Raw genomic sequence first — 247,990 nt, 5'->3', positions numbered from 1 at the left:
ATCCATGTGCACACCCTGGATTTGGGTTGCGCCCGTTGCTCGCGTTGTGTGCAGGAATAGAAATAAAGGGCTGCACGTCTGTGCCAGGCTCTGGTGGGAGTGAGCACAGACATGTGGGTGGGCACGTGTGTGACCATGTGTAATGTGGCGTGCACCAAGCATCCCCTGCAGTCTATAACGCCAGGAAGCTGCCACTACAAAAACGCAACGAGCAGTACTGGGAGATGGCTCAGTGGTTAAGGCACTTGCCTACAAAATCAAAGGCCCCAGGTTCGATTCTCGAGGACCCACGTAACCAGATGTACAAGGTGGTACATACATCTGGAGTTTGTTTGCAGCGGCTGAAGGCCCCGGTGTGCCCATTTTCTCCCACCCTCCCTCTCTCTCTATCTCTATCTCTCTCTCTTTCTCTAAGTAAATTTTTTTAAATATTTTCTTTTTTTATTTATTTGAGAGCTACAGATACAGAGAGAAAGACAGATAGAGGGAGAGAGAGAGAGAATGGGCGTGCCAGGGCTTCCAGCCTCTGCAAACGAACTCCAGACGCATGCGCCCCCTTGTGCATCTGGCTAACGTGGGACCTGGGGAACCGAGCCTCGAACCGGGGTCCTTAGGCTTCACAGGCGAGCGCTTAACCACTAAGCCATCTCTCCAGCCCTCTAAGTAAATTTTAAAAAATAAATAGAGCTGGAGAGATGGCTTAGTGGTTCAGGCATTTGCCTGCGAAGCCAGGACCCATGTAAGCCAGATGCAGAAGGGGCACATGTGTCTGGAGTTTGTTTGCAGTGGCTAGAAGCCCTGGCATGCCTGCTCTCTCTCCCTCTCTTTTCTCTATCTCTCTGCTTGCAAATAAATAAAATTTTAAAAATAAATAAATAAAAAAGCAAAAAGTATGGCTGGGATATGTTTCAGTGGTTAAAGTCACTTGTTTGCAAAGTCTGCCAGCCCCAGTTTGATTACCCAGGACCCTTGTCAAGCCAGATGCAGAAAGTGGTACATGCATCTGGAGTTCATTTACAGCAGCAAGAAGCTTTAGCATGGCCATATATTCACAGTCTTTCCCTTCCCTCTCTCATAAATAAATTTTAAAATAAATTTATTATTTATTTGAGAGACAGAGAGAAAGAAGTAGAGTGAGTATGCATACATTTTTTTTTAGAAAGCAACAAGTGGACCTAAGGACCCAGGTTTGAGTCCCCAGAACCCACATAAGCCAGATGCACATGGTAGTGCATAAATCTGTAGTTCATTTGCATTGGCCAAAGGCCCTGGTGTGCTCTCTCTCTCTCTCTCTCTCTCTCTCTCTCTCTTCATCTTTCATAAGTAAATAAATAAATCTAAAAAAACATTTTTTTTTCGAGGTAGGGTCTCACTCTAGCCCTCTGACCTGGAATTCAATATGTATTCTTAGGGTGGCCTCGAAGTCACAGCAATCCTTCTACCTCTGCCTCCAAAGTGCTTGGATTAAAGGCGTGCACCACCATGCCCGCCTAAAAAAAATATTTTTTAACAAGCAACAAGTAACACAGGACCACCAGGACTGACACTTCTAGGGAGGTTGGGGGGCAGGGGGATCCCCTCAGACCAAGCCAGGTACTGGAACTCTTGGGAGAGAGAGATAGTGCTCAAGTTTGATCATTAAGCAGAGACAGAAGCTGTGGGAACTCAGGACTCCCTCCTGGGAACACTCAAGCTGAGAGTCATTTCCTGACAGGCACAAATGACTCTCCGGAAGGCCGAGGCACTAGGTCCAAACTAGCAAAGATGACACTCCACAGAAGACAAAAAACAGACCGAACTGCCTTTTTTTTTTTTTTTTTTTTTTTTTGGTCTTTCGAGGTAGGGCCTCACCCTGGTCCAGGCTGACCTGGAATTCACTATGGAGTCTCAGGGTGGCCTTGAACTCACGGTGATCCTCTTACCTCTGCCTCCCGAGTGCTGGGATTAAAGACATGAGCCACCATGCCCGGTTGTCATCTTTTTTTTTTTTTTTTTTGTATCTGGCTTTTGGCGGGTGCTGAACCCAAATCAGCAGGTTTTTAAAGCAAGAACCTTGAACAGCCAAGCCATCTCCCCAGGCCTGCAACTTTGTCCTTTAAGCCCCTGCTCTGCGTCTGGTCTGGGGTTGGAACATTGAAGAATGCAGGCCCGGCCTTGCTCACCCTCAAGGTGCATGGTCAAGGAAGAGGCAGAGAAGCCAACCAAGAAGAGCAATTCACTGTGCTGGGAGAGCCAGCGGGAGGTCCTTGAGCTGAGCAGGGTGCTCAATCTTCGAGGCCAGGTGAGTCAAAGTCCACTCCATCTCAGGGTCCTGCCCGCTGCAGCCACGTGAGGTGGGCCGTGGAGGCTTCTGCAGCGGACAGACCTGGGTTTTCATTCCGTCTCTACCACTGGGCTGCGTCACCTCAGGCAAGATACTTAATCTTTCTGAGTGGCCGTTTCCACATCTAAAAAATGGGGTAGTCGGGCTTGGAGAGATGGTTCAGCCATTAAAGGCACTTGCTTGAAAAACCTGATTGATCTGGGTTTGATTCCCCAGGACCCATACAAAGCAAGATACACAAAATGGCTCATCTATCTGGAGCTCATTTTCAGTGGGAGGAGGCTCTGGTATGCTTATTCTGTCTCTCTCTGTCTATCTCTCCTTGCAAATGAATAATCAATAAAAACATTTTTTTTAATGGGGTAGCCTGGCATGATGGCACACGCCTTTAATCCCAGCACTTTGGAGGCAGAGGTAGGAGGATCACCATGAGTTCAAGGCTACTGAGACTACATAGCGAATTCCAGGCCAGCCTGGGCTAGAAGCGAAACCTTCAAAAAAAATTTTTTTTAATTAAATTAATTTTTTAAAAAATGGGGTAGATCTACCTGGACAATTTTGAGAGTAATGTCCTTAACAAATTGCTGTCTGAGAGGAGGCCTAAGACAGAAGAGTAGCTGTGATTGTTTTCAGCCGGAGAAGCCCTCTGATGCGCCCCTCAGCTCCCCTCTGCGTCCTTCCCTCTGCGACCTCCGGCCAGCGTTTGTTCGGAGCCCCTTGGAACAGGCAGCTGCCCCGCCCCCGCTGCTGTCCGGAAGGGCTCCCAGAGGCCTTCTGCTGGGTCTCTGCTGAATTCCAGTCCTTGGAGATGAGGGACAATGGAGGGGGAGGGCTGCCAGCCCTCCAGCAGACCATCCATCCCTGAATAGGCCGCCGTCATCCCTTCCCTCCCACCCATTCTCTCCTTTAAATAACCCAGATCTGTTGCCAGGTTGTCTCCAAGCAGCCCCACTCCAAGCGCCCAAGGATGTCTCCGCGCGCCAGCGCCGTGGATGGAGATGCTGGCGGGGAGGTGCGGCCCGGACGGGGTCAGGAGAGCCAGGGAGGCCAGCCTAACACCCACGGGTGTTACAAACTCCCCGTGCCCCAGGAACACAGCCTCTGGGGTGACAGCTTTCTGGACTGAGGGGCATTGTGAATGTCTGCTTACTTCAGGAAGGCTGAGGTGCCCAGACTTGCAGACAAGGTCCCAGAGACCAGGGCCTTAGGAAGATTGCTAGCCAGAGCCGGGGTATGATGGCACACGCCTTTGATCCCAGCACTCGGGAGCCAGAGTTGGAAGATCGCTGTGAGTTCGAGACCACCCTGGGACTACATAGTGAATTCCAGGTCAGCCTGGGCTGGGGTGAGAACCTACCTTGAGAAAAACCAAAATAAATTAATTAATTAATTTTTTAAAAAGAAATGAAGCTAGAAGCTTGATTAGGCCTGCAACACTAACTCTTCAAAATATTTATTTATTTATTATTTGAGACAGAAAGAGAAATATATAGAGAAAACCGGGCATGGTGGTGCATGCCTTTAATCCCAGCACTCTGGAGGCAGAAGTAGGAGGATGACTGTGAGTTCAAGGCCACCCTGAGACTACATAAGGAATTCCACGTGCCTGAGCTAGAGCAAGACCCAAGCTAAAAAAAAATAAAATAAAAAAGAGAGAGAGAGAGAATGGGCACCACTGCACACGAACTGCAGATGCATGTGCCACCTTGTACATATGACTTATGTTGGTACTAGGGAATCTAACCTGGGTCCTTTTGCTTTGCAGGTAAGCACTTTAACCGCTAATCCATCTCTCCAGCCCAGACTTGCAACACTGTTGAGACAAAGTAATAACACCTGGGCTGGAGAGATCACTCAGTGGTTAAGGTATTTGCATGCAAAGCCTAAGGACCCAGATTTGATTCCCCAGTACCCACGGAAAGCCAGATGCACAGTGGCACATGTGTCTGGAGTTCGTTGGCAGCAGCTGGAGGACCCATTCTCTCTGTCTCTCTGTGCTTGAAAATAAATTACACACACACACACACACACACATAAACCCACAGGGTCTGGAGAGATGGTTTAGCGGTTAAGTGCTTGCCTATGAAGCCTGCGGATCCTGGTTTGAGGCTTCATTCCCTAAGACCCACGTAAGCCAGATGCACAAGGGGGTGTACGCGTCTAGAGTTCATTTGCAGTGGCTGGAGGCTGATGCGCCCATTTTCTCTCTCTCTCCCTCTGTCTTCTCTGCCTCTTCTCTCTTTGTCACTCTCAAATAAATAAGTTAAAATATATATACCAAAAAAAAAAAAAAAAAAGGCCGGGTGTGGTGGCACACGCCTTTAATCCCAGCACTCAAGAGGCAGAGGTAGGAGGATCACCATGAGTTCGAGGCTACCCTGAGACTAGAAGAGTAAATTTCAGGTCAGCCAGGGCTAGAGTGAGACCTTACTTTGAAAAACAACAACAACAACAAATATATGTCTATCTATCTATCTATATCTATATCTATATCTATATCTATATCTATATCTATATCTATATCTATATATATATATATATATATATATATATTACCAAAAAACCCACAAATGGTAAAACTGAGGCACACAGAAGTTGAGTAACTTGCCCAGGATCCCCCAGTCACTGCCGCCCCACTTTATTGTTCCTGAACTGGAGCCCTGACGCCCTAGGAGGCGGCCCTCTGCTGCAGAACAGTGCAGGTGTTGGGGTGTCCTCGCCGGTCTAACACCCTCTTCAGGTGCCCATGAGCGCCCAGAGGGCTGACTTTCAAGCACTTGAGAAATACCCAGTCCCCAGATGTTCTAGAGAAGCACTGTGGAACCCTTTCAAAGGCTGGTCGCAAGCTGGGGAACAAAGGAGGCCTGACCCGTCATTCCACCTCCTCACAAGGGGTCTTTGTCTCACCACCCATCACCTCCTACCCCTCCGGAAGCTGATCTGGCTCTGATTTCACACCTATCTGCCATTTTGCTCTTAGAGACTGCAAACCCGCGTCCCCTTGTGAGAGCCCGCGCCCTCCCACGACCCTGCCGGTCACCTGTTGCTGCCCCCCCCCACCGGGCGGGCTTTGAAGGTGGGGGTGTAGTGCTGGGCTGTTGGGGAGAGGAGGCTGTGGAAATGCTCACTGTGTGGGGGAGAGAAGGGGAGAGGCCAGGAGGGGGTGGCAGAGCCAGGAAAGAGGGTGTGGAGCCAAGAGCCCAGTTCAGGGAGCCCAGCAGGTCTGGAAGGTAAAAGCGCCTGGCCTTCTGCCCCGGGACCCCACAGATGTCTGTCCCCACCCTGCCCTCCAGCACATTTGATGACTGTGGAGCCTGGTCGCGGGCAGTGGCCCCAGCTGCGCAACAGTGGAAATGTACACTGTAGTTTTTAAAAAATATTTTATTTATTTACTTGGGAGAGAGAAAGAGGCAGATATAGAGAAAGAATGGATGCACAAGGCCTCTAGCCACTGCAAGCCAACTCCGGACACACGCACCACCTTTTGCATCTGGCTTACATGGGTTGTGGGGAGTTGAACCTAGGTCTTTAGGTTTTGCAGGCAAGAGCCTTAACTGCTAACTTAACTGCCCCACCCACCTTGCTGTGGAATTTAGTGAAAACTATTTAGGCCACCACTCCCAGCTAGCCTTTTATTTTATTTTATTTTATTGGTTTTTGGAGGTAGGGTTTCTCTCTAATCCAGACTGACCAGGAATTCACTATGTAGTCTCAGGGCCGGGCCCGGCATGGTGGCACATGCCTTTTGTCCCAGCACTTGGGAGGCAGTGGTAGGTGTACTGCCGTGAGTTCGAAGCCACCCCGAGACTACATAGTGAATTTCAGGTCAGCCTCAGCTAGAGTGAGCTCCTACTGCCAAAAAAAAAAAAAAAATGGGGGCTGGAGAAATGGCTTAGCAGTTAAGTCTCTTGCCTGCAAAGCCTAAAGACCCAGGTTTGACTACCCAGAACCCATGTAAGCCAGATGCACAAGGGGGCGCATGCATCTGGATTTTGTTTACAGTGGCTGGAGGCCCTGGAGCACCAAATCTTTCTCTCTCTTGTTCTCACTCTTTCATTAAAAAAAGAAAAAAAAACACTAAAAAGCTACTTAGGCATGATGGCCCATGTCCTTGGGAGGTTGAGGCAAGAGGATCACAAAGTCCTGGTCAACAGGGGCTACATAACAATATCCTGTCTCAAAAAAAAAATCAAAATGGTTATAGTGTTAAAATTTATATTATAGGGCTGGAGGGATGGCTTAGCGGTTAAAGTGTTTGCCTGCAAAGCCAAAGGACCCAGGTTCGATTCTCTGGGATCCACGTTAGCCAGATGCACAAGCATCTGGAGTTCGTTTGCAGTGGCTGGAGGCCCTGGTGCACCCCTTCTCTCTCTCTCTGTCTCTATCCCTCTTTCTCTGTCAAATAAATAATAAAGATAAAATATTTTTAAAATTAGATTATATATCATGTAGCCCAGGCTGGCCTCAGACTTGCTATGTAGCTGAGGATGGCCGTGAGCTTCTGATTCTGAGTGAAGCGCTAGGGTTCCAAGCATGCTGTATCCACATTAGGTTTATGCATTGCTGGGGATTGAACTCAAGGCCTCGCTCCATGCATGTTAGGCAGGCATTCTACCACTGAACCCCATCCCCAGCCCCACCTCATGTGTGATGTATGTATGTATATGGTATGTACGTAGTATGTATGTATGTATGTCATAAGTATGTATGTTTAGGAATGGGGTCGAGGGTCTCACTCATGTACAGCGGGCACTCTGCCAGAGCCGCTCCCCGCCCCCGCCCCAGCGCTGTTATTTATCTTTTACCACAATTGGAAGAAAAAGAAAAAAAAAAAAAAAAGACAACCCACAGAATGGGAGGAAATAATTGTCCAAAGCAAAAACAGAAGTAGGCCTCTCTACAGAGAGGTCCCAGGGGTCCTGAGGTCTGGCTCTGAGTCAGGGAGACCAGCTGACGTGGAGACCGCACACAGTGTGGGAAGAGGAGGGTGGTCCTGTGAGTCCCCAAGGCACCTCTCTCCTCCAGCCAGGAGCCCCCAGCCTCAGCGTCACCTCCGGAGATCAGAGCTGCCCTGTGCCACGGTGCAGAGAACAAAAGAGCCCAGAAGCTGCACTCGAGGCCCTGGAGAACGGAACCCAGGCCAGCAGGCTTTGCAAGCGAGCACCTTTAGCCAGCTCAATTGGAGGTTTGTGTTGTTTTGTTTTTAGTTTTTCAAGGTCCTGTCCGGGCTGACCTGGATTAAATTCACTACGTAGTCTCAGGGTGGCCTTGAACTCACAGTGATCCTCCTACCTCTGCCTCCAGAGTGCTGGAATCAAAGACATGCACCATATACCCAACCTTAATATATATATATATTGCAAGCAGAGAGAGAGAACAGAGAGAGAAAATGGGTATGCCAGGACCTCCAGATGCCTGTGCCACTGCGCCTCTGGTTTTATGTGGGTACTGGAGAATTGAACCTGAGTCATTAGGCTTTGCAGGCAGGCGCCTTAACCAGTGTGCCATCTCTCCAGCCCCAAATTTTGGTTTTGCATTTTCTCCAGAAGCACTCAAGAGAAGCTTGCTGTGTGCCTCTGAGACGATTTGAACCTTCAATAATTGGTCCACCATGGGCAGAGCAGGGAAGAGCGAGGGGCTTTGCCCAGGGCTGGGGGACTCCCAGCAGGGAGAGGCTGGCTCAGGGGTGGATCAGTCTCAGTGCCCAGGGTCAGTACCCAGATGCACTCTGGCTATGGCCGCCAAGGCAGCTGGGCAGCAAGGGGCCTAGATGTTGGCAGGAAGCCATCCCCTTCTAAAAAGCCAGAGAGCTCTGCCAAGGGTAGGTCACCTGTTGCCAAGGCAACTCCCTAGCCGAGCCAGTGGCACCCGGTACAGGAGACACAGGGCCAGGGTGGCCACAGGGCATCTACCCAGCCCCCCTTCCTTGGTGCGGGGTGGAGGGCAGGGGATAATTGGCCTGTTAGGCTGCAGCTGGGAAAGCTATGGAATTCTTTTTACTTATTTTTGTTTTGTTTTTTTCAAGGTTGGGTCTCACTCTAGCCCAGGCTGACCTGGAATTCACTGTGTAGTCTCAGAGTGGCCTTGAACTCTCGCGATCTTCCTACCTCTGCCTCTCAAGTGCTGGGATTAAAGGCATGCACCACCACACCAGCTCTGGAATTCTTTTTAGTATATTTTGTTTATTTATTTCAGAGAGAAAAAGAGACACAGAGGAAGAGAGAAAGGGAAAGAGAATGAGAATGGGTATATCAGGGCCTCCAGCCACTGCAAATGAACTCTAGACACATGTGCCCCTTTGTGCATCTGGCTTCCTGGGTCCTGGAGAGTCAAACTGGGATCCTTTGGCTTTGCAGGCAACTGCTAAACCATCTCCCTAGCCCCAGATTTTTTTTTTTTTTTTTTTTTTTGAGACAGGGTCTCCCTCTAGCCCAGGGTGACAAGGCCAGAAGTTGATGGTCTCAGAGTAGCCTTGAACTCACAGTGATCCTCCTACCTCAGTCTCCCAAGTGCTGCAATTTTTTTTCTTGTTCTTTTTTTAAAAATTTTGCTTTCCAGGTAGGGTTTCACTCTAGCCCAGGCTGACCTGAAATTCACTGTGTAGTCTCAGGGTGGCCTTGAACTCACTGTGATCCTCCTACCTCTGCTCCCAAGTGCTGGGATTAAAGATGTGTGCTATGGGCTGGAGAGATGGCTTAGTGGTCAAGATGTTTGCCTGTGAAGCCTAAGGACCCAGGTTCAATTCTCCAGGTCCCATGTAAGCCATATGTACATGGTGGTGCATGCATGTGGAGTTCGTTTGCAGTGGCTAGAGGCCCTGGCATGCCCATTCTCACTCTCTTTCTCCCTCTCTCTGACTCTAATAAATAAATAAATAATAATAATAATATTTTTTTAAAAAGATGTGTGCAGCTCTTGTGGTGGCTCACGCCTTTAATCCCAGCACTCAGGAGGCAGAGGCAGGAGGATCACCATGAGTTCGAGGCCACCCAGAGACTAGATAGTGAATTCCAGGTCAGCCTGAACTAGAGTGAGACCCGACCTCAACCCCCCCCCCCAAAAAAAAGATGTGTGCCTTCACCCTTTGCTTTGTTTTGTTTTTGAGACAGTCTTGCTTTGTAGCCTAGGCTGACCTCAAACTCAGGGCCCTCCTCTTGCCTCAGTCTCTCTAACGCTGGGGTTACAGGCGTAAGCCACCCCGGCTGGCTGTCATTTATTTCTTCTTTCCATATCATCAAAGCCCTGTGACGCAGGGGCTAGCCCCGATTCACAAAGAAGAAAAATACAGCCCAGTCCACTAACCTGTTGGAAGTCTCACAGCAGCACACGGTGGCGTCAGAATTAGAACCCACAACCGGCCGCCAAGCTGCAACATCAGGAGCAGAGACTCAGGGGACTGAGCCTGCATCCTACCACTCAGGGCTGGGGGAGTGCTGCTCAGCTGCCTCAGAGAAAAAGCAAACAGGGGCTGGAGAGGCCGCTCAGCAGTTAAGACTCTTGCTTGTAAAGCCTGAGGACCCGGGTTCAATTCCCCAGCAGTTACATAAAGCCAGATGCACAAAGTGGCACATGCATTTGGAGTTTGTTTGCAGTGGCTAGAGGCTCTGGTACCCCTATTCTCTTTCTCTCTCTTCTTGCAAATAATTCTTTTGTCTGTGTTTATGAGGTACGGTCTAGCTCTGGCCCAAGCTGACCTGAAATTCACTATGAAGTCTCAGGGTGGCCTCAAACACATTGATCCTCCTCCCTCTGCCTCCTGAGTGATGGGATTAAAGGCATGCGCCACCACGCCTGTTCAATAAAAATATTTTTTAAAAAGGCTAGCTGGGGCTGGAGAGGTGGCTTAGCGGTTAAGCGCTTTCCTGTGAAGCCTAAGGACCCCGTTTCAAGGCTCGTTTCCCCAGGACCCACGTTAGCCAGATGGACAAGGGGGCACACGCATCTGGAGTTCATTTGCAGTGGCTGGTGGCCCTGGTGTGCCCATTCTCTCTCTCTCTCTGTCGCTCTCACATAAATAAATAAATTTTTTTAATAAAATTTTTTTTAAAAAAGGCTAGCTTCTAGCAGCGGTTTGTCCCTGTAGGAGATGTGAAGAAATAATCAGGAGGCAAAAGTTTGCAAGAAGATCCTGGCAGGGTTGCACACACCTTTAATCCCAGCAGTTGGGAGGCAGAGGTAGGAGGATCGCCATGAGTTCGAGGCCAGCCTGAGACTACCTAGTGAATTCCAGGTCAGACTGGGCTAGAGTGAGACCCTACCTCGAAAAAAAAAAAAAAAATGTTTGGAAGAAGTAAGAGAGGGGTTGCCTGGGGTCTGAACCATTTGGATCTCAGCCTGGCTGGGGGGCAGGGGATGGAACTGTGAGGCCACCTGCTGGACAGATGGCAGCAGGACCGTTCTGGCACCGTCTCCCACACCTCTCCCTCTCCTGGGGTGTTCCTGGGCCCCAGCAGATCAACACAAAGAGTAAACCAGACAGTCTTCACAAGGGGCTTATCGTCTGCGGAGAGGCAGACATCAGCCAATAAAACTCACAAACAGGGCCACAGGGTGACAGCATGATGCTCTGGAAGTGAAATACAAGAGCTCTTGGGAAAGGTGAGGGATCGGTCATTGCGCACAGTGGGATACTGGGAGGCGATCTCTAGCTGTCCCTTGCGGTCCTACCTCAAAAGACAAAACAACCGAACAAACAACAAACAAGAGACACAGACAGGCCTGGCGTGGGGCTGCACCATGGATTTATTCCTAGCACTCAGGGGGCAGAAGTAAGAAGAGGTTCACTGTGAGTTCAAGGCCAGCCTGAGACTACATAGTGAGTTCCAGATCAGCCTGGGCTAGAGCGAGACCCTACCTCAAAAAAGCAAAAGAGGGAGAGAGAGAGTTTGAGCAGAAGTTTATTTAGCAGAGCAAAGCAAACATTCCAAGGAGGGATTAGAGTGTGCTGCCCCTAGGCAAACAGCCCAGGAGTTATGCATGGTGGATTTTAAAGGGGTTTTTATGAATGTTTATGAGGTAGGTGCCACGTTGTTGGGGTAAGGCAACTCTTTACCTGTACCAAATCTTCATTTATATATATATATGATATTAATATATATTATATAATATTATATATATGATATTAATATATACTATATAATATTATATATATGTATGTATGTATATATATATATATGTATATGGTTTTTGTTTTTCAAGGTAGGGTCTCACTCTAGCCCAGGCTGACCTGGAACTCACTATATAGTCTCAGGGTGGCCTTGAACTCATGGTGATCCTCTTACCTCTGCCTCCCGAGTGCTGAAGTTAAAGGTGTGAGCCACCACACCCAGCATTTTAATATTTGAGAGAGAAAGAGGCAGGTAGAAATAATGGGCACACCTCCAGCCTCTGCAAAGGAACTCCAGACTCATGCACCACCTTGTGCATCTGGCTTACTATGTGGGTACTGGGGAATCGAACCTGGGTCCTTAAGCTTTGCAAAGCCTTAACTGCTAAGCCATCTATACAGTCCAGGCCCCATACAAAAATCATTTTTTGTTTTTATATATTTTTATTGACAACTTCCATAATTATAAACAATATCCCATGGTAATGCCCTCCCTCCCCCACTTTCCTCTTTGAAAATCCACTTTCCATCATATCCCCTCCCCCTCTCAATCAGTCTCTCTTTTATTTTGATGTCATGATCTTTTCCTCCTATTATGATGGCCTTGTGTAGGTAGTGTCAGGCACTGTGAGGTCATGGCTATCAGCCATTTTGGGTCTGGAGGAGCACGTTGTAAGGAGTCCTACCCTTCCTTTGGCTCTTTTCTTTCCATCACCTCTTCTACAATGGACCCTAAGCTATGGAAGGTGTGATAGAGATATTGCAGTGCTGAGCACTCCTCTGTCATTTCTCAGCACCATGATGCCTTCTGAGTCATCCCAAGGCCACTGCCATCTGAAAAGATAAGGTTCTCTACCAAAAGTGAGAGTAGCATTAATATATGGGTATGAATATTAAGGTTTACTGAAAAAAAAAAAAAGGAGAAGTGCTTACCGGGCAGTTTGATGAGCATAGTATATACATTTAGCCAGACAGCAGCAGACGTTACACCCCTAGGGCTCATGACTACCCCTGTTGTAGGTTTTCAGTATCAGGGATGTATTCCCTCCCATGGAGCAGTCCACCAGTCCAATTAGAGGGCAGTTGGTTTCCCCCATAACAGACATGCCACTATTGCACCTGTTGGCTCATTTGTCCTGGCTGGCAAAAGCTTGCTGTGTCCACTGTTGGGTATCTTCACTGGCGATTTCTTTCTCTCCCATTGAACTGTATGTAGCATGGCTTTTTGTCAGCTGGTCTACGTGGAGGAGGTCTTCAGCTCAGCTCCAGCAGGGTTTCTCAGTGGCCTTGCAGCCATTTTTTTTTTTCCAGGTAGGGTCTCACTCTAGCTCACACTGACCTGGAATTCACGCTGTAGTCTTGGGTGGCCTCAAACTCATGGGGATCCAACTACCTTTGCCTCTGGAGTGCTGGGATGAAAGGTGTGCACCACCACACCCGGCTTCCAGGTACTTTTCCAACTTCAACATGTGTGCATGGGTATCCATACACGCACACATAAGAACACACACAAGTCATATACAGGCACCAAAGAAAGGAAAAGAAAGGAAGAGGGACTGGAGAGATGGCTTAGCAGTTAAGGTGTTTGTCTGCAGAGCCAAAGGACCCAGGTCCTATTCCCCGGGACCCATGTAAACCAGGTGCCCAAGGTGGCTCATGCATCTGGAGTTTGTTTGCAGTGGCTGGAGGCCCTGATGAGCCAATTCTCTCTGTCTGTCTGTCTCTCCCCCCCCCCCTCGCCCCCAAATAAATAAATAAAATAAAAGGAAGAGAAGGAGACACAAGAACCACGAGACTCCCTGCAACAAAGTCCAAGGCACCCAGCCTTCCTTCTCACACAGCTTTGGTGACAGCTGCTTGTCCCATGGTTTTCCATGCAAGGAATGGACACAGACTTGGCACGACCCCGTCTCACCTTCACCCCCTCCCGAGGCAGAATCAAGGGCTCCTGGGGGAATAAGGATGGAGTCTCACCTGCAGTGAATTACCTGCTCAGAAAAAGTACTTCCTGCCGCACTGGGGCTCTGGTTAATCGTGTTAGCTCTCTCAGGCTTCCCCACATTCCCAACCTGGTATGTGCATCTTCCCCCAAACTTCCTTTGAAGTCTGGGGCTCTTTGATGTGAGTAGGCGGGGGTGGGGGGGTTGCACCAGCCTGGGGATCCTTTGACCCCTGTGGCTAGGGGCCACAGTGCACCAGGCTGGGGGGGGCAGAGCTGCCAGGGCCCCTGCCCTGCTGGAGGAGGTCCCCCGTGTAGACTTTGGGGTTAGAGTCAATCGTGACCCTGGCACTGGCATGAACAGGAAAGGCACCTGCCTCTGAGCCGGGACGAGGCTTCCAATCTTCTGGTTTGGAAAGAGGACCACAGAGCCCGGCGGGGCGGCACCCGCCGTTAATGCCAGCACCTGAGAGGCAGAGGCGGGAGGGTGGCAGCGAGTGTGAGGCCACCTGAGACTACATAGGGCTTCCAGGCCAATCTGGGCTAGCGAGAGACCCCATCTCAGAACACCTCCCCTCCCCCCCCCAAAAAAAAGGGGAAGGAAGGAAGGAAGGAGAGAAGGAGGGAGGGAGGGAAGGAAGGAAGGAAGGAAGGAAGGAAGGAAGGAAGGAAGGAAGGAAGGAAGGAAGGAAGGAAGGAAGGAAGGAAGCAAGGATGGAGGGAAGGAAGGCAGGCAAGAAAGAAAAGAGAAGGAAGGGAGGGAGGAAGGAGACTACAGAAACTCCTACTTGGGGGGGGGTCCTGTCTTCCATCTCACCTTACAAGAGGACAAGGATTTCTGGGTCCCTCTCCACTGCCACCTCCTCCCGCCCCACTTCCAGGCTATAGAACTTTGAAGCCACTTTCTCAGAGAAATGTCTTAGAGAATTGACAAGCTTCAACAGAGGTGTACTCTCTGAAGTACATTTGTATTTCAGAAGTTCGCTACAAATTTGCAAAGGACACCAGTCTGATCATTTCAATTAGTTTAGATTTTAATATTTATTTCCAAGCAGAGAAAGTGTGGGGGGGGGGAGAATGGGCTCACGAAAACTCCAAGTGCATGCATCACTGTGTGCGTCTGGCTTTACATGGATACCCCAGCTTTGTTTTCAGTTTGGTTTGGTTTGGTTGAGATCTAGCCCTAACTAGACCTACATCTGTCCTGTCTTCTGAGTGTTGGGATTACAGGTCCGTTCCACCAATCTTAGAAAGCTAGTTTTCTGAATTTATGTGTGTGTGTGTGTATCTCATTATTGCCAAACATTGTGGCACAAGCCTTTAATCCTAGCACTCAGAAGTCTGAGATAGGAGGATTGTCATGAGTTCAATGCTAGCCTGGGCTCCAGACTAAGTTCCAGGTCAGACTGGGCTAGTGTGAGACCCTGCCTTAGAAAAAAGACAACAGAGCTGGAGAGATTTAGCGGTTAAGGCACTTGCCTGCAAAGCCAAAGGACCTCGGTTCGACTCCCCAGGACCCACGTTAGCCAGATGCACAAGGGGGCGCACATGTCTGGAGTTCATTTGCAGTGGCTGGAGGCCCTGGCGCGCCTGGTCTCTCTCCCCCTCTGTCTACCTCTTTGTCTCTCTCTCTCTCTCTCTCAAATAAATAAATAAAAATAAAGTTTTATAAAAAGTTAAAAAGACAACAACAACAACACAAAAGCTTGGGCTGGAGAGATGGCTTAGCGGTTAAGGTTAAGGCCTGTGAAGCCTAGGGATCCAGGTTCAATTCTCCAGGTCCCATGTAAGCCAGATGCACATGATGGCACATGCATATGGAATTTGTTTGCAGTGGCTAGAGGCCCTGGTGCGCCCATTCTCTCTCTCTCCCTCTCTCTGTCTCTAATAAATAAAATATTATTTTAAAAAGAGCTTATTATAAATACTGCTGGAGTTGTAGCTCCACAGTAGAGCACCTACCTAGCCTGACCAAAACCCTGGGTTCCATTCCCAACACTACAAAAATAAAATACATTATATCTCAGTTCCCCAGCTCCTATTTAAAAGCTGGGCATAGAGCTGGAGGGATGGCTTAGTGGTTAAGGCGATTGCCTGCAAAGCCAAAAGACCCAGGTTCGATTCCCCAGGACCCACGTTAAGGGGGCGCATGTGTCTGGAGTTTATTTGCAGTGGCTGGAGACCCTGGTGTGCCCATTCTCCTCTCTCTCTCTCTTTCTCTCTTTCTCTCTTTCTCTCTCTCTCCCTCTCTCCCTCCCTCTTTCTCTGTCAAATATATACATAAATAATTTTAAAAGCTGGGCATAGCTGCACGTGCTGGCAATCCCAGCGTGAAGTGGGCACAGACAGGAGGATCACTAGGTCTCCCTGGTCAGCCAGTCTAATCGAAAAACAGTAGCGCCAGGTTCAGCCAAGCACGCCGTCTCGGGGGAATATGGCAGAGGAGCTACAGAAGAAGACAGCCCATGTTCTTCTGGGCCTCTCTGTGCGAGCAAGAGCATGCATGGATCTACACACACCCTTCAAAAAAGTGTGCTTTTTTGGGGGGGGTTCAAGGTAGGGTCTCAGTCTAGCTCAGGCTGACCTGGAATTCACTATGTAATCTCAGGGTGGCCTTGAACTCATGGCGATCCTCCAACCACTGCCTCCCGAGGGCTGGGATTAAAGGTGTGAGCCACCACACCCAGCTAAAGTGTGCATTTCTAAAAATACATTTATTTATTTATTTATTTATTTGCAAGCAGAAAGAGAGAAGAGAGGCAGACAGAGAGAATGGGAGCACCAGGGCCTCTAGCCATTGCAAACAAACTCCACACACTAAGGCCACTCTGTGCATCCAGCTTTATGTGGGTATTGGGGAATCGAATCCCCAGGTTGTTAGGCTTTGTAGGTGAACGCCTTAATGGCTGAGCCATCTCTCCTGCCCACGTGAGCATTCTGACTTATGTAGACAACCAACACTATGATCGAAAGAATGAACATATTTATTATTCCAGAACTTTCCTTCTGCCCTTTTCTTGTCCCTGCTCCAGGAAAGTCGTGACCTGCTTTCTGTTACTCTGCATATATACCCCCATAAACTCACGACTGTTTATTCAGTACTGAACTTGGATTACCCATGGACATTTGAGTGGCTTTGAAATTTTTTAACATGTATTTTTATTGACAACTTCTGTACTTACAGACAACAAACCATGGTATTTCCCTCCCCTCTCCCTCTGTCCTTTTCATAACTCTGCTCTCTGTCATATCCCCTCCCTCTCTGCATTAGTCTCTCTTTCAATTTGATGTCATCATCTTTTTCTCCTATTAGGAGGGTCTTGTGTGGGTATTGCTAGGCACTGTGAGGTCATGGATATAGAGGCCAGTTTCTGGCCGGACAGTTGTATGGAAGGAGTGGTGCCCTTCCTTTGGCTCTTACATTCTTTCTGCCACCCCTTCCGCAGTGGACCCTGAGCCTTGGAGGGTGTGATAGAGATGTTTCAATGCTGGACACTCCTCTGTCCCTTCTTCTCAGCACTATGTTGCCGTTTGGGTCATCCCAGTGGTCATCGCCATCTGAAAAGAGAAGCTTCTCTAACCAGAAGGGAGAGTAGCGTTAATATATGAGTATGAGCATTAAGTGTAGTGCTCTCAGGGAGGCTTGATTAGAGTAATATATGCATTTATCCAGACAAGAGCAGGCTTTACACCCCTAAGGCTCATGCCCCCTGCCATAGGCTTTTGATTAGGTTTTCAGTACCAGGCATGTATTCCCTCCTATAGAGTGGGCCTTCAGTCCAATTAGAGAGCAGTTGGTTTCCCCCAGATTGAATATTAAATTACATATGAAGTATATATTTGAATTACACGCACGCGCGTGTGCGCGCCCTTCTTCCAGCCCCGGGCTCAGAGCTGGGTCATCAGCTTGCACCTTCCCGTCAACACCCATCACCGTAATCCCACCAGGAGACCAGGGGAAGTGGGAGGCAGGGGTGGCTGAGCAGTGGGACTCTCAGAAGCTTCAGGGTGGGAGGAGAGGCCATCCCCCTGGTGGTCTCTGTTTGTTTCACAAAACTCTCCCATCCTGCAGGGTTCCCAGGCCAGGGGAGCCTTCACCTCCTGACCCTGTGGGAAACACCAGGAGGAATTGGGGGGGAGGGAGCTGGAGGAGGCTCTGTTTCAGGTAGGCTGGACCAGCCCAGCATGGTGGCACGCGCCTTGCTCAGGAGGCAGAGGTGGGAGGATCACTGTGAGTTTGAGGCCAGCCTGACTGCGCTGCCCGCCATCCCGTCCAAGGGCGGTGCCTGCCCAGGTGCGGTCACAGCTCCCATGAGGCTCACGAAAGGATGGAGGAGGTGGGAACGGTGTACTGGGCACACACAGGAGGTACAATGACAGACAACGGCTGGGATCCAAACGCGGAAATGCCAAGACACATGCCCTGAGCCATGTGCCCAGGAGAGGGAGGTACATGACCCTGTCCCTAAAACCAGAGGGAGGTGCTGACATGGGGGCTCATATCCTTTTTTCTGAAGGAGGGTCTCATGCTGGCCCAGGCTGTCCTGGAATTCACTGGGTGGTCTCAGAGTGGACTCGGACTCATGGCGATCCTCCTACCTCTGCCTCCCCTCATATCCTTCTGACAGCCACTTTACCAATGAGCACCTGCCCTCCTCACCCCCCAGAGCAGACACTGGGTTATTCATTCAACACACATGTCCTGAGTCCTTTTTTTTTTTTTTTTGGCTTTTAGAGGTAGAGTCTCACTCTGGCCCAGGCTGTCTCAGGGTGGCCTTGAACTCAAGGCAATCCTCCTACCTCTACCTCCCGAGTGCCAGGATTAAAGGCGTGCGCCACCACGCCCTGCATCCTGAGTCCTTTCACATGTCAGGAATGGTGTTAAGATCTGATGAATGTGTCACAGCTCAGTGTTGGTATCCCGGGAGGGAGGGGAACAAATAAAAACGAACAAACAGCAGCAGCGAACAACAGAAGTCAATTTCTGGACACAGAAGCACCAGGGAGAAAGTGAATGGAGCGCCACAGGGAACCCAGGGGGTCCTTCAACTAGCGAAAGTAGAAACACGGGCCCAGCGTGGTGGCGCGCGCCTTTAATCCCAGCCCTCAGGAGGCTATGGGAGGAGGATCTCCATGAGTTCCAGGCCAGCCTGTAACTACAGAGCAAGTTCCAGGTCAGTCTGGGGCCAAAGTAAGACCATACTTTGATAATAAATAAATAAATAAATAAATCTAAATAAAAATAAAAAGAAGGAAAGTTGCAATCAGGTTCGCATTGCTGGGAGAAATCACCCAATCAAGAGCAGTTTGTGGGGAAAGAAAGGGTTTATTTTGGTTTACAGGCTCGAGGGGAAGCTCCATGATGGCAGGGGAAAATGGAGGTATGAGCAGAGGGTGGACATCGCTTCCTGGCCCACATAAGGTGGACAACAGACACAGGAGAGTGTGCCAAACACTGGCAAGAGGAAGCTGGCTGTAACACCCATAAGCCCGCCCCCAACAACACACCGCCTCCAGGAGGCTTTAATTCCCAAATTGTCATCAGCTGGGGATCTGGCGCTCGGAACATCTAAATCTATGAGGAACACCTGAATCAAACCACCAACGGAAGGAAGACTAGTGAGATGGCTCCGCAGTTAAAGGCGCTCGCTGGCGAGCCTTCTTGTCTGCGTTTCATTTCCCAGCACTCACGTAAAGCCAGACACACAGCGGCCTTGGGCCTGTCATCTCAAGGTGCATGTGGCAAGGGGAGTTGGAGCCAGGGGCTAGCGGGACTGGTGCACAGGAAGTGGCCAAAACAAAAGAACAAGGGGAGCCGGGCATGGTGGCGCATGCCTTTAATCCCAGCACTCGGGAGGCAGAGGTAGGAGGATAACCGTGAGTTCGAGGCCACCCTGAGACTACATAGTGAATTCCAGGTCAGCCTGGACCAGAGTGAGACCCTACCTCGAAAAACAAAAAAACAAAACAACAAAAAACAAAAGAACAAGGGGGAGCCCTTTCTCAAGCACAGTGGAAGAAAAGGACCAAAACCCCAAAACTGTCCCCGGGCCCCACACATGGAGCAGGGCGTTGTGTACCCACACACGTGCACAATAAAAAAAAGAAAGAAGCTGGGCGCGGTGGCGCACGCCTTTAATCCCAGCACTTGGGAGGCAGAGGTGGGAGGATCACCATGAGCTCGAGGCCACCCTGAGACTCCATAGTGAATTCCAGGTCAGCCTGGGCTAGAGTGAGACCCTACCTTGGAAAACAAAATGAATAAGTAAATAAATAAATAAATAAAAAGAAGAAAGAAAGAAAGGAGGGGAGGGAGGAGGGAGAAATGAGGAAGGTAAAAGAAATTTGCGTTGTTGATGAATGAAATTTTAAAATCAAACGTGACGGCTGTCAGACAAACACTGCTATCAGCCAAAGCCGGCTGTGGGAGGTTTACAACCTCCTCTTACCCAGTGCCAGGCCCTTTGCTCCACATTCGCAGAACGGGGTCAAAAAGGCACCAGGGACAGAAAACGCCTGGGACTCAAGTACCCCAAGGCAAGCTGGGCACTGAGCCTGAAGGAGGGTTCCCAGAGGGAAGGCTGGAGGAACATGATGACCTCTGAGCTAGATAATCACAACCACGAATTAAGAGGAATGCATGTATTTACTTTCCTGTTTCAGTGTTGTTATTGTTATGTTTTGTTGTTTGTTCCTTTTTGTTTTTTCAAGGTAGGATCTCTCTGTAGCCCACTCTGACCTGCAATTCACTATGTAGTTTCAGGCTGGCCTCGAACTCTCTGAGATCCTTCTACCTCTCTGCCTCCTGAGAGCTGGGATTAAAGACATGTACCACCATACCCAGCCTCTGTTTTTTTTTTTTTAATTAATTGAATTTTAAATATTTATTTAACTAATTTATTTATTAGAGAGAGAAGCAGATACATATAGAATGGGTGCACCAGGGCCTCCAGGCACCCCAAAGGAACTTCAGGCACATGCATCCCCTTGTGCATCTGGCTTATGTGGGTCCTGAGGAATTGAACCTGGGTGCTTTGGCTTTGCAGGAAAGTGCCTTAACTGCTAAGTCATCTCTCCAGTCCTGTTTTTCTTTTAAAATATATATATATTTTTTAGTGCCAGGTGTGGTGACGCATGCCTTTAATCCCAGCACTCAGGAGGTAGAAGTAGGAGGATTGCTGTGAGTTTGAGGCCACCCTGAGACTAAATAGTGAATTCCAGGTCAGTCTGGGCTAGAGTGAGACCCTACCTCGGAAAACCAAAAAAAAAAAAAAAAAAAAAAAAGTCAAATGGATATATATATATATATATATATATATAATTATTATTAGTATTCATTTGGGGAGAGAGAGGCAGATAGAGAATAGATGCAACAGGGCCTCTAGCCGCTGCGAACAAACTCCAGATGCATGTGCCACCATTGTGCATCTGGTTTATGCGAGACCTGGCATGCCAGGACCTCAGCCACTGCAATTGAACTGCAGACACGTGCGCCACCTTCTGCGCATGTGCGACCTTGTGGGCTTGTGTCACCTTGTGCGTCTGGCTCACGTGGAACCTGGAGAGTTGAACACGGGTCCTTAGGCTTCACAGGCAAGCGCCTTAACTGCTAAGCCATCTCTCCAGCCCTCCAAACCCTTTTTCAATTTTTCATTTTGAAACAGCTCACTAAATTGCCCAGGCTGGCCTTGAACTCACAATCCTTCAGCCTCCTGAGTAACCAGGATTACGGACTTCCAGGCTGAGCCCTTGGAGGACCTTTCAGCCTGGTTGCTCAACGAGTCCTGATATATTGGGGAGAGAGTAGAGAGGGCAGAAAGGTGAGCATTCTGAGACCTTCCTTCGGGAATAGGGAGTTCATTCAATCACTTGGCAAAGGCGGCACCTGTGCCCCAGGAGCTGCGCTTGGCACCGGAAGGATGTGACGCGGCAGGGACTCTCCACCCTCCCAGAGCAGATGCCACTGAATTCCTCCCCTGTCATTTCCACAGGGTAACACATGTGGTTGTCCACAAGTATCCACAGGAGGTGGGGACCAAACTCTGCAGACGCTCAAGTCCCTTGCATAAAAAGGGATAGGATTTGCTTATAGCTTGTCACATTTTCCCATCCACTTTCATTATTTCTATAGGATTTATAAGATTCGATGCAATGTAAAAACTTGGTGAATGCCGGGCGTGGTGGCGCGTGCCTTTAATCCCAGCACTCGGGAGGCAGAGGTAGGAAGATTGCCACAAGTTCGAGGTCACCCTGAGACTACAGAGTGAATTCCAGGTCAACCTGAGCTAGAGTGAGACCCTACCTTGAAAAACCAAAACAACAACAAAACAAAATCAGACCAAAAAAAAAAAAAATTGCACATTTACAAAATTTGAAAAATTTTGTAATTTTGTAAAACATTACAAAATTTAAAAAATTTGCACTTGTTCAGTTTTTCCTGGAATTTTTGCCTCCTCCCCTTGAGGTAGGGTCTCACTCTGGCCCGGACTGACCTGGAATTCACTCTGTACTCTCAGGGTGGCCTTGAACTCACAGCAATCTTCCTCCTATGTCTGCCCCTAGAAGCTGGGATTAAAGATATGTGCCACCATGCCTGGCTATCTCCAGTTTCTTTTTTCTTCCTTCTTTCCTTCCTTCTTTCTTTTCTCTCTTTCTTTCTCATATATTTTCTTTTATTTATTTTATTCTTTTGTTTTTTTGAGGTAGGGTTTCACAGTAGCCCAGGCTGACCTGGAATTCATTATGGAGTCTCAGGGTGTCCTTGAACTCACAGTGATCCTCCCAGGGATCTGCAGGGATTAAAGACGTGCACCACTGCTCTTGGTTTATCCCCATTTACAAACAAGTTTCAAGATGGTAAATCGCTGACCTGATCCCCCAGGGGCCAGTGAAAGAAGGATCCGTTTCTATCTCCAGAACCCTCAGCTCTGTTGCTCTCGCTTTGGGGAACTTCAAGGGACTTTGCCCAAACCCTTCAGGCAGCTGGGTTGGCCTCAAAGGTTATCACTCAGGTCAGGTGTCAAGTTGGTCAGTCAGTCTGGGGCAGGGGAAGTGAGAAGGTGTCACTCCTCACCTGGGAAAAGGGCACATCAGGCCTTCTTTTAAGGACACAGAGCCTGGACTAACTAAAGTCCTTAAAAACCAAAAAGCCAATGGGCGTGGTAGAGCATGCCTTTTAATCCCAGAGGCAGAGGTAGGAGGATCAAAGTGAGTTCGAGGCCACCCTGAGACTACACAGTGAATTCCAGGTCAGCCTGGGCTACAGCCAGACCCTACCTTGAAAAACTAACTAGCTAAATTAATTAAAAAAAAAAAAAAAAAACCCAAGAGCAGTGACTGTAACTAACTAAATTAATTAAAAACAAAACAAAACAAGAAAGGTGACCAGCAGCCTCTGTCCTCAAGAGGTTCCGGTGTAGACGAAGTCCTTAAAACCCTGGATGGGTGACCGCCCGCCTCGGTCCTCAAGAAATTTCAGTGACTTCAGTTCTTTCCCAGAGTCAGAGCCGAGGCGTCAGAGCCCAAGGATGAGAAGAGATGGATGAGTTTTGTCCGTCCAGCAGCTTTTACTGGCCCCAGACAAACCCCAGATCCCCCAGCCGCAGGCCAATACACACCAGAAATGAGCTCTTGTCTGCAGCTCCCTCTGGGGAAGGGCAAGACTTAGAGTTTAAAAGAAACTCTTAGTATAAGTTGCATTTCCACGCCTCTTTGTGTGTGTGTGTGTGAATTTATTTATTTGAGAGAGAGAAAGAAACAGGTGGAGCGAGAGGTGCACCAGGGGCCCCCTGCCCCTGCAAAAGAACTCCAGACACATGCACCCCTTTGTGTAGCCTTAAGTGAGTACTGGAGAATTGGACCCAGGCCATCATGCTTTGCAAGCAAGCACTTAAAAAAAAAAAAATGTATTCATTCGTTTGTTTGTCTAGGAGAGAAAGAGAGAGAATGGACACGCCAGGGTCTGTAGCCACTGCAAACAAACTCCAGACATGTGCGCCACCTTGTGCAGCTGGCTTATGTGGGTCCTAGGGAATTGACCCTGGGTCCTTGGGCTTCACAGGCAAGCGTCTTAAGTGCTAAGCCATCTCTCCAGCCCCTCCACCCCTCTTTGTGTGTGTGTGTGCATGTGTGTGTGTGTGTGTGCATGTGTGTGTGTGTGTGTGTATGGTGTGTGTTGTTTTGAGACAGAGCTTCATGTAGCCCAGGCTGACCTCAGGCTTACTATGTAGCTCAGGCTAGCTTTGAACCGCTGATCCTCCTATTTCTACTCCCTAGTGCTGTTGGGATTACAGATGTTGCCCAGTTTCTCTCCTCCTCTTTCTTACCTCCCCGCACATCTCCTTCTTTTTCCATCTCCCTTTTATGGGGAAGCACCAGAGGTTAAGGTCCTGGTGTGCCCATTCTCTCTCTCTCTCTCTTTCGCTCTCAAAAAACAACAACAAAACAAAACAAAAAAAAAAAAATGGGCTGAAGAGATGGCTTAGCGGTTAAGGCACTTGTCTGTGAAGTCCAAGGATCCAGGTTCAATTCTCCATGTCCCATGTAAACCAGCTTCCTGTGATGACGCCTGCGTCTGGAGTTTGGTTGTAGTGGCAAGGGGCCCTAGCACACCCATCCTCACACACTCTTCTCTCCCTCTGTCTCTAATAAATTAATAAAATAAATTAAAAAATAAAATTAAAAACATGGGTTTGAGCTGAGTGTAATGGCGCATGCCTTTAATCCCAGCACTCAGGAGGCAGAGGTAGGAGGATCACTGTGAGTGAGTTCAAGGCCACCCATGAGACTACGTAGTTAATTCCAGGTCAGCCTGGGGCAGAGCAAGACCCTGCCTCAAACCCCCCTCCAAAAAAAGACATGGGTTTAGGGCTCAGAGGATGCTTTGGAAGTTGAGGTGGTTACCTGCAAAGCCAAAGGACCCAGGTTCAATTCCCCAGGACCCATGTTAGCCAGATGCACAGGGGCCGCACATGTCTGGAGTTTGTTTGCAGAGGCTGAAGGCCCTGGTGCACCCACTCATTCTCTCCCCCCCCCTTTCGCTGTCAAATAAATAAAAATATTTTTAAAAAGTACATACATAAATAAATGAAGCCATTTATCAGAATGTCTGAAGCAGTTGCACTCAGTAAATGTTAACGCTTAGACTGGAGAGATGGCTCAGCGGTTAAAGACGCTTGCTTGCAAAGCCTGACAACCTGGGTTTGATTTGTCAGTACCCACGTAAAGCCAGGTGCTGAGAATGGCACATGCATCTGGAATTTGTTTACAGGGGCAGGATGCCCTGGCATGCCCATACTTACTCTCTCTCTCTCAAATAATAAATAAATAAAACATATATTTAAATAAATAACTCTTGTTATTATCATTAATTTTTTTTTTTTTTTTCGAGGCAGTGTCTCAACTCTAGCCCAGGCTGACCTGGGATTCACTATGAAGTCTCAGGGTGGCCTCGAACTCTTGGTGATCCTCCTACCTCTGCATCCCAAGTGCTGGGATTAAAGGTGTGCGCCGCTACGCCTGGTTCACTAATTTTGTTTTGTTTTTTGAGGCATAGTCTCAGCCTAGGTCAGGTTGACCAGGAATTTACTCAGAAACCCCAGGCTGGCTTTGAACTAATGGTGAGCTTCTACCTCAGCCTCCTGAGTGCTGGGACTAAAACATGCATGCACCACCACATTGGTACAGTATCATTAATTAATACGTATATACATACATACATACATACATACATACATACATACATACATACATATATATATATATATATTACTTATTAGCAGAGAGATAGAAAAGACAGACATCAGGACCTCCAACCACTGCAAGCGAATTCCAGACAAATGTGCTACTTTGTGCATCTGTCTTTATGTGGGTCTTGGGGAATTGAACCTGATTCTTCAGCTTTGCAGGCAAGTGCCTTAAACACCAAGCCATCTCTCGAGCCCTGTTATCATTAATTGTTTTATTTTTTATTTTCCGAGGTAGGGTTTCATTCTAGCTCAGGCTGACCTGGAATTCACCATGTAGTCTCAGGGTGCCCTTGAACTCACAGTGATCCTCCTACTTCTGCCTCCCAAGTGCTGGGTTTAAAGGCGTGCACCACCACACCCAGCTCATTATCATTAATTTTAACTTAATTATTGAATGCATGCTACATAGCACATGGTTCAAGAGACGCAAGATACAAAGGAGACTTATTGGAACACACACACACACACACACACACACAGACACACACGCGTGGGGAGATCCCACAATTCTAGTCAGGCATGCTCAGGGTTTCATCTGACATCCGAAAAAGAGAAAAAAAGGAATAAACTAAGAAGTTACCCTTTTTGAGTTAGTGACTGTGAGCAACTGCCAAAACAAATAATCTTTTTGGTTTCTTTCTCCTACCTGTGTGGACAAAACTGCTTCAGGGGCTGGAGGGATTGCTTAGCAGTTAAGGCATTTGCTTGCAGAGCCAAAGGACCCAGGTTCGATTCCCCAGGACCCACGTTAGCCAGCTGCACAAGGGGGGGTGCACGTATCTGGAGTTCATTTGCAGTGGTTGGAAGCCCTGGTGAGCCCAATCTCTCTCTTGGGTTCGAGAATACCCATGATTTGAGAGCTCTGAGTCTGGAATTGCCATCACCTTGGCACCTTGTTGTTAATCTTGTTGCCCATGTCCTGCGCTAAGGTCCTGACAGCACTAACCATAAACCAACGTTGTTTGATTTGCATATGCATGCTGTGTGATCAGGGGGCCTCTGCCTCTGGGGCGGGGTCTGGGGAAGAGGGCTGGCGCTCAGGACTCCCAGCCAGTGACCAGCAGCAGAGGCACAGTAGTCCCTGCATGGCCGGGTGTGGTGGTGGTGTTCGCCTTTCATTCCAGCATTTAGGAGCAGAGGTAGGAAAATGGCTGAGTACCAGTCTACCCCCAGACTGCATAGTGAATTCCAGGTCAGCCTGAGCTAAATGAAAAACCAAAAATAAATAAATAGATAAATAAATAAACAAAAAAAAATAGCACCCAGGTGGAAACCCCTTTCTGATGACATTAGGTTCAGAGCACGCAAAGCATTTTGTTTGCTTGGTTATTTGGTTATGGTTTCTTCTTATTATTATTATTATTTGAGAGAGAAAGAAAGACACAGGGGGAAAAAGAGAGAGAGAGAGAGAGAGGGAGGGAATGGCCTCTAGCCACTGCAAATGAACTCCAGACACAAGTACCGCCTTGTGCATCTGGCTTACGTGGGTCCTAGAGAATCGAACTGAGGTCCTTTGGGTTTGAAGGCAAGTGCCTTAACTGCTAAGCCATCTCTCCAGCCCTTGGTCATGGTTTTTTTTTTTTTTTTTGTTTGTTTGTTTTTTTTTTTTGAGGCAGATTTTCACTTTAGCCTAGGCTAACCTAGTAGAATTTACTCCACAGTCCAGGCTGGCCTCGAACTCATGGTGAGCCCGGAGTGCTCATATAGGTGTGAGCTGCCATGCCCGGCTCTAGTGAAGTGCTCACAAATCAGCTCACTGGATCAGCATGAGTGGAGGTCTCTCCCACTATATCTTAAATAGGAACACACTGAATTTAGAAAGACCCAGAGGTCACAAACTGTTACAGGAACCCTGCCTTCCCACCCCAGCCCCAAAGCTTTCTGATAAGAATCACTGGGGGGCTGGTTCATATGCAGATTACCAGGCCCTCTCTCCAAATTCTAATTCTGAAGTCTGGATGGAGTTCAGGAATCAATAGTTTAACAAATAGCCCAGGAGACAGGGATCCTCTGGCCAGAGAGGACCCTGTGCAAGTTCCACTGATGTCTTCACATAATCAAGACTTGGCCTGGGGGATGGGGATGTATCAGTTAGTAGAAGGTCTTCCTAGCATGCATGATGCCCCGGGCTCAATCGCCAGTACCACATAAAGTGAGTTTCCTGTAACCCCAGCGCTGGGGAGATGGAAGCAGAAAGATCAGGAGTTCAAGCCTATCTTCTGCTATATAGTCAGTGCAGGAGGCCCTGTTTCAATACGTAAGTTCATTAATAAAACTGAAGATTCTGCCGGGCGTGGTGGCGCACGCCTTTAGTCCCAGCACTCTGGAGGCAGAGGTAGGAGGATCGCCGAGAGTTTGAGGCCACCCTAAGACTACGAAGCTAATTACAGGTCAGCTTGGACCAGAGTGAGACCCTACCTCGATAAAACAAAAGAACAAACAAACAAAACCCTGAAGATTCTTGGGGCTGGAGAAATGACTTAGTGGTTGAGGCACTTTGCCTGCAAAGCCTAACAACCGGGATTTGATTCCCCAGGACCCACATAAAGCCAGATGCACAAGGTGGCGCAGGTGTCTGGAGTTATTTGCAGTGAGTGATAGGAGGCCCTAGTGTGCCCATTCTCTCTTTTCCTCCATCTGCCTCCTTCTCTCTGAAATGCATAAGTAAAACTGTTAAAATAGAAGATCCTTGGTCTTGACTGTGAAGCTAAGTGGGAGGCCAGTCTTGGCTGTAAGGAGTGGGCTGGTGAGCCACAACCCGAGCTCCCTTCCTGCTGGGCGGGACAACCATGTGGTTTTGGGGGGGGGGGGGAGGGCCAGGTGTGCTGGCCCCAGGAGCTGCTGGACCTCCACCCACTGTCCACCACCTGCTCAGACCCAAGCCTGTGGTACTTTCAAGCTGGCGTCTCCTGTGAAGGAGCCTGAGTGTATGGAGCTCTTAGCACCGTGCCTGGCACGTAGTAGGTGTGCAGTAAATGTTCGCCAGCAGCTGATGGCACTGGTGGAGGCTTGAAAGGTACGCCGTGGGGGTGGGGAGCTGCAGAGGAGAAAGCCAGGAGCAAAACACTGGGCGGGACACCAGGTAGGAATTTACATTTCTTTAAAGGTAATTCCAGCCCAGCCCTTCCTTTCTGAGGAAAGACTAGATTTTTCTTAGCATCACATGACCCCCATACCCTAGAAAGTTTTACAAACCCATTTCATGTCAAGACTGTCCTAATTACTTCATCCCTATGAATTCCCGCACCTCAGACCCCATTCTGATAGAATCGACTTGTATACATCATGAAAATATTTTCACCCCTTAGCCCTATGCACATATCTGCAAATCCAGTATCTTATCAAGCACCGTCCACAAAACAAGAAAGATGTCCAATGAAGGAGTCATTGTCACCAGGCTCACACCTGTAATCCCAACACTGGGAAAGCTGTGAGTTCGAGGCCAGCCTGGGAGGTCAGTGGGAGAGACCAAGACTCTGCTGTGAGAGAAAGAGAGGGAGGGAGGAAGAAGGAGAGAGAGAGAGAGAGACTTTCATTGAATAAGAAACAGAAACTGAATTCTGGGCTGCGGAGATAGCTGAGCTGTTGAAAGACACGGCTTTGTGAAGCCTGCTGCCCCGGGATTGATTCCCCAGTCCCCAAATATAGCCAGATGCACAAAGTGGCACGTGCATCTGGAATTGGTTTTCAGCGACAAGAGCCTCCATTCTCATTCTCTCTCTGCTTGGAAATAAAATTTTAAAATATATTTTAAAAAACTAGAAATCAAAAAAAAAAAAAAAAAAAAGACAACAGAAAACTAGAAATCGAATTCCATCTTGTGTACTAGAATCTAATGGTAAGTAGGATCCGGGGAGGGGGAGGCAGTGGAGGTGAGCTGAGACCTCCCTGTCCCATCACAAACAGGGAAGTGAGTGATCTTCCCCACACCCCCTCCGAAATCCCACGCCAGCTGGAGAAGAAGCGCCTGCTGCCACCCAGATCTCCCGGGCTTGGTGTCTAAGGATAAAGCCAGGACCTCTGGCATACTAGGCAGGGGCCTAACCACACCTCCGGCACCCCGAAACCGCAATTCTGAGCTGGGAGTTTGCGGGAGGGGGACAAGCCCGCTCTTGTCTCCCTCCACAGGAAGGAAGACACAGCGCCCTGCATCCAAGGCCTCCCCCAATTTATCCGGCCTCCTTCCCATCAGACTTAGATCTCACCTTCCCCCCAGCAGGAGACCCCCTGCCCGCCCCCTCCAGGGGGGTGTCGTAGGTTCTTAAAGCCTCCCGGGATGGAGGAATGGCGGGGGCGGGGCAGAGGCCCCATATAAGCGGCCCCGCCGCCGCGGCCGCCGCAGACAGCCCACCATGCGCGCCCCCCGCCTCCCGCTCCTCCTGCTGCACGCCTGGTGCGCGCTGCTGCAGGCCGGCGCCGCCACCGTGGCCACCGTGCCTCTGTGGGTGCGGGGACAGGCCTCGTCGCCGTCCCCTCTCGCCTACATGCTCAGCCTCTACCGAGACCCTATGCCCCGGGCCGACATCATTCGTAGCCTGCAGGCGCAAGGTAGGCTCCGCCAGCACCCACGGGGGTCCCTTAGGTTGTCGCCTGTCCCCTTCCCCTTCCAAGCTCGGGAAGTATCCTTGTGGCTGTGGCGGCGGGGGGGGGGGCGGGGGGGCGGGCTGGCGATCAAAGGTCGTCCAGGGTCTCTGGCCCTGCTGGTGTTTCAGCATTGGCAGGCCGGGGAGGAGATCTCAAGGGACACAGTAGAGAGTGGGCATCGTGCCACTCCGGAGCCTCGGTTTCTACATCTGTAGGGGACTGCAGAGGCCCTGGGGACAATGTATGCAAAAGGCTGTCCACAGAACGGAGGGTGGCAATAGTAACAAGTCATTGTTGCTCAGATTTTGTTTAATTTAATTAAAAAAAAGTTTTATCTATTTATTTGCAAGGAGAGAGACAGAGCGGAATGGGCACGCCAGGGACCCTTGCCATTGCGAACGAAGTCCAGGTGCACGCATCACCTTGTGCATCTGGCTTTACCTGGGTACTGGGGCACTGAACACAGGCATCAGGCTTTGCAAGCAAGCACCTTTAACCACTGAGCCATCTCTCCAGCACAATTTAATTTTTTTCTTGGTATTTTTTTTTTAATTTTTATTTTTTGAGGTAGGGCCTCACCACTCTTGCTCCAGGTGAAGATGGCATGGTCCTGGGGCCCTGCTATGACATCGGCAGACGCAGGCTACAGCATGTAACATTTGAGAATTAGGACTCGAAAATCTGAAATTCAAATCAGGCAGCCAAAGTTGAGACTTTAGGTAACTTGCTGTGCCTGGGCTGGGGAGGTGGCAGGTGTCCCTGGTGACCCCTGGCTTCCAGCCTAGATCTGGGCTATGTGTGGGCTGGTGCAGTGACCTCATCATTGGACTAGGCAGTACGTTTTGGGCACGGAACTCGTTCGGGCAGGTGGGTCCCCAAGAGACTTGAGCTGGATCCAAAACTCCCTTCCCAGGAGCAATCCACATCCGTCACCTGGACAGCTCTGCGGGCCCGTGCCCCATGGCCTGCGGGGCCAGACGGCCCTCAGCTGGACTGGACGCAATCCACATCCCTAATCTGCTCTGACCCGCCGCCCGCAGCCTAGAGGCGGGGCCCCTGGCCTCTGTCGGCTGTCTAGGCTAACACTGCCTAGACAGCCTAACACTGCCGGTGACCCTCTCCTGGAAGGGTTATCTGGGGACGAAGCAGACCAGAGGCACCCTGGAGGGCGAGTGAAGCATGGGAAAGGCAGAGGACAAGAGGACACGCCTTCCAGCTCACATCCTTTCTAGAAAGTATTTCAAGGTCAAAAGACAGTCTGGGATTCAGGACTTACTTCTGGTCCCTCAAACCTTTACTCTGATTGCTCTATCTGGTTTCCTTTTTTATTTTATTTTATTTTTTTCCTTTCTTTGTTTTGGTTTTGGAGGTAGGGTCTCACTCTAGCCCAGGCTGACCTTGAATTCACAATGCAGTCTCAGGCTGGCCTCGAACTCACGGCGATCCTCCTACCTCTGCCTCCCTCTGCTTCCCCAGTGCTGAGGCTAAGGGTGTGCACCACCACACCTGGCCTGGTTCTCCTTTTGTAAATTGAGGGTCCTGTGGTGTGTCAGTGTACCTAACAGTTACCATCGTTGTAACCATTGCCTTGGGCGTGGATTGTGTCATTTTGTGAGACCACAGGAAGGGTCTCACTGGAGGCTAAGCCTGCTGGCACAGGGGGTCTGGAACTGCCCCAGTGCCCCACCTAAACCCCAGATGGTCCAGCGGGAGAGTCTGCGGAGTCCACAGGCCGGGCCGGTTATTGCCTCCTGCTGGTGTTAATGAGGAGAGAAGTGGAAATTAAGTGGAAAGGCAGCTGGAGATGGGCTGGAGGAGCTGCTGGAAGGCTGAGGCTGGTAATTACCCCGTGATAACAGGGGCTGCCCCAGAAGAAATTGCTTCAGACTAAAGAGGCCATGGGAGATAGTTAGAAAACTAAAGTTAGCCTGGCATGCTGTCGCACACGTGTAATCCCAGTGCTCTGGAGGCTGATGTAGGAGGATCCCTGTGAGTTCGAAGCCAGCCTGAGGCTACATAGTGAATTCCAGGTCAGCCTGGGCTAGAACTAGATCCTACCTCAAAAAAACAAAATTAAAAAAGAAAACATCACCTTCTCAGCCTCTCTTGTCACCTTTTATTGTTTTTAATTATTTTTGTTTATTTTTATTAATTTGAGAGCGATAGAAAGAGGCAGAGAGAGAGTAAATTGATCCTCAGGGCCTCCAGCCACCACAAATGAACTCCAGATGCATGCACTACCTTGTGCATCTGGCTTATATGGGTCCTGGGGAATCAAACCTGGGTCCTTAGGCTTCACAGGCAAGCGCTTTAACCACTAAGTCATCTTTCCGATCCATCCTGTCACTTTTTTTTTTTTTTTTTTGGTTTTTCAAGGTAGGGTTACATTCTATCCTAGGCTGACCTGGAATTCACTATGTACTCTCAGGGTGGCCTCGAACTCACAGCAATCTTCCTACCTCTGCCTCCCGAGTGCTGGGATTAAAGGCGTGCGCCACCATGTCCGGCTCCTGTCACCTTTTAAGAAGGACATCTTGGACATGCACTTTCACCTCTCTGGGGCCTCTGTTTTCCTCATCTCAAAAATGGACTATTGGGCTGGGGAGATGGCTCTGCGGTTAAGGTGATTGCCTGCAAAGCCTAACAACTGGAGCTTGGTTCCTCAGGGCTCACGTAAAGCCAGATGCACAAGGGGGCACATGCATCTGGAGTTCCATTTGCAGTGGCTGGAAGCCCTGGGGCACTCATTCCCCCCCCACCCTTGCTTGTAAATAAGAATTTAATTTTGAAAATGGGCCACAGTTTGGCATGGCAGCTCACACTGGTGATCCTAGTCCTCAGGAGACCAAAGCAGGATTGCCAAGAGCTCCAGTCCAATCGGGACTACTGTACAGCAGTTCTAAGTCAGCCTGGGCTACAGTGTGAGGCCTTGTCTCAAAAAGCCAAAATTAGGGTGTTGGAGAGATGGCTCAGTGGTTAAGGCACTTGCCTATGAAGCCTAAGGACGCAGGTTTGATTCCCCAGTCAGTACCCTCGTAAGCCAGATGCACATGGTGGCACATGTGTTTGGAGTTTATTTGTGGTAGCTAGAGGCCCTGGAGCATCATTCTTTCTCTCTCTCTCAAATGAAAGAAAGAAAGAAAGAAAAAAGCTAAAATAGGGGCTGGAGAGATGTTTAGCAGTTAAAGCACTTGCTGGCAAAGCCAAAGGCCCCAGGTTTGACTTCTCCAGTACCCACACGAAACCAGCTGCACAAGTTGATGCGTGTACCCACAAGTTCATTTGCAGTAGCTGGAGGCCCTGGTGCAACCATTCTTTCCCTTTCAAGTAAGTAAACGGGGATGGAGAGATAGCTTAGCAATTAAGGCACATGCCTGCGAAGCCTAAGGACCCAGGTTCGACTCTCCAGGTCCCACATGAGCCAGTTGCGTGTGGTGTTCATTTGCAGTGGCTAGAGGCCCTGGCGCGCCCATTCTCTCTCTAATAAGTAAATAAAGTAGATCTTTTAAAAAATAAGTAAATAATAAATAAAATATTAAAACAAGATAAAGCAGAAAACAAAAGCCAAAACAATTAAAATAGACTGGCTAACAGTACCAACTGGTGGGGGTGTGGGAGCCTGACAGATACTCCTGTGCTGGTTGCTATGTCATTGTGGCTTGGGGACACCTCTTACCCTATTTCCTTCCCGGCTTTCTCCAGATGTGGACGTGGATGGCCAGAACTGGACCTTCACCTTTGATTTCTCCTTTCTGAGCCAAGAGGAAGACCTGGTGTGGGCCGAGCTCCGGCTGCAGCTGCCCAGCCCCACGGACCTGCCCGCCGACGGCCCACTCACTATTGAGATCTTCCATCAACCGAAGCCAGATGCAGAGCAAGACCCGACCGTCTGCCTGGAGCGAGTTCGGATGGAGCTGTTCACCGTTAGTCTGTCCCAGGTCACCTTTTCCTCCGACACCATGGTCCTGGAGGTGACCAGGCCCCTCTCCAAATGGCTGAAGGACCCTGGAGCATTGGAGGAGCAGATGTCTGGAGTGGCTGCAGAGTGCCAGGCTCAGCCCCATGCCCTGCCTGTCACTGTTACTGGCACCCATGGCAATGTGCTTCTCATGCTGTACTCCAACCTGCCTCGGGAGCAGAGGCAGCTGGGTGGTGCCACCTTGCTCTGGGAAGCTGAGAGCTCCTGGCGGGCCCAGGAGGGACAACTGTCTAGGGAAAGGGGTTGGTGGGGCAGGAGGCAACGGAGACGTCACTTGCCGGACAGAAGCCAACTATGTAGGAAGGTCAAGTTCCAAGTGGACTTCAACTTGATCGGATGGGGTTCCTGGATCATCTACCCCAAGCAGTACAATGCCTATCGCTGCGAGGGTGAATGCCCTAACCCCGTGGGTGAGGAGTTCCACCCCACCAACCACGCCTACATTCAGGTGAGATGGGGGGGACTGCTACGTGGGGGACAGAATTCCTTGCTATCAGATGACTAGGTTGAGTTATTCAGTCCTCTGTGTCACTTCCTATGTGAGAGCATGCTTTCTTAAGAGTTTTTATTTTATTTTAGTTTTTTGAGGGAGCCTCTGGCTATAGCTCAGGCTGACCTGGAATTCACTATGCAGTTGCAGTCTCAGGGTGGCCTTGAACTCATAGGCAATCCTCCTGCTTCTTCCTCCCAAGTGCTGGAGTTATAAAGGTGATTAAAAAAATTTTTTTTAAAGTTATGCATTTATTTGAGAGAAGTAGGCAGGGAGAGAGAGAGGGAGAGAGAATGGGCGCGCCAGGGCCTCCAGCCACTGCGAACGAAGTCCATACGCATGTGCCGCCTAGTGCGTCTGGCTAACGTGGGACCTGGGGAATCAAACCTGGGTCCTTTCAGCCTTGGAATTTTTAAAAATTGGTATTCCTTCATTCTAGACGAGAGTAGGGCCAATATAAGGTAGTTACTGCTCTATCAGGAAAATGTAACTTTTTTTTTTAAGGTGTTGATGGACCCCAGGGACCCCAACATGCCAGGCAAATGCTCTGCTACTGAGCTGTGCCACTAGTGTCCCCTTAAAACCTGCTAAGGGCTTAGTGGTTAAGGCGCTTGCCTGCGAAGCCAAAGGACCCAGATTCGATTCCTAAGTACCCACATAGGCACAAGGTGGTGCATGTATCTGAGCTCCTTTGGCTTTGCAGGCAAATGCCTTAATGGCTAAGCCATCTCTCCAGCCCTATTTTTATTTATTTTGGGGGGGGGGGTCCTGCCAGAGCTTCCAGCCACTGCAAACAGACTCAGATGCATGCACCACTTTGTGCCTCTGGATCCGTGTGGGTATGGGAGAGGCAGGTTCTGCAGGGAAGCGCCTTAGCCACCCAGCCAGCTCTCCAGCCCCCAGAGTTTAATTTTGCACCAGGAACTGATTTTCATTTGGATGATTCTGTCCTTGCCCCTGGGATGTGACCTGACCTTCCTCCCCACCCTTTCCCAGAGCCTGCTGAAACGCTATCAGCCCCACCGGGTCCCTTCCACCTGCTGTGCTCCCGTGAAGACCAAACCGCTGAGCATGCTGTATGTGGACAATGGCCGAGTGCTCCTGGAACACCACAAGGACATGGTTGTGGAGGAGTGTGGCTGCCTCTGACAGATCCAGGGCGAACACTGCCTTGGCCTGCACTCCAGAATGTTGGGAAGCTTCTGGAAGACCTGATAGTATCTATCTGGGGAGGAGAAAGGGGAGCGGCGGTTCTGCCCGCCAGACCCGAAGAGGAAGGGGCTGCCCGCTGCAAACGCAGGCCTCCGCCGGGCCTGCTGAGCCGCCGGCCCCTGAGGGAGGAAGGCTGGGGAGCCTGGCTGGCTGTCCTTCCTGAAGGACAGTGATGACCAAGGAAACAAGAGCCAGAGCCCCTTCCTCGACTTTTTTTTTTGTTTTTTTTTAACTTATGGACCTCTTGAAACTGTGCAAAAATTAGGGGATATGTGCATCTTTTTTTAATTTTAAAGGCCATCTGTGGCTTTTGTATGTTCTCAGAAGTGGTCCGTGAGCTGTTGCCTTCTCTCAAAATGAGTATAAATTTATTAGATTAAAACTAGTCAAAGCCGGGCAGGGTGGTGCACACCTTTGATCCCAGCACTCGGGAGGCAGAGGTAGGATTGCCTTGAGTTGAAGATCACCCTGAGATGACATAGTGAATTCCAAGTCGGCCTGGGCTACAGTGAGACCCTACCTCAAAAACAAAAACGACAACAAAAAACCAGTCGCTTGGCTCTCCCTGCCTCAGACTGGGTTAGGAGAGGCCCACATCTTTCTGGCTAGCTGGCAGCAGTGTGTTGGTCGTGTCCAGGGACTCCCTGGCATGGCCTCTTTTTATTAGTTGCCTAAACAATAAAGCCATTGTCTAGTTCCCCCAGGCCAGCTGGTTCTTCTGACAGGCAAGGCAGGAACTTGTCCAAGAGGACTGGCTCTGTTGGACAGCAGCGGAGTCCTCAGACATCCCCAGTCCGTCTGCTTGGCAGACACAACCTGAATCTATTAAAGATGGTGATCATTCACTTCAGCCTCTCCATGTGTGTTACCAAGCGCCCTGAGGTGCCCGTCTACGGTGGTGAAGGACTCACCCCGGGCGGCAGGAGATGGGGGCTGTGATCATAACCTCGCTCGCTCAACTCTGAGACCCTGGAACATTCACCGCTCAGCCTTGTCTTGTAAAATGCAAGGCGGCAGAGTTCCATGTACATGTGGCTGGCAGGGGATGAGGACGTAGCTCAGTGGTAGAGGGTTGGGGGTTCCATCCCTATGGGAGGAGGGCACCCATGGCAAGGTTGACCTTCTCCCACCTCCCTCCAAGCCTTCCAAGACACCTAAACCTAATTCCTGTAGCTTTTTTTTTTTTTTTTTTTTTTTTTGGTCAGTCCCTCTGTTCCTCAGCATTATAAGGGGTTTAATTTTTTGTTCCAAAAGGAGCCTCTACTTCCTATAGAAAATTCTGCCACCAAAACATCAGAACACAAGACTGTCTTCTGGACGAAGTCCTAAAGAAAGCAGGATTTGGGGCACTTGGTCTCCCATTGCTAAGTCAGGGGCTATGCTGTTGTCTGGCCTGGTGAGTGAACGATTTTACCGGGCAGTCTCCCTGGCTCCGTCACAGGAGGCTGGTCCAAACTGACCCAGGTATGTGGGAACCGGGCAGTTTGCCAGGACTTGGCCATAACTTGGCTGAGTCAAGGTTGACCCTGGCACAGGCCAGAGCTTGAGAAACCCAAGGCAAAGAGGAGCCTGGCCTGAGCACAGCTGAGTTGCCACCCAAGTCTGTAATTTTGGTTTTGGGGTTAGCGTCTCCCTATGTAGCCTCCTGAGTGAGTGCCACCAGCCCCAGCTTTGTTTGACCTTTTTTTTTGAGGTAGGGTCTTGCTCTAGGCCAGGCTGACCTGGAATTCACCAGGCAGTCCCAGGCTGGCCTTGAATTTATGGTGATCCTCCTTCTTCTGGTTTCTGAGTGCTGGGATTCAAGGCGTGCGCCACCATGCCTGGCTAGCATCTTTTATTTTGATGTAGGGTCAGCTTGTCACATTCCTTCTTTCCTGAATGAGACCCCCAAACAGACCTCACAGCCTGGCCACAGCATAGCTGAGCTGTGGCCTGAGCCCCAGTGCCAAGTCCTTAATAGCACCTAGAGGACTTGGCTTATCAGCCTTGACCTTTGGAACCAAGCTTTTGAACACAACCATGCCACCAACCTGAAGTTTTTTTTTTGTTTTTGAGGTAGGGTCTCACTACAGCTCAGGCTGACCTGTAACTCATTCTGTTAGTCTCAGGGTAGCCTTGAATGAAAGGCAATCCTACCTCTGCCTCCTGAGTCCTGGGATTAAAGGCATGTGCCACCACACCCGGCTGAACCTTAACTTTTTTTTTTTTTTTTGGTTTTCGAGGTAAGGTCTCACTCTAGCCCAGGCTGACCTGGAATTCACTATGGAGTCTCAGGGTGGCCTCGAACTCACGGTGATCCTCCTACCTCTCTGCCTCCCGAGTGCTGGGATTAAAGGCGTGTGCCACCACGCCCGGCTTCAACCTTAACTTTTTTTTTTTAAATATTTTTTTGTTCATTTTTTATTTACTTATTTGAGAGCAACAGACAGAGAGAAAGACAGAGGGAGAGGGAGAGAATGGGCGCGCCAGGGCTTCCAGCCTCTGCAAACGAATCCAGACGCGTGCGCCCCCTTGTGCATCTGGCTAACGTGGGACCTGGGGAACCGAGCCTCGAACTGGGGTCCTTAGGCTTCACAGGCAAGCGCTTAACCGCTAAGCCATCTCTCCAGCCCTCAACCTTAACTTTTAAAGGTGACAGTCCCATCCCAGGACTTGAGGATGTCGGTGCTAAATAGATGCCCGCCATTCTTATACAGCCAGCCAGGGTCAGAACAGTGAAAGGTCAACCTATTTATGGCGATAGCTTGTTGGGGGTGTTCCCATTGGCCATTCCGTGGACACACTTCCCCGACAGCAAGGCACTGCCCCATGGCTGGCAGCAGGTCAGGGACAGGGAAGCAACTCCACACACTGCCACTGCGCAAGACACAAATGCTTGCCACGCCAGCCACTGCCACTCTGCTGCCTGGCCAGGAGGATTTGGGCACTGCCTCATAGCAAACAGTCCAGGCTCTGGTCTTCAGGCTGACTGGAAGCTCTTAGATGGCTCTGATTTAGTTGCTAGGCTGCAAAACCTAAAGGCCCAGGTTCGATTCCCCAATGCCCACATAAAGCCTGAAGCACCAAGTGGCATGCATCTGGAGTTCGTTTGCAGCAGCAGGAGACCCTGGTGTGTCCATTCTCTCTTTGCTTGCAAATAAAGCTAAAAAAAAAGTTGCAGGGCTGAAGAGATGCCTTAGTGATTAAGGCGGCTTGCCTGCAAAGCCTAAGGATCCAGGTTCAATTCCCCAGGTCCAACGTAAGCCAGATGCACATGGTGGGGCATGCATTTGGAGTTTGTGTTCAGTGACTAGAGGCCCTGACACATCCATTCTCTCAAATAAAAATAAGGCCTGGAGAGATGCTTAGTGGTTAAGGCACTTGCCTGAAAAGCCTAAGAACTCCCGTTCTTATCTCCAGGTCCCACATAAGCCAGGTACAATGACACAAGTGTGCCATGTTGCACAAAAGGGCACACCCCTCTGGAGTTTCTTCCAGCAGCTGAAGGCTGTGACACGCCTTCTCTCTCCCCGTCAAAAATAAAAAGATGTTTCCCTGAGAGGGCCGCAGATACGGGGCTTAGTGATTAAGACATTTGCCTACATGACCAAATGACCCAGGATTGATTCTCCAGTACCTATGTAAAAAGCCAGGTGCACAAAGCGGCACACGCATGTGGAGTTCGTTTGCAGCGACGAGGGGCCTTGGCACCACCGGTTCTTTATCTGCCCCTTTCTCACATGCTCTATTAAAAAAAGAAAAAAAAGCAGAAACAGATGTCTTCAGAGAAGCATTATGGCCCTTAGAACCATAGTCTGGGTCTATGTCCATCTTGAGCATCACCAGGAGACCCTATCTCCCTACCCAGAGGGCACTGGGCCAAGCAGGTCAGGCTTTGCAGATGATCCTATCCCTGTTTCCTTGGGTCCTTAAGCTGAGATCCATGTCTGCCTGCAGGCTGCAATGATCTCGCACCAAGAGAAAGGTGAGCCCGCTGGATCTCTGCTCAAATGGAGGTGGGCTTGACATTTTCTCTTTGAAAGTCTCAAGGTAGTCCAGGCAGGTCTCACACTCACAACCCTCCTGGCTCAGCTTCGCACAGTCCTGGCGCCTAGAACTCTCGGCATAATTTAGGAAATCCTGTGTGCTGGGATTATAGGTGTGAGCCACCATGCCTGGCGCCTAAAAGTATTTAAAAAATTAATACACCAAGTTGGGGCTGGGTGTGGCTCAGTGTGAAGAATATGTTTAGTATGTGAGGCAACCAAGCTGAACCACGTCCACGTTGATAGTCAAGGTCTTTATTAACAGTAACAGCAACCATTGGTGAGAATTTCCCCCCACCCCCCACTTCCAAACGTTTTCTGGCTTGGAAGGACAGCTCAAACAAAACCAGTCATGGACACACACAGACCTGCCTTGGGATAGCATGGCACCCCGCTACCCACGGCTGCAGGTGCATGGAGAGAGGTGGAGGGAGACGGCACACCAGGGAGGATGGGGAGAGTGCTGGTGGCCCGTGTTTGCATGGCACACAGCTACGCTTGGCAGCACCGGAGAGGGAAGGGCTTCTCATACAAAATACTTACAAAGATGCTTAAAATAGGTGCCTGAGGATGCGTGTCCCCAGGGACCTTCCTGGCACCTAGAGGTGTATGACTCTTGTCCAGGTGGAACGGGGTGGTAGAAAGGCACTGTCGAGCAGCTCAATGGCAGGGATGCAGGCCGCTGACCTCTCGCCTCCCAGTAGTGGGCCTCGTGAACAATTCCTGTTGGCCTGGGCTTGGAGAAAGGGCCTGGGAGTTTCTGTTGCATTCTCAGACTTCTCTGAAGACTGCAATGTCTAGGAGGGTGGTTTTAAGCACCAGCATGAGCTCCCTTTGGAAACATCAACATGTCCAAGTGACCGAGCATGGCAGCACCTCTCCACCCGTCGCCTGTCCGAAGGGGGGGGGGAGGCTCTTGACACAGTGCGTTTCAACTCAGGACCATTTCCCACCAGGAATCTATGGCAAGCAATACAGTCCACTGGGGCTGCAGGCAGAGCTCAAGTGAAGGGAAACCACAGACCACTTAAACCGAGTCACAGATGTGCCGCTTGCTTATCCTCAGTCTTCATTTGACATGTCTGAGCTGAGGGAAAGCCCACTACTAACAGCGAACCCCAGGGCCGGAGTGGGCTATGTGCCTGGACCACGGCACCGAAGATCGTGATTCCCCTGCGGCAGCCCTCCCCCATCTCATCCGCCACTACAAGCTGAGGGTGAAGAGCTGTGGGGTCACCATATACCCGTTCAAAATTCGGACAGAAACCGCGTTTCTGTATATCCTAACCTCACTGAATAAGGATGGGCTGAGTGATTGGGTCTCGCAGGTTAATAAATAGTTGCTGAGTGCATGCAGTCCAGAAAACGTGAGGACAGTTCTGCACAAAATAGTCTAAGACAGTAGTGCCTCCCTTCTAGAGGGACTGCAAAGGACCAAGGGCCCTGCTACAAACAGCTGGTGGAGAGGTGGCCCAGAGCTTCTGTCGTGGTCCACGGCTGCCAGCACCCGAGCCCTGACTTGGTGGCTGTAGGGGTGAGGCCCGGACTGAGCTGTGTCTGATGGACGTGTGAGGTTGCGCTGTTTAAACAGTGACAGCAAGGTCTGAGAGTCTCAAGAAAACAATAACCCAAACGGCTAAAAACAAACAGCAGCAACAAAAACTCTACCTCAAAATCAGAAATAAAAAACTGATTGGCACTTTAAAGAGGAGTTCTGCTCTTCATGGCTGCTCAGCAGCAGTGCATATCCAAGCGCACCCTAAAGCAAGCAGGGGAGCAGGGAGGAAACCACCGTGAGGGGCCCAGCCCGCGCAAACCCCCAACGAGAATTCACTTGTCTTAAGTCCGAAATGGCTGAAGGTGGCTGGCAGTGGGTGCAAGAGACGCAGCAGACATTTGCTAAGAATGTGTGGCCCTGGGGGGTCAGCACTGTTTGCCTTGAGGGTGAGAACAAGACTGCTCCCTTCAGGAGCCCATCAAGAAGGCCAGGGCAAGGGGCGCTAACCCATGCAAGGCCCCTACGGGCAGGCGGTCCCTTGTTTATGGAGTGGCCTGATCAGGCCCTTCCATAGCAGGCATCTTTCACCCTTTGGCTTCCCTTTACAACCCACTAGCCCGACATCTGCTTGTCTCTTGCCCCCTCTGCCTGCGGATGCCCCACCCTTAAAGCAGCTCGGGTGGAAGGCTCCAACCCCTTTCCGGGCAACTCCCGACTAAAGGGAAACAGGTGGCGAGGCCCAGGACACCTCTGCGCTGCTGGCGCTCACACTAGGGTAGGATTAGCTTTGGAAATTTCTTGCCACCTCCTTTGAGACCACTAGGTCTTTGGAGAGAAAGAAATGCACCTTCTATCCCTGTTTTGATAGCAATGTGCCATCACTGACCGTTGCTACCTTTCTGCCCATCCACTTTGCCTGTATCCTCAGGAGACCCCAGAGAAACCACAGGAAGGTGACTGCCAGCTTAACACAGTGAAGCAGGAAGTCATTTGTTACATGGTAACAGCCCAGTGCAGAGTTGACACTTTGACTTTCCTCCTCCAGGGCTGTGGAGAACGCGGTACCAGCTTCAACAGAACCAGAGTACTGGGGCGTCTGACAAATGCTGTTGCAGAGAACCGAGATGGCTGTGTCCTTGCTAGATCTGATGAGGCCCCTTCTCATCAAGACTGATTGTCACAAGTTGAGAAAGAGGTTCCCATAAAAAAGGAGCTCCTCCTCTGACGTGGTGCCCTCTGCAGGTTGTGAAGCATATGAGGATAGCACATCTTTCCATCTAGGGGCGTGATCACCATTGTGAGGCTCCTTCTAAGCACCCAGAGGTGCACCACCTGACTGTATGCAATAAAGACATCACCTAGGGGCTGCAGAGATGGCTCAGCGGTTAAGGTGCTTGCCTGCAAAACCTAATGACCTGAGTTAGATTCACAAATACACATGTAAAGCCAGATGCACAAATTGGCTAGAGGCCCTAGTGACATTCTCTCTCTTCTCTCTGCTTGCAAATAAAATAGAAGAAAGAGAGAGAGGGAGAGAAAGGGAGATGTCACCTGATGGAAGCTTCTCTCTTGTGCAATTATTTGTACAAAGTTGATTTATGGAGGTCAAAGATAAGCTCTGCACCAGGCAGTCGCCATTCTCCACGAATACAGGCAACATCCTCCTGAGTGGGGGCATATGTAGACTCCCTAGGATGCCAAGAAAGGGGTAAAGAGTCTTGATGCTACTTGAACTCTCATGTCTGAAATCCATTTTTGGTTGTGGGCCCATGAAGAAGCCAAGAGGCCACAGACAGCAACCCAGCGAGGCAGTGGGTGCTCACTGCTCAGTGACAAGCTCCGAGCCGCGAGCCGGAGGCACAGTCCATGGGATGCCACCACCAGTGTGTGAAGAAGCAGAAGATCTTTGCTCCCTAAGAACCATGGTACAAAGAGGTCCCGGGCAAGCTGCTTGCGCCAGCGACAGGACAACTTATGCGTGTCTAGGAACATGTGAAAGAAACTTGAAGTTTAATTCAAATCAAAATAGGGATACAGTAAGCAATGAAAAATACTTTTCTGATTATCAATGTTGAGACTCAAAGCATCCCCAAAACACTGGAGATCCAGCTAATTCCTGAGACATCAACCATCACAAAGGGTTCACGCCAAATTGTTCACATTGGTAGCAGTACACAGCACCAAGCTCTGCAGACGCCCTTCCTCCTTTTTCCCAGAGGTTCACTGATAGGGTCTTTTCACCATTCATAAGGAAAACAGCTTCCTTTCTAGCCACAGGGGCTCTGGTCTCTGAGTAAGAGGGTTCAGGGCACCCATTCAACCAGAAATGCCTAGGACACCAGTGGTCACTTTACTTGTCTTCCTTTGAGGGGATGCACGCATCAGCCTTTCTACCAGGGAGCCATCACTGTGCCAGTCCACAGCACCAGGGCAACGGGAGGGAGGCAGGGAGAAAAGGAAGGTGGGAAGGGGTACTGGGAAGGACAAGGCTTTTTTGAATAACTCAAAGCAAGACAAAATGGTCCAGTTTCACAAACCACCCACATCAAACTCCAGACTGGAAATACTCATCCCTAACCCCAAGGGAAGGGAGCACCCCACGGGACCTGTGGGAGACAGGACGGTGACGCAGAGCAGCAGACTTGCCTACAGCATTCTAACCTTCCTCACACTGGAAGATGCTCTGTTAACAAAGTTGCTGTTCAAAATTGTATTGAAAGCATATCTAAAAATAGGTCTGTAGTTATCTTAAAAATAAAAGGTCATCCCTTAGATAATAGGGGTGACAGATATTATCAGATACCAAAATGTGAGGTATCTCTGATGTAGATTTGGAAATGGCGTGGCAAAGAGAAGGGAAGGAAATGACAAGAGAGAGGGAGAGAGGATGGAGGAGAGAAGGAAAGAGGGTCTGAGTACAATGGGAATGGCAAGGGAACGAGGAGGAACACGTTTTTAATAAGTTCATGCTTATCTATCTCAGCAGCCAAACAAAGCAGATTCAAACTGGAAGAGGGAGTAGTTCTTTTCTAAGAACATTCTGGAAGTCAATTTTAAATTCAAAGCATCAGAAACTATAATCCAAGACAAAAGAAATCCCAAAGTCCATTGGATTTTAAAATCGCAACTACTGATGTGGGTACTCAAGCAGAGTTCAGAAGTCTCCAGGGGTCATCCTTCGGCACCCTTCAGGCAGACTAGAGTGGCCAGGACTATCCACCAGAGTGCTACTGTCACCTCGTATGGACCGACCCTGGGAGCAGACAGAACTACCTGGACATCCCAGAGCACACAAGGACTCTGCACGCAAGGGGTAAGCAGGAGAAATGGCAGAAAACAAAGACTAGCTGGCTACTGAGGGCTCCTTTCTAAGTTGGAGAGTTGAAAAATACCTGTCCAGATATGCCAAGTAAAGGAATGGGAAGATGAACTATCATACCAAAGACAGAAGACATTCCTCTAAAAAGCCAAGAGGGAGCAGACTTGAAAACAGTGCCCCAGGGGATGCTGCTGGAGAGGCACAAGCTGGGCTGTCCCCAAGGACAAACACCTCAAGGTGTTCATCATCCTCCCTTACTGGTTTTAAAGACCCAGGCTAGGCACTGAGTCAGCAGTGGGATAACAGGAGGAGAGACAGAAGAAAGAACATAGACAGCAATGGTCCTGTCAAACCTCCAAAGGCCTCCCTCAGCTGCCCCAGCGAGATGCTGCTGAGACGGACCATAGATTTGGGATGAGTGTGACAGGGACCAGGAAGGTTCTCCAGTAGAGAAATGATGGGGGAAGCTACAGTTTTAACTGTTTTCCTCTATGGACTGTTTAATTCTACAGAAAACTCCAAGGGCCTTCGACCTAATCTGTTCACTGGCAGGGGATAGAGACAGGAGAGGAGGTCAGATGAGGCTCGTCTTCCCATCACCGGCACCCGGAGGAAGGGAGGAGACGGCACTGGGCACTGCTTGTCCTGCCTCTTTGCACTGTTGATCCATTGGCCCGATGAGGCGCGTGCAGGCCTCTTGCGTCCGTCCGCTTGCGTCTTCTCAGCGGGGGAGTCAGATGTCCATTTCAAACTGAGCATCATCCCCTGGTGAGGAGGAGGGAGATGAAAAGTTAGCATACAAAGAAAAGGCAAAATGTTTTTACACGTTATTCACTGCACATAAGGGTCAAAACTAATTCCAACTTCTCCATTCTCTAGAGCCGCCTCACATTTACTCTGGCAGGTGGGGAGGCATGCACCCATAACCAGGAGGCCAATGTGAGTTTGAGGCCAGCCTGGACTATACAACAAGACCCCGTCTCAACGAAAACTCAGCTGTTTTGCCTGTGATGGCTGATCCTTCTCATTTGGGTTGGGATGGAAGAAAGGCAGTGACATTTCCCATGGGAAAGGACCCAGGAGGATTGCCCAAAGGCACTTGGTGCACAGGCTGACGGCACGGCCACTCCGGATCCGCTGGCAGGTGGGGTGAGCACACTCTAGCGGCTCTGCCCAGCTCTGCCCTCAATCATCAGCGGCAGCCCACGCCTGTGAGCCGGACAGCAGGGGCCAGGGCAGGAGGAGCGCCACAGCCTGGGCTATAGAGTGCGTTCCAGGCTAGCCTTGGCTAGAGGTAGACTTTGTTGCAGGCACACACACACCCCGGAAATGAGCCCAAGGCCATTTCCACCTCAGTCATTCTGCTTGTGCTGAGCCTTGGCCTAAGGAAAGCCGTGCATGTCATCTCTAGCCCAGTAAAGCTAGGCAAGGGCGTCCTGCAGGCACGGTTCTGAGTCACCCTTGAGCTCTGTCATGCCCTGAATGTATTGCTTTCAGTTTTCTTCTCCAGCTCAACAGTGCAGCCAACGATGATCCTGACCTTCTACTTCAGACTGTGCAGTGTGGGGGATGGAACCCGGGGCTTTCTGCACGCTAGGCGGCACTCTGCCCACCCACCGAGCTATACCCCTGCTCACGCAGGACTGTCCCCCCACCCAACAAGACCGGAAACTGAGGGCAGAGGGGGAAAGGGTCATGACCCTCCACCTCCCAGAGCCACTCTTGGCTCCCTTACCAACGGCATGCTTCCGGTCGTGATTGTTCAAGTTGTTCACTTCGACTTTGGAGTCCTCCAGTAAGGTGCCAGGGCTAGTGACTCCAGGGATGTTAGGCAGATGGCAAGGCGGGGTCTGAGCCATGGGAGAATTGCGACGATCCAACAGGAACTTGCGGTCGTAAATGATTCGGGTTCCTGGAAGCCAGAGTTGGAGGTTTTCAGGCGTTACAACACAGGCTGACAGGAGAGAGTGCCCTTCCTCTCCCGGGCGCAGCACGCTCTGCCACGTGGCAGCCCCTGCTTCGTTCCACACTCAGCTCCAGCGCCTCTTCCTCCAGGAAGCCACTTCACCTCCTCCTTCAACCATTCTTTCTTTCTCTCCTTATTACTCAGTGCACAGCAGCAGGTAGAAGACGCCTGCTTCTCGACTTCCAGCTCCCTATGCCAGGGCTATGCCTTATTTATACCACTCCATATCCTAATATTGACGTAAAAGTCTTCATTTCTTTTTCCCCTCTAAAGGTAGGGTCTTGCTCTAGCCCAGGCTGACCTAGAATTCACTATTTAGTCTCAGGCTGGCCTCGAACTCATAGTGATCCTCCTATTTCAACCACATGAGTGCTAGATTTTAAGGCATGCGCCACCACGCTCAGTTTAAAGAAAAAAATCTTCAAGGCAGGGTCTTGCTCTAGCCCAGGCTGGCCTGTGATTCAGTATGCATTCTCAGGATGGCCTTGAACTCACGGCGATCCTCCTACCTGTCTCCAAAAACAAAACAAACAAACAAAAAATCAGGAAAACCAGGCCAGAGAATTTGCTGCACATACCAGACCCCAGCCTGGACCTCATGAAGGACACTGAACACCTCAATGGCAATACCCCTACCAACCCGGCATCTGAGTCGTGGTAAATGCACCAAGGAAGCAAGAGGTAGGAAACAGGCAGAGGCTTCCGTGCGGCTCGGTCCTCACGACTGACAGGGTCTGCCCACAGGCACCGATCAATCTGCTCTCCTGTGCCCAACCTCTCCAGTCCGACTCAGCTCCAAGGCTGGCTCTGCCGCCCTATCTCCACGGGGTTCATTACCATCCTATCTACACTGCATAACCCTGCCACTGCCTGCGGCACGGAAGGCCTCGGGATACTTCACCAACTCTGCTGAGGCCTCTTTAGCCCTTTTGTAGTCATTATGCAGCCTCTACAGAGGTAACAACTGTGTGGTGTGTAACGTGTGAACAGAGTTAATAATTATGGGCATGGTGGCACATGCCTAGAATCACAGCACTCAGGAGGCTGTGGTAGTAGGATTGCCATGAGCTTGAGATTAGCCCAGGCTAAAATGAGGCCTACCTCAAAAAAATAACAAAATAAAACAAAAAAATCAGAATCAAAGAACCCGTGTTTGCCAATGGCCAGCTATCAAGGGAAATCAGGACTACTTGGCAAGTTGCAGCCAACAAAACTGCCACAGCTTATGCATTTATTGTTAGTCATTGTGGAAAAACACGTGCCTGCCCATGTTTCTAGCACTGGTCTAGACACCAGACTCCTCCCAGTTTTGCCTTGGAACAGTGTATCAACACCATGGCTTAAACCTAATGACGTGACACAATGCAAAAAAAAAAAAGTTTCAAGCCCTCCCCCTCTCTCCTCCCCGGTTTCCTGATGGATCCAGAAAGGGCAAGGCTCTTCTGGGAAAAGTTCAATCACCTCATCAGTTCAGCCCCACGTGCCTTGCCTTGCCTGGTCCTGCCAGGCACATTTGTCTTGGTGGCAGAATTACCAAAGCCTATTGGAAACTTCCCCCAGCTCTTTTTGCTTGCATTACTCAGGGTGTATTTCCTCTGTAACCCACCAGCTCATGTCAGTCTTCCAGAAAATGAGACAGGCCTCTGCACCCTTGGATTCCTCTCTCTCCGGGTGCAGGAACTGCTTGCAGGAATGGCTAAATGCCTCTACCCTTGTTCAGCTCAACATCCTTCTAGCCAAATGAGGAGGGCCACTGGCCTCACTGTCGTGGGTGGGCCCAGGCCTGCCTGCAGGCACTGTGACAGGTGCTGGGGGCCTAATAACCTCTCACTAGTTTAAGCCACTCTAGAACTGCCCTGGGACTAGACACCACGGCCCAGGCACTCTGGGAGCGACAGTAAACGCAATCACTGGCTGTGGTAGTCCATAAACACGCGGCCAGGCCGGAAGCGGGCTTGCTGCCCCTCGGAGTGTAATCTGAGTCATGCCAGGAGAGGAATACTTCGGGGTTAATGGATTAGGGGACAAGTTCAAGACAACAGAAAACCCCTCACAGCTTGGAGAAGAGACTGTTCTCAGCACTTCTGCGGCTTGCGCTACCCAGCCTTCAACCTATTTGTCAAGCTGCTGCTTTTTAAAAGATTTTCCAGGTAGGATCTTGCTCTAGCCCAGCCTGAACTAGAATTCACTATGTAGTCTCAGGTGGCCTCAAACTCACAGTGGTCCGCCTATCGCTGACATCACGTGCGTGTGTCCCCACGCCCAGCTTCAAGCTTGTTTCTCCAGATGCCGGGCTACAAAACTTCCGATGAAGAGCTCGGGATGTCAAAGCGCTATCTGCTGCACCACCTCCCTGTACAGTGGCCTCTGGGTGGCCCAGACCCTACCGACAGCAAGAACTAGAAACCTCTCTTCCTAATCTCGCATAGCAGGAACTGGCTAGACAAGACAGTGTGGCCCAACACCCTACAATATTTTAGGGTTCCAACCAGCTCTTGAGGGGGAAAGTGAACAGAAGCAGCACATGAGCAGGGGAGGGAGGAGGCCGGGCAGAGCTCGGCTAAGTAGCGTTTTGGTGACAGGGTATCGAGCTGACAGAGGGCCACACGATCATGTGATCTCAGGAGCATCAGGGGACTGTGAGAAATCTTGAAAGATACTAAACAACTCTGGTCTAAGCTGGTTATGGACAGGAACAGAGCCCATCTTAAAGCTGCCAATGAAAAGGGATGAACATATGACTAAGTGACAAAGAAAAGGACAAAACTGTAGCTGGACACTGCAACATCTCTATCACACCTTCCAAGGCTCAGGGTCTCATGAGGAAGAGGTGGTGGGAAGAATGTAAGAGCCAAAGGAAGGGTAGGACTCCTTACAATGTGCTCCTCCAGACACAAAATGGCCTGGATATCCATGACCTCAGTGCCTGACACTACCTACACAAGACCATTGTAACAGAAGGAAAAGATCATGACACCAAAATAAAGAGAGAGAATGATTGAGAGGGGAAGGGGATATGATGGAGAGTGGAGTTTCAAAGGGGAAAGAGGGAGGAGGCATTACCATGGGATATTGTTTACAATCATGGAAGCTGTTAATAAAAAATAATTAAAAAAAAAACTGTAGCGGGAGACTCTGAGGACCAGCCTCTTTAGGAAGGCCTGTGCAAGTACACTTTTACTCTCATAAAATGTTTGCTTAGAGAAAAATAATGATTTTGATCAATTGTTGGGGCATTTTATTTAATTTTTAATATTATATTACTTATTTGTGTGTTCCTGTTCTGACCTGTTGGGAAATTCTCCCTTCTTTACCTCCCATCTTGCTGTCAGAGGAAGTATGCTGAGATTATAGACACTTTTGCTTTTTATCAAATTCAGATCCACTGAGCCATCTCCCCAGCACCCTGCTGGAGTATCAAAAAATCTATTAAACTCTGACAAAGGAAGTATTTTCCTTCCGCTAAATACCCTATTTTATTTTTACCTGTTTTTTCCTTTTGTTCAAAACAGGGTCTCACTCTACCTAAGGCTGATCTGGAACTCACTCTGTAATACTCTTACCTAAGCCTCCCCAGGGCTGAGACTAAAAGCGTGCACCAACATGCTCAGCTTTATTGTATTTTTAGTGAATATTCCTTGTCTTTAAATTGGGAAGTTGTAAAATATAAAAAATGCTGTCTATGTGACACTGGTTTTCATTGTTTACAATCAAGCTGTAGCAAAAAGTGTACAAGAGAGCTGGAGAGATGGCTTAGTGGTTAAGGCGCTTGCCTGCAAAGACAAAGGAACCAAGTTCAATTCCCCAGCCCAGGTAAAGCCAGATGAATAAGGTGGTGCATACATCTAGAGTTTGTTTATAATGGCTAGAGGCCCTGGCATGCCCATTCTCTCTATCTGCCTCTGTCTCTTTCAAATAAGCAAATAAATAAAAAATTTAAAAATATGTACTTTTAAAAAGTATACAAGAACCATAGTTTAGGAAGAATACATGTTGCAAGTCCTGATGCTACTTCAAAAATGAACAGGCTGTACCCAGCTAAAGTAGGCAAATTGTTAGAGACAGAGAGTAAATTAAAGATTATCTGGGACTGAGATGAAGTAATGAGAAATTGCTGCTTAACAGGTAGTTTCTGTAGAGACTGTTTTTTAGGAATAGTGCTTATGGTTACGCAACATTGTGACATAGTTTCACTGAATTACACATCTAGAAGTAACTAAACTAGAAAATTAAATAAAATAAAATAAAATAAGGAAAAGATGCTGGATATGGTGGCATACACCTTTAATCCCAGCACTCGGGAGGCAGAGGTAGGAGGATCACCATGAGTTCAAGGCCACCCTGAGACTACGTAGTGAATTCCAGGTCAGCCTGGGCTAGAGTGAGACCCTACCTCAACAAACCAAAAATAAAATAAATAAATATTTAAAAAAAGACAAAACAGGAAAAGATGGGCTGGAGATGGCTTAGTGCTTAAGGCACTTGCTTGCAAAGCCTAAGGACCCAGGTTCAATTCCCCAGTATCCACAAGAGCCAGGTGCACAAGGTGACGTCTGGTGTTTACCATGGCTGGAGACCCCGGCGCACCCATTATTCTCTCCCTGCCTCTTTCTCTCCCCCCCTCAAATAAATAAATAAAATATAAAATATTTAAAATAAAATAATATTTTTAAAAATAAAAAGGAGAAAAAAGAAAAAATGAACAGGCTGCTATACTCAGCAAGTAAAGGCAGGAGGACAGACAGTATTATGTTTTTTAAAAAATCTTTTTATTTATTTTGAGAGGGGGGAGGGAGGCAGATAAGATAAAGAATGGGCGCACCAGGGCAAACTCCAGACGCACACATCATGTGCGTCTGGCTTTATGTGGGTACTGGGGAATCGAACCTGGGTCCTTAGGCTTCTTAGCCAAGTGCTGTAATAGCTAAGTCACCTCTCCAGCCCCCGTATTATCTTTTTTTTAATTTTTATTTATTTATTTATTTGAGAGCGACAGACACAGAGAGAAAGACAGATAGAGGGAGAGAGAGAGAATGGGCGCGCCAGGGCTTCCAGCCACTGCAAACGAACTCCAGACGCGTGTGCCGCCTTGTGCATCTGGCTAACGTGGGACCTGGGGAACCGAGCCTCGAACCGGGGTCCTTAGGCTTCACAGGCAAGCACTTAACCGCTAAGCCATCTCTCCAGCCCCGTATTATCTTTTATAGTACAGTGGCAAGGTTGAGAGACTGAGATGAGGGTTTAATAAATGTTTATACATACATATACACACATACATATGCACATTTGTCTGTCTGTCTAAGACAGGGGCAGACGTGTGTGTGAGGGACGGCCTTGGAACTACTTATTCTCCTGCCTCTACCTCCAGAGTGCTAGGATTACAGGCCTGCTTGGTTTTATGTAGAGAAAGAATCTAAGCCAGAGCCTCCTACATGCCAGGCAAGCACTCGTCCAGCAGAGCTACATCCTCAGCCCTTGACTACATTATTTACAGGTTTGTTATTGTTAGTGACGGTGCTGGGACAGAACCCAATAGAATTTTAAAGGTAATACAAGAACCCAAAATGGTAAGACAATTCAGTGGTAGGAGCTAAGTGTGTAGCTCATTTGTAGGGTGCCTGCCTAGCATGTGCAAGGGTCTAGGTTTCTCACAGAAAGAAAAAAGAAAAAGGAGGGAGGGAGGGAATTAATTGATAAATGGAGAAAGGACAGAAAATGAAGATAGAAAGTATCAAAGTGTCCTGGATGCCTTATCTTGTACAACATGAAGTCAGCAGTGCCGTCCAATGTTAAGAAATCAAGCAACTGTGGCAAACATGCGTTACTGACAGCAACAGCAGCAACCAAAGAACACAGTGCTAATGAAACCACCGGCATGGTGGTCTCCTGGTAGTTTATGTGCTTCTAGACTGTTCAGGTTTTCTTGTAAAAAGTGCATACGTTGTTTGGTCTTCACGTTTGGATTGCAGAACCAGTAAGAACTAGGTTAACGTTACATACTGATCATTATTTTTCATCCTGTAGTTATCAGATGGCAGAAAGCTCTAATACTTTGATCCCATACTCTCTGGATGCTAAGGAAAATATAGGAGTAAAACAGCATCCTTGACAGAAAATACACAGAAGGGAAAACACTCTCCACTTTACACTGAAGACTAGTGATTCTTAAATGGCAGAAATTTACAAAATGAAAGAGGCCTAAATTATTGAGTTATTTTTATTTTTTTAAATTTATTCTTTTGCAAGGGGTGGGGAGAGAGAATGGGCTTGGTCTTGCCAGGGCCTCTAGCCAATACAAATGAATTCCAGATGCACGTGCCACTTTGTGCATCTGGCTTTACGTGGGTACTTAGGAACCAAACCTGGGTCCTGAGACTTTGCAGGAAAGCACTTTAACTGCTAAGCCATCTCTCCAGCCCCAATGAGGTCTAAATTAGGTTTGCCTAACATGATGCTAATATAGAAACAAGGCCATCTGAACTTAAGAGTCTCCTTTTAAGACCAACTAGCAAAAAGACAATGAATCCATGTTTACATTATTACATACACCTAGAAGTTACATTGGCAAAAATCTACGCGGGAAAGTCCCTGTCACACAGTTCACTCGCAGGGAGGTTTTCCCGGGCTTTCGCAGCATGCTGCATTAGACAACTTTGCTGAACCAAGGCCACTTTCAGAGCTAAGCACCTGCCCATGCTAGTGGACAGCCTGGACAGGGAAAATTCAGTACCCTGCCCAAGGGCACGGCTCAAATAAGGTGATGACAAAACATTCCAAGGATAAGTAAGATGTGGCTACACCTCATGCCAGAGTCCCAGGCAGGAAAGGAGTGTGGAGTCAGGGGTTCCAGTGGGTTGTCCAGTGCAGACGAAGGCCACCAGCAGCTTCCCGCACCGCCTCTGGCCAGTACCGAGCACATGGCCCCCCCAACACACACTGCCTCTGGCCAGTACTGAGCACGTCGCCCCCCCCCCACCGCCTCTGGCCAGTACCGAGCACGAAGGTTCCACCTCCCCCCCCCCCACCAGGGAAGCACAGGACAGAGGTAGAGCTGTCCTCCCGGCACTCAGGAGAATGGTGACAAGGTCAGAGCACACTGGACAGCATCTGTGAACAAACTAACTCGGGGTCTCCATGGAAGAACAGTCAGACAAACCCCAGGGCCCTTCACAGAAGGTGCTGGCCAAGCCACATTCAGTGTACGCAGCCATCAAATCCCTCAATCGCTAATAAAACCAAAAATGAGACTTTCCTTTTTACATCAACAAAAGGCACAATTGGAGCTTCAGGCCTTTTAACTTAATGTGACTAAGTATTGTGGCAAATGGAAGACATCCAAGTTTTGTAAAATATCCAACTATCCTTTGATTAAGTCCAAGATTCAGTAACTGGGAACAGAGATTTCCAACCCAGCAATGTTCAAGGAGGGTAAGACCCTGGGCAGCCGCCGCAGCAAGATCGAACTTTACAGATTGACAAAGTGCTGCGCACAAGTTAAAGGCATTTGCAACAAGGCACCTCAAAGTGACACAGGAGACTCCAGACGGTGGTTCTCCAGGCAAATCTAGTTTTCCAAAGTCTAGGCTGCAACATGAGTTAAACCAGGTATGTATGTATGTATGTATGTATGTATGTATGTATGTATGTATGTATTGGCAGGGTCTCACTCTAGTCCGGCCTGACCTGGTCATTTCTTGTTTGAAAAATAAAAGCGATCTCTACCTGTGCCCACCTTTCACTTTCACAGTCAGGAGGAAGAATCGTGTTGGGTACACTGTCGTTACCTGCGGCTTGTTTGTAGTTCTAGGAACCTCCAGTCCAGAGAGCAGTTCCACTTTATTGAAGTAAGCCAACACTCGCAGGTCTCTAGTGCTGAGGAGAGCTCCTCTGAGGCTCTAATGACTAATCTTACACCCTGCAAAGACACTCCTGAGCCGGCCACACGTTCTCGTAAGTACCTCTTGGCATCTACACAGCAACCGTCTATTTCCACTGGCATACAGTCAGCATTTCTACAACAATTAAAATTAAATCAAGTTATCATTACCTTACTATACATGTCAGGCAAAGAAGGCACAAGAAAAACACAGATGAACATCCCTCACAAATATACAAAATTCTTCAAGCAAGTAACAGCACACCAAATTCAGCCACCTAAAAAAGAATCGTCACCAGAATCAAGTTAGAGATAGCCAAGGGATTCAAGTCTGATTCAACATCTGAAGGTCAGTTAATGTACACACTAACAGAATGACCACATGTGATCGTCAGCTGAAGGAAAAAGTACAACCCAAGGCTAGAGCGCTTGCCCGGTGAGCAAGGAGCCCTAGGTTTGAGCCCTAAAACCACAGAAAGAAAAAAAGTTGACTTTCTTTCATAAGGACATCCAATGAACTAGGGATAGAAGGAAATTTCCTCGCGAATAACAGGCACATATATGAGAAGCCACCGGTAACATTTTACTTGATGGTGCAAGAGCTGATGCTTTCTTCCTAGAGTCAGGAAACAAGCAAACATGTCCTTTTTCTCAAGGCCGTCCCACAGAACACTAGAGTTAGTCAGCACCAGATTGTCCTCTCGCCCAGGGGAGTTAAGCAAGGAAAACAAGCAGCACCCAAAGTGGTACAAATGAAGGCCACCTTTTCTCACAGGCGGTAGACAGAACATCCCAAAGAAGCCACAAGAACCCAACTGGACTTCCCAGTTCAATTTTGCTTGTTGAGCTTTTCACTATTTTAAACTACTCAATGAAATGAATGACTTGTGTTTGTCAAGGCAGTTGCCCAGGGAATCTACACAATTACTTATTTAGATGCAGACACTCAAAAACATTTCTGAGAGCCGGGCGTGGTGGCGCATGCCTTTAATCCCAGCACTCAGGATGCAGAGGCAGGAGGATCACCATGAGTTTGAGGCTGCCCTGAGACTACATAGTGAATTCCAGGTCAGCCTGAGCTAAAGTGAGACCCTACCTCGAAAAATCAAAAACAAACCCCCCCCCCAAAGACAAAAACAAAAATTTTTAGCAGTTGGCCTATAAAAGCCAGGTGAAGGGGTTTCAGCCTGGCCTGGTGGCTGTGATCTGTAATCCTACCTACTTAGGTGTCTGAGGCAGGAGGATCAAAGGTTCAAGGTTAGTCTGGGCTACAGAGTGACTTCAAAGTCAACCTGGGCAGCTTAGCGAGACTCTGTCTGCAAATAAAAAACTGAAAAGGATTGGAGACAGCTCAGCGGCAGAGTGCTTGTCCAGCACTCATGAAGGCCTAGGTTCAATCCCTAGCATTGCCCCAGACAACACCAAAAGCGATGTGGAAGCCAGGTGTGCTGGCTCTTGTCTATAAGCACAGTCCCCTGGAGGCTGGGGCAGGAGAAGCGCCATGGGTCCAAGGCCAGCAAAGGCTACAGAGTGGAACCCTGTCCCCAAACCAAAACAAAGCAAAGAACGATAGCCAAAACCAGGAACACAAAGGCTGGCTAACTGGGGACTGTTAGGAACACACAAGGATTTTGAAGCAGGGACTTGCTATGTAGCCCAGCTGGCCTTGAACTTGTGATCCTTATGGCTCTGTCTCAGTACAGGCATCACAGGAATGCACCATCAGGCTCGGTTAAAGAACACCCGGGTTTTAAGGTTGCTTCAAGAAGTCAGGAGGCAGATATAAAGGCGAGTCTAGGCTTTAGCTATCTATCTGCTGCGAATCTCAACAGAGTATGAGCACGCAGGCAGTGGGCGGGACGTAAGAACCAACTTCCTCGAATCACAGGGCCAAACCCATCCAACAGCTCTCAGTGCAATAATCAAGTCCTGTGGCTAAGAGCTGAAGTCTTAGTAAATTCAGCCCTGGGTCTGAGTGAGAAATGGTACAGCAGGGTCGGAAACAGGCCCTCCACCCCATCTCCACACACAGAGCACCGGTCATTCCTCCAAGGGCGGAATCGATTCAAGGCCAGGCCTCTCCCCCAAAGGCTTTCTGATACAGCTCACTCTAAGTGAGCCGGTTTCCCCTTCCGCCCTTCAGCACACTCCAGACCCTCCCGAAGGCCTTGAGGAAATTCTGTCCCAGGGACTCGGTGGCAGCAGAGGGGAAGGAACCAGCTGGCAGGGGAAGCAGCAGAGCATGGACAACATTTCAGACCATCTAGTTCCGGAGCCTCTGCTGTTCCGTGTACTTTTCCACAGCAGAGGAGAAGAGGGAAGCAGAAAAGGTCACTATGTCTGTCTGTCTGTAACCTGGAGCACAACTGTCAGGAGACAGCTCTGCACTGTAAGGCAGGGGACAGAATGCAGCAGCTAGCAATTCCAGGGGTAGAAATCTATCTTTAAATGTTTGCCAACTTCCTGTCCTAGGAAGATAAGTGTCTTAAGATAGTGCAGGAAAAAGCTGGGTGGTGATAAGGACACTAAATTTGAGGCTACCTGTTGATTAACTGGCTGTATGATACTGACAAGTTAATTCCTTTGGATTGCAGCTTCTTTCAATTATAAAATAAACCCATGAGATCCCTCCAGCTCACCAGTGCTATTAAAAACCTCCAGGGTGGGCTGTCTTTTGTGATCTCCAATGAATAAAGGACTGGGGGCAGGAGGGGATGGAATCCTAAATTGGCTATGTGGTGAATGGCCCTGCCCAGTCTGATCATTCAAGGCATCCAACAAATCAACAGTTACCCTGCATTGCTCCTGTGGGTTTGGCCCTCCAGGTTGTTCAAAACTTGAAGACAGGAAATGCACTCCCCTCCCAATCTCACTTAAATAGAAGTTTCCAATCCAAGCCTAGGGCCTCTCATTCTGTTAAATGTTTTTAAGTCTACGTAATCAAAAAATCTTGTTTATCTGGTTTTTGTTTTTGAAGCCAGTGCTCACTCTAGCCCAGACTGGCCTTGAACTCAGTGCCATCCTCCTGAGCGCTGGGATTAAAGGTGTGAGCCCCACCATGTGGGGCTCTAAAACTACACTTCTTATCTGCAGCTCCAATCCCGTCCAAATCAAGATTTCAGCCCACTTACAGCAAGGACTGCAAATCCTCCATTTCCCTGGATCCATCCCTCCCCCCACCTGTTTCTGGAGATGTCTCATGTACCCAGGTAGGCCTTGAGCTGCTGATCCTCCTGCCTCTGCCTCCAGAGTGGGAGCGCGGGGTTACTGGTGCGCCGCCCCATGCCTGCCCTCACACTTGCTACTTTCATCTGCAGTCCTGTTTTGTACAAAGCACAGACTGAGCCCACAAAATGCACTAGATATCTGACCACACCAACCATGTGACCAGAGGTGGCCAAGTGGCAAGTGCCTTCGCCGGGTGCAGGGAAATAAAACAAACGTGGCAAGGTAAAGAAGGGGGGCTGGAGAGATGGCGTAGTAGTTAAGCAATGGCTGGAGGCCCTGGCGCGCCCATTCTCTCACTCTACCTACCTCTTTCTCTCTCTGCCACTCTCAAATAAATAAATAAAAATTAAAAATAAATTTAAAAAGATAAAGAAAGAAGGGCAAGAGGCAGATGGAACAAAGCATCAGGGGCAGGAATTTTCCACAGGGGTGAAATGTCAGTAAGTTCTCTTCACCAAAACAGCACTGAGCTAACTGCTATAAAACAGCCCTCAAGTCTGACCACCACAGCATTATGACCGCATATCCACAGGACATAAGGCCTCCCGTAAAAAAGTCCAAAGACTGCTGGGCAAGGTGGCTCATGCCTTTAATCCCAGCACTTGGGAGGCTGAGGTAGGTGGATCACCGTGAGTTCGAGGCCACCCTGAGACTACATAGGGAGTTTCAGGTAAGCCTGAACTAGAGTGAGGCCCTAACTCCGGGGGGAGAAAAAAGTCCAAAGATCCCAATGGAGATCCACTAAAAAAACATAGGTTTGAGCCAGGGGCATCATGGCGCACACCTTTAATCCCAGCACTTTGATTTTGGCTTTTTGAGGTAGGGTCTCACTCTAGCCCAGGCTGACCTGGAATTCACTATGTAGTCTCAGGATGGCCTCGAACTCATGGCAATCCTACCTCTGCTTCCTGAGTGCTGGGATTAAAGATGTGTGCCACCCACCACGCCCAGCTTCCGTGAGGCCACTTTGAGACAACATGGTGAATTCCAGGTCAGCCAGGACTACAGCAGAAACCCTACTTCAAAAAAAAAAAAACAAACAACAACACACAGGATTGATATTCTAGATGGATCTATGGCAAGTGTTTATAGCTACAACAAAAGGCTGTTCTGGGCTGGAGAGATAGCTCAGAGGTTAAGGCACTTGCCTGCAAAGCCTAAGGACCCAGGTTCAATTTCACAGTTACTCACATTAAGCCAGATGCACAGTGGTGCACACATCTGGAGATCCTTTGCAGTGGCTGGAGGCCCTAGTGCACCCATTCTCTCTCTCTGCTTGTAAATAAATAACAATAAAATGTCCTGTGGAAGCTACAGGGAGGCAGGTTGAGTGATACTCGATCAAGCAGTGGTGATGGTGTGTGTGTTAAGTAAATGAATCAGTGTTCCTGGTGGAACCTTTCCAAGTGTTTTGGGAACTAATCCAAATGATGACACAGGCTTCTATCTTTAAAGCAATGCTTGAAGACCACACAGTATTTTTTTTTTTTTTTTTGAAAGCACAGCAACTTGGGAGTTTGAAATGTGCCTACAGGGAACTCTGGATCTTCTGTCAGGGGAATAGTAACAGCTAAGTTTCTAGTTTCTTCTTCAAATGAATCAGAGCTAAGTGATATGACATGTGCTCTAAACTACAGGGTGCACAGGCATTTTACAGATCAGTGCCACAAAACACTCTGGAGTAAATTACAAATCCCTCCCAACCCCCATGCAAATAATTCCCATTTTAAAAAATATTTTGTTTGCAAAAGGGGAGGAGATATGAGCACACCAGGGCCTCTAGCCACTGCAAACGAACTCCAGATGCATGTACCACTTTGTGCATCTGGCTTTATGTGGGTATTAGGATATCGAACCCAGGTCATTAGGCATTGCAGGCAAGCACCTTAACTGCTGAGCCATCTCTCCAGCCCTAATTTCCATTTCTTTTTAAAAATTTTTGTTTTTCTTTCTTTCTTTTTTTTGAAGTAGGGTTTCACTCTAGCCCAGGTTGACCTGGAATTCTCTATGTAGTCTCAGGATGGCCTCGAACTCATGGCCATCCTCCTACCTCTGCCTCCCAAATGCTGGGATCAAAGGCATGCGCCACCACGCCCTGCTAATGCCCATTTCTTAAAAGTTAGCAACTCAAGTTGAAGACAACTCCATCTGGAGCAGGTTTGTGTCCAGCAATTCAACTACTGACAATCAAAAAGCATGCTCCACCACGGGTAGGATGATGCACAACCCTACAATCCAAGCACTCAGGCCAAGGAGGATGGTGACTTTGAGGCCTGCCTGGACCACACAGTGCGGTCCAGGCCAGCATGGGCTACATGGTGTCTGTTTAGTTTCTGAGACAGTCTCACTTCGTCTTGTCTCAGGTGACTTGAACTCGTAGTGATCTTTTGATCTTCCTACCTGTGCCACCCGGGTGCTGGGATTAAAAGTGTGTACCACCACACCCGGCAAGCAATGTCTTAAAAAAAATATATAGCCAGGCGTGGTGGTGCTCACCTTTAATCCCAGCACTCGGGAGCAGAGGTAGGAAGATCACCATGAGGCCACCCTGAGACTCCATAGTGAATTCCAGGTCAGCCTGGGCCAGAGTGAGATACTACCTTGAAAAAACCAAAATCAGTAAATAAATTTATTTATGAGACCGGGGGGGGGGGGGGGGAGGAATATGGGGGCGCCAGGGCATCCACCCACTGCAAACAAACTCCAGACGCATGCACCACCTTGTGCACCTTACATGGGTCCTGGGTAATTGAACCTGGGTCCTTTGGCTTTGCAGGTAAGTGCCTTAACCACTAAGCCATCTCTTCAGTACCCACCCCCCCTTTGAAAGCACAGCAGCAGTTCAGACTGTCCTCAAGCCCACGGCCATTCTCCTGCTTCAGTCTCCCCAAAGTGCTATGATTACAGGGCCCAGTTATCATCCTCAGCCTTCTAGGTTTCTTTTCTTTTTTTTAAAAAAAAGTTATTTATTTATTTGAGAGAGAGAGGCAGATAGAGAATGGGCAAGCCAGAGCCTCTAGCCATTGCAAACAAACTCCAGATGCACATGCCACTTTGTGCATCTGACTGATGTGGGTACTGGGGAATCGAACCTGTGTACTTAGGCTTCGCAGACAAGCGCCTTAACCGCTAGGCCATCTCTCCACAAGGCCAGCCTTCTAAATTTCTATACCTTACTGTTGCTAAAGGCGACCCTTCTTCACAAGTGCAAGAGTGCAGGATGGCTCGGGCCTAACTGCAAGGAACTGGTTGCCCTGCACTTGACAGACCTGGCCCCAAGAAGGAAGGCTAAAAACACTGGAGGCTGTGGGGCTGCCAACCAAGTTTGCACCCTATAGCCAAAAGAAAGCAAAGTTCTGAGATTAAAAGGGAAGCCTGGTTCTCAGCGTCCTCCCTAGAGAATAACCCAGGCGGGGCACAGTCAACCTTTGAGCTTCCTTCTCGCAGGACCAATTCAACAAGCTTTCCACCTTTAGCCCAGTGCAGCTTGTAAACAGTTCCGGGTCATCTTTGCAAAAGCAATCCCCCCCCCCAAAAGAACCTCCCAGTCTCTCTCAGCACCACCCCCCCCAACTACTGAGCTCTGTATAACAAAACTACATTTACCATCTCAAAGGCGGGGTGCTTTTAAGCCCCTAACCGGAAGGGTGGCGGATCTTCCCCCACTACCACCCCAACTCCTCTTTCCCCGAGCTTCCCCGGTGGTACTATTTTAGCACTCAGTCCCCCTCCCCGGCCTGGGGGAGGGGAGGGTCCCCCGCACCGGTGGGGACTCCAGCAGCAAAGTAAACAATGCTGTCAAAAGAGGATGACACTGGGCCAGGCTTCCAGCCCTGCATCGCAGCCAGCCTCCCCTCCTCGTAGACGGGTCCCAGTCCGGAGCTCCCCGACAGCTCGCGGGAGCCGTTGCAAGCAGCACCGCGCGCCCAACGTACGGCGCGCAGGGGCCGCGCAGCCCCGCAGAGGTGCAAGGCCGGGCGCGGCGGATGTGCCCGGGAAGGGGCGGAGAGGAAGCTGCTGGGACGAGGGCAGCGGAGTGCCACGAAGCGGGAACAGGCGAAGGCTCGCCGGGCGCCACCGGGGAAGCCCCGTGCCCGCGTGCTGAGCGGGCCAGCGCGGACTCGGTGACACTTGGGGACTCGGGGTCCCGGGACGGCGCGCTCACCTCCGGGCGTGGTGGAGAACAGCGTCCCCCCGGGCGTGGTGCAGTAGTCGTGAGGTAGCTGCGCGGCGTCGCTGATGGCCACGGTGCGGGTGGGGATGGCACGGCTCTGGCTGGGCTGGTGGCCGCTGCCGGCGGACGAAGACATGGCCGTGGCGCGGGGACTCTCGAGGCTTTGTCCGGCGATCGGGCGGGTGGGCGGCGGCGGCGGCGGCGGCGGCGGGGCCCGGGCGACTCCGGCTGCTCGAGCGGGCGGAAGGACGCGCTCGGCTGCGCTCCGCGCTCGCTTCCCTTCGCTCCCTCGTCCCGCTCCCGCCGCCGCCGCCGCCGCCGCCCGGTCCTCCGGCCTCCGCCAGCAGCCTCAGCAGAAGCAGCACCAGCAGCAGCGGCGACGACGACGACGACCGGAAGCGGGCCTAAGCGGGAGCCACGGGCAGTGCGGGGGGTGGGGAGGAGAGCGGAGCGGCCGGAAGTGACGTGTGTGGTGGGCGGGGCCTCCGAGGGGCGGGGCCGCGCCCTGCAGTGAAAGGAGGTGGGGGGAACTTGTTGGTAAACTGAGCGAAGGCGGACACCCAGTGTGCGTGTGTGCGTGCGTGCGTGCGTGCGTGCGTGCGTGTTTAATTGTCACTCAACACTACTTTTCTGCAGCCGACATTAATTTCTTATCTTTTTCTTTCCATTTAAAGTATAATTACAGGGGTTGGGGGAAAAGCTACAGTGATGGCTTAGAGGTAAAGGCACTTGCCTGCGAAGCCTAAGGACTCAGGTTCTATTCCCCAGGACCCACATAAGCCAGATGCTCAAGGTGGCGCATGCGCCTGGAGATCGTTTGCACTGACTGGACACCCTGCCATGCCCATTCTGTCTCTGGGCGTCTCTTTTCTCTCTATAAACAAATAAATAGTAATAAAATAATAAATATATATTTTAATTTAAAGGATAATTTTAAGAGCTGGGGAAATGGCTCTTGCAAAGCCTGCCATCCCAGCTTCAATTTTCTAGCTCTCATGTAAATCTACTTGCAAAAAATAGTGCAATCGGGCTGGAGAGATGGCTTAGCGGTTAAGCGCTCGCCTGTGAAGCCTAAGGACCCCGGTTCGAGGCTCGGTTCCCCAGGTCCCACGTTAGCCAGATGCACAAGGGGGCGCACGCATCTGGAGTTCGTTTGCAGAGGCTGGAAGCCCTGGCGCGCCCATTCTCTCTCTCTCCCTCTATCCGTCTTTCTCTCTGTCTCTGTCACTCTCAAATAAATAAATAAAATATTTAAAAAAAAAATAGTGCAATCGTCTGGTATTAGTTTGCAGCAGCAAGAACCCTGTTGTGCCTGTGCACACAAACACACACTCATGTGCAAGTAAATATATATATATATATTAATGGCTGGTTATGGCGGTGCACGCCTTTAATCCCAGAATTTGAGAGGCAGAGGTAGGCGGATTGCCAAGAGTTTGAGGCCACCCTGAGACTATGTACTGAATTCCAGGTCAGCCTGAGCTAGAGTGAGAGGGTACCTTGGAAAACAAAACAAAAAAACCCCCAAAAAACAATTTTAGGGCTGGACAGATGGCTCAGTGCTGAAAGGTGCTTGCAAAGCCTTAAGGTCCGGGATTCAATTCCCCAGTATCCATGGAAAGCCAGATGCACGAAGTGACATATGCATATGAAGTTCATTTGCAGTGACAGGAAACCCTGGTGCACCTTCACACCCCTTTTCCTCCTCTCTCTGTCTCAAATAATTTTTTTATTTTTATGTATTTATTTGAGAGCAACAGACAGAGAGAGAAAGGCAGATAGAGAGAGAGAGAGAGAATGGGTGCACCCGGGCTTCCAGTCACTGCAAACGAACTCCAGAGGCGTGCGCCCCCTTGTGCATCTGGTTAACGTGGGTCCTGGGAAATCCAGCCTCGAACTGGGGTCCTTAGGCTTCACAGGCAAGCGCTTAACCGCTAAGCCATCTCTCCAGCCCTAAATAAATATTTTTATAAATATGATTTTAGGCTGGTTGTGGTGGCACACGCCTTTAATCCCAGCACTCAGGAGGCAGAAGTAGGAGAATCGCTGTGAGTTCAAGGCCATCCTGAGACTACCTAGTGAATTCTAGGTCAGCCTGAACTAGAGTGAGACCCTACCTCAAAAAACCAAAATAAATAAATAATAAAAATAAATAAAAAGTATATTTTTAGCCAGGTGTGGTGGCTCATACCTATAATCCTAGCACTTAGTTATGAGAAAGCTGGGGGTCCCAGGCCAGCCTGGGCTAGTGTGAGACTCTCCCTCAGAAACTCACAAAAAAGTATAATTTTATTTTGACAGGTTGTTCATTATTAAATGCAAATAATGCATGAACAATGTATTAAGGAAAAAATATGAAAAGATTCTGGGGGGTTTAGCTCAGTGGTAGAAGGCTTGTCTAGCATGCCACAGGCCCTATTTTCAATCCCTTCCCATCCCATCCCTCCCAGGGGGAAAAAAAAACACTGTTAGCTGGCTGTGATGGCTCCTGTCTGTAATCTCAGCACTCAGGAGGCTGAGGCAGGATTGCCAAGGAGTTTGGAAATAGTCTGGATTACATAGTAAGTTTCAGGCCAGCTTGGGCTACAGATTGAGATCATGTCTTAAAACTACAAAATGGTGAGCTGGAGAGATGGCTCAGCCATTAAGGCACTTGTCTGCAAAGCCAAAGGACCCAGGTTGGATTCCCCAGTACCCACATAAAGCCAGATGCACAACGTGGTGCATGTATCTGGAGTTCATCTGCATTGGCTAGAGGTCTTGGTATGCTCATTCTCTCTCTCTCTCTCTCTCTCTCTCTCTCTCTCTCTCTGCTTGCTAAGAAATAAAGAAAAATAAGAAAGAAATAGAGCAGAGAGATGGCTTTATTTATTTATTTGAAAGAGAGAAAGAGGGAAAGAGAATGAACATGCTAGGGCTTCCAGCCACTACAAACAAACTCCAGATGCATGCACCACCTTGTGCATCTGGCTTACATGGGTCCTAGGAAATTGAATCTAGGTCCTTTAGCTTTGTAGGCAAGTGCCTTAACTGCTAAGCCATTTCTCCAGCCCTTTTAAAACATTTTTAAAAATGTATTTGAAAAGCTACTATGTTTTAAAAAACATATTTTTAAAAAAGTTTATGTGCAAGCAAAAAGAAAGAGTGCAAGAGAGAGAGAGAGAGAGAGAGAGAGAGAAGGCATATGGGCACACCAGGGCTTCTGGGTATTGCAAATGAACTCCAGATGCATGCACTGTATTGTGCACCTGGCTTTACCTGAGTACTGGGGGAATCAAACTGGGGACCAACAGGCTTTGTAAGCAAGCATATTTAACTCCTGAGCCAACTCTCCAGACTGCAGAATGCTGCTTTTTCACCAAAGTGTTCTCAAACTTTCTAGTGCCACTGCCAACATTGAAAAAAAAAATTAACATACAGGCGTGATGGCATACGCCTTTCCTCCCATCACTCGAGAGGCAAAGTAGGAGGATCACCATGAGTTCGAGACCATTCTGAGACTACAGAGTGAATTCCAGATCAGCCTGAGCTAGAGTGAGACCCTACCTTGCAAAAAATAAATAAATAAATAAAATAAATAAATAAATAAAATTTAAGTTTAAAATTATTTTCTAGTTTATTCACTTATTTATTTGAGAGTGAGAGAGAGAGAATGGGCACTCCAGGGCCTCTGGCCACTGGAAGCAAACTGCAGACCCCTGTGCCACCTTATGCATCTGTCTTATGTGGGTACTAGGGAATTAAACCTGGGTCCTTAGGCTTTGTAGGTAAGTGCCTTAACCACTAAGTCATCTCAGCAGCCCAGGTATTTCTTTTTTTTTTTTTTTTCTCAATTTTTATTAATATTTTCCATGATTATAAAAAGTATCCCATGGGCTGGAGAGATGGCGTAGCGGTTAAGCGCTTGCCTGTGAAGCCTAAGGACCCCGGTTCAAGGCTCGGTTCCCCAGGTCCCACGTTAGCCAGATGCACAAGGGGGCGCACGCGTCTGGAGTTCGTTTGCAGAGGCCGGAAGCCCTGGCGCGCCCATTCTCTCTCTCTCCCTCTACCTGTCTTTCTCTCTGTGTCTGTTGCTCTCAAATAAATAAATAAAAATTAAAAAAAAAAAAAGTATCCCATGGTAATACCCCCCCCCCACTTTCCCCTTTGAAATTCCATTCTCTACCATATCACCTCCCCATCTCAATCAGTCTCTCTTTTATTTTGATGTTATGGTCTTTTCTTCCTCTTATGATGGTCTTGTGTAGGTAGTGTCAGGCACTATGAGGTCATGGATATCCAGGCCATTTTATGTCTGGAGGGAGCACGTTGTAAGGAGTCCTACCCTTTCTTTGGCTCTTACATTCTTTTTTTTTTTTTAATTATTTATTTATTTATTTTGAGAGCAACAGACACAGAGAGAAAGACAGATAGAGGGAGAGAGAGAGAATGGGCGCGCCAGGGCTTCCAGCCTCTGCAAACGAACTCCAGACACGTGCGCCCCCTTGTGCATCTGGCTAACGTGGGACCTGGGGAACCGAGCCTCGAACCGGGGTCCTTAGGCTTCACAGGCAAGGCTTAACCACTAAACCATCTCTCCAGCCTGGCTCTTACATTCTTTCCGCCACCTCTTCCACAATGGACCCTGAGCCTTGGAAGGTGTGATTGAGATGTTACTCAGTACTCCAGTCACTTCTTTCCAGCACTACCTTCTGAGTCATCCCAAAGTCACTGCCATCTGAAAAGAGAAGATTCTCTTCTCTTTCCAAAGTGAGAGTAGCGTTAATATAAGGGTATGAATATTAACAGAAGTACTTACTGGGCAGTTTGAAGCCCAGGAATTTCTTAAGTGTTTATGGCTTAGGTGGCCATAAACCAGAAGTGCCCCTTCCTACAGTCATTTAGCCTTGTGTTTTACCCAAAGTTGTTCCTTCTAACTCACCTGCTGCCCCATTCTCTCTGCTTCTGTTTTTCCCAGGGGTGGAGGGAGGCTGGACCCCACCCTCTGCAACACAGCCACCCATGCCAGATCTCTATCACCTTGATGATAATGGTCTCTTATGTCTGGACAACACCACTGTACAAAGCACTTTCCCAACCATTATCTCAGGAAGCCACAGCCCTGTGAGGGAAACAGTTGCTTATTATTCTTATCTACAGCATACAGATGATGAAACCAGCCTCCAAAAAGGTAACTGACTTCTCCAAGGTGGTGCAGCCAGGAGCCAGTGAAGCTCGGACAAGAGCTCAGCCTTCTGGCAGGCTGTCCTCTCTACTTTGTCCTGCCTCCCTCTCCCCCGCCAGCCCCCAGGCCTCCTGCATTCCTAAAGTGTTCAGGGTGACCCTTGAGTGCTCAACCATTGTGATCACAACAGAACTCATTGGGTTTGAGCAGCATTTACTCCCTGAGTTCCTAAAAGTGACTGTTGGGAAGACGATGGTGGTGGTGGTGGTGGTGGTGGTAGGTACTGAGGAGGGGTAGGATCTCTGTAGAATGCCCTGGAGAAATATTACCTTTAACATCCCACTGCCCTCTTGGTAGCAGTCATCCTTCCTATTTTACATATGAAGAAGCAACGCTAGGGGGCTGGAGAGATGGTTCAGTGGTTTAGGGGCTTCCTTGCAAAGCCTAAAGACCCAGGTTCAATTCCCCAGTACCCACAAAAAGCCAGATTATGGAGTGGTGCATTCATCTGGAATTTGTTTACAGTGGCAAGAGGTCCTGTCATGCCCTTTTCTCTCTCTCTCCTTGCAAATTATATATATAAAATATCTATATATGGCCCCAGAGAAACTAGCTTGCTCAAGGTGACCTGCTGTAGCTCTAGAAATTTCTCCTAGTCTTTAGGAACTATTTGGTACCCAGGTGCTGACATCAGGCATGCCTTGGTGCAAATGCTGGCCTTGGGCTACAGTGATGGCCTAGTGGTTGAGGCGTTTACTTGCAAAGTCTGAGGACCCATGTTTGACTCTCCAGATCCCACATGAGTCAGGCACACAGTGATGCAAGCACACAAGGTCACATATGCGCACAAGGAGGCACATGCACCTGGTGTTTGATTGCAGTGGCTGAGGCCCTGGCTTGTCAATTGTCTCTTTCTCGCTCTCTCACATCCAAAAAAAAGGCCAGGCCGCCAGGCCAAATGAGCTAACAGGTGCAATAGTGGCACATCTGTCATGGTGGAAACCAACTGCCCTCTTTCTAATTGGACTGGAGACCCACTCCATGGGAGGGAATACATCCCTAATACTGAAAACTTAAAACAGGGGTAGTCATGAGCCCTAGGGGTATAACATCTGCTGCTGTCTGGCTAAATGTATATAGTATGCTTATTAAACTGCCCAGTAAATACTTCTCTTAATGTTCATACCCTTATATTAATGCTACTCTCACTTTTGATAGAAAAAAAAAAAAAGTCCAGGGGCTGTAGAGATGGCTTAGCATTTAAGGCACTTGTTTGCAAAGCCTAAGGACCTATGTTCAACCCTCCAGATCCCATATTAGCCAGACAACAAAGGCGAGGCAAGCACAAGGTCACACGTGCCCACTAGGTGACGCAAGCGTCTCGAGTGCAAGTGGCTGAGGCTCTGGTGTGACAATTCTTTCTCTCTCTCTCTCTCTCAAAAAAAAAAAAAAAAAAAACACTACTGTTGGACTTGCATCACAAAAATGAAAGACGAATGTTGGCCTCTCCACCATTGTGCTGGATGGGTGACCATGAGTTGTGAGCCTGGAGTCTGAAAAGCAGGAGGAAAAATGTCTTCCTGATTGAGCATTCTTCAGGGGGTTAAATATCAGGCCCAACCAAAGTTTGGCTGATGGGACGGTGGTCAGACACTAGACATATCCAAGAAGGTTCCAGAAACCATCAGAGCTGAAGAGGAACGGGTCAGACAGTGGTGTATCACTCTGCCCAGTTTTGCCAAACGGGACTAGGTTTTAGTTCCAGCATTCACCTCTTTGGAGGCCTAATCAATGATGTCTCATGTCTGTCATTGTCACCGTCACAAAATAGGGTACAGCTTGTTTAAAGTTAACCCCAATAAAAGCCTCTGCTGGGGCTGGAGAGATGGTTTAGCAGTTAAAACTGTGGAATCTAAAGACCCAGGTTCAATTCCCCGGGAGCCATGTAGGCCAAATGCACAAGGTGGCACTGTTTGTTTGCAGTGAATAGAGGTCCTGGCCTGCCCATTCTCTTTCTGTCTCTGTCTCTCTCTCTTTGCCTGTCTTTCTCTCTACCTCTTTCTCTCCCTCTAATAAATAAGTAAATATGCCTGGCATGGTGGAGCACACCTTTAATCCCAGCACTTGGGAGGCAGAGGTAGGAGGATCACTGTGAGTTCAAGGCCACCTTGAGACTACATAGTGAGTTCCAGGTCAGCCTGGGCTAGTGTGAAACCCTACCTCAAAAACACAGAAAAAAAAATAAATAAATAAACTGTTTAAAAATTAATCAAAAACAAAGCAGTATCAATCAACCAATAATATTAAAAAAAAAAAAAACTTTGTTGAGGCCAGTTTTAAATCTTATATCTAGCCAGACATGGTGATGCACACCTTTAATCCCAGCCCTCAGGAGGCAGAGGTAGGAGGATCCCCGGGAGTTCAAGGCCACCCTGAGACTATATAGTGAATTCCAGGTCAGCCTGAGCTAAAGCAAGACCCTACCTCAGAAAACAAAAAGAAGAAAAGAAAACAAAAAGAAACCAAACCAATCTGAAGCCTGTCATTCCTGTCTTTCTCGCTCTCCATCTAGTACTTCCTAGAAGAGTCTTGGGTCTCCCAGTGCTCCCCACCCGCGGGCTGCAGGGTGACAGCAAGGTCAGGACCAGCAGTCAGCTCACACCACCTCCCAACTGCCGCAGTGCGCAGCGTTTGAGAGACTTGGCTTCTTCCACCCGGGAGAGCGCTTTTGGAATGGAAACATGCAATCATCCAATCAGAGTGGTGTGCCACACCCTGTACCCGCCTCAGCCCCAAGCAAGGGTACACTGCGTACCAAGCCTGTGAGCCAAGGGCGGTGCTTGCCAAGTTGAGGCAAGAGGTGCTCTGCCTAGGAACTTCTGCCACCCCATGGGTGGGGCCTGGGCTCTTAAGGGGGGGGGCATGGATAGTGACTAGGTGTGTATGACTCAGGGTCAAGACAGACTGGGTGACTGGAAATCAGATTCTCTGACTAGGGCCTGCCCAAGCTACCTGGCTTCCATCTGTCCATCCATCTTGTTCTGTTCCTCGTGTGACTCTGGCTCCGGGTACAGGGTCGAACCCAGGCCTTTGTGGTGACAGCCCGTACCTGTGTCTTCTGGGTGGCCTTAGACAGGGCTGTTCTGTCCACAGTGAACTGGACGCAGAAGTGCTGGGCTGGAAGTGACTGGCTGTGGATACTGGGAATTGTCACCATCCTCTCCCCCATGGCTTGATCTGGAGTAAGTCCTGGGGGAGGGGAGTGTCCTCATCTGCTCCTCACACTTCCCGTGTGCCCCATTTCTCTCTCAGCCCGCGTCTCCTCCCTTCCCAAGGCCCTTGCACATGCCATTCTCCTTGGCTGGGAAGCTCTGTGGGGAGCTGACTTCAAGATTCCCAACCCCAGTGTGGTTAAGGCTAGGGACTTGATTGTAGCCAGATGAATAGAGCAAAGGTGAAGGAGGCCATTCTGTGGTCATGTCATGTTAACTGAGAACCTTTTTTTCTTTTTTTTGAGTTAGGATCTCGCTGTAGCCCAGGCTGACCTGTGATTCACTCTGTAGTCCCAGGCTGACCTCTGCCTCCCGAGTGCTGGGAGGATTAAATTCATGCACCACCGTGCCTGGCTCCATCTTTTTTTGTTTTTTTTCATGGTAGGGTCTGGCTTTAGCACAGGCTGACCCAAAATTAGTCTCAGGTTGCGCTTGAACTCACAGTGATCCTCCTACCTCTGCCTCCCGAGTGCTGGGAATCAAGGTGTGCACCACCACGCCTAGACTAAGCTAGTATTTGAAAAAAATATTTTAATTTAATTTCTTTACTTGAGAGAGAGAGAGAGAGATGAAGACATAAAAAGAGTGTGGGCACACCAGGGCCTCCTGCCGCTGCCAACGCACTCCGGGCACATGTGCTCAGGACTGGCTAAGAGAGCCTGCCGCCTATCAGGTCCTCAGATCCGTTTGGCTTCCCTTCGCTCTGGTCCCTGTGTGCTCACGCCTCTGCTGTGAGTGACTGGGAGGGTCGCCTGGAGTCCAGTCGTGTTGGGAAGCAGTGTAGGGCAGTGGTTGTGGCCTTGGCTCTGGGGTCAGGGCTGAGTCTGTGAGGGAGCCCCCACGTCCTGCGGTCTGGTCTTTCTAGGTGTCCCTTAGTCAGGAGTGAGGCCAGTACAGCCCTGGTACTAATGAGAACTAACGAGATGAGGAGGGGGTGCATGGTGCAGAACTGACCATCGGGGGTACACTCTGCAGATGTCACCACCCACATGCTGTCTGGACGGCTAGTTAGCCCATGTCCTTGCAGCCGGACCCTGCAACAGGCTGTGTGATGGGAAGGGTCTGGTGGCCTCCTCCTCTCTCCTGCCTCTTCCTCTTCTCCCTCGTGTTTCCAAGTGTGCAAAATGGCGATGACGGCGGTTCTCATCTCCCTGGAGGCGGACGGCCGTGCCTGGGGTGCTCCCCAGTCCTTCAGTAACGTGCCCCATCTGAGTGTGCTTACGGCCTAGAGCACATGTTCTCGGTGTGGCCTGGTGTCCCTGAGGTCTTTTCAGGGGGGCTTGGGGTCAGAAGCTTTTGTCATAATAGTAGAATGTCACTTGCCTTCCACACTTCCATTCCCACCCACGTGTTGTAAGAAATTTCCAGGGTTCATTACCCTGAGATGGGAATCTGACATTCCCCCCCTCCTTTTTTTTTTTTTTTTTTTTTTGAGGTAGGGTCTCTCTCTAGCCCAGGCTGACCTGGAATTCACTATGGAGTCTCAGGGTGGCCTTGAACTCACGGCGATCCTCCTACCTCTGCCTCCCGAGTGCTGGGATTAAAGGCGTGCACCACTACGCCCGGCACTCTGTCTCTCTAGCTCTCTCTCTTTCTCTTTTTAATATATATATTTTTTATTTAGGTGAGAGAGAGAGGGAGAGAGTGAGGGAGAGAGAATGGGTGCTCCAGGGCTTCTAGCCACTGCAAACAAACTACAGACGCATGTGCTTACATGGGTCCCGGGGAATTGAGCCTGGATCCTTAGGCTTCGCAGGTAAGCACCTTAACTGCTAAGCCATTTCTCCATCTTCGGGACTCTGACATTTCCAGGAAGCCAGACTTTAGGCACATTACCAAATGCAAACAATATCACATTGCCCACGACAGCTTTTGTTTGTAATGGGAAAGGTAGTTCTCATGTTTCACTTAAAGCCTGTGTGACAACAGTGCCACACAGCCATAGTGGGTGACCAACTCCTCTCGGATTGACTAACAGATCCAGTCAGTGGAAAGGAACCCATATCTGGAACTGGGAAACAAGTCAGAATCATATCCAGATACTGATTTTGCTTTCCAATATCAAGCTCCCACTAATCTTGGGTCACAAGAGGGTCTACCCCCATTAAGTTCTCTCTAAACTAATAATGGTTATCCCACTTATGTGCTGACTACATTGTCTGCTGGCGAATCTGCTTCTCTTTTTTCTGATGGGAGCAGGACCTGAGGAGAAAAACGACCCACCGCACTTTACTGTGGTCCCTGCTGAAACCACAGAGGAACTGGGAAATGAGCAAGAATGCTGCTTTCTCGGTGAATCTGGCATCAGCACAGGGGGAAGGAGGCAGACACTGAGGACACTCAGCACCTACCAAAGCAGAGATCCAGAGGCTCCTAAGAGCCCATCACTGGAGTAGACTTAAAAAGAACCCAACGCGGCTCAGGGAATTTTGCAGAAGAGGGGGCGGAAAGATTGTTAGAGCCACAAGGTGGAACGTTATACACAGAGACATTGCCTCTCCCCGTAACTGGCTGCTGCCCACTATGCATGCTCCAGAATCCCTGTGGGGATGACCTGCATTCCCAACACGAGTGTCCCTTTGGAAAAGGGTCAGGGATGAGGGAAAGGATGGTACCAACATATGCTATTAATGTACTATGTCCATAACTAATAAAAATAAAATATTTTAAAAGCTTATGTAAGGGAATTACTCTTTTTCTTCTTCTTTTTTTTTTTTTAGTTTTTCGAGGTAGGGTCTCACTCTAGCTCAGGTTGACCTGGAATTCACTATGGAGTCTCAGGTCTCAGGGTGGCCTTGAACTCACAGCGATCCTCCCACCTCTGCCTCTCAAATGCTGGATTTTAAAATAAATTGATAAACATGGAAACATGATTTTTTTTTTTTTTTTTTGGCTTTTCAAGGTAGAGTCTCACTCTGTATACCAGGCTGTTCTGGAACTCACTCTGTAGCTCTAGGCTGGCCTCAAACTCACAGCAAATCTCCTACATATGCCTCCAAAGTGCTAGAATTAAAGGCGTGTACCACCACACCCGGCTTGAAACATGACTTCTTGGTTTTTAGTCCTAACTTGATAGATAATGTTAAATCGATACAAGCTTATGGAGTTGTATGCCATTTTTCAGAGTGCTCCCAAGATCAAAAGGTTTCGACACTCTGGCTGGAGGCAGCTCAGTGGTAATGTGCTTGCTGCCCTTGGTTCTATGCCCAGTACACAGGCACACACGTGTAAAGAATTTGGGAGCCGGCCATGGTGGCACACGTCTTCGATCCCAGCACTCGGAGGGCGGAGGTAGGAGGATTGCCATGTGTTCAAGGTTACTCTGAGACCTCAGTGAATTCCAGGTCAGCCTGGGCTAGAGTGAGATCCTCCCTCAAAAAAACAAAAATAGGGCTGGAGAGATGGGTTAGCGGTTAAGGTGCATGCCTATGAAGCCTGAGGAGCCAGGTTCAATTCTCCCAAGTCCCACGTAAGCCAAATGCACATGGTTGCGCATGCGTACGGAGTTCATTTGCAGTGGCCCATGACTGACAGCAGAATTCCAGTTTTTAGGTCTTTCCCTGTTGCAGTCAGGTTCACATTGCTGGCAGAAAACACCAGAACAAGAGCAGCTTATAGGGGAAAAAGGGCTTTACTTGGGCTTACAGACTCGAAGGGAAGCTCCATGATGGCAGGTGAAGAACAATGGCATGAGCAGAGGGTGGACATCACCCCCTGGCCCACATCAAATGAACAACAGCAACAGGAGAGTGTGCCAAACACAGGCAAGAGGAAGCTGGTCATAAGACCCGTAAGCCCACCCACAACAATCCACTGCTGCCACCAGCTGAGGACCTGCCATTCAGACCACATAAATTTATGGGGGATACTTGAATCTATCCCCCCACAAAAAAAACTTTTCTCTTTGTACCAGCCACCTACATAGCAAATTGAAAGTGAGTAACCCACGCAGTGAGTCTCCCAACAATTCATTTTTATTGTTTTTGTTTGAAATTTTTTACTTTAGAGAGATAGAGGCACAGAGAGAGAGAAAGAGAGAGAGAGGCCAGGGCCTCAGCCACTGCAATCGGACTCCAGTCGCTTGTGTCACCTAGTGGGCATGTGTGACCTTGCACTTGACTCACCTTTGTGCATCTGGCTAATGTAGGATTTGGAGAGTCAAACATGGGTCCTTAGGGTTCACAGGTAAGTGCCTTATCCGCTAGGCCATCTCGCCAGCCCGTAGTTCCTTTTTATTTTGTTTTTCTCGAGGTAGGGTCTCACTCTAGCTCAGGCTGACCTGGAATTCACTATGTAGTCTCAGGGTGGCCTCGAACTCACAGCGATCCTCCTGCCTCTGCCTCCTGAGTGCCGGGATCAAAGGTGTGTGCCATCGCGCCTGGCCCACAATTCATTTTTGTGAAAGAACATCACCTTTAGGGCGTTGTGATCCCCACCCAGATGCACTATTCCAAAACACGTGGCTAGCGTTCTGTCCTCGCATCAGAGTAACAGGGCCGTCTCTGGGACTGCCTCTTTTTTTTTTTTTTTAACCCTTTTATTGACTGCTTCCTTAAGTATACACAATAAAACCATGATAATTTCCCTCCTCCACTCCCATTGCCCCCTCTCAAATCCACTCTCCATCTTATCCTCCACCCCCTTCTAATTAGTCTCTCTTTTATTTTTTTATTTTTGTTTTTGGTTTTTCGAGGTATTGCCTTGCTTTAGCCCAGGCTGATCTGGAATTCCCTATATAGTCTCAAGCTGGCCTTAACTCACAGGGGTCTTCCTACCTCCGCCTGCAGAGTGCCCGGACTAAGGCGCGCACTGCCACACGGGCTCTCGTTTACTCTTCATGTCGTCATCTTTTCCTCCTAGTCATAAAATCCTGTGTAGGTAGTGTCAGGCACTGTGAGGTCATGCATATCCAGGCCATTTTGTGTCTGGAGGAGCACGTTGTAAGGAGTCCTACCCTTCCTTTGCCTCTTACATTCTTCCCACCACCTCTTCCGCAATGGACCCTGAGCCTTGGAAGGTGTGATCGAGATGTCTCAGTGCTGGACAACACTTCACTGCCATTTCCTCTAAGCACTATGGTGAGTTTTGAATCACCCCAGTGGTGTGACTGCCTTCTTTAGGATTAGGGTGAATGCTATAAAACTGCTTTTACAGATTTAAAAAAAAAAAAAAAAAAGGTAAACTGGGTGTGGTGGCGCACACCTTTAATCCCAGTACATGGGAGGCAGAGGTAGGAGGATTGCTGAGTTCGAGGCCACCCTGAGACTACAGAGTGAATTCCAGGCCAGCCTGGGCTAGAGTGAGAGCCTACCTCGAGAAAAAAAAAGACACATGGGCTGGAGAGATGGCTTAGCAGTTAAGGCATTTGCTTACAAAACCAAAGGACCCAGGTTCAATTCCTCAGGACGTACGTGCATATGGAGTTCATTTGCAGTGTCTGGATTGGCCTGGGGTGCCCATTCTCTCCTCTCTCTCTCCGTCTCAAATAAATAAATAAAATATTTTCAAAAAACGACATAGGGCTGGGCGTGGTGGTGCACACCTTTAATCCCAGCACTCAGGAGGCAGAGGTAGGAGGATCGCCATGAGATCAAGGCCACCCTGAGACTACAGTGTGAATTCCAGGTCAGCCTGGGCCAGAGTGATCCTACCTTGAAAAACAAACAAACAAAAAACATATGGAAATTATCAGGTAGGGGGTTCCTTGGGTGAGCAAGGGGTTGTGTCTCCCCAATATGCATTGTCGTCTATAGGAAGGGTCAGAATCATTGGTCACCTGTCCAGTGGCTCACCTGTTCTCCTCCCAATTTGACACCCTGCCTGTCCTCTTGGCTTTAGAGGTTCCCATTGTATTTCATTCTTCTCTCAGGTATCTCTACACCTGCCGCATGGGTTCTATGTCCAGGTCAAGGCCAGGCATGTTCCTTTTTTTTTTTTTTTTCTCTAGCCCAGGCTGACCTGGTATTCACTATGTGGTCTCAGGGTGGCCTTGAACTCATGGCAATCCTCCTACCTCTGCCTCTGGAGTGCTGGGATTAAGGGCATGCGCCACCATGCCTGGAAGTCTTATTCCTGGGAAGCCTTGTGATGGGAGCCGCAGGTGGGAAAGGCATTCCTTCTGTGAAACTGCTAAGGCATCCAGCCTGCGCCCTGGGTTCCAGGGCAAGGACAGAGTTTGTTTGCCCGAGGTTTCTATGTGTCTAGGATGCTCGTGATGGAGTGGGGCCTACATGAAGCGCGGGGTATTGGGGGAGGGAAGTACATGCAGGTGACACCCAGGACTGCAGCCAGGGCTGCGATGGGGTATGCAGAGGCCTCAGAGTGTGAGGAAGTCAGCCCAGAGAGATGCCGAGCGAGCTAGAACTTGAGGCATGCATGTGGCCACTGCAGGAGGAAGAGTGACAGGCGTGACAGATGGAGGTGGGCTCAGGTGGGTGCTCAGGTGTATGTGTGTTGTTGGGACCTGGGGAAGGAAAGACCCAGAGTGATAAGGTCTTTGAGGCAGGTTCTGAGTCCTTGAAAGGGACTTTTGAGAAGTGTGGAGGTGATATCTGGTGGGGTCAGAACTGGGTATGGCCTGGGTAGTGGTGTCGTGAGTAGATCATTGAGAGGCTCCTAGAAGAACCCCTGTGCCTGTGAATGGGAGGGAACCGTGTCCCAGAGAAGGTGGAGAGAGCAGCCAAGGGTCAAGTCACGGGGTGAGAGGACCAATGGTGCTCCCTGAGTTCCTCCAGTCACGGGGTGAGAGGACCAATGGTGCTCCCTGAGTTCCTCCATCACAGGATTCTGAGCTGGCTCTTTTCATGGCTGGAGAGTTTTGGTGTCAAAGGTGACCAACTCTGTTGGCACATCTATGAGAGGTGGCTGAGCACAGACCTTCCTGGTTCGTGTCGTCTCTGGGTGGCCGAGGGCTTGGGCTCCTTTTGTGGAATCCCACCAGACCTCCACACGGCACTGCGGGGCCAGAGCAATGAGGCCGCTGGGGACCTTTTCTGAGAAGATCGCTCCAACGCCAGCACATCTGAAAGGAGAAGAGTTTGTTTCCTATGAACCAAAGTTGGCATCACTCCCCACAGTAACTTTGGGGTGAAGCTGAGGTTTTACTTTCATTTTATGGTGTTCACAGCCCAGGGGTGGGGTGCACAGGCCGCTGCTTTACCGAAGCAGGACGTGACAGTTAGCTTGTGCAGCCTGTGTGCTTCAAAGCAAGTTTCCAAAACATACCTATGAATTCAGCCGGGTGTGGAGGTGCACGCCTCTAAACCCAGCACTCAGGAGGCAGAGGTAGGGGGATCACTGTGAGTTCGGGGCTACCCTGAGACTCTACAGTGAATTCCAGGTCAGCCTGGGCTAGAGTGAGACCCTACCTTGAAAAACCAAAACCAAACCAAACCAAAACAAATAAACAAAAAACTATGAATCATAGTTGAATCACCCGAGCCATGAGCTCTATTTTACTCTGTTTTAGTCTAAACCGTCCTTCCTTCTTATTGTCCCTCTGGATCCCCTCTAGACAGTTCTCTTCGGGATTCTTTCAGCTACTGTCAGAGAAAAGTTTAGCTCCTCAGCGGGTAACTCTTAGTGACCTAGCCACCAGTCCAGCTGTCAGCTTCCCTCCCACTACAAGGCCTGACTGGGTGTGGGTCACTGCCTGGCTGGGCATGGGAGGGAACCCCTACCCTAGAAAGCCCTGTGTGTGTGGAAGCTTGGGAACCTTTGGCGGGAACTGTAACCCGAGGACCAATCAGGTGGGCTAGACTTCACAGCACAGGAGAGACCTTCCGTTTCCTCCAGCATCCATTTTAGGACAGCGAGCGTCCAAAAGTGGCCCTTACCTCAAGTCACCTGCAGAGGGACCCATAATGAGCTGTGGCCATTGGTTAGTCTGGAGAGGTAACGTGCACCTACCTACTTACAAGTGCTCCCTTTATACAGGTCAAAATGAGGGTGACGTCCACAGGTTTCTGGAAGCGGCAGGGGTGGGGTGCTCTGGGCTGCTTGCTGAGGACCATGAGCGTGCATCCGTCTACCCTTCATGCCACTGTGCCCTCAGCTTTCCTACCAGTGCCCGGCGGGGAGCTGCGGGACCAGGCTGTGACATGGCTGACAGAGGTCCGAACTGCCCCCTGGGCCTCACTCTGGTCTCACTCCAGATGGGCTGACCTGGAATTCAGTATGTAGTCTCAGGGCAGCCTCGAACACACAGCCATCCTCCTACCTCAGCCTCCCCAGGACCCATGTAAGCCTGATGCACAAGGTGGCACATGCATCTGGAGTCTGTTTGCAGGAGCTGGTGGCCCTGGCATGCCCATTCTCTCTCTCTCTCCCCTCCCTGCCTCTTTCTCTCTCAAATAAATAAATAATTTTTTTTTTTTTTTTAAAAAAGAGCTATGGAGCCGGGCATGGTTGCGCATGCCTTTGAGCCCAGCACTAGGGAGGTAGAGGTAGGAGGATCGCCATGAGTTCGAGGTCACTCTGAGACTACATAGTGAATTCCAGGTCAGCCTGGGCTAGAGTGAAACCCTACCTCAAAAACAAAAAAACAAACAAACAAAAAAAGAGCTTTGTTGAGTACATAATTTGAAAAAAGATGAAAGGTACGTTTGTAGAAGGCACTCTTCCCACATCAGGCAAATTGCTGTCTAATGTTCGATGAAGTAAGTAGCTAACCCCTAGCTAGAAGGTTATTCTGTTGGCCACTTTTGCAAGGGAATAACCTATTGGCATCATTTGTGGGTTATGTGGCCGCAGAACCAGTAGATGGCGCCAACTCCCGGGATGCAGGCGGGAGTGGCAGGTGTGGTGTTTGCAACATTACCACAGTGTGTCACCTGCATGACGATGACCAGAAGAGGACCAAAATGTCAAGATCAAGGCTGTTTGCGTCTCCAGAGCAATTACCAATGGTTGAGATTTCACAGGATCAGAACCCCAGGATTCTGCCTGTTTTTAGCAGACTGTCCATTTCAGAGAACTGAACCAGGGTGGACAGGGACCCTGGCCTCCTCCGCCACTGCCTCCTATACCTTCCACAGTCCCCACACTGACAACTTTAAGCTCAACCCTTCACCAAAACACCTGAATGCCCCCCCCCCCAACAGAGGGTCAAGTGAATTTGCCAGTAGCTTTTAACTTGAAGCCCCTTCCCTCCACTCCATAGCCGACCTACGGGCCTAGCAAAGTCACGTAGATGTCCCTTCTCCAGCTCAAGTCTCCAGTGCCCAGTCACAAAAGGAAAAGCAGTAACAGATTGGGAGGGGGGTAGAGTTAGGCTGACTGGACCCCTGCAGGTGAAAAGTGCAGGAAAGTTTGCACTTGCTAAAAATCAAAGATGATCTGACTTATCTCTTGCCTAGTTTCCCCAGACTTGTTTTTCCACAAACAATCAGGACCCCTCCTGGGAGGGAGGTCTTCCATAGGATTTAAACGCTGTGGTTGGTCAAGTTCAGCCCTGGGAACGTGGTGCCAAAGTTGACCTCTTCCTGAGACAGCCCCCAGTCCTCATCAACCTGCCGACCCTCTGGTGCACCCGAGCCGGAAGACAGCCCCCCACCATAAGGTCATAAATACCTTTGCAAGGGGAGGGCAGGCTCTCTGACCACTTGGGAACTTCCAGCTGTGGGTGAGTTTTGCACCCCAGCCCTGACTCTCCACATGGGTTCTTTATCCCCTCCAGCTCCCCACGTGGCAGAACTTTCTTTTCTCTTTTCTTTCCATGCTTTTGTCCCCAGGCCCTCCATGTGGGCTCTCTAGCCACATGGGTGCCTTTTCTTGGCTCTACTTCCCTCAATAAATACAATCATTTAATAACTAGCCTTCTCAGTTTTCTTTTTTCTTCAATTCTTTGAGTAAAATCAGAAACAAACCTAGGGTTTGGGGTGCAAGAACTTTCCTGGACCCTTAGCATCCTGTTACAAGATCATAGAAGCAACGTAGAGCCTTGTCATCTAATTTTGCCACAGTAACATTATCTCTTCAGCCCCCCCCCCCCCGAGTGGGGGGTGTCACTGTGGGCCTGCAGGAGCCTCTGCCCGTGGAGTGGGTGAGACCTGGAGCCCACAGCTCCCTCACCTGATGAGCTACCTGAACCTTCTCTTTGATCTCCACACACTCCTTCCTCTTTGCTGTATTTACAGCCCCCAGTGTCTTCTTGTTGGACTTGGGTTTGGGGGAAAATGTGTCTCAACATTCAAACCCTTTTCTTCCCAGTCTGTCCTCCCTCTTGACTACTCCTGCCTGGGGCAGTGCTGGTCTTCAGGAAGGTCATCCAGCAGGTGGAGATTTTGATATAAGTGGGACTTGGTGATTGGATTTCGTTTTTCTTTCCATCTAGAGAGAAAGGGGAAGTTAGATAGATGGACTTTGAGAAACTTGATTTTGCTGCTAAAGTTCCTCAATTTATGTATGCTGTCTTTTTTTTTTTTTTTTTTGAGGTGGGTCTCACTCTAGCCCGGGCTTACCTGGAACTCACTATGTAGTTTCAGGGTGGCCTCAAACTCACGGTGATCCTCCTACCTCTGCCTCCCGAGTGCTGGAATTAAAGGTGTGCTCCACCATGCCTAGCTGTGTATGTCATTTTTTTTTAAAGTGACAACAAAAAAAATGAAAGAAAAGCTTGAAAATTATGGAAGGACGAGCAGTTCATGGGGTTCATTCAACATACAATATCTTGGGCGTGGTGGCGCACGCCTTTAATCCCAGCACTCAGGAGGCAGAGGTAGGAGGATCGCCGAGAGTTCGAGGCCACCCTGAGACTCCATAGTGAATTCCAGGTCAGCCTGGGCCAGAGTGAGACCCTACCGCCTCCCGAGTGCTGGGATTAAAGGTGTGTGCCATCATGCCTGGGTTAAAAAACAAACAAACAAAAAACCCAACGTACAATATCTATGTAAACTGTCAGTATGGAAGGAGATTAACATGTTATGCATGGCTTCCAGAGGGGGAGAGAAACCCTTTGACTTCCACATTGTTAGGAAAAGCTGGAAAAGAAATGAGAGAAAGAGATGGAAAGGAGACTGCAGAGGCAGGCTTTACTTGGGGGGTGTCTGAGGAGGGCTTTGACCAGGCAGGTCAAAAGCCACCTTCCTTACAGAGCAAGGAGTGCTTGTGGGGAGGTGGAGCTCCGTACGGCAGTTCTTTGGGTGCTGGGTGGCCCACCTTGCCTCAGGGTTTGGACCCTTCCAGGAAAGTCGTTTCAGGAATGTGATCATTGGGAGGGGTGATTGGGTCCCTCCTGGGAAACAGGATATATAAGGAAGCATATATATAAGGAAATGGCAGCCTGAGTCCAAAGATGGGGTCATTCTGGTTCTAACACACATGCCCACCTCCAGACCTTGCCCTCGCAGACTTGAGGTGCTGGGCAGCAGGGTGGAGTTTTCCAGTGTTAACATAAACAGAACTGGCGTGTCCACACATGAAGAGTAATGATTATTCTCCTCTGCCGCTCTCTACCACCACGCTCTATTTCACTTTCCTTGTGTGAACTTATTTAGAAGAATGAAACCCTTTGTAATGACTGTTCAAAGTATATATATAAATAAATCAACTGTTGTTTTCAAGAAGCAACAACAAAAAGTAACCGTTCTTCACCCCAAATACGGAGGGTTCAAACAGACCACAAGCCCAGCCCGATGATCAGGCTTATTTACCGAAGATCAGGGACTCACAGGCTGTTTCACTACCAAAATGTTCCCACTCCATGTCCACCTAACTCTCGTGGATCTGGCCCTAAGTCTGCAGGGGAATTCATGCACACCTAGCTTCCGAACACCGCCTAGTGTTGAAATCAGGGAAGTGACTCCAGGCACAGACACTGTGAGGCGCAAGCAGAAGCGGAGGGGGGCGGGGGGGGGCACGACGGGGTTTATATGTCCTCTGTCCTTGTTCTTACCAAGAGTCCTGTGGTCCGGGGAAATAACATGTCTGATGTCTGGCACGTGCAGCTGCTAAAGGGTGTCTTGTAGCAAGATGGAGTTACTTAGGCCAGGGTTCATCCTCCTGCAGAGCGCCATCTACAGGCCACTGGCAGCAGCAGCAGAGAAGGGCAGAGGGACCTACTTGAGTGTCTTTCTAGGCAAGTGCTTTACCACAGCGTTTGTCCCATGACTTTTTGGGAGAGATATAAAGAAAGATCTACCCAGACACAAAACGGCCCGGATATCCATGACCTCACAGTGCCTGACACTACCTACACAAGACCATCATAACAGGAGGAAAAGATCATGACATCAAAATAAAAGAGAGACTGATTGAGAGGGGGAGAGGATATGATGGAGAGTGGAGTTTCAAAGGGGAAAGTGGGGGGGGAGGGTATTACTTTGGGATATTTTTTATAATCATGGAAGTTGTTAATAAAAATTTGAAAAAAAAAGTAAAATAAAAAAGAAAGATCTATGCACCTCAAATAAAGAGGTGCAGACGGACCAAACAAAGATTCTAATTTAACCTAACATAATCACAGGCACGGCCTCTATCTCTTGTGCTCTATGCTACTGGCTAGAAGCAAGTCCCAGGTCCCATCCACATAAGGGAGTGACACCAGAAGGCGGGGCTCTTTGGGGTGCATCTTGAAGTTTGTTCACCACAGGAAATAGCCAGGTAAAGTGAATAGCATATGCAAGGGTCCTGTGACAGGAGAGACATGGGTTCTGAGAGCAACAGGAAAAGAGAGAGAAAGAGAGAGAGAGGAGCAAGCACAGCGGGTGGGGTGAAGAGAAAAACCATGTGGCTTATTCAAGAGTCCAAGAGAAATGGGAAGCTCCCAGTGAACTACTTCCTCCTGAAGTTTACACAGCCTCCCCAAAATAGCACCACCACTATAGCCCAAGCCTTCAAAACATGGCCCTTTGGGGGCTAGAGAGATTACTCAGTGGTTAAGGCGCTTGCCTGAAAACCTAACAACCCAGGTTCGATTCCCACTGTCCATGTAAAGCCAGATGCACAAAGTGGTGCATGCATCTGGAGTTTGTTTGCAGGTGCTCCCATTCTTCCTCTTCTCTCCTCTCTCTCTCTCTCTCTCTCTCTGTATGAAATAAATAACTATTTAAAAACAACAACAAAATGGGCCTTTGGGACACATTGTAGAGAAATCCTAACACCCATCCACACTGCATGTGGCACAGGGGTGCGTCGTAGGGTTGGGATGTGGCTCGGTCAGCAGAGTGGAGGCGTAGGATGCAGGAAGCCCTCGGTTTGATCCCTGGGTCCACTGTCGTAGTAAGCTTCTCCTTGTTGGGACAAAGCAGTCTCAAGAGGAAGCTGCGTGATGGCAGGTGAAACTGGCAGAGCAGAGGCTGGACATCATCTCCCAACAGCAGCAGGAGAGCGAGCCCAACTAACTCTCACAAGCTAGTGGCGAATAAACCTCAGGTCCTTCCCAGAGACACCTCCTCCAGCAAGGCCCCTCTTCCCAGGTTGCTATCAGCTGGGGACCAAGCGTCCAGGACACATGAGTTTATGGAGGACATGATTCCAGCCACCACAGCCACATCAACTGGGTGCTGTGGTTCACATCTATAATCCTACCACTTGGGAAGTGGTATTACTCACTGAGTAATAGTTGAGGTGAATGACACTATAAGTGAACTGTGAGGTCACTAAACACAGCAATAGCCACTTGGGTCAGCCACACAGGTTATAAATAAAGCATGCCTGGATCCACACTAAATTGTTTACAGATCAGCTCTGTCCACTTTTGACTGTCTGACTTCTTTTGTGGTGAAACGACACAGTGCATAATTGTGACAGACCCTATCCCCAAGAACACACTTAAAAATATTTTATTTATTTGAGGGGGGAGAGAGAACCAGAGAGAGAGAGAGAGAGAGAGAAAGAAAGAGAGAATGGGTACACCAGGGCCTCCTAGCCACTGTGAATGAACTCCAGATGCATGTCCCACCTTGTGGGTACTGGGGAATTTGAACTGGGTCCTTTGGCTTTGCAGGTAAAGTGCCTTAACTGCTAAGCAACCTCTCCAGCCTGTTTTTTTTTTAAATTTTTTATGTTTATTTATTTATTTGAAAGTGACAGACAGAAAGAGGCGGGGGGGGGGGAGAGAGAATGGGCACGCCAGGGCTTCCAGCCACTGCAAACGAACTCCAGACACGTGCACCCCCTTGTGCTAATGTGGGTCCTGGGGAATCGAGTCTCAAACCAGGGTCCTTAGGCTTCACAGGCAAGTGCTTAACTGCTAAGCCATCTCTCCAGCCTTTTTTTTTTTTTTAAATAATTCACTTATTTATTTGAGAGGGAAGGGGGAGAGAGAGAGTTGGCGTGCCAAGGCCTCTAGCCACTGCAAACGAACTCCAGACACAGGTGTCACTTTGTGCCTCTAGCTTATGTGGATACTGAGGTAGAACCTGGGTCCTTAGGCTTTGCAGTTTAGTGCCTTAACTGCCAAGCCATCTGTCCAGCCCCTCCAGCCCCGCCCCCCACGTTTTTTTTTTTAAATATTTTTTTATTTTTCAAGGTAAGGCCTCACTGTAGCTCAGGCTGACCTGGAATTCACTATGTAGTCTCAGGGTGGCCTCAAACTCACAGCAATCCTCCTACCTCTGCCTCACAAGGGCTGGGATTAAAGGTATGTGCCACCACAACCAGTTTCCAGCCCATTAAAAATATATATATTTATTTGAGAGAGGGAAGGTGGGGGAGAGAGAGAGAGAGAGAAAGAGGCAGGTAGAAAGAGAGAATGGGCATGCCAGGGTCTCCAGCAAACAAACTCCAGACACATGTGCTATCTTGTGCATCTGGCTTACATGGGTACTGTGGAATCAAACCTGTGTCCTTAGGCTTTGTAAGCAAGCACCTTAACCGCTAAGCCATCTCTGCAGCCCCACATTGTTTTTTGTTTTTGTTTTTTTTTTTCTACAACGCTGGGGATTGAAGCCAGGGCTTCAGTCATGCTGCACGAAGCACTCCACCGAACTAATTCCCAGCCCTACCCTCTGACGTATTGTCTTTGACCCAGAACCAAGGCAAGGAGGAGATGCTTCTAGAGTTTAATTCCAAGGATGGAAAGAAGGAAATAAGATCAGGTGAAAAAGATGGTGGGAGCATATCCTATACCCAGGGAAAATGCTTTATATTTTCATTTATTTTTTAACTGCTGCCGATGAAACCAAGAGGCAGCTGCATGCTGGGCAAGTATTCTACCACTGAGCTCCAGCCCTGAGTTCGTGACTATTAATTAATTAATTTTTCTTTTGAGGTGGGGTCACACTCTAGCTCAGGCTGACCTGAAATTCATTATGTAGTCTCAAGGTGTCCTCGAACTCATAGTGATCCTTCTACCTTTGCCTCCTGAGTGCTGGTACCAAAGGCATGCACCACCATGCCTGGTTTAAATGTTTTATTTTTATTTAAGAGAGAGAGAGAGAGAGAGAGTGTGTGTGTGTGTGTGAATGAGAGAATGCGTGAACTAGGGCCTTCAACTACTGCAAATGAACTCCAGATGCGTGCGCCGCTTTGTGCATGTGGCTCGCATGGGTTCTGGGGAATTGAACCTAGGTCATTAGGCTTCACAGGCAAGCACCTTGATCACTAAGCCATCTTGCTGGCCCTTTTACATCATCTTATCCCCCCTAGTCTTCCTACTCCTCTTCCTTTCTTCCTCATCCTCTCTCCTTTTCCTCCATCTTCCTCTACCTCCTCCTCTTCCTATTTTTTTTTCTCCCCTTGATTTCATCGTGTTTCCTTGACTGGCTTCAGAATCCAGGCTCAACCCACGCTCTTCCCAAAGAAAGGAAAGCTGGATATGGCTAGCTTTCAGAACCAGCCATGCCCCACATGCCATTTGTTACTTCCTTTCCTGACCTCCTCCAGTCACCAGGGCTGGGCATGGGAGAAAATACGCAGGGACTGTGGCAACCCCTGGCTGCTGACTCTCGGAGTCTGTAGGTGACAGTGACGCCTCTTGTACATGACGCAGGTCCATGTCCTTTCATGCCTGGCCCATGAGGTGCTGCGTGTAGAAACCAGGGCTTGGTGCCTGGTCGGTCAGCACTCTACCAACTAAATTACATCCCCTGTCACTGTGTTCTCGATCCTTCTGTCTGTTTATTACAGACATTATTGCAATAGGCAGTCCAGGCTGGCGTCTCATTGGCCAATGCTCCTCCTTTTGCCACAGCACCATGCCCGGGGACATTTTCTCTGGGCGGAGCTCTGCAGGTAGGGAGGGAGTGCTTGCTCTTGCAGCCCTGGCCTCGAGGATCACAGGCTGGCCCCGAAGATGAACGTGTGGTCAAGGATGACTCTGCACTGCTCATTCTCCTACCCTACCTTGCAAGCACTGGTATTTCCCGGATGTTCTACCACACCCACTTTAGGTGGTGCTGGGGAATCGAACGCAGGGCTTCAAGCATACAGTGCAAACACTCTAAGCCATCTGAGGTCAGTTCCCAGCAAACGTGCTCTCTCTCGCCCTCATTCTCTCTTGTCCTTCGAGGTCACCGCGTAGCCCCAGCTTGCCTTCCCTTTGCAAGTCCTCAGCCTCCTAAGTCCACACTGGGGGGGGGGGTGTTTCACCATCACGCTGTTAGGATTGTTTCTCTCGGTGGCTGGTGACTTGAGAGCTCCCTGGCCCCCACCCTCACCCCAGGAGCCCCTGTTCTCAAACCGGGAAAGCCAAGCCGGGAGCCGCAGCCTTCCCGCGTCTCGGTACCCGCGCCCCCGGCGCTCGGGACGCACAAGGCGCACACACAGAGCGGGTCCTCGCTGGGCTCGGGAGCGCGCGGGAGCGGGAGTCGCGCGCTGATTGGCTCTCGCGGCCCGGGGCTGTCTGGCTCTGCCCCGCCCACGCGCCCGTCCCGGCGCAGCGATTGGTCGAGCGGCCACGCGCTCAGGTTTTTTTTTTTTTTGGGGGGGAGGGGCGGAGCTCCGAAGCCGCGGACGGGCGCGGCGGGCGGCTGAGGGACGCCGGGCGCTAGGAGGCATTGTCGCTCGTAAGTGCAGCCGGAAACGGCAGGAAGGCTGGCCGCACGTTTCGTGTCCCTCCCCACTCCCCCCCCCCGCGCCCCCCCAAAAGTAAACGCAGCCTGAGGCCAGGCGTTGCAGCAGGGGGAGGGGTCCGTGGGGAAGACTGGGCGGGAAGCGCCCCGCTTTGTGCAGCGTGCCCTCCCCTCCCCCGGGTCACCTGGTGGCGCGGGGACAGTGACACATCAGTTGTGGCTCCTGCAAGTGCCCCGGGGCGGGGGGGCGTGGGGTTGGAGGCGCCGGCGCACTCGCTTGCACGCCGAGGCTGGGCCGCGATGGCTTGGGGTGGGGGGTGGCTGGGGGGGGGGAGAGAGATTTCCGTTTCCCATGGGAGACGCCCTTGCTGGGGGACAGGCTGCTGTTGTGTGTATTCCTTTCCCCGAGCGACACTTTTCGGGGTGTGATGGTTTGTACCCGTTCTGGGGAGCTGGAGACGTGACCCGCAGCGTGCCAGTGGGTCCCTGGGGCAGCATGTGTTGCACCAGAGCCACCCCCTCCCCATGGTCACCCTCCTCCTCTGCCTGTTTGATTCCCCCCAGTTCCCAGTGACCGGGCAGGCAGGCGACAAGCAGCCACAGGAGAGAGGTGGGTCCCTGGAGTCTACCGCCCAGGGCATGGTGGCCTGGTCACCCGGGGCTCTCCAAACCCCACCGCCCAGAAACCAGCCTCCGATGTGCCCTGCTCTCCCCCAGAGGCATTCATTGATCCCCTGGGTGGGAAAGTGGATCAGCTCTGTTCTGGCCTCCGGTGAAACTTGGGAGACAGGCACTAGGGTCCAACCATGCCCAGCGCCCCTCAGCTACCCACACCAGCGCCTAGCTTTGTCATGGCTGGCCAGGCCTGGCTGGAGCCAGCCTTGGGGCAGCTTGCATATGGCTCCAGAGGCTCTGGTTGCCCCGCGCAGCGGCTGCCAGGCTCTAGAGTTGCCGCTTGACTGCAGCAGTAACTAAATATAGGAGCAGCTGGCGAGGCCCGGGTGTCACAGTGGCTCCTGTGCAGAGATCCCGGGCTGCGGAAAGGTAGAATCCTTGAAGTTAAGAGCCGACCAGAGTCCAGCTCGCTTGTTTAAGTCCCTGTGCCCCCAGCTTTTAATTGAAACTAAGAGCTGATCTGACAGAACAGTCATGGGGCACTTACTAGCGCCCACAAAGCGGGACAGCCCTCCCTCCATTCATTTTGTTCTGTTCAAACTTCCTGTCTGTCCCCGATTGCTCATCTATTTATTAGTTATGTCTTAATGTGGGAAGTGTTTATTAGCCTGTAAAGTCCTTTGTCAAAAGTGACGCGTCAGCCCGGCATGGTGACACACGCTTTTAACTCCAGCACTTGGAAGGCAGAGGTAGGATTGCTGTGTGTTTGAGACCAGCCTGGGACTACAGAGTGAGTGCCAGGTCAGCCTGGGCTAGAGTGAGATCCTACCTCAAAATACAAGTAAAAATTAAAAAAAAAAAACAAAACAAACCCAAAGAGTGATGTATCAGTTAGTTGTCACAACAGGTCCACTAAGGAAGGTGGTGTTTCCATGTTACACCTAGGCTTGCTCCACAACACTCAGAACTTTCCAGAACTCTGCTTGGACTAGTTGCTCCTCACAGAGGACAGCTTTCTAGGAAGGCCTCCAGCTCTGACTGGCAGCGGGTTTCCTTGTCTCACACATCTCTCCGTGGGCACCTGTTGCTGGCATGCTGTCTGTTTCTTCTCTCCTGGGTCGGGCCGCGGGCTGTCACGGCACTCGGACTTGGCTTGATAGCTGTGTGACACCAGGCTCATTCGGCCTCTCTGCGAAGCTTGTTCAGCCTTGTCCTGCCTCTGCCCCTTGGCTCTGCTGTGGGGCCATTACGGACTGTTCCCTGACGTGGTGGATTCATACGTTTCCCACAGTCCTGGTGCGTGCTCTGGGAAAAGGGAAGGTGGGTGTGTGGAGAGGGGCTTAAGCCTTCTGTCCAAGGGTCTCAGGGTTTGCAGTGCACTCCCTGAAAATTACTTCCTCCTCTAGGCCCTTAGGCTTTGCAAGCCTTTAACTGCTGAACCATCTCTTCATCCCCTTTATTTTTATATTTTCATTATTTATTTGCAAGCGGAGAGATAGAGAATGTATAAAGGCAGGCCAGGGCCTCTTGTTACTGCCAAGGAACTCTGTACCCATTCACTACTGTGTGCATCTGGCTTTACATAGATACTAGCCAGGCTGTCAGGTTTTGCAAGCAAACACCCTTAACTGCTGCTCCATCTCCTCATCCTTGGTCCCCAGCTAGAGCTCATCAGTTCAGTTCGACAAGCTAAGCCGCGAGCCTCGGCATGGCCCGCCTCCACAGCTGCAGGTTCATGGCCAGGTACTCTGCACTTAGGTGCCTGGGATCCAGCCTTCTGCACCGGAATCTTACGTCTGAGCTAAGACCTTCCATCTCTGCCCTCTTCCCATTCTTGTGCTGTGTAAACACATAACAGATGTTCAGCATTGATCATGGATGAGATATACTGCAAATGGGAGAGACTTGGGTATGGTGAGAAGAGTCCTGGGCTTTCTGCTCCATCTACCTGATCGGCCCCTCAGTTTCCCCATGCGTAAAGGGGTGAAAACAAGTTACTTCCGTTCCAGTGACTCAGGCTTAGGGGGCTGGGCTGGTGGCAGCTTGGTGAAGGTGTTGGGTCCGGTTTGCCAAAGTCCTTCGTGTTCCTCTCTGTCATTCACTGGCCTGTATGCCCATTACCCATCCTGTAGGAATTTGAACTTTTGACCCTCTGAGGCTGTGTGTGTGTGATTGTGTGGTGTTTGCGTGTGGAAGCGAGTGTGCAGTCAAAAGTACACCCTCAGTGTCATTCCTGGTTTGTGCTCTTCACTTCTTTTTAAAATTTATTTACTTATTTATTTTGGTTTTTCGAGGGAGGGTCTCACTCTAGTCCAGGCTGACCTGGAATTCACTATGTAGTCTCCGGCTGGGTAATCCTTCTACCCTTGTCCCCTGAGTGCTGGGATTAAAGGCATGTGCTGCTACCAACCCTGGCGCGCGCTCTCTCTCTTTCTTTCTCTCTCTTTTTAAATTTCATTTTTATTTATTTATTTGACAGAAAAAGAGGTGTGTGGGCGTGGGGAGAGAATGGGCACCAGGGCATCCAGTCACTGCAAACAAACTCCAGACATGTGTGCCCCCTCGTGTATCTGGCTAATGTGGGTCCTGGGGAATTGAACCTGGGTCCTTTGGCTTTGCAGGCAAACACCTTAACCGCTAAGCTATCCCTCCAGCCCTCTTTCTCTTCAGACCCTGAACCTGTTCAGTTTAGACTGTCACTTGACAGGCACACAGATTTTTTTAATAAAGTCATTTATTATTATTTTTAAGTCATTTTTATTTTAGTTTTTTTTTATTTTTTCATTTATTTTTATTTATTTGAGAGCGACAGACAAAAAGAGAAAGAGGCAGATATAGACAGAATAGGCGCGCCAAGGCTTCCAACCACTGCAAACAAACTCCATATGCATGCGCCACCTTGTGCATCTGGCTTACGTGGGTCCTGGGGAATTGAGCCTTGAATCAGGGTCCTTAGGCTTCACAGGCAAATGCTTAACCGCTGAGCTCTCTCTCTAGACCCCTGACAGGCACACAGATTTGAAACCCAAATCATGCATGTTGACCATATCATTGAGTATACTAACTAGGCATGTGTGTTTACTATGAGGTGCAGAGTGCAGGGGAGACACGCAGGTAGATATGTTCATAGGTTAGTTGGGGAGGTGTGTGTGTGTGTGTGTGTGTGTGTGTGTGTGTGTGTGTGTGTTCCTTCATAGCTTATAAGCAACTCAAGTGACCTGTTTTCCGGAATCTTACGTCTGAGCTAAGAAGCTCAGAGGGAACAGAGAACCCTGAGGATTGGAGCAATCCAGGGAGACTGTCTGTGGGTGGAGAGATGGGAATTCTTCTCATTCCTAAAGGATGAGCACCAGGCAGTTATTCAGAGTCACGTGGGTCGTAGCCCGGGACTCGGTGCCAGTGTCATGCCTGCCCGTGTCGTTCCGCCGTTGGTTTTGTAGGTGCAGGGTTTAACGCGAGGCCAGTCCACGTTCTTTGAACAACATGGTAGCTGTGCTGGATGCCCTTCCCCCTCAGCTGGCGAAACTGGCTCAGCATGGTTGAGACCCTCTCCCAGGCTTCCCAGCTCCTCAGTGGTAGAGTTGGGCATTTGGACTTTCCCACCCAGCCATGTGTCTCGGACCCTGCGCGTCAGCTCTTGGTGGACACCCAAGCTGGGCACAGCTGTCCTCCCAGCATGAAGGTGGGCTTGGCCTTGCCTGCCCGGCGTGGCCACTTGAGGTCATGGGCATTGACTGGCAGCTGTGAACACACGTTCCTCCATCTCTGGCCCTTGAGGAATACGTGCATCCTGTGGTTGTTTCATCTTCTCTGAGCCTGGGATTGGGGTGGGAATGGGGAACGGGGAGAAGTGGGGCCACTGGCCATCCCTTCGAGTTGAGTGCTGTGTGGTTAGATTGTCTAAGGATGTAACAGTGGGCATGCAGCTGGCCTGATGTGACTGTGGCCACTCACTCACTGAGCTTGTCCCTGTTCTTCCTGCATTCCTTTCCTTCTCTGAAATAAACAGGGAATTAGCCTTTTTTTTTTTTTTTTGTTTTGAGGTAGGGTCTCACTATATCCCACTATGGTGACTCCACTGTGTAGTCTCAGGGTGGCCTCGAACTCACGGCAATCTTCCCACCTCTGCTTCCCGAGTGCTGGGATTAAAGGTGTGTGCCACCACGCCCACCTTTAATGCTATAATTTTTTTTTTTTTTGAAGTGGGGTTTCACTTTAGTCCAGGCTGACCTGGAATTCACTATGCAGTCTCGGGGTGGCCTTGAGCTCACGGCGATCCTCCTACCTCTGCCTCCCAAGTGCTAGGATTAAAGGTGTGCGCCACCACGCCCGGCTTCAATGCTATAATTTTATTACGTCTGTGTCTTTAATATCTTATCGCTTTGTCTTTCTCTCCCTTCTTTAAGCTTCTCCCTTAGTGATCCAATTTCTCTTCTCACTTCAAGCACCGCCCCTTTGCTTGCAGATAAACTGAGCAGCAAGCTAAGATACTGAGGCAGGCTCACACTGGCAACAAGGACGGAGAATTCCCAGAGCCCACCTACCTGCAAACTCTCAGCTCCCGTTTGCCCCGTCTCCCCCACTTTCTACCGCGCAGGGTGGGCAGGGGAGCCGGCATGGTTGGGTGGATGGGCCCTTGCCAGAGCCCACAGGATAGAAGGAACAGGTGTCTTCTCCCTGCAGTCAGCTGGGCCCCTCCTCCTCCCCCAGCTTCACACCCTGCCTGTTGAGTCACAGGCCAGTGCACACCTGAGTCCTCATACCTGCCTGGCCACTGGTACCAGCCCGAGTGTTTGGTGAGGCCATACTTGTTGATCCTCCCAGAAAAGTGGTGGGGTCCAGCCACCCTCACCCTCCGCGTGGTAGATCAGATCAGCTCCTGCACAGGCCAGGCTGGATGTGGCCTTGGCAGGGTCTCACCACAACAGGTAAGTGGCCTAGGGACCCCGCTGTAGCTTCCCAGAGCCCAGGCAGGAGCACCGGCTTGCAGGTAGGCACTTCATGGCCCCGTGTCTTCTCCAGGCACAGGCCCCTTTGTGAGTAGCAGACCAGCCACCGGGAAGCTGGGAGCGGGCCCCCCTCCCCCCGCGTCTGCATGCTGAAGAAGATGGGTGAGGCCGTGGCCAGAGTTGCCAGGAAGGTCAACGAGACAGTGGAGAGCGGCTCGGACACCCTGGGTGAGTGAAGTTCGGCTGTTCGGCCACCCCGGGGTGGGCTTGTGGCTCCGAGGTAACGGAGACAGGTGGAGAAGGCATTAGTGTGTGGCCTGGCCATGCAGACACATGTCGCAGCGAGTGTTGACTGCAGGTGTGCAGTGGGTCGCCGGGTTAGACGTTGCTCCCATGCTGGGTCCTGGTCAGGGAGGTTCGCAAAACTACGAGCGCTTCAGCCCGGTGTCTGCGTGGGCGTCAGGGACTCCTGAGTGTGTGCGCATGTCCTTGAACCTGCTAAAGACATGAAGCTGGTCCCAGCTGAGTCGACACCGTCCGCATGGGCATGTGATGGCTGCCTCAGGACTGTCATCTCTGTGTTTGTACGTGTGTGATGTGCATATGTGTGTACGTCTGTTTACATATGTGCACGTACAGGCGTGTGTATGTGTGCATATGGAGGCCAGAGGTAGGTGTCTGTTGTCTTCCTTTTAATTCTTTCCAACTTTTTTTTTGTTTTTTGTTTTTTGAGGAGGGATCTTGCTCTAATCTGGGCCACCCTGGAATTTATTATGTAGTCTGAGGGTGGCCTCGAACTCATAGCGATCCTCCTACCTCTGCCTCCCCAGTGCTGGGATTGAAGATGTACACCACTACACCTGGTTCTACCTTTTTTTTTTTGTTTCCAAGGTAGGGTCTCTTTCTAGCCCAGGCTGACCTGGAATTCACTATGTAGTCTCAGGGTGGCCTTGAACTCACGGCGATCCTCCTACCTCTGCCTCCTGAATACTGGAATTAAAGGTATGCGCCACCACGTCCAGCTTACCTTGGTTTTAAAATGCTCTCTCACTGAACCCGGAACTCATTGATTCTGGCAGACTAGCTAGCCCGATTCCCACAGGGATCCTCTGTCTGTGCCTCCCAAGTGCTGGGATTCCAGCCACACACCGCCACGGCCAGCGTTTCCATGGGTGCTCGGGATCCACACTCGGGTCCTCATGACTGTTAAGCGCTTGGCTGACTGGACCGTCTCCCCCGCCCGGGACTGCCATCTTGTTGCGTTGTCTCAGCCTCCCTGTGGCAAGTAGTATCTGCCAGGCATGGCTAGGCTGTCTGAGGAAGAGAGGGAGGTGGGAAGACTAAGTAGGTTTCCCTGGGTTTGCCCAGCTGGAAAGCCCTCGGTTTACTTGAAATATGTCATGCACTTTTGCTTTGAATTAATGGTAATATTCTGGCTTTCATTTATCCCAAGACTCCAAGCATTTAGGCAGATCGTCTCCTCTGCGTTCTGCAGACACTTATGACAGGGACGGCAGGGGAGACAGAGCAAGTACCCGTATGTGCAAAATTGTGCGTGAATGATGAGTGTGTGTGTGTGCGTGTGTGGGTGCACGTGTGTCTGTGACACATGGTGGTGGCAGTTACTGCCTTAGCAGACACCCAGACTGGAAAGGTCGAGTATTTATGTGAGCTTCCATCTGGTGTGTCCGGAACGCAGGCTCCCGAGTCACAGGGTGGTGGCCCAGGGAGTGGAGGGACAGTCAGCCTTCAGGATGGGTTTGGTCACTGCCTCTTCCAGGAAGCCCTCAGCCTCACTCCATCCGCCCTTGCTGCTCCCTTCTCTGTAGCACACATGCAGCATCTCTAGAGGGTGGGGACCCTGTCGACCTTTATCCCCTGTTCCCTCACATCTTGTGCAATGTTGGGGACTGTTTCTAAGCCCAAGGGTGACAGACATCACCTTGACCAGGCGGTGGACAGGAATGTTGGTGCTGGTTTAGGAGAGGAGTCCCTGGGTGAGCCCTGAACTGGAGAGCAGTTGGCTAGGGGCCCCCTCAGCTGAGTTCTGGATTCTTTTTTTTTTTCTTTTTTTAATTATTTATTTGAGAGAGAGAGGAAGATGCAGATAGAGAGAAAAAGAGAATGGGCACATCAGGGCCTTTAGCCACTATGAATGAACTCCAGAAGCATGCGTCCCCTTGTACATCTGGCTTATGTGGGTTCTGGGGAATTGAACTGGGGTCCTTAGGCTTCACAGGCAAATGCCTTAACCGGTAAGCCATCTCTCCAGCCTGAGTTCTGCATTCTTGTACTGTGGCTATGCTTACCCCAGTGTTCAAGGCTGTCCCCCTCTAACAGAATGGTCCACAGCCAGGCTTTGGGCCACTGGGGCCTAGATGGGGATCCCGCTCTGCCACCCCTTGTCTGCCACCTGACAGATTGCCTACCCTGTCTGAGCCTGGGAAGTGACGATGGCGACTGTGTCCTGCGCAGGGTGATTAGGAGCGATTACTCCTGACGCCTGCTTGGCTTGTAGGGAGCTCAGTAAATGTCAGCTGGTATTTTGTTTTCTCTCAGCCCCACAGCTGGAGGTGGCACCTAAGTCCTCAGTGGCACAGACACACCTCCATGGGTGTCAGCTAACCTGCCCTCAGCAGGGACCACTGCCCGTTGCCTCTGTGGAGGGTTCAGTACAGATGGGCACGTCTCCATAAGGTGTCACAGGGTTGAGGGACCCAGGCAGCCCATCTCATCCAGAGGGGCATGTGGTCCAGACGAAGGGGCAGTCAGAGAGGTAGAGCTGAACTCTCAGAACTTCCCAGGGGTGGCGGGTCCTGTGAAGAGCAGACATCCTGGACAGGGGTCCTGATGCGGTTGACTGGGGAAAGGCCTCCCCCGCCCCTCAGAGCCGTGGAATTGTCCCGCAGTATGCAGAACATGGTGGTGAGGGGCACTGCCCAAAAGCCATGTTGGGGAGTCTGGGCTTCTGGGGACCAGAGGTTGCAAATACGTGTGTCCCACTGGCGAGGGGGCGGAGCATACCTGAATGAATGCGGGAGCTAAGGTTGGATGTGCTGCCACTGTTTCTGCCACAGCTGGGGTTCATATTACCGAGGAACCAAAGCCTGGCCTTTGGCCAGCGTGCCAGGCCCCCGTCGTGCCTGGGGTCCGAGCCCCAGCCACGTGGAATGGGGCAGCAGCTGGCGCTGGCAGCAAAACTCAAACTCAACTTGGGAGAGCCTTTAGGCACAAGGACTGGCCTGAAGTTTGAGGCATTTTCTTGGTGGGGATTGGGCCTTTGAAATTAGGGTCAGATCATCGAGGCTTTTGAACCTCCATAACTACCCAGAAAAGATGCCACATATGAGCCTTGGGTCACTGGGGGTTCCCAAATTCCTGCCCTTGAAAAGTGAGCTGACCAGGCCCAAGCAGTCTGAGGGACCTGGGCTCTACTCACGTATTGAGCTCCTGATGTGTGCAGAGGCCTGTGAGCTCCTAGGGATATAAATTCGGGACGTTAGCCCTTTCCAGAAGAGAGAATGTCCAGGCTAAGCCATTCAACATATACGATTAAGTATCGTAATGATGGAGATGACATCCGCTGCGAAGTAGTCTGGGAAGGCTTTCTGGAGGAGGTGGGAATCCAACTGGGTCTTATAAGCTAGGTGAAGGAGCTCAGTATAGCATCTTATTGACCATAAGGATGGCATGTCAGAAAGGACAAGGTCCTGAGTGTCTAAACAGTAAGGTTCTGGAGCTTCCCCATTTCTAGGAGCCCCATTCTGCCTCTTCTTGGGCAGGAGCTCTCTATTCTTTCCTTCTCCTTAGCAACAAGAGACCCCAATCTGGGTCTCTAGGTGGGCTTTTTGATTTTGTGTAAACCCCCCCCCCCACTGCCTCCTCTAGGGCAGGAGCTCTGCCCTTCTTCCTTCTCTTAAGCACGAACTCTAATATCGATAATAAAATCTTTCTAAAATTCAAACATTAAAACAGTAAGATACTGATCGGGTTAAACATACGTTTTTTTTTTTTAAACCTTTTTATTTATTTATTTGAGAGAGACAGAGTCAGACACAGGGAGAAAGAAGGAGAGAGAGAGAGAGAGAATGGGTGCACCAGGGTCTCCAGCTACTGCAAACTAACTCCAGACACATGTGCCACCTTGTGCATCTGTCTTACATAGGTCCTGGGGAATCGAACCTAGGTCCTTTGGCTTTGCAGGCAAACACCTTAACCACTAACCATCTCTCCATCCCAGACATATATATGTTTAACCATATGTATATGTGTACACACACACACACACACACACACACACACGTATGTATTCCAGGTTTGGTGGCTCACACCTACAAGCAGCCGGACTTCAAGGTCATCCTTGACTTCCTAGACCGTTTAAGATCACCCTCTGCTATTCAAGCCCCTGCTTTATCCCAAAACAAACAAAAAGGGGCAAATCTATGTAGAAAATGGAAAGAAATTAAACAAGATGTAAATGAAAATCAGAAAATAGGGCTGGGGGGATGGCTTAGTGGTAAGGGTGTGCACGCGTCGTTCCTTTGCAGTGGCTGGAGGCCCTAGCACGCCTATTCTCTCTCTCTGACTCTCTGACTTTCTCTCTTAAATAAATAAAAATTAAAAATAATTAAAAAGAAAATAGTATTGCATGGTCAGACATTGCACGTGCCTGTAATCCTAGCACTAGGCAGGCTGAGGCAGGACAGTTTCTGTGAGCTGGTAGTCAACCTGGGCTACAGAATGAGATCCCGTCTGAAAAAACGAACACAGAACAGAAGAAAACAAAAAAGTGTTATGCGTATTTTACATGCTATCTGCTGAGCATATTACTATTAAAACTCTTAGACAAGCTGGGTGTGATGGTGCACACCTTTAACCCCAGCGCTTGGGAGACAGAGGTAGGAGAACTGCCATGAGTTCGAGGCCACCTTGAGACTACATAGTGAATTCCAGGGCAGCCTGGGCTAAAGTGAGACGCTAACTCGGAAAACAAAACAAACAAACAAAAAACCCTACACAAACCGATTGTAGGGGAAAGACCACCCGCCACTCAGAAGATGGAAATGAAACACGCATGGGGACAGCTCGCTCTCAGCCCGGGCCCTGGGGGAGGTGGGCTTCCTCGGCCCCCTCGGCTCCTTCCCATGCCCAGCCTGCCTGGCTGGTTGCTGCCAGCTGCAGGTGTCTTGCTGCCCGGTGGAGCTCGGTTACGCTGCTCTCACCTTACTTACCCGGGTGGGTGTCCCTGGTCAGCGCCTCTCCGTGCCCCCCCAGCCAGAGCCGCAGCCAGCAGCGAGCTCATTTCCCCTGTGCTTTTAACCCGAACTGCCGATCCCAGCCCTGGACCCCAGCTCCAGGCTCCTATGTCCCCTGAAGTGGGCTCTTCTCCATCTGACCCTCGGAAGGCTCCCTGCTTGCTGAAGCTGACCTCACAGCCCCTCACCCCTCCCTGCATTGTCTTCTAGGCTCTTCCACGGACACGGAGCTCAGCCTCCCTTCCAGAACCAGGCTGTGCTTTATGTTGTCTTTTACTTTTTTGTTATTTATTTATTTATTTATTTTGGTTTTTCAAGGTAGGGTCTCACTCTCGCCCAGGCTGACCTGGAATTCACTGTGTAGTCTCAGGGTAGCCTTGAACTCATGGCAATCCTCCTATCTCTGCCTCCGGAGTGCTGGGATTAAAGGCGTGCTCCACCTTGCCCTGCTCATTCCATATTTTTATTTTCCAAAACTTCTATTTGGTTCTTCTTTCTAAGTTCTTATTGTTGTTTGGTGCTTTTTGAGACAAGGACAGGGTCTCATGTAGCCTAGGCTGACCTTAAACTTGCTGTATAACAGAGGCAGGACTTGAACTCCTAATTCTCCTGCCTCTGTTGTATAGCAAGTTTCTGGTCAGATGTTTTGTCCTCCATCAAGAAAGTAACTGCGCCGAGTGTGGTGGAGCACGCCTTTAATCCCAGCACTCGGGAGGCAGAGGTAGGAGGGTTGCCATGAGTTCAAGGCCACCCTGAGAATACAGAGTGAATTCCAGGTCAGCCTTGGGTAGAGTGAGACCCTACCTCAAAAAACTAAAGAAAGAAAGGAAGGAAGGAAGGAAGGGAGGGAGAGAGGGAGGGAGGGAGGGAGGGAGGGAGGGAGGGAGGAAGGAAGGAAGGAAGGAAGGAAGGAAGGAAGGAAGGAAGGAAGGAAGGAAGGAAGGGGGGAAGGAAAAAAGAAAGAGAAAGAAAATAACTGCTATTGTCAAAATAAATGCTAATGTCATTTCATAGGAGGGTTGGGACATTCCAGTCTCCCATGGTTACCAAGAGACAGCTGTTTTATCTATCATTTATACAAATAAATAATGTATACAAATAAACTCCTTTTGTATTATACATAATACAAAGGGAGTTATAACTCCTTTTCTGTTGCTTCTGCATGTGTGTGTGTATGGTGTGTGCACATGTGTGTGGATGTGCATGCATGCACCTGAGGGCACATTCACGTGGAGGTTAGAGCATCAGGTATCTTCGTAAATCACTCTCTACCTTATTTTTATATTTTATTCATTAAAAAATTTTTTTTTGGTGGGCTGGAGAGATGGCTTAGCGGTTAAGCGCTTGCCTGTGAAGCCTAAGGACCCCGGTTCGAGGCTCAGTTCCCCAGGTCCCACGTTAGCCAGATGCACAAGGGGGCGCACACGTCTGGAGTTCGTTTGCAGAGGCTGGAAGCCCTGGCGCGCCCATTCTCTTTCTCTCCCTCTATCTGTCTTTCTCTCTGTGTCTGACGCTCTCAAATAAATAAATAAATAAAAATTATTAAAAAAAAAATTAAAAAAAATTTTTTTTTTGGTTATTTTGATTTATTTATTTGAGAGCAACAAACAGAGAGAAAGAGGAAGAGAGAGAGAGAATGGGCGTGCCAGGGCCTCCAGCCCCTGCAAACGAACTCCAGACGTGTGCGCCCCCTTGTTCATCTGGCTAACGTGGGTCCTGGGGAATCGAGCCTCGAACCAGGGTCCTTAGGCTTCGCAGGCAAGCGCTTAAGCACTAAGCCATCTCTCTAGCCCTTATTCTTATTTTTATTTGATTTTCGAGGTAGGGTTTTACCTTAGCCCAGGCTGACCTGGAATTCACTATGTAGCCTCAGGATGGCTTTGAACTCAAAGTGATCCTCCTACCTCTGCCTCCCGAGTGCTGGGATCAAAGGCGTGTGACACCACACCCGGCCTGCCTTCTATCTCGATGTGAGCATACTAGGATTACAGAAGCCCGCCACAGCGTCTGGGTTTCCCTGTGGTCTGGGGTTCTCTGCTTAGGTACTCAGACTTGAGTGACGAGCACTTTATCCCCTGAGCCATCTCCCCAGCCCTTCCACCTTTGACACAGGAGCTCTCACTGAACTCAGAGCTTGACAATTGGGCTAGCTAGCCATCAAGTCCTGAGTGACCACCTGTCTCGGCCTCCCACGACAGGTGTGCATCACCACACCTGGCTTTGACGTAGGTGCTGGGGAGCTGAACGCAGGCGCTCAGGCTTGTGTGGCAAAGCACCTCCCTCACTGAGCCGTCTCCCCAACCCTACAGTGTGTGATTCTATGAGGTTTTTTTTTTTACACTCTTTGTAAAATGTACTTTATTTAATAGAAGTTTAAGAATAAAGTGCCATTATTTTAACACTCGTTCTTTAGAAAAAACAACAATTTTCTAAGAAGAAAATGAATCATAATGAGTATATTTTAATACAAATATAAAACAGTCTGAAAGATTTCTAGGAGCATGTTAAATCCTATTATTTTTAATAAGTATGTATACAAATGAAAGACAAAATACATCCACATCTAATTCCTCAATAATTAATAGTCCTATAAAAGATTTATACTATAAAAGAGAGGGTAGGATTGTCTCAACTTTGCTCTATTGCTTTTAAGATTGTGATACTAAACAAGTATGACAATTACTTCATTAATTGTTCCAAATGAAACTCTCTTATCATGACTGAGTTCTTGGTAATATGTAAAAAAGCTATAATAACACCATTTACTATATGAACACATATATATGTACATATGTGTGTATAATAAATTCAGAAAGCCTATATAGCAATTAAATAAACATAAAAATGTAGAATCTATAAAAATAGTCAAATATATTACAAAACTTAAATGAATATTATTAATGAATATGGATAATTATACATGCATGCATATTTTATAATTTAGTTATGAAAAGATTATGCACTCAAAGACAGTTTGCTCAGTCATAGTCTATGAGGTTTTTGTTATTGTCGGGTTGGGTTTTTATTGAGACAGTGTCTCACGTGAACCAGGCTCATCTTGAACTGCTGATCCTCCTGCCTCTTCCTCTCAAGTGGTGGAGTTACAGGCGTACATCACCACATCTGTCTTTCTGAGTCTCGACAAACAAGTATAGTCACATAACCGTTGCCACACCGTGCTCAGGGGCTGTCATCTGCTCAGAGGTCAGCCACCCTTCCCCTGCTCCAGGTCTCTGGAAGCCATCAATCCATCCCTGACCCCCGGCTTTGCGTTTGCTGGAGCAGCGTGCACATGGGGTCATGGTGGACAATCTGCTTCCTTGTGCCGGGGCCCAGGGCCATGCCCGTTCTAGCCAAGTGCTCTACCAGAGCCACATTTCCTGCCCATTTCCCCCCCTTTTTAAAAAATATATTTTATTATTTACTTATTTGAAGCGGGGGAAGAGGCAGATAGAGAAAAAGAGAGAATGGGCGCACTAGGACCTCCAGCTGCTGCAAATGAACTCCAGACGTGTGCACCCCCCTGTGCATCTGGTTTACGTGGGTCCTGGGGAATCAAATTGGGGTTCTTAGGCTTTGCAGGCAAATGCCTTAACCTCTAAGCCATCCCCAGCCCCCCCACTCCCCTTTTTGAGGTAGGGTTTCACTATGGCTCAGGCTGACCTGGAACTCACTATGTAGTCTCAGGCTGGCCTCGAACAGATAGCAATCTTCCTACCTCTACCTCCTAGTGCTGGAATTAAAGATGTGTGCCACCACACCATGCTTTTAAAAAATTATTGTATTTTATTTATTTGCAAGCAGAGAGTTACCGACAGGTAGGGTGAGTGAGTATGGGTGCACCAGGGCCTCTAACCGCTGCAAATGAACTCCAGATGCTTTTGCTACCTTGTGCCTCTGGCTTAAATGGATATTGGGGAATTGAACCTGGGTCATTAGGCTTTGCAGGCAAGTGCCTTAACCACTGAGCAACTCTCCATTCCTTTATTTTATTTTTTAAGGGAAATCCCATACTTAAAAATATTTGTGGGCTGGAGAGATGGCTTAGCGGTAAAGCGCTTGCCTGTGAAGCCTAAGGACCCCGGTTCGAGGCTCGGTTCTCCAGGTCCCACGTTAGCCAGATGCACAAGGGGGCACACGTGTCTGGAGTTCGTTTACAGAGGCTGGAAGCCCTGGCGCGCCCATTCTCTCTCTCTCCCTCTATCTGTCTTTCTCTCTGTGTCTGTCGCTCTCAAATAAATAAATAAAAAATTTAAAAAAATATTTGTTATTTTTGTGCAAGCAGAAAAAGATAGAAGAAGAGAGACAGAGAAGGGGCATGTCAGGGCCTCTAGCCACTGCAAAAGAACTCCAGATGTAAGTGCCATTCTGTGTATCTGGCTTTACGTGGGTGCTAGGGAATCCAACCCAGGTCATTAGGCTTTGCAGGCAAGCACCTTAACCACTGAGCCATCTCTCCAGCCATAATTTATTTTACTTTAAGATGGTATTTCACTAAGTTGTCCAGGCTGGCACTGAACCTGCAACCCTCTTGCCTCAGCCTGCCATACAGCTGAGATGCTAGACATGCATGATCATTGCCCAGCTGCATCCAGCTTCTTTCCCTCACCCTCTCACCTGCTTGAGAGTGAGCCTGGGTTTCTGGCATCAGTAGCCTGCTCCTTTCTTTGCTGAGGAGGACTACATCATTAGGCCGCACCATGGTCTGTTCATCTGTTGGGGGACACTTAAATAATTTCCAGTTCGCCCATAAACTCCGGCACACAGGTCTTTGTGGGGGCAGAGTTTCAATTCTCGGAGCAGGTTGCTAGGTTGCGCAGGGTAAGTGTTCATTTGATGGCGGGAGAAAAATCGCCTCTAATGCCCGAAGGTCCAGTTCCTTCACAGCCTCTCCAGACACTCAGCACGGTTTCGAGTGGAACGTGGGCTTCTTGGGTGAAGCAGGTCTCACTGCGGCTTTGTCTGCAGTTCCTTGCTGACAACTGCTATGGGAAAGCTACTTGTGTGCTTTGTGGCCGGACATCACTTCTAATGAAATCCCTATTCCAACCTCTGCGTATCCCATTCTCATCACCTTTTGAACAGGAAGGGGCTGTGGGATGGCTTGAGCAGTTAAAAGTGCTTGCTTACAAAGCCTGCCAGCCAGGGTTCCCTTTCCTTTCTCTTTTCTTTTTCTTTCTTTCTTCCTTTTTTTTTGAGGTAGGGTCACTCTCTAGCCCAGGCTGACCTGGAATTCACTATGTAGTCTCAGGGTGGCCTTGAACTCATGGCGATCCTCCTACCTCTGCCTCCCGAGTGCTGGGATTAAAGGCGTGTGCCACCACGTCCGACTTTTTTTCTTTTATTAATGTATTTTATTTATTTGAGAGAGAGAGAGAGAGGTAGATAAATAGAGAGAGATAGAATGGGCACTAGGGCCTTCAGCCACTGTAAATGAACTCTAGATGCATGCACCACCATGTGCGTCTGGCTTACGTGGGATCAGGGGAATCAAACCTGGGTCCTTAGGCTTCTCAGGCAAGCACTTTAACTGCTAAGTCATCTCTCTAGCCCCAACCCAGGTCCTTTACATATTCTGTATGTAAGTTCTGTATCAGCTTTTTGTTGGGTGGGGGGTTTGAGGTAGGGTCTCGCTGTAGCCCAGCCTGACTTGGAATTCACTATGTATTCTCGGTGGCCTTGAACTCATGGTGATCCTCCTACCTCTGCTTCCCAAGTGTTGGGATTAAAGGTTTGCGCCGCTATGCCTGGCCTCCACCTTATTTTTCTAATTTATTTTTTGTTAGCAGTGACAGACAGGCAGAGAGAGAGAGAGAGAGAGACCGAGACAAAGAGAATGGGCGTGCCAGGGCCTCTAACCATTGAGAGAGAGAGAGAGACAAAGACAGAATGGGCGTGCCAGGACCTCTAACCACTGCAGATGAACTCCAGACGCATGTGTCACCTTGTGCATATGGTTTACATGAGTATTGGGGATTAGATTTTTCAGGCAAGCACTTTAACCCCTGAGTCATCTTCCAGCCCCACCTTTTTTGTTTAAAATTTTTAATTAACAACTTCCATGATTACAAGAAATACCCCATGGTGATACCCTCTCTCCCCCCCCCACTTACCCTTTGAAACTCCACTCTCCATCATACCCCCTCCCCATCTCAATCAGTCTGTCTTTTACTTTTGATGTCTTGATCTTTTCCTCCTCTTATGATGGTCTTATGCAGGTAGTATCAGGCACTATGAGGTTGTGGATATCCAGGCCATTTTGTGTCTGGAGGGAGCATGTTGTAAGGAGTCCTGCCCTTCCTTTGGCTCTTCCATTCTTTCCGCCACCTCTTCCACATTAGACCCTGAGCCTTGGAAGGTGTGATACAGCTATTGCAGCACTGAGCACTGCGGTCATTTCTTTCTATCACCATGATACCTTCTGAGTCGTCCCAAGGTCACTGCCATCTGAAAAGAGAAGATTCTCAACCAAAAGTGAGAGTAGCATTAATATAAGGGTGTGAACATGAACAGAAGTGCTTACTGGGCAGTTTGATAAGCATAGTATATACATTTGGCCAGACAATAGCAGATGTTACACCCCTAGGGCTCATGACTACCCCTGTTTTAAGTTTTCAGTATCAGGGATGTATTCCCTTCCCATGGAGCGGGCTTCCAGTCCAATTATAGGGCAGTTGGTTTCCCCCCCAAAATTATTTTAGTTATTTACAGGCAGGGGGAGAGAGAGAGATAGACAGAGAATGGGTGCACCAGGACCTCTAGCCATTGCAAATGAACTCCAGACGCATGCGCCCCCTCGTGCATCTGGCTTACATGGGTACTGGGGAATCGAACCTGTGTCCTTTGGCTTCACAGGCAAACACCTTAACCACTAAGCCATCTCTCTAGCTTTTCACCTTATTTTTTGTCAGGGTATCTCACTGAACCTGGAGCTCACTGACTTCATTAGGTAGCCAGCAAGCCTTGAGCATCCTCCTGTCTCCTCCCCAGACCTGGGATGACAGGCACATGCCACCATGTGTGGTTTTCAGGTGAGTGCCGGACACCCAAACTCAGGTCCTCATGCTGGCATAGGAAGCTCTTTACTGACTGTGTCACCTCCCCCACATCCTAATGGTGTCATTTGAGGGACCGATATTTTCACCGATCTCTTTTTCTCCTTTTCAATTTTTTTTATTAACAACTTCCATGATTATAAACAATATCACATGGTAATGCCCTCCCTCCCTCCATTTTCCCCTTTGAAACTCCACTCTCCATCATATCCCCGCCCCCTCTCAGTCAGTCTCTCTTCTATTTTGATGTTATGATCTTTTTCTCCTATTAGATGGTCTTGTGTAGGTAGTGTCGGGCACCGTGAGGTCATGGATATCTAGGCCATCTTGTGTCTGGAAGAGCACGTTGTAAGGAGTCCTACCCTTCCTTTGCTTCTTACATTCTTTCCGCCACCTTCACGGATCTTTTAATTGAGAACGTTAATACCCGAGTGTACGTACTGTAACTTGATCATATTTCCCTCCACTTACTCAACTCTGTCTCCTGCTCCACCAAGTCCCTCCTCTTCTCATTCTCATTGGAAGTCTCATTGTCTTTGTTGTCCTTTATCCTGCATGCCAAAATGTTGATAGGGGGTTTCTGGAGAGATGGCTCAGCAGTTAAGGTGTTCACCTACAAAGCCTAATGACCCGGGTTCGATTCCCCAGTGCTCCCATAAGGCCAGATGTACAAAGAGGCGTCTGATTCTGGGGTTCTTTTGCAGTGGCTGGAAGCCCTGGTGTGCCCATTCTTTCTGTCTGTCTCTTTCTCTCTCTCTGCTTGCAAAGAACTAACTAACTAATATATATATTTTTTTGTTTGTTTTTTGTTTTGTTTTTCGAGGTAGGGTCTCACTCTACTTCAGGCTGACCTGGAAGTCACTCTGTAGTCTCAGGGTGGCCTCGAACTCGTGGCAGTCCTCCTACATCTGCCTCCCGGGTGCTGGGATGAAAGGCATGCGCCACCACGCCCGGGTAACTAATATATTTTTGAAATGTCGATGGACTCAATGTTGTGCGCGTCTCGCGGAGGTATCAACGTCCAGTGCGAGGTCAGGAGGGCACCGGTCAGTTCATGTCTGGACGACAGTGCTCAAAGGACTCCTCTTCACCCTGCGGCTCTCAGTTCTTTCTGTCCCTTCTTCTGGGATGTTCTCTGAGCCTTAGAGGGTGACATAGATACGTCACATTGAGTGCTGAGTTCTCACTTGCCTCTCATTTTCAGCACTTCGGAGCGCTTTGAGTTTCCTCTATCTGTCGCCATCTCCGTAGAGAAGCTTCTGGGCCAGCAGTGAGAGCACTATTCCTGCCGCCGCCTCCTCCACAGTGCGGGGCAGATGCTTTTAATTTTGATAAAGTCCAACTTACCCTATTTTTCAAAAAAAAAAAATTTCTGTGTGGCACTTTTCGTGTTGTATGTATCTTTGTGAACTCCAAAGGCACGTCGCCTCTGTACGTGTTATCTGGGAACTGGCAAACTACAAGTTCATGAACCCCACCGCTGAGCTTCGGAAGAAGATCTCAGCGCCGGGGCCTGGCGGGGTGCGTTTGAACATGAGCCACGTGTGGTTCCCCTCTGTCTTGGATTTCTAGGGCTGGGGAGGGACAGTGTCTAGGCAGGCTTCTGGATGTGTGTGAGTGGTGAAAACAGAATGATTGTGAAGGGCCAGGAGGATGGCTCAGTGGTTAAAGGTGCTTGCTCCCAAAGCCTACCTGCCTGGGTTTGGTTCCCCAGTGCCCACATAAAGCTAGATGCACAAAGGGGCGCATACATCTGGAGTTCATTTGCAGAGCCAACAGGTCCTGGAGCACTTCTCTTTCTTTGTTTCTTTCTTTCCTCACAAATCAAAAATACTCTCCTCCTTCTCCTCTTCCCCCTCCCCCTCCTCCTCGCTACCTTTTCATTTTAGGAGCATAGTTTCTTTCAGTTTTTTAAAATTTATTTATTTATGTGAGAGAGCGGGGGAATGGGTGGGCCAGGGCCTCCAGTCACTGCGGAACTCCAGACACATGTGCCCCCTTGTGCATCTTGTTATTGTGGGTCCTGGGGAATCAAAGCTGAGTCCTTTGGCCTTGCAGACAAATGCCTTAGCTGCTAAGCCATCCCAGCAGCCCCAAAATATTTTTAAACAGAGAAAGGATATGAATACAGGTGTGTCCCACTTTTGAGGCGGGACTGAACGGCCAGTCTGGGAGTCTTGAGATTGGTAGGTGGTCCAAGGCTAGTGGCAGAAGGAATTGTGGGCTCCTCACCTGCGCTTGGCTGGGTGCTTTTCTCCCGTGGCTACCAGCAGAGGGCACCCTACCACCGGCTGTTCTGGTACTAGGTGCCAAAGAGAGGCTGCATGTGAGTCCCAGGTCCTCTCCCCAGCCAGCTCACTTCCTGTGTTTACAACCCATCCGAACCCTGCATGGACCCGATCTGGTAACTCCTTTCCTGAACACGAGTACTCCGGAGCACTTACTCTGTGCTCACGGAAACAGAAACAGCCACTGGCTTCTTTTCCAACAGAAAAAAAATATATTGAGCACCTGCTGTGTGCCCAGCATGGCGAGGGTGCAGGTGGAAGCCGAAGGGCAGAGCTCGCTCTCTCTCCCCCTGGCCTTCCTTGGAGCTTCTCAACCCGCAGTTCCTGACCCAGCACCCTGGGTTTTGCTGAGACGTCTCTTAACACCCGAGCCACACTCCTCAGCCCCCTCATGGCATTATGTGAAGCTCCCAGACTTCCCATTCTAACTGGGCCACGCCAAACCATTTCTGTTTAAAAGAAAAAGAAGGAGCTGGAGAGATGGCTCAACTGTTAGGGCGCTTGCCTGCAAGGCCTAACAACCCACGTTCAGTTCCCCACATAGAGCCAAATGCACAAAGCAGCACACGTGCCTGGAGTTTGTTTGCAGTGGCTAGAGGCCCTGACAGACCCATTCTTTCTCTCTCTCTCTGCTTACAAATAAATAAATAATTTTTTTAAAAAAGAAAAAGAAGGTGTAAAATGTATATGCATGTGGGAAAGTGCATAAAACAGTATACAAGAGGGCTGGAGAGCTGGCTTAGTGGTTAAGGCACCTGCCTGCAAAGGCAAAGGACCCAGGTTTGATTCCCCAGGACTCATGTAAGCACAAGGGGGTGCATGCATCTGGAGTTTATTTGCTGTGGCTGGAGGCTCTGGTGCACCAATTCTCTCTCCCTCTCAGATAAATAATAATTTTTTTAAATTTTTTTCTTTTTTTTTGTTTTTCAAGGTAGGGTCTCACTCTAGTTCAGGCTTACCTGGAATTCACTATGTAGTGTCAGGGTGGCCTCGAACTCATGGTGATCCTCCTACCTCTGTCTCCCAAGTACTGGAATTAAAGGCGTGTGCCACCACACCTGGCTAAAATGTTTAATTTTAAAAAATTATTTTATTCATTACAAAGAGAGAGAGAGAGGTAGAGAGAATGGGCGTGCCAGGGCCTTCAGCCTCTGTGAACAAATTCCAAATGTATGCACCACCTTGTGCATCTGGCTTACGTGGGTCCTAGGGAATCGAAACTGAGTCCTTTGGTTTCATAAGCAAATGCCTTAACTGCTAAGCCATCTCTCCAGCCCTAAAAATATTTTTTTAATTAAGAAAAACAGTACACAAGGGGTTCCGTTTTTTTACTATTTAATTCAATTTATTTATTTGAGAGAGAGGCAGAGAGAGAATGGGTGCCGCAGGGCCTATTGGCATTGCAAACAAATTCCAGCTGCAGTGTGGCACCCTGTACATCTGGCTTTATGTGGGTCCTGGGGAATCGAACCTGTGTTCTTTGGCTTTGCAGGCATGTATCTTAGCCACTAAGCCATCACTCCAGCCTGGTTCAGATATTTATAAAGCAGATATTTATACCAATGATCCGTATTTCCACATAAACCATTATCAGGATCCCCAGAAGCCCCTCCCAGCCCCAGAGAGAGAGAGAGGGAGAGAGAGAGAGAGAGAGAGAAGGAGGAAGGGAGGGAGGGAGGGAGGGAGGGAGGGAGGGAGGGAGAGGGAGAGGGAGAGTCACTGTGGTAACTGTTGTGACTACCTCCTCCCTGGGTTTCACTTATGTCTAGCTTCCCCATCAATGTGTGTGCCCCAAGCGGCAGAGCCCAGCTTATTTAGTTTTGTCTTTCCGTGCATGGGTTAAGAACGCATACATCTTTCGCACTGTTTCCTTCCTGCTCAGCGCTGGGGTCGTGTGAACCCCTCCTCGGGGCCAGAGTCTGTAGTGTAACAGTCCTGTACCCCAGGGTGTTTATCCACACCGCGGTTGTGGGCGTCCAGGGCTGCCCAGGGGTGCTGTCACGACCCCTCCCGCGTGCATCTCTAGGTCCTGTGTGTGTGTTTCTCTAGAGAGACTCCTGGCAGGAGGCCGTGAGCATCCTTTCTAAGTGGCGTGTATCCGGTAGGGCAAACAGCACTTAGGCCAGCCTGGGCACTGGCTGGTTGGTGGTGGCCCTGGGAGACGGAGAGCTGATAAGTGGGAGATCTCCGGGCATCTGTGGCCCCTTCCGTCCGTATCAGCCTGGAGGCATCAGGAGCCCTCACTCTTGGATGCCAGCCTCAGCTCAGCCCAGACCTTGCTGGGTGACCGCGGCGGTCACTTCACGTCTCCGGCTCAGCCCCTCCTCGGTCACGCTGGTGGTGGGAAGCTGGCTGCTCTCGACATGCATCGCCTCTAGCCACTGCGGCCCGGGCGGGTGGGCTGTGAGTGCTGGCTGTGGCTGTAGCAACTGTCCATCAATCCTCACGGGGGTCAGAAGCTTGTGTGCCTTGCCAACACACAGACAGGAGTGTGGGTCAGGCCCTGGAGAGGTGTGAAAGTACTACTCAGGAGAAAATGGCTAGCTTTGGAAGAAAAATCAATAGACTCCAGGAAGTAGGCCTGTCTCACTGACAGCAGATTGGTTTGGCACCGTAGCCTTCCAGGCTACAATATTGGGCCCAGGCCTGGGGCAGATCTCTTTTTAGTGGCCTGTGATTAGTATCAGCTGTCCCCATGGCCTGGGAGGCTCTTGAGTGCTTCTGAATTGGCATCAAGAGTGGCCAGTGACCAGAACTTTGTACCCAAAGTGCTGTGCCCAAGCACAGGGAGGCAGGAGGGGGCTGGAAGGGGCTTCTAGCAAACCTCACTTGTCATTGTTGGTATAGTATCGCCTCTTTGGACCCAAGTTCGCATGAGGCTTGGCAGGAGCCTGTCTAAATCCTTCAGCCTTGGGTAGAGGAGGACCGTGACAGGAAAGGGAGCTACCTCTGATGGGAGATAGCCCTGGAAGCTGGGGGGGGGGGGGTCCTTCATGGACCAGCCCTGGCCTTTGCATCTGGAAAGATACTTACGACGGAAGGCTGCGTAAAAAGTCAGACGCACAAGGCGACGCAAGTGCGCAAGTGCCGCACAAAGTGGCGCACACATCTGGAGCTTGACAGCAATGGCTGGAGGCCCTGCTGTGCCAATTCTCTCTCTTTCTCTCTCTCGTAAATAAATAAAATATATTTTTAAAAAAGCAACAAATGGAAAAAAAAAAAAAAAAGGTGACAGGTCGACTGGATCGTAGCTGAGCTGGTCTAGTGCTTTCCTAGGAAAACAAACATGGTGCCACACACTTGTAATCCCAGTACTAGGGAGGTGGAGGCAGGAGGATCAGAAGATCGAGATCATTCTCAGCCTACATGGTGAGTTTGAGGCCAGCCTGGGATACATGAGGCCCTGTCTTAAAAAAAAAAAAAAAAAAAGCAACAACAGGTGCCAAACATGGTCATGCCGAAATCCCAGCACTTGGGAGGTGAAGGCAGAAGGGTTGTGAGTTCCAGAACAGTCTAAGCTATGTAGTGAGACCTTATCTCAACAAGCACACAAAACAAAACGCTTCCCTTTAAAAAGAAAGGAAACAGGACTGCAGGGATGGCTTGGCAGTTAAGCGCTTGCCTGTGAAGCCTAAGAACCACAATTCGAGGCTCAATTCCTCAGGACCCACGTTAGCCAGATGCACAAGGGGGCGCACGTGTCTGGAGTTCGTTTGCAGTGGCTAGAGGCCCTGGCGCAGCCATTCTCCCTCTCGAAACTCAAACAATCTGAGCACACCATGTTTTATTTCTCCATTCTACTAGTGAAGAGTATTTTGCTTGTTTGTAAGTTTTGGCAATTATGACTACAGCTGCTATAGACATCCACGCAGACAGACAAAAGGAAGCGATAGGAAATCTGTTTAGATTCAGGGCACAAACTCCGAGGCATGGAATGGTAAATAATGAGAAGCCACCCTTCCTCCACCCTGCCCTCTGTCTCCGGGGCCCTTCCTCCCTGGCACCACATCTGTGGCACTTACAGTCCTGTGGGGTCAGGCTGGCCAGCTCTGGAATTGTTGGGACAGAGGGTGGTCAGCTGGGGTCCTGGGTCTTGTTCACTTCACAGCAATGAGGACAGCGGTCCTTGAAAACCTGTGCCTTGGGCCTAGGTCTCTCTCTTGGGCTTTCCTAGGTCCTCTGGAGTTTTGCAAGAAACAGTTGTCATGAACCCCACCCCCTCCCCATTCCAGTACCCCTGTGGACCTCAAACTTCAGCGGGAAGAAGGTTAAGAGTGGAGGTGCAGAGATGGAGAGATGGCTCAGTGGTTAAAGGTGCTTTCTTACAAAGCCTGATGGCCTGGGTTCAAATCTCCACCACCCACAGAAAGCCGGGTGCACAAAGTGGTGCACGTGTCTGGAGCTCAGCTGCAGTGGCAGGAGGCCCTGGCTTTCTTATTCTTATTCATTCATTCATTCCCCCTCCCCCGCTTGCAATAAATAAAGAAAATATTTTTTAAAAGGAAGAATGGATAGACTGGAGAGATGGCTTAGCAGTTAAGCGCTTGACTGGGAAACCTAAGGACCCCGGTTCGAGGCTTGATTCCCCACAACCCACGTTAGCCAGATGCACAAGGGGGCGCACGTGTCTAGAGTTCATTTGTAGTGGCTGGAGGTCCTGGCACACCCATTCTCTCTCTTCTGCCTCTTTCTCTCTCTCTGCCTTTTTCCCTCTCTCTCTCTGTTGCTCTCAATAAAATAAATATAAATAAACAAAAAATTGAAAAAAAAGAAAGAGTGGAGGGGCACTGGGGGCTTAACCCAGCTGACCTGTTGTCTGGGGCTCTGCTCCCTATGATGCCATCCAATCAGAGGACTTGTTCCCAGTCAAATCCCTGTATATGAGGAGGAAAAAAAAAAAAAAGCTATATCCCTTACTACTCTCTTCCCCTCCATCTTCCTCCTCGTCTTCATGCTGCCACGGAGATGGCTGCGGCGTGAGGGCTGTTCCCTCCCCGAGTGGTCTCTAGAGAAACCAGTGACAGCAATGGTCCCTCCACTGAGCCCCGATGAAGCAGTGACTTCCGGAGCCAGGCCCCGCTTTTGCCCCCTTTTCTCGGGAGAGGGGCCGCCTGAAGGGGCAGGTGGGGCGCAGGGTGGCAGGCATGGGACCCAAGTGAGGGGCATGGGCTTTCTACTGAAGGGATTGTGCGTGGGCAAGGGCCTGGCAGCCTGCCAATGGAGAGGGCCCCTGCCAGGGAGGACAGGGCCACACCGAGGTGTAGAGGGAGCCGGGCAGAAGGACAGACACGGGTTGGCTGCAGATTTCCCAGGGTCATGGAGTCACTGTCACCAGTCTGGACAATGGAAGGCCTAGCTGTCACAGCGTCAGGGTCTAAAGAGTGACCAACTCGCATGAGGACCTGTGAAGCGCGATGAGAATGCGCATGCGGGAAGTGCCCCCCAGGGACCAGGTTGAGTGGGGCACACCTCTCGTTTCACCCCCACAGCTGTGTGACTTGATCATCACTCAGCCTTGGGAAGAAGCTACTTTGAATCCCCGGTTGGTTTGTTGTTTATTTATGTTTCCCAAGACAGGGTTTCATGGATCCCAGTCTGGCTTCAAACTTTAGGTGGATGAGGGTGACCTTGAATTTTTTTTATGTTTATTATTACTGTTATCATTATCAACAAGATGTTTCGTATGGACACATCATGTGTTGGTACCCTCTTTCCCCTCATCCCTGCTCCCATTCTATTGGGGACGCTCCTCAGTGGGGTTACAGGTATTCCCCATGGGGTTGTGGCTTATGCATTATGAGAGCAGTCGTCAGTTATTTTTGGGGGGGGGGGAGGGAAGGCCTCTGGGCATGAAGTCTCAACCTGTGGCTCCTGAGAGCTTGTAATTTTTCCTCCCCCCTTCCATGAAATTCCCTGAGCCGTGGTGGGTGAGGTCGAAGTCTACTTCAGTGATGAGCTCTTAGGAGCCTCTGGATCCCTGGTTTGGTAGGTGTTGAGTGTCCTCAGGGTGTGTCTCCTTCACCCTGGTGCTGATTGTCAGGTTCAGCATGGAAGGAGCACTCCCAATTCCTCTGTGGATTCAGCTGTGGCTTGGCTGAAGTGCGAGGGGTGGTTTACCTCCTCCGGTCTCACTACCTTCTGAAAAAGAAGAACAGATTTCCGTGCCAGGCACACCCTGTGGCACAGGATCTGACCTTAAATTTCTCACCCTCTTCTTGTTCTACCTTCCACGCAGTGGGATTGCAAACGCGCTTCGCCACACCCGGTTGGTGTGGTGCTGGGGGTCACACCGGGGCTTGGCGCATGCTGAGCAACCGCGCCACCAACCGAGCGGCTTCCCCCAGCCCCATTTTACAGGCGGGAAAACTGAGGCACAGAGGGGCTGATCAGTGTCCCTAAGGTCATACCTGCCAGACAGGGTCAGGGAGGGGATTTGAACTCAGAGTTCTGTCCAGGCAGAGTGCGCGTTCTTGCCTCGGGGAGACTGTTGAGTGGATGGTTGAGGTCATTGGTCTGTGGAGGTCAAGCCCATGCTGTAAGTTAATGTGTGTCAGGGTCACACATGAACCCAGGTTGGCAAGTTAAATGATCGTGTGAGCCTCTACTGCTGTCCTCAGTCTGTGTGGAGACGAGGGTACCTGGTGGTTTCTGAGCAAAAAGAGCGATACATTGGGCTGAGAGATGGCTTAACAGTTAAGGCACTTGCCTGTGAAGCCCAAGGACCCAGGTTTGATTCCCCAGGACCCACGTAAGCCAGATGCACAGGTGGCACATGCGTCTGGAGTTCGTTTGCAGTGGCTGGAGGTCCTGGTGCGCCTATTCTCTTTCTGTCTTTCTCTCTTTAATAAATCAATAATAAAATATTAAAGAAAGAGACATGCTGTGGTTGGGTTTAGAAAGATCACTTCGTGGAGGTCTCAGGAAAGAGTGACTTAGCACCTTCATGAAGTGGCAGGGATGGAGGGGGACACTGTGAGCAGCCTTAAAAACCTGACATTTGGAACCGACTCATACCTTAACCCAAACAAAGAAGCTGGGCTGGGGGGATGGCTCAGTGCATGCTTGACCCGCCGCTGTGAGGGCCTGAGTTCGGATCCCCGGAGCCCATGTAAGGCCAGACAAAGTAGTGTCTGTGATCCCAGTACGCGTACATCGAGATGGTAGCTGGAGACGGGGGAAATCCCTGGACGGTCTCCAGCCAGCTAGCCTGGTGAACGCCGTGGTGAGCAAGACCCCGTGCCTCCGACAAGGCAGACAGTGAAGACCAGATTATTCTCTGACCGCCACACGTGTGCCATCGCTTGTGTGCGCACACGGGGGCACCCACAGAGGCGTAGATAAAACAAAAGCCCAAGCTGTGTGGGGGTCAGTGGGGAAGATTCTCATGAGTTGGGACCTCGGAGGGACGCCATGGGGCTCACAGGAGTTAGACAGAGGCTCAGCAGAGCCTCTTCCCTACCCGCCTGCCCCATGTTGCCTGCGGCCCCCGAGGACTTGGAGAAGTAATTTTTGGAGGGGAAAAATATGTTCTTTGAAAGTGCATGTTATTGAGGCAGTTCCAGAAAGCATTTGTTGGCAGAAGAATAAAAACACCCTGTCTTAGAAATAAGCAAATAGATAATTTTGTGGCATCAAAAGCTTGCATTGCACAGGTATGGAAATGTTAGCTATGCGGGGAGCGGGGGGCAGCTGAACAAGGGAGTTTAAGACCAGAATCTTCAGAAAATATCAACACGGCTCTGGCTGCTGAGGTCGCAGGAGGTGGAGGTGTGCTTTGGGGTGGGGACTGGCCAAGTCTAGTGGCGATGAAATGGAACCCTCGTGATCCCTGGGCCACAGATGCAGTGCCACGTGAGGCAGGAATATCTCTCGCCAACATTGGGAGATTGCAGTCGCTCAGAGACAGATTCTGCCGCAGGTCGTTGTTCTGGAAGATGTGGGAAGATTTAAGACCCTGTTAATTTGGCGTCTGTGTCATCTGGGCTGACTGTGGCTTCATAAAGTGCATTTTTTTTTGTCGTGGTCTATTTATTTCCACAGTCTCTTATTTTCTGCAGTTATTCACCATGCACAGTGCATGTGGGCACTGCTGTGCAGATGACGGTACGGGAGGTGACAGGAAAGAGGGAACTCACTATGAGCCTTGGCGGGTGTCCCATTAGGCTGTTACACTTGCCCTTATTTCTGCCCAAATCCTCCTTCCCCCACATCACTGCCTGTCCTACTTTGTTTTTTTAATGGTTGTTTCAGCTAAGTGTGGCTTCCCCCCCTCCCACACACCTCCTGTGTTCGAGGCAGGGTCTCGCTGTGGCCCAGGCTGATCTGGAATTCATTCTGTAGCCCAGGCTGGTCTTGAACTCACAGTGATCCCCTCATCTCAGTCTCCCTTGTGCTGAGATGCTAAACTTTATCTTTTCCCCACAGTGAGACTTGACCCGCCCTCCTCTGCTTCGTTTCCTGAGGGCGGACTCCACTGCTTTCTTTCTTTCTCTCTCTCTTTCCTGCTTTTTTTTTTTTTTTTAAACATTTCTATTTATTTATTTTTTTTTTTTCTCAAGGTAGGGTCTCAGTGCAGCCCAGGCTGACCTGGAATTCACTATGTGATCTCAGGGTAGCTTTGAACTCATGGTGATCCTACGTCTGCCTCCCAAGTGCTGAGATTAAAGGCATGCACCACCATGCCTGGCTTTTTGCTTATTCATTTATTTGAGAGAGAAAGAGAATGGACACTCCAGGGCCTCCAGCCACTGCAGGTGAACTCCAGACGCATGCACTGCTGTGTGCATCTGGCTTACGTGGGTCCTGGGGAATTCAACCTGGGTCCTTTGGCTTTGCAGGCAAACACCTTAATGCTAAGCCATCTCTCCAGCCTGTATTGATTTCTTTTTTTTTTTTCTTTCTTTCTTTCTTTCTTTTTTTTTTTTTTTTTTTTTTTTTTTTAGTTTTTCGAGGTAGGGTTTCACTCTGGTCCAAGCTGACCTGGAATTCACTGTTTAGTCTCAGGGTGGCCTCGAACTCATGGTAATCCTCCTACCTCTGCCTCTGAGTGCTGGGATTAAAGGCGGGCGCCACCACACCTGGTCTGATTTCCTTAATAAACTGTGCTAACCCCACAGGTGAGACTTGACCCGCTCACCTCTGCTTTGTTTCCTGAGGGCGGACTCCACTGTTCATCTCCCAGGTCTGCTCACCACTCCTCCCAACGCTGGAGCAGAGGCGCCTTGCAGGCACTCTACCTGGCCCAACACGTGTCCTTGGGTGATGATGTCACCTAGCGGGACCCCAGGAGATGCTTGTCAGATGGATGAATGCATCTGATGTTTCTCAGCAGCTCTCTAGAGCTGATGTTTGGGCATCACTTAAAAACCCCAGAAAAACAAAAACCACACCCCAGAGAGATGTAGCGGTACACACCTCTAATCCCAGCAGTCTGCAAGTCCAGATGTGTGGACCACTAATCCCAGAACTCCGGAGGGTTAGATGTGCATGTTTCTAATCCCAGCCCTCTGGAAGCTTAACACTCCAGAAGTTTAAGCCAGTCTGGGTTACATAACAAGATACTATCTCAACAAACCAAAGGTTGGGAGCTGTTGTGGGTAACAGCACTTGCCCCACAAGTAGGAGAATACTGCATTTGTTCCTCAACAGTCACAAAAAACTAGGCATGGGGGCCGGGTGTGTTGGCTCACACCTTTAATTCCAGCACTCAGGAGGCGGAGATAGGAGGATTGCTGAGTTAGAGACCACCCTGAGACTGCATAGTGAGTTCCAGGTCAGCCTGAGCTACAGCAAAATCCAAAACCCTACCTCAAAAAACAAACAAAAAACCTTGGGCATGGGGGCTGGGGAAATGGCTCAGCAGTTATAGGTGCTTGCCTATAAAGCACACTGACCTTAGTTCATTCCTCCCCAGCACCCATGTGACTGGCTTTATTGTGCCTAGAAAATGGGAGGCAGAGGCAGGAGAATCTGAAGTCCAGGACAAGATAGGTTGATATTTATTTGCAGCAGCAAAATATTCAAAAAGGGTTGAAAAAGATTATAGACACTTGGAGGTGTCCTCTGACCTTCAGTTTGGCCATGATACACACACACACACACACACATACACACACAAATTAAGTAAATAATTTTTTTTCAAAGCCAGTTTGGGGCTAGAGAGATGGCTTATCAGTTAATGTGCTTGCCTGCAAAGCTTAATGACCTGGGTTCAATTCCCCAGTACCCATATAAAGCCAGATGCACAAAGTAATGAGTGCATATGGAGTTCATTAGCTGCAGCTGGAAGCCCAGGCACACCCATTCTCTCTCCCTCTCTCTCTGTGTGTGTCTCTCTCCTTTTGGAAATAAATATTAAAAGAAAAAGTAAAAATGAGCCGGGTGTGGTGGCACATGTCTTTAATTCCAGCACTTGAGAGGCAGAGGTAGGAGGATCGCTGTGAGTTCAAGGCTACCCTGAGACTACAGACTGAATTCCAGGTCAGCCAGGACTGGAATGAGACCCTACCTCAAAATCAAAAAAAAAAAAAAAAGCAAAAATGAGGGCTTGGGGAGATGGCTTAGTTGTAAAGATGCTTGCCTACAAAGCCTAAGGACCCAGGTTCAATTCCCCAGGACCCACATAAAGCCAGATGCAGAAGGTGGCACTTGCATCTGAAGCTTGTTTGCAGTGGCTGGAGGCCCTGGTGCGCCCATTCTGTATCTCCCTCTGTTTCTCAAATAAGTAAATATATATTTAAAAATATTTTTACAAAAAGGAACTCTCGCATAAGACACAACAGAACTGAGCCCTGTCAGAACTAACACACACGTAATAGGCTCAGGAGGAGCAGTGACCTTCACTGAGGACCAAGCACTAAACATAGCTGAAGACTCCATGAAGTCCCCGCGTGGTGGTGGCGCACGCCTTTAGTCCAGCACGCGGGAGGCAGAGGTAGGAGGAGCGCCATGAGTTCGAGGCCAGCCTGACACTACATAGTGAATTCCAGGTCAGCCTGGATTAGAGTGAGACCCTACCTCGTAAAACCACACACACACACACACACACACACACACACACACACACACACAAAAGACATCCAAGAATGCAGGTCACTTTAGACCTGAGGAACAGCAGCAAATCAAAATTTTCAAAAAGCTTTTATTTATTTGAGAGAGTGAGAGAGAAAGAGAAGATGGGCATACTATGGTCTCTTGTCAGTGCAGACAAAGTCCATATGCATTTGGTTTTATATAGGTACTGAGGAATCAAGCCCAAGCTTTGAGCCTTTGCAAGCGCATGCCTTTAACTGCTAAGCCATCTCTCCAGCCGTAGATCAATTTTTTTTTTTTTTGGCAAGACCAAAAGACTGGCCTTTTTTATTTTTTTAATGCAAGAGAACAAGAGAGAGAGAGAGAATTGGCACACCAGGGTCTCCAGCCACTGCAGTTGAACTCCAGACGTGTGCACCACCTTGTGTGCATGGGTAATCTTGCATGCTTATGCCACTTTGTGCATCTGGCATATGTGGGATCTGGAGATTTGCACATGGGTCTTTAGGCTTCGCAGGTAAGTGCCTTAACTGCTAAGCCATCTCTCCAGCCCCTGGCCTTGTTTTACTGAGAGAGAGCAGAGCAAGAAAGAATTGATGTACCAGGGCCTCCAGCATAGAACTCCAGATGCGTGTGCCATTTTGTGTGCATGTGCAACCTTGTGTATGCACGACCTCGTACATCTGGCTTATGAGGGACCTGAGGAATCGAACATGGGTCCTTAGGCTTTTCAGACAAGCACCTTAACTGCTAAGCCATCTTTCCAACCCCCAGATCAGATTTTAAAAAAGTTATTTATTTATTTGCAAGCGGGGGGGGGGGTCGCTGGAGAATAGGCACACCAGGACCTCCAGTCCCTGCAAATGAACTGCAGATGTATGCACCAGTTTGTGAATCTGGCTTTACATGTGTACTGGGAAATTGAACCTGGGTTGTTAGGCTTTGCAGACAAGTGTCTCAACCGCCAAGCCATCTCTTCAGTCCCCAGATCAGATTTTGGGTCCCAGATTATGTGGGTCACTGTCCTTAAGAGGAAGTCAAGTTGACTGCATAACTTTGAGTGAAATCTTAACCTCTCCGGGCCTCAGATCGCGCCAGCAGCACAAAACTGACAGCAAAGCCCCCCGTGGAGGTGGATGTCAGGACACCACAGGGTGACGTGCAGTCAGCGTGGAATGCTGTACTTACAAAACCACAGCACCTGCCCAGGCTGCCTCCTCTGGATCACTACGATCCCCGCAGAGTTGATGGTGGTCATGCTGGGCATCACCATGGCTATTGTTTTGAGTGCTAGCTGTGTTTGGGATGAGTCACCGACAAAATTAAAATAACTGAGTCTCTCGAGTCAGTAGCTGTGTGTCATTTGATTATTCCATGTTTACAAAAGTAAACTGTTTTTCGTTTAAAATTGGTGAATGTTTTTCTCCCTAAAATGGTCAACTGGCTTATCAGGAAGGAACAGGGGTTCTTTTTTTATCCCAAAAGCCCATTTCCTGTGCCAGCACAGTGTGTCTGTGTTGCAGTCAGGTTCGCATTGCTGGTAGAAATCACCCAACCAAGAGCAGCTTATGGGAAAAAAGAGGTTTATTTTGGCTTACAGACTTGAGGGTAAGCTCCATGATGGCAGGGGAAAATTATGGCATGAGCAGAGGTTGGACCCCTGGCCAACATCAGGTAGGTAACAGGAACAGGAGAGTGTGCCAAACACTGTCAAGGGGGAAACTGGCTATAATACCCATAAGCCTGCCCCAACAATACACTGCCTCCAGGAGGTGTTAATTCCCAAATATCCATCAACAGGAACCTGGCATTCGAACAACTGAGTTTATGGGGGACACCTGAATCAAACCACCGCATTCCACCCCTGGCCCCCATAAACTGATAACCATACATGATGTAAAATGCAGTGCATTCATCCAACTTTAAAAGTCTCCATAGTTTTTTTTCAAAAAGATTTTTTAATTATTATTTTTATTTATTAGAGACAGAGAGAGAGAAAGAAACAGAGACTAGCCACTGCAAACGAACTCCAAATGCATGTGCCACCATGTGCATCTGGCTTATATGGGACCTGGAGAGTCGAACCTGGGTCCTTAGGCTTCACAGGCATGTACCTTAACCGCTAAGCTATTTCTCTACCCTGAAAGTCTCCATAGTTTTTTATCAATTCCAATGATGTTCATACATCCCCATAGTCCAAGATCTTTTAACTGAGCCATAATACCAAAAAAAAAAAAAAAACAAACCCATAATGGCACAGAATAAACATTCACACTACAAAAGATGGCATTGGGCATAGCAAAGAAATATTCAGCCAATACAAGATTTAAAACAACCAGGGCAAACATCAAACTCTGTAGCTTCAAGTCCAACAACTCTAGTTAGTGACAAATCTCCAAGTCTGATAATTCTAACCAGCAACAAGTCTCTGAAGTTCCAATTCTGCCCCTCCAGCTAGGCTACTCACAGTCCTAGAAAATTTCATTGGGGGCTGGCAGCTCTCCTTGGCAGCCATCCCGTGGTCCCGGCATCTCCACTGGGTCCCTACTGCAACCCACAGTTCATCCTCATGGCTCCATCAAGTCTCCACACAGCCATCCAGCAACCTTGCTACACACTGCCCATGGCCATTTCCAAAACACAAGACCATGTTGAAAATTCAATGACCCTCTTTTTCCTGCATTTCTTATACGCCACAATACCAGGTTGGGTGCCAATTTGTTAATTCAGGGAGAATAAAACAGACTTTGAAGAACAGGACACTCTTTGAGCATTCAGGCCCCTAAAAGAGTCTTACATTTTTTCTGTTGTCCCAGTGCAGGTCAGCTTGTCCAATCTCAACGATTGTAGTCTTTCAATTGCAGGTAAACAGGCAGCAGTTTTGGCCTAAAGATTTCATTCTCTGCCATATCCCTCTGCACACACCAGTTCTTTCTATGCACTGCAACCTTGCACAAATTCTCAGGACACAGCCATAACAACAAGCCTCATGTACAAACTGCTTTTAGCCCAGTCCAGGCAAAGCTCTTTCTCACCCTCATAAGCCAAACCTCACAGTCCATACTTCTTACTGCATTCAGGTCTTTCACCTCTGACCAGAATAGTCCATCAAGCTGTACTTACAGCACTGCAAGGCATCTCTTAGGCCAAGGTTTCAAATCCTTCCACGTTCCTCTTGAAAATCAACTCCAAAAGGCCAAAGCCACACAGTCAGGTGTCTGGCAGCAATCCCGCTTCTCAGTTCCAACATTACTGTGGCAGTCAGGTTCACATTGCTGGTAGAACTCACCAAACACTGCGCCAAACACTGGCATGGGGAAACTGGCTATAACACCCATAAGCCCACCCCCAACAATACACCACCTCCAGGAAGCTTTAATTTCCAATTGTCATTAGCTGGGGAACCTAGCATCTGGAACATATAAGTTTATGGAGGACACCTGACTCAAACCACGGCGGTCTCCCATGAAGATACTGGAATGGGTGCTGAAGGTGTGGTGCAGGTGGGAGAACACTGGCCTTGCATCCAGACACCTGTCTCCAGCGCTGCAGAAACCAGGCATGGTGGTGCTCACCTGTAATCCCAGCACCCGGGAATTGAGGCAGGATGGTTGTGAGTTCAAGAACACTCTTGACTATGTAGCAAGTTTGAGACCAGCCTGGGGTACATGACACCCAGTCTCAACACAAACAAACAAATAGTACACAGCCAGCTATACTCACTGGAATGGGTGTATGGCCAGGTCTGCTCTTCCTCCTTCAGGGGACAACAGAACTGGAGGACATCTTTGTAATAGATTCCCAAGAGGAATTTGTGTCTTTGTAGTCAGGTGTGATGGCACCTATGATCCCAGCATTCAGGAGGTTGGGGCACCAGGATCAGACATTTGAAGGCCAGTCTGGGCTACACAGCAATACCCTTCCTCAGCAACAAAACAAGAGGAACATACCCCTTCCATCCTCACCGATATCTTTGTACCATCTGTTGTAGTCAGGTTCTCATGGCTGGTAGAAATCACCCAACCAAGAGTAGCTTGTGGGGACTAAAGAGGTTTATTTTGGCTTACAGGCTCAAGGGGAAGCTCCACGATGGCAGGGAAAACGATGGCATGAGCAGAGGGTGGACATCACCCCTTGGCCAACATGAGGTGGACTATAGCAACAGGAGAGTGTGCCAAACACTGGCAAGGCGATTTCCAATCACCATCAGCTGGAGAATTTAGCGTCCAGAACACTTAAGTTTATGGGGAACACCTGAATCAAACCACCACACCATCACCAGCAACATCTGCTGTTTATTGAATACAAACGGCCCGATAGGCACCGTGCCAAGCGCCTTGCATCAAACACATTTCATTTCATGCCCACAATTCAGTGGGTTTTAGTACAATTACAAGATTGTGAAATCATTACGACTGTAATTTCAAAACAATTTCATCACCCTCGCAGTGAACACTTCTCCCACTAGCTGTAAGTCTCCAGGTCTCTTAAGTCTCTTTCTGGCCCCTTCCCCAGAGCCACCACTGATCTGCTTTCAGATCTCCGTAGATCTGCCTTTTCTGGACTTGTCATGAGCGTGGGATCATATGTGGCTTGTCCTTTTGTGCCTGGCTTCTTTCACTTGTCATAATGGTTCCGGGCTCCAGCCACGTTGCAGCCTGTGTGAGACCGTCACCCTTTTATGAGTGAATATCATTCCATTGGGTGGCTGTGCCATGTTCATTTTACCACTCCTCCACTGATGGGAATTTGGGTGCTTTCCACTTTCAGGCTATTATGAATGGCTTAGTTGTGGACATTCACATACAGATTTTTTTTTTCCTAACATTTTTATTTATCTTTTTTTTTGTTGTTGTTGTTGTTTGTTTTTCAAGGTAGGGTCTTGCTCTAGCCCAGGCTGACCTGGGATTCACTATGTAGTCTCAGGGTGGCCTGGAACTCACAGCGATCCTTCTACCTACCTCTGCCTCTAAAGGTGTGCCACCACACCCAGCTTATTTATTTATCTTGAGAGAGAAGGCCAAAGAGGCAGAGAGGCAGGGAGGGAGAAAGAGAATGAATGGGTGCATCAGGGCCTTCAGCTGCTGCAAATTAACTCCAGATGCACGCACCACCTTGTGCATCCAGCTTACGTGGGTTCTGGGGAATTGAACCTGGGCCCTTTGGCTTTGCAGGCAAGTGCCTTAACGGCTAAGACATCTCTCCAGCATTTTTATTTATTTATTTTCAAGGTGTATGTGTGTGTGTGGGGGGAGGGGGGGAGGGAGAGAACCAACATGCTAGGGCTTCTAGCCACTGCATGTGAACTCCAGATGCATGTGCCACTTTGCATATCCAGCTTCATGTGGGTACTGAAGCATTGAACCTGGGTCGTTAGGCTTTGCAGGCAAAAGCCTTAACCACTGAGTCACCTCCTCAGCCCCTACTTACAGGTTTAGTGTGACTCTTGTTCCTAGTGCACTGCAGAGGACCAGGAGCTGGGGTTAAAAACATGCCCCGCGTTCCACAGCCAGAAAGGATGGCCTCAGGAAGGCCTTGATTTGGTGCTGAGGAGACCTTCCTTCTTCGGCCTCCTACTCCTCCTGTGAGTGGATGTGGTCCCTCACTGGGCCCCGAAGCCCAGCTTCATCCCCCGAAATGGACACGCTGAAGTCACCTTGGTTCCTTCCTAACAAGACTGCGGCTTTACAGTGGGCCAGTGAGATTCAGGGTGCCCAGGTGATCGGTGATTGTCACAGGAAGGGTGTCAGCACAGCCCTGGGCTGGTGGGTGTTCCGCCGGGGCATGGTGAAGTCGCCCCACCCTTGATTCCACTCGTTCCCTAAGTCCCCACCACACCAATATCTGCTGTGGACCCGTGGATGGTGCCAGCCACAATTAGGGTGGGTCTTCCTGCCCACTTCAACTAATTCAATTTAGAAACTCCCTCACAGATAAGCCCGGAGGCTTTCTGCCTGGATGAGTGCCACCACACCCAGCAAGAACATATATATATATATATATGTATGTATGTATGTATGTATGTATGTATGTATGTGTGTATATATATATATATATATATATACGTATATATACACACATACACATGCACATATACATATACATACATATACACATACACACATACACACACACACACACACACACACACACACATTTTTTTCCCCCACATCTTCAATTCCAGCACTCAGGAGGCAGAGGTAGGAGTATCACCGTGAGTTCAAGACCACCCTGAGACTACATAGTGAATTCCAGGTCAGCCTGGACCAGAGTGAGGCCCTACCTTGAAAAACCAAACCAAAACAAAACAAAACAAACAAACAAACAAAAACCCTGTATTTTTATATGTATTTTATCTCAGTTAAAAAAATTTGAGAGCATTGGGCTGGAGAGATGGCTTAGCTTGCCTGTGAAGCCTAAGGACCCCAGTTCGAGGCTCGATTCCCCAGGACCCTTGTTAGCCAGATGCACAAGGGGGCGCACACATCTGGAGTTCATTTGCAGTGGCTGGAGGCCCTGGCGTGCCCATTCTCTCTCTGTCTCCTCTTTCTCTCTCTGTCGCCCTCAAATAAATAATAAATAAATAAATGAAATTGAGAGCCAGGCATGGTGGTACACACCTTTAATCCCAGCACTCTGGAAGCAGAGGCCGGAGGACCACTGTGCGTTCGAGACCACCCTAAGACTACATAGTGAATTGAAGGTCAGCCTGGGCTACAGAGAGACCCTACCTTGGAAAAAGAAATGAACATCTTTTATCCATGTGTGTGCAGGAGGGGCAGACATGCCATGTGAAGTCAACAGAGGCAGGAGGACCACTGAATGGTGGTTGCAGAGCTGCTGCAGTTGGAGTGTGCTTTCATTGTGTCCCCCAGAGACCGTGCATTGGAAGTTTGTCCCTCAGTACCGTGACATTGAGATGGTGGTCTCTTTTAGAGGTGGAGTCCACTGGCGGCGGGGGGGGGGGGGGGGAGGGCGGTCAATAGGTCTTTAAGGAAAGCACCTCTGAGACGGGTTTAAGGACCTCTCCCTGTCCGGAGACCCTGAGTTGGGTCTTGAGAGAGGCTTGTGTCAGATACAGACCTGGCCTGTCCTCGGCTGCTCTAGTTTCAGAGGGGTCCCTCTGCTAGTTACACGTCAGTCTCCAGAGCCATGAGCTTAATTAAGCCCTCTTCTCTTTATAAAATATCCCGCCTTTAGCCAGGCGTGGTGGCGCACGCCTTTAATCCCAGCACTTGGGAGGCAGAGGTAGGAGGATCGCCGTGAGTTCGAGGCCACCCTGAGACTACATAGTGAATTCCAGGTCAGCCTGGGCCAGTGTGAGACCCTACCTCAAAAAAACAAAAAAAAACACAATCCCACCATAGGTGTGTTGCTGTAGGGCCAGTTATCAACCATTCTGCTCATCCTGCCGAAGGGGGTTTGAGCTCCCATCACCTGTTCTCAGGGAAACTGTGCTCACCCATTGGGAACTTTGAGAGAATTTCAAGTCTCACGTTAGAAGCTGCATTACTCAGCACTTCCCATGTTTGCCTACTGATTAAAAAAAAAAAAAACACCTGGGGACACGTCAAATCCCCAAATTCAGCTGGGCATGGTGGTGCATGCCATTAATCCCAGCCCTCAGGAGGTTGAGGTAGGAGGATTGTTCGAGGTTGCCCTGAGACTACATAGTGAATTCCAGGTCAGCCTGGGCTACAGCGAGACCTTACTCCAAAAAGACAAAAAAAAAACCCAAAAATCCCTAGTACAATCCCAGACCACCCATGCAGAATTTCAGAGAGAAGGGCACAGCCAAGGACTAGTGTGTGTCTAGAAGATTCTTCCTTAATTGCCGCCCACTTTGGAAGTATAGGTTGGAAGCTCTCCCCCCCGCCACACCCCCTCACCCATCTCTTCCTGATGCCAAGTCTCCACACCAAACCCTGTTCCTTGGAAGTGGGTCACGCTGGCACAGACTTCCTCCTGTCACCACAGGAGCCTTTTTCCTTGGCGAGGCTGAAAACCATAGCCCCACCAGCCTGCCCCCCACGTCTGTCCCCAGCGCTGTGACTGACTGACAGAGGCCGTGCGACCCTCCAAGCCTTGCCTCCTTCTGGACAGGGACTGACTGGCAGGGCTCAGAGCTTCCTCCTAAGGCCCAAGGCGAGCCGTGCCCAGCGCGCAGGACTCCAGCAGACCAGTCTACGGTAATTCTTTGATTTTGCGTGTCCTGGCCTGGGTCTCCCTGCTTGTCTTCAGGTGCTCATTAGAATGAAGGGGTTAGATCTTGCCTTTTCTTTTTTTTTTTAATAATTTTTTTAATTTTTTATTTATTTATTTGAGAGCGACAGACACAGAGAGAAAGACAGATAGAGGGAGAGAGGGAGAATGGGCGCGCCAGGGCTTCCAGCCTCTGCAAACGAACTCCAGACGTGTGCGCCCCCTTGTGCATCTGGCTAACGAGGGACCTGGGGAACCGAGCCTCGAACCGGGGTCCTCAGGCTTCACAGGCAAGCGCTTAACCGCTAAGCCATCTCTCCAGCCCAGATCTTGCCTTTTCATCAAGGACCCGAGCCTGCGGAATAAAAGGCCCCTTTATAGACACAAAGTACGTTTCTAATTAGGGGTTTAGGGCGAGCAGTTTGGCCTTCTCACAAAACTCACCATTTTGAGGATAACTTGGCTCCTGTTTATTTCTGTACCTTCGACCCCCAGAGCTCTCGCTTCTGACTACAGCTCAAATAGGCACATCAGGAGAACCTAGGAAGGGCACTGAGCCCAGCTATACTCTGGCATTAACGGAGGAGCCTGGGGCTGCTCGTGGTACCTTATTACCTACTTGCCCCCAGCCCCGACAGAATGTGCGGAGCCTCTAAGTGGCAGGACCTTGTGGAACGAGGTGAGCCTAGAAAACCGGGGAGCAGAGCTGGGCGGTGGAGGCACCGAGGAGAGCGCCTGTGCAGTCCTCCTGCCTCAGCCTCCTGAGCACCCGGGTTCTAGGCATGAGCCACTGCTCCTGTTAACAGCCTCTTCTGGGTGACATCCCCCAACACCTGAGGACAGCTGTGCCCTCCGCTCCCATAACCCAGGGGTGTGGCACTTGACCACACCCAGTTCTCAGGGTCCTTTACCTTGTGCAAACAGGCATGGGAAGACTAGAGATGCTCACCTTCTGAAGCTGGCCTGTAGGGGTGGATGGCTGGGCGTGGTGGTGCATGCCTTTGATCCCAGCACTCGGGAGGCAGAGGTAGGAGGATCACTGTGAGTTCGTGGCCACCCTGAGACTCACAGTGAATTCCAGGTCAGCCTGGGCTAGAGTGAGACCCTATCTCAAAACCAAAAACAAACAAAAAAAAAAAGAGGCAATCGGGTGGATGCAGAAGGCTGAGGCATGGAGACTTTGAACTGAAACTCCTCTGGGACTTTTTTGCATTTAGAAGCTCATTATGGCCCTGCCTTTCTCCTCTGGCCTAGAGGCAGATGCAATGATATAGTCCCTCATTCCCGGGGCCAGTGAGACAGAGGGCTGGAAGCCGGACTCCCTCATCTGTGTAGTCTGGGTCCACATTTTATCCCGCAACACACACACACACACACACACACACACACACGTACGTTCCCATGCTGTAGAACCTTCAGCAAGCCCCTTTGTGTTCGTGTGTATGTGTGTGTTCTGTGCATGTGAGTGTTACTGGGGATTGAACCACGTTAGGCAAGCACTGTGCAACTGAGCTATAATATACCCCAAGCCTTGAGTAAGCCACTTAATAATTTCCTCACGTCTAGAGGGGATAGTCCTTGTACCACAGCATCTGTGAAATAGTCAATGGTATTTTTTCTGATCATGATGGTCCCAGCCTTAGGGGATGTTTCTCCTTGAATACTGATGAAAGATGTTTGGAACAGGGCGGGTACTGACATCCCTGTGTTCTTGCCCCAGGGCTGTGCAGACCCCCCCCCCCAACATCATCATCGTCCTCTCCCATGGTGTGTGTGGTAGTTCCAATGTGGTTGTTTAAATGTGTGGTCCCGTAGACTCAGGTGTTTTATTAAAATCGAGCTTGCAGCTTCAGCCCTTAGCAGACAGATTCCTGCTGCAGGGGGCTTGTCACTGGGAGGGCGTCCCTAAGGAGTGTTGGGGTGTGGGTCTGAGTCCAGCCCTAGTGGGTATATCAAGACAGTTTGAGCTCTGGCTTGCTTGTGGCGCTGGCTGTTGGTGGCATCTCTCCGCTTAGGTCTAGGGGAAGCTTCTCCCGCCATCGATGGTGTTCACCCGAACTGTGTAAGCCTGAAACAAATCTTTCTCTCCACAAGCTGCTTCTGGTCGGATGTTGGTCCCAGACACGAGAAGCTGACTGGGGCAGTGTGTTAGCGGCTGGTGATGTTGGCGGGATGAATGGTCTTAGTGTCAGACCCTGCAGACCCTTTAGAACCCTTGGTGATCTTTGCCAAGGCAAGAGGCAGCCAGGGTGTCCTGCCTAGAAGCTTTGTGCCCCGGTGGGCGGCCTGGGGCGGAGGAGGGGTCAGGACGGGAGGAACAGATGGAGTCCCGGGAGCAACAGTAACAAATCACATATCAGTTCCTGGCACACACAGCTGGGCCTTCTGAGCTACTATGGAACGCAAGTTAAGAAGAAGTAGAGGTAAGCCTGATGGTCCTGGCCCTTGGCGTCTTGCAAGGTCAGGGTGGGTAGTCGTATAGTTTCCGTTGGCCACGTGAACCTGCAAGGGCTTGTGGGACGCTAGAATCAGACTGTGGGTGGGTGGGGGGAAGGATGGCTGTGTTCATCCATTTTTGCTCCTGTGGCCTGTGGTAGAGTTCCTCAGAGGCGCCCAAACCCTACAAGAGCCATTTTGTAGCTTCTGCCCTCATCTAGAGCGGAGAGTTCCCAGCTTTCGTCTGTGGATCTGCTTTTTACTGTTTTTTTTTTTTTTTTTTTTTTTTTTTTTTTTTTTTTTTGTTCCTCTTATTTTAAATTTCATTTAAAAAACAATTAGGCTATGGCAAGAAATGACCATGTTAAATTTTGAAATCTATCAAATGCTACAATGATGAAATGAATAATAGATATATTTTTGTTCTGTCTTTTTCTGTGGGCCTTTCAGTGCTTTATTAATTTATTTTTTTAATACTTTATTTTTAGTTATTTATTTGAGCGAGAGAATTAGTCAGGGGGAGAGAGAGAGAGAATGGGTGCACTAGGGCCTCCAGCCTTTGCAAATGAACTCTGGACACATGTGCCCCATTGTGCTTCTGGCTTACGTGGGTCCTGGGGAAATGAACCTGGGTCCTTTGGCTTTGCAGGCCAGTGTCTTAAAAATATTATGTCATTTTTTCCAGTGCGTGTGAGGCATGCACGGTGGCGCATATCTGTCACCCAGCATTTGTGAGGTAGAGGCAAAAGCATCAAGGAGTTTGAGGCCAGCCTTCACTACAGTGAGAGTTTGAGACTCCCCCACCCCACCAGACTACATGAGCTTCTACCAAAAACAAAAATAAAACAATCCATGCCCTTAATCCCAGCATTCAGGAGGCAGAGGTAGGAGGATCGCTGTGCGTTCCAGGCCACAGTGAGTCTACATAGTAAATTTCAGGTCAGCCTGGGACCAGAGTGAGACCCTACCTTGAACAACAAAATAAAACAAAAGACCAACGCAATGAAAGTAAATAACATTTTTATAATTTAATGTTTACAGACATATTTATTTAAAATGACCAAATCAGAAGACATTAAGTGACACTGCCACACACCAGGAAGAGATTTAGGCAAAGAAAAACACACCATTTTGCCATAGTAATAAAAAAGACCATAGTTAGATGTTAATGGACAGCCATGGTTTTAGATATTTTAAAAAATATTTTGTTTATTTATTTGCAAGCAGAGGGAGAAAGAGAGAGCGAGAATGCACACCAGGGCCTCTAGCCACTGCAAATGAACTCAAGCATCATGCATCACTTTGAGCATCTGGCTTTTCGTGGGTACTGGGGAATCGAACCCCAGTTGTTAGGCATTACAGGCAAACACCTTAACCTCTAAGCCATCCCTCCAGCCTGATTTTAGATCTTTGATAGTGTCCCCAATTCTAGAGGGGTCATTATGGTGAGGGAGACAAGGGGATCCATTCACCAACCCGTGTGCAGATGTTAAACATTGTTGAACTATTGTTAAAAATCATTGTGAGTTATATTGTAAGCAATTTTTTTTTTTCTGATGTTCAATTTCCTATAAATAAGCAAAAAGACATGGGGATGAGGCACTCTGACTTCTTAATTAGCAACTATTAAGCTTGTCACTTGCTGCCCTGGGACACAAGGACCATTGGCCAAACAGCAAGCCAGTCCACTCTCATGCCTGTAGCATTCATCTTGAACATTCCACAGATGTCCTGTAACAACTGCACAAGTATTGCAGCTGACTGCTCCAGCCGGGGCTGTTGCAAAGAGCTTGTGCCCAGCTTTTTGCAATCGCAAGTCGCAATGATCCATTTCTACCTTGGCCGGAGGGGGCCACTCTCTTCCCTGGTGGAGGGACTGCTGCGGCTGTGGCAAGGCCACGTGATCTTGATCCGTCTAAAACACACGCTTTGATGACTGTGATGGGTGCCAGAGGCAAGACTGTGCTTGGCCAAATAAAACGGGGTGGCTGGTCCAAACACCCCCTTCCCAGGGTGCTCAGGGCCTCTCTGGGAGTTTGCAGGGAGACACTCTGGGTTGCCACCTCCCCCGGCATTACAGTATCATGTCCAATAAGGACTTCTCTTCAGTGACTTTTCCTTGCCCACTTTCAGTACGACAGCTGAGTTGTAAACGGGACCGTGGCGACAGGGCAGCCTGAGAGTGGAACACACACCCACCTTTGGTTAACACCAGCAGGATAACTTGATCCCACCTCAGGCGCTGCGACGGACAGAAATCCCCCGTGCGACCCTTGAATCTGACTGCTGCTTCTTATCTGTGGGCTTCCAAGCAGCCCAGCAGCCCAGCGCGCATTCCTGGGTATCCCCAGCTGCCGTCTGCTCTCAGGTGTCAACCCTGCTTCCCAGTGGAAACCTGGTGCCGGGCTCCCAAACAGCTCCGCTTGCCACCTGAAGTTCCCAGTTCCCAAGCCACAGGTCCCGGAGCAAAACCCCAGCAGCCACAGCTTGACAACAGAAAGAGCAGCTTCCCCCGAGGGCCTCTGCTCGGTTCCCTGGCGGTGCCCGCAGGCCCGAACCCACCGGGCACCTCCAGGGCATTACTATTCCTGCAGACCACTGGCGGTCCCACCTGGGGATCCCCTCGTCTCGCAGGGCTCTCTCCCCTTGGGAGGGGCTGCCCGGCTGACCCGAGCACCCAATGTCCGAGCTTCTGCACAGCCTCTGTGTATCCCCGTCTCCTCACTGCTGTCGCGACAGAGGCCGGTGCCCCACTCTGCACAGAGATGGTAAGACTGGCAGCCACATGTCTAGGGTCCAGGAGAGACCCCAAAGACATCAGACCTAAACTGATGAAAGGCAAAAGAAACTGACAGCAAGTGCAGAGAGATCATTTCCTCTCTCAGGAGCTCTGTCCACTAACCGTTCATTGAGTACGCGTCGCATGCATTGCGTGAGCACGTCAGACGACTGGTTTCTGGTGGGCTACACCAGTGTGTGTTTTGGGGTGTGATGATCCCCTGTCTCCGTACTCTCGCTGTGCCATTGTATCAGAAAAGCGCGCCGGTTTCCAGCCACTTCATCATCATCTCCTTGGAAGCTTTTATTCAAATTACCCGTATTTTCTTGAATAGAATTTCAGTATTCATACCAGAAGTCTGTGGCAGTTGAGGCTGCCGCCCGGATGGTGGAAACTAGGCCGAGCATGCCAGCCGCCACGGGTGCGGGAAGCGACGTCCAGCAGTTGTCTGTTTGGTGTCCAGCTGCCCCAGGACGCTGCAGGAGACGGGCCTTGTCCTCTACCCAGCCTCCAGCAGCGCCCTCCTTCTGCCCCCCACCTTCTGCCCCCCACCTTCTGCCCCCCACCTTCTGCCCCCGCCTTCCCTCTTCCTACTGGGGAGGGGCTGGCCGACCTCACTTTATCTTAGAATAGATAATAGATTGTTGTTGTTTTTTCAACAAAAGATAATTTTGTGATAAGTGTACTTTTCTGTCTTGAAAGTAAGGGATCACTACACACACACATACACATATTTCCATTGGCAAATTTTTCTATATGTAGTAATGTTTTACTTACATAACATAAAGAACATTATTAATAGTCACCAATCCAGCAGATAGTCTGAAACAACTGCTGAGAACATTCTGGTTATTTTTTTCACGCATGTCTTCCTCCCACTTAGTTGGAACTACTGTGTGTTTGTATATATGTATTTTTTTTTCTTTTTCTTTTTGAGGTAGAGTCTTACTCTAGTCCAGACTGACCTGGGATTCACTGCGTAGTCTCAGGATGGCCTTGAACTCACAGCGATCCTCCTACCTCTGCCTCCTGAGTGCTGGGATTAAAGGCATGTGCCACCACGCCTGGCTAATTTTTTTTTTTTTTTTGAGACCGTCATCTTGCTGTGTTGCCTTGGCTGGCCTTGATCAAATGCTCAAATGATTCTCCTATCTCAGCTTCCCAAGTAAGCAAGGACTATAAGAATGCACCACCACATCTTGCTCATTAATATTAATACTTGGGTTTGAATTAAATCCCCAAAGCATATCATGTAGACTATTCAAATATGGAAATCACTCAGCATACTTGGGCTGATAATACAACCAAGGAGCTTTACCAGCCTTTTGGTTAAAAAAAAAAAAATGCTAGCACATCAAAAAGAAAAAAATAGCAAGAGCCATGAGCAGGATTTTCCATTGGGGAAATAAAAATGTTCAACTAGCCATGAAATATAATTAGTTTCATTACCAAAAGCATTGCTAGTCAGAGCAGGGGATGCCATTTCCCCTAATCATATTAGCCAAGTGACTTTTTTTTTTCTTAACGATCCTATTACGTGTTGAAGAAGATGTGTTTAAAGTAGTATAAATATTCTAGAAAGCAGTTTGGCAATGCAAATCGCGGCCATATATTTGTTTACTAATTACATTTTCTCTTGTGAATATCTTATGTTTTATTTATTGATTGGCCTCAATTTTTCTTTATTTGATTAAACATCATTTTCCTAATTATATTTACAGGAAGTTTCTCACTTGCCTTATTTTTTTACTTTTTTTTTGGTTTTCTGAGGTAAGGTCTCACTGTAGTGCAGGCTGACCTGAAATTCACTATGTAGTCTCAGGGTGGCCTTGAACTCACAGCGATCCTCCTACCTCTGCCTCCTGAGTGCTGGGATTAAAGGCGTGCGCCACCACGCCCAGCTTTCTTTTTGGTTTTTTGAGGTAGGCTAGTCCAGGCTGACCTGGAATTCACTAAGTAGTTTCAGGGTGGCCTTGAACTCATGGCAATTCTCTTACCTCTGCCTCCCGAGGGCTGAGATTAAAGGCATGCGCCACCACGCCCAGCTAATTTTTTTTACTTTTTGAGGTAGGGTCGTGCTCTAGCCCAGGCTGACCTTGAATTCACTAAGTAGTCTCAGGGTGGCCTTGAACTCATGGCATTCCTCCTACCTCTGCCTCCCGCGCACTGGGACTAAAGGCATGTGTCACCATGCCCAGTTTGTTTATTAATGAGAGAGGGAGAATTGGTGTGCCAGGGCCTCTAGCCACTTCATGTGTCATATGCATGGTGGTGGTGGTAGTGATGTGTGTGTATATGGCGTATGCATGCATATATGCAAATGTCACACATGTGTTCCCGCAAAGAGGCAAGAGGTGAATTTTGGGTGTCCTTCCTTTATCGCTCACCCACATGAGTCCCTGTGATTCTGGGGTCTCTGCTCCCACAGGACTGGGGTTACAGATACTCATGGCCATACCCAGCTGTTTCCCTGGGTCCTGAGGAATCAAACTCAGGTGGGCTCAAGCCCTCTCAGGCCCTTGTGCTTGCAGCAAGAGCTCTCACCCGCTAATCCCGGGTGACCTGGAACTCACTCTGAGGCCCAGGCTGCCTTAAACGCATGGCGGTCCTCTTACCTCTGCCTGCCACGTGCTGGAGTGACTGGCATGTGCAGCCACGTCCGCTTCCTTTCGTCAAAAGATGGTCTTTAGTTTTCAAAGACCCTGTTTCAACCAGCAACAATACCAAATAGAGAGATGATCATAATGGAAAATATATCTGACCAAGTAGAAAAGTTCAGGGCTAGGAAGAGAGCTCATGTGGTGAAGTTCTTGACTTGCAAGTATGCGGCTCTGAGATTGAGTCCCAGGAATTACTTCAACAAGAGATGGCTTAGTGGTGAAGGCATTTGCCTGCAAATCCAAAAGTTCGATTCCCCAGGACCTACGTAAGTCAGCTGCAGAAAGTGGCTCATGCATCTGGAGTCCATTTGCAGTGTCTGGACGCCCTGGCATGCCCATTCTCTCTCCCCCTCTCTCTGCCTCATTCTCTCTCAAATAAATAAATAAAAATAAAGTTAAAAAAAAAAAAGCTACTGGCAGGTCAGTCTGGGCTAGAGTGAGACTTACCTGAAAAAAACAAGAAGAAGGAAGAGGAGAAGCAGAAGAAGAGAGGAGGAAGAGCTGAATTTGGAGGTCCGTATTTGTAATCTCAGCGCTTGGGAGGCAGAGACAAGTGGATTCTTAGAGCTCACCAGTCCAGGTGCTTGATGTACTCCAGGCTAGAGAGAGGCTCCCTGCGGAACAGTGTGCAAGGTTGTCCTCTGGCCTCCACATCCATGCATTCACATGTGTATCTGTACACAGACGAACACACACACACCTACACACACACACACAAACACCAACATAAATAAATAAATAAATAAAGACTTCTATTGCTGGCACACATTCTTGACTTTGACCACTTCACCGAGCTCTTTTTAACCCATGTGGCATGTCACATGACTGCTCTGCCCTTCTGAAGTTATGTAGTCACTTCATATAGAAAGCCATTGTTTCGTATATTTCCTGTGTCTGTGCTTTCTAGTTCTCATCAGTCTGCACTTTCGAGATCCTCTTCAGGGATGCTGGTGAGCAAAGGCATCCTCAGACATCCCTCGATGTTGCTCCTGGCCTGCGTGGTGACAGCTGTCCACTCCTCCTCACAGGGACAGGAAGAGTTCACCGCAGACAAAACAAAAACTCCCTTCTAGCCTCTCTGTACAGCCAGCCCCGGTCCCAGGGGTTCATTGTGCGAAAAATGTTGCTTTTTCTAGAATCCCTAGTTTGCCCCAGACTCTAAGCCTGCAGCGCTGGGCCACTTCCACCCCAGCCTTTGATCAGTGTCCTCCGAAGCCTGTCGTGGGGTTTGTCCTCCAGTCAGGCCCTGGCCTTGTCACCTGCCAGCCCCTCCCTGGTGAAGAGCAGGTACGTAGCAGCGGGCAGGAGCGGCCAGGCTCAGGTTCCGCCACAAAGGAGCCCTGTATACCTCCGGTCATCTGCTTTCTGTCATTTCTCACCTGTCCCTTCTTTCCTCAAGCCACCTCAGGGAAGTCACCAGCACCTCTGTCCTGACCCAAGCCTCCTGGAATCTGGCCCTGTCTTTCCCAGATCAGTGGGAAAAGGGGTTTTAACGTAACTCCTGATGAAAAGGTCTTGTTTGCTTTTTGGGAGACTCAGTGGCTGCTAGGACATTTGTTTAAGGCGCTCAGAGAAGCTTCATGCAGAAGATGCCATCTGATCATTTGATCTGGGATTTGGGGGCAATAGAGGGAGAAGGCCTCAGTTTTGACCATTCCCATAGAGTTTTGTATTACTGTTACTATTATGAATGTGATCTCCAAACACCATCTTTTAGGGCTGCAGACACAGCTCAGTGGTGGAGCGTTTGCTAAGCATGTGTGATTAACCTCCAGTGCTGCAAAACAAACAAGAAGAAAACCCGTCCTTATTGCTGGCATATGGAATCACTACTGCATTTTGCATATTTATTCTGGAGCCATCTGCAAAGGCTTGGCAGCCTGGAGAAAGCCCGGCCTCTTTGGGGAGAAGAGAAGAGTCGCGGAGCTGGTTGGGATGATGTTGTAGCCGACCGGGAGGGCTCCAGGAGCTCAGGAGGAGGTGGCGTGGGAGCTGCCCTTGAGGGACAAAGAGGTCACGAGTAGGGGAGGGGTGGCAAACAGCACAGTGGCATGCTGGCTGCGTGCCTGCCAGGCTCTTGGTGAGTCATCACTTTATCTCAACTTTTCCTCCCGCCATGGCGCATGATGAGTGCTTCATGGTGGCGGGAGAAGCACGGCTCCTGCAGGAGGCCGTCTCCGCCTGGGCCGAAGGGTCCAGTACTGGCCTTGGGCCGAGCGAGTAAACGCCGGGCCGCCCCCCAGTGCCGTACCTCGTCCAGCAAGCCTTGCGCCTCCCAAATCGCCCCCAGCTGGGGGTGGAGTACGAGGCTTAATCACAAACGTGTGAGGCTATGGGTAACAGATCACACTCACAGCCCCACACTGGGAGAATGGGAGAGCCCAGCGGCATAGTCTCTGGGCTTACGTGGTACCTCTGGGCGCACACGCGCACTCACACCCACGCACTGCCCCTCCACACACCTGCCAGCCATATGGAGTATGCCATTCCGGACCTGACGTGCAGCTCGGGCGGTGGGGGGCTTGCTCAGTGTACACGAGGCCCTGGAGTTGAGCCCCAGCACCACACATCAGGCCATGGAGGCACGTGCCTGTAATCCCAGAACACAGGAGAGAGAGGCAGGAGGATTAGAGGTTTAAGGTTGCTCCTAGATTCACAGTGAGTTTGAAGCCAGTCTGGATACATGAGATTCTGCCTCAATAAATAAACAAATAAGGAAATAATTCTTTTTTTTTTTTTTTTTTGCTTTGTGTTCACGTATGTGTGATATGTATGTACGGTCTTATGTATGTGGGCGCTGAGTGTGGAGTACGTGTGTGCACGTGTGTACATGTGCATATAGAACCCAGAGGTCGATGTTGAGTGTTGATTTGCTCAGTGACTTGGGGACTGTCACCCGAACTTTCCTAGCTAGCCACCTTACCCTGCCGTCCCCTCTGTCTGCTTCCCAAGTGCTGGGATCTTAGGCGGGCCACCACGTCCCCTCAGCGTTGAGCACTGGTATGGATGCGGGCGAGTCCTGACTCCAGGCCTCACACCTGGGCAGCAAGCACTTTTCTCATTGATCCAACCTCAGCCTAGTGGTTGTTTTTTTTTTTTATTTTTCTAACATGCAATACACGAGAGCTAACAGCTATCACCACAATCCAATTTCAGAATATTTCACCAAGAAGCCCCTGCCCTTTAGTTGCCAGACCCGAAGCCCCCTCCTGTGTGAGCCTGCGTGACTGTAAATTCGCTTCCTATCTCTGTGGATTTTCCTTCTCTGGACGTTTCCTCCACATGGAGTCCTACGGCTGTGTGGCATTTCTCCCTGGCTTCTTGGGCACAGCATCATGTTTTCATGGTTCATCTGTGTTGTAGCGTGCCTTTTTATGACTGAATGATACGTATTTTTCTGGGGCTGGAGAGATGGCTCAGCAGTTAAAGTGCTTGCCTGCAAAGCCAAAGGACCCAGGTTTGATTCCCCAGTACCCAAGTAAACTCAGATGCACAAGGTGGCACATGCATGCATCTGGAGTTGGTTTGCAGTGGCTAGAGGCCCTGTCACACCCATTTTCTCTCTCTCTCTATCTGCCTCTCTCAAAATAAAAAATTAAATAAAATGTAAAAAAAAATTACGAGCTGGGAGTGGTGGCACATGCCTTTAATCCCAGCACTTGGGAGGCAGAAGTAGGAGGATTGCCATGAGTTCAAGGCCACCCTACATAGAGGGTGAGACTACATAGTGAATTCCAGGTCAGCCTAGGCTAGAGTGAGACCCTACCTCGATAAACAAACAAACAAAACAAATATTACAAAAGATTTCTTTTTCTGAGCAAGTCCCTTTGTATTTTTATTTATGTATTTATTTATTTTGAGGTAGGGTTTCTCTCTAGTTCAGGCTGACCTGGAATTCACTATGTAGTCTCAGGGTGGCCAGCACTCAGTGATCCTCCTACCTCTGCCTCCCAAGTGCTACAATTAAAGGCGTGTACCACCACTCCCGGCTTTATTTATTTATTTGAGAGAGAGAGAGGGAGCGAGATGGAGATAGAGAGATAGAGAATGGGTGCGCCAGGGCCTCCAGCCACTGTAAACAAGCTCCAGACACATGTGCTACCTTGTGCATCTGGCTTTACATGGCTACTAGGGAATCGAACCTGGGTCCTTAGGCTTTGCGGGCAAGTACCTTAACTGCTAAGCCATCTCTCTAGCTCCGAGCATTTCTCTTTGGCTGACCCGTTTCTCAGACCATGGCCATTTGGGTTGTTCCACCTTCAGGCAGGAGAACAAAGCTGCTATAGAGGTCCACATGTCATGTGACTTGTGTGCGACTTGGCGTCTTCATGTCTCCCGGGCGTACATACATAGGAACAGCACCCCCCTGGGTCATGTGGTGGTTCTGTGTTTAGCCTTGGGGAGGTGCCACCCCGTTGGGCACGGTGGCTTCCCTAATGCTGCTTGTGAGTTCTGCTGGTAGTGCCAGAGGCTTGGGAGGGCAAAACCAGCCTGTGATCGTTGTGGGCTTTGGAAGCAGGCTGTCACGGGGTCCCTCCAAGATGGCCGCCCCCCTGCTCATCTTGATGATTCCATGCAAGGAGCTTGGTTCTGTAGTGCTGAGGGGGTCTGCATGAATGGTGGCTCTCACCGTGCCCACGAGCTTGGGCCTCCTCAGCTGGTGGGCTGTGGCAACAGGTGGTGCTAGACCCAAGGCCCACGGTGTGAAGGGTCTCATGGGTAATGCTGATGGTCCTGGAAGAGCAGGGACATTTTGGTACAAGGACACTCGGGAGGACATGGAGTCTGGTTAAGAACATGAGTTGGGTCCGTGTGGGTCCCGGGCAACTGTGGCTGATGCCCAAGTTTTTTTTTTTTTCTTTTTCCCCTTGGCTGCAGACCTGGCCGAGTGCAAGCTGGTTTCCTTCCCCATTGGCATCTACAAGGTCCTACGCAATGTCTCCGACCAGATCCACCTCATCACGCTGGCTAACAATGAACTCAAGTCCCTCACCAGCAAGTTCATGACCACGTTCAGTCAGCTGCGAGGTAAGCCCTGGGCAGCTCGGGCTGGAAAGGTACGGCCAGGCTCTTGTCCTTCAGGCTCTGGCCCTCAATGGCTGATGTTCCCGGAGCAAGTCCCTGCTCCTCCAGACCCGCGAGGTCACTCTCAAGAGTAGGCTTTGAAGATGGACTTGTGTCCTCCAATAGCCTGGAGATCCATGAGTCAACTTCTGCCTCCAGCTGGCTGGAGAGCAGGCGGAGCAAGGCTCAGGGTAGGGAGAGGCGGAGTCCTGGACTGCTTCCTTTGTTCTGAGCAGTCCAGCACGGGTCTGGGGGCTTCGTCGGTTCCCCTTTACGTTCCCAGTCTGGTTCTGTTCTGTCTTCTGCTTCCCCAGTGCAAGAAGGACAGATGCCCTATGATGTTGGTCTGTCTCTGTGGACACTCAGTGGAGATGGTGCCTGCTGGGAGGTGGGTAGGGATGCCATCCGGTTGGGCATTGTAGATTATTTGCCAGATCCTCATGCTTCTGAAAGGCCCAGTAGGATTCACTGAGGCTGTGGTGCCCTCTTCTGCCTCTGGAGGGCGCCCTCTTTATCCTTCTCCCGTGCTGCAGGGCTGGCCGCTTACTTGGGTCATAGCAGAAAGAGAGAAGCTTAAGAAAAGTAGAGCCTGTTTTCTGAAATTCCCTGTCTCCCAGAGGCACGGACAGGGTCTACAATTTTTTTTTTTTTAAGATTTATTTACTTATTTATCTGAGACAGAGAGAGAGGGGGAAAGAGAGAGAGAGAGACAGACAATGGGCACACCAGGGCCTCCAGTCACTGCAAACGAACTCCAGACACATGTGTCCCCTTGTGCATCTGGCTTATGTGGGACCTTGGAGAATCGAACCTGGGTCCTTAGGCTTTGCAGGCAAGTGCTTAGCCGCTAAGTCATCTCTCCAGCAACCACGGTCTACACTTCTGTTCAGAGACACAAAATGCAGGTGGCACACAAGTGACTGGAGCAGGCCTATCTGAGGTCACTGCTGGGCACGCTTCCCCAAGGAGGTGTGGCCATGGAGGCGAGCCTGGCGAGCAGAGGGTGGCGTGAATGGGCAAATCCGCTCCAGCGCTGGGAAAGAGATGTGAGATGGCTCAGTGGGGAGCCAGGCGGGACCTGGTGAGATACCATCAGGGTGCACACAGATGGACATGGTGGTGATAGTAGTCTGGGGGTTCTCCCTGACTGACAGTCCCAGAGCTCATCACCGTTGTGTTTGAAAAGGTAGAGTGTCTCTCTTGTTTTCCCAAAGGCACCCCACGAGCGCTTTCTCAGGGCTTGGTCTGTTTCTCTTTTTATTTATTTATTCTTACTTGCAAATGGAGATAGAAAGAGAAGAGAGGCAGATTGAGAGAATGGGCAGGCCAGGGCCTCCAGTCTCTGCAAGTGTACTCCAGATACACACACTACTTTGTGCACCTGGCTTTATATGGGTACTGGGGAATTGAACCTGGATCGTTGGGATTTGCAGGCAAGCGCCTTAACCACTGAGCCATCTCTCCAGCCCCTGTTTCTCTCTCTTTTTAAAAATATTTTATTTTTATTTATTTGACAGAGAAAGAGGGAGACAGAGAGAGAGAATGGGCACACCAAGGCCTCCAGTCACTGCAAACAAACTCCAGACGTGCGGCCCCGTCCTGGGGAATCGAACCTGGGTTTTTCGGCTTTGTAGGCAAATGCCTTAGCTGCTAAGCCATCCCTCCAGCCCGTTCTCTTTTTTTATTCCTTTCTCTGGCATCTGCTTATCTACACAGGAGAGATGGGTCCTCACAGCCAGGCTCATCTCAGGAGCATTTCTCTTAGCACTGTTCCCCAGGAGCCCCAGGGCCAGACAAATGGGAACACCTGGGTGTGAGTCTGGGCCTGGCATTCAGCCATGCACAGGCCTCTTTAAAGTGCTGGCAGGGGCTATCACAAGGCTTCCAGAGGCTAGCATGTCACCATGAGTGCCCTGCCTTGGGCATGTGGCAGTAGGGAGTGGCGAGGACTGTGGCAAGCCAGTGTGTGCCTCAGCTGGGTGTGCCACGCGAGAAGAGAGACTTATGCTGTCCACTCTTCTAACTGTCCACTTATTCTGCTTTTCTTGAGACAGAGTCTCGTAACGACCACGCTGACCTTGAATTCACTGTGTAGCCAAGGATGATCTTGAATCCTCCTACCTCCACCTCCCCAGTGCTGCTTCTGAATGTTTAATAGAAGCTGGAAGGAAGCATTTTTATGACAATTTCCCCAAGTGTTCTTATCATTCGAAAACTGGCAAGATAAATTTACATGGGAGAATCAGCCTGGGAAACATTGGCATGGCCTGTATGAACCCACTTTATGGAAGGAGCTAGAGAATCAGAGAGGGCATGGTGTGTCCAGGATCTCAAAGCAGGACACCCGGGCCTGGATCCAAACACAGGGGTCTTTAATGCCGCATTTAGTAAACCAGTGGTGAGTGTTTGCCTTCCAGAGGGAAACAAAAAGGCTGAAAACGGATGACGGGGGAATGCCAGGGCCCCAGGAAGGGTGCCAGAGCTTCTGTGTGCTTCCTTCCAGACCTGGGTCTCAAGGCGGGAAGGTGGGCACACAGAGGACAGTGGCCCAGGGTACTGCCTGCAGGAGCCCGGCTTTGCAGAGCAGACTCGTCCTCACTCCTAAGGCTGGGGCACTGCGGGTACAAAGTGTGGAAGGTGCTACCAGGAGAAGAATCGATGCTTCTTGATAGGGGCGTGGGCTGGGACGCAGGCAAGAGCTTCCGGTGGAATCCACAGTGCAATGAGCGTCAGATAAGTGCAAGCCCTCGCTGGCAGCTTTGAGAATTGTGCCCGAGCAGAAATGTACTCATTGTGATGCTGTGTGGGTCAGAGGCCTATTGAAGGATGCCGTTTGAACTCCTTGCCCTCACCAGCTCCCGGCTCCTCCATCCCGCAGCCGAGGGCTTCAAAGGGAAGGCCAGTCTCGCTGCTAATTGGATTTCACTGTGTTGGCCAGGGGCAGCGGCTTGGGTTAGGATCACAGATGCATTGGGAGCACATGTCCCACTTTGCATCTGGCTCTGTGTGCGTGCTAGTAAATTGGACCAGGGCTAGCAGTCTTTGCAAGAAAACACCTTTAGGCGCTGAGTCATCTTCCCAGCCCCTCTTCATACATTTTCAAAAACAATTGTGTGTGTGTGTTGAAGGTTGGTTTTAGTATGTATGTGTGTATTTGGAAGGTTGGTGTTCTGTTGTGATACGTGGTGGGGCTGTTGTCAGTCAATTCAGTCTCTCACGTCGCTGCCTAGTGTTCAGCAGATAGTCACCAGCCTCTATCTTGGCTCTTCTGGGGGGGGGGGATGCCCAGCAAGAGCCCCCCCCCCCACCATTCACTAGGCACTCAGCTCTCCTGGCCTCACGCCTTGTGTTTAATTATCACCACACCCATATTGTGTGGGAGGGAGAAGAAAGCCAAGTGCTGGATGTGGTCCTGGGGACCTGCCACTTCACGGGGAGGCGGGCGCTCCAGGAGAAAACTCATTGCAGTGTGATGGCCGCAGAGAGTCAACAGGGACTCGGAGGGGGAAGGAATTCTGTGGGGTGAGTGAGGACTTGGGAAGCTTGAAGCAGAGATTGAGGGCGACGAGGTCTTTCCCTTAATGAAGTGTGTGCCTTGTAAACACAAGGACCCAAGTCTGATTTCTAGAACCCACGTGAAGATGCCAGGCATGGTGGCACATACTTGTAACCCCAGCACTGGGAAGATGGAGACAGGCTGATCCCCGGAGCTCACTGGCCAACAAGTTTAGCCCAGTTGGAAGCTACAGGGCAATGAGAGGCCCGGTCTCCATTTAGTAATATGTTGGCTGTAGGCTTGTCATAAATAGTATTTGTTATGTTGAGATATGTTCCTTCTATTCCCAGTCTCTATAGGACTTTTATCATGAAGGGATGTTGGATTCTGTCAAATGCTTTTTCTGCGTCTAATGAGATGAACATGTGATTTTTGTCCTTTAGTCCATTTATATAAGGTATTACATTTATCGCTATGTGTATGTTGAACCATCCCTGCATCTCTGGGATAAAGCCTCCTTGGTCAGGGTGAATGATCTTTCTGATATATTCTTGTATTCTGTTTGCCAATATTTTGTTGAGAATTTTTGTATCTATGTTCGTGAGGGAGATTGGTCTGTAATTTTCTTTTTTTGTTCTATCTATCTTTGCCTGGTTTTGGTATCAGGGTGATGCTGGCTTCATAGAAGGAGTTTGGTAGGATTCCTTCTTTTTCTATTTTATGGGAAAGTTTAAGAAGTATTGGTGTTAGTTCTTCCATGAAGGTCTGGTAAAATTCACCAGTGAATCCATCTGGGCCTGGACTTTTTTTAGTTGGGAGATTTTTTTTTAATAACTGCTTGGATCTCCCATGCTTGTTATAGGTCTATTTAAGTGATTATTATCTTGATTTTATTTAGGTAGGCCATATAAATCAAGGAAATCATCCATTTCTTTTAGATTTTCAAACTTAGTGGAGCATATGTTCTTATAGTATGTCCCCATGATTTTTTAAAATTTCTCTGGCATCTGTTGTGATGGTGTCTTTTTCATCTCTAATTTTATTAATTTGTGTCTCTTCTCTCTTTCTTCTGGCCAGATTTGTTAAGGGTTCAATCTTGTTTATCTATTCAAAGAACCAGCTCTTTGTTTCATTGATTCTTTGGATTATTATTATTTTTTTTGGTTTCTATTTCATTAATTTTTGCCCTAATCTTTATTATTTCTTCCTGTTTACTGATTTTTGGCTTGCCTTGTTCTTCTTTTCCCAAGGCCTTAAGGTGAAGCATTAAGTTGTTTACTTGAGACCTTTCTGATTTCTTAATATAGGCACTTAAAGCTATAAATTTCCCTCTTAGGACTGCCTTCATTGTCTCCCAAAGGTTTTGGTATGTTGTGTCTTCATTATCATTTGACTCTATGAATTTTTAAAAATATATATATGTTTATTTGAGAGAGAGAAAGAGCGAGAGAGAGAGAGAGTGAGGGAGAGAATGAGCATGCTGGGACCTCTGGCCACTGTAAACAGACTCCAGATGCATGTGCCCCCTTCTGCAGCTGGCTTACGTGGATCCTGGAGAATCAAACCGGGATCCTCTGGCTTTGCAGGCAAATGCCTTAACCACTAAGCCATCTCTACAGCCCAACTCCATGAATTTTTTGATTTCCTTCTTGATTTCTTCATTGACCCATTCATCATTTAGTAGTGTATTGTTTAGTTTCCATGATTTTGTGCATGTTTTATAGCTTTTCTTGCTATTGATTTGTAGTTTGATCCCATTGTGATCAGATAGAGTGCAAGGAATTATTTTAGTTTTCCTGTATTTGTTTAGATTTGCTTTGTGTCCTAAAATATGGTCTATTTTAGAGAATGTTCCATGTGCTGCTGAAAAGAATGTATATTCTGCAGCATTTGGATGAAATGTCCTGTAGATATCTGTTAGGTCCACTTGTTCTATGACCTCATTTAATCCAGATGCATCTCTGTTTATTTTATTTTATTTTATTATTTTATTTTATTTTATTTTATTTTATTTTTGCCAGGATAACCTGTTAGTTGATGAGAGTGGGTGTTGAAGTCACCCACTACAACTGTGTTTGGTGTTATCTGTGACCTTAGTTCTAATAGAGTTTGTTTGATGAAGTTGGGAGCCCCCATGTTAGGTGCATATATGTTTAGGATTGTAATGTCCTCCTGTTGGAGTGTTTCTTTAATCAACATAATATAAAACGACCTTCCTTATCTTTTTTTTTTTTTTTTTTTGGTTTTTCAAGGTAGGGTCTCTTCCTTACCTTTCTTAACTAATATTGGTCTGAAATCTACCCTGTCTGAAATTAAGATAGCGAGCCTTGCTTGTTTTCTAGGCCCATTTGCTTGAAACACTGTTTTCTAACCTTCCACCCTAAGATAGTGTCCATCCTTTATAGAAAGGTGAATTTCTTAGAGGCAACAAATTGAAGGGTCCTGCTTTTTAGCCCAGTCTGCAAATTTATGTCTTTTGGTTGGGGCATTGAAGCTGTTGACATTAAGAGTTATTATTGAAAGGTGTATATTTATTTTTGCCATTTTTCGGTTTTTGCAGTTCTTCCAGTTTTACCTTTGTTCTCTTGTGTCAAGTAGTATTTGAATATGGGTTGCTTTTTCCAGGTTCTTTATATGTGTGTGTGTTTTTCTTTCTCTTCAGCATGGAGGATCAATTCAAGTATTTTCTTTTTTTGTTTGTTTGTTTTCTGAGGTAGGGTCTCACTGTAGCCCAGGCTGACCTGAAATTCATTGTGTATTCTCAGGATGACCTCGAACTCAAGGTGATCCTCCTACCTCTGCCTCCTGAGTGCTGGGATTAAAGGCATGTACCTCCAAGCTCAGCCTTTCAAGTGTTTACTGCAAAGCTGGTTTTGTCTTCAAATATTCCTTTAGCCTGCTTTTGTTGTGGAATGTCCTTAGTTCTCCGTCTATTTGAATGGATAGCTTTGCAGGACAAAGTAACCTTGGTTGACAGTTGTTATCTTTCAGAACTTGGAATACATCATCCCAAGCCTTTCTGGCTTTTAAAGTTTGTGTTGAGTAACCTGCTGTGATCCTGATGGGCTTGCCTGTGTATGTGACTTGATTTTTCTCTCTAACTGCTTTCAAAATATTTTCTTGGGTTTGTGTGTTTGGTAGTTTAGTTATCATATAGTGAGGAGAGGTTCTTTCTGGATTTGTCTGTTTGGTATTCTAAAGGCTTCCTGTAGCTGCATTGGCATTTCTTTTCCAGTTTGGGGTAAGTTTTCTTCTATGATTTGTTTTGTTTTGTTTTCTTGGTTTTTCGAGGTAGTGTCTCCCTGTAGCCCAGGCTGACCTGGAATCACTATGTAGTCTCAGGCTGGCCTCGAACTCACAGTGATCCTCCTACCTCTGCCTCTTGAGTGCTGGGATTAAAGGCGTGCGCCACATGCCCAGCATTCTTCTATGATTTTGTTGAAAACACCTACTAAGCCTTTGGAGTGGAATTCTTCCCCTGAATTCTTCTTTTTTTTTTTTTTTTTTGGTCTTTCAAGGTAGGTTGAGCTGGAATTCACTATGTAGTCTCATGATAGCCTTGAACTCATGGCGATCCACCTGCCTCTGCCTCCCAAGTGGTGGGATTAAAGGTGTGTGCCACCACGCCCAATTTATACCCTGAATTCTTACATTTGATCTTTTTATAGTCTCCTGAATATCTTGAAATTCCCATTCATACCTTCCTATTAGCTTGTCTTTCTCTTTGTTGGCATGTATTAGATCTGCCACCTGTTCTTCTAGTTTAGATATTCTGTCCTCTCCTTCATCCATTCTACTGGTGAGATTTTCTACAGAGTTTTTTATTTCACTGATTGTGTTCTTCATTGCTAGTATTTATCACTGGCTTTTATTTATTATTTCTATTTCCTTATTTATGTCTTTGTATTGACTCCTTATTTCATTAAATTGGTTTCCTGTGTCTTCTTTGATTTCTTTGGACATATTTATAATCATTCTTTTGAAATCTTTCTCAGGCATTTCCTCTAAATCAGTCTCACTAGAGGTCATTCCTGATGCATTAATACTTTTTTTGTGGATTTATATTGTCTTGATGTTTTGCATTTCTTTATTATAATGTAGAGATTTTTGCATTTTGGATTAATTTAATGCTTGGGTTTTCTAATTATCTGCAGTATTAGATGTATCAATCAATTTGATGTTCTATATCTTCAGAGTAGTAGCTTAAGGTGCTAGGTGTGGCTCCTAAGACTCTCAGAGTAACCACAAAAATGACCCTAGATGTTGGGTTTGCCTGCTATGAGTATTCATGTAGGCTGAGTGGAACAAAATATAGGAAAATTCTAAAATTTAACTAAACAATGTACACATTCAATGAAAAACATCACAGAGTGTTTATACAAGAGTAGGTATTATGACAACCAGATCTTCTAACAATGTCATAGTCTCTTAGGGTGTGTGTTGTCCCAACTGGGAGGCTAAGATTTCTGGTCTGTAGAGGGTTCCAAGTCAGTTTGTGATCAAGTGAGACCCTTCCCCAATGAATGACAGAAGAGGAAACAAAGGCACTATAAGTCAGGAAGCAACAAATGACAAGCCCAACTATCTGACCATCCTTCACATTTAACATATAATTCACCCGGACACGGAAGGAGCAATTAGCACTTCTTTTTTTTTTTTTTTTTTTTTTTTAATTTATTTGAGAGCGACAGACACAGAGAGAAAGACAGATAGAGGGAGAGAGAGAGAATGGGCGCGCCAGGGCTTCCAGACTCTGCAAACGAACTCCAGATGCGTGCGCCCCCTTGTGCATCTGGCTAACGTGGGACCTGGGGAACCGAGCCTCGAACCGGGGTCCTTAGGCTTCACAGGCAAGCACTTAACCGCTAAGCCATCTCTCCAGCCCGCAATTAGCACTTCTGATTCACGCCTACATACCAGGCTTATTTGGCAGGTACTGACCTGGTGTAATCCCAGTTACCTTTTGGGATGGCTTTGGTCTCAATTATGCTGCATGCCTGCTTGGGTTCCTCTTTGCTGTGCTGTGGGCTCAGGTGGGCTGGCTGTGTCAGTGGGTGTTGCTCTGATCACCTGTGCCAGGTGCTATGTAGGTGAGCTCCCTTCCCCAGGTCTGTGGTGCTTGCTGGTGCTTGAGCTGGTGGGGGGGGGGAGGGGAGGCTGAGAATGATGGCTAAAGTTCTCCCACTGGTGCTCACGATCCTTTTCTTCACGAGCCGCTCCGTTGGTCCCTGTCATCCCCCCTTCACGTTTCTTGAGTTTGCGGAGAGCTCCGGTGTAGTGGAAAGTCCCCTCACCTGGCTCTTCCTGTGGCTCAAGCCGCGCCTGGCGGCTGTGGCCCCGCGGACCTGGTGCCGTCACTGCTGGAGCCGCTTCTGCCTGCGTGTGTGCTCTCTGGATGCTCTGGGTCTCTCCTGCTTCTCTGCTGCAGTTGACAATTTCTTACACACCTTCACATTTTAGTAGAAGAGTGTATTTTGCTGGTGTTTTTTGGCTTTTTCTCCCCTAGGCTGCTTTGACATGTTCCTATACCACCGTCTTAACCGGAGGTACCAAGAGGCCATGTCTCAGAAAAGGTGGAAGGGAAGACTGCCACACCAAGGTTATCCGCCGACCTCCACGCACGTGCTGTGGCACACGCATGCCCAGCCACACGCAGAGGTGGACGGCATTCCTAAGGGATGGTACCCTAGGTTGTCCTCTGACCTCCACACGCATGCACACACATCTGCACAGACAGACACCCAAACACACACACGTATGTGTTTGCACAAGCAGGAGAAATGCAAGTGAGGATTGATAGACGGGGAGATTTTGCCGGATAAAGAAGGGCTCTTTCAGAATCCATTCCAGAAGGTGAAAGGCGTGCGTGGGGACACAAGGCTGGGCAGTGGGGAGCAGGTGCTGGGCGTGGTCAGGGCCCAGCCTGAGGGAGCTGGCTGCTCAGTGAGGAGCAGCAGAGGGGCCAGGCAGGGTGGGTTCAGGTTGGCCAAGGCAGAGAGAGGCGTCCCTGAGCGGAGAAGCATCGTGAGTCATCGTGTGAGGCCAGAACTGTGTGGGAGACCAGGCGCTTTGAAGGCCTAGCGCAGAGCTTGTTTCCAGCCGCATCCTGAGGGAGCTCCTATGTCTTCTCCACAGGCATGACTAGGGGAGGGGTGGCTCAGAGCATGAATTCATAGAGAGGTTGGATAGGGGGTCTGCTCAGCCAGAAGGGCCCCCCCCATGCACTCTAGCTGGCCAAGAGGTCCTGTAGCTGGAAAAACTAGGCCTCACTGAGACTTGACTGTCAGAGAGGGCCCCGAGCCATTAGATGGGAAGCGTCACCCCATCCCTGCATAGTGGGCTTGACAGGTTTTCTGTGGTGATTTTCCACCGCGATGGGCTTCTTCTTTGTTTTTGTTTTGTTATAACTTAATATATATATGTGCATCTGGCTTACGTGGGTCCTAGGGAATTGAACCTGGGTCCCTAGGCTTCGCTAAGTCATCTCTCCAGCCCTTTAGCAATTTTTTTTGCATGTATGTGTAGAATGTATGGTATAGTATGTGAACGTGTATGTACAGATGTGCACGCCATGCACATGTGTGCAGAGGCCAGTGGAGACCTTTGAGTGCCCTTCTCTCTTGTTCAGCCACATACTTCCCTGAGTTACGGCGCGGGGGGGGGGGCGGGGGTCTCTTCCTCAACCCAGAGGCGCCGTCCATCAGCAAGCTTCTGTGATCCTGTAGTCTCTGGGCATAACCCCTCGTTTCCTTGGGCTGACTTTACAGAAGTGCGTGGCCACGCCCAGGTTTTTACTTGAGTTCCAGGGCGCCACACTTGGCAGTCTGCAGTCCGAGAGGCCCTCATTGTTAAGCAGCAAGCTCAAGGGGCAATGCCATCTCCCCTCCCCCACCCAGCCCCTTTGTGTTTGGTAGACTGGATCTCAAGCAGCTCTGTATGTAGCTGAGGGTGGCTTCGAACTTCTGCTCCTTCTGCCTCCACCTCCTGAGTGTGTCATAAGACATGAGTGCCATTCTGCCCAGCTGCAGTGACGGCTTTGCCACTTTCTAATGTATCCTCAAGCATGAATTCTCAGAGCTCCATGCCCCCCTCCCCCATGCCCCAACAGGGAGATGCCAGCCAGCCTTCAGCCCAGGCAGCGAGCTCCCTGCAGAGCCTGTGTGCTCAGGGCTCCCCAGCTCACCCCGCAATTGTTGTTTTCTCCACAGGGCTCTGCTGGCAGTGGCTCCTGTGTCTGTAGTCAGAGACAGTTGGCAGTTTCCCTCCCCCGTTACCTCTGCTAACATAAAAGGCGCAGGCAGAGCTCTGCCTTCCCCTCTGGCAGGCCACCTGAGGCTAGAAGTCCACATCCTCAACTCTTCTCTGTGCCCCTTGGGGAGTGGCCTTCTGCTCCGAGCCCTGCCTCCACCCACTGCCCACATCTTGGTGCCTGAGATCGACGTGGGCAGCGGGTGTGGAGGAACTAGCTTGAAATCGCTGTGTTCACAGAGGGCGAAAAGCCAATGATGCCCGGCAGTGGCTTCCTGTGTCCCTTGGGTTGCCACACCCAAGCTGACTTGGTCCACATATGAGACAGGAGCCTCAGGAGGTTGGGGGGTGGAGGAAACAGAGGGTCAGCAGAAAATGTGGACAGTGCCCTGGAAGGGACTGTTTTCTGGTGCCCAGAGAAGAGAGATATGGAAAGGGTCCCCACCCTTGCCTTTACTTTTCCTCAGTTCACATCACTTAATGGACAGAGGAGAAAAGAAGAGAGGTCCAGAAAGGCTCTGAGGAAGCCGGGCTGTGCTGAAGCCGGGTGCCTACATCTTGGTTGTATTTGGGGATCCGTCAGATCTACTGTCGGGGAGGGGGCCACTCATTTCTGCTCCCGCAGTCAAGCCCACCATTGCAGTTGGTAGTCGAGGAAGGCCCGTTTCCTCTGAGCCCCTCCCTACTGCTGCCTCGAAGATTTCCTACGCAGAATGCCGAGGGGCTAAGGATGCGGCCTCCTGCATCCGCGCGTGCCATTGTGCTCCCATGGGCATCGGGCCCTGGTGGTTACCCGGGTAAGCTTAAGCAGATCGCAGAACTAACTCCTCGCTGGCCTCTGCGCAAGGGGCTGGCTGCCCCTAGGGCACTTCACAAACCCAGCGCCGCGGGCTTCCGCGTCGTTAGCCCGAACCTCAGAGGTGGAATCACCCACGCCCGGGTGGCAGCAGCGCGTGCCATTACCAAGTAGAGCAGAAAAACCAGCGGCCAGAGGCCAGGCAGCGCACAGAGTGTAAAGAGCTAAATTCACTTCTCTCTGAGGGGAGCAGAGAGATTGTCCTGCCTTCCAAGCGGGAGGCCACCTCCCCTTCCGCCGTGTGCCCGGGCACCCTCTCTGCGCACCCAGCAGGGCTCGTGAGACAGTGCACATGGGTTGGCACACGCCGGGCACACTGGGACGGGGTGACTCTGAGTCATCCAGGGCCCCAGCTCATAGTCTCACAAACCTTTGCTGTTTCCCTCTGCCTCCTTCTTCAGGCTCTTTGCTGCCACGCAGTTTTCTCTGCCCTCCTCCCCATGCCACGTCATGCCAGCCCTTGCTGTTCTGTCCCCGGCACACCTGCATAGCCGCACCATGCCATTTGAAAGAACGAATCCTGTCAGCTTGTTTAGTTTTGATCAGGCAATAAACACACACACACACACACACACACACACACACACACACACACACACTGCAGCGGTCCAGTTGAAAAGGGATAAAGGGGGAACATTAGTCCCTCTCTTCCCCGCCCCCAGACATGCAGCTCCTTGCCCTGCAGCTGCCGTGGCTGTCAGCTCCAAAGAGATCCCACACCGATGAGACAGAGATGCATTAAGTCTTAGTAATGTTTGTAGCACGCCACCAAGGGCAAGCATTGTGTGAACACCTGCCAAATACAAAGTCGCTTAAGTCTTCACAATTCGCCACTCATTAACGCCTCCCTCCCTTTCTATGACACTGGCTTTCGCTGGCTGCAGGTAACTTGTCCAAGGTCACACAGCAAGACAGGGCCGGGGCCAGTCACAGGAACGATGTGTGCCACTGTACATCTTGCGTATCTGGTTTTTTTCTTTTTCTTTTTCTTTATTGGTTTTTTAAGGTAGGGTCTCCCTCTAGCCCAGACTGACCTGGAATTCACTTTGTATTCTCAGAGTGGCCTCAAGCTCATAGCAATCCTCCTGCCACTGCCTCTTACGTGCTGCGTGAGCCACCACATCTTGCTTTTCTTTATTTATTTATCTATTTTTTGAGGTAGGGTTTCACTCTAGTCCAGGCTAACCTGGAATTCACTGTGGAGTCTCAGGGTGGCCTCGAACTCATGGTGATCCTCCTACCTCTGCCTCCTGAATGCTGGGATTAAAGGCGTGTGCCACCACACCTGGCTTTTGCTTTTTTTTTTTTTAATATTTTGTATTTATTTATTTATTTGACAAAGAAAGAGGGAGACAGAGAGAGAATGGATGCTCCAGGGCTTCCAGCCATTGAAAACAAACTCCAGACACTTGCACCCCTTTGTGCATCTGGCTAACGTGGGTCTTGGGGAATCGAACCTGGGTCCTTTGGGTTTTCAGGCAAATGTCTTAACCACTAAGTCATCCCTCCAGCCCCACACCTCGGTTTCTAAACTTAACTCTGGTTTTAGGAATTGGCTTATGTGAGGGGCTGGGGAGATGGCTCAGTCAGCAGTGGGCTGCACAAGCATGTGGACCTGAGTTTAGATCCCCAGAACCCGTGTAAAAGCTGGATGTGGCAGGATGGGGAGGCAGAGATAGGAGGATCCCTGGGGCTCGCTAGCCAGCGTCAAATCAGTGAGACCCAGATAAGCAACAGACCCCGCCGCTACGAATAAAGTGGAGAGCAATTGCAGAAGATGCCAGACGTCAACCTCTGGCCTCCACACAAAGGCACTCACGTGTGCATACACCCTAACACACACACACACACACACACACACACACTGACACATGTCTTACTGGTCTTTCCACTGTGGAAGAATGCCTGCCCTTCACTTTAGTCACAATCTGGTGAAGGTAGTGGTCTTGCCTCTTCCCGCTGCCCACTCCCCCTAGTCCTTCCTGGCCCCTGTGGACTTCAGGGCATCTGTGTGAAGCTCTCTTGGCGCTGTCAACCTGGATATGTTACCCCATCTAGCGCCATCTTGGGGGCCTCAGAGACAGGGATGATGAGTATTGGGTGACCCAGGATCGATGCCAAGGCTCTGCAGGCCAAGCTTCTGTGGCCTAGTATGTGTGGAGCTGGGATCTTCTCTTGCAGACCAGATGCCCCACGCCCACAGGCCCACCCTGTGTCCCCTAACGGAATCAGCAGGTTTCCTCCCTTTCGACGGTCAATCTGAGCCAGCCCCGGCAGCTCTCCAAGACTTGGTCAGTTCAGGGGCACAAAGAGGACTGTGAGGAAGAAAAACCCACCTCACAGGGCAGCCGTAACTCAGAGGGTGATAAGGAAATGCTACCGTGGGCTGTCCTCAGCCTTGGCCAACCTCGGGAACAGGACGGAGCGGGGTCTTCTCCCAGAGCCCCTGTTGTTCTGCCTGGGTTTCCAGGTTGTTCAACTCTGAACCCTGGCAGAAGACAGCAAGAAGAAACTTCAGGAGTCCCTGAAGCATTCCCTGGCACCTGAAAGTCTCCATTATCTTTGCCCAGCAGAGGACTGGGCAGACAGCTTGGGTGCCAGGGTGAGGAGGACAGCCAGGCCCAACAGTGGCTGGGTTGGGATGGAAGCTCAGCACACAGTAGCCGGTCAGGTAGCCGGGGCTGTTTCCTCTGAAACAGAGACAGTCCTGAGGGGCCGGGAAACTGTGAGTTCAGGCCAGGCTCTACCGACGTGAAAGAAAGCAGACATCAACAAGCCTGACCTCAAGTGATCTCTCCAAGCCTCGGATTTCCTCTCCGACAAATCGGGCTGTGTCGGTCTGTTTTGTGTTGTTGTGGCAAAATACCTAAAACTGAACAGTTTAAAAAGAGGTTTTGTTTGGCTCACAGTTGTGGCAGCATGGTCTAAAACTGTGATACTGGTGTCCTGGGGAGGGCCAGCTGCATCGCACAAGAAGTCTGCAGCCACGGGCAGTCATAGAAGTTGCCCATTCGGTGAGAAGCGTAGGACCTCAGCTCTGGGTCCTGGCACCTGTGGTCAAGCTCTTTGCTGTGGAAACAGATGCTCTGGTCACTGAAGGCTTGGCTGGTACCAAGGAGGTGTGATAGGAAAAGAAGTTGAGATGCTTGTGACCTTGGGGACAGCCAGCCTGGATTTGTATCCCAGCCAGATTATTGGTAAGATTTAGTTATTCTTAAAATGTGGACACTGCTCCATGGCGCACATGCGTGCACACACACACACACACACACACACACACACACACGCAGTGGGCAGCCTCACCTAGGCTCTGGATCCCATGCGGCGGGAGGGTGGCATTGAAGTAGATGCGGAAGTGTGGCAGTGATCTACAAGAGAGACTTGGTACCGAGAGTGGGGTGTGGCTGACGTGAATCTGACCACATGGATTTTGGTTTTTGAAACTTGGGTGCTTGAGGAGGAGTATGTATGGACTCGGTATTAGTGACTGCAGACGCCTCAAGTGTAGACTCACAGTTAAGAGACTGCCCTTAATCTCAGATGACACTTAAGACTTTGAGACAATCTTAAAGTTGGTAAAGACTCTGGGGACCTTTGAATTTGGGCTGAATCCAGTTTGCAGTGAATTGAGTGCCTGGCACAGGGATCTTCCTGCCCAGGGCTCAGCAGGACCTGTGGGTGATGACTTGTGCCACAGGGTCAGGTCGCCATCCTGGGCCTGAATGACATTCCTTACCAAGGAGGTGTTTCCCCCCGCCCATCATTGTCTTTCCTAAAGATTCTCCTTTCAAACCCCCAAAGGTGAGGCTGCCCTCAACTCCCCTGATGTTTGGACAAAGGGCAGATTGTGACGAAGGGGCCTGTACAGGTCACAGCTTGCTTTCACTACAAAATCTACCATCCCAGCGAGGTGTGGGGGTGCATGCCTTTAATCTCAGCCCTTGGGAGGCAGAGGTAGAAGGATCACCATGAGTTTGAGGCCACCATGAGATTACATAGCGAATTCCAGGTCAGCCTGGGCTACAATGAGACCCTACTTCAAAAAACTAAACGAAACTAAAATAAATTTAAAAATTAGAGCTGGGTGTGGTGGCACACACCTTTAATCCCAGTACTTGGGAGGCGGAGGTAGGAGGATCGCCATGAGTTTGAGGCCACCCTGAGACTACATAGTGAATTCCAGATCAGCCTGAGCTAGAATGAACCCCTACTTCAAAAATCAAAAAATAAAATAAAATAAAATAACCAAAAAAGGGGCTGGAGGGATGGCTTAGCAGTTAAGGCATTTGCTTGCAAAGCCAAAGAATCCTGGTTTGATTCCCCAGGACCCACATAAACCAGATGCACATAGGGGCGCACACATCTGGAGTTTGTTTGCAATGGCTGGAGGCCCTAGTTTACCCATTCTCTCTCTCTCTCCCTCTCTTTCTCTCTGTCTCTCTCAAGTAAATAAATAAAATTTATTTTAAAAAAATAACTAGAAAAGAACACCAAGCTGGAGAGGTGGCTCAGGGGCTGAGTGTGCTTCTGGCACGAGCTTTTCGGGCCTGAGGACTTGGATCCTCAGATCCCACGTAAACAGGCCTCGGAACCCCAGTCAAATGCAGGGAAGCAAAGACCAGGGATCCCCTGTTTTGCTCCAACCACCACAGGCATATATGGGCACATCCACTTGCATACAAACATGTGCACACCCAAGCAAAAATAAATAAAGCCGGGCGTGGTGGCGCACGCCTTTACTCCCAGCACTCAGGAGGCAGAGGTAGGAAGATCGCAGTGAGTTCGAGGTCACCCTAAGTCTACATAGTGAATTCCAGTTCAGCCTAGAGAGTGAGATCCTACCTCCAGCAAACAAAATTACACACACACGCACGCACGCACGCACACAGTATGCCCCGTGATCACCCCACTAACCCAACTGGCCAGGCTGGCTCTCTAAATGGCCTGACACAGGCTTTGTTGCAGACAGGCTGTGGCCTGAGAGCTTGGAGAAGCTGGGGATAGCAAGACTACAGAGAGCTCTGTGGCATGTGTCTGGAAATGAGGGCCTTGGGAAATACACTGTCTAGAATTCAAACAACCAGGCTTATCCTCATGGGGAACAAATGTCCACTTCAGGGCAGTGGTTACTGAGAGGCCCCAGGGCAGCCACATGGATGTCCTCTGAATCCCCACATACACCCTTAGTATAGTCTGCAGGAGACCCCAAATCTTCATCTGATGATGGTTTCCAGTAAGACTTGAGCACTACTATTTTCATATACTATTTATTTATTTATTTATTTGAGAGAGAGAGAGACAGAGAGAGGGAGAGAATGGATGCGCCAGTGCTTCCAGCTGCTGCAAACAAACTCTAGACACATGTATCACCTTGTGCATCTGCCTTTACGTGGGTACTGGAAAATTGAACCTGGGTCCTTAGGCTCTGCAGGCAAGCACCTTAATCGCTGAGCCATCTCTTCAGCCCTGAACAACAACATTATTATTATTATTTTGTTGTTGTTTTTTGAGGTAGGATCTCACTCTAGTCCAGGCTGACCTGGAATTCACTATGTAGTGCCAGATTGGCCTTGAACTCATGGCGATCCTCCTACCTCTGCCTCCCGAGGGCTGGGATTAAAGGCATGTGCCACCACGCCCGGCACAACAGTATTTTTATAGAAAGCAATAGTAGTTTCTTTTTCTTTTGATAAACTATAAAAGAACAAACCCCTTTAAGAAAAAAAGATGTACCAAGCAGAAATTCTGCAGGATTGTTCACTCACCTATTCATTTGTGTACTCAGCCAATATTTATTGAGTGCTCCCTGTGGACCGGGCCACCGTCAGCCCTGGCCTACCACGGATGAAAAGCCTCGTGCTCATGTAGTTTCCAGACTCAAGCGAGGATGCAGACAGCTTCCAGACAAGCCAACATGTTAGGAAGATGTGTAGGGTGAATGCTGTTAGTGGAAGAAACAGTCACCAAGTAGAGGGGATCCCACTTTAGATGAGGTGACATTTGAGGAAAGACCCAAACAAAACGAGGCAGCAAGACTTGCGCGTGCATAGGTCAGGATAGTCTTAGCAAGAAGGACCAAATGGTCGGTGTCGTGGGTACCCACGATCTCAGCCCTGCGGGAGGCAGAGCCAGCCGGGTCGACCAGTCCCCGTGAAGACCGGGAGATGGCGCCTGCGCAGAGCATGCTGCCTTCCCGCTGCTGAAACCAAACCCCCAACCAGAAGCGAGTGCTGGGAGGAGAGAGCTCATTTTGGCTGCCAGTTCCCAGGGGCAGTTCCACCATGGCGGGGAAAGCATGGCAGAGCCGAGACTGGGCACCACATCTTGTCACATGAGCAAGAGTGCGCTGACCTAACCACCAAGTGGGCTGGGCTAATAAACCCCAAGGCCCACCCACAGTGACACACCTCTTTCAGCAAGGCTCCGCCTCCCTTAGGCTCCACCAGCTGCGGACTGAGTTTGAAGCTTAACCACAAACACCTGAGGCTGCGGGGGACGGTTTTTCATTCAAGCTACCACAGAGCGTATAATAAGGAAACGCTACTGAGCCAAGGCACGTTTGGGAAATACTGGAGCAGCTATTGTCTAGCACCGAGTCCAACACCATCACCTTCTAGCCATGATTCGGAGAGCTCATGGGGATTTTGAAACACGGGTGACCCGATGGCCTGGACTCTCAGCCCTCCCCCCCCCCACCCCTGCCTTAGCCTCCTGAGTGCGGGAATGGCGGTGTGCACCACCACGCCCACCTTAATTAGCAGTGCTTCAAGATCAGGCCAGGGCTGTTCATGAACCTAGCTGCCGAAGAAAGAGATCTGGGGTTGTGTGGAACAGGGTAGGGAGCTGCTAAGAGACCTTAAGTTTAAGATGCCTCCAAAGTGGGACACTGGGAAGCACTCCACACCACTCATAAAATTGTTTACCTCCTGATGGGAGAAAAGTCATTATTTACCAGGTGCTTGCTGGATGACCACAGATGCCCTGTAGAAATTTGGATGTACAGACAAAGATGACTTAGATGGACTGGAGAGATGGCTTAGCAGTTAAGGCACTTGCCTGCAAAGCCAAAGGACCCAGGTTCAATTCCCCAGGACCCATGTAAGCCAGATACACAAGGGGGTACATGCATCTGGAGTTCGTTTGCAGTGGCTGGAGGCCCTGGTGCACCCATTCTCTCTCTGTCTCTCTTTACCTGCCTATTTCCATATCTCTTTTCTCTCTAATAAATAAATAAAAATAAAATATTTCAAACAAAAAAAGATGACTCAGATGTAGTTCCTGCCTGTTCAGAGCCACAAAATCACCAGGCAGGTGACTTTCAGTGTGGTTAATATTCAGGAGTGTGCAGAAGCCACACGGAGGGGAACAGGTGCTCTGCCCTCATTGTTGGGAGCCCTAAGGTAGACAGTGGGGAACTCAGAGTGGCTTACTAACCCACATCTCTTTCTTTCTCTCTTTGGCTTTTTCAAGGTAGGGTCTCACTGTCACCCAGGCTGACCTGGAGTTCACTACGGAGTCTCAGGATGGCCTCGAACTCACAGTAATCCTCCTACCTCTGCCTCCCGAGTGCTGGGATTAAAGGCATGCGCCACCACGCTCAGCCAGGGCCACATCTTGAAAGCCCTGTGGGAACGTGGACCCTGCCACAACAGAGTGTGAGACTCTTACGATGTGAAAAGACAGCTTCTTCCTTTCCTCTGCGCCCGCTCGCTCTTGCTCACGCGCTCTCTCCCTCCCTCTCCCTCCCTCCCTCTCCCTCCCTCCTTCCCTACCTCCTTCCCTCCCTTTCTGTTTCTCCCTCTCTCTCTCCCTCCCTCCCTCCCCCCTCCCTCCCTCCTTCCCTACCTCCTTCCCTCCCTTTCTGTTTCTCCCTCTCTCTCTCCCTCCCTCCCCCCCCCTCTCTCTCTCTCGCAGCATGCCATGGTTCTTTCCCTTGATGCTCAGAGACAGACTAAGTGAGGATAATAAAAACCTAGGGTGAATTATACCATTCATCTTTGTTATTTTACAATGACAACTTTAAGTGCAGTTCCGTATGCATTTAGCTGGCAAGTGAAACCCTAGAATTAGACAACTTGTATTTTATTGCTGGTTTCTAGAGCTATCAGTGGGCCCTTACATGGAAAGGAAGAAGAGAGGCTGTCCACTCCCAAGTGCCCAGGGCCGCTCACCACCGGGGCCTGTGCCTGCAAACTCAGGCCTGACAGCAGGTGGGTCCTGCTCTTGGCAGGTGATGGACCGGCGGGCTTCGTTCTAGCCCCGCCCAGCCCCCCCGCCCCCTGCCCCAGCTCCAGGCAGATGAGCAGCTTCGTAGTCTTTCACCCGGGGCGTGAGGACCTGCTCTGAACCTGGGACAGGATGGCTGAGAGGCTCATTCCTGCCAAGAATTGGTCATCTGCTGGCTGCCCACCAGGGTGTGACATCCAGAGCCCTGGGTGGACGTGGAGGCCAGCTCTACCAGCATGCTCCACCCTGTGGCGTCACAGTACGCGTGTGCCTGGCTCAGAGTCTTCCTCTCGGGTTTAAGTCACAGGGCATGACCTGGGACAGGCGCACAGATCAGTTCATGCGCCGTGACCCAGCACCGGCTATGAAACACAAGCTCAAGGGTAAAATGGGGCTGCAGAGATGGGGCAGCAGTTGAGGGACTGTAAGTATGAGGGATCGAGGGGCCTGAGAAGCCAAGTAAACAGCTGTGCGTGGCCACACACGTCCAGCCCGGCGGGCCTGCGGGAAGCAGAGACTGGAGCATTGCTGGGAGTCTCAAACAGCAAGCCCGCCATCAGTAAGTGGCTGTCACAAGGGAAAACAGGCAGGTGAAGGGCAGAGAGGGACACTCGGTATTCTCTAGCCCGCCACAGGGGAGCCCGTGGGGCACCGCAGACGAGCACACAGGGCATCGCGTTGGCACGTATTCGTGCCTACACCACACACTATACACACACATACAGAAAGGGAGGTAAAATGAAGGCTTTCAAGATGGTACGTGGTTGCTGGAAGGGATGGCACGTGCCTATAATCCCAGTGCTCAAGAGGTTGAATCAGGAAGATTGTGAGTGCAAAGCCCGCCTGAGCTACATAATGAAACACTGTCTTAAAAAAAAAAAAAAATAGGGGGCTGGGGAGATGGCTTAGCAGCGAAACACTTGCCTGTGAAAGCTAAGGACCCAGATTTGATTCCGCAGTTCCCACATAAGACAGATGCACAAGGTGGCGCATGCGTCTGGAGTTCGTTTGCAGTGGCTGGAGGCCCTGCTGTGCCCATTCTGCCTCTATACCTGTGCCTCTCTCGTGTGGAGCACTCTCTCGCTTCCTCTCTCTCTCTCTCTCTCTCAGATAAAATATTTTAAATTAAAAAATAGCAAAGCCAGGTGTGGTGGTGCACGCCTTTAATCCCAGCCATCGGGAGGCAGAGGTAGGAGGATTGCCATGCGTTGAAGGCCATCCTGAGACTATATAGTGGATTACAGGTCAGCCTGGGCTAGAGTGAGACCCTACCTCGAAAAACCAAATAGAAAAAGAATAAAACAAAAACAAAATCTAGCACATGGTATATTCCACCCTAAGGGTGGCACTTTTCCAAGCTTAGGACCCTGTGTGACTGCACTGGTCACATGATCAGAAAAGCCGAGGGACATTCTTCAGCTGATTTGGCATTTCTGGGCCTCTGTTCCTTTTGGGTCAGGCAGGATTGGGGGGGGGGTGCTCATGGAATAGGGGCAGGCCTCATTATAAGGTTACATGTTGGCCATCTTGCCCCCTAAATGGACTACCCCCACCCTAGAAACCCTGTCATCTCTCTCCTGTGCTTTTCCTGTGTTGAGTGACATAATTCTTCATGCCCCATGAAGTGGAGCCTACCATCAGCTCCTTCCTCAGGTAAAGAAAATGGAACTGACTGAGTGAAACGACTTCGTGGTCAGCCAATGGTGACCAGGTTGGGCTCTGCACCCAGGCAGTGGAGGCTTCAGATCTCCCCTGCTGTACCCCCATATTGTGTCTCCCCACCCTGTTGCCTTGGTTCTGCCATTTTTCTCTCTTGCGGCATCTCAACTCTGTTCACCCTGGCTGGTGTCCCAGTGCAGCATTGGCCCGATCCCAACAAAGAGTGTCCTCACCGGGGCCCTAACGCAGGTCCCTGGTTAACTTTCACAGCTGCCAGTCTGGAAGAGGAACCTACCACATCTGTTGGGCGATGGCTGGGTGGAAGTAAGGACACATGATGGAGAAAGAGCCTGGCCATCTCATGTGCTTGTGGCCTCGAGACCCCAGCCCCTGGAGCATGGAATGCCTTGGAGGGAAGTGAGCCTTGGATAGACTGTATCCTGACCAGTCCATCAAGGCCTGCTTGAGGGGAGCAAGCACACCCTGACCTTTGTCTAGGCCCTGGCTTCTGAGGGGAGAGTATGCACACACAGAGCAAGGGGCCATTGCTGGAATGGGGGGTGGAGGCCCTGGGCGGTAGTGGGAGCATTACCCTTCCTGTCAGGCAGGCATGTCTAACCTGTGGCCCTCAGGCTATGTGTGACCTCATGCACCCCAGGACAGCTGTGGGCATGGCCCAAGGCAAAATCGTAAGCTCCCTGAGAACAAGGGGTTTCTTTGGTAATTAGTTTTGTAGCTCAGTTGTGCATTTCTCAGCTGTCATCTTTGTAGATGACAGTGACGTGTCACACCTACTAGTACACACAGGCCTGGGCCCAGCTGCCAGGGGCACTTCCTCTGCTGGGAGCTGTGGTGATGGGCTCTTGGCAGGCCTCCTTCCCACCCGCCTCTCCCTGCTTCCCTCCGTGTGACAGAACTCCGCCTAGAAGGGAATTTCCTCCATCGCCTCCCCAACGAGGTCGCCGGCCTGCAGCACCTCAAGGCCATCGATCTGTCCCGGAACCAGTTCCAAGACTTCCCTGAGCAGCTTACCACCCTCCCGGCCCTGGAGACCATCAACCTGGAGGAGAACGAGATTGTGGGTGAGTCCGGCGTGCTGCGCTGTGCAGAGTTCTAGAATTTGCCTTCACGGACACAAGGGAGGCTTGAGCTTGCTGGTCGCCAGCACCTGAGTAGGCACAGGGTCTCGGAAAGTAGCCTTGGAGGCCCTGCCACCTACCGGGTGCTGGCCTGGATACTTGCTCGGTACTAGCAGAGATGCTCCGGCCTTTCTCCATAGCATAGTCCCGAAGCCTCTGGGCCACTGTAGGCTATCACCTTTCCCTCTCAGGGTTTCCCATCTGCCAGTCTAGGCTGTCTGTGCCCCTTCAGCTGTGACGGTCTTACCTGAGTCCCCTACCTTCATGGTGAGCAACTCCCCAGTTTCAGGGCAGGGGCCACGAGACAGACATGCTCGGAACAGCCTTTCTGTGTCTCCTCTTGTGACCATGCCTCCCCCAGGGCCCTCACTGCCAGGCAGCCAGGCATCTGTCACGTGCTTTCGACAGACTGCAACACCCCTCTGGGACTCGGGTCTGCTGAGGTCGGCGGCGGGCCCTCCCTGCCTCCCCTCACCGAGGGTCTGTACTTTTCTGTCTCGCCAGGACTTCCCAGAACTGAGCGTCCTCTCCAGCTAGCAGTCTGATCTCCCCAGAGAGAGCCAGGCTCTCACTGTTGCGGTTTTGCCTTCTTGGCTCCCAACTGCCTTGGCCCCATTTCCCCTGCTCTCACTCTGCCTCTAATTCTAATTCTGCTCTAATGTCACCGTGTTACTTCTAATCCCCTATAAATTTGCACATATTTTCCAGTCTTTTTATATTCATTTATGCCATCTGGTGAATAGCAAGAGTTTTTGAGTGAATTGGGCTACACGGTAAAAATGGCTGCCTCATGCCACGTTACCAGCAGGATTCCTGCCCTGGGCTTGGTGGTATGTCGGATCAGCTGACCCTTGGGATTCTGGGTCTATTCCTTGACTACTGAGTAAGCTGAGGCTCCAAGGCGTTATAAGAGAGCTTCCGGTTGCAGAGAGACTGTGAAAGTGCCAGGGGAGGGCTGGAGAGATGGCTTAGTGGTGAAAACACATGCCTGCGAAGCATAAGGGTCCAGGTTCGATTCCCCACGACCTACATAAGCCAGATGCATAAGGTGGCACATGCGTCTGGAGTTGGTTTGCAGTGGCTAGAGGCCCTGGCGTGCCCATTCTCTCTCTCTAGTAAATAAATAAAAATAAAACCTTTTGAAAGCAAAGGGAAAAAGAAAGTGCCAGGGGAAAGGACTGCATTCCAAATCTCAGCCCCGAGTCTGTGGTGGCGATCCTTTCTGGGGGATGGACACTCCAAAGGCCAGGCTTGCTCAGCAGCCTGCCCCAGGGTGGCTCACCCATCACTCAGGCCTCTGTGCAGTCTTTGAGTAAAAGGAGCATGCCCAGAGGTTCCCTCTCACTGTGTGCGAGGTTCCTTCTATGCTGCCCCGATCACCCGGGCTCTGGCTGCTGTCTTCCTGGCCTGCCCTCCTCCCCTGCCTTCCACCCACAGAGGCCCTGTTACGCCTCCACTCCCTTCCACAGCTTATCCAAATGGACCAGGCCTCAGGCAAGGGCATTTACGGCCAAGGCCGAGTCCAAAGCTGAGCAGGTGGGTCAGGACAGGTACTGGCCTTTGGCATTCAGCCTGTCGTCTTTCCAGTGGGAAATGATCCTCGCGATCACCGGCCACCTGACCCTCTGGCCACGCTCAGAAGGTGATGCGTGATGAGAAGAGAGCTCTTGGACAAGCCCCTGTGCTGGCTGTGGCCCACAAAGTGACTGTCACCAAAGCAAGCCGCCCCAAGGAAGCCCGGACCCCTTAGCACTTCCCCTGCTGCCAAGCTGACCGCTGCCGCTGACAGAGCAGTCAGTCCCCCCCCCCCACCCCAGCGAGACGGGCCACTTTGGCTCACTGTCACACGTGCTTCTTGGCCTCCCTCAGGGGGCAGGAGTAACCTGTCACATGTGCCCCATCTCACTCACGGCTTCCCAGGAACACGAACAGCACTCCCTTGCACAGGGCGATCACCCCCACCTGACAGATGAAGAAACTGGGGCTCCAGGAGATCTATCTGCCTAGCCTTTGTGGCCAGGGGAAAGAGACCTCGGTGACTAAGCTGCTTTACCTGTCTGCTCGGCCTGTGTCAGAGTGCCCTCCCCACCCACCCCATCTCGCCTGGGCAGGGTTGGGCGATATGGAGATGCCAGGGCAGAGAGATACCCCTGTCCTACGAAGACTCATGATTTCTCCCAAGGAGCAGATGCTGCTGGTCTCAGAGAGCAAGCCCACTGCAGGAGGCCCCCCCGCTGCAGAGAGAGGACTGACTGAGGGAGCTGTCTTGCCCTCAGGCCTCTCCCTGCTTCTGCCCGTCCCTGGTTCAGTCTGGCCGCCTGGCCACGGCGCCACTCCCAGCCCAGTAAGAGGGCCACACTGCACCCCTCTTAGCCCCGTGGAGGAAGGCAAGCAGCCGGGGAGGCTGGAGAGGGGGTGACCCGTGGTCAGGTGAAGGTGAGGGGTGCCGTCCTTCACCAGGGCAGGGAGGAGCTGCGCCTTTCCCTGCCTGTGGCTGATCTGCAGGAGCCCGTGGAAATGAAGGTTGTGGGAGCTTATCTTTTCCCTTCAGGACCTTCAGAGCTCGCCGGCGAAAGAAAGCCAAATATTTATGAGAAATGTCTTTGAAATGCGTGAGTTACCTTGAGGCTTTCACTGTGCAAGTAGAGAACAAAATAGCTCTAAAACATCCCAAAGGGCAGCCACCCTCGGGGTGGGGGATGCTCCCCAAAAGCTGCTTGCAGCATGGCCTGGCCCTAGAAAAGCTGGGGCATCTGCTTAAACCAGGTCATCCTCTTGTTCCCAATAGTGCTGCCCCTGATCCTCGTCCATATTCTGGGCTGTCTTGGGGACAGAGGATCCCAAGGACTGGGACCTCGACAGGCATGCCGATTGGAGAGACACTTGTGTTTGCTTTCTGACATGCAGGAGGTGACCGTAACTGCCCTCAGTGGTCACTAAAGGCTAATGTCCTCCAGCGTCCTAGCTGTGTAGCACGTGGCTGCCCTTGCTGTGCTGGAAGCCCCTCTGGTCTATGTTGTGACCCTTCTCGGGCCGCCCCTTCCGTAGGCACCTGCTTCCTCACCTCCACGGACAGTGCTGAGTGTCTGGCGTACAGTACAGGCTCGGCAGGGGGAGCTCCGCGCAGAGCAGGGATTTCCAAGCCTCAAAGCTCTTCCCCAGTAGGGCGAATCATTTCAGTTGCAGGCTGAGAGCCACTGGGGAGCTATAATGGCAAATTAGTGGGGCTGAGACCAGTCATTTCTTAATAGAATAGAAAATGTCGGGGCACATCATGTCGTATGATAAGTCGCTATTTTGTAACTTTTAATTTCAGCGTTACTATGTGCACGCACGGGTGTATTTCCCTGGGTCACGATGAAAAATAGTGTTTCTTATTATGGGTCACGGTGAAGGACTACCAAAAGGCATTTCTCGAAGTGGGAGACTCTCCTCAGCCAGCCTCGCCCCCTGGGCCCCCTCACTTCATGCTTCCAGGCATACATAACCATTTCTCCCTTTCATGTTTTCCCAACCCCACTCCCCATGGTCCATATTCTCAGCCTGGAAGTCCTTCCTTGTCCCTTACCATCCTCTCTGCCTGGGGCCAAATCCCCAGAGTCCAAAGGCCTGTGCCCGGTCAGATGGGCAGGAAGCACAGCAGAGAGGCCTGCCCTCCCCACACCCCCAGACCCTCCTGGGCTCACACACCCAGCAGCAGGGGCCTTTGTGCGCTTGGCAGACTTCAGGGTCTTGGGGACTGGCCTGTTAGGACATGGTTGTTTGCTCTGGGTATCCCAGAAACAAGAAAAGCATTTGTAACTTGTTCAGATAACAATCATTTACAAGTTGCTGGGGAATGGGATGGTTCCTGTTTCAACCCAGAAGGTGATGCAGTCGTTCCCTCGGGGTCCACAGGGGGTGGCTTCCAGGACCCGTGAGCTGTGCAGACCCGCAGATGCCCAAGTCTCTAGGCCCAAGGGGAGGTGTCTGCCTGGAACCTAACCACGGCCTCTGGTACATGCTAACTCATCTCCGGATGACTTATTATAATGCCTGACACAGGCCTAGCGCTGGGTGAATAACTGTCACACTGCGTTGTTCAGGGAATAATGACAAGGGGAAAGTCTGCACATGCTCAGTACAGTTTTTTTTTTTTTCTGAAAAATTTGTTTTTCGATCTGCAGTCTATTGAATCCTTGGCTGCAGAACACATGGATATGGAGGGCTGAGTGTCTCTCTGGAAGCTTATAAGTATTTATGAGCAAAACTGCTTGGGCAAATACAGGCACTGGAGAGTCAGGGGTGGCAAAGAATGAACGTACTTCACACTCTGACTTCAAGGCACGTATAGGTGTCAGTGGGAGGCAGATATTAGACCAGTAGATTGGACCTGGTCGTAGCTACGAGAGAGGTCTGACAGGTCAGGGCCTTGACAGAGAGAGGATGCCAGGGTAGAGGGTGGCTGTCTATGCGTCCTTGCCAAACAGGCTTCCAGGAGGATCCATAGAGGGTGTGGTGGTTTAAATCAGATGTCCTCTATAAAATCATGTCTTTTTGAAGGCTTGGTTCTCATCTGATGGTAGTTTAGGACACGGAACCTTACTGGAAGAGGTGTGTTGTTGGGGGTGGGCTTGGGGGTGTTATAGCCAGCACCCCCTTGCTGGAGTTCGGCTCACTCTCCTGCTGCTGTTTCCCAGCTGCTGTGGCAGAGGTGACGTCCAGCCTCTGCTCACGCCATCTTTCCCCTGCCGTCGTGGAGCTTCCCCTCCACACCGTAGGCAAAAGTAAACCCTTTTCTCCCCCCCCCCCCCCCAGCTGCTCTTGTTCGGGAGCTTTAGAAGGTGACTGCCACAGAGGGCTTCTGAGGAGACGAGGCATTCAGTCTGAGTGAGCAGTAACACGAGGGGACACCTATCTTGTGAAAAGGACAGTCAGCTCTTCCTCCCAGTGGCTGACACGGGATTGAAGGGCCCAGCGGCAAGCGTAACATCTCCTCCCTGGCTTGTCAGCACTCACCGTTGCAGGGCAAGTCACTGCGGGGCGTGGTGATGCCCACCTTCAATCCTAGCACTCGGGAGGCAGAGGTAGGAGGATCGTGGTAACTTTGAGGTCACCCTGAAACTACGTAGTGAATTCTAGGTCAGCCTGAGCTAGAATGAGACTCCTACCTTGAAGAACCAAAAAAAAAAAAAAAATCTTTGGGTTGAAGAGATTGCTCAGTGGTTAAGGTGCTTGCCTGCAAAGCCAAAGGACCTGGGTTCAATTCCCCAGTACTCACGTTAAGCAAGATGCACAGGTAGCGCATCTGGAGTTCATTTGCAGTGGCTAAAGGCCCTGGCACGCCCATTCTCTCCCCTCTCTCTGCCTCTTTCTCTCAAATAAATAAAGTGTCTGTGGGTGTGTGCGTGTGTGTGTGTGTGTGGCAGGTGCACAAGTAGAGGTCAGAGAACGGCCTCACGTGTTGATCCTGGTTTTCCACCTTGTTCAGAGGCAGGACCTCTCCGTTGTCCTCCACTAGGTGTCCCTGGAGCCGCTGGGGAGCCTCCTGTCTCCGCCTCCATCTCACTGTAAGCGCACTGAGCTTGCAGACAGGAGCTACCCCGTCTGGCCTCATGTGCGTTCTGAGGGGCCTACCTCAGGTCTTACGCTTGCGCAGCAAGCATCTCAACCAAAGAGCCATCTCCCTAGCTCAGGATCAGGGACTTCTGAAAAACTCTCTAGATGATTCCAATATGCAGGCAAGACCAACGCCCTGAGCTAGACCAGAACCTTCCTGTGCATCAGTCTCTTTTCTATTTGGACCTCCCTCATTTTATTTATTTATTTTGTCTTCTTTCATTTTCTTTTTCCAGTACTGGGAACAAAACCCAGGACCTTGTGCAAGGCTAGGCAAGCGCGCTACCACCGAGCAACGTCCCAGCCCCGCTCTTTTCTACTTGGAAGTACACATAAACCCAGCCAGAGCCCCCTGCCAGCCCCCGGAGAAGCCTCTAACTACTGCCTGCGCGGGCATGCGTCTTGGGGAGGGGTGCAGCCAGCTCACGACAAGAAGGGCAATAAGCCTGGCCAACGTGGCTGGTGGGTGGCAGAGCTGAGCTCTGTGACTTGCATGTTCCTCCACAGAACTGCCCCCGCACCCTGGGCATGGTGCTGTGCTAGCCCATACTCACCAGATTCCCTGCCCTGGGTACCTCTATCCCAAATCCTGCCACCCCACCATGCCAGGCACCTGGTACCCTAACAGCTCATGACACAGTTCTGGCCCTTCAGTTAGCTGGGCGCTCACCATCAGGTCTAAACGGAGGGAGTGGCAGCCATCTAAGAGGTGACAGAGAATTTGTTCTTTCCGAGGCCTTTTGAGCGTCTGAGCAAAGCTGGGGGTTTCTGGGCTTTGCAGAGGAGGGGGCGGGGCGGGCAGGAGGGGGGCTCACTCCCTGCTAGGCGGGGGCCTGGCCTGGCAATTTGAGTTACTCATGCTGCTGTTTCTAGAGCGGCTGGTTGGAGCAGGGGTGGGGGTGGGGGGGGGGCTGTGATTTCTGAAGAGAATTGTTGTGATCAGGCTTTGATTATATGTCAGATCCGGGCACAGAGAGTGTGGAAGGGAAGGCTGTGACAGGTTGTCCCTCCTCAGTGCCCATTAGCACACTTTTGCCAGGCAGCCTGGAGTGAGGAAGAGAACATACAAGCCAGGGCTTTTCTTTGTTTTCCTTTCCCTGCAGCAGAGCGTGTGTGTGTGTGTGTGTGTTTGTGTGTGTGTGTGTGTGTGTGTGTGCACGCACATGCATGGGGCTGAGGAGGGCTTAGGTCCAGTCTGGATTCTTAAGAACCTCTGGATTTTTCCATCTTCTCTGCAGGGTTACCCACCACACTTCAACAACTTTCTCCTCCTTAAGGAGCACCTTAGGGTCCTCTCGCCATCCCCATGAACTGTGAGGCAGAAGAACCACCTTAATGATGAAAGGGTAAAAGTCAGGTGTAGTTGGGTGTGGTCATGCACACACATGTGCACACACACACACACACACACATAAATTTTATGTATTTATTTGAGAGTGGGAGGGATAGAGAAAGAGGAAGATAGGGAATGGGCACATCAGGGCCTCCAGCTACTGCAAATGAACACCACCTTGTGCATCTGGCTTATGTGGGTACTGGGGAATCAAACCTGGGTCTCTAAGCTTCACAGGCAAGTGCCTTAATCACTAAAGCCCTCTTTCCAGCCATATATATATATATTTAAGCAGAGAGAGAAAGAGCGAGTAATTGGGATCACCAGGGCCTCTTGCCACTGCAAATGAACTGCAGATAAGCTCTGTTTTGTTTCTGGCTTTATGTGGGTACTGGGGAATCAAACCCAGGCCAGCAGGCTTTGCAAGCAAGCACCTCTAACCACTGAGCCATCTCCCCAGCCCAGTCATGCACATTTATAATCCCAGCCCTTGGCAGGTAAAAGCAGGAGGATCAGGAGTTCAAGGTTATCCTCAACTACAAAGTAAGTTGGAGACCAACCTGGGCTACATGAGACTCTGCCTCAAGACACATACACACCGGCCAGCCATGGTGGCTCCTGCCTTTAGTCCTAGTGCTCGAGGCAGACGTGAGGCAGGAGAATTGCCATGAGTACCAGGTCAACCTCCGTAAGGTATACCTTATCCCCCCCCAAAAAAATCAAACACTAAGCCATGCGTGGTGGCACACACCTTTAATCCCAGCACTCGGGAGGTGGAGGTAGGTGGATCATCGTGAGTTCAAGGCCACCCTGAGAATACAGAGTGAATTCCAGGTCAGCCTGGGCTACCCTACCATGTAACCCCTCCCCCCCCAAAAAAATCAAACACTAAGAGAGAGAGAGAGAGAGAGAAAGCCTGGTGTGGTTGTGCGCACCTTCCAGCAATCAGGAGAGCCCTGTTTATACGAGGCCCAGCCTGTGTAGCCCTCGCTGACCAAGTTCACCGTGCGTCCCTGTCTGAGACTACGTGCTTTAAATGGCAGAGGTGGGCCCGGGCTTGGGCCTCTAGCCTGAATCTCTTCAGCAATTGACTTGGGACTCCCCATCCCACCCAGCCTCCCCGCAGCCTGGGCTCAGGGGGTGGGATTGTCACCTCACACTTCTTGCTCTCAGAGAGCAGTGGTTTTCTACTTCTGTTGGCTTCCCGCACCAGGACCCTCATCCCATGGCGGCGAGGGCGGCTGAGTCCTGTCCCCAGCTGGCTCCCAACCGGCCCTGATCCTAGTCTGCGGAAGGCGAGTGTGGTCCATCAGCATTCCTAGCCACGACCAGCTCACCCTAGTTTGCCTGCATGGCATTTAGAGCACAATGTGAGGCTGGACTCAGCTTGGCATCCTTAGTGGCCATTAGTTTTGGTCTCCAGGCACCAAGTACTGCCTCGGAGGCCGGGCTGTGAGGCCGCCCCCACTCCTGCCCAGCCTGGCTTCTCAGGAATCTGGATTCCACGCCGTCGCTCAGCGCGTCCCTGGGTTCCAGGACCCCCCCCCCCCCCACACACACACACACACACTCTCTCCTCACACATCCTTCTGGGCCACTGGGGCCGCACAGATAAAGAACGCTGCCGCTGACAGAATCTCTCATGTTGCCTCTCAGCCCGGCCCTAGCGCTAATGACTGGGGAGGTGAAGGCTGCTGACTTGAGAGGAGTGATTTCTATAAACAATGCTGCTGGCATCGACCAGTCACCCGAGTCTCCCACAGGTCCGCTGTCTGCGTGGCGTGGTCTTGAGTGGGGGCGGGGGCTTTTTCCCTATGGGCCATGGAGTCTTTGACTTCCAAAGACACGAAGCTTTGCAAGAGAAATCGGTCATCACCCTCCTCCATACACTTGGACATCATGGGAAGCAAGGAAATACCTTTATTTTTGTTGTTCCCTGTGCATCCCAAGCTGGCCTCAGTCCACCCCCTCTCTCCTTGCAAGTACATAAATAAATAAAAACAAAAGCGTCTTTTTAAATTATTGTTTTTTTTTAATTTGAGAATGACAGAGAGAGAGAGAGAAAGAGGCAGAGAGAGGGAGAATGGGCACACCAGGGCCTCCAGCCACTGCTAACGAACTCCAGATGCATGCACCCCCTGGTGCATTTGGCTAACTGGGTCCTGGGGAATCGAGCCCTGAACCGGGGTCCTTAGGCTTCACAGGCAAGCGCTTAACTGCTAAGCCATCTATCCAGCCCCAAAACAAAAGCTTTTTTTTTTTTTTAAATTTATTTATTTGAGAGCGACAGACATAGAGAGAAAGACAGATAGAGGGAGAGAGAGAATGGGCGCGCCAGGGCTTCCAGCCTCTGCAAACGAACTCCAGACGCGTGCGCCCCCTTGTGCATCTGGCTAACGTGGGACCTGGAGAACCGAGCCTCAAACTGGGGTCCTTAGGCTTCACAGGCAAGCCCTTAACCGCTAAGCCATCTCTCCAGCCCAACAAAAGCATTTTAAGAAGTTAGAAGGAAGCAAGGCATGGCGGCACATGCCTGTGATCCTGTCACTTGAGAGGTAGAGGCAGGAAGATCAGCAGTTGAAGGTCATCCTCTAGTACATAAGCCAGCCTGGGATACTTGACACAAAAAGCAAAAAACAGAGGAGTGGGCGTTGTGAGAGTTTGGAGGGACTGAGGGGTATGATGGCAGGTGGCCTTTGAGCTGGTATTGTAGGAGCAGCAGGACTTGGGTGGCTGTTGAAGAGGACGTGGTCCCCAGCACTGACGGCGACTGGAGGCTCCTTCCCTCCCAAGGTGTGCCAGAGCTCGCCTTGTTATTGTGACATGCTGTGGCCTGGGGAGGTACATCTGACACCTCCACAAGCCCGCCCTCCATCTCCAAGCTGCCCTTGGTCTGGGTGCGGGGAGTGCACGTGATCACACGACTCCCCACTGGGCTCCTGGAGTCCCGGCTTGCTCTGCTTTGTTGGGTCCAGGAGCTGTGGCAGGGTCTGAGGGCCCCGTGGCCCCAACCACTGGATTGCTCCACTCACTTCAGCCTTAAATCAGGGGAGAGAGAAGACCGGCCAGCCCGTGCTGTGCATGCGTGAAGACTTGGCTAGGGGCTGAGGCTGGCTCGGAAATAAAGTGTGGAAGGAGAGGCCAGGACCTGGGCGGGGAGGCTCGCATTGGATCTGCGATTGTGGGTGTGCTGTGGAGCGGCTGTGCCCAGCAGATCTACAGCAGCACAGGGAGACCTTGTTCCTGCCTTCAGGGCCACCGGCCTCCTTTAAACCCTTAAGGGCTCCCCACTTCAGCTCCCTGGGTGGGAAGAGAAGCAACAGTAGCGTCTGGGGGCGTGGGGGCAGAAGGAAAGATGGGATGGCTGAGCAAGTCTGAGCCCCATCTCTCTTTCTCTCCTTACAAACAAATCAATTTTTTTTTTTTTTTTTTTTGGAGGGGAGTTCCAGGCAGGGTCTTGCTGTAACCCAGACTGACCTGGAATTCACTCTGTAGTTTCAGGCTGGCTTCAAACTCACAGTGATCCTCCTACCTCTGCCTCTCAGTGCTGGGATTTAAGGTGTGAGCCCATTACACACAGAGCTAGAATTTAAAGAAGAAGAAGGAGGAGGAGGAGGGGGAAGGAGGAGGAGGGGGAAGAGAATGTACTATTAGTAGAAACAGTAGACAGTTTACATCTCAAAGACATAGAGCCTAACCTAAAACCAAGAGGGGCCCAGTGAAGGCAGAAAGGTGAAGTTTGCTTTGCAGGCTTAAAGAGGTGAGCTTGTTCTCATGGGAGAATACCCAGAGAGCTAGAACTGGGGATCCATTTATATGTACAGAGACTCAGTGGCATTTTGAAGAGACAAGATGTTTCCTTCTCATGGTCTGAGGACCAAAATTGCCCCAGTTCTTTCTTTTAAATATGTAAGTATGTCTGTATTTGCAGGCGGAGAGACTGACAGAGAAAATGGGCTTGCCAGGGCCTCCAGCTAGTGCAGACGAACTCTGGATGCCTGCACCACTTTGTGTATCTGACTTTACATGGGTTCTGGGGAATTGAACTGTGGTCATTAGCCTGTTTTTTGTTGTTGTTGTTGTTGTTGTTGTTGTTGTTGTTTAGTGAGAGAGAGAGAAATAGAGAATTGGCACAGTCGGGCATCCAGCCACTGCAATTGAACTCCAGATGTGTACGCCCTCTTGTGCACATGTGTGACCCTGTGCACTTGCATCACCGCGTGTCTGGCTTATGTGGGACCTGGAAAGTTGAACATGAGTTCTTAGGCGTTGCAGGCAAGTGCCTTAACCACTGAGCCATCTCTCCAGCCCCAGCCCAGTTCTTTAGGTTACATCCCTGGAGTGTGGGTCTGAAGGGAGAGAAGCATGCTGTTTGCTTGTTTGTTTGTCTTTTCTTTTTTTTGTTCTGGTTTTGTTTTTTTTTTAATATTTTCTTGGTCATTTTTTATTTATTTATTTGAGAGCGACAGACAGAGAGAAAGACAGAGGAAGAGGGAGAGAATGGGCGCGCCAGGGCTTCCAGCCCCTGCAAACGAACTCCAGACACGTGCGCCCCCTTGTGCATCTGGCTAACGTGGGACCTGGGGAACCGAGCCTCGAACCGGGGTCCTTAGGCTTCACAGGCAAGCGCTTAACTGCTAAGCCATCTCTCCAGCCCATGTCTTTTCTTTTTTTTAAAGAATTTTATTTATTTATTTATTCATTAATTCATTTATTTATTTATTTATTTAACAGAGAAAGAGGAAGAGAGAGAGAGAATGGGCATGCCAGGGCTTCTAGCCGCTGCAAATGAACTCCAGACATGTGCATCCCTTTTGCATCTGGCTAACGTGGGTCCTGGAGAATCGAACCTTGGTCCTTTGGTTTTGCACACAAACACCTTAATAGCTAAGCCATCCCTCCAGCCCTGTTTGTTTGTTTTTGAGGTAGGGCATTCCTCTGGAGGCAAAGGGATTTGAGGTACAACTTTCAGAAAGTGTTCTCCAGTACTGAAGAGAGATGGCTCAGTGGGTTAGAGCATTTGTGGTTTGAGACTGCCCATGTTTGATTCATTCCCCACCATGGTCAGGCACATTTGTAACCCCGTTCTGCTAGGACTGGAGGTAGGAGCATCACTGGGCTTGCTGGAGAAAGAAAAAAAAACAACAACATGAAAATGGCAGCTTTGGGTTGAGTTACAGGCTCTGTCTCAAGGAAGTAGCCGATGAGCAAAAAGAGGACACCCAACATTCTCCTCGGGGCCCCCACACACACATGTACCCACACATGCACACATGTACACACACATACACACATGTGTGCATAGACAGTACCAACATATCACCATATATGGTGTACACGCGCGCGCGCACACACACACACACACACACACACACACGCCAAAACAAAAGCATTTCCTATGTCCTGCAACGCTGTCCAGTTGAGGCATCCACAAGGGATTTGAGGTGCAACTCTACAAGGTGTGGAGGGCTGGGAATACAGCTCAGTCATAGCTTGCCAGAAAGGGGAGGAGCCCCCCTTTCAAAAGAGTCAAAAGAGGAGGGCCAACGGGTGCTAAGCCAAACAGTTGAAGATCAAGAATGCTGGGCCAGGTTTGGAAAGGGGAAGACTCACCAATCTGACATCATAAGGAAACCCTCAGAGAGTAGCCAGGGGAGGGCTGGAGAGATGGCTTAGTGGTTAAGGCACTTGCCTGTGAAGCCTAAGGACCCAGGTTTGATTCCCCAGGACCCACACAAGCCTGATGCACAGGTGGCACATGTATCTGGAGTTGGTTTGCAGTGGCTGGAGGCCCTGGGGTGCACATTGTCATTTTCTCTCTCTCTTCAATAAATAAATAACAGAATGCTGGCGGGTGGGGTGGGGTGGGGGAAGTGAGGGGTACATAGGGCCACCCAGCACCTTGCATGAGCTGGCAGTAGGAGGTCCCCAGTATGGTAGGAACAAGCGGGCTAGTCAAAGAGTTCACTGCTCAGGCCAGAGTAGCAAGGAAGCAGGTTTACTTGTGAGGACAGAGGGCAGCCCGGTGACAGCCGCCAACTGTACTGGCCTCCACGATGGAGAAGTGCTCGCTCAGTTCAGCTGAGCGTTCTCTCAGCATGGCATTGCCACTGAGTCCAAATTGGTCAGTGTCTGGTCCTGGGCGGCTGGGGTGAGCCGCTTTGCACGGAATTGCTTGTCACAAATTGCTGCCGCGCAGCTCCTAGGACAAAGAGGCACGGGAGATTCTGGAGGCAACTTGAGCGTGTCTCTTGGCAGCCCCGTGTCCCGAGGGAGTCAGCAAAGAAAGGTGTGCAGTGGAGGCTTTGTGGGGTCTGCAGATGCTGCGACACTACCCTGTGCCCTGGCTTCGGCGGGAGCGGTGTCCTGGGCTGGGAAAAGGATGTCTTTTTTTTTTTTTTTTAAGGTAGAGTCTCTCTCTAACTCAGGCTGACCTGGAATTCACTGTCTTCTCAGGATGGCCTCGAACTCACAGTGATCCTCCTACCTGTACCTCCTGAATGCTGGGATTAAAGGTGTGCACCACCACGCCCCACTAAGGATGTTTCTTTCTGACTGGATGGGCAGATGAGCATCAGGCTCAGTGGTACCAGATACTGATAAGGCCCCAGGACGTGTAGAAGACAGAGGGTCTTCTGTCTCCCTTAGCCAAGGAGACCTCTGTCATAGCTGAGGCGGGCGGCACATGCCAGGCTGGAAGGCAGCTTGGGAGATGCATGAAGGACATCCTTCCAGCTGGCCTGCCCTCATTCCTGCCTGACCTTATCTCTTCCCCTCTCGGTGCCCTTCCGCAAGCTGCTTAACCGCTCTGAACTTGATCTTGCCAGAGCATGGAGGCAGCGCTCAACTCATTTTGCTCTCACGAGGGTTGCATTATTTTTGGAGCTCATAAGTCAGTCTGTTGCTTGAAAACCGCCAGTGGGCTGGGGATGTGGTTCCGTGGGTAGTTGTCTAGCATGCACAAGGCCCTGGGTTCAATTCCCAGCACCATGCCCATTCTCCCCCTTCTTCTCTGTCTCTCTCTCAAATAATATATATATATTTTTAATTTTTATTTTTAATTTTTATTTTTTTGGTTTTTCGAGGTAGAGTCTCACTCTAGCCCAGGCTGACCTGGAATTCACTATAGAGTTTCAGGGTGGCCTCGAACTCACGGCGATCCTCCTACCTCTGCCTCCCGAGTGCTGGGATTAAAGGCGTGCGCCACGACACCCGGCTAAATATATATATATAATGTGCGCCAGCATAGAGATCCCGAAGCCCAAATCCCTGCGAACTCCCCCTTTGCTGGGAAGGTCCTAGGCTGACAACTTTTGGGGAGAACCCCCATAGGCTCTGAGGCTTAAAGTCTTGAGAATTGTCTCCTCTTCCCTGCCCCCTCCGCCCCAGCCAGCTGGGCTGCTAGAACCTGCTGTGGGGTGCACAGCCCCACACGGGACCCCTGCTCTGCTCAATAGCTAAGTACCCCTGAGCGAGGGCTGCAGGTTTACAAATGAGCCGCTGGGTGGGGTGCGTCCGCAGGAGCGCCCAAGCTCGGGCTGTGCGGGCACAGGAAGGAGAAGGACTGGCCTGTGCTCCTGCCGTGCCCCTGCTCTTCTCCCCAGGACAGTTAGGGAGGTGTTCACCCCACGACCAAGCCCAGAGGGGAGGGGAGGATCTGTCCTCATACCTCCTCCTAAGCATGGAGCCCCAGCAACCAGCCGCTCCTCCCCGTGAGACGCGAGCCCCGGGGCGGGAAGAGGCCGCAGAAACCTTGCTTCAGGGTCTGCGCTGGTGTGGGGGTGTAAGTCTTTGTGGGGGGCAGGCAGACCAGAGCTGGGGGAGTCCAGGAGCTGTCAGAGGCAGAGTCGTGTCCTTTGATGGAACCGCCGCTTCTGCTCCTGGCACAGGTCCAAAGGCATTTTCAGGCTGGGTTTTACAGGCAGATGGCACCACTTGGGTGTCCGTCTCTGGCGGCACAGAGGGGAAGCGTGGGCTGGGTACATAGCATGGCATGCTAGGCTGCATTCGAAAGCAGATGGTAAAAGCCTCGTAAATGGCCTGTACGGCATGGCTTAGCAGACGCACAGGAGGGGCGGGGGCGGGGGGCAGTGGTGGGAAGCACAGGGGTAAGGTGCTGCCCAGCATGTGGAGCTCAGCCCCAGCCCCCCAGCACCGCCGACAATGCAAACAAAACCCCACCGGGAGGCAGGCTGCAAGGACTCCTGCCCGCCAAATCTGGACCGATGTCAACAACAGACGAATTAAGCAGAACAATCATAAATCACTAGAAACATAGGAGGCCCCGTGGATAAGCACATCGATGGGCCAGGGGATAAACCGTGGCTCACGGTGCGGTGCCAAGGGACGGCTGGGTTTGGAAAGCTGACTTGATCGATCAGGCAAGGATCATTAGCGGATGCCAAGGGTGGGAGCAGTGGACGCGAAATACTGGTGAGGAGCCACATGCTTGCCTGCTCCAAAAGCGTGCCCCCACCTCCCGCCGCAGACTTCTTGTTAGATACAAGGGAGGGGAAAAAAAAAAACAGTAATTACACAGTGGAGAAATCAAGTACCACATTGACAGAATAATCAAAACAAAACCTTTAAGATGGACTGTGTGTGCTGCCCAGTACACAAGCTACTTATGCAGGCTTGCAGCTAAGGACCCATGGACCAGCCGACCAAACAACTCTTGCCTTTCTCATATTAGGAATCTGAGACTCAGGAAGTCCTAAAGCTGGGCTTCTGCTCAGGTCTAGCAATTTCGCAATTCTTGTCTATACCATGTTGCTTGCTGCTACCTCATTCATCACTGTATTGGACCCTGAATCAGGTCATTTCAGGTCATTACCAGCTCTGTGTTACAAAGTGGCATTTTGGATGCACTTTCAGACATGCTATTATCTCCCCTAAATGGGGTGGATGACAAACTGAAGCTTGGTTTCTGCAGTCCTCGCGTCAGAGCTTGGCGACTGCAAGAGGAGATGTGCTGTCTCTGGTTTCAGAGAGCTCACTCTTCACTCTTCGTTGTCAGGAAATTCACAGGGAGTGTCTGTGGACCTGGTGACCCGGGGCAGCGGTAGAGTCCTGATGCGGTCAGGTTGCAGCTGGCCTCTCTTAGGAGGATCCGAGATGGTCCTGAACGGCCACTGTCTGTGCACAGCACATACTGGTCCGTGGGTGGGGGGAGTAGATGGATGGACGAGTGTGTGAGTGAAAGGGAAAACATGGTATTACTTTACTCATCGCTGGGACTAAATATCTAACAAGAAGCAGCTTAAGGAAGGAAACGATTTTTTCTGGCTCACAGTTTTCAGAAGATGCATTCTGCCGTGATGGGGGAGAGCGGGAACGGAAAGCCCGCTGGTCATATTGCAACCAGAATCAGGAAGCACAGTGAAAAGAAATGGGGCCAGGCTGGAGAGATGGCTTAGCAGTTAAAACGGTTGCCTGCAAAGCCAAAGGAGCCAGGTTCAATTCCCCAGGACCCACGTAAGCCAGATGCACAAGGGGCACATGTGTCTAAAGTTCATTTGCAGTGGCTGGAGGCCCTGAGGTGCCCATTCTTTTTCTCTATGTGTCTGTCTTCTTTCTGTCTGTTTGCAAAATAAGCAAATAAAATTAAAAAGAAATGGGGCCAGGCTATAATCGTGGAAGACCCGCCCGCAGTGACCCACTTCCTCCAGCAAGGCCCCACCTCCTAAGGAGGCTTCAACCCAGCCGGGCGTGGTGGCGCACGCCTTTAATCCCAGCCCTTGGGAGGCAGAGGTAGGAGGAGCGCCGTGAGCTCGAGGCCACCCTGAGACTACCGAGTGAATTCCAGGTCAGCCTGGGCTAGAGCCAGACCTGACCTCAAAAAACAAAACAACGAAAGATTCTTCAGCCTTCTGAACAGCAGCACCCAGAGGCCATGTCACACACATGCGCCTGTGGGGGATATTTTATGTTCAAACCGCAGCAGATGGATAAACAGCACGGGCCAGGTGTGGGCGCGCATCTCACGTGCATGATGGGCCAGGTGATGGGGCAGAGAATGGGGCAGCCACTGTCAGTGACAATTTCCATGTGTCACCAGTTATAGCTTCCTCTCTCTCAACAAGGGTGTTCATAACATCTTGTTTATTTTGTTTTATTTATTTATTGAGACAGAGAGAGAAAGAGGCAGATAGAGAGAATGGGCTCATCAGAGCCTCTAGCCACTGCAAACCAACTCCAGATGGATGCACCCCCTTGTGCAGATGGTCCTGTGGAATTGAACCTGGGTCCTTAGGCTTCACAGACAAAGACCTTAACTGTTGAGCCATCTCTCCAGGCCTTGTGTGGGCTTACTTACTTTTTGTTTTGCTCTTTGAGGTAGGGTCTCACTCTAGCCCAGGCTGACCTGGAATTCACTATGTCATCTCAGGGTGGCCTCGAACTCACAGCAGTCCTTCTGCCTCGGCCTTCTGAGGGCTGGGATTAAAGGCGTGCACTATTATGCCTGGCATGTCACTTTATTTATTTATTTATGTATTTATTTATTTTTTGGCAACAAGATGAATCAGTTCCCTTCTTGTTGCTGGGACAAACTACCCGACCAGAAACCACTTCCAGAAGGAAAAGGGTTTCATCCTGCCTATAGTTCGAGAGGCTAAAGTCTGTCACAGCAAGGTTGGCATAAGAGGAGCAAGAGGCTGGAATCTCATCATCACATTATCAGGGAGAAAGCAGAGGGAGAGAGAGCCAGGCTGGGTGGCACACTTCCTCGCAAGGCTCCGCCTCCTAAAAGTTCCAGAACCCTTCCAAACACCACCACCAACTGAGAATTAGGTATTCAGACGCATAAGCCTATGGGGGACATTTTATTTTCAAACCATCACAGAAAGATGTGGCCCAGGCTTGTCTTGAACCCACTGTGTAGCCACTTCTGATGCCAGGTGCTGGGATTACGGACACCTACCACACTACCCAGGTTAAGCAGTGCCAAGAATGGAACTCAGGGCTTCGTACACACTAAGCAAGCACTCTACCCACTGAGCTGCATGTCCGGACCCTCATCTCTTTGTTCTTCAGTCAAATGCTCTCCCAGTGAGCCAGGTCCCCCCACCACATGCTTGGTTCGTAATAGCTACATTGAGACATAAGTTACACCATACATTTCACACTTGTAAGTGCACAGTGCAGAGGGGTTTGCCAAAGCATGTTATTAATGTTAAAATGGTGATGCTGTGGGGCTGGAGAGATGGGTTAGTGGTTAAGGCACTTGCTGGTAAAGCCAAAGAACTCAGGTTCAATTCCCCAGTGACCACTTAAAGCCAAATGCACAAAGTGGCACATGTGTCTGGAGTTCATTTGCAGTAACTAGAGGCCCTGGCATGTCCATTCTGTCTGTCTGCCTCCCTCTCTGTCAAATAAATAAAAAATAAATAAACAAAAATGGTGGTATTATGAATTTTTAATTTTTATATATTTATTTGAAAGCAGAGAGAGAAAGAGAGAGACAGACAGACACACACACACACAGACAGAGAGAGAGAGAGAATGGCATGCCAGGGTCTTCAGCCACTGCAAACAAACCAGAAACATGCACCACTTTGTTCATCTGGCTTTAGGTGGGTACTTGGGAATCAAATCTGGGTCCTTAGTCTTTTCTGGGAAGCACCTTAGCAGCTATGCTCTCTCTCCAGCCCTGAATCATTATTGTTTTGTATGAGAGAGCGAGAGAAAGATCATTGGTGTGCAGGGCCTTAACCGCTGCACTAGAACCCCAGGTGTGTCTGCTACAATTGAGCGCCACATTGTGCATCACCTTGTGTGCATGTGTGACCTTGTGTGTCCGGCCTACGTGGGTTCTGAGGTGTCAAACCTGGGTCCTTAGGCTTTGCAGGCAACCACCTTAACCACTAAGCCATCTCTCCAGCCCTGGATTTTTGTTTGTTTTTTGTTTTGGTTTTTCAAGATAGAGTCTTACTCTAGCCCAGGCTAACCTGGAGTTGACTATGCAGTCTCAGGGTGGCTTCAAACTCACAGCAGTCCCCCTACCTCTGCCTCCCGAGTGCCGGGATTACAGGCGTGCACCACCACGCCCGGCTCTGGAATTATTTTTTAAACATTGCTGATGAAAGCTTTTCAAGTGCTCCACTCAATGGCACTAATTCACCTTTGCCAATACTTGCTGCTGTCACCGCCACCTCCTTCTCAAATGTTTCGCCACCCCAGCAGGCACTGGAGCCACTAAGCACGTGCCCCCCTGCTTCTTCCCCCAGCCCCTGGCAGCCTCAGTGCTACCTCTGTCCCCTGAACTCGGCTCTTCTCAATGCCAAGTGGAACTGGGCCGCCTTTGTCCCTACGCCTGGCTTCTTTCGATAGCACCGTATTCTCAGAGTTGGTCCACGTTGAAGCATCTATCAGAACTTTGTGTCCTTTTTCATGGTTGGATAACATCCCACTACATGGATAGAACACATCTCGTATCTTTGGATGAAGGTTAGGCTGTTGTCAATAGCACCGTATAAACCTTCATGTGATAGGATTTGAGTACCTATCTTTTAATTCTTTCGACTTTACCTAGCAGTAGAATGGCTGACTTAAATGGCAATCCTTTGTTTAACTTTTTGAGGCATTTGGTTCCTTCCCCCATTTCTTTCTCTCTTTTTTTTTTACAAACATTATTATTATTATTATTATTATTTGAGAGAGAGAAAAAGAAGCAGATATATATACAGAGAGAGATTGGATGGGCACCTCAGGGCCTTCAGCCACTGCAAACAAACTTCAGATACATGTGCCACCTTGTGCATCTGGCTTAATGTGGGTCCTGGGGAATCAAACCTGGGTCCTTTGGCTTCGCAGGCAAGCGCCTTAACCACTGAGCCATCTCTCCAGCTCCCCTACCCTTTTTCTTGAGCCAGAGTCTCACATAGCCCAGGCTAGCCTCAAACTCTATGTAGCCAAGGATGACCTTGAACTTCTGATCTTGGATTCACAGGCATGCGCCAGCACACCCATTGACAAGGATGCCTTTCTGCGCGTAGCTGTGATATCCTGGCAGTTCTCTCATAGCTCCTCCCACAGAACTGGGTACCCCGAGCTGAGCCCATGTGTGGTGGCCCCCGGAGAGCTGGCCCTTGCCACTAGACCATCCGGTCTTCCTGCTGCATGCATCACACTCCTCTGCCTGGCTGCTCCTGCCCCTCTCACCTGTCGCTCTCTCCCTGACAGATGTGCCCGTGGAGAAGCTGGCCGCCATGCCAGCCTTGCGCCTCGTCAACCTCCGCCTCAACCCGCTGGCCGCCGAGGTGCGCGTGATCGCCCCGCCGCTCATCAACTTTGACCTACTCATGTCTCCCGAGGGTGCGCGGGCCCCTCCACTTTAGACCGGTCTCCTCGCGCCCACCGGGCAGGGGACAGAGGCCGCTAGCCTGGCACTCTTGAGAGCAGCGATGCCCATGGGAGGCCAAGTGTGGGGGAGTGGGGTGGGGTGGGCAGAATGGTGTGCAGTTGGCAGGGTGCAGCCAAGCCGGGACAGATAGCTTAGCACAGTAGTGGGCCCTGGAATGCCCACAGGGAGGAGGCAGGCCAGGGCTGTGGGCGCTCACGGCTGCCCTCTGGAAAGAGGGACAGCGGCGGAGAGTCGTCATCACCGGCGTGGGGCTCCTCCTCCCACGTCTCGCCTCCGCAGGGTCAGGCTCTCCGCGGGCCTGAGAGGAGCCTTCCCTGTCGGGCACCTTCCGGGGCTCTGCAGGCTTGAGGCCTTGTTTGTAGTGCTCAGAGCCAGCTGCTGCCCTGAGACGGCTGGAAGACGGCCTCCAGCCATTCCTTCCTGGAGACTGACCGGCGTGAACCTGGATAAGGTGCTTACAGCACTCCGCCGTGGCCACAGGAGTCCCCAGACCGGCAGGAACCCGAACGAGTTCTGGGCATGCCTGGAGCATGCGGTGTGGTCCTGGGGCAGGGCAGGCGTGTTCATGAAGGAGCCCAAGGACCGCCAGGCCAGGCCAAGCTCTGAGGCACAGCTCAAGGCAGCTCTGTCCTTCCTCGTGACAAAGGCACCGGCGCGTAGGACGTTCTGGGCACCGCGTCCCTCCCTGGAAGTGGCCAGGTGTTTCCAGTCATCACCCCCAGGGCTGTAGCGAGGCGACCCAAAAGACAAAGCCCTCTGTGTCTGAGACTGTGGCCTGAGGGAATTAGGTGGCCTCCCTCACTCTAGCCTTCCTGTGGCTGCCTTGTCGTGGCCCCTGGGGACAGAAGACACACTGCCTATGTAACCGGCCAGCTCCAAGACCACCACCCAAATCCCAGATGACCTGGCCATTCGGAGGCCCAGAGGGTGGCCAAGCGAGAGGGTGTCAAGCCCTCCCAGGGCACCTAGGACAGAGCCATTTCCCAGGATGTATGACTTTCAGAGCTAGCACGGCGGCGGTCCAGGGAGGTCCCCTCCCGTGAAGATGCTGGACTCTCACTTCCTGGTTAAGGAACCCTTCACCGCGTGCTTTCAGGAATCTACCTCCCGCCCCGCCCGTGCCCCTCTGCACCTCTGTGCACCTCTGTGCAGGCGGCCGAAGGCCTGGGGCATGGAGAGAGATGGGCAACTTCTACTCCCCGAGGGCTGGCGGTTCAGAGCTCAGCGCAGAAGCCTGTCTCAGAGTATACACCCGGCTCCTTCTGGGGTTCCCGTCTTTCGGCAAGGAGCCCACAGCGTGGGCCGCCATCGGACAGTCACTCTGGGCTCAGTGCTGCAAGACAGACCTTCCCTACTTATACCCCAAGGCCCAGGTGAGACGACTTCCAGATGAGGAGATCAATACAGGGTCTCCAGGACTCCTGAGTCCAGCTGTGGCCACAGCGGCCAAGTGGAGAGCTGAGGCGCAGTCCATGTGGGGCTGACTCCTCCAGTCCTGCGTTCCTGGGTGGGTGGGACAAGGTTCGCCTTGTTGAGCATGTGAGAGACATGGCATGGCCGGAGCCTTGGGCTGCGTGGTCTGGGCAGGAGCACAGTGCCACCTTGTTAGAAGTGTGAGGTCTCAGCCGGGTGTGGGGGCACACACACCTGTGATCCCAGCACTTGGAAGGTGGCTGTAGGAGGGCCATCCTCGGCTGCATAGCCAGTTAAGGCCAGCCTTGGCACCCCGCCTCAGTAAAGAAAACAGAAGAAATGCGGCCTCAGGCTCCGCCCTGGCTTTCTGAGCCACAAGCTGGATTTTTAACAAATTCGCCACTGATTCCTCCAGGAACATACCATTTGAGAAGAGGGGGCCCTAGAATGACCTCAGCATGTCTTCAGAGGTGGAGTGGGGGGTGAGGGACCCCATTTCTCCCTGCCATGGATCTGAGTGTGTGCTCAGCCTCCTCTTAACTCAGCTGTGGGAGACCCTTGGCCTCTTAGATCTTTCCAGAGTTTTCTTGACACTCCCAAGGAAGAGTGGGCATGGTCATCGGGAGATGAGGATTGCGTGTGCCTGGCGCTCGGATCTGCCTCTCTGTGTGCCAGCCCTGTGTGCCACGCTGCCTACTGCCCCAGGGCCTGGCCTCAGGTGCTTTGAAGGTGTTCTCTCTACTTGGCCAGGACAGTGTGCCCTGGCCTGTCTGGGCAAGCTTGGAAACTTCCTAATCCAGGCTCACAGAATTGCTTCAGTCCGCAATAAAGCATGAATGTGTTCGTCTCATCTGCCTGCTTGGTGTTTAATTCACTGTCCTGGCGCAGATCCCCAGGGGACCTAGGTGGCACCTGCCAGGGGGCTGGCCCTCTTACGGAGAGACAAGGTGAAGAAATGTACATTGTGGGGCACGGGTACAGCCCCACCGGATGGCACGGGGTACGCAGCACCGGCTGTGTAAGAACAAGGGGACTTCAGCCCATGGGAGGTCGTGCCCTTTGGAAAGGCTAAAGAGCCCCACCCACAGCGCCTAGTTGTGCCCTTGCCAGTGCCAGACATTGTGCCCTGGTCATCTGTGTCTCTGAGTCCCATGGTTCTCAGAGAGGGGTGGCTGGGTAGGCACCCTCAGGGAGCTCATAAAATAATGTGGTTACCTCCTCATCGCTGGGACCAAACACTCAAGCAAAAGCGGGTGAGGGGAGGGAAGGATTTGTTTGCAGTCTGGAGGGGAAGCTCCATGATGGCAGGGGACAGCGTGGCACGAGCAGAGGCCAGACATCACCTCTGCCACAGCAGGTGGCAAACAGTGTCAGGACTGTGAGCCGAACTAACAAGCTGGTGTTGGCCCACTGCCCTCAAGACCCTCCCCAGCAACACACCTCCCCCCAGCAAGGCTCAGCACACCCCAAGTTGCCACCAGCTGGGGACCAACTCACGAGTTTATGGGTGCATCTGGTTCAAACCCCCAGAGGTAGGAAGGCAGTGTCTCCGGCTGGGAAGGCAGCTGCTCAGCGGGTAAAGTGCTTATCTCACAAGGGTGACTGTGAGTTCAGTGCCCCATGGCCATATACAATGCTGGGCGTGCACTCCATAGCAGATTGCTCCCAACTGAAATATGCCCTCCTATGATATTGTATATATGTAAGGAGAGGGACAGATTAACGGGGGGTAAACAGGCCTAAGTGAGGTCAGGGGAAGAGACTGAGTAAAGGAAAGGTGGAGGGAGGGCTAATCAAAATCTCGAACCTACTTTTTTGGACAATGCAAAAAAGAAAGAAAGAAGAAATATTCCCTCCTAAAGGGAGGAAAGAGGCTCTGGAGATCAAGCTGGGGAGACCTGGAACTCTCCCCAAGGTTATAGGAGTACTAAACAACTGCTAAGGGGTGGACTCCGGCCAGCATTTGGTAGCCATCGAAACGGTCCCTGGAAGGGGGAAGGCACAATGTTCAATAGACTTAAGCAGTCAGTGACTCTTGCCAAAGCCCTGCAAGACCCCTGCCTGGAGGTACAAGAAAGGCTAACAGCTGCCGGAGAGGGGAGTCAACGAGCCGAGCAGGACACACAGCTGCCGTAAGTCGTGCCCTGGGCCGAGTGGGCCTTGGTGGCCATGCAGCTACCTTTGAGCCATCCATGCTCCCGTAAGCAGCCCCTCACCCTGCTCTGAAAGTAACCCCCTTCAACTGATTGCTTCACAAGAACTGGTTTTGGTGCAGCCGTGCCCTAGCAGGGGCGAACAGACGTGTGCTCACATCTCCCCATGACGACATGGCGGCCCGTGACTACAGTCCCAGCGCTGGAGAGGGGGAGACCGGAGATTCTTGGGCCCACTGGCCAGCCGGTTTAGCCTTATTGCGGAGGCGCCAAGCCATGGAGGGACCTTGTCTCAGAGAAGCTGGATGGCTTTTTTTTTAGTGTGACACCTGAGGTTATATGCTGGTTTCTACATGCGCCCACGCCCACGCTCATAGAGCCGGAAGGGGGCTGGAGAGATGGCTCAGCAGCTGGGTTCCTTCCCCAGTACTCACGTAAAGCCAGATGAACAAAGTGGTACATGCATCTGGAGTCTGTTTGCAGTACCTGGAGGCCCTGGTGTGCCCATTTTCTCCCTTCCTCCCCCTCAAATAAATAAAACTTTTTTTATCATTTATTTATTTATTTTATTTTTTTAAATTATTTTATTTTATTTATTTATTTGAGAGCTACAGACAGAGAAAGAAGCAGAGAGAGACAGAGAGAATGGGCATGCCAGGGCCTCCAGCCACTGCAAACGAACTCCAGACGCGTGCTCCCCCTTGTGCATCTGGCTAACGTGGGTCCTGGAGAAATCGAGCCTCGAACCGGAGTTCTTAGGCTTCACAGGCAAGCGCTTAACCACTAAGCCATCTCTCCAGCCCTCACTTATTTATTTTAATAAAACGTTTTTAAAGAGTGGGAAGGGAGATGGAGAGGTGGCTTAGCAGTTAAGGCGCTTGCCTGCAAAGCCTAAGAACTCATGTTCAAATCTCCAAGTCCTACATAGCCAGGTGCATGGTGGCGCAAGCACGCGATGCTGCACAAGCGCCACAAGGGGGCGCTTGCATCTGGAGTTCGCTCACAGCAGGCTGAAGGTCCCGGAGCATCCATTTATTCTCTGTCTCTCAAAACTGAAATTTTTTCTTAAAAAAAGAGTGGACTTCAAAATAAAAAAGAGACCGATTGAGAGGAAGAAGGGGTATGATGGAGAATGGAGTTTCAAAGGGGAAAGTGGGGGGAGAGAGGACATTACCATTGTTTATAATCATGGATATTGTTTGTAATCATGGAGGTGGTTAGTGAAAATTAAGTAAAAGAAAAAAGAAAAGAAAGAAAGTAAAATTCCAGGGTTGATTCCCAGCATCACACACACACACAAGAATAAACCAGGCTGGAGAGAATGGCTTCCCTGCAAAGCCTAACGACCCAGGTTCGATTCCCCAGTATGCACATAAAGCCAGAGGCACAGATTGGGACTTGCATCTAGAGTTCATTTGCAGTACATAGAGGCCCTTGTGAGCCCATATTTCCCCCCCCCCACATCTGTTTGCAAATAAATAATAAAGTTTTTTTTTTTTTGAGGCAGTAAAAAAAGAGGGGGAAGGGACTGGGGAGATGGTGCAGCAATGAAAAGTGCTTGCATTCCTGCCAGCCCACGTTCAGCTCATTGGCCTCCGCACACAGCCAGTTGAGACGGAGCACAGGTCTAGAATCCCAGCACACCGATGGCAATGAGACACAGTCAGGAGCATCCTGAAGCTTGCAGGCCAGCTACGCTGGCGGTGTGCGCAAGCAGCAGTAAACAAACAACAAAGGTGACCCTGTCTCAAGAAAACTGGAAAGAGAGAAAACACCCCGAGGTCGTACTCAGAACCCCCCCCCCCATGCCTGTGCATGGCATGCATGTGCCCATACATACACGCAGATCGACACATAAAACAGTTTTGCAAAATAGTGTCGAGCTGGAGAAGTGGCTTAGCAGTTAAGGTGCTTCCCTGTGATGCCTAAGGACCCATGTGAGACTCTCCAGATCCACATAAGCCAGACGCACAAAGGTCGCATATGTCCACTAGGTGGTGAAAGCATCTGGAGATTGATTGCAGTGGCTGAGGCATGCCAATTCTCTCTCTCTCTTTCTCTCTCTCTCTCTCTGCCTCTCTCTCTCTCTAAAATAAAAAGAAAATACAGTGTCTTGGGTTGGGTTGGGTGTGGTGACACACACCTTTACTCCTAGCACTTGGGAGGCAGAGGTAGGAGGATTGCTGTGAGTTTGAGGCCACCCTGAGACTACATAGTCAATTCCAGGTTAGCTTGGGCTAGAGAGCAAGACCCTGTCTCGAAGAAACAAAAACAAAAAAATAATAATAATAAAGAAAATTGCTGCTGAGTCCAAGGTTTTATGTGTGTGTGTGTTTTAAAAGAAATACTGTATTTATTTATGAGAAAGGGAGAAAAAGAGAGGAAAAAGCAGGTAGAGAATAGATGTTCTAGGGCCTCTAGCTACTGCAGATAAACTCTAGATGCATCCGCCACCTTTGTGCATCTGGCTTTACGTAGGTCCTGGGGACCTGGCTTTCTCTGTCTCTCAAATAAATAAATAAATAAATAAATAAAATATATTTTTAAAATTCTTTTGTTTTATTTGTATGAGAGAGAGGAAAAGAGAGAATGGCCGGGCCAGGGCCTTTGGCCACTGCAGATGAACTCCAGATGCATATGCTACCTTGTACATCTGGTTTATAAGGTTCCTGGGGAATTGACTGTTTTCAACCTGAGAGACCAACTTGGGTTTCTTTTGAATTTTAGGCCAGATACTGCATTGTTTCAGTTAACAGACACGGAGAGCTCTGTGGGCTCCAGGTGAGGCGTAACTATTAATTCGTTTCTCTCCTGGAGCTCTTTGGGTTAGCTTTGTGATTTCCAGAACCTCGGGCCTCTCTGTAGACCCTGCTTTGCACCTGCGAAATCACAAGACTGTGCCAGGAGATCCCGGAGGCTCTTTCTGGAGCCCATCTGGCCCAGGTTTCTCAAACTGTGAGGGCCTGGCAATCACAACGTCCTCCTGAGGATCAGGACTCGCCCAGGCCTCATGGTCACAGGGCTCTCCTGCCTGCAGGGTTTCCTGGCAAATGCTGCCTCACGGGACATGAGCAGGTCTGCCTGCTGGTGGACAAGGCCTGCGGAGCTCTTCCTGTGAGGAGCCCAACCAGAGGGGGTCTGGAGGGGGCTGAGAACGGTGGTCAAGCTTTAGACAGGGCCTCCCACGCAGAGGAGAAAGCCTGGGTCAAGACGTGATTATAGCATAGCTTAGGAATGGATGGACACGGCGAGGGGGCACTTTGAAGCCAAAGATTCCAAGAGTCTTGGGGTATAAAATCTCTTTTGCTGCTCTTAATGCAGCTTAATGTTCCTTCAAGTGACACACACAGCTCCCGATAAATAAAATTATGTGTTGACTTTTATTTCCCGGGCAAGAGAGTCTCATATTGGAACAGCTATATTGAAGGAGGTAATGGAGTTCATGGGGATGGCGTGCTGTGTGGGGCCAGATGGTTTTTTTTTTTAATTTTATTTATTTATTTATTTATTTGAGAGCGACAGACACAGAGAGAAAGACAGATAGAGGGAGAGAGAGAGGATGGGCGTGCCAGGGCTTCCAGCCTCTGCAAACGAACTCCAGACGCGTGCGCCCGCTTGTGCATCTGGCTAACGTGGGACCTGGGGAACCGAGCCTCGAACCGGGGTCCTTAGGCTTCACAGGCAAGCGCTTAACCACTAAGCCATCTCTCCAGCCCGGCCAGATGGTTTTGATGGTTTATGAACTGAGGAGATGGCAGGATGGTGAAAGGTATCCTTCCTCCGCAGCCTGCTGACTTCACTTCAGACCCATAGCACCCACAGAAAGCCAGACACAAAAGTGGCACGTACATTGTAATTCCAACATACATACAACAGTGGACAGCCCAGAGCCCACAGGGTCAGCCGCCAGTCCAGCCTTTCCAGCGGTAAGATCAACAAGAGAAACTATTTTAAAATAAGGTCCGGTGGGGGGGGGGGGGAGGGTGGAGAGATGGCTTAGTGGTTAAGGTGCTTGCCTGCAAAGCCCAAGGATCCATGTTCAACTCCCCAGATCTCACGTAAGGCAGATGCACCAGGTGATGCATGCACAAGGTCACTCATGTGCACAAGGTGGCACACAGATCTGGAATTCGGTTGGAGTGGCTGGAAGCCCTGGCGTGCCAATTCTCTCTCTCTCAAAATAAATAAATAAAAATAAATAAAAGCCGATGTGGTGGTGCACACCTTTAATCCCAGCACTCGGGAGGCAGAGGTAGGAGGATCACCATGAGTTCGAGGCCACCCTGAGACTACAGAGTGAATTCAGGTCAGCCTGGGCTAGAATGAGACCCTACCTCGAAAAACCAAAAGAATTTTTTTTAATTTTAATTTATTTGTTTGAGAGTGACAGACAGAGAAACAGGCAGATAGAGAGAGAGAATGGGTGCACCAAGGCCTCCAGCCACTGCAAACAAACTCCAGATGCGTGCGCCCCCTTGTGCATCTGGCTAATGTGGGTCCTGGGGAACTGAGCCTCAAACCGGTGTCCTTAGGCTTCACAGGCAAGCGCTTAACCGCTAAGCCATCTCTCCAACCCCCCAAAAAATTTTTTAAAAATAAGGTGGAAGGAGAGAACCAACACCCTGAGGTTGTCCTCAGACCTCTACACTTGCATGTGTGTGTCAGGTGTGACACCCCCCCACACACACACATCAGCATATACAAATAAGTGTAAAATCAAATAAATTAATAGTTTCCCCCCAAATAGCATGTTGGACTCCAGAATCTTGCTTTGAAGCTGCTTTTCACCTGAAATGACTGAGAGAAAGCCAGCCAGGGGTGCAGAGAGGGTTGGCAGCTATCCCAGGACTCAATAGAGTCCTAGGAATGATTCCAAGGCCACAAGGAGTGGCCTGAGAGAAGTGCGCAGCCAGAGCCGCCGGGCTGGAAAGCCAGACGGTGCTCTGAACAGCATCTCAAGGCCCTGGCACGCCAGCTCTCCTTGCTCACCCGCCCTGGGGAGAGACGTGGCGTCTCCTCGCTGACCATAGACCTTGTTCCTCTTGACTGGCAGGCCAAGAGGATTAGCACCCCACCAGGAAGTAGCTTTGACATGGGTTGCACATTGGCTGTGAGTCCTGGGTCTTTGCTAAGAGCTCCAGGTCTCCCAAGAGATCTGCTTGCGGCTGGGGAAATGGCTTGCCTGCGAAGCCTAAGGATCCTGGTTCGATTCCCCAGGACCCATGTAAGCCAGATGCACACAGGGGGCGCATGCGTCTGGAGTTCGTTTGTAGTGGCAGGAGGCTCTGGTATGCCCATTCTCTCTCTCTCTCTCTCTTCTCTCCCTCTTTCTGCCTCTTTTCTGTAGATGAAGCACCTAACATAGGGTGTCCCCCAAGGGAGGCTCTGTGGACCCATCTTGGTGCCCGGCTCCAGGAGAAGAGAGGCACTCCACGTAGCTGGGCCGTCTACATGGAACACAGTGACAGCGGGTCCTAGGGAGCTTTGCAGGATGCAGAGCCCCAGACCTCCCCAGCCCCCAGCTAACTAGACTCTGGAAGTCGGGCCCACGTCTCTGTACCTTGAAGAGCTCCTGCTAGCTGCACAGCATCCAGAGGATCCTTCTAGATCCGATCCAGGTCCTGAATGACTCTCCATGGCTTTCGGAGTAAACAGAGGCACCACCAGGGTCTTCCTGGCCTCCTGTCATCTGCCCCTGCCATGTCAGCTTCACACTGCTGGGATGAACCTTCAAAGCAGGCGCAGCTTATGGGAGGAATGGCATTTACTTGAATAGATCCGGGGGAGTTCCAGAACGGTGGAAGAAGCTAGCGCCCTTTCACAGGTCCACACCGAGAGGAATACCACACCAGTATCACAAGCACGCGCACACACACACACACACACGCACACACGCACGCTCCAGGAACCAGAGCGCAAACACTCTGCATATCTCAGGCTGGATGTCCAGATATGCTTCCAGCCTTAGGGCGGGATCCACCCACAGTGACACCTCCTCCAGCCAAGTGCCGTGGCCCCTTTTACTTATCTAACAGATTACTGGTCTACATCACCTGTTATACTCGGTGAGCATTTTCCTGATTGTTGTTCACGCCCACTAGGATTTTGTCTGTGTAGGGTCTTCGCTGCATCCCTTATCCCCAGTGCCTACGAACAGTAGCCTCCCAGTGTCCTTCACCCTCCAGATGGCTGAGCAGGTGAATGTCGAAATACCTTGACGTTTGAGGTCCTGGGCTCAAAGTCAGGTCCCATATGAAATCCATTTCCCACCAGGAGCCGTTGCTTCCCAGGGACCAAAGCATTTCAGGAAATCGTCCTCCTCACGCTGGTCTTTCCGGACTGTGATAGTTTGAATGTATGTCCCCCAATAGATTTAGACTTTTTAAAAGATTTATATTATTTTTTTAAAAAATATTTATTTGTTTGAGAGAGGGAAAGAGGCAGAGAGAGAATGGGCACGCGAGGGCTTCCAGCCACTGCAAACAAACTCCAGATGTATGCGCCCCCTTGTGCATCTGGCTTATGTGGGTCCTGGCTGGAGGAGGGTAGCTCTGCCTGGGGTTCCCAGAGTGTGCTTGCTTGTGGTACTGGTGGTGGTTTTTCTGTCTGTGTGCACTCGGTAAAGGGGACCAGCTTCTCTCGCCATTACGGAACTTCCCCTGGACCTGTAAGCTGAAAGTAAATCCCGCTGTTCCTATGAACTGTGTCTGGTTTGAAGGTTTGCCCCGACAGTGGAACCGACGATGACCCTCGCACACGTCATGGTACTGTGGAGTGACCAGAAGCCGACGTGCATGAGCCCATGGGTAGACCCCATCCCTGGTGAAGATCCCGCCCTTACGAGTTCTCTGATTTCAGCCAAACTTTCCCCTCTCCCTGTAACCATATGTTCATCCCTATCAGGGTTGCCAAGGGGATTCAGAGAGGCAAAGGGGACAGGTTGGAGCAGACCCTTGCCTCAGCCAATCCACGGCAGTAGCACCTTGGGATGGTGTGGGCTAGAAATAGTCTGGCTGGAGATGTGGCTTGGTGGTTTAGGATGGGTTTAGCTTAGTGTGTGAGCATGTAGTCAGTACCCACCTCGCCCTGCCCCTGCACGGTGTCGAGAGCCCTTCTGTCCTTTCCAAGATCTTCGTGTGACTGTGGACATAAGCGTTCTACTACGTAACACTTAGCTTTTTTTTTTTTTTTTTTTTTTTTTTTTTTTTTTTTTTTTTTTTTTTTTTTTTAGGTAGGGTCTCTCTCTAGCTCAGGCTGACCTGGAATTCACTCTGTGGTCTCAGGGTGGCCTCAGACTCATGGCCACTATCCTCCTACCTCTGCCTCCCGAGTGCTGGGGTCAAAGGCGTGTGCCACCACACCTGGCCACCACCTTGCTTTTAAGACAGAGTCTCTTGTTCGCCACTGTCCTCCCAAGCAAGATGATCACGGGCTTCCGGGTCGGCCTGTCTCCACCTCCCTGCTCATCATAGGCTCACTGGGTGACACACTCCCTCCATGAACCTGGGTTTTAGGCTTGTGCAGCAGGAGCCTTACACACTGAACCATCCCTCCAGCCTCTCTTCTTCTTTTGTTTGGGGGGGGGAGGACAGGGTCTGATTCTGCAGCCCAAGTTAGCCTTAAACTCATGGCAGTCCTCCTGCCTCATCATCCCAAGCTCTGGGATTACAGGTATGAATCACTATGTCAGGATGGAGTGCTCTCTCTTCTGCTGGACACAGATCCCTAAATTGATATTAACTTCTCAGAATCTGCCTGGCCTGGTGGTGCACGTCTTTAATCTCAGCACTTAGGAGGCAGAGGTAGGAGGATTGCTATGACTTAGAAGCCAGCCTGAGACTACATGGTGAATTCCAGGTCAGCCTGGGCTAGAATGAAACCCTGCCTCGAAAAACCAAAAGAAAAAAAAAAAAACAGAGAAGAAAGAAGGAAGGAAGGGAGGGAGGGAGGGAGGGAGGGAGGGAGGGAGGGAGGGAGGGAGGGAGGGAGGGAAGACTCTGTGCCCTTAATAGTAACAACAAAACTACGTAGGTCGTGGGTCAAGTCTGTCAACCTGCACCTTGTACATGCCACGGTCACCTGAGCGTGTTCTCAGTTTCCTGAGAGGGCTCCCAAGAACAGGCACCCTCCCCCTCAAAAACCCGAGGGTGGCTCTTGAGTGTCAACACTTCTGGGATGACATTTATCTTCGGTCAGTCCTGTAATTGCTAGCGAAAGCCACTCAGACTTAAGGACAGGGAAAGACCTTCAGGGGCAGCGGCCGTGTAAGGCAGCCAGCCTCGATGACGCCGTGGGAGGCTGGGGGATACAGCTCAGCTGGGAGGGGGCTCGCCTGGCAAGCAGGGCACCTTGTGCTCCATCCCCACAGAAACCGGGCGGGGTGGCTCTTGTAGTCACCTTCTTGATGCGGGGACAAAGCACCCAACCACAAGCAGCTGGTGGGGGGAAAGCTTTTATTTTGGCTTCGCAATGGCAGGGGGAAGCTAGGCCTGAGCAGAGGAGAGCATGGTGCCTCAGGCTGTTCCTAAACCTGCCCGAAGGACCTCACAGTCTTCCCCGGTCCTTCTGCAATGTTCTCTGAGCCTTGGCAGGCAAGATAGAGATCTGATTTAGTGTTCTGGATCTCTGCTTCAACGAGGTTTGTGTGACCACAGTGTGGGTTCCCTGGGCCTCTGTGGTCTGTGTGCTGCCTTAGAGATGCCAGCCCTTGTTGCCCTATGAGGGTGCCAACCCCAGGTTGACAACTGGACTCCTCAGAGTGCCCCGGTGCCCCAGGAAGACTTCGTGCAAGTAGACTCGGGGAGGCGAACTGTTGGGCATGAGGCTCTCTTCTGGTATAAACCTCTCACCAAGTTCCTGAAGGAATAGTCTAGAAAGCAAGGGGATTGACTCACCCAAGGGTGTGAGGGGAGCTGGAAGCAGAGCCCAGGCAAATACCCCCCCCCCCGCGCCTGGGTTCTTTCTGGGGCCCGCAGGGGCGTGGTGGTTGGGAGCCCTCCTGGCCTGGCGCTCCTGGCCTCTCCTAGCCAGTCAGCGCTGCCAGCTGTGCGGCCGGATAGAAGCAGCCTGCGGAGTCGTCCCTTGTCATTTATAAATGCAGAGAAAGGCGCTGACCTGCTTCCTTGGAGAGTGCTCGCTAATAAGCCTTTTAAGACGTTTGGTATAAAATGCTCCCCAGGGGCTGGTTTCTGGCTCCCAGGAAGCCATCCCATTCCTGTGTGGGCATTATTCTCCCTGCCCCCACCTCCTCCATTAAGCAAATACTGCCAACGTTGGCAGAGAGCCAGGGACCTGATTCTCAGGGACCACATTACCACCATTCAGACACCCCTGTGCCCTTGCTCGGGGATCCTAAGTCTCTTCCAAAACAGCAGCTACCCCAGGGGTCTTCTTTATCCCCCCCCCCCCCCAAGGCAAAGAAGTGTGTTTCCAGGCGGGGAGAGAAAACGAGCCTCCCACTGGAGATGTCCCCCAGGGCCCTCTTTGCCTTCACGCCAGCCCTCCTCCTGGACACCTGCCAAGGCTGCCGAGCATCTCAGAGCACACCTGCAGCCTTCTTAGAGAAGGGAGGGCATGGCCAGGCCCCGACACCAGCACCTGCAGAAGCCGCCACCAGACAGGTGCTGGGATGGGGTGCATTGCGGTGAATGAGAAGGGGTCCCCTTGGGAGGGTCTTCCGGACCGAATGCATGCGGCTTTCCACTGTCACTCTGTTAAATCCCAACCTCTGTGACTGCATTTGTCTGTATGGTTAACAGGACTTAATTAAGGCTAAATGCAGTCTTAAGGGTGGGATCTGGTCCCCCAGGATTAAATTACTAATAAAAGACACACCTCGGCCGGAGGGTGTGTGCACAGAAAGGTAGCGAGACCTGACGAGATAAACCACCCCCACTTCCGCCAAGCCCCAGCTGCAGCCACAGAGGAATTAGGGAGTCCAGGAAGAGCGCTGCTTCCACGCTGAACCTGATAACCAGCGCCAGGGCGAAGGAGACAGACCCTGAGGATAATCAACACCTACCAAAGCAGAGGTCCAGAGGCTCCTGAGAGCTCATCGCTGAAGTGGACTTAAAATTCACCCACCACGGCTCAGGGAATTCTGTGAAAGATTGTAAGAGCCACAGGTTAAGACATCGTGCCCAGAGGCATTCCCTCCCTGCAGAAATAACTCACTGCTGCTCTCACAGTGCATAAAACACGACCCCATGGGGAACACCTGCAACCCCACTGAGGAGGGTGCCCAATGGAATGGGGGCAGGGACGACCGAAAAGAGGGTACCAACACACGATGTATCCATATGAAATACGTTGTTAGTAATACTAATAAAACATAAAAAAATCTAATCTAACCCAAGTGCTTGGAAGACTGAGCTAGGAGGATGTCAAGTTTGAGGTCAGCCTGCGCTACACAGTAAAAGCCTGCCAAGAAAGAAAGAAAGGAAGGAAAAAAGGAAGGAAGGAAGGAAGGAAGGAAAGAAGGAAGGAAGGAAGGAAGGAAGGAAGGAAGGAAGGAAGGAAGGAAGGGAGGATATAAGTGCTGGGTATGGTGGCACACGCCTTTAATCCCAGCATTCGGGAAGCAGAGGTAGGAGGATCGCCCTGAGTTCAAGGCCACCCTGAGACTACAGAGTTAATTCCAGGTCAGCCTGGACCAGAGTGAGACCCTACCTCAAAAAACCAAGAACAAAAAAAAAAAAAGTAAAAAAGAAAGAGAGAGAGAGAGAGAGAGAAAGGAGGAAGGAGGGAGGGAGGGAAGGAAGGAAGGAAGGGAGGGAGGGGAGGTGACTTGGGTTAAAGGCTTTTATTTGTACAGTCTGCCTGTCTGGTCCCCAGTACCCAGGTAAAGTGGCACATGCATCTGGGATCCCAACACACTTGGGACAAAGGCCCCAGAGCCTCGGAAGCTCCTCATAGGTCAGCTGCTGTGGCATTCCTTTGCAGGCTGGCCATTCCTGTGTAACAGCAAGGGCCCCATCTCTGAGGTGGAGCACAGAGCCCTCAAAGTTGTCCTCTGGTCACAGGCACGCTGTGGCACATGTATCTGTACACACATGCACGAGTACATACTTTAAAAAAGAGAAAAGAAAGAAAGAAAGAAAATGGGCTGGAGAGATGGCTTAGCAGTTAAGGCACTTGCCTGTGAAGCCTAAGGACCCAGGTTTGATTCCCCAGGTCCCCCATAAGCCAGATGCACAAAGTGGCACATGTGTCTGGAGTTCGTTTGCAGTGGCTGGAGGTCCTGGTGCGCCCATTCTCCCCCCACCCTCTCTGTCTCTTTCTCTTTTTCTTCCCTCTCTCTGTCTCTAATAAATAATTAAAAAAAAAATAAGTTGGGCGTGGTAGCACACGTCTTTAATCCCAGCACTCGGGAGGCAGAGGTAGGAGGATCGCCATGAGTTCAAGGCCACCCTGAGACAACATAGTGAATTCCAGGTCAGCCTGAGCTAGAGTGAGACCCTACTTTGAAAAACCAAAAAAAAAAAGAGAGAGAGAGAGAGAGAGAGAGAGCAAGAGAGAGAAAAGAAAGGCAAGGGTAAGTCACTAGAAAGCTCCTTTGGGCCTGGGATGTTGTTCAGTGGTAGAGTTCTCAAAGCCTTGGGTCCAATCCCTAGAACTGCACTGACCTGATCTGTAAGTTCAGCATTCAGGCAGTAGAGGCAGGAGGATCAGAAGTTCAAGGGTACCCTCAGCTACATAGGGAGTTAGAGGCTATCCCGGGCTACAGCAGACTGTCAAAATAAAGAGGGGTCGGGCGTGGTGGCGCACACCTTTAATCCCAGCACTTGGGAGGCAGAGGTAGGAGGATCGCCGTGAGTTCGAGGCCGCCCTGAGACTCCATAGTAGCCTTGAAAAAAAAAAAACAAAACAACAACAAAAAATCTACCTGAGGGCTTGGGAACCTCTGACCTAAGAGTACTCTAGAGACTGGGGGGAGAGCAGAGGATGTGACCCGAGGGCAGGGGAGGCGGGTGAGAGGCGCGGACAGCAGCGGCCGGCAGAGGGCGCAGCGCGCGCTCAGGCACAGTGCAGGCAGAGGAAGCCGGGGCGGCTAGCGAGGGTGTGCGCCCCCCTCCCCCGCGATGGAGGGAAGCAGGATGGGAGGCGGAACACTGTGCAGGACAGGGTGAGGGACAGGCTCTGAGGTTTAGACCCGCAGGTACCTGAAAGCCGGCGGGTGGGTGGGGAGGGAGTCAGCAAGGCTGGGCCACGATGACATTCACCATTTGGGAAGAGCGCTGGGGGTCATAAGATGGAGGAGCCACCTACAAGGTCATTTATTGTTTGCTTTGGCTTTTTTGTCTTGTTTTTTTTTTTTTTTTTTTTTTTTTAATTTTTGTTTTGGTTTGGTATTTTGAGGTAGGGTCTTGCTCTAGCCCTGGCTGACCTGGAATTCACTAGTCTCAGGGTGGCCTTGAACTCACAGAGATCCTTGTACCTCTGCCTCTCAAATGCTGGGATTAAAGGTGTGCGCAACCATGCCCAACTTCGTTTTATGTTTTTTTTGTTTGTTTGTTTTTTGTTTTGTTTTTGTTTTTGTTTTTTTTAGCTTTATTTATTTATTTTTGGTTTTTCAAGGTAGGCTTTCACTCTAGTCCAGGCTGACCTGGAATTCGCTATGTAGTCTCAGGGTGGCCTTGAACTCACGGCGATCCCACTACCTCTGCCTCCCAAGTGCTAGGATTAAAGGTGTGCTCCACCATGCCTGACTTGGCTTTATGTTTTTAATTATAGCTTTATTTTTTGAGACAGAGTCTCACTCAGTACAGCAGCCTGGCCTACCTTGAACTGGTGGCAATCCTTCATCGGCCTACCAAACTCTGGGATTACAGGCGTCAGCCACCATGCCCTGCTTAAAACTGTCATTTATTCACTCACTCCCCTTTCATTCCTGTCCCCCACGATATGTACTGAGCACTGTGGAGCTGTGGAAGGAGAAGGGCCAGGAGGGTTGTAGCAATAATTCTCTCCCTGGCCGGCACATTGGAATCACTTGGGGAGTTTTGATAATCCACCACCGATGCACAGGACACATCCACCAGCCGTGGAGGCACCTCTGATGTTCTGATCCCACTGGAGCACGGGACGGTGCCTCAGTCTGCACAGAGGTCTGGGCACTACTGACTTAAGTGCCCCACCACCACCCTCACCCCTCTGTGTGAGCAGGATACAGACTGCTAGTCTCTATGGATTTCAGAAGTTTCAAATAGGAACAAACTCCCGACCCCCAGGAAGGGAAGGGGTCCTCGGTTCACTCCCCTCTGTCTGGGGCCTGGGAATGCAAAAACCGAGATCTGCAGTCCACCTGGGGAACGGTTAGTGGCGCATCTGCTGTGTGCCTGTACGTTAACCCTTTCCAAATGCAGAGACTCAGGTGAAAGTAAGAAACTCGCCAGGGGGGCAGCTTGGGCCAGTGCCTGGGCTGTTTAATTCCGAAGCCAGTGGGCACTGACAAGAAAGATAGCGGGCGAGGTGGCGCACGCCTTTAATCCCAGCACTCGGAAGACAGAGGAAGGAGGATCGCCCTGAGTTCGAAGCTACCCTAGGACTACAGAGGGAATTCCAGGTCAGCCTGGGCTAGAGTGAGACCCTACCTCGAAAAAACAAAAAGAAGAGAGGTGTCTTGTCCCCATTCTCCTAGGAGAGTACAGAACTGATGGAGGTCGGCCCCTGCCTCCGCAGGGCCTTCGGGGGCTCTTCGCAGCCCCCCGCCCACTCCTCGGAGGGGCAGGGCGTCACGCGCGTGGCTGCGGTCCGTGAACAGCGAGGACCCCGGCCAGGGCGGGCAGGTGGAGTTCTCCGGGCGTGCCCCCACCCCCGGGCTGCCGCGAGGAGAGTGTCCCTCACTTCCCAGGGGTGCCGGGGCTTTGGGCGCCCTCGCTCGGCTGGCACAGGTGTGCCGGATGCCATGGTGACGGCGCCGCGCCAGCCTCCCTCCTTCTCTCCGGCCCCGGAGGCGCGGGGCGCGCGGCACAGTCCAGCGGACCCGGCACGCTGCGCGGCGCGCGAGCTTCTCCCCGGACCCCCGGGGATCCGGAGACCCTGCGGGGGGCTGGGGCCTGCGAGCGCCCCCTGCCACTGCCGGAGGTGACCCCGACCGGACCGGGTAGAGCAGGGGCGCAGGGCTGGGGACGCCGAGACCCGCCCCTCTCACAAGACCCTCTTCTCCAGTCCACGGGCATCCGCCCACTGCCTCAAGTGAGAGTGTCTGGGAGCCCGCAGGAGTGGGGCAGCATGGAAGGTGAGTGACCCCGGGGCTGGGGGGGGGGGGTCAGGTGAGATAGGGTACTGACTCAAGAACAAGGAGACCCAGGAGAAAGGAAAGGGACAGAAGGTGCGCTGGGCACAGTGGCGTCCAGAACCAGACATTGTGCCAAATCCATCCATGTGTGTGTGACAAGAGACTCGGAGACACTGAGACAGAGGGGCACAGGTGGGAGTGGGGGTAACACTGTGTGCATGACGTGTGTATGTGTGAGAGAGTGAGAGAGACGCACAGAGACCGAGATGGGCAGACAGAGCAGTGGTGAGGGCGCCTCTGTGTCCATGGTGCATGCATGTGTGCGTGTGTGCGTGTGTATTCAAGAGACAAACATGGACAGACAAGTGTGTGTGTGTGTGTGTGTTCAAGAGACAAAGATGGGCAGACGTGTGTGTGCGAGAGACAGAGAAAGAGAGAGAGATACAGAGAGACAGTGTGATGTGGGGGCTTCTGTATGTCTGTGGTGTATACGGTGGTGAGAGGCAGAGAGAGACACAGGAAGAGACAGCGATCTGTACATGTGTTCATGTATACGACGTACACGGCAGTGTGCGTACATGTCCATGGTGAAGAGGGGCACTTCTGTGTCCATGGAGTGTATCTTGCCTCCACTTTCTCAACTGGTGGGATGACAGACATGGGCCACCATGCTGGAGCAGAGGTTCAACTGAGACCAAGAGAGGACAATTTAGCTCCTAGCTTCGGGAACTGTCTCCAACTTAGCCTGCTAGTAGGGGGGGGGGGGGCAGAATCCCAGAGAAGATGGCCTCCATGATCCCCATGGGCAAAGAGGGGGGAAGGGTTCTAACCTCGGGGACTGGAAGGGCCGGTGGCCCAGGGCCTGGGCTGTTTGCTTCAGGCGTACCAGATGAGGACCAGAGCCCTCTCTTGGTCCCGGGAGGCAAGGGGAGCTGTATTTAGGCTGAGAAACCAGAGGCCTGAGGAGCTGGCTCCCTGGCCTGCTGGGTGTCTCAGAGAAGGTTCCTAGGGCTTTCTGTGCCATTGGCTACCCAGCTGTTGAATGGAGGGACTTAGATCCAGCAGGCTCCACCGGGAGGCTGTGAGGACAGCATAAGGTATACTGTGCAAATTCACGTGGGTAAGAGAAGGGTTGCCACAAGAGTAAATGAAGCTCCGAGATTCCAATAAGTAATTGGAAAGGCCGCCATCGAGAATGACGGGGGGTGGGGGGGTGACAGGAAATCCTGTGAGACTGCACTTGTTTTCCAGTGAGCTGGGATTTGCAACACACACACACACACACACACACACTCACTCACTCACACGAGATGCAGAGGAAGGCTCGATTGGGATGTAGTAGGAAGACTGACGGGGTCTACTAGAATGGTGTTAGCAAAGTGCCAAAGCCCCAGTGAGCAGAAGCGGGGGGCAGGGGGGGCTGGCAGGCAAAGCAAAGTAAGGCTAACAAGAAGAGAGCTGCTCAGGGTTTGGGGCTTTGGAGCAGGGCAGGGCAGGGCAAAGACAGTTTTGGTTTGAATTGAGAACTAAAACGCTTTAAGGAGGAAATTGAAATCCCAGAGAGATGTCATGGGAAGAAGGCCCTGAGCCATCTACAATGAACTCGCCCCTCAAAACCCAGACACATGACATCCCAGAGACCTGACAGCGGTTGCAGATATAATCACTGCCTTAGAGGAAATTACAGTGAATGAAAGCGCCCTGGGGAAAAAAAAAAAAAATCTAAAGATGGGCAGATGTCCTGATTTTCAACAAAAGGAGAGAAAAATGTTTTCTTTAAGCTCACCAAACTGCTAAAATGAGTATTGGCCTCCATTAGAATTCCAGAAGAACTCACGGAGCACACAGGGAACACTTGAGTGACAGGAAACAGTGGCACATCTCAGGTATTTTGCAGAGGGAGCCATTCTGCACGCCTGAAAAGATGTGTGCCCGAGTGTGCTCATCACCAGACAAAAGTGGAAGCCATCGAGATGTCTGTAAGTTAAGTAAGTTAAATAAAAGCTGAGGCCTGCCCGTGAAGGCCCACGTTAAAGACAGTACTTAGGGTGGGGTAGTATATGAGACCCTGGGTTCAACCTCTCAGACTGAACCAAAAGAAAAGAAAGAAGGAAAGAAGGAAAAAGAAAAAGAAAAGACTGCTTAGGAATTCATTTATAGAAATGTGTTCATCGTCTACCATGGATAGATGAGACTGTTATGTGAGTTTATGTGTGGAATATATTGTACGAGTATTAAAAGGCAGGCTGGGCTTGGCATATAGCTCAGTTGGTAGAATGCCTGACTAGCATGCCCAATGCCACATGAAACAGGCCTGGTGGGCCGGGCGTGGTGGCGCACGCCTTTAATCCCAGCACTCAGGAGGCAGAGGTAGGAGGATCACTGGGAGGTTGAGGCCACTCTGAGACTACAGAATGACTTCCAGGTCAGCCTGAGCTAGAGTGAGACCCTACCTCAAAAAAAAAAAAAAAATAGGACTGAAGAGATTGCTTAGCAATTAAGGTACTTGACTGCAAAGCCAAAGGACCCAGGTTCGATTCCCCAGGACCCACGGAAGCTGGACATACAAGGTGGCACATGTGTCTGGAGTTTGTTTGCAGTGGCTGGAGGCCCTGGCGTGACCATTCTCTCTCTGTGTCTGCCTCTTTCTCTCTCTCTCTCTCTCAAATAAATAAATAATAAAAACTTTACAAAATAATAAGGTAAAATAAAGAAGGAAGGAGAGAGAAAAAAAAGAAGGAGAAAGGAAAGGGGAAAGAAAAGCAAAGGAAAAGGGGAAGGAAGAGGAAGGAAAGAAACAAAAAGTGCAGAGTGAACTAGGCATTTGGGAATCCGATCACATTAAGGAGTCTCAGAACGGTACAGAATGCAGGGACAGTTTGCCCCACGTGAGGTGGGCAGTGGTCACTGCTGCTCCCTGCAGGCTGAGGTTATCCAATCCCTGCAGTTCGGGTTGCTGACGTGTGTGGCTTCGGAAAAAGCAGAGCAGAGAGATCCCAAGTATAGCGTTGATGGGGCACTGGCTGCGCGCCCCAGCTGAACCCCCTGGACGAAAGGGACATAGTGCAGAGCATCCTAAATTCATTGTCCATGTGCGTTCATCTTTGGCGGTGAGGGTTCAGGGATGTTTCCTCTTTCTCTTTGGCAGCACTCAGAACTATTTTATAGCACACACACCTCTGTGTGTACTGTGTGCATGTGTGTGCAGGTGAGTACTCTGTGTGCATGGGAACAGAGGCCCAAGAACTTGGGGTGTCTTTCTCCACTGCCCATCCACATGCTTCCTGAGACAGGGTCTCTCCCTCAGCCTGGAGCTGCCGTTTTTGGTCAGCAAGCCCCGGCGGATCTCTCGTCTATGCCCTCCTTGAGCTGGCATTACAGACATGCGTGGCCATGCCCAGCCTTTTAAAAATTATTTTTTAATTTATTTATAAGCAGAAAAAGAGAGAAGAGAGAAGAGAGAGTTGAGTTGGTGCACTGGGGCCTCCAGCCACTGCACACTCCAAATGTGTGTGCCCCCTTGTGCATCTGGCTCGGTGTGGGTTCTGGGGACTGAACCTGGGCCATCAGTCTTTGCAGGCAAGTGCCTTAATTGCCAAGCCATCTCTCCAGCTCATGTTCAGCTTTTTATGTTAGTCCTGGGAATTAAACTCAGGTGCTCTCTGGCTGAGAGGCCCTCATGTTTAAGCAGCAAGTACTGTGAACCACTGAGCAATCTCCCAGGCTCAGCACACTAAAAAAAAAAAAAAAAAAAAAAAAAAAGACTATTGGGGCTCAGAGATGGCTTAGCGGTTAAGGCGTTTGCCTATGAAGCCTAAGGACCCATATTTGACTCTCCAGATCTCACATAAGCCAGATGCACAAAGGTGAGGCAAGAGCAAGGTCACATATTCCCACTAGGTGGCGCAATCATCTGGAGTTCGATTTTAAGTGGCTGAGGCCCTGGCGTGCCAATTCTCTCTCTCTCTCTCCCTGTTTTTTTCTTTTGGTTTTCCAAGGTAGTGTTTCGTTCTACTTCAGGCTGACCTGGAATTCACTATGTAGTCTCAGGGTGGCCTCGAACTCATGTCGATCCTCCTACCTCTGCCTCCCAACCGCTGGGATTAAAGGCGTGCGCCACCACGCCTGGCATGTTCAACTTTCTGTGGGTTGAGAGGACACAAACTCAGTACTTCATGCTTGAGTGACAAGCACTTTTCCCACTAAGACATCTCCCTGGCAGATCTGTTAAAATTAAATGACTGCAACAACACCGTAAGGGCCAGGAATAAAACTCAGCATGCTCTGGGCTCCAATCTCCAGCATTTGCAAAACAAATACATACATATGAAAGAAAACAATCCATTGCTCTTGAGGTGTCTCTCGAAGAGTAAGCCCTGCTGAATTTGACAAATTTCCTCTTTCAGACTGGGGTTCTGGGAGGGGGAAAGATGAATTGCATTCGTTCTGTGGAGATCACTTCTGAGACCCTGGGTACTGACGAAGCCATGTGGGGGGAAATTTTAGAGCATACTCACCTTGGGATTCATTAGCATTGATGCCACCAGTCTCAGGGTCCCTGAGAGGGAAAGCAAGAGGCATGCCTATCAATTCTACAGCTAGAAACCAAAACACCTAGGAGGCAGTAGACATAAGATGTTTGGTGATCCCACCACTGGAACACTAGCTTGAATTCAAGGGAAAAAAAAATGAAGTGTGGGCTGCAGAGATGGCTTAGCAGTGAAGGACCTGGGTTCAATTCCTCAGGACCCATGTAAGCCAGATGCACAAGGGGGCACATGTGTCTGGGAGTTTGTTTGCAGTGGCTGGAGGTCCTGGTGCACCCGTTCTCTCTCTCTCTCTCTCTCTCTCTCTCTCTCTCTCTGCCTCTTCCTCTGTCTCTCAAATAAATAAATAAAATAGCTTTAAAAAGTGAAACGTAGGGCTGGAGAGATGGCTTAGCGGTTAAACACTTGCCTGTGAAGCCTAAGGACCCTGGTTCGAGGCTTGATTCCCCAGGACCCACGTTAGCCAGATGTACAAGGGGGAGCATGTGTCTGGAGTTCGTTTGCAGTGGCTGGAGGCCCTGGAGCACCCAATTCCTCTCTCTCTCTCTCTCTGCCTTTATCTGTCTGTCACTCTCAAATAAATAAAAAGATGAACAAAATGAAGTTTAAAATTAAAAAAATGAAATGTGAATGTACACAAAATGAAAAGTCCTGAATTTGGGTCCACCCCTTTAAGAGAGTTGGTATTCTTGAGGTGAAATGGGGACTGAAGGGCTCCAGGGAGCAGGACCAAGACTGGACAGGGCAAGGTGCTAATGACCACATGGTTCTATGTCAGCAGAGAATGTCCACCTAGAACTGGTCTGGAACCCATCTTGTCACCAGTTTCCATTATCTATCTTGAAGCAGGGTGACCATAGGTCTGATTCCTGGCTTGGGGCTACAGGGGCGATTCTTGGGTGACTAGACCAGAAATATAACCTGAAGGGTCTCTGAGGACTCGGAAGCCTCCCCCAGGCCCTGGAGACCGATGCTGCAGTCCACTGAGCCACCCGCCACCCGCCAAGCATTATCAGGGTTGTCTAGGGGGTATATGACCTGCGATACGTCTGCAGAAGGACAGAAAGTCAGATCTGCTTTCTGGTCCCCTCTTAGCCTGATCCCAACGTGGTAGCTTCCTGGGAGACCCTGGTGGCCTCCACAGCTGTTTACCCACTGTGGGAGCTCTGACTGAGGGAAGCCCAGAGGCTGGGGAGGGGGATGGGTGCCCACACTGACTGGAGGTGGGCACAGCTGTAGAGGAGAGGTCAAGGAAGGGCTGGAGGTCAGTAGAGAGAAGAGCACCAGCTGGTCTCCCTACAGCTCAGCAGCCCCTTGGAAGTCCAGGCGCAGTCTACTGCTTCCAGAGTCCCTGCGTCCTGTCCTTCATTTCATTGCCCTGGAGGGTTACCGCTAGGTAACATCACCCTCAGGTAGCATATGATAAGACTAGGGTCCAGCTCACCTTCGCTTGGTCCATAGGAGGTCTACTGGCTTTCTGCACAAGGGGCCCTGGTTCTAGGGACACTCGGGGCTGTAGCCTTCACGGAGTTCAGTTCTGTCCTAAAGACCTTTGCACCTCCTGTCTGGCTGGGACATTGGAGGGGGTCACTGGCTGCCAGGAAAGCAAGGACCGAACAGGTGAGCGTGATTCTGTTCTCACTTGGGCCGTGCTCCTTGGGGATAGCAGAACGTGCCCTGCTTCTTCTGTCAGTGAGTTGAGATACTTAGTGTAAATATTTCTGCTCAGCCAGACACGGTGGCTCTTGTCTGTGATCTCAGCACTCAGGAGGCTGAGGCAGGAGGATTGCTGAGAGTTTGAGGCCAGCCTGGGCTACGAGGTGTGATGCTGCCTCCAAAACAGCCATACTAGGGAGATGGTTCAATGGTTACAGGCGCTGGCTTGCAAAACCTGAAGGTCCTGGTTTGATTCCCCAGGGCCCACATAAAGCCAGATGCACTAAGTGCTGCATGCATGCATCTGGATTCTGTTTGCTGCATCTAGAGGTCCTGGTAAACTTCTCTCTCTCTCTTTCTCCAGTAAATAAATGAAAAATATTTTTGACTCAAACTCAACAGACTGGACTTTTTTAATGAGAGGGTGCAAGAGAGAGAGAGGGAGAGAGCGAGAATTGGCATGCCAGGGCCTCCAGTCACTATAATGGGACCCCAGATGCATGTGCCGCCTTATGTTCATATGTGACCTTGAACATGTGTCACCTTGTGCCTCAACCACTAAGCCATCTCTCCAGCCCTAAAGCTTTTTTTTTAGAAAAAAAAATAGTGTTTTGTTTTTTTTTTTCCCCAGACTGGAGAGCTGGCTTAGCACGTCAGGCATTTGCCTGTGAAGTTCAAGGTCCCATGTTCAACTCTGCAGGTCCCACGTAAGCCAGATGTACAAGGTGGCACATGTGTCTGGAGTTCATTTACAGTGGCTAGGGGCCCTGCTGTGCCCATTCTCTCTCTCTCTATGCCTCATCCTCTCTCTCACAGTCTCAAATAATATACGCATGTTACATATATGGCTTTAGGCTAATGGATCTGGGTTAGCAGCTGCTCAAGGCTGAGTGGTGAAAAGGGGAAACTGAGGCACGTTGTCAGTGGAGCATGGCTAATCTCCTCCAGTTATACTTAGCTGCAGATATCAAAGAGCCGAATTCAGCTTCCCCTTCCCGAAGCCTTCCGCAGCTCATTTGCTCTCATTAGTAGCAGAAAACAGTAGTAGAAATCGCATAAAGAGTGGTGCACTTTCTGATTTGAGGCTTGACTCCTTTTGAAATGCAAATGGCCCAGAGGCACCCAGCATGCTGCGCACGGCTTGCTCTTCAGAGGGAACAAGTTTATGGCCATCGCTGCTGAACACCATCCTGGTATAGACAGAGAAGAGGGAACTTGAGAAACAGTGACTTGGGGCAAGGTCACTCTAGGTCTGGCTGTTGACCTGTGGCTGGGCAAGTGTGGTAGAGGGGACAGATGGGACCCCACATGTCTCTTTTCATGACCTCAGATAAGCTAAGTAGTCCCTATATTTTTCCTTCTTTGGGATTGGTGCATGTGGGGGGGGGTGAATTTTTTTTTTCAGGTAGGGTTTTTCAGGGTGGTCTCAGGGTGGCCTCAAACTCACAGAGATCCTCCTACTCTGCCTCCCGAGAGCTGGGATTAAAGGCGTGTGCCATCATGCCTGGTTGTGTGTGTGAATTTAATTTTTTATTTCTATTTTCATTTTTTGTGTGGTTTTCCAAGGTAGGGTCTCACTGTAGCTCAGGCTGACCTGGAATTCGCTATGTAGTCTCAGGCTGGCCTCAAACCCATGGTGGCCCTCCTACCTCTGCCTCCCGAGTGCTGGGATTAAAGGTGTGCTTTTTGTAATCGTTATGAGAGAATTGGCATGTCAGGGCCTCCAGCCACTGCAATCGAACTCCAGACATGTGCTCCACTTTGTACGCATGTGCAACCTGGTGCACTTGCGTCACCTTGTACATCTGGTGTGTGGGGGACTTGGAGAGTTGAGCATGGGTCCTTAGGCTCCTCAGGCAAGCTCCTTAACCACTAAGCCATCTCGCCAACCCTATTTTTAAAAATATTTTTTAAGCCGGGTGTGGTGGCACACGCCTTTAATCCCAGCACTCAGGAGGCAGAGTTTGAGGCCACCCTGAGACTACAGAGTGAATTCCAGGTCAGCCTGAGCAGAGTGAGACCCTATCTTGAAAAACAAACAAACAAAAAATTTATTTTTATTTACTTATTTGTGAGAGAGAAAGAGGCAGAGCAAGAGACAGAAAGACAAAAAGATAGAGAGAGAGTAAGAATGGGTCCACCAGGGCCTCCAGCCACTGCAAACGAATGCCAGATGCATGCACTACCTGTGCATTTGGCTTATGTGGGTCCTGGGGAATCGAACCTGGGTCCTTTAGCTTTGCAGGCAAGTGCCTTAACCACTAAACCACCTCTCCAGCCCTCCAACCCTATTTTTATTTTTAATTTATTTATTATACACAGAGAGAGAGATCGAGATGGGAGTGCCAGGGCCTCCAGCCTCTGCAGGCCAACTCCAGACACATGTGCCACCTTGTGCATCTGCCTTACATGGGTCCTGGGGAATTGAATTTGGGTCCTTCAGCTTTGTAGGCAAGTACCTTAACTGAGTTCAATCCCCAGTACCCACGTTAATAGGTTAGTCACGGGAACACGTGCCCGTAGTCCTAGAACCGGAGAGGTGGAGACAGGTACATCCCTGGAGCTAGTCTAGCCTATTTGGTGAGCTAGGCCGTGAGTTCAAGGCCACCCTGAGATTGCATAGCAAATTCCAGGTCAGCCTGAGCTACAGTAAGACCCTACCTTGAAAATAAAATAAAAGTAAAGTAGATGATGTCCCTAAGATATAATATCCAAGATTGTCCTCTGGCCTCCACACAGTGTATGTATACCTGTGTGTACAAGTATGTCTACATACATGCAACACACAGAAATTCACAAACCAGCTTCCTATAACCTGTGAGTGACCACTGCTGGCCAGTCGCAGGCTGTGCTCTCTGATTTCTCAGTCAGTGTCTTTGTTCTTCTGGAGAACTGTCCCCATGGAAGAAAGACTACATGGCATGTTGACAGGATGGGGACCAGGGAAAATACCTAAATCTAGGAAGCAGAAACGTCAGGGGCTCTTCCTGATCCTCCAGCTCCCCCCCCTTGGGGTGCTGAGCCTGGACTCTGCAGACCTCCTGAGCCTGGACCTCCCCCCACCACACACACACAGGACAGCTCTCTTGTAGTTTTTAAAATATTTTTGTTTATTTTTATTTATTTGAGAGTGACAGACAGAGAGAAAGAGGCAGAGAGAGAGAGAGAGAGAGAGAGAGAGAGAGAGAGAGAGAGAGAATGGGTGCACCAGGGCCTCCAGCCACTGCAAACGAACTCCAGACGCGTGCGCCCCCTTGTGCATCTGGCTAATGTGGGTCCTGGGGAATCGAGCCTCAAACTGGGGTCCTTAGGCTTCACAGGCAAGCGCTTAACCACTGAGCCATCCCTCCTGCCCAGCTCTTTTGTATTAACCAAGACACAGGCACTAGTATTGGCTACCGAAATGCCTGGAACACATTGGAAGAGGCTGGGCCAGTCATCAAAGGGATGGGAAACCTTGGGATGCCACAATCAGCTCCCAGGCAAAAGGGGCCAGATTGGCTGTCCTTTGTGTAGAAATGGACACAGACTTCTGAGGGACAGTCCCTCGCAAGCTGCATGCAGGGAGAGGGGCTGGCTCAAGGAAAACCTCACCGAGCCATAATCCACAAATGCTCGCTGCTCCTGGAAAGCTTGCCAGACACAGGGAGCTCCCTTTGAAGAGGATCCAGTGCTTTCACAGACTATGGACCATTACTTCGTGGCTTATCAGGAGAAAGCTCTAGGAAGCCTCTACAAAATGCATCAAATACTTTGGTGACCCCCCAAATTTAAGCCCTACTGAAGCTTGGGCCTGGAGAGAGGACGGCACAAGTCAGTGGTTCTCACAGCGTGTGGAAGTCATCGGCTTTTCCAAAGAATTGGAGGCGGAGTGCCACCCTCAGACATACCAATGCAGGGCACAGGGAAGTGCATTTTTAAAAATATTTTTTATTTTTATTTACTTATTTGAGAGAGAGGAAAAATGGGTGTGCCGGGGCCTCCAGCCACTGCAAACAAACTCCAGATGCATGCATTACCTTGTGCATCTGGCTTATGTGGGTCCTGGGGAATCAAACCTGAGTTGTTTTGCTTTCCAGGCAAGCACCTTAACCCCTAAGCCATCCCTCCAGCCCAAGGTGCTTTTTTGTTGTTGTTGTTTGTTTGTTTTTTGTTGTTTTAGCCCAGACTGACCTGGAATTCATTATGTAGTCTCAGGATGGCCTTGAACTCACAGTGATCCTCCTACCTCTGCCTCCTGAGTATTGGGATTAAAGGCGTGTGCCGCCATGCCTGGAGGAAGTGCATACTTAAAGTCCAGGTGATTTTGGTATGAATCAAGGCTGAGAAGAATTGATGTCATCAGTATTTTATATCATGTTTCAGAGTTTTCTTGTGATTTGAAAAGTCAAATGCGAGTTAGAAAAAAAGGGAAGACAAAAATCTCTTTTATAGAGAGAGAGACAGACAGACAGACAGGGACAGAGAGAGGAGACAGAGAGAATTTGCTGGCCAGGACCCAGCTACTGCAATCGAACTCCAGATGCTTGCGCCACCTAGTGGGCATGTGTGACCTTGTGCTTGCCTCACCTTTGTGCATCTAACTAACATGGGATCTGGAGAATGGAACCTGGGTCCTTAGGCTTCACAGACAAGTGCCTTAACTGTAAGCCATCTCTGCAGCCCAACAGAAATCTCCTGATGGCACACACCTTTAATCCCAGTGCTCTGGAGGCAGAAGTGGGAGGATCATCATGAGTCTGAGGCCACGCTGAGACTACAGAGTGAATTCCAGGTCAGCCTGAGCTAGAGTGAAACCCTACCTTGAAAAAAAAAAAATCTCTTGAGGAAATACCATCCACCGTGGGCAAACTTTTTAAAATTTATCTGCAGTTTGCACAAAAGCATTTTCTATGGAAGAGATTTAGAGCTACGCGTGTGCATGTATACAGTTCTTCATGACCTTGACAACTTCAGGTCAACATTTTTCCCGTCACTGGTTTATTTATTTGAGAGTGACAGACAGAAAGAGGCAGATATAGAGAATGGGCGGGCCAGGGCCTCCAGCCACTGCAAACGAACACCTTGTACATCTGCTAACGTGGGTACTGGGGAATCGAGCCTCAAACCGAGGTCCTTAGGGGTCACAGGCAAGCGCTTAACTGCTAAGCCATCTCTCCAGTTGTCCGATACTCTTTTTTAAACGGCATTTCTTACGTTACCAGTGAACTCGAACTTTTGTTTTATGTAACTATTACCATTTGGCCTGTCTCGTACTTACAGTAATATTTCGTTGGTCCATTTTCAGGGTTCACTGACACTCTCAGGTGGTATTGAATGGGGGAACCAACGCAGGTGTCTAATCTGGGGTAAAACTTCCATATACTGCCAACAGGTGGCGCCAATGACTTTTGTCAGTAGTAGGAGAGGGCCATAAAGGAAGGGACATCTTTCAGGATTAACAGGCCCACGCTAAGAATATTATAAAATGATTTTTTTTTTTTTTGTTAGGGATTTAGTTTGTTGAGGCAGGGTCTCATTATATCCCAGGATGACCTGGAACTCATTCTGCAGCCCGGCCTGGCCTCGAACTCATGACGACCTTCCTATCATGTGAGTCACTGGTTCTCACAGCATGTGGAAGTCATCAGCTTTTCAAAAGAATCAGAGCCAGAGCGCCACCCTCAGACATGTGGGTGCATGGCATGGGAGAAAGTGCGTTCTTTTTTTAAAAAATATTTTATTATTTTTATTTATTTATTTGAGAAAGAGAAAGAGACAGGAGGAGAGAGAGAATGGAGAATGGGTGTGCCAGGGCCTGCAGCCACTGAAAACAAACTCCAGATGCATGCACCACCTTCTGCATCCGGCTTATGTGGGTCTCTGGTCCTCTTACCTAAATTTTAAGAATGCACTTTTTGGGCTGGATAGATGGCTTAGTGGTTAAGGCGCTTGCCTGTGAAGCTTAAGGACCCATGTTCAACTCTCCAGGTCCTACGTAAACCAGACAGACAAGGTGACACAAATGCACAAGGTCACACATGACCACAAGGTGGCGCAACCATCTGGAGTTTGATTACAGTGGCCGGAGGCCCTGGCACACCAATTCTCTCTCTCTCTTTCTCTTGCATAAAAAAAGAGGCCAGTCTGTTGGGCTTGCCTCAAAAAATATTTAAATATTGAGGGCTGGAGAGATGGCTTAGCAGTTAAGTGCTTGCCTGTGAAGCCTAAGGACCCCGGTTCGAGGCTCGGTTCCCCAGGTCCCACCTTAGCCAGATGCACAAGGGGGCGCACGCGTCTGGAGTTCGTTTGCAGAGGCTGGAAGCCCTGGAGCGCCCATTCCCTCTCTCTCCCTCTATCTGTCTTTCTCTCTGTGTCTGTCGCTCTCAAATAAATAAATAAATAAATAAATAAATAAATAAATGAGAAAAAAATATTTAAATATTGAACTAGGAGTGGTGGCACACACCTTTAATCCCAGCACTCGGGAGGCAGAGGTAGGAGGATCACTGTGAGTTCAAGGCCACCCTGAGACTCCATAGTGAATTCTAGGTCAGCCTGAGCTAGAGTGAGACCCTACCTCAAAAAACAAAACAAAAACAAAACAAAAAAATGTTAATATTAAAAAAAAAAATCCAGGTGAGGTCTGGAGAGGTTGCTCAGTGGTTAGGCACTTACCTGCAAAACCTACCAACCTGGGCTCAATACTTAAAACCAGATGCACAAAGTGGAGTTCCCTTGCAGTGGTTGCGATTAGAGGCATGAACCACGACGCCTGGCCGGAGTATAAGATACCGTGCTCCTTCGCACTGTACACAGCTCAGCTACCGTGCGTCCAGTACCCGCGCACCAGTGTGCACCTCAGCTCTGTGAGTCTTCGCTTGTGTCCACTGTAGCAAGTTTAATCTGGCGCTTAGAAAGGTGATGTGACCTACCCTAAGTCATGGCCAAGAAATATCTGAAGATATTTTATTTTGCTTTGTGGTGCTGGGGGCTGAACCCAGGGCCTTGTGCATGCTAGGCAACGGCTCCACCTCTGAGCTATGCCTCCAGCTAATGCTGTAAAATTTAAAATAAATAGGGGCTGGGGGAGATGGCTCAGTGGTTAAAACACTGGCTTGCAAAGATTGCTGGCCCAGGTTCAGTTCCCTAGTGTCCACGTAAAGCCATATGCACACAGTGGCATGTGCATGTAGAGTTCATTTGCAGGGACAAAAGGCCCTGGCATGCCCATTCTCCCTCTCTCTCTCTCTCTCTCTCTCTCTCTCTCTCTTCTCACAAATAAAATAAAATAGCTGGGCATGGTGGTGCACCTCTTTAATCCCAGCACTAGGGAGGCAGAGGTAGGAGGATTGCTGTGAGTTTGGCGCCAGCCTCAGATGACATAGTAAATTCCAGGTCAGCCTGGGTTAGTGAGACCTTCCTTTGAAAAATAAAATAAAACACATTGAAAAGCAAATGATTTAGCCTCAGCCCCTCAGGGTCTCTGGTTCCCTGGATTAAGCATGAGGAGTGAGGATGATTGCCAAGTTGCTGGGAGCCGCTCCCTCCTCCCCAGCCTGGCATTCAGTAGTCCAGACCACGTCGTCTGAGCTCACCTCAGCGCCCTGGAGACAATCATCATTATGCTCAAGACCTCCATGAAGCCCCTGCATAGGGGAACAGCTTAATTGGGTTCAGCGGATGATAATCTCACAGGACATCGTCAAAGGAACACCTAGTGGGTCCCAGTTAATGAGGTCCCTGCGGGCTGGCACGGGGCTCTGGTGGGCATGGGTGGACGTGTGCAGGCCCCCAGTGCAGGGGGATTTGCCAGGAGCAGGGAGTGTTCCCGTAGGGGAATGCAGCACTGGAATCCTTGTCAAGGGCAGGGATGGGTGCCCGGGCTTGGTGGAGAGAAGGGACAGTCACTCCAGGCGCTTCCCAGAGCCAACAGGCTTTGGGGAATGAAGTCACCTGAGGGCCAAGAGAGAGGAGTAGAGGAAGCAGACAGACAGGAATTCTGCCCCAAAGATTCTGGCAATTTCCTCCACAACCACAACTTGCTCTGCTCATGAAAGTGGTTGATTCTGAGGCTCAGGGAGATGAGCTGGACTGGTTTCCTAGTAGATTCTTTTTTTTTTTTTTCTTTTCTTTTTTTTTTTTTTTGTTGAGGTGGGATCTCACTCTAGCTCAGGCTGATCTGGAACTCACTCTGTAGTTCCAGGCTGGTCTCAAACTCACAGCGGTCCTCCTTCCTATCTCTGTCTCCCAAGTGCTGGGATTAAAGCTATGCGCCATCACTCCTGGCTTCCCAGTAGATTTTTTTATTTTATTTTTATTTATTTGTTTGAGAGAGAAAGAGGGAGGGGAAGACAGCGAGGAGAGAACAGGCTCACCAGGGCCTCTAGCCACTGTAAACAAACTCCAGACACATACACCACCCTGTGCATCTGGCTTGCATGGGTCTTGGGGAGTTGAACCAAGGTCCTTTGGCTTTGCAGGCAAACGCCTTAACCACCAAGCAATCTCTCTAGCCACCCCCAACCTTGATAAGCCATGCCTCTTTCTAGGGAAGGCTTTCCAACATAGCACTGCCTGCCATGAGCAAGAGCCACCCTTCCTTCCTTTCCTGCTTCCTACAGATATTTATTCATTTCATAATTGCTGGGTGTGTGTGTGTGTGTGTGCGTGTGTTATTCTTCTGGTATCCCACATAGGTTTGTGCCAGGGTCTCTCATTGGCCTGGAACTCCCCCAAGTAAGCTACAGTGAATGGCCAGCTGACCCCAAGAGTCTGCCTTCTCTACCTCCCCAGCAAGACTGAGCTCGGGCTTCATGCACGTGAGGAAAGCACGTTCACCATCTGAGCTCCCTCCCAGGTCTGTTTCACTGGTTGTCTCTTGAACCATTTCCTATGGCCAGGTACTGGCAAGATGCCAGGAGTACTGTCACCAACAAAACAAGGAGAGGGCTAGAGAGATGCTCAGCGCTTAAAGGCACCTGCTTGCCAAGCCTGGCAGCTCAGTTTCTATTTCCCAGGTCCCGTGTAAAGCCAGACGCACAAAGTGGCGCACGCATCTCCAGTTCATTTGCAGTGGCGAGAAACCTTGGCACACCATTCTCTCCCTCCTTCCCTCCCTCCCTCCCTCTCTCTCTCTCTCTCTCATCTTCTCTCTTTCCTCTCTGCTTGCAAATACATAAATATAAAAACAAAAACTGGAGCCCAGCAGACATAGGAACAGTGAGTGGCGCTGCTCCGAGCCAAGGAGGTGTCCGTTGGGATCGGAGCCGAGATCAAGGGTTTGGATTGCATTTCAGACGCAACTGGTTTATGCTTGTAATCCCTGCACTTGAGAGGTAGAGGCAGGAGGATCAGAAGTTCATGGTCATTCTCAGCTATCAATTTCCAGGTCAAGCTGGCCTACAAGAGACTCTGTCCCAAAATTTAGTTGGGGGTCTAGACAAAGCTCATTAGTGTCAGCTGAAGATATTAAGTGGGAAGCTGATGACAAATAAACATATGTATATTTTTATTTTATTTATTTATTTGACAGAGAAAGAGGGAGAGAGGGACAGGGAGAGAAAGAGAATGGGCATGCCAGAGCTTCCAACCACTGCAATCAAACTTGAGATGCGTGCGCCCCCTTGTGCATCTGGCTAACGTGGGTCCTGGGGAATCAAACCTGGGTCCTTTAGCTTTGCAGGCAAATGCCTTAACCGCTAAGCCATCCATCCAGCCCACTATATGTATATTCTTAAATTAAAAAAAAAAAAAACTTTAGGTCTGGGGTGAGTGGGTGTGGCTCGATGCATAAAGCGCTTGCCGCTCAGGCTGGAGTACCAGAGTCCAACACCCAGACCCACATAAGCAGCCCGAAGCCGTGGCGGGCTCCTGTCATCCCAGCTCTGTGATGCCAAATGCAGGGCGGGAGGTGGAGGCTGGGGAATTCCCCAGAAAGCTGATGGCAAGTGCAGCTAGGAACAGCAGAACGAGAAGCAAGGAAAAGAGAAAGAGAGAGAGAAAACCGAGAGAGAGAAAACCGCTACCTCAAATGAGATGGAAATGGCCTCACTCCTCACCAGGGCATGTGCACACCTGAATTCACATGTATGTGCATATTCACTGCACCTAACACCCCCCCACACACACACCCCCACACACATACACACACAAATCTTTCACTCTTACTGCTGATTGCAAAATGTATGAGGCACTGAGACAGAATGAATGAAATGACACCATGAAGGAGCAATCAGTAAAGACCAGCCTGCGGAAAACCCCACTGGAGACACAGTCTTTAAGGATACAGTTTTGAGCTGGAGAGATGGCTTAGCGGTTAAGGTACTTGCCTGAGAAGCGTAAGGACCCAGGTTTGATTCCCCAGGACCATGTAAGCCAGATGCACAAGGGGGCGCATGTGTCTGGAGTTCGTTTGCAGTGGCTGGAGGCCCTGGTGTGCCCAATCTCTCTTTCTCTCTCTCCCCTTCTTTCTCTCTTCAATAGATTTTTAAAAATCAGTCAGTCATGGTGCACACCTTTAATCCCAGCACTTGAAAGGCAGAAGTAGGAAGATCACTGTGAATGTGAGGACAGCCTGAGACTATGTAGTGAATTCCAGGTCAGCCTGGGCTACAGCGAGGCCCTTCCTCGAAAAACCAAGCATATGTAATGTTTTTAGAATCCTTGTTTTTTAGAGACATAAGCTAAATATTTGTCAGTGAAAAGAAACAGTCTTTGTTCCACATTATTCGAAAAGAACTTTGTGAATAGAATGAAAGGAGATCGGCCTTGAGCCGGTCTTTGTTGAAGGGAGATGATGGTTACCTCAGAGTTCGTTGTGCCACTGCTTCTCGAATTGGTTCATTCGCCCTCACAACTTTTGTGTGTGGTCATCACAATAGTCTCTCTTGTACGTGTCTGATGTTTTCAGATTGTGGTCAGGGTGTTTGAGTGCAATGAGAGGCCCTTGAAAATCTTAACTGGGAACATCATTTCCCCTCACCAGAACTTTCTAGCTGTTTTCTTTTTCTCTCCCCCAGCAAGCCCTTGGTCCCTACCAGAACCCCTTCTGACACCCACTGGTCCCTGCAGCCCCTGACGGCGCTGGCTCACTGGCCCTGAAGCCCCCCCCCCCCCCAGGTGTCGTTCCAGCCTCCAGGTGCCGAGACTCTGGGGTCTGAGCTCTGGGTGTGACAGACTCCTGAGAGATCCTCCGTACTCCGGAGGAGCCTCCATTCAGTCCCAGAGGAAGACACAGGGAGAGTCTGTGAGACAGTATCGCGTGTCACCACAGCTAATGACTTCCCAGAAGAGCTACAGGTGGACACTAAGCTACTCCCTGCAACACGGGACCAGGGAAGCACATACTGAAGTCTGGTCTTGAGTCAAAAACATGAGCAGTGGGCTGGAGAGATAGTACGGTAGTTAAGGAGCTTGCCTGCAAAGCCTGACAACCCAGGTTCGATTCCCAGAACCCGCATAAAGCCAGCTGCACAAAGTGGTGGCATGAGTCTAGAATTCCTTCGCAGTGGGTAGAGGCCCTGGCATGCCCATTCTCTCCCTCTCTCTCCTCTCTCTGTCTCTGCTTACAAATAAATAAATAAATTTAAAGGCCAAGCATGGTGGCACACGCCTTTAATCCCAGCACTGGGGAGGCAGAGGTAGGAGGATCGCTGTGAGTTCGAGGCCACCCTGAGACTCCATAGTGAATTCCAGGTCAGCCTGGAACAGAGTGAGACCCCACCTCAAAAAAACAAAAATAGGGCTTTGGAAAGTGGCTTAGCGGTTAAGACATTTGCCTGCGAAGCCTGAGGACCCCGGTTCAATTGCCCAGAACCCATGTAAACCAGATGCACAAGGGGGTACATGCTTCTGGAGTTCCTTTACAGTGGCTGGCGGCCCTGGCGTGCCCATTCTTTTACTCTGCCTCTTCCTGTCTCTCTCTCTCAAATAAATAAGTAAATAAATTTAAAATAAATAAGTAACTAAGTTTTAAAACATGAGCAGGACCATTTCTGCTGCGAACTCACTGTGAGGCTAACAACCACAGGATGCTGTCCCCACCAGCAGCATTGTTGGTGCAAAGAGAGAGAGAGAGAGAGAAAGAAAGAGAGAGACAGGACAGTTGCTACTATTGCCTAAAAGAGACACGGAAGAGGATTCTTACTCATTTTCTATTTGAGTGGCTAATATAGAGAAAGCAGGGGGTTATTTAGCCTATGGTTCTGGAGGCAGGACAGTCCAAAAGCAGGTGTCAGTCTCTGGTGAGAGCCTTCTGCCTTGTCACAGAGAGACTATCACATGGTGGGACCCAGCAAGCCCCCTGGCTCAGGACTCTTCTAAGGGCACCCATTACCAGACCCCGCCCGTATGACCGCACGCAACTCTAATTACCTTCCAAAGGCCCACCTCCGAATATCATTAACATATGACGTGGGGATTCAATTTTCAGCACCTAAATTTTATTTTGTTTCAGTTTATTTATTTGTAAGCACAGAAAGAAAGAGAATGAATGAGAGTGGGTACGCCATGGCCTGTAGCCACAAACAAATGCCAGATGCATGTGCCACTTTGTGCATCTGCCTTTACATGGGTACTGAGGAATCGAACCTGGGTCGTTGGGCTTTGCATGCAGACACCTTAGCCACTGAGCCATCTCTCCAGCCCCACTTTTGGAGGCTGCTTTCAAACTGCAGCACCTGTGTAAAGCCAAAAGTGTATTGCCAAAAGTCCTGGCATGCCCTTACACACACTCTCTCGCTCACTCAATCTCTCAAAATAAAGAAATTTTTGTTTTTTTTTTTTCCGAGGTAGGGTCTCACTCTAGTCCAGGCTGAGCTGCCACTCACTTTGTGGTCTCAGGCTGGCCTCGAACGCTCAGCAACCCTCCTACCTCCGCCTTCCCAAGTGCTTGATTTAAAAGCATGTGCCTGGGCTGGAGAGATGGCTTAGAGGTTAAGCGCTTGCCTGTGAAGCCTAAGGACCCCGGTTCGAGGCTCGGTTCCCCAGGTCCCACGTTAGCCAGATGCACAAGGGGGCGCACGCGTCTGGAGTTCGTTTGCAGAGGCTGGAAGCCCTGGCGCGCCCATTCTCTCTCTCTCTCTCCCCCTCTTTCTTTCTCTCTATCTCTCAAACAAAAAAGATAATAAAAGCATGTGCCACCATGCCCAGCTAAATAACTTTTTTTAAAAATTCAAGGTCATTTTCAGTTCCATAGTGAGTTCGAGGGCAGCCTGGGCTACCTCGGCCACTGGAGGTAGAGAGAGGGAAGGCGGAGAAGCAGGCTAGAGAAGGACCCTCGGCGCTGGGAGCTTGCCCTTGGGGTTGAGCCGAGGGGCAAAGCCAGCTCGTGTGCCCTTCGCTGCGGTCCTAACGCATGCTCGGTTGGTCCTAGGGGAGCCCCCAGCGCCCCGCAACGGCAGCCGGCCCCCCAGTGCGAACGGGAGCGAGGGCGAGGCCGTCCCGGCGGGCAACCTCACCTGCGCCTACTACCAGCACTCGCGGGCCGTGGCGGCCACGCTCATCGCCCTCTACGCGCTCATCTTCCTCCTCTGCGTGGTGGGCAACGCGCTGGTCTGCCTCGTCGTGCTCAAGAACAGGCACATGCGCACCGTCACCAACATGTTCATCCTCAACCTGGCCGTCAGCGACCTGCTGGTGGGCATCTTCTGCATGCCCACCACCCTTGTGGACAACCTCATCACGGGTGAGTGGCGGCCCCCCCACCCCCACCCTTCCAGTCTCCAGCTCAACCTAGACAGACAGACAGACGCTTAGGAGACAGGGTGCGTTGCTGGCCCTCTTGGCCACTCCGGGTGGTGGCTGCCAGGTGACGCGTGATGGCTGCGATGAACCCGTCCTTTCCTTTGGGGCGGGCATTGAGTTCCATGCGCTTTGTGGTTAGCTTAATGAATCCCCGCAGTGGTTCGTGCTTGTGATTTTCCTTGCTGGATGGGTGAGGATGCCTGCTCAGGGCAGTTTCGGGACGGGTCTGTGGTTACTCAGCCTGTCAGGGTCACAGCCCTCGGGAGGCAGAGGTAGGAGGAGCGCCATGAGTTCGAGGCCACCCTGAGACTACATAGTGAATTCCGGGTCAGCCTGAGCTACAGTGAGACCCTACCTCAAAAACCTTAAAAAACAAAAAGAGACCCACATTCTCATACTCCACTATCTAATTACATACCCTGCACCCTTGTAAGGGTGTTTTCAAGGTTGCGGGGAGATTCAAGACAGGTTCTTAAACTCCAAACCCTGAGTTTGTGTCTGTTTTACCAATGGATTGAAATTAAACTGGAGAGATGGCTCAGTGGTTGAGGCGCTTGTCTGCAAGCTTAATGATCGGGGTTCAATTCCCCATTACCCACGTAAAGTCAGATGCACAAAGTGGTGCATGCATCTGGAGTTCACTTGCTGCGCTTGGAAGTCCTGGCGCACCCATTCTCTCTTTCTGTCTTTATTTCTCTCTCTCTCTCTCTGTCCTTGCAAACAAATAAAAATAAAAAGAGAGAGACACATAAGGAGAAGGGAGATCTTTCTCTGATCTCTAGCAAAGTGGAAGTTGCAAGGGCAAACTTAAGGATATTTCTGCTTTTTAATTTTTGGGTCCAGTCATCCTAAACTACCTAACAAAGCTACCTGATGCCCTTTCAGCCTGGTTCTCCCAGGAAGCTCCCACGGGCAGAAATAGAGCCAGAGAAAGAAGTGGGAGGAAGGGAGGCATCTCTCTTCTATGTAAGAAATGAGAGATGCCTTAGTGGTTAAGGCACTTGCCTGTGAAGCCTGAGGACTCAGGTCTGATTCCAACAATATCCATATAAGCCAGATGCACAGGGTGGTGCATGCATGCATCTGGAGTTTGTTTTCAGTGGATGGAGGCCCTAGTATGCCCATTCTCTTTCTACCTGCCTCTTTCTCTCTATGTCTTTCAAATAAATAAATTAAAATTAAAAAGAAATAAAAGAAAGCCCATTTGCTCTCTTTCAAAATAAATAAATAAAAATTTTAGCTGAGCATGATGGTGCACACCTTTAATCCCAGCACTCAGGAGGCACAGGTAGGAGGATTGCCATGAGTTCAAGGCCACCCTGAGACTCCATAGTGAATTCCAGGTCAGCCTGAGCTAGAGCAAGACCCTACTCCCTCCCCACCCAAACAACAACAACAACAAAAGGTATCTACTGTCAAATGTGCTGTTTTGTTTTGTTTCTGTTTTTTGAGGTAGGCTCTCACTCTAGCTCAGGCTGACCTGGAATTCACAATTGTAGTCTCAGGGTGGCCTTGAACTCACCGTGATCCTCCTACCTCTGCCTCCTGAGTGCTGGGATTAAATGTGTGCCACCACATGGGGCTTGAATGTGCTCTTAACCATGTCTCAGATTGGTTGGATAAAACAAAGGCACAACAACCGAGGACGAAACAGAAGTGAAGAAAGACACCATGGAAAGCAGTCGTTCCAAGGGCCAGCGTGGTCGGACATTATGTGCTGTCGTGAGGATTGGCTTGTTGAGTAAGGACGATGTGGACCTGGAACTTGTTTTAATGTACAAGGACAAACCCGCAGGGACTCTGCAGATAATCTTCCTATTTGGATTCAGAAACTCACAGAGGAGAAATATCAAGTGGCACAACGTGTAAATGAGGCAGCTATTATAATTCAAAACCAGAAGAACGAACTTGGAAGGTAATACTTACTTCCCCTCTAATTGGGGACGAATTGGAGAACAAAGATGGAGAAAATGTTACAATGAAAAATCCTCTGGACTTAATTGGATGGGCAGAAATGCCTGAATGCCTTGGCTTCTCTTTAATGTGCCCAGTGGTTACAGACGAGGATTAAAATCATGTGTAATTTCCAGGCCGCAGGGATGGTTTAGCGGTTAAGGCAATTGCCTGCAAAGCCAGTTCAAGTCCCCAGGACCCACGTAAGCCAGATGTACAAGGCAGAGCATGTGTCTGGAGTTCATTTGCAGCAGTTGGAGGCCCTGGTGTGCCCGTTCTCTCTCTCACTCTATGACTTCTGTCTCTCTGAAATAAACAAGCAAAATGTGTTATTGTCCTCCGCAGGCTGTGTGATTTGTACAACAGAGCCCCTGAAAGGGTGGTCACTGGAGTCTGTAGGAACTTGTAATAGACCTCTGGGTGCTGGGGAGGGCTGGAGACGAGAACTGGAGTGTTTGGCATCTGGAGTGCAGCTTCCTGGTGGTCCTGGGTTTCATGATCCTTGTGAGCGAGACCCCGCCGATGCTTTGAGCCGCACGGCTGCCCAACGAGAAGAAGATATTGCGCAGAGCGCACCGCGTGCACCTGGATTATCTGCATTTGGCCACATTGACAAAGTGCCAGCGATGGAGCCGCTTCCGTCTGACTGAAGCTGAACGACAGACAATACAGTACAACGCAGAATGCTGGAGATAAAGCCTTTTTGTCCTGTCTTTGACACACGATCAAAATCATTTGTAAAGAACATCTTTCCTATGTTTTGATTTTAACAAATGCAAATTTAGTTCTCTAAAACTTAAAAACAAGCAAACAAGAACCCAGGTCTGTGAAACGGGACCTCATTTCTGGAAAATAATTTATGCCAGTCCTTTTGTTCTCAAAGTTTAAGTTTTAGCAGAATATCAAATTATGTAAAATTAAATTTGTGAAGGATGTAGAGAGTCTCAGACACTGAATAAACTGCTTAAAAAACAAAGAAGAAGCTGAGCATGGTGGCACACACCTTTAACCCCAGCTCTCAGGAGGCAGAGGTAGGAGGATCGCTGTGAATTCGAGGCCATCCTGAGACTCCATAGTGAATTCCAGGTCAGCCTGAGCTAAAGTGAGACCCTACCTCTAAAAAAAAAAAACAACCAAAAAAACCCAAAAAAGGAATTCTGCTGTGGGCTGGAGAGATGGCTTAGCAGTTAAGGCACTTGCCAACAAAGCCAAAGGATCCAAGTTCAATTCCCCAGTACCCATGTAGAGCCAGATGCCCAATGTGGTATGTGCATCTGGAGTTCATTCCTTCAGTGGCTCTGGTGTGCACTCTTTCTCTCAAATATATATATACATATGTATACACACACACACACACACACATATATATATATATATGTAAAATTCAGGACTTTAATGCTTGGACTCGAGTCTGTCAGATATGGACCTCTGCGGTGCTCTGGAGTTGTCTTTCAGGACGATGGCTGACGCCCCTTGTTTAGTCCATGATCTTGATGGCACACTGCATTGAACTTTGTCTTCCTTTTCCGTTCCCCCTCCCCTGCTGCCTGTCTCTTCTCCTTCTCTCTTCTTCCTTGTCCACTTCTTCCTCTTCCTCCTCCTCCTCCCTGTCTCTCTCCATCTCTCTGCATCTCTCCTGGAACCGTGTGCATCTCAAGCTCCCTTTGAACCTGCTTTGTAGCCAAGGCTGGTCTTAAGAACCTGCCCTCCCTTCCTGTGCCCAACAGTGCTGGACTACTGGTGTGTCCACCACGGCTGCTTTTGTTCTGTTTTCCTCTCTGTCTCTCTCTCTTTGCTGGGGATAGAGTTTGGGGTTTCACTCATGTTAGGCAAGTGCTGTACCCACTGAAGCACATCCCCGTCTTGTTTTTCAGGGTAGGGTCTTGCTCTAGCCCAGGCTGACTTGGAACTCACAAGTATCCTCCACCTCAACCTCCTGAGTGCTGGGATTAAGGGTGTGTTCCACCACACTCGGCAGAGAAAGAAAGAGAGAGAACACCAGGGCCTCTAGCTGCTGTAAGTGAACTCCAGGTGCATGTACCACGTTGTACATCTGACTCACATGGGTACTGGGGAATCGAACCCAGGTCATTAAGCTTTGCAGGCAAAGCTTAGCCTTCAAGGCTAAGCCATCTCTCCCAGACCTGTTTTCTTTTTCTTTTTTTTCTTTTTTTATTTTTTGGCTCTTTTCGGTTCACTTCATGAAGTTACACTAGTCCAAGTGAAAAGCGAACCCCAAATGGTTACATTCTACAAGCTGTGACAAGGACAGAAGGGACATTCTACTCATGGCAAGGAAATCTTCACTTATGCTTCAGAGAGCTGCAAGCACTGGAAACCCACGAGCCTTCAACTTGTCGTCCTTAGCCAGCCCAGTCTCCATGAGGAGCTGGCCCATGTGCTCGCGCCGGTCACCCTGTAGCTGAGGCACTTCCCCGTGTCCTGGACGCTCAGTCACAGCACCGCCGCCGGCACGTTGCCCCCTGGACGCCTGCACTAGTTTCTTTTCATCGCAATCATCAGCGACCCCTTGGACCGTGGCCAGGGTCTTCCTGCCGTTTCTCTGCTGAATTCTTACGTGGATGTGATCCTCAGTGCCGGCAGGAAGCGGGTCACCACCCTTAGCTGCATCAGCAAAGGGGTCGAAAGAGTGGAGGCTGTGGAAGGCGGCTGCAGGAGAAGGCGGCCAGGGGGTACGGAGGGGGCTCGATGGGGGCGCAGCTGAGTCCTCGATGGCAGCTCACTGACTGGGGCCCTGTTTTCACTTGTATTTTGAGAGAGAATCTCACTACATTTCTCATGCTGGCCTTGAACTCACTCTGTTGTCTGGGCAGGTCTTGAATTTGCAGTCCTCCTACCGTGGCCTCAGGGTAGCTGGAAAGACAGGTCTAAACCAGCAGGTCCAGCTCACTGAATGGTTTTCTTAGTTTCTTCCAGTCTGTGATGGGTGCTTGGTGATGACGTCTGCACGTTTGTAAAGTGCTGAGCAGTTACCTGTGGGGAACGCTGTACAACTGCCTGGTGTCTGGCCCCAATTAGATCCGGCTCAAGCCCTTTGTGTGACCACAGCACAGGCGGCGGCGGAGTGGGGGGTGGGGGGGGGACGGACGGGGGGGGGGGGACGGGCGGGGGGGGGGACGACGAGCTGTCATCGCGGCAGTGGGGCTTGCTTTAATCCTTTGGTTAGCACGCTGTTTCTCATCTGTAAAGCAAGCACTTTGCCATTTATAATTAATGTTACCAGGAGCTCCTTGGAGAGTATACAGACGTTCTGTTTCTCATATTTTTGCACTCTTATTTTAGAACGCAACAGTGGGTCTCTGCCATATTCAGTGATCACTGTCATTTGCCCTTGGAATAAAGATCGTCTGCTAATATAATTCCTTTGAAGTTTATTAATTGGAGTTCTGCTCCATGAGTTGTTAAAAAATATTTTATTTTTTTTTAATTTACTTATTTGACAGAGAAAGAGGGAAAGAGAGAGAATGGGTGCACCAGGGCCTCCAGCCACTGCAAACAAACTCCAGACACATGCGTGCGCTTGTGCATCTGGCTAACATGGGTCCTGGGGAATCAATGCTGGGTCCTTTGGCTTTGCAGGCAAGCACCTTAACCACTGATCCATCTCTCCAGCCCTGTTTATTCCTTGTTTTGTTTGCGTAAGTGCACATGCCACAGCACGCACGTGGAGATCAGAGGGTAACTTAGAGGCACCTGGGCCTCACCTTTTGCCAGACTGCAATGGGACATCAGACTAACTCGCTTTACGTGGCTGCTGGGGAATTGAACTTGGACCGGCTGGCTTTGCAAGCCAGCATCTTTAACCACTGAGCCATCTACCCAGTCCCACAAGATTCATTTTAACTTTACACTTTTCCTTACTTGAAGCTTATTGCTCAGTGAGAAATCTGTTTATCCATAGCATGTTTACATGTTTGTTCCCTCTTAGTGTGCACATTCGATTCAGAGAATTGATCTTCCCTTTCGCCCAAGTCAGATCTCGTGCATGCATGTTGGCCTGTAATACCGCAAATTTATTGGAGAGTATGGAATTTACATGAATGATGCAGTGATTGTTGTTGTCTTTAGAAATCAGTCAACAATACTATTTTTCTCTTTTGAGGCTGACCTGGAATTCACTACATAGTCACAGGATGTCCTTGAGCTCACAGCAGTCCTCCTACCTCAGCCTCTCAAGTGCTGGGATTAATGGCATGCACCACCATAACAGGCTATTCTCTTTCACCTCCTCGCCCCAGCTCCTTTTACCCTGGAGGCCCCCCTCAGTGGGGTTATGCTCTTCACGGTGGGGTCATGAGGCCTCAGCCAGTCCGTGTGGGGTAGGCGGGAGAGAATGCCTCAGAGTCCTGCCTATGCCCTGTGGCTCTTACGGTCTTTCTGTCCCCTCTTCCACGATGTGCCCTGAGCCGTGGCAGGCCTGTTGGCCCACTGACTTAGTGTGAGTTCTTTGTAGCTTCTGGATTTCTGCTTTGGTAGGTTTTGACTAATCACTGTGTTTGTCACCATCAACCTGGGGCTGGCTGTCAGCTGTCAGTAAGAGCAGTATCCATGTTGCCACTTCCTCTGCCATTTCTCCCAGCCCCTGGCACACGTAGAGGTGGCATGTCTCGTGGTGGGCAGTCGGCTAGCTTCCGGTCTTATCGACGGATGTTGGTTCTCCTCCATTTTCTCTGTCATCTGTAAGATAAAGCAGATGCTCCAACCAAGAATGAGAGCAGCTTAACACCCTATTTTTAAATACTTCTCATTTTTATTTGTGAGACAGAGTGAGAGAGAATGGGTGCGCCAGGGCCTCTAGCCATTGCAAATGAACTCCAGATGCATGTGCCACCTTGTGCATCTGGCTTACGTGGGACCTGGGAAGTAAACTTGGGTCCTTTGGCTTTGCAGGGAAATGCCTCAACCACTAAGCCACCTCTCCAGCGCACATCCTACATTTTTATCTCTAATTTTATGAATTTGGATCTTGTCAATCTTGTTTTTTTTTTTTTTTCAACAAACCACCTCTGATTAGAGGTATTTTCTCTATGTCAAGATTTTCCAAGTTATTCTCATGGATATATTTAAATGAATGATTTTGTGTTAATCTCATTCTATCTCTTACCCTTTGCACCAGGCTTTTTTTGTGGGGGGGGGTGGGAGGTGGTTTTGAGGTAGGGTCTTACTCTAGCCCAGCTGACCTGGAAGTCACTATGTAGTCTCAGGGTGGCCTCAAACTCACGGCGACCCTCCTACCTCTGCCTCATGAATGCTGGGATTAAAGGCATGCACCACCATGCCCAGCTTTGACCTGTCATTTTAATAGTTGCCTGGTGGCCCCACCCACCCCCATGTGGCCCTCCACTGTCCCGGGATAGGCCGCAGGGGCCTCTATTTGGTAGTGAGCTAGAGCTGGCTTATGGTGGTACTGTTCATGCCAGCCAACAGTGCCAGTTTACCCAACTGTGTTCAGTGATCTTACACACTGGCAGCTTGAACCGTGCCATGAAGTTAGACAATAGAAACTGGCAAATCTGGGCTGGAGAGATGGCTTAGCAGTTAAGCGCTTGCCTGCAAAGCCTAAGGACCCAGGTTCAACTCCCCAGAACCCATATAAGCCAGACGTACAGGGTGAAACCTGTGTCTGGAGTTTATCTGCAGTGGGTAGAGGCCCTGGCGTGCCCATTCTCTTGCTCACTCTAATAAATAAATAAAAATAAAATATTTTTAAGAAGAAATTGGCAAATCTACTTTAAGAGAAAGAAAGAAAATTGGCAATGGGAGAAACTGCTTGTTTGTTTTGATGGCTTTGGTTTTTATTTTTTTTATTTTTGTACTTACACGGCCTAGTTCTCCTAAGCAGAACCGGTCTGGTGCCCACAGCAGCGCTGGCTGCTCATGACATCTTCAGGACCCCAGCACCTGCTGATTCTCACCACTTAGCCACGCTGGCATTGAAGCATTTCTTACCCAGCAGTGTCTTCTTTTTACAGGGTGGCCCTTTGACAAGGCCACTTGCAAGATGAGCGGCTTGGTGCAAGGCATGTCAGTATCTGCCTCCGTTTTCACACTGGTGGCCATTGCTGTGGAGAGGTAAGAGGTCCCCCTGGGCTCCGGGGGCCTGCCCCAGCGAGCAGCGTCTCCAACATGGAGCTGGCTGGGGGGCTGGGGCCACTCTGTGGCGGGTGGGCTCAAGCTTGAGCCATGCAGGGGAAGACCTGCTCACGGTACCCCCTAACTCCATCTGGAAGACATGGAGGCCACCCCGGAGTGATGTAGGATTTCTTGGGGCCTGCGGGAAGCCACCTACCCTGTGTTTAAACCCAGGAAGTCAGAGTTAGGGGAGCCTGCATGCAGGCGGGTTTGGAGTGGCTGGGAAGAAAGGGTCTCTCCACGCCCTTCCCTCTACCCCCACATCCTACCTGCCGGGCCCTGGAAATCAAGGCCTTGTTTAGTCCCCATAGCCATCACTTCTGCTCACCCAGCCTCAGGTTCCAGCACTCCCTCACACACAGCTCCGCTCCGGAGGCCAGAGGTGAGGACCGGGGCCCGGGGTCAGGGAGGCCCTGGGCCAGCACGGAGCTGCATTTTGGCATCATGCCCCCACTGCCACTCTAGCCACCCCAGTGCGGTCAGGGCTCCTGGTGGGTGCCTTCACCCAGGGATTAGAAGGCACCGTGGCCTCCCTGAAGGCTGTTGGCTTAGTCGCATAGCTACTCCGAGCCTCTGGAGTCTTGCCTGTGAAGTGGGAAATTCAGAAGGCTTCAGACAACTTCTGCAGCCAGAGTTTCTGGGCATGGCTTAGCCTCCAGCCCAGTCCACAGGTCCACTGTGACGTTATTCCTTTCACACACACCCCCATTCTCCTGCCTGTCCCCTCTCCAACATGCACCCTTAGCCATGCCTTTCTAAAGCCCAGTACTCCATTTGTCCCCACCAAACCCAGGAGTTTTGTTTTATTTATTTATTTATGTTGAGAAAGAGGCAGATAGAGAAAGAATGGGCACACCCGGGCCTCCAGCCACTGCAAACAAACTCCAGATGCATGCACCACTTTGTGCATCTGGCTCATGTGGGTCCTGGAGAATCATACCTGGATGCTTAAGCTTTTCAAGCAAGCACTTTAACCGCTAAGACATCTCTCCAACCCTTGTTTTGTTTCTATTTTTATTTATTTATTTAATAAGGAGGGAGAGGGAGAGAGAGAATGGACATGCCAGGCCCTCCAGCCACTGCAAACGAACTCCAGACGCCTGCGCCCCCTTGTGCAACTGGCTAACGTGGGTCCTGGGGAATCAAATCTGGGTCCTTTGGCTTTGCAGGCAAACACCTTGACTGTTAAGCCATCCCTCCGGCCCTTGTTTTGTTTTTAAACAGGGTCTCACATATCCCAAGCTGGCCTCAAACTAGCTAGGTAGCAAAGGATGACCATGAACTTCTGACCCTTCTGTCTCCACCTGCCAAGTGCTGAGGTTGCAGTTCTCCGCCACCACGCCCAGTTTGTGCAGTGCTGGGGATCAAACTCGGGGCTTCAGGCATGTTAGATCAAGCACTCTACCCACTGAGCTACCTCCCCAGAACGGTTGCTTGTAACCCCGTGAGGTAGGCAGCTGGTGTGCTGGAGGTGGGTTCCAACCTCCACAAAGCCGCTTAGCTGGCTGATGCGCGACGGGCTCCCCTCCACCAGCCTTGATTTTGTCGTCATTGTTGGGTGAAGCGAGGGTGCCATGTTTGCTCTCGTGTGCAGTTTGTTGAGATCCATCTGCTCCGGGAAGCCTTCCTGGGTGACCCCAGGAGTCTCCCCCACCTGTTCACTGCTGTTGTGCACAGAGCAAGTACCACGTGCTTCCGGAGCCATTTGCTCTCAGGAGACTCCTTGAGCGCCTGCCAGCTGTGAAGCCCGAAGGTCAGGGTGGCGCAGGCCAGGGAAGCCATGCTTGAGCCAGGCAGGCTGCGGGGGGAGGAAAAGCTGCCATCTGAGCGGGAAAAGGGCGGAGGTAGGAGGGCACGTTAGTGAAGCCCACAGTACCTCTGGTCCACAGTCAACTCCACACTCGCATTCTGAGGCAGGTTTTACCCCTAAGGAGCCAGGTGACCTTGTATGACTGCCCTCCCTCCCCTCTCTGGGGCCCCCCACCATTAAACAGGTGAGGCTGACTGAACAGCCCCGAGGTCTGCTTTCAGTGGACATGAGGAGACATTCCTTGTTTTCTTTTTTTTTCCCACTTTTATGCATTCAGAATGCCTTAGAAGTGATTTCACACCGTCTTTACACCACCACGAAGGAGGGCCTGCTATTGGCCTCATTTTTGCAAATAAGGAAACTGAGGCCTAGAAAGACTTATTTTTATTTATTTATTTATTTATTTGAGAGCGACAGACACAGAGAGACAGATAGAGGGAGAGAGAGAGAGAATGGGCGTGCCAGGGCTTCCAGCCTCTGCAAATGAACTCCAGACACCTGCGCCCCCTTGTGCATCTGGCTAACGTGGGACCTGGGGAACTGAGCCTCGAACCGGGGTCCTTAGGCTTCACAAGCAAGCGCTTAACCGCTAAGCCATCTCTTCAGCCCGAAAGACTTATTTTTATTTTAGAGAGAGAGAGAATTGGCCCACCAGGGCCTCAGCCACTGCCTTAGAATTCCAGACACTTGCGCCACCAAGTGGACATATGTGATTTTGCGCCTGCTTCACCTTTGTGCATCTGGCTTATATGGGATCTGGAGAGTCAAACATGGGTCTTTAGACATTGCAGGCAAGCGCCTTAACCACTAAGCCATCTCTCCAGAATTTCACACCTGCATTTATCTAAACACAACAAAAGAAAATGCTAAAAACTCCTAACTCCTTCCCTCAAAGTTACACTCACACACTCTCTCTATATATAAATGTTTCAACTTTCATGCAAAGAGAGGGTTTATGGCCACTGGCTTATATGGTGTAGTAGAGCAAGGCAAATTTGGATTTCAAGGTGGTCCACACTACTTGCTGGCTGTGTGGCCTTGAGCCAATTGCCTGACACCTCTGAGTCCTTTTCCTCACCAGTAAATTAAGGCTGTAAGGATGCAGGAGAATCAGAAGTTCAATTCATTCTCTGCTACACAGGGATCTTGAGCCAGCCTAGGCTACAGACACTGTCTCAAAAAAAAAAGAAAGAAAGAGAGAGAGAGAGAGAGCCGGGCGTGGTGGCACACACCACAGGATCACCACCCTGAAGTTACACAGTGAATTCCAGGTCAGCCTGGGCTAGAGTGAGACCCTACCTCGAAAAACAAACAAACAAAAAATAAATAAAATAAAATAATTAAGAATGTAAACTGTTGCTAGGAGGGAAGGCCTGTCATATAGGCTCCACCTTTGACCTCCTAGCCCCTCGAGTCTTCTGGGGAATCAGTGCAGCTTAAAAGATCCCCTTGCTGATGATGTACTTAGCCGTCTCAAGTACAGAATGCGCACCACACACTGCCCGCTGTGCCCCAGTGCCAGCTAACCCCCCCACCCCGCAAGAAGTGTACACTGCTCCTCCATCCTCCCTTGCTTGTGACCCCAGCCGCCTCTGCCACTCACTCAGCCGGGCCAGTCACTTCCCTCACAGGTGAGCATCCAGTTTGCTGGCAAATTCACTTAGTTAGCGCCCAACAGGTCCCCAGGAGCTGCCAGGGGTGTGACCACGGATGTCAGGTGTCCCCATCCCGCAGCCCCTTAATGAGGTGGGCACTGTCCCCGCTGGGGCCCTCCGAGACCCCCGCTTCTCTTCCCAACCCCACTGGAGTCCAAGGGCACCCTCCAAGACCCCTATCCTCTCCCCCCATCCCCGCTGGGGACCCTGGGCACCCTCCCACACCCCCGCCCTCTCTCCCCATCCCCTTGGGGCCCCAGGGCACCCTCGCAGCCCGCTGCCACTCTCTCCCCCTCCCCCGCCCCCTCCCCGGACGGGGGCGGGGAGCGCGGGTCCCGCAGGTTCCGCTGCATCGTGCACCCTTTCCGCGAGAAGCTGACCGTGCGCCAGGCGCTGCTCACCATCGCGGGCATCTGGGCGCTGGCGCTGCTCATCATGTGTCCCTCGGCCGTCACGCTGACCGTCACGCGCGAGGAGCACCACTTCATGGTGGACGCCCGCAACCGCTCCTACCCGCTCTACTCGTGCTGGGAGGCGTGGCCCGAGCGGCGCATGCGCAAGGTGTACACGGCCGTGCTGTTCGCGCACGTGTACGCGGCGCCGCTGGCGCTCATCGTGCTGCTGTACGCGCGCATCGCGCGCAAGCTGTGCCAGGCGCCCGCGCCCGCGCCCGCGGCGGAAGCGGCGGCGGAGGGCGGCCGCGGGTCGCGCCGGCGGGCGCGCGTGGTGCCCATGCTGGTGGCCGTGGCGCTGTTCTTCACGCTGTCCTGGCTGCCGCTCTGGGCGCTGCTGCTGCTCATCGACTACGGGCAGCTCAGCGAGCCGCAGCTGCGCGCCGTGGCGGCCTACGCCTTCCCCTGGGCGCACTGGCTGGCCTTCCTGCACAGCAGCGCCAACCCCGTCATCTACGGCTACTTCAACGAGAACTTCCGCCGCGGCTTCCAGGCCGCCTTCCGCGCCCAGCTCTGCCAGGCGCCGCGGCACGCTTACTCCGAGAGGCCCGGGCGCCTCCTGCGCCGGCGGGCCCTGGTGGACGTGCAGCAGCAGCCCAGCGACTCGGCGGCGCTGCGGTCCGAGTCGGGCCCCAGCAGCGCGGGCGCCACCGGGGCCCCGCCCAGGCCCGGACGCCTGCCGCTGCGCAGCGGGCGAGTGGGGCACCGGGCTGGGCTCGAAGAGAGACCCGGCTGCAACCATCTGCCCCTCACTATCCCAGCCTGGGATATCTGAGGGCGGAGGAGGTCGGGGGGGGGGGTTAGAGAGGGCAGACCTCGTGGCCTGTGGCTTCAGATCTCTGCATGGCACAGTAGCCTGGGGTGGCTTTTAGAACAATCTACCAGAATGCCTTCTTGTCCAAAAAAAAAAAAAAAAAGGCAGTGGACAGCTGGTGATGGTGGATGAGGGAGGAGGGAAGGAGCTGAAACTCCCCAAATCTCTTCTGCATGGTAGGCAGCCATGATACTACGGACATGCCATCCAGTTCTCATACGACGCTGACACTGAGGACTGAGGCCTAGGGACAGAGGTGGCTGGAGCTCTCAGTTGGAAATCCCACTGGAACGTGACTTCTCTATGGTTTCTACATCTCCAGTGCACCCCCTCACCCCCCGCCCCAGGCAGAGCACAGGAAGGTATATCATTCTAATCACATATCTGGGGAGAGGTGATCTCCAAAAGCTTCGACGCCCAGTCCCCTGTGAGAAGGTACCCTCTGTCCTATTGCTGAGGAAGCTCCCCTTAGCCCCTTCCTGGGAAAAGTTTGTGCCAGCTCAAATGTGTTGATTTGTTCCAAGAAGCGTCCCAGGGCTGCTCTCCTCCAGGATGGCTCAACCGAGCATCTGCACAAAGAACCCCTAGGGAGCCTGCTTTGATGGCAGGGCACTTGGGGCCTGAGCCTAGGGAAAGGGGGAAGGGAACCTTACCGCGCCTCCATCACCCAGAGCCAGGCAAAACTTGCAACAGCGGAAAGCTGTCCCTTTGGAAACATGTCTCGCTGGAGCTGCAAACATGAAGCCTTCTCCGGGCCTCTCATCTTTGCTTACTGGAAGGAAGAAGTTGGCGGAGAGAAGCTGCAGCCAGGGCCCCCAGAGGAACTAATGACAGACAAACAGAACCCGCTCCATAGCACGTGACTCATGCACCTTTAAAAGCAGTTGGGGGGTCTAGGAGCTCCGGCGTACCCCGGGGCTCTGACCCAGCCCGCCTCCGTGGCCTGGAAGGAGTGAGGCTTCTCTCCAGGGGAAGAAATGGTGTTTGCCTCTGGTGGCTTTTGCCAAGCCCCAGCAACCTGCAGTCAACGAGATACCCCCGCCTCCCACCTTCGCTTCCATTACTAAGGTGGGTTAGACACTTAAGGTATCAAAAAGAAGCATTCGCAGTCGTGGGCCTTTGAGTGCCAGTGGCTTCCTTAATACGCAACGACTTGTCACCGTTTATTGTACTCTGCTGGATGGGAAAAGATGCCTAGAACTCGCATATGTCCAAGAATACCTCAGGTCATCAGATTTATGCAAAGGAGGTTGGCACAGCTGTTCTTGCCATTTCGCAAAGCAACTAAGATCCAACAGGGCTGAGGTCACAGAGTCTCAGAGAGCAGGACTGGCTAGGCTAGTGTTTGATTGTCTTCTCAGAACGGCATCTTGTCTTGCCAGGCAGATGAGAGAGCCTGGCATAGAGGAGAGCTTGAAGTTCCCAGGTGCTGTTCCTTGAAACCCAACCAGATCACCCCAGGAACTGGAATCTTGCCACCTCCGTGTTGAGGCTGGGAAATGACTCCATTGTGTTTGCCCTTGCCACTTCCCGCCGGAGCTGCTCTGGACAAATGGGCTGGGCTGGGCTGAATGAACTGATTGCCAAGCTTTCTCCCAACACTACCTGGTCCCCGGAGTCTTCCGGGTGAGGGTGCGAGAGGAGATCAGCGTTTTGTGTCATGACAACCTGACAGCCACTGGCTGTTTGTTTACTGGGAAGACTTTTGACTTCAGGCTGTAAAAATAGCTCAAAGAGCCACGTGCCAATCCCTATGGCCTGCTGGGAGCTGTCTGGAGACTCTGGTCTCTCTGAGCTGTTTCTTTTTTTATTTTTTTTTTCTTCATGATCTCTTAGAGCACAAAATCACAGCCTGATGGGGGCAGAATGACTCCCAAGCCAGCCTTTCCACCTTTATTTCTTGGCTTTATGTCTCCCAAAAACTACTTATAGCGTAACTGACAAAAAATAAATAAAACGGGGCTGGAGAGATGACTTAGCAGTTAAGGCACTTGCCTGTGAAGCCTAAGGACCCAGGTTTGATTCTCCAGGTCCCATGTAAGACAGATGTACAAGGTAGTGCATGCATATGGAGTTTGTTTGCAGTGGCCGGAGGCCCTGGCGTGCCCATTCTCTCTCTCTCTCTGTCTGAAATAAAAACAAATGGTGCGTGGTGGTGCAGCCTTTAATCCCAGCACTTGGGAGGCAGAGGTAGGAGGATCGCTGTGAGTTCAAGGCCACCCTGAGACTACATAGTGAATTCCAGGTCAGCCTGAGCTAGAGTGAGACCCTACTTCAAAAAAACAAACAACAACAAAAAACCCTGCATAAGTCACAATGCATCCGTTTTGCTATTTTTATTCTCAAAAAAAGATCAAAGGCTGCACCTGCCTGCCACAGGCTTGATCTGAACAACACCAGGCAGGATTTGGTGTGGTCACTGAAGTGGGCAGCCCTTGGGAATACATTGGAAACTTGTCCCTAAAATCATGGTCAAATGCAGTATAGAAGTGGCCGTGTTGGTCTTTTTAAAGTAAGTTTTGTGGCATTATGGACACACGTTATTATGTAATTAGCCACTAGGTACTTCTTTACACTTTATCATCCCAAAGTACGCTAACTCCCCCTCTTCCTCCCTGGCCTGAATAGCCACCATGCTACTTTCTCTCTGGATCTGGCTATTCTATGAACAAGTGAAACCACACGGTGTTTATCCTTTTGTGACCGGCCCTCCACTGAGCATAGCATCTCCAAGATCCATCTGTGTTTTGCACGTGCCAGGATCCCCTTCCTTTTTAGGGCTGAGTAATATCCCAGTTGTATGTGTATGCCAACTTTTGTTCGTCCATGCATCCATCAATGGCACGTGGCATGAATTTTTTCTCATTTTTATTTTTTTATGAGAGAGGTGATTGGCGTGCCAGGGCCTCCAGCCGCCGCAGTTGGACTCCAGGTGCATGCGCCCCCTTGTGTGCCTGTGCGACCTTGTGCATTTGTGTCACCTTGTGCATCTGGCTCACGTGGGACCTGGAGAGTCAACCTGGGTCCTTGGACTTCGCAGGCAAGCGCCTTAACCGCTGAGCCATCTCTCCAGCCCACCATGGATATTTTGATTATTACAAGTAAAGTGTGGAGCGTTCGATAATGAAAGTAAGTCCTGAAAATAATGCCTATGTGAACTCTGAGAGTGGACACCCCCAACCCCTCCCCCATTTTGGCATTTAGGAATGACAAAGTGAGGCCTAGGGGACAGTTGTCATTGCTGTCACTCCTATATGTCCCCATCCAGCTGCTCTGAGCTTCTTTTATCTGTGTCACGTGCCTGGAATGGGGGAAAATTGTATGTTCTGGCCATAGGATATTTGTGTGGATCTGTTTCTATCCTAACTTTGTTGACCTCACGGGATTCCTGTGTCCTTAGGAGCCTCGGCACTAGAGAGCAAGTGACAAGGACCTCTTCCAAGTAGCCATGTTCGACCTGTGACACAATTGGGTCTTCTGAGGTGACGGCCCCTTCATGGGCGGAAAGTTTAGAGATGAACAAGCGTGTGATGGGGAAGAGGGCCAGGGGACTGTTGACACTGAGCGCCCCACCCAGAGGGGCTCTTGGAAGGACGCCGTGTCCCGCGGTACCATGCGCTACAACAGCGGTCCTTCTCCGCGTCCATCTCCACCTGAGGAGTGGGCTCCGGACTTCCCCAAGACCACGCGCCCACACCTGACCGGTGGGAGCTGGAGGCAGTGCCCACCCCGGCCCACAAACCACAGTCTCGCCAGCCTGGGGCCAACGCCCTGCTCTTAGGACCTGGAGGATGCCGGGCGTTGACCTGGGTTGGAACACAGGCTGGACCTGGCAAAGGGGGTCCGGGCCCCTATCATTAACCTACTGTGCATTCATCCCGAGACCCAGATGTGAGCCAAGCCGAGGGCTGCACGGACAAAGGCCGGCTCTGAAGCCCGGGACCTTCCTGCACCCTTTTCCTCAGCTCACCTCTCCAAGTGCCACTGAGGAAAGACGGATGAGAAAGAGGTGACCAGACTGCCACTACAAGCAAACAATGTTGATGCTAAATAGAGTCCCTGCTGAATCACCCCATTAGTATTGGAATTTTCTCTCCCGCTACAAAAGACCGCTAGATAATTTTGTGGAAATTTTTTTACAAAATTTAGATGAGCAAAGACAAAGAAATGAAGAGCACCTGAGTAGTGAAAGAGATACACATCCTTTTTTTTTTTTTAAGTTTAAATGCATAGGTTTACATTTTCAAACTTTTTTTGTTTTGTTTTTCAAGGTAGGGTCTCACTCTAGCCCAGGCTGACCTGGAATTCACTATGTAGTGTCAAGGTGGCCTTGAACTCATGGAGGTCCTCCTACCTCTACCTCCTGAGTGCTGGGATTAAAGACATGTGCTACCAAGTCCAGCTAAAACTTTGTGTGTGTGTGTGTGTGTGTGTGAGGTTGGGTCTCTCTATAGCCCAGGCTGACCTGGAATGTACTATGTAGTCTCAGGCTGGCCTCAAGCTCACAGCGATCCTCCTACCTAGGCCTCCTGAGTGCTGGGATTAAAGGCGTGAGACACTACACCTGGCTGGATTATTACCAGTTTTGGCTGTTATGAATAATGCTGCTATAGACAATCATATAGAAGTCTTTGTATGTAAAGCCAGGCATGGTAGCGCATGCCTTTAATCCCAGCACTCGAGAGGCAGAGGTAGGAGAATCACTGTTAGTTCAAGGCCAGTCTGAGACTATGTAGTGAATTCCAGGTCCGCCTGGGCCAGAGCGAGACCCTACCTTGAAGAAAAAAAAAAATCATTTTAAACCCATCAAGGACAGGTTTAATGGAAATAAGAGGCTAGAGTTGGAGGACATTAGAAATGGCCTCTCCAAGTAGGTAACATTTGAGAACAAAATAAACCTAGCGCTGGAGAGAGAGCTTGGCAGCAAAGCTTAGCAACCCAAGTTCGATTCCACAATGCCTATAAAAGCCAGATGCACAAAGTGGCACATGTGTTTGGAGTTCATTTGCACCAGCTGGCTGCCCTGGTGTGTCAGTTCTCTCCTTTACCTATCTCTCTGATCATATATATATAATATATATATAAATATATATATATATATATATGTATATATATATATATACACACACACACACGTATATATTTGAGTTTTGGGGGTTTTTGAGGTAGGGTTTCACTCTAGCTCAGGCTGACCTGGAATTCACTAGGTAATCTCAGGATGGCCTCGAACGCACAGTGATCCTCTTACCCCTGCCTCCCGAGTGCTGGGATAAAAGGTGTGTGCCATCATGACCAGCTTAGCTTTATTGTTTTAAAAGCATTTTTTAAAAATATCTTATTTTGGCTGGGTTAGGGTTAGGCTAGAGTGAGACCCCACCTCAAAAAACAAATAAAGCTAAAGGAGCCATGTCACTACGTAGGGAATGACAGAACCAAGCAGCTGAGCATCACATACAAAGGTCCTGAGGTAGGAGTGGAACCAGTGAAAAAGGGACTAATCTGGGCTTGAGAGATGGCTCAGCTGTTAAAGGTGCTTGCTTGTAAAGCCTGATGGGCCAGGTGCAATTCCCTAGTACTCACATTGAGTCAAATGCACAAAGTGGTACATGTGTCTGGAGTTTGTCCTCTCTCTCCTTACAAATAAACAAATTAAAGCATTAAAGTATTTTTAAAAAGGAAAAGGGATTGACATATACCAAAATGCTACTGGATTTCAGCAATTAAATTTCTAGTTAATTCTAAACATGTGTTCAATGCCTGTTAAGAGCTAGGTGAAGCCAGGTATGGTGACACATGCCTTTAATCCCAGCACTAGGGAGGCAGAGGTAGGAAGATCACACCAAGAGTTCAAGGCCAACCTGAGATCACATAGTCCAGGTCAGCCGGGGCTACACTGATACCCTATCTTGAAAAAACAAAAAACAAACAAACAAAAAAAGCTAGGTGAAGTGTGAAGTGCTTCCCGTCTCTTATTTATTTCTTATGATGGAGCCCTGTGGACAAGAGCTATAGCTAGTTCATTCACTGGGGACCTAGTCTGGAACATTGCCTGGTGCATAGGAGTTTTCAACACATGGCTGTGGAATGAGTGGAACAATGGCGTGAGTGTCAAGTATTTCCAGCTTGTAGATAGGGGAAAAGAGGCTCTAAGAAGTCACTTACTGAAGGCTATATAACCACGAGGTGTTCAACCTGAGACTCGGGCCCAAGTCTTGGCCCATCTGGCCTCTTTTTCCCTCATTTGGGAAACTGATGTTCAGAATTAGAGCATGAAGCTTGATGGAGGTTTCCTATAATCCTAAAAATAAAACCAGCCAGCCACAGGCTCCAGCATGCAGCCTTGGTCCCAAGGCCACATTTCCATCCCATTCAAAGGCTTCCAAAGAGTTGAGATGGGAAAGACACCAGCAGTTTAAGTAAAAGGTAAAATGAGCATGATCCAATACCACAAGCCCCTCCAGGCAACCCCTGCTCCCCAGCCCTGTGGTCACAGAGGGAGCGAAGGCTGCTGGCCCGGCTGTTCTGTCCTGTGTCCTGCCTTGTTTGTGTTCCCTTGCTAACTGCCATGGCCCAGGTCTTTGAATCCGGCCACCAACAAATGCTACCGTTGTCATGCACAAACAGCCCAATAAATACGGGTGGAAAAACCCAAACTCAGATTTGGAGAAATGAGTTTATCTGTCCCTTGGCCAATGGGAGTAGTAAATCACTCTGTGTTTGAGGAGTCACTGCCGCCCCCTCCCATAGCACCCCCAGTCTTAGAACAGCCAAGGCAGGCTGTTTGGGGACTGAGCAGCCTTCATTGCTATTTTGGCTGCCCCCTGGTTGGTTTGTCCGGTGGTCCTCAGCCCACCCCCAATCTTCATAATCACCTCCTTTGTTCTTCCCTTCCCAGGTCTTTGGAAAACAATCCTGGTACCTGTGTGTGGTGGAAAATAAACTCAGTGTGAAAGAGTGTGGGTATCTCATTTTTATTTCCATAGTATTATTAGTTTTTCTCCTTTTTTTTTTTTTTTTTTTTTTTTTGGTTTTTCGAGGTAGGGTCTCACTCTAGCCCAGGCTGACCTGGAATCTGGAATTCACTATGTCATCTCAAGTGGCCTTGAACTCACAGCGATCCTCCTACCTCTGCCTCCTGAGTGCTGGGATTAAAGGCGTGCCCCACCATCCCTGGCTAATTTTTCTCCTTTTGTGTCTTCATGATAAAAGGTTTTCAGGCAAAATAGGCATCCCCTTTTTTTTTTTTTTTTTTAATTTTTTTATTTAGTTATTTGAGAGCGACAGACACAGAGAGAAAGACAGATAGAGGGAGAGAGAGAGAATGGGCGCGCCAGGGCTTCCAGCCTCTGCAAACGAACTCCAGACGCGTGCGCCCCCTTGTGCATCTGGCTAACGTGGGACCTGGGGAACCAAGCCTCGAACCGGGGTCCTTAGGCTTCACAGGCAAGCGCTTAACCGCTAAGCCATCTCTCCAGCCCCAGGCATCCCCTTTTAAAAGGTGAACAGAAAACCCGGCATGGTGGTGCACACCTTTAATTCCAGCACTTGGAAAGCAGAGGTAGGGAGGATTGCTATGAGTTCAAGACCAGTCTGAGCTATCATGAGACTCTGCCTCAGAAAACCAAAAGGTCTGGAGAGATGGCTTAGTGGTTAAGGTGCTTGCTCATGAAGCCTAAGAACCCAAGTTCAACTCTCCAGAACCATGTAAGCCAGATGCACAAGGTGACACATGTGCCTGGAGTTTGATTGCAGTGTCTTAGAGGCCCTGGTGCGCCCATTCTCCCTCTCTCATTAAAAAAAAAAACAAACCTAGCCAGAGATCGTGATGCAAGCCTTTAATCCCAGCACTCGGGAGGCAGAGGTAAGAGAATCACTGAGAGTTCAAGGTCACCCTGAGACTACATAGTGGGTTCCAGGTCAGCCTGAGCTAGAGTGAGACCCTACCTCAAAAACCAAAAACCAAGGGCTGGAGAGGTGGCTTAGTGGTTAAGCACTTGCCTGTGAAGCCTAAGGATCATGGTTCCAGGCTCAATTCCCCAGGACCCATGTTAGCCAGATGCACAAAGGGGCGCACGTGTTTGGAGTTCTTTTGCAGTGGCTGGAGGCTATGGTGTGCCCATTCTCTTTCTCTGCCTCTTTCTCTGTATGTCTGTTGGTCTCAAATAAATAAACAAAAAAATTTTTTTTAATATTTTTAAAAAGAAAAGGAAGGGGCTGGAGAGATGGCTTAGTGGTTAAACGCTTGCCTGTGAAGCCTAAGGACCCCAGTTCGAGGCTCGGTTCCCCAGGTCCCACGTTAGCCAGATGCACAAGGGGGCGCACGCGTCTGGAGTTCGTTTGCAGAGGCTGGAAGCCCTGGCGCGCCCATTCTCTCTCTTTCCCTCTATCTGTCCTTCTCTCTGTGTCTGTCACTCTCAAATAAATAAATTAAAAAAAAAAAAAGAAAAGGAATAGAGAGACAGATACAAAAAGAGAGGATGGATGGATGGATGAATGAATTTTTTTCCTTTTTCAAGTTAAGGTCTCACCCTAGCTCAGGCTGACCTGGAATTCACTTTGTAGTCTCAGGGTGGCTTTGAACTCATGGCGATCCTCCTACCTCTACCTACCAAGTGCTGGGACTAAAGATGTGCGCCACCACATCGGCTTGAATGACTTTCTTCTATCACCACTTTCCCTGAGGTCAGGAGCCACTAATCTCACACTGAGCCAGGTTCCCATTCCAAATCCAGCCCCATGGCCAAGGGAATGCTATGACATGAATTCTAGAACGCTATTCTAGAATGGGTTCCTTGGGCAGTTATCAAGGAAGGGAGTACATGACTGTTTTAGACAGGTCACGGGCCACCCTAGAATCCTAGACCAGAGCCAGTCACTAATCTTAGTCTGGGAAGGGGGTGGTAGGCTGTGAAGAAGGGGTGTCCATTCCAACGTTCCCCAGCTGAGAGAGGCAGTGCTTAAATTCCGCTTGGTTCAAATGCAGCAATGACAAAGCCAGTTTTTTATCTTGCAAAGCAAGTCCAGCAGGGCGGAGGCTCCGGGGCTGGGCATGTTGCAGTTACCTTCTCATTGCTGGGACAAATCTCCCAACCTGGGACAAATCTCCCAACCTGGAGCAGCTTTGGGGAGGAAAGGGTCTATTTCAGACTTTACAGATTTGAGGGGAAGTTTCACATTGGCAGGGAAAGCATGGTACCATCAGCAAGCTGGCTCCCATCTTGTCACATATCTGGATGGAAAGTAGTCTCAGCTCAAAGCCCACCCACCGTGTCACACCTCCTGCAGCAAGGCTGCACCTCCCAAGAAAGGGAATAGGCACTCCAGGGCCTCTTGCTGCTGCAAATGAACTCCAGGTGCAAGTGTCACTTTGTGCATCTGGCTTTACATGATGGGTACTGGGCACTTAAACTCCGGCTGGCAGGCTGTGCAAGCAAGCCAAGCACCTTTAATCACAAGGTCAGCTCTCCAGCTCACCCTTCCTCCCTTCCTCCCTTCCTCCCTTCCTCCCTTCCCTCCCTCCCTCCCTCCCTCCCTCCCTCCCTCCCTCTCTCTCTTTCTTTCTTTCTTTCTCTCTCTCTGTTGTCTGTCTGTCTTTCTCAAGATAGGGTTTCCCTCTAGCCCAAGCTGACCTGGAACTCACTATGTAGCTCCAGGCTGGCCTCTAACTCATGGCAATCCCCCTACCTCTGCCTTCTGAGTGCTGGGACAACCAGTGTGCTGCATCACCACGCCTAGCCCGCTTTTCTTTATTCTTTTCTTTTTTTTTTTTGGTTTTTCGAGGTAGGGTCTCACTCTGGTCCAGGCTGACCTGGAATTAACTCTGTACTCTCAGGGTGGCCTTGAACTCATGGCGATCCTCCTACCTCTGCCTCCTGAGTGCTGGGATTAAAGGCGTGCACCACCACGCCCGGCTCTTTTCTTTTTTAAAAAATATTTCATTGATTTATTAGGGAGAGAGAGAGAGAGAGAGACTATAAATGTACATGCCAGAGCCTGCTGCCATTGCGAATAAACCCCAGACACACAGGCCACTTTGTACATCTGGCCTTACATATGCTGGGGAATTGAACCTGGGCCAGCAGGCTTTGCAACAAGTGCCTTTAACTGCTGATCCATCTCCCCAGCCTCTTTTACTTTAAAGTATTCTTAATTTTTCAACAGTATCTTATGTATGGGAATTGCATTTTGATCACATATGCCCCCATGATTTTCTTTTACTCCCCTCCCACCCTAGCTGATTCTTTTTTTTTTTTAAGTAGTATTTTCAAATTTTTTTAAATTTTTATTTCTTTGAGGTAGAGAGAAAGAGAGAAATGCAGAAAGATAGAAAGAGAGAGAGAGAATGGGCACACCGGGGCTTCCAGCCAGAGCAAAGAAACGCCTCCAGACGCATGCACCACCTTGAGCATCTGGCTTACATGGGTACTGGGGAATCCAAACCTAGTTTCTTGGGCTTTGCAGACAAGCACCTTAACCATTAAGCCACTTGAAACTTTTGGTTTTAAGCCAAAGAAACCTTCAACTGAATTCAACTGTACAGTTAAAACGGTGAAGAAATTCACCCCCCCACCCCAGTTGCATGGCATCCAATGCTGCCAATCAGAAAAGACATTTGACAAAATCCAACATCCCTTCATGATGAAAGTCCTACAGAGACTGGGAATAGAAGGAACATATCTCAACATAATAAGGGCTATTTATGACAAACCTACAGCCAACATAATATTATATGGGGAAAACCTTAAAACTTTTCACTAAAAGCAGGAATAAGACAAGGGTGTCCACTGTCCCCACTTTTATTTAATATAGTACTGGAAGTCTTAGACATAGCAATAAGGCAAAAGCCACACATAAAAGGAATACAAACTGGAAAGGAAGAGATCGAGTTATCATTATTTGCAGATGACATGATTCTATACATAAAGGACCCTAAAGACTCTACCAGCAAATTGTTAGAGCTGATAAACACCTACAGCCATGTAGCAGGATACAAAATAAACACACAGAAATCAGTAGCCTTCCTATATGCTAACAACAAACACGCTGAGGATGAAATCAGGGAATCACTCCCATTCACAATTGCTTCAAAAAAAATTAAATAAATAAAGTACCTTGGAATAAAACTAAGGAAGTAAAGGATCTTTATGATGAAAGCTTTAAGACACTCAAGACAGAAATTGCAGAAGACGCTAGGAAATAGAAAGATATTCCATGTTCTTGGATTGGAAGGATCAATGTTGTGAAAATGTCAGTCTTACCGAAAGCAATCTACACATTTAATGCAATCCCCATCAAAATTCCAATGGCAATGGCTAGAGAGCTTGCTTAGTGGTTAAGGCACTTGGCTGCAAAGCCAAAGGACCCAGACTCAATTCCCTAGGGCCCACGTAAGCCAGATACACAAGATGGTACATGCTTTTGCAGTTCATTTGCAGTGGCTAGAGGCACTGATGCACCATTTCTCTCCCTCCCTCTCTCTCTTTCTGCCTCTTTCTCTCTCTCAAATAAATGAATAAATATTCTTTTTAAAAAATATTTTATTTATTTATTTGAGAGTGAGTGAGAGAGAAAGAGATATATAGAGAGAGAGTGAGAGAGAGAAAGAATGGGTGCACCAGGGCCTCCAGCCACTGCAAACAAACTCTAGATGCATGTGCCTCCTTGTGCATCTTGCTTATGTGCGTCCTGCAGAATTGAATTGGGTTCTTTGGCATTGCAGGCAAATGCCTTAACTGCTAAGCCATCTTCTCCAGCCCTCAATGGCAAACTTCATGGAAATAGAAAAAAAAAAATCCTAAAATTCATTTGGAAGCACAAAAAAACCTTGACTATCTAAAATAATTTTGAATAGCAAAATAAGGCTAGTGATATCACCATACCTGACTTTAACCTATACTACAGAGCCACAGTAACAAAAACAGCATGATACTGGCACAAAAAGAGACACATAGATCAATGGGAACGAATAGAAGACCTGTCCAGACAGCTACACCCACCTGATTGTCAAAAATGCCAAAATATACTCAGTGGAGAAAAGATAGCCTCTTCAACAAATGGTGCTGGGGAAATTGGATATCTATATGTAGAAGAATGAAAATAGGGTTAGGGTTTTAAGCTTTTCTTTGTGTTGTTTTGTTTAATGAGGTAGATACAGAGAGAGATTGGCACACTAGGGCCTTCAGCCATGGCAAACGAACCTCAGACGCATGTGCCACTTTGCACGTCTGGCTTACTTGGGTCCTGGGGAATCAAACCTGGGTCTGGCTTTGCAGGCAAGCGTCTTAACCGCTAAGCCATCTCTCCAGCCCCAGGGTTATAATCTTATGCTCTCTCTCCCTGCCCCCATTCCACTTTGGGTTGCCCTCTGTGGGGTTATCAGTATTCACTGTGGGGTCATGAATGCACCAATCAGTATCTATGGTGGGGGAATGCCTCAGCATACACCTTTCCACCCTGTGACTCTTATGTTCTTTCCATTCCTCCTCTGCAGTGTTCCCTGAGCTTTGGAGAGCATAAGACCTCTCAGCAGCCTCTGATTTTCTTTTTTTTTAAAAAAATGTTTTATTTTTATTTATTTATTTATTAGAGACAGAGAGAAGGAGAGAGAGCGAGAGTGAGAAATGGTGCACCAGGGCCTCTAGCCACTGCAAACGATCTCCAGACACATGTGCCACCATGTGCATCTGGCTTACATGGGACCTGGAGAATTGAACAGGGGTCCTTAGGCTTCATAGGCATGTGCCTTAACCACTAAGCCATCTCTCCAGCCCAGCCTCTGGTTTTCTGGTTCAATTATTTTGAGTTTCCTCAGTGTCTTCCACCATCTCCCTAGAGGAGGGTGTCAGGTTAGCAGTGAGAGCAGCACTCATATTTTATCTGCCTCTTCCTCTGTGATGTTTCCTGGACCCTGGCAGATGAAATAGAGATGGCTTGTCCAGTGCTGGTCAGTGGCTTCCTTTTTCTTGTCATACTCATGTGCCCTCCTTTCTTTCCAATTTAATTTAGTATGTGGCCTACCATGACCTATATGTGGAGGTCAGAGGACAAGTTTCAAGGTCAGCCCTCACCTTCCACCTCTTTTTGAAGTAAAGTCTCTAGTTGCTGCTTCATGAGTTTCCAGGAAATTCTCCTACCAATACCTCCCTTCTTTGTTTTGTTTTGTTGTTGGGTTTTCCAAGGTAGGGTCTCACTCTGGCCCAGGCTGACCTGGAATTCACTATGGAGTCTCAGGGTGGCCTCAAATTCTTGGCGCTCCTCCTACCTCTGCCTCCCAAGTGCTGGGATTAAAGACGTGTGCCACCACGCCCATGTTCCACCTCCCTTCTTGCCATATGCCCACTGGAATTAGTGAAGTCACCACAGCACACACACACACACACATGCACACATAATTATTTATTTATGAAAGAGAGAGAGAATGGGCACCCCAGGGCCTCCAGCCACTGTAAACAAACTCCAGGTGCATGAGCCCCCTTGTGCGTCTGGCTTACAGGGGTCCTGGAGAATCGCAACGGGATCCTCTGGCTTTGCAGGCAAATGCCTTAATCACTAAACCATCTCTCCAGCCCTGCCTCCAGCTTTTATGTGGGGTCTGGGGGTCTGAACTCAGGTCCTTAGTGTTCTGCAGCCAGCATGTTATCCGCTGAGTCATTTCTGAGCCCGTTCCCCTTCCTTTTCATTAATTGTACCCATTGGTTCAGAAAAGGTTCTTGCATGCATCACATTCCAGGTTTACACCGGGCCAAGGATTGAACCCAGGGATTGTTGTATGCCAGGCAGGCACTCTACCAACTTGAGCTCCATCACCACTCCAGGTTTTTGAGACAATATAGCCCCAGCTATCCTGGAAGTTGTGACCCTCTTGTCAGCCTCCGGAGTACTGGGATTAGAGAGGTGTGCCACCAAGCCCAGGTGAACAAGGTCCTCTGGGCCTGTGGAGCTCACTACCCTTGCCTGCCAGGGAAAGTTACCATGCGGCAAGGCTGGGTGTTTTATTGGAGCAGGTCCTGATTGGCCCTGGGAACGTGTTCCATTTAATGGGAGGCAGAGGGCAAGTCCAGAGGTCAGGGAGACTTTATTATCTCGCTCTGAGCTGGCAGGAAGCAGAAGAGAAAGTACATGGAGCTATTTCTATTGCATCATTTTTGTGTGCTCATAAGTCACTTAAGAGATGAGATTCTGGGTTTTTCCAAGAAAATTGGTTCCATCTGCTCAAAGACAGGAAAATTCAAAGGTGGCCTCCCCTTAAAGTATCCCAAACGTATTCCTATGATTCTCTTATTTTAGCCCTGTGGAGATTTTCATGTGTATGCCCACATTGTGTTCCCAGCTAAACTATTGCTCCAGTATTATTCTTTTTTTCACCCTCGTGTTGTAAAACAGTGTGGCATTGTGTTCAAAAGGTCAGTGCATCACAGCCTTCTGAAAATTAATGGGTGTCAGCAGGATAAAACTTGGGTGGATACATGGAGAGGGATATTAAATAGAAATTTAACTTTTTCCCTTTTTTGGTGTTGGAGGGGTGGTTTTTTCAAGGTAGGGTCTTGCTGAAGCCCTGGCTGACATGGAATTCACTATGTAGTCTCAGGCTGGCCTGAAACTCTACCTCAGTCTCCCAAATGCTGGGATTAAAGGTGGCTATCACTACACCCGGCTTTTTCCCCTTTGTTTTTCAGACACTATAGCTCAGGCCATGCTGACCTTGGAACTTTGGCAATCCTCCTGCCTCAGCCATGCTGGATTATGGGCATGAATCACCACACCTGGCTTATAATTAGAATTTTGAATAGGTAGGTAGGTAGGTAGATAGATAGACAGACAGACAGACAGATAGATGTCATGTAGGATTGGGAGAGTAAGTGATTCACACTATCTGTCACATAAGACTTTGGCTTCTGAGGGGAGGGGTGGAGGTCTGGTCTGAGGAGCTGAAAGAGAAGTAGAAAAACGAGTTCTGAGTCCTGACCTCAGTGCTTCTGTCTCAAGTCCCAGAGGATGTGGGGTGCGTTGGTAAGGAGACAGGCAGAAAATAATCCTCATCTGGGGCTGGAGTAACAAATCACACTTCCTCACTGCTGACAAAAAGCCGGGCTCTGTTCCCTGGCCAAAGTCTTATGTGACAGATAGTGTGAATCACTTACTCTCCCAACAATCCATAAAATAGTGATTATTAAGGCTGCAGAGATGGTATAGTGGTCAAGCTGCTTGCCTGCAATGCCAAAGGACCAGGTTCGATTCCCCCGTATCCACATAAAGCCGGATGTCCAAGGTGGCGCATGTGTCTGCAGTTCGTTTGCACTGGCCAGAGACCCTGG

General features: G+C 50.1%; 4 protein-coding genes across 5 annotated transcripts; 3 read left to right on the top strand and 1 right to left on the bottom strand.

Moving 5' to 3' along the window:
* The first annotated feature begins 29,467 nt into the window (after positions 1-29,467).
* Positions 29,468-36,225, top strand: Nodal (nodal growth differentiation factor). Its single transcript, XM_045137677.1, has 3 exons — positions 29,468-29,663; positions 33,402-34,126; positions 35,165-36,225. The coding sequence occupies exons 1-3, from the start codon at positions 29,468-29,470 to the stop codon at positions 35,315-35,317; spliced, it is 1,074 nt and encodes a 357-aa protein (XP_044993612.1). The 3' UTR covers positions 35,318-36,225.
* Positions 36,226-39,644: 3,419 nt separating this feature from the next.
* Positions 39,645-61,653, bottom strand: Eif4ebp2 (eukaryotic translation initiation factor 4E binding protein 2). Its single transcript, XM_004657891.2, has 3 exons — positions 61,458-61,653; positions 45,958-46,134; positions 39,645-44,987 (listed from the first exon to the last, which is right to left on the bottom strand). Exons 1-3 carry the CDS (start codon positions 61,600-61,602, stop codon positions 44,956-44,958), a joined length of 354 nt encoding a protein of 117 aa, XP_004657948.1. The 5' UTR covers positions 61,603-61,653; the 3' UTR covers positions 39,645-44,955.
* A 25,119-nt stretch (positions 61,654-86,772) lies between these two features.
* Lrrc20 (leucine rich repeat containing 20) lies at positions 86,773-184,369 on the top strand. 2 transcript variants are annotated; one of them, XM_045137696.1, is made up of 5 exons: positions 86,773-86,848; positions 92,492-92,646; positions 139,003-139,152; positions 161,588-161,755; positions 181,926-184,369. In XM_045137696.1, the coding sequence occupies exons 2-5, from the start codon at positions 92,565-92,567 to the stop codon at positions 182,078-182,080; spliced, it is 555 nt and encodes a 184-aa protein (XP_044993631.1). In that variant the 5' UTR covers positions 86,773-86,848; positions 92,492-92,564; the 3' UTR covers positions 182,081-184,369. The 2 variants fall into 2 exon arrangements, with proteins under 2 accessions (XP_044993631.1, XP_004657861.1); XM_004657804.2 differs by lacking the exon at positions 86,773-86,848 and adding an exon at positions 92,127-92,397.
* Positions 184,370-199,904: 15,535 nt separating this feature from the next.
* Positions 199,905-232,637, top strand: Npffr1 (neuropeptide FF receptor 1). Its single transcript, XM_045137761.1, has 4 exons — positions 199,905-199,911; positions 219,469-219,780; positions 227,786-227,885; positions 231,752-232,637. The coding sequence occupies exons 1-4, from the start codon at positions 199,905-199,907 to the stop codon at positions 232,635-232,637; spliced, it is 1,305 nt and encodes a 434-aa protein (XP_044993696.1).
* Positions 232,638-247,990: the final 15,353 nt, after the last annotated feature.

Source organism: Jaculus jaculus, chromosome 18, assembly GCF_020740685.1.
Source record: "Jaculus jaculus isolate mJacJac1 chromosome 18, mJacJac1.mat.Y.cur, whole genome shotgun sequence".
Classification (NCBI taxonomy): domain Eukaryota; kingdom Metazoa; phylum Chordata; class Mammalia; order Rodentia; family Dipodidae; genus Jaculus; species Jaculus jaculus.
The sequence above is the reverse complement of the archived record's forward strand: the minus strand, read 5'-3'. Positions and strand labels throughout refer to the sequence as shown.

Excerpts from the sequence above, each read along its gene's own strand:
- Npffr1 (XM_045137761.1), top strand. Across the intron at positions 219,781-227,785 it reads TGTGGACAACCTCATCACGG|GGTGGCCCTTTGACAAGGCC; the intron begins GTGAGTGGCGGC and ends TTCTTTTTACAG. Across the intron at positions 227,886-231,751 it reads GTGGCCATTGCTGTGGAGAG|GTTCCGCTGCATCGTGCACC; the intron begins GTAAGAGGTCCC and ends CGGGTCCCGCAG.
- Lrrc20 (XM_045137696.1), top strand. The coding sequence starts at position 92,565 with ATGCTGAAGAAGATGGGTGAGGCCGTGGCCAGAGTTGCCAGGAAGGTC. Across the intron at positions 92,647-139,002 it reads GAGCGGCTCGGACACCCTGG|ACCTGGCCGAGTGCAAGCTG; the intron begins GTGAGTGAAGTT and ends CCTTGGCTGCAG. Across the intron at positions 139,153-161,587 it reads CACGTTCAGTCAGCTGCGAG|AACTCCGCCTAGAAGGGAAT; the intron begins GTAAGCCCTGGG and ends TCCGTGTGACAG.
- Nodal (XM_045137677.1), top strand. The coding sequence starts at position 29,468 with ATGCGCGCCCCCCGCCTCCCGCTCCTCCTGCTGCACGCCTGGTGCGCG. Across the intron at positions 29,664-33,401 it reads TCGTAGCCTGCAGGCGCAAG|ATGTGGACGTGGATGGCCAG; the intron begins GTAGGCTCCGCC and ends GGCTTTCTCCAG. Across the intron at positions 34,127-35,164 it reads CCAACCACGCCTACATTCAG|AGCCTGCTGAAACGCTATCA; the intron begins GTGAGATGGGGG and ends ACCCTTTCCCAG.
- Eif4ebp2 (XM_004657891.2), bottom strand. The coding sequence starts at position 61,602 with ATGTCTTCGTCCGCCGGCAGCGGCCACCAGCCCAGCCAGAGCCGTGCC. Across the intron at positions 46,135-61,457 it reads GTTCTCCACCACGCCCGGAG|GAACCCGAATCATTTACGAC; the intron begins GTGAGCGCGCCG and ends TCTGGCTTCCAG. Across the intron at positions 44,988-45,957 it reads CGACCGGAAGCATGCCGTTG|GGGATGATGCTCAGTTTGAA; the intron begins GTAAGGGAGCCA and ends CCTCCTCACCAG.